The sequence below is a fragment of the Manis javanica genome, chromosome 3 (genome assembly GCF_040802235.1).
Source record: "Manis javanica isolate MJ-LG chromosome 3, MJ_LKY, whole genome shotgun sequence".
Lineage (NCBI taxonomy): Eukaryota > Metazoa > Chordata > Mammalia > Pholidota > Manidae > Manis > Manis javanica.
Genome location: NC_133158.1, coordinates 51,395,701 through 51,684,058, shown reverse-complemented (window position 1 = coordinate 51,684,058; position 288,358 = coordinate 51,395,701). Strand labels below are relative to the sequence as shown.

Genomic DNA, 288,358 nt, shown 5'->3' with positions numbered 1-288,358 from the left:
TAACACTCCTGCACAGACACACAATAAGAAACAAGGCCTATGTAATGAATGGATCCAAGTAAAATCAATGAAGCCAAAGGAGGTGGTGCCAGGGAGAGCCAAGACCTGCAGCGGGGAGGGCTGCACCAGGCTGGCCCTGGGGGGCAGCAGAGGGGAAGGGCTGGGAGGGGACCAGACAATCCCAAGCTGGCAGCTAAGGACAGGGAGGGAACTCGCATCCAAGGGGCTTCACACTTCACTTTACAGGAAAAAATAAGGGAGCAGCTCATGACTTCTAGGCCCTCCTAGACACTAAGAGTCGAGTACTAGCGATCCCACTCCCCCTTACATTTACTGCCAAGAAACAGGAAGACATCACAAGCTCAGCGCAGGCAGAGCAAGGAGGGGGCCATGCAGGGGGCGCCCTGGGCATCCACTACCCGAGGGACTTCAGGCCATTGATCCCACTTCCCTGAGTCTTGGTTTCTGCATCTATGGAGCGGCAGTAATGACGCCTATGTGAAGGCTTTTGTGACAGCGGGCTGAGGTGCACAGGTGGAGCTCCACCCACAGTGCTTGGCACCTTGAAAATGATCGTTAGATGCTATGTAAAGACAGAAAAGTCACCCCAGGGAAGCAACTCTGACAGTCACAAGTAAATGTCTGTCTCCTCCAGGGAAAACCCTTTGAAGGCTTCCTATCATTTCTCTTCAAAATGGTCACTGACCCTTTTGTTTGGTTTGGACTGTGTTCAGTCCAACATACCAACTACTTTTTCCAAATTTGTTCTCAAGAAGCCTCCAAAACCCCAGGCCCGCAGCTCCTGGTAACAGCTGACAGTGGGTAGTGGAGAGAGACGTGAAGGTGACAGCGAGAGCTGGGAAGGGAACTGAATTACTCCGTGTCCTCGGGTCTGCGAAGCTGGTTCATGGACTGCCATCTCCATCTTTGGGACCACACCCCCTCCCTCCCTTTCGGCTGACATGAGTTACAATGTTGCAAGGGCCCTTGAGGGGTCACCTTGTCCATTTCTCTGACTTAAAGTTGGGTGGGGGATATCTAAATCCAGGGTGGTAATTGTCTAGGGGAAACAAAAGTTAATTTAATTTTGTCAAGCTAGCAGAGGTCAGTGAATAGGGGCTGACTTGAATGAAATGAGGCCAGTTCTGTATGAATTCACATTTGGGTCAATAAATCTCAGGACTACAGATACTCTCACTTCACACTGTCTTCTAGTTTATTATCACCAGAATTTAGACAAGCACAAACACTCTGGGGACTACAATTACAGAGACTGGCCTTGACTACACTTGGACCACCAGGATCGGCTGGCTGCCCAGTTAGCACAACACCCTACAGATACAGGGAGCTCAGCTCTCAGAGGCAAAATTAATGATCAGCACCCAAACCATGTCTGGGTCAGTTCAAAGAATAAATGTGCTTCGCTCAGCTCAAAAGTAATTGCTAATGATCTTTCTCCGCTTGTTTACAGATATCCAACTTGAATAGCATAAAACCTAAATGTGATTTATTCCCACCAGGAGGTTTAAACATTTTAGCAGTAAGGTATTAACAAAGGGCCACGTGGTGGAAAATATGCCAGGAAGCCACTCAGGCTGAGAGTGGGGGTGGGGGGAAATTGGTAAGGGCCTGGCTATACCTGTTTGAGAAGAGAAAGTAGTTTTAAACTTACCAATAAAATTAAGACAAATGTAAGGGAAAGCCTAATATGGATATAACTTGCTTAGGCAGCGTCTGGGAAACAATGTGAACCCTGCAGTACTCAGCCAGTGAGGAACCAGGGGAGGGACTCGCGTGCTGGGGAATAAATTATTTGCCCCAACTGCCCCAGGTGTGCGTGCTCACCAGCGACGTGATCTTGCAAGATCGTCATTAAAGCCTCACTCCACTGTTCTTTGTCTCCGTGTTCACTTATTGAGTTTGGACCAGTGAGTGTGTTTCTCACAAACTGTCCAGGTATTTATCTCATTTAAGAAGAACAAAGATGTCTACACCACTGACTATTTATAAACAATTTAAGTCATTTGCTTCAGGTATTTAACTTTTTCTCCAGAAGAGGTGAAGAATGTGTCTGTAATCATTTAAGTCTTAATACAGTTTCATTTTATATTTACATGAAAAGATGTTAGGACTTGGTCTTCTGGGTGTTAAAAATAAATTTTTTCTTTCTCAAATTTTAAATCAAATGGCATAGAGGAAGATTCAAAAGGTACAGTAATATGCTTGGAACCCAGCTTTTTGTGGGGAAAGTCCTGCATTTTAAGGTATTTTTACAACAATTGCATCTTAAGAGTAGACTGTCTAGAAGATTGAATCACAACAACTGTGTTCAAACAAGGCTGTCAGTTATGTTTGTGATACTTGAATGTAGTTTTTAAACTGCTGTATAAGCATTAATTTGATTATCTGTAAGGCATTATACCCTCGTTTTATACATGACAAAACAGAGTTTCAAAACGATTATAATTTGTGCGGGGTCACTTGGCTAAAAAAGCAGTTAAACTGGGATCCTGACCCAGGATTTCTGGTATATCTGAGATCTTCCCTCAAAAACAAGCTGAGGAGGCTTCACTCCTGGCTCCTCTATTCAAGAAGCTCCTACTGAACATCTAGACCCAATTCTCAAGGCGGCACTCAACTGGTTTTGCCCATTTTAAATGCTCCAAGCTGGACTGGAATCAGCCAGAGAGGGTGCACCCCAGCGAAGCATTGAGCTACACAGAACAATGGCCACAGCAGGCTCTTAGCTTGGTAATTTATGAACATGACAGGGAATTTGCCGAGGACAGAACCCACACCCTGCAATGAAAATTGTATACAATGTTCTACACAGTCATATTTACAAGAATCTTTAAAGGCCACATAACCAGCTCTGGTACGTGTCCATAGCGGCTCCCTGAAGAACTGGGGACTAGTCCTTACAGGATGGCCAGAGGAACACTTTCTGGGCAGATCCTGTCTGAAGCCTTTTTGTTGGGTCCTGTGTGATCTGGGCTGGAGTGTGTTTCTTTCCTCAGGACCCTCATTCCTGCCCACAGGAAATGCTTTTTCAGGGCTTGGTAACCAGGAACAACAGCACATTGTGTTTTCCAGGTATGAGGAATAAGAACTCACTGCCTCAAGTCTTACAGGATTTAATATGTGCGTCTACAGTGCAAGATGAAAGAGCTCTCTGATGAGACCTCATGCAGTCAGGGAAGCCAGGCCACAGGCTTCAAGGGAATAGGCAGCCCCAGCAGAGGGGGACCCTGAGTGAGGGAAAAGGTCCCTTTCCTTCTGCAAGGGTCACAGTGCAGCACACAGGGAGGACAGTGCAGTCTCACCTGGACCCCTCAGGGTGGCAGTTTGGGACCCTCAGGCCACCCCTTCAGTGACAACACAGGCAGAGGGCAAAGACAAGGACTTTGCCTTATGAAACATAGTTATGTCCTGGGATTCACTTTTAGATGCTTCAGGGAAGACCATGGGACACCAATGTGTGTGAGCTTTCCACATGCGCCCCAGGGGTGGGCAGCTAACTTTGTCTGAAGGCTCCCGACCGGAAATGCAGCTCCAGGACGGTGAGTTGGCACTGCAAAGGCCAATCAAAGGCCCCACCCCAGGAAGCCACTGAGGCACCAAGCTGGGCTTCCCTCTTGATCCACAACAGAGGCTGAGTCAGCACTTCACTGGTAAAATGAGTAGTTTCCAAGATGTGTGGATTGGCTAGAAATACTGTTCCGGTATGAACAGGGTAGAGCATTTAGGGAGCCAAACTCCCTCCCTCTTTGTAGCAGCCCTAAAAATGATCGCTGGAGGATCCTGTTGCCCACACAACCAAAAGTCAGCTGCATTTTCCTGTTAAAATACTCCCCCATCTGTCCTGAATGAGCTTTCATGCAAGGGGCCATCAAAACACCTAAGAGCACAGACACTGGGGACTTCACCGAGCCTCCTGTGACAAGGCGTCCGTCTTGCTGCCGGTGGGCACAGAAACATGCTTCCCCTGAGCCACATTCTACCTGGTTACAAGTTTGTGAGAAAGGAGACCTAGAGGGCTCAGTAACCTCTAATAACCAGGAACTGTTGACAATCTACCAAAAAGAACTCAGTAATTGTACATAATCCAGTTAGTTTGACTTTGAACCTTTAGTTATACCTTTAAGTATTCTCAGAAATGATTAAGGAACTCTGAGCAGAAACTGAGTTGAGTTACTCACACGTAGTTAATACCAACATTATGTGGCCTCATCTTCACCACAAAACAGCAAGGGGCCTGAGAAATTTGGGGTTACCTTTATGTTACTGAGCAGGCCTACCACTGCGCCATTCCCAGTAAATGTGTGGAAGGCATGGCACCAGGATTTCTGAGCTCAGTCAAATACCACAATTCAGTTTTGTAAACATCAATCTTAAAGCACTTTGTTTTAATCTTTATTCTTTTTCTAATTTTAAAGATAACAATGCCGACTATATTCTCACATAGAAAACTTGAAAACTAAAAATTCCCCGAGTCCCATCCTGAAATCATGGCTACCCTCTTCAGCAAATATTATCCCAGATTTTTTTAGCATAAAGTAGTAAATAAACAGGATCAAATACAATTCTAGTACTATAATATATGCTATTCTGCTCTTTTGCAAGTTTTGAAATGCTTCTGACAAGTAATTCAACTACCAGTTTCACCCGAGAGCTTAATGCTTTAGTTTTCAGAGATTCCACTATACAGTGGGTGGATAACCTCTAAGATTTTCTTACTATTCAATATTAAATATCACTCAAAGTATTAAAGGGGAAAAAAAGTTAAAAAACAGGAAATGAAGAATAATGAATTTGATACAGAGGAGAAAACAGTCCAGAAAATCATTTCTTATCAAAATGAAAACCCCAAAATTCTAATTTCAGCAAGTATCACAAAAAAGGCTTTGGAATTTGAGTTTGGTGAAAAGTCATCTCTTTACTATGAATACCCAGAAAAGCAGGTCTACCATCCTCTCCAGAGAAAGCACATAGGCAGCCATGCAGAACTCCATCCTTCCTGCTGAGTGACGGGAAGTGGTAACAGGAGCTGCTGTGTGTGGCAGAGCTGTCCGCCGGGGGTTGGGGGCCAACAGGGGACATGGAGCAGATTTCAGCTTTGACAACCAGTAAAGGCCAACTTTGATTCAATTTTCCACAGCTTTGTTTGTAATGCTTTCAAAACATCTTCCATCTATTGAATTGGAGAAATATTTTAAAATACAAATATGATTAAAATTATACATAGTTAAGTATGATACACCCCATTAAAAAATTTCTGAATATATTAAACATTACACACAGATATTCAGTATTTATTTAATGAAATTATTTAGAGGCATAAACTAAGACTTATTTAAATAAAACACAATCCTATTAACAGTAGCTCTCAACCTCTAATCTATAGCTCTTTTGTACATTCATCACCAGCTTACTTGTGTGGCCATGAGAAGATGTTAACATTCAAAAATAAGGCTGTTTATACCATGAGAACTAAGTTAAATGAAACATGGATTTGATTCAAAGACATATTCCTAGTTTAATAGTTTTAGAATAAATACTGTTTTGATTTTGGCATGCGATGTCTTATTTTTCTGAAAAAGCTTTAGCTTAAGTTATAGTTTGATTCTCAAAAACTCTTTACTAAAAATTGATGTAAAACAGGCACTCTCTTGTTTTATTTGTGGAAGTGCTAAGAGCTACACAGAGGCATTGTGAGGATTCCTTGCAGATGACTCCTGTTCAGAAACGAAATGGTTCATACAAAGACACTAAAAGTGCAGAACAAAATTACCTGCTCTAGAGATTTTTCTATTTCAGCTCTGCTTTCCAGATTAAAAAGCTCTTTATCTTCTGACACAATCTGCTTTCCAGAGGACCCTAAACTGTAACTGAAGGGAAGTAGAGGACAGGGTTAATATACGAAAAGGGCACAAATGTTAAATTTATGTTAGTTAATATAGTAAAACTCTAGATTACACTAGGTATTAGTACCAAGTAAACACAAAATAACTATTTTGCTTAATAGTAACCTACATAGGAAGCTATACGACATAAAATCATTTTTCCCCTTCAAGGCCTCATCAAGGTATTCCTATGTATTCCCGATACTGTAACTACTTCGTGATGAACAAACTTGCTCTCTAGGAAGCTGAGTGGTGAAACATTAATGTTCACAATTCAAAATTCTATTTTAAAGTTTAAAAGTTCCTGAAGAAGCCACAGGCTTTTTCTGCTTTATATGACTTTGGGGAACATGGGTACTTTCAAATTTAGCTTTTAGTAAATACTTTCTGGAGCCAACTCTTGATCACCCAGGTTTGGGCAAGTTCAAGAGTTATTCCCAGTTGTGTTTTGCTTGACTCTCTGGACTTAGGAGATGCTGTGGTTTAGAAAACTGTGAATAGCAGAAAAACTGGCTAGGGACCTGGAAGAAAACATCCCTAGCCCTGGCCTTTGTTAAATAAACCAAATAAATCTGAATAGTCAGGAAGAAGGTGCTAGTATTTCTCAAAAGGAAACTTGATTCATTTGCATTACTTTAGAAGTCTTTTATCATCTGCAGCAACTTCAGTGTGTCACTTCTTTTGTCAAATAAGAACAGTCTTCTCTGGGAAGTTCTATTGATTATATTTCTAAAAAAGGGCAAGGCAGGCAAAACTGCAGAGGGTTAACATTCTTTTTTAAGAAAGAAAAATGAGGTGAGGTAGAAAAATTAAATGGCATTGAGTAATTTATAAAATTGTAAATAAACAGTACAAAGGAACCACTTCTACAACCAGCCAGGTTCTTTGGCATAAAAATTCTGCCCAAAGAGTAACTTCTACCCTAAATTTAAAAATACCTTCAATACTAAGGGCTCCCAGGGCAAAAATCTGCCGCACACTTCTTTGGGCAGATGTGGGTCACTTATGAAAGTGCTGTGCAAGCCCCCGGATTGAGAGCTCACCGTCTTCTGTACTTGCTCGCTCCCTCACTGGGTTTTCACAGGTCTGGTAAAACTCTCACGGACATTAAGGGAGCCCCGCTTGGGCCTGAGTCCCCTACCCATATGTTAAAACCAAAAGAGACCTGGTCTCCCTCCACACAGACCTACATGCTTTACAATGAGCAGCACTTGCTGTATGCTATCACATAAGAGCTGGGAAAGGCAGAGAGTTCAACATTTTGATGTAAACCTGTCTAGTTTCAAAGAAGGTGGCAAACTGCAGTTACCAAAGAATAATCAGATGAGAAGTCATAATGATAAGAAAAAGTACTATTTGAAATTTTCTAAAGAGAAAAATCTAAGCAATTCCACAGGAATGACAAAATACCTCAAGTAATAAAAGTGTAGCACTTCTCAAATTGTTCTTCTTTATAGGGTTTCTTAGGCACTTTAAAGTGTTGAAGGTTTTATCTTTTCCAGGAGAATGAAAATACACTGGGGTCAAGTCATTTACTTAATTTTGTGTTTCCTATTAAAAAAGGCTAATGAACTGGAGGCCGCTAAGATACTTGAAATTCTGTAACTAACATCTGTCATCAGCTCCTAACTCACCTTGTTTCCTAATATTTACCTTTTAGAAATCTTGGAGAATGAAGGCACTTCCTTGCATCTCTCCTTAAAAAGCAGATGATTCTGTACTGCACTCAAGGAAAAAGTTAGACTTCATATTTCTACTTCTCCTGAACACCAAAGGGACTTCTTTCCTAACCAGTTTTGAAATCCCTATTTTTTCATGGTAGTCTAAGTGGCTAAAAACTATAGGAGATGGGAAGGAATAAAATGGACAATACATACTGACTGACACAACTGCTTAAGGAAAATCCCATTAAAATAAATTCAATTTTAAGATCAACTGAGCATATTTATCTATGAAAAATATTCTCATGGTGTTTGCTCTTTGAAATTTAGAATGTGTGCTTTTCCCAATAGCAAATAAATCAGGTCAAAACAAAAACATTCTGGCTTTACTGTCAGAAATTATTACGTGAAAACATATTTTAACCAAATAGTATTAATCTAGTTCTGATGTTTTCACACCAGATTCTCCATAAAAAGCTTTCTGAGAAATCAGTTACGAGGTAAGCACTTATATCAAACTTGCCTTTCAATGGCTTCAACACTCAGGCAGAACAGGTCCCTCTTGTAGTCTAGGTGCGTGGGGGTGCATCTGTACACGTAGCCGAGACTGAGGGAGCACCCGGTGCAGTACAGAGCCTCCAGGACGCTGCAGTAAAGAACCGCCATTGCTGAGCAAACAGAGCAGCAGGCTGTGCTGACAAAGTCCCGTTGCCGACACCCATAGACACTCAACATTTAAGTTGCTACAATACAATTCTGTGACCTTACAAAGCCAGATGCATAATGAAGGGGAAGAAAATGATAGCAAAATGTTTATATTGGGAATGTAGAGAGTCTCCTCCAAGGCCACACCACCTTAGGCACCTAGGGACAAGGGACATACACAAAAGTGACAAGAAAGGATATCAAAGGGTTGTTTTCTAGAATATAAATCCTCAATCTGGTATTACAAAAAATTATCTAAAACGTGGAAGACAAAAAGGTCCTAGTGTCCAACAAGCCCACTAGGAATCACTAACACCCTGGGTAGGGGGTGGCAAATTTTTCTATAATGATCCAGAGAACAAGTATCTTAGGTTTAAAGGTGATACGGTATATGCCACAATGATGCACCTCTGCCACTGCAGCACAGAAGCACCCACAGACAATACATAATGGAACAGCTGTCGTCTGTATTGGAATAAAAATGTATTACAAAAACAGTACCAACCTGTGTTCGCTCTAATAGAAGGTAACAGTGTTTGTTTACTACTATTGATTAGGGCCAGATTTGCTAAAGTTAGATGATGACTTATAAAAAAAAGATTGTAGGAGAGGTGGAGCCAACATGGCGGCGTGAGTAGGACAGTGGGAATCTCCTCCCAAAAACATATATATTTTTGAAAATACAACAAATACAACCAATCCTAAAAGAGAGACCAGAAGACACAGGACAACAGCCAGACTATATCCACTCGTGCGAGAGCCCAGCGCTTGGTGAAAGGGGTAAAATACAAGCCCCGGCCCAGCGGGACCCGAGCACACCTCCCCCCAACTCCCGGCGGGAGGGACAGGGAGCCCAGGACTGCTAAACACCCAGGCCCAGCCACCTGCACCAGAGCGCAGACACAGTGCATGTGTGGAGGGCTGGAAACTAAGGAAATAGGGCAGCAAGACCTCTGAGCGGGTCCTGAAGCTGATGCCCCTGTGACAAAGAAAAGCGAGTGCTTTTTGAAAGTCTTAAAGGGACAGGGACATAACAGCTGGACGGAAACAACAAAGGTCACAATCCAGTGGCTGGAAATTACAGGGAAAACTGGGCGCATTAACCCCCTGGGCAAGAGCTCTGAGACCCCTCACGGAGGTAAACAGCTAAACAATCCCCCCTACCCCCATCCATTACCCCTCCAGGCGCTGGGAAAGCAGAGAAGCAGCCTAAGGCAGGCCACGCCCCCTCAGAAAGGGAGTTTTCTCCATATCAGACAGGCAAGACACAAAGACCGAGTCTACACGCAATTACCCAACACAAGCCACTAGGGGTCGCAGTTGTCCCAGTAAAGAAAGGCCAGTAGCAAGTGAAAAGTTTGGCCGTTCCAGCTGACAGTCAATAGCACCTGTCAACATGAAAAGGCAAAAAAATATGATCCAGACAAGACTAACCCAGACAACTTCGGCATCTGCTACATCCTCCCCTGAGAAGGAACCTGGGGAGATAGATTTAGCCAGTCTTCCTGAAAAAGAATTCAAAACAAAAGTCATAACCATGCTGATGGACTTGCAGAGAAACATGCAAGAACTAAGGAAGGAGAATACAGAAATAAAACAAGTTCTGGAAGGACTTCAAAACAGAATGGACGAGATGCAAGAGACCACTAATGGACCAGAAAACAGAGAACAGGAACGCAGAGAAGCTGATGCAGAGAGAGATAAAAGGATCTCCAGGAATGAAAGAATTCTAAGAGAGCTGAGTGACCAATGGCAAAGGAACAATATACGCATTATAGGAGTACCAGGAGAAGAAGAGAAAGAAAAAGGGATAGAAAGCGTCTTTGAAGAAATAATTGCTGAAAACTTCCCCAAACTAGGGGAAGAAATGGCCTCTCAGACCACAGAGGTACACAGAACTCCCATGATAAGGGATCCAAGGAGGGCAACACCAAGACACATAATAATTAAAATGGCAAAGATCAAAGACAAGGACAAAGTATTAAAGGCAGCCAGAGAGAAAAAAAAGATTACCTACAAAGGAAAACCCATCAGGCCATCATCAGACTTCTCAACAGAAACCCTACAGGCCAGAAGAGAATGGCATGATATACTTAATGCAATGAAACAGAAGGGCCTCGAACCAAGACTACTGTATCCAGCACGAATATCATTTAAATATGAAGGAGGAATTAAACAATTCCCAGAGAAGCAAAAGTTGAGGGAATTTGCCTCCCACAAACCACCTCTACAGGGCATCCTACAGGGACTGCTCTAGATGGGAGCACTGCTAAAAAGAGCACAGAACAGAACACCCAACATATGAAGAAGGGAGGAGGAGGAATAAGAAGGGAGAGAAATAAAGATTCATCAGACCGCGTTTATAATAGCTCAACAAGCAAGTTAAGTTAGACAGTAAGATAGTAAAGAAGATAACCCTGAACCTTTGGTAACCACAAACTTGAAGCCTGCAATGGCAATAAGTTCATACCTCTCAATAATCACCCTAAATGTAAATGGACTGAATGCACCAATCAAAAGACACAGAGTAATAGAATGGATAAAAAAGCAAGATCCATCCATATGCTGCTTACAAGAGACTCACCTCAAACCCAAAGACATGCACAGACTTAAAGTCAAGGGATGGAAAAAGATATTTCATGCAAACAACAGAGAGAAGAAAGCAGGTGTTGCAATTCTGGTATCAGACAAAACAGACTTCAAAATAAAGAAAGTAACAAAAGACAAAGAAGGACATTACATAATGATAAAGGGCTCAGTCCAACAAGAGGATATAACCATTATAAATATATATGCACCCAATACAGGAGCACCAACATACCTGAAACAAGTACTAACAGAACTAAAGGAGGAAATAGAATGCAATGCATTCATTCTAGGAGACTTCAACACATCACTCACTCCAAAGGACAGATCCACCAGACAGAAAATAAGTAAGGACACAGAGGCACTGAACAACACACTAGAACAGATGGACCTAACAGACATCTACAGAACTCTACATCCAAAAGCAATAGGATACACATTCTTCTCAAGTGCACATGGAACATTCTCCAGAATAGACCACATACTAGGCCACAAAAAGAGCCTCAGTAAATTCCAAAAGATTGAAATCCTACCAACCAACTTTTCAGACCACAAAGGCATAAAACTAGAAATAAATTGTACAAAGAAAGCAAAAAGGCTCACAAACACATGGAGGCTTAACAACACACCCCTAAATAATCAGTGGATCAATGACCAAATCAAAATGGAGATCCAGCAATATATGGAAACAAACGACAACAACAACACTAAGCCCCAACAACTGTGGGACACAGCAAAAGCAGTCTTAAGAGGAAAGTACATAGCAATCCAGGCATATTTAAAAAAGGAAGAACAATCCCAAATAAATGGTCTGATGTCACAATTATCGAAATTGGAAAAAGAAGAACAAATGAGGCCTAACGTCAGCAGAAGGAGGGACATAATAAAGATCAGAGAAGAAATAAATAAAATTGAGAAGAATAAAACAATAGCAAAAATCAATGAAACCAAGAGCTGGTTCTTTGAGAAAATAAACAAAATAGATAAGCCTCTAGCCAGACTTATTAAGAGGAAAAGAGAGTCGACACAAATCAACAGTATCAGAAATGAGAAAGGAAAACTCACAACAGACCCCACAGAAATACAAAAAATTATTAGTGAGTACTATGAAAACCTATATGCTAACAAGCTTGGAAACCTAGGAGAAATGTACAACTTCCTAGAAAAACACAACCTTCCAAGACTGACCCAGAAAGAAACAGAAAATCTAAACAGACCAATTACCAGCAATGAAATTGAAGCGGTAATCAAAAAACTACCAAAGAACAAAACCCCTGGGCCAGATGGATTCACCACAGAATTTTATCAGACATATAGGGAAGACATAATACCCGTTCTCCTTAAAGTTTTCCAAAAAATAGAAGAGGAGGGGATACTCACAAACTCATTCTATGAAGCTAACATCACCCTAATACCAAAACCAGGCAAAGACCCCATCAAAAAAGAAAACTACAGACCAATATCCCTGATGAACGTAGATGCAAAAATACTCAACAAAATATTAGCAAACCGAATTCAAAAATACATCAAAAGGATAGTACACCATGAGCAAGTGGGATTCATCCCAGGGATGCAAGGATGGTACAACATTCGAAAGTCCATCAACATCATCCATCACATCAACAAAAAGAAAGACAGAAACCACATGATCATCTCCATAGATGCTGAAAAAGCATTTGACAAAGTTCAACATCCATTCATGATAAAAACTCTCAGCAAAATGGGAATAGAGGGCAAGTACCTCAACATAATAAAGGCCATCTACGATAAACCCACAGCCAAAATTATATTGAATGGCGAGAAGCTGAAAGCTTTTCCTCTGAGATCAGGAACTAGACAGGGATGCCCACTCTCCCCACTGTTATTTAACATAGTACTGGAGGTCCTAGCCATGGCAATTAGACAAAACAAAGAAATACAAGGAATCCAAATTGGTAAAGAAGAAGTTAAACTGTCACTATTTGCAGATGACATGATACTATACATAAAAAACCCTAAAGACTCCACCCCAAAACTACTAGATCTGATACTGGAATACAGCAAAGTTGCACGATATAAAATCAACACACAGAAATCTGTGGCTTTCCCATACACTATCAATGAGCCAACAGAAAGAGAAATCAGGAAAACAACTCCATTCACAATTGCATCAAAAAAAATGAAATACCTAGGAATAAACCTAACCAAAGAAGTGAAAGACTTATACTCTGAAAACTACAAGTCACTCTTAAGAGAAATTACAGGGGACACTAACAGATGGAAACTCATCTCATGCTCGTGGCTAGGAAGAATTAATATCGTCAAAATGGCCATCCTGCCCAAAGCAATATACAGCTTTGCTGCAATCCCTATGAAACTTCCAGCAACATTCTTCAATGAACTGGAACAAATAGTTCAAAAATTCATATGGAAACACCAAAGACCCCGAATAGCCAAAGCAATCCTGAGAAATAAGAATAAAGTAGGGGGGAATCTCACTCCCCAACTTCAAGCTCTACTACAAAGCCATAGTAATCAAGACAATTTGGTACTGGCACAAGAACAGAGCCACAGACCAATGGAACAGACTAGAGAATCCAGACATTAACCCAGACATATATGGTCAATTAATATTTGACAAAGGAGCCATGGACATACAATGGCGAAATGACAGTCTCTTCAACAGATGGTGCTGGCAAAACTGGACAGCTACATGTAGGAGAATGAAACTGGACCATTGCCTAACCCCATATACAAAAGTAAACTCAAAATGGATCAAAGACCTGAATGTAAGTCATGAAACCATTAAACTCTTGGAAAAAAACATAGGCAAAAACCTCTTAGACATAAGCATGAGTGACCTCTTCTTAAACATATCTCCCCAGGCAAGGAAAACAACAGCAAAAATGAACAAGTGGGACTATATTAAACTGAAAAGCTTCTGTACAGCAAAAGACACCATCAATAGAACAAAAAGGAACCCTACAGTATGGGAGAATATATTTGAAAATGACAGATCTGATAAAGGCTTGACGTCCAGAATATATAAAGAGCTCACATGCCTCAACAAACAAAAAACGAATAACCCAATTAAAAAATGGGCAGAGGAGCTGGACAGTTCTCCAAAAAAGAAATACAGATAGCCAACAAGCACATGAAAAGATGCTCCACATCACTAATTATCAGAGAAATGCAAATTAAAACTACAATGAGATATCACCTCACACCAGTAAGGATGGCTGCCATCCAAAAGACAAACAACAACAAATGTTGGCGAGGCTGTGGAGAAAGGGGAACCCTCCTACACTGCTGGTGGGAATGTAAATTAGTTCAACCATTGTGGAAAGCAGTATGGAGGTACATCAAAATGCTCAAAACAGACTTACCATTTGACCGAGGAATTCCACTCCTAGGAATTTACCCTAAGAACACAGCAACCAAGTTCGAGAAAGGCAGATGCACCCCTATGTTTATCGCAGCACTATTTACAATAGCCAAGAATTGGAAGCAACCTAAATGTACATCAATAGATGAATGGATAAAGAAGATGTGGTACATATACACAATGGAATACTACTCAGCCATAAGAAAAGGGCAAATCCTACCATTTGCAGCAACATGGATGGAGCTGGACGGTATTATACTCAGTGAAATAAGCCAAGCGGAGAAAGAGAAATACCAAATGATTTCACTCATCTGTGGAGTATAAGAACAAAGGAAAAACTGAAGGAACAAAACAGCAGCAGAATCACAGAACTCAAGAATGGACTAACAGGTACCAAAGGAAAAGGGACTGGGGAGGATGGGTGGGTAGGGAGGGACAAGGTGGGGGGAGAAGAAGGGGGGTATTAAGATTAGCATGCATGGCGGGCTGGGAGAAAGGGTAGGGCTGTACAACACAGAGAAGTAGTGACTCTACAACATTTTGCTATGCTAATGGACAGTGACTGTAAAGGGGTTTATAGGGGGACCTGGTATAGGTGAGAGCCTAGTAAACATAATATTTATCATGTAAGTGTAGATTAATGATAACAAAAATAAAAATAAAAATAAAAAAAGCAGTTCCTGTGTGGTGACCTCCAATGAGTTCTACACAATGGTATAAAGGGCATATAAAAGGGTAGGCAAAGGATTTGTTTGTGCTTACACAGAGGATCAAAGCCTAATTTGGCTACCCCGAAAATGAACTAAGATACAATATAAAAAAGAACTTCCAACATCAGCACTCTCTGGAAGACTCATGCCAGAAGATGATCATCAAAAAACCCCAGCAAAGATCCATGCGCTGCTACAGGTGTAGATGCACTCATCCCACCGATTCCTGGACTTGCCATGGGAATGAAGAAGGAGATATCTAAGCTGGCCTGTGCATACAGTAAAACAACAAATTTGACTGGATCTACACTGTTGGAACTCAACCAAGAATTAGGAGAAGTGCAAGTTGCAGCGCTCCATAATCTTACAACTACAGACTATTTACTGTTAAAAGAACATATGGGATGTGAACAGTCCCCAGGAATGGGTTGTTTCAAATTGTCTGATTTCTCTCAGACTGTTCAAGTTCAGTTGGACAATATCTACCATATCATAGATAAGTTTTCACAAATGCCTAAGGTGCCTAACTGGTTTTCTTGGTTTCACTGGAGATGGCTGGTAATTATAGGTATGCTTTGGTTATGTAACTGTATTCCTATTATGTTAACGTGTGTGTGCAATTTAATTAGTAGTTTAAAACCTATACATGCTGAAGTTACTCTACAAGAAGATATGTCAAAGAAATAATCAATCTTCCCATGTATTCTTCTGCCTGCAACTTCTATAGCTTTTCTTCTTCCTTCCTAATTACAACCTTCCTAATTACAACCCCTAATTACAACTCTTACCGAATTTACCGTGTATCACAATTCTTCCAAGTGGTAAAGATACCTCAAGACAAATGCTGGGCATAGAAGCCACAGGGCATAAATCTGCAAAGAAGTAAAAAGCTAACCTTTTCAAAGAATATTGCTTCTCTCTCACTTACCAACTTTACATTTCCCTGTATGGCCCCGGCAGATGACTGGTTAGCCAGAGAAGGGTAAGATTCCTCAAGGGAGGAACAACCTAAGACAGGCACAGTCGCAGGGGGGCCATCAGATGAGAAATTGGGGATCAACAGAGGTGAGGCTTAGAACCTCCCCCACACCCGTTCTGAGAGAAATCTGCTGTATCCGTGGATCTTATTGCCCTTGTCTAGCTTGGATTAACACATAGTCTACAGGCACACACCTGATCATCTAACATTTGCTCTTACAACACTAAACTATGTTTTCTACCTTTATCTTGCATCTACCTACCACTTCAGCATTTCATTAAAAATAATAATAGAGAGAGAAATGTGGTATCCACATATAAATCAAGTATAAAAATCAAATAAATATTCATATTTGAACTGTTTATAGTTCATAATGCATGATCAAAACCGAAAGTTTCTGTGATGACTGCCCTTGTACTATTCACCATGTAACTTATTCACTATGTAAGAATTTGTTCTCCATGTAAGAACTTGTTCATTATGCTTCAGAAGATTGGAGACTGACGAAAATTAGGCCTGGGGTGGATTAATGATTATACATTGAACATTGAGTCCCCTATACAGAATTTTGTTGTTGTTAACAACCATTTGATCAATAAATAGGAGAGATGCCCTCACAAAAAAAAAAAAAAATGTACACACTTCCAACTGTAAAATAAATAAGTAACCAGGATGTAATGTATAGCATAAGGAATATAGTCAAAATATTGTAACAACTTGGTATGGTGATAGCTGGTACCTAGAATTATCATGTATATAAATGTTGAATCACTGTGTTGTACACCTGAAACTAATGTAATACTGTGTGTCAACTACCCTTCAATAAAAAATAATTATAAAAAAAAAAAAAGATTGTAAAAAGTCACAAATAATTTTAGATGCAAATATTTTCTGCTAGTAGAAAAGATAATCCCAAATGTTGAGGCTTTAGTGTCCTGCAGGACACTAACTAGGTTTGTCCCACAGAGAGTATCCTTCTCTGACCAGCTTGGCCATGTTCTGCCTCCCTCATTAATGAGTTAAATAAATATTTGACACCTGCTCAGTGTGTATTTGTTAGAGTTGCCTTTTTTTAATATTATGCTTTGGCATTAATACTCTTCTATCAACCACAGATATGTTCCACATAAGCAATTCACAGATATTTTACTTAGTGATCCAATTTTTCAACCAAATTGTTCTTTCATTCCAATTACATCTCAGCTCATGCTCTGCATATTTGATTGTACCCTCCCCACCTGTGTCAATTCACATCTTCTTTAGTCTTAGAATCCAGTGTCTCCAAATGATTAACCCAACCAAATTTACTGTTCTATAAATATCTATACTAAAATTCCAGCTCCAACACATAGCAAATTGGTGATGACTGAGGATTTAAATCTAGTAATGATCACAATAATGTAATATGTGCCACACATGACACCTATTATTTCAAAAGAATTGTCATTTCTATTGGTGTATGAGCCGCTGTAGTAACTAAATAGCTGTTCCTGCTATCAAGCAAACTGGAATCAACCAAGGCTCAAGCAACACATACAGATGACATTACTGTTTACCCAGAGATACTGTGCAACATTTTTAGCTACTGCAGCAACATATGAAACAAAGAGCAAAATGGATCACTGCCTGATCAACTGCAAGTTCTTGCCAGTGATGTTAGCTGGATAATATGCAACCGACCATGTATTAGCCTCCAGTGGCTTTCATAAGCTTCTGTATGCTTTACATAAGAAATATAAAAGCATCCTAGTAACCCCAGAGGGAATCCTATACACACTACCCACAGTGAACAGGAAAATCTCCAAACCACAAATCAAACCTCATAACCAAACACAATAACCAATACTGTGAACTAACATCTAATGTGGGAGTCATCAGCCAAGAAGGATCCTTAGATAAACCTAAAATACAAAATACAAACACCAAGAAAACAAATAATCCCATTAAAACATGGGCAGAGGACCTGAACATTTTTCCAAAGAAGACACACAGATGGCCAATGGGCACATGAAAAGATGCTCCTCATTACTAATCAACAGGGAAATGCTAACCAAAAACACAATGAGGTATCACCTCTCACCAGTTAGAATGGCCACTACCCAAAAGACAAGAAATAACAAGTGTTGGCAAGGATGTGGAGAAAAGGGAACCCTCCTACACTGTTGGTGGGAATGTAAATTGGTGCAGCTGCTGTGGAGATTCCTCAACACTAAAAACAGAAATACCACGCGACCCAGCAATTCCACTACTGGGAATTTACCCAAAGAAACAAATTCACTAGTTCAAAAAGGCATATGCACACCTACATTTATTGCCGCACTATTTACAATAGCCAAGATATGGAAGCAACCCAAGTGCCCATCAATAAGTGAACAGATGAAGAAGATGTGGTCCATATACACAATGGAATATCAGCCATTTGTGATAACATGATGGTCCTAGAGGCTATCATGCTAAACAAAATAAGTCAGCCAGAGAAATACAAATATTGTATGATTTCACTTATATATGGAATATAAAAAATAAAAACAAACAATAACAAAAAGAAATAGACCCATAAATACTGACAGACTGGTGGTTACCATGAGGGTGTGGGGGGGTTGGATGAAATAGGTGAAGGGAATAAAGAGATACAAACTTTAAATTATAAAATAAATTAGTGAGAGGAACAGAAATACAACATGGAGAATATAACCAAAAATACTATATTATCTTGGAATAGTAACAGGGGTTAACTACACCTACTGTGGCAAACATTTAGTAATGGATATAGTTATCAAATCACTATGTTGTACAACTGAAACCAATATAATACTGTATATCAACTATATTCCAATAAGTAAATAAAATACAAAATACAGTGATCAATGGAGAAGACTGTTTTATCCTGAATTACCGAAATCACACGAACACCACTGAAGAGCACACAAAACCTATCCACACTTCCAGAGTAATCCTGAGGAGCAATGCAGAGATGTACCCACTCTTACTGCAACGTCTTTCTGCCTTCACAGTTGGCAAGAAATTGGCCAGAATCCATCCTTACCACTGAACAGCAGAATTGAGAAAGCAGGGCTAGAGCCCTGAGGTGATGTCAGTCAAGGAACTAGGGAGCTTGCAAGAACCTTAACAAATGACGGATGAATAGAGCAAACAGCTGCTTGAGCAGCACATCACTAAAGCCGAGTGCTCGCTGACCAGCTGCCAAAGGGCACGGGCAGCCCTGCAGTAGGATGGACCCACCAAAAAGCCCACGAGTGTCCGAAAGCACTGTGGTATTTCCAAAGCTGCGAAACATGGGACCCCAGTGAAATTCAAGACAATGTAAGTGGTCTAAGCCATGGGTTCAGGTGATACAAAAGAAAGTGCTAAACAAATAACATTGGCTCACAGATGAGAGTCAATTCCCTTTTTAATCCTGATGGTAAAAAGAAGAAAGTCTCAGTTTGGTGCTGGGAAGTGTTTAACATGAATCTCACAGTTGCAAACTTTTTAACAGTAAGAGAACAGACCCCCAGGTTCAGACAGCCAGGCAACAGCATCTCAGCTAGACTCTAATAACATTTGCTTTCACTGTGATTATCTTCAGTTACCTTCTAGTTATGACAAGTGACATATTTCTGGCAATAATACAAAGATTACTTTTCAAGTAAATTTCAATAAAAATCCTGAGTCAATTTAATAAAAAATATTAAGTACATGATGGCACAGCTGGTACATGGACAGGGCAAAAGTAGTGAAGGTGACATCAAAAGACTAGAATTGGGAGGCAGAGAAGAACGATTTGCAAGAAGTGAGAGATACAAGCAACATCCTAGTTCTTATTACTAATGAGTCCCGTGGCCTTAGCAACGTTCTCACCTCCCCAGGCCCCACTTTCTTTATCTACAAAATGAGAAATGATCTAAGACTAGATTTTCCAAATTTTAATCACCTGCTTGCCACCAGCACAATTTTGTCACATCCACATATTACCTGTGCTATTGTGAGTTTAATCCTCTTAGAGCAATTTTTTAATTGAAATATACTTTATGTGAAAATGACTCTACCATTATTAATAATTAAAACCCAGTGTTTCTAAATACACATTAAAAAATATCATTATTAATTTCTGTTTACTTGTACATGTACCACCTAAAGGTAATTCACATATATCAGTGAGGCATTTTTTGAATGGAAAGACAGAGCTGCCCGTTCAGCTTGCTGGGGATGCCACTTGAGGCAGCTGAGTGGCAGGTATGCCCAGATATTGATCCCTTCAACCCTCAGAGTGACAGCACAGGGCCTGAGATTGTTGGAGCCCCATGCTGGTTGCTTCGGGCCACAGGCAGTCTTGTCTATTTACTGCAATAGGCCACATGTATGTGTACCTGTATGTACGTGGGTGCCACGACAGGAAAATGGTAGGTAGGTGGCACTGGTCTAAGGCACACTTTGGCTCTGAGATTTTATGATACAAATATTTTCTTTCTCTATTTTCTTTTCAATTTCTCAGCACCAAGCCCAAAGACTCAAAGAGGGAGAGACAAGAATGTGGTCTTAGAAATTTACAAATTATTCCATCTTCCAGTATCTAAAAGAGACCACCATCACTCAAAAATTAGTACCTTAAAATGACTGATTTTATACTGATATCAGGAATAAGGTTGTATCCCAAGTAATCGTACCAGTAATGGTCTTTTTAAAGATTTTTATTTGAAAAATAAACATTTTCTCTAACATACATATTCACATAGAACTAGCCTTACTCACCAACCATTTTCATTCTTACGTTTGGATAATATTTGTTCCTTATCCACAGAAACATTACAGGAAACACCTAGAAAGAAGTAACAATAATTTATTAGTGTGGTTTGTTATAATATACATGCAGACATTTAGTAAACTTCTAATTCAACTTTTAGTTTAGAACTCAGAGGGCCCAAAGTCACACATACAGGGTGGTTCAAAACTAAATGTACACGGGTCTTCTGGAAAAAGAGGGCAGAATAAGAGTAATTTCCTTCTCTTCTCTGAAAACAAAATGAGTACAATTAGAGGGAAAATTCAATCAATAGGAAAACTTGGAGTAATTAGAACCTCCAATCACAGACTACTAAGAAACCTGTCAGGTTCCGTAAATTTGGGATTAAAACGAAGCGACATGCTAAAAGCCAACGCATCCGTCTCCAGATCTCAAATGCAGAGCTCTCAGGAGCCCAGCCAGAAATCTTTTATTTAGATCATGGCTTGGAGAGGGTAACAGCTGGACCCCAGAAGCAGCAGGAAGTGTTCCGGGAGGATCCAGGTCCAGAGCTCACTGCAGGAGGGGATGAGGGTGGAGGGAGATGGAGGACAACATCAGACCTAAAGTGGCCAAAACAGACGCGACTTCACCTCCTTCCACAGTCCACCTTCACTCGGTAAATCCCACCTCCAACCACCAGTCGCTCAAATCAGGAACTGGGGTGTCATCCTTGATTCTTTGTCTCCTCATGCTGCTCCCCCATATCCACTTCACTGGCAAGTCCTGTCAATTCTACCTCACAAGTTTCACTCCAGCCCCCAAAACACCACCACCTCCTCTTGCCTGGACTACTGCACTAGCTCCCGACTGGCCTGTGCTTCCAGGCTTATTCTTCCCTTCAATGCTTTTCCCAAAGAAAAATCTGGGTCACAGCATGGCTCTGCTTAAACACCTCACTCACTAGAATAGATCCTGATTCCACAGAACAGCCTACAAGGCCCTCAATTTTCTGGCCCCTTCCTTCCTCCCTTTTATTAATCCTCTTCTTTATTCTATTCTTCAGCCACACTATCCTCAAAGCCCTTGCACTAGCTGCTCCCTGTGCCTGGAAAAAGCAAAGAGCACGACCCCAGACCCGCAATACAGCCAAGCTACTTCCCATGTATAGACACAACAGAAAGACATTTTCCAGTGCTCAAACTTGCCGTTTTCTTGGGGATGGAAGGGACCACTGATGATGATTAATCAGATAAGCATCTCAGAAATGAGAAAGCTATTAACAAACTTTCTTATATTAATAGACATCCAGTTTGGGAAGTGAGCTCATATAAACATTACAGTAAGGCTCAATGACCATGTTATGGCTACAAAACGTAAATGTTATAAACCTTGACAAAGTAAAAATAATTAAAGTAACTCAAATTTGATCAGGAGGGAGTGGAAGTCAATCAAAAAGTTTATCTTTCGTGGGGTGAGGAAGGTGGTAAACTGAATTATCTAAAACTGATCATTTTTAAAATTTAAAACTGGTATAGAAAAACTAAACAACAGAATAGTACTTTTATATATAAACAAAGAAAAGAGCTCATGTGGCAAAAGACAGACAAGATGCTGTAAAAACAAAAAGTGTGAGTAAAATGAAAGATTTAACATCAAACATTTCTTCAAAAGCTGTAAACAAGAGAAACTCACCTTTTTTAAAAAAAGAGCTTCTCCTACTGTATCAAAAATCTCAACTCAAATATATGCTGTTCTAATGGTGGCAATAGTGTAAATGGCCTAGACCTCTTTCAACAGGGACAGACTGGGGGAATTAACAGCATCTCCATGACAGAAACTGCTCTAGCAGCATTTGCTACACATTCTGAGCACATGATGCATATGAACTCACTTAATCCCTCTAACTACCTATGTACCTATCTTTCCCATTTTACAGAGAAGGAAACTAAGCCACAAAGAAACTACAAAGCTCACCCAAGGATACACAGATATTAAGTGGCAGGCCAGGATTCAAACACAAGCAGTCCACGGCTTCTACCACCAGGCTATATTGCCTCTCAGCAAGGGTACACCAAGCAGCTGCTAAAGATGTAAAGTATATCTATACAACAATTTGGAAAAATATTCAGAATATGTATGTGGAATAAAAAGGATGCTTAACAGTATATAATCTCAGGTATGTTCTAAAAATGTACATGTTTAAATGTGCACATATATACATGGGGCATATCTGAAGTGTGAGAATAAACCATTTAATTCTGCGGCTATGACAGTGTCAGGGTCAGGTGGGTAAGTCCTTTTTACTTTTACACCCTTCTGCACTGTATGACTTCAATAGGTGCAAAGTGTCAATCCCAGCGAATTACTATGGGAAGTGTATGTTCTTAGGCTTCTGTTTAAAAAGTGAGAGAGGCTCAGCAATTGTTATTAATGAACTAATGCATTTTTGGGAAAACAGCAGGTCCCAAAAAGTTCCAGGTAACTAGTGGACACTGGTGTCCTCCTTTCTTCCCAATATTATGTCCCAAGAAGGAAAACATTCCACATACATCAATAAATCCATGGTGAGTTTCTGAGATCAAAATATTCACAGAATTCAAACAGATCATAAACTTCACCTTGAAAACCTCAAGTCCAAAAAAGAATAGCTATTTTTACACCAGTTCAGAAAAAAGACAAGGGAACCACTGTCCTGAATAAATACTGTTGAGTGCAACGATCTGAGGAACAGTGGGGAAACATGGGTTACCGGTAGAGCCATGATTAAAAGCTAGAACTCCGGCCTTTTCTTGCCATTTGATAGGGTTGTTAGTGCTTTTACTGCAAGTTTCCTTTCTTTTGAAATTTTTTGGACAGCACCGTATTCTGCCAGCTATGGTTGTAACACTTCAAGGCAGCCGCTGATACAACTAATAAGACTGGAGGAATCAATCCGGACATCCCTCCGCAGAAAGCAAGTGGCTGAAAAGCTTAACTTCCTAAATAAACTGTTAGCAATATTATTTACCAACTAACAACCCGCTAATTTCTGTAGGCGGTGGCCACACCCCAAATGCTTACAATTTAGTTGGCAATTTTTTACTGAGTAGTACTCACAACGATGCTGATTCAACCGCTGCTCTTCTGGAGTGGGGAACTCCAGAAGAAGTTCCTCTCGGATTTTTTTGCTTTTAAAGACCCTAGGCAGCCCCCAAGCATCCCGTCCCCCGTCAGCCCGCGGGCCGCCTAGGTGCGTCACACCAGGGGAGAAGGTGGCCCCAAACCCCCAAGCCCGGCAACTGACAGCGCAGCAAGATGCAGTTGGTGTCCTCCTGGCTCGTCACCCAGCTCAACGAGTCGCCCAGGGGCCGCCGGCAGCCGGAGCACAGAAACACCAGCGGCCTGTCCTCCTCAGCCGGCTCAGCAGCCTCCTCGCGCCGCATCTTTTCCAGGCAGGCCACCGACCCGTCCCCGCCCACGGAGCTCCACGTGCTCGCCCACTTCTGCAGCAGCTGGTGGCGGCTCGAGTCTTCCGAGACCCGCTTGTCCAAGAGCGAGGAGTCGCTCCGCTTGCCCTTGTCGCCACACGCACAGATAGTAGAGGAACAGCCTTCGCAACAATCTGGAGACCAAGCACTCGCCATTACTTACAAATGGCCCGGGCCACGAAGCACCACGGGAAAAACGTTCCTGCGCCTGCGCAGAGCGGAGCCGAGGTCGGGAGGAGGGGACCGGAGCCGAGGTCTGAGGAGGCGGGGCCTTAGGGAACTGGCAAGGTGGGCAGCCTGCTAGCGCGCATGCGTTCCCGGTCAGCGGAGCCATACCGGGTGGTCACTGCGCCTGCGTGGTATTTTTCACCCTTTGGAAATTGAAGCAGCAGGAGGTCCGACAGTCAGTGTGCTGTAGAACCTCTTCCATACGAGGGGCTGCGTCTTTAAGAAAGTTACGGGCTTCAGACTAAATTACCAATCCACCACCGAGACTTTCACAGTGGTTACGAAATAGCACACTCCGCCCCGCCTACCACCCAGAGATAGAGGAGTTGGGGCACGATCCTCCTTCCTATATGGCCTCGACCCCCCCCCCCCTGAGATGCTACAGCCCCTCAAACTTAAGCGTCCCTGAGTCATTTAAGGAGCTAGTTAAAACACAGATTGCTGGGCCTTACCTTCACGGATCTGGTTCAGTGGGTCGGGTGAGCACAAGGATTCGCCTTTCTAACAAGCCCTTGATGCCCACGCACAGTGTTGCCAGCTCCGCTTCTGATGACCACCGCTGTCAGTTGCCCAATTGCCTCAAGTTGGAGTGTGTGATCCGAAGGCAAATTGCATGCCCAGGGGATTTGAGGGGAAAGCGCTCGCAAGACAGAAGGAACGACCCAGAGAGGTCATTTAAGACATGATAGTTTATTGGGACTGATTGACTCCCGGAGGGCCGGCTGGCGGAGATTGCACACCGCTATGGAGGGCAAGGAAGGAAATGCTTATATGGGGTGAGGGGACAGACACCACGTGTGCGTCAGGGGTGAGGAGACAAAGACTGGCTATGCTAGGAGGGATCATCCTCCTGCCACCAGCGCCCCAAGGAACAAAACCTTGCTCAGAGCTGCCTGCCTCCCAGTGTTTCAATAGAAACGGTGGGAGTGGATTGGGACAGCCGCGGACCATTCACATACCCTGTTCCAACCGTACCGCCCAAAGGAAGAGGCCATGTGGACACATGGTTATTCTGGGGCAAAGAATTAGAAGCAGGCAGTGTTAGTCCCCAAATGGAGAACACAGGGGTTGTTGGGGAGCCATCTCATCACGCATTCGTTTTGCTGGAATGAGACCCTGGAAAGGGCTCCAGATCACTCAGGCTAGCTCTGCAAGTTAAAACCTGGAGAAGCGGTGTGGCCAGCTTCAGTGTGCTGAAAGCGTGGCAGAGAGCCGGGAGCAGAGGGCAGAGCCTGGGGCAGAGAGCGAGGGAGAGCCAGGAGCGGAGGTGAGGGCTACAAGGTGGTGGAGAAGCCCGGAGGCAGAGAGGCCTGGAGGCAGAGACCACCTTGCCGCAGGCAGACTTGCCCTGAGGAGGAGACGGGATCCAAGCTCTTGACCTGCCACCACTAGAATAAAACTGGGTATAAACACCTTTACCCCATGAACGTCCTGTTGTCATTTTTGGGTCTCATTGAATCTGTAGTGAACTTGCCCAGAGCTGAAACCCTTAGGCAAAAAGTTTGGGATCCGGGGCAGCCATTTGCCCCTTGCACAGAGTGAGCACCCTCCTGGGTGGTAAGGACAGACTTCCTCAGCTGCCCCAGAAAGCCAGCTTCTGCCTTCAAAGGACTACAAATCCGGGTGGAAAGGCTGCTGGGGAACAGAGCAGCGGCATCGGGACAACCTGGCAGCACAGCTGGGGAGAAAGGTAGCCCTGGGTCCTGGGTCTGCTCACAGGACTCTTTGGGTACCAGAAGTAATATTGGTGCCTGCTTTGCTTGACCAGACACACTATTTACATAAATTTTACTTCCAATTTAGTGCCTTTGGTCACTAACAAAAAGCAAAAGCTTTGGAGTCAGAAGTTTGGAGTTGACCTACCCCTCCATGAAGTAGTAACTATGTAGGAAACTATGGAAAGACTGTTTGCCTTTGCATTCCTGGGCAGCCGTTCTCACCCTCCCTCTTAGTTATACAACCAGAGTTTTGGATAAGGTTGAGTCTGACTGCGATGGCCTCCACTACCATCAACACCAATTCTAGGAATGGGTCCCTAGAGGTGGACCCATCAGGAGAGCTCACCTCTTCTCCATTGTCCTTGGTGCAGGGATGGCTCCTTCCCCAGCCTGGAGCCACTCAGCAAGCACTGCTCCGCCAACAATAGGGATTGGCTCACACAGCAACTTGACCTACGTGACCAGGTTGTGCCCAAGCGTGTAAGTTTCAAGACTCTTGCTCAGCACTTGAGAGAAGGGATGACCGCTTTATCCCCTACATGTGACACAGGCAGCATATACTGGGGCTGCTTCAGGTGGCCATCTGGAAATCAAGGAGACAGGCGAGACTGAGAGAATCCCAGAGGTGGGAGCACCCAGCCTCTGAACCCTTTCAGTTGTGTGAGCCAGCAAGGTCTCTTTATTGTGGAGGCCATTTTGAACAGGTTTGTTTTTACTAACAATTAGAAACATAGGGAACGAGAGGGTATTACACTCAGTGAAATAAGCCAGGCAGAGAAAGACAAGTACCAGATGATTTCACTCATCTGTGGAGCATAAGAACAAAGCAAAAACTGAAGGAACAAAACAGCAGCAGACTCACAGAACCCAAGAATGGACTAACAGTTACCAAAGGGAAAGGGACTGGGGAGAATGGGTGGGAAGGGAGGGATAAGGGGAAGAAGGGGCATCAAGGTTAGCACACATAATGTAGGGGGGGCACGGGGAAGGCAGTATAGCACAGAGAAGACAAGTAGTGATTCTACCACGTCTTAGTATGCTGATGGGCAGTGACTGTAATGGGGTATGTGGTGGGGACTTGATAATGAGGGGAATCTAGTAACCACAATGTTGCTCATGTAATTGTACATTAATGATACCAGAAAACAAAACAAAACATAGGGAATGGTGTATTACAGTGCATTCAATCTGAGATTTTGACTGGGATGCCAAGATGAGGAGAAAAGGCCACACCCAAATGTGTGTGAGACCGACAGCCTCCCTCCCCTGGAGGTGGCTTCACAGCTGCTATTGGAGAACTGACTCCCTCCTCCCACATTTTGGGAATACTAAAGACAGGAGAAAATGGTGACCTAGATGACTTCATAAGAAGGGTTTCTGTGGCAACAGGCTGGGTTGTGGGGTCCACTTCTCCCCAGTAGAGAAGGTCCAGAGTATCTACCCCCTTTCCTCAATCTGGCCGAGAGGAGGCTTTGAGGAACTGTTTACAGAGCCTGCACGTTCCCAGGTGTCTGGGGACACAGCAGCAAGCAGGAGAGTCAGGCTGTTGAGCTGTTTTGATGGCACAACAAAGGTGAGCCAGATAGGCTGCCAACCAGCTGTGGACCTTGCCAGTGGGAAGGTCACTGGAATCATGAGTTCTGCCCAAGAAAAGAACCTGGAAGGATGAGGATTCTTGAGCAGTGAGCATCCAAATGCGGAAAGACCCCAGAAGAATCACAGCTGAGTGGAACAGCCAGCTCAAGGGGAGACTACCAGGGACCTGGGGGTGCCCAGACATTCCAGGCCGGGGGTGCAAAACCAGGTTACCATAGAACCAATTCACGAGACAACTGTCCTGCCCCCTTGGTCCCCTGTTTCAGCCTAGGAATGGGACTAGCAGGAGGCGAGGAGGTGAGGAAAAGGGCAGAGCCCACCACACACCCTTCCCCGTACATGGGCCCTCCCACATGTTGTCCCTTGTGGAGGAGGGCACCACTTCTTATCCTGGAGTGAAGATAGCCATGTTGGTTACTATCTTGGACTGGATGTTATCATTCTGTCATTGATTCTCTGTTTGCAACTGAAGTGGCTGCAGAATTGTCTCCTCCCTAAGGTAGTGCATTCAAATTCCAATAACATGGGAAGGATTTCTTTGCAAAGTATCAAATGAGAAAGGTGTAGACAGCATGTAGGAGGGAACCTGGAGGGAAGGCACGGGAACCTAGGTTAACAGCACTGGAACTAACACCACCTCTCCCTTGACCCACCGGTATGCCAAAGAGGTTGGAATTGCCAGGAGCCAATCACCTTGGGAGGATCACCCTTCCGTGAAGGGACACGGCCAGCTGAGATGACCCTGCAGGGAAGGAGGTGAGAGATGAAATGCCCTGACCTCGTTCTCACCCCCTTTCTCCAGTTTCCTGTTGGGGCTCCCCCACTGCCCAAACCCAACTGGAATCCAGAGGGCACAGAGCATATTGAGGTGATCCATACAAGTCAGGTTGATGAGTGAATCTGGAGGAGCAACAGAAATCCCCCGATGCAGACTGCCCTTGTCCTTCTCCAGGTGTAAGGGAAGGGCTGTCCCCACCGAGTAAGTTCTAAGGGCATAATAGGCAGCAAAATTCAAAATAAAGTTCCATTTTGATTCTGTCCTTCACGCCTTCTTCCCGAACAGACCAGTTATTCACACTACCTGATTCAACCCTCATCTCTGGCTGGCTTCAAAAGCCTTGGTGTTCTCAGCAAAGCAAATGTTAGTCTAATGCAACATCTATGGCTAGTACTAGTAGAAAGAGAGAGATAAAGCAAGAAAAAACAGCTGGGGGAGAGAAGGAAAAGGAAAAAAGGGAGAAGAAACAAATGAGACCTTGTCAGCTTTGCTGGGAGAATGTATGGTTTTTTTAAGTGTGCTGGCAATTGCACTGCCAATGTGGAAAATCAGAGATTAATGGCTACTGATTATAATAATGGACTAGATATTAACTGCATGAGCTCCTTATACTTACACCCAAGAATGACAATGAGGTGTGATTACACATTACTGGAGTCAGTGGCTGGCCTGATAGTATTTACAGAACTGGCTGCAGCTGCATTTGAGGGCTGTTTAGTTCACCCTCACTGCTTGAGAAAAGTATCATAGCCAAATGGCATCCGAGGCTGCCTTCCCTGACCAGCTGGCATCAAGAGAATGCCATGCTGGGCACTCAGCCCCCAGAGACCTTCTGCCCCAAACAGAGCCCTCCATAGGGGGAAACAGTGCGCTGTGGGAAAAGTGTGGTTAGATATTTTTGTCTGTGTTTCAGGCATGAGACAATAACTACAGGAATATGCTTCACCTTCTTAAAAATCCTCAGAGGAAAGAAGTTCTTTAAATAGTTCTGTTTCCCTTTCTATTTAATATGTGGAATCATGGTTTTCTGGTTCTTAACAGAGATATTTAATTCTCATTCAAGTTAGAAAAAAACAAGAAGACCATGTGATTTTAAGCAAAATCAAAACATTTGAGCTGGGAGCAAATCACAGCAATGCTTAATCTACATTCTCCCTCCACAGACAGAAAGCTGAGATCTGCTGTGGTTCAGGATCATGGATCCAGTTAGTGGCAGGGATTAGTGGACATCTGGGCTATAACAGCTCCCACTCTTCCCCAGGCTAATGGTGTGACTGTGCGGGGCTTCCCATCTTAAATGTCTGACCCCACTCCCGTCCCATCCAGAGTATGAGGATGAGCCAGTCCTTGTCCATCCCTGGGACTTTTCATGCTGAAGCTTGGAGGGAGAGTCCTCTGCTGACCCTTTCTTCTTACATTGATCCCAGAGCTGTCATCAGCAATGTCCCCAGCTGTGTGGAGCAGCCTGGAGTGACACAGATCCTCAGAGAGAAGCAATGTGTGAGGTGGAGGTCAAGACCCCCAGCAGCAGCCCACTGCCCACTGCTCTCCCTACGTCTTGGGCACTCCAGTTCCTCTTCCTGTTCCTATCACCCACTCCCCTGCTGTTTAAGCTACTTAGAATTGAGTTTCTGTCACTTACTATCGGGTCCTGGGATACTCAGATTCTAGTCTAGAATCTAGGGCTCTGGACCCTTAAGTACAATGGTCACGCCACCACCAAATCATCAAAATATAACACCAAACATTTGATCGTGCCTGGTAGTTTTCAAACTGTGGTCTTTCAGCGGGGCTGACTCTGGAGAATTACAATATCATGTCATAGAAGAATATATTTCCAGTATGAAATTCTTAAGTCAGCTGCTCATTTTCTTTACAGCCACTCCTATATTTCCCCCTCGTTCTTTCCATTTCTCTGTATATAACTAGAGGAAGGTCTCAATTAGGGAACAATAGTTTTTAACACCTACACCAAACACCTATAGATCTCCTGTTTAACTCGAAGATGTTCTCTAAACTGAACATAGTCTAATCAAAAAGTGAAGATTGTGACTCCTGAATCTGGAAGACCACAGAGACTTTAGGTATCAAACATATAAATTATGTATCTTTAGAGAGATTTGAGGCAATGTTTCATCCATAGTAGAAGGAATGGAAGATAATGTTTATAAAAGTTCACAAAAAATAGAATTTAATAACTAAGAATATAAAAAGTAGGAAAAGATGAGGCATAAACAATCAATCCAAGAGGTCCAAAATCTGTCTAAAAGGCCTTCCAAATAGGAAAACAAAATAGAGAAGAACAAATAATCAAAGAAACAACACAATTCCTCCAAGAAAGAAGATATGAATGCTCAGGTGGAAAGGATATACCAACTGCCCAGCACGAGTAATAAAATACTCTCACACCAAGACTTAGCATTGCGAGGTATCAGAGCTCCAACCTTCCAGAAGGCTCCAAAGTTTCAATGAAGAAAAAAAAAAAGATGCAAGTATTATAGTAGCCTTAGAATTTTCATCAGCACTCAACTTTAGAAACTAGAAAGGTCAAAATTCAGAGGGCAAATGATTTTCAGGCTGGAATTAGGTACCCATATAGATCATGACCTATGTACACTTGACATTTTCAAACATAACTGAACTTTGAAAATGTATCTTGAACATATCCTTTCTTATACGAAAATGTGCTGCAATGAGAAATGTGAGATGTGAGGTCACAGGAAAAGCAAAGCAAATATTTAATGTATGAAAAGATTCTGTACCACTAAAGTGTACCATTAAACTACACTAAAAACCAGTAGCTCACCTGTCAGTTTGATAAAATCCAGCTTGACAACATAATCTGTTGTCTACAATATTGTCCAAGAAAACAAGTTGCTTCAAACATTGCTGATAGGAATACAAGATATAACTTCCATGGAAGGGAACTTGGCTATAACTAATGCACTTACATATGTATTTGTCCTTTGACACAGAAATCTCACTTTCAGGAATCAATTCTGAAAATGCAGTGGCAAAAATATGATAAAAACGTGTACACAAGGCACTGCAGTACTATTTGCAATAGCAGAGACTGAAAGTGACCCAAACACCCACCAGCCTGAACAGGGTGAGGAAGCTGTAAAAGAGCCATGCGATGGCAGAGTCATGCATCTGTAAAACAAAAACAAAAACAAAAACATAGTAATATCATTACATGTCATGGAGAGGCCTCCAGAATGAATAATGAAAAAAGCAAGGTTAAAAAATATATAGTTTCCCATCACACATCTAAAAGGGGAGAAAGGAAAGCTTAAGTATACATTCATATTTACTTACATTTTTAAAAATTGAAGTATAAGGCAAAAAATTTTTTAAAGTGCTCACTTGGGTGAAAGTAACAGGAAGAGACAAGAAGAATAGAAGCTGGAGTTCTACAAATATACCTTATTTTGTGTACTCAACTTTGGAATCACATAAATACTTTAATTATAAAATAACATTTTTAAACACTCTAAATATTGAAATATTTAACATATTAAGTGGGTGACATAACTTCATAGAAAAGAAGTATTTCAAGTGACTTTAAAACACATATTCGATTATATATACTTGTAGTTAGTACTCTAAGGAGAAAACAGAAAAACTTCCCTCCAATAAAATATCTTAAATTGTTTTTAGTAATCACTGTGTTCTTTTTATTGATACCAATAATGTTATTCTGAGACTGCATATATTTTATATTTAGTAATTATGTTACTATTTTAGGGAACAGGATTTTAAGTTTTGGAGAAAAGAGATACAGCTAGAATAATGTTAAGTAAAAACTGCATGTTTGCGGTTTTGAATTGGAAGTATTAGTATGAACCCAGGATGCTTTTTATTTAAACATAAATAAATATTTTCTAGCTCTCTACATTAAATAAGCCTGAACATTGCAACCAACACAGGACCAGTAATCACCTTTAGCGCCCAGATTATAGTAACTAAACACCATTTCCTACTAAAAGAAACCAGGAGTCATTGGAGAAATGGTGGAATCCAAGGTCTGGGGTAAGAAATGGATAAAATGAGCCTGAAACATCTTGTAATTCTAGAAAGCAAGGAAGGTGTAAAAACCAAAACAAAGCCAACTACTACTATAACCAGCATGAAGAGGCTCTCCCTGTCCACATATGAGTTAAATTTGTGCATCATCAGAGATCATAGCTGGAATGGAATGGAATACACAAAATAGAATTACTTCCAGAAGTTCATGATGGTTTCTAAAAAACAAAGCTCTCACAGTTCACTGTTGGGTGGTACTAGAAAACCCAATCATTATTTTGAAAACTAGCAAAGAAAGAAAGAAAAAGAAACAAACAAGTAGATCAAACATTTTTCCCACCTTGCTATTGTTACCGGCTAAGATGCGGCACTTCCCAGGGTTGTGTCTTGGAGGCCACGTAGAATGAAGCCAGCAGACAAGAGCACAGAGCAACCAGCAAAGCTTCTAATGAGGAACAAGAGAATAACTCCTGCTGGCCAGGAGGGGCTCCAAGAGAGGATGCTGCCAGGCCTGCAGTGTGTAGGGTTTATAGAGCTTCTTCAAAGGAGGAAGTCCATGCCCCGTGCACCTAATAGACAACTGAACTGACGACATCACAACTCATCCTGACTGACCGAAGTACAGTGCTCCATTTGTATGGGGCGACTCATTCCTGGTGGGCTGAAAGTACCGTGCTCCGTTTCCATAGTGCGTAATCGATCAGCGCTGAGGTTTAGCTGCCTAAGCGGACTCTCAAATGGCCGAGAGGGTTGGAGATTTTTGGAGGAAGAAGCCGCCACGGCTGGCTGGGAGTCGCTGCCAGCGCCGAGATGGGGATCGGAAGACCTTCCCATCTTCCAGGCCCGGTTTTCCAGGAGGTGGTGTCTTGTTTACTGAGAAGCCCTGGTCGTAGTTGCCTCTGGTTATGTCTTACCAGGGCCGTGAGTTCTACCTGCCTGCGTCCCAGTAACTCCTGCATCAGTGTGAACTACATATACCTCAGGTAACCGAGCAGTTTATGGAGAAAGACCTTCCTTCCTTCCTTCCTTCCTTCCTCCTTCCCTCCTTCCCTCCTTCCTTCCCTCCTCCCTCCCTCCCTCTTTCCTTCCTTCCTTCCTTCCTTCCTTCCTTCCTTCCTTCCTTCCCTCCTTCCTTCCTTCCTCCTTCCCTCCTTCCCTCCTTCCTTCCCTCCTCCCTCCCTCCCTCTTTCCTTCCTTCCTTCCTTCCTTCCTTCCTTCCTTCCTTCCTTCCTTCCTTCCTCCCTCCCTCCTTCCCTCCTTCCTTTCCTCCTCCCTCCCTCCCGCTTTCCTTCCTTCCTTCCTTCCTTCCTTCCTTCCTTCCTTCCTTCCTTCCTTCCTTCCTTCCTCCTTCCTTCCTTCCCTCCTTCCTTCCCTCCTCCCTCCCTCCCTCTTTCCTTCCTTCCTTCCTTCCTTCCTTCCTTCCTCCCTCCCTTCCTTCCTTCCTTCCTTCCTTCCTTTTCTCAAGGGTGTGTGGTGTGTGTTTAGAAGGATGAAATTAATAGATGAGGAAGGAATATGGAGACCAGGATCACCATTTTCACAGGCTTAACGCATCAGAGGATCTCAGCAGTGATCGTCACTGTCTGGTAATATCACACAAAAAAGGGACACCAAACATTATGTGTCCTTGAGGGGAGGACACCCCCCCCATGTTTGAGGTATTCTTTCCCCAAAACTGAACTAAGTCTACACTAATCTCTAGGTGTAACTTCACTTCCCAGGGAATACGGGAAATGGGGAACATGACTGACAGTGCCATGGGATCAGTGGGCAAACCCTTCATGGGGGAATAACCTGTTTCCAAAACAAATAAATCGCAAGTTTAAAAAAAAGAGAGAGAGAGAGAGTAGGATTTAACAAGATTTCAGAGTCATATCAACCAGTTACAACATGTGTACCTTGTTTTCTCCTGATTAGAGCAAATTAATAATAAAAATAATTGTGATACACACTAGGAAAATGTGAACATTGACTAGGTATTTTATGCAATTGAAAAATTATTATTACTTTTTAAGGGGAATAATTCTATCATTGTTTAATTTTTTTAAAAATCTTCCTTCAGAGATACATATTACAATACTTATAGATGAAACAATAGATTTAGGATTTGTGTCACAGAATGGAGGGGGTGCTGGATGGGTACAGATGGCACTAAATTAGCCATAACTTCATCATCTTTGCAGTTGACTGATGGTTACTGGGACTGTTACTGCGCGACTCTTAATACATTTGCCAGTGTTTGAAATTGTCTATGAGAAAAATTATTTTTTTTAAAGTCATGCAAGTTTTCCATTTATTCTGTTATATCCCTATGCTTATTTCAAAATTAAAACACAACTATTACCAAAAATCTTTGACAAGAATGGACACTTCAGAGAAAAGTGCTGTTTATTTTAAGGATCTGTATGTCCACAACATGACCTTGTTTGCCCTATATGGGTAGCCCCCCAAAATATCCACATCCTAATCCCCAGAACCTGTGAATGGTACTTTATATGGCAAAAGGGACTTTGCAAGTGTGACTAAACTAAAGATTCCGAGATGGAGAGATTATCCTGGATCTTCTGGGTGAGCACAGTATCATCATAAGCACCTTTATAGAAGGAGGAGGAGAGAGATTTGGCCACAGAAGGTGATGTGACAACAGAACCAAGGGTTGGGGGAAGGCCGTGATGGGGGGCCACAAGCCAAGGAATGATAACAGCCTCCAGACACTGGAAAAGGAAGGAAGGGGTTCTCCTCCAGGGCCCAGAGGACAAGCTCTGGGAACACCTCGATTGCAGCCCCATGAGACTCATTTTGAACACCTGACTTCCAGGAATGTAAGATAATAAATCTGTGTTGTTTTAAGCCACCAAGTCTGTGGTGATTTGTCATGGCACCACCAGGGCACTAATACACCCCTGTCTGCAAATCCCAGCATGCTGGGCAGAGCAGGGAGGCCGCCCCACCGGCTGGATCCCCACTTTCTGCCTGGAAAATGAGTCTCCCAACCAGTGGGCTGGAGTACTGAGAGGGCCCCGTGCAGCACTCCCACGGGGCCAGCCCAGGGCCCCCAGCCCCACCAGGCCTCTCCCTTCCCCTTCTCCCCCCTCTTGATGTGCTGCCACAAAGACAGCTGACAGGAGTACACATTTCCTGGAAAAGATAACACCCCAGGAAAAACAACGTCGCCTTCAAGCTTCGGTTATAAATTAAAGTGGGAGGACAAACAGTACCAGGAGTCAAGGTCTTTGAGGTATTTGTTAATATAAATATGTCATTATTATCTCGGAGAGTTGACCTTGATGGGAGTTTTAAATCTTACTAATGTCAAAGGGGAAAATATTTTTACAATTTGTTTTTTTATCAGGGCACTTCCATGGGTATTTTAAAGCCAAAATTATTACCAGACTGATTAATTCATTTTAACAACCAGTATTTTCTCAGGTAGAGGGAAGAATTCCAAACCAATGGAATGGAATTACGTTACATAGGAAAATGTATCAAGGAAGGGAGGGAGGTGTGATTATTACTTTTATGTGTCAACTTGACTCGATCAGGGATGCCCAGATAGCGGGTAAACACTGTTTCTGGGTGTGTCTGTGTGGGTATTTCCCGAAGAGATTTGCATCTGTGTCAGTGGACTGAGCAAAGCAGAGGACCCTCCCCAGTGTGGATGGGCACGGTCCGTCCCACTAAGGGCCCGACTAGAGTAAAAGGGTTGAATCCATCTCTGCCTGGGTTGCATAAAGTGGCACATCGGTCTTCTCCCACCTGGTTCTCAGGCCTTCAGACTGGGACTGGCATCTCTGCCATCTGTTTGCTGCTCTCAGGCCTGTGAACTGCACCACTGGCTTTTCCACGTCTCCAGCTTGACACATTGAGATATATATACATATACATAATTCCAATGAGATTTGTTATAAGAACTAGCTCACAATTATGGAGGCTGAGAATTCCAGATGCATACATACATATCCTTCTGTTGGCTCCATTTCTCTGAAGAATCCTGACTAATACAAAAGGAAAGAAAGAAAAAGAAAAACGTACATTGCTCTATAATCCCTCAGTTTTGGAAAGTTTACATAAAGATGTAAAAATCCTCCTCTAAACCCACACCAACCTCAAAATTTCAATCCATAGATTTACTTACACAAATCTGATGAGCACAGTCCATACACTCCTGAAACCCTGCCCCTGAGCAATGGCAATCCCATGTCCTGGCCGTGGGCCACAGCAAAGAGATGAGGCCCCAATTCACAGATGGGGAGGCAGCTGCAGAGGAGCAGAGCCCCCTGCCCAGGGCCACCTGCTGGTAAGCGGTACAGCCAGGCTTCCAAGTCTGCGGTTGGGCCCAGAATCCGTGCTCCTGTCCCCTACACTCGACTGCCTCTTGACCAAGCACACCTGGGAGACCTCTCACCCCTCACTTTGAAAACCCAGGACCAGATGCCGCAGTTCAGTTCAGGGGCAGCGGCCCCCAGGGAATGCCTCAGCAAGCAGGCCAAGGGGTACAGGATCGAAGCCAGCAGAGGGCTTTAGCTTACCTGGCATGGCTGTCTACGCTATCAGTGCCCCACTTTACTGTGGCATTGGAGGCCTGAATCAAGAATACTAGAAAGCTGGCATATTGGATGGAGAGGCGCCATAATTCTGTGTATTTTGACTTCCTGACTGATTCTCAAAGGTTAAATCCCAGGGCTCTGCTCATAGTTAGTCTTGCTCATTTCAAATATTTGGAATGTTCCTTTTGATTACATCTGCAGCTCTTAGAAAGATAAGTGCAGAAGTTGGAGTCAGGCCCTACAGAAACCCAGAGGAATCCTTCTCATACTTGTCAGCCAAGGGCTGGGGTGACCCTCGGGCTCTGTTTCCCAGGAGCTCAGTCCAGGTGGGATCCAGGCCCAGGCAAACAGCCTCTCCAGCCTGGGCGAGTGCAGCTGAGTGGCTGGTTCTGGGGCTTAGTTAAAAGCTGGGGGGGTGCTCAACTGAGGAGGGGGTGGGGATGGGTTCTCATAATTGGCTCTGTGTACATGAGAGAGCCTCCAGCTCAGGGCTGACAGCACTCAATTTCTGCCCTCGGATGTTGAATCTAAGCCAGTGATTTGCTGGTTGCTTAACAGCACCAAGAACTGCCTTAATGTAAGTCAAGGGCACCACCAGGCTTTCGCTTTGATTTTATTATCCTTTTAAATATTTAAGGCAAAAAGCGATTGTCCTTTCTAGCTGTATTCAGCATCTTGTCTTTCAAGGGGCCCGGGTACCCATTTTCCTGTCCTCTGCAGGGGCCACCCTCGACCTGCTCTGGGAGCAGGACCTCCCACCTTGCAGCTCTGTTTGTTTTGGAGTTTTATCAAGGAAAGACAGGATGGAAAGTTTTCCTCGCCTGCTGATGTCAGGCACAACCTCCTGACCTTTCTCTCAGCCACACAGCTAGGAGGAGCAGGCAGGCCTTGAACCTAGAGACCCATGGACACACTGCGATGACTACAGAAATCACTTAGGCAATCTCCGCATAGGGATTCCAGCAGCTCTGATGTGCCACCTCCTGGCACTGCGGACATGGCCCACAGGCCCAATGCTTCTGCCCTGGACTACAGCTACGAGTACTACCTGGACTACTTGGACCTCCTTCCCGTGGATGAGAAGAAGCTGAAAGCCAACAAACGTGAGTCCTGAACCGGGGCAGCAGCCAGGCGGGAGCCAGGGTTGGTCCACATGACTCATTAGCTCCAACAGATGCCATGGGTGAGCCGGAACACAACCCTGCACACATAGGTGCATGTGGACATGGGGAAAGTGTATCTGTTATCTTCTAAGAAACTGCTAAAAACTAAGACACTTAGGGAGCAGAATATGCTTTTAAGAGAGATCTCTTGATAGAGTTTGATTGGTGTGGGGTTCCAATAAGCCAGGTGAGTTTCTTCAGATTGTGGGTTTCATGTTTTCTCTTGTCTCTGTGTACATTTGGGGGAGTAACTATGTCCACCCCTAAGATGTGTGACTTACTAATGTCACTTAAAATACCAACTGATGTTTAGTCTTCCTGGTCTCAGGGAGGACAATCTGATCTAACAACCTTTTGCTCATTACCCTCCATTCTTTATTTCTTGGGTAACTTGGTACCTGGTGGATAGTCTTCCCTGATCTGATTCTTCCATCTACTCAGCCATGATAACAAGTCAGTGGAGGAAAAGAGCATGAAAAGCAAATCAAACCAAAAACAAAGTCTCAGTACTGAGCAGCCATCCTCGTCTATCCTGGGTCTTGGCTTCCCTTGGGGTTCCATGCTGTGCACTCACATCACATGTCTGACTCTAGAAGGACTGGGACGCTGATGCTTTTCATATGAAAAGAAAGGTGATCTTTACACAATCGTTCTAGACTGACATCCTCTTGCATGTTAGGATGAATGAAGGAGCAGACCCCTGGCAAGGCCCTTGAGGAAAGGCATCTGGGATGTCTTGTTAGAAGACCCCCTGTCTCCAGTTTCATTTACAAATTCCAGAACTCCAGGGACACATCTGTGCTGGCTGAGCACTTAGTGTGTGCCAAGCATGGTACTAAAGCTTTTGGGACGATGACGGGTTTGGTGTGTTTTCTGGTGCAAGGTATATATCATGAAATTAAAATGCAGATTTTTGCCCATACAGCTCACAGTAAGGAAGACATACAGTGACAGGGAGAAAGTGGCTGGGTTGAAATAAAAGCGCACTCATATACACTGTCAAAAGTTCATAACTTCAGACGCATATTGATCTGGACAAAATGGAGACTTGCATTCATAGAAGTCTTTTATAAATTAATACAAACTAAATAAAATTCTGAGTCAGCCTCAGATACACCCTTTGGTGAGCCAGAAATCTCCTTCTGTCACCCTACTCTCCCCCTGCTTTGGGTGTGGAGACTGTTTGCAGCTTTAGAACTTGAGAACCTATCATCTCAAGCTTCCCCAGCCCCCACTCCTACCTGCAAATCACTTCCATTTCTGGAAGGAGCGGATCATTCTCTAAACTGTGTGGGTTTGAAAAGACGGTCTTTCTCACATGAACTAGGGGTGGACATTTACAGCCCAGTGAGCAGAGAAGTGAGGTCAAATAAGAAACTCCTCTCCAAACTGCCAGACCCAGTAAAGACCATCTCAGGGAGGAAACTTGCCAGACAGGACAGTGGCTGGGCCTCCCGTATGAAGAGTAAACATTTATTGGCATTTTAATAGAAATTATTTATGTTACATATTTAGGGATGGACAAAATGACTTTCTCCCAAATTTACATACAGACTATGAAAAATATGACCCCAACAATTTGAAGCAACTCACCTAGCTTATTGAAACCCCAAACAAATTTAACTCTTTCAATAAATTCATCTTCAAAAACTATTCTGTGTCCAAAGTCTTAGTTTCATAGGAAGTTAGTTCCAAATTTTTTACAGAGGATGTAAAATATGATTTTATACCCAAAGCCCTAGATGCTGAGTCTTTGACACTGCAGGTGTGTGTTTAGTTACATACACATATAACAATAACAGTACTATACACAGCAGTCATAGAGGTATTACTCCATTCAGGTTCCCGGATCCGTTTCCAGCATGTGTTAAGTATGTAGGAGCAGGTCTTCGCACACATAACACCAAGCAATTCTCAACACTAGCAGGGTGAACTCAACTAAATTCTGATGCTATCTGCCCTGAAACAGCACCAGATTCCCCAGGTTAAGGGCTCTGTCCTACAAGCCTGCCCTCCATCCCTAACTCGAGGCTGGTTGCAAGCCCAGGCAGCTAACCTGTGCTTCGGCCCTACCGGCTACAGGTTAGAGGTTCCAGCCACCTCCCCCTTGGGTTTGATTAATTTGCCAGAGGGGCTCACAGAACTCAAGGGAACACCTTTACTAGTAAAGGATACAAATTAACAGTCAGATGAAGAGATACATAGGGCAAGGTCCCAAGTAAAGGGGCTGCTATTCTTGGGGAGCTTGGGGCCTGGCTCAGCGGCAAGTGGAGGCAGTCTGGTTCCTCAAGTTCAGAAACTCTCCCTCCAACTGAGAAGCAGGAGCAAACCGAGCAGAGAGCGATAAGCCCTCCTCAGGGGTTTCTGTGAGGGCTTCATTGCATAGTCATGACTGACTAAATCATTTGACTAAATTTCACTCTGTTTCCCCCTCAACAATAATCCTAAACTGGCCCAGCAGCTACCTGCTCTGGGAAAAAGCCACTTCTGCCACCCTGTTCCTTCCCCAGGTTGATGTCAATGGAATAATCTTCCCAACGGCCACAGCTGAGGGGCTGGGGGGGCGAGAACACCTCTACTCAGGGCCTTGTTTGCACAGTACTTGGGGGCCCGTACTTCCCATCGCCGTTGGCTCATGTGCGGTTCACTGACTGATGTGCGTCTCCCCCTCCGGCAGACGCGGTTGTCATTGCCTTCTGGGTGAGCCTGGCTGCCCTCGTGGCGCTTCTCTTCCTCTTCCTGCTCTGCATGTCCTGCTCAAGCTCCCCACAGACGAGGTAGGTGTGTGGTTGTAGATGGAGCTCACCTGGCGAAATAACCCTGGGTCCAGGTGGTAGAATATTATTTGGCCATAAAATAGGAATGAAGCACTGATTCACCCTCACCGTGGGTGAACCTCAGAAACACTGTGCTATGTGAAAGAAACCAGATACCAAAAGCCACACATTGTATGACTGTAGTGACAGAAAGTAGATTGGAGTTTGCTAATGGGTACAGGGTTTCTTTTGGGATGACAAAAATATTCTAAAACTGATTGTGAGAACTCCTGCACAACTCTGTGACTAGGCTGGAGATCACTGAAATGTACAGTTTGCACAGGTGAACTTTATTGTATGCAAATATGTCTCAATTAAGCTATTAAAGGAAATAAAGACAAGATGACCCCATGTGCCCTTTAGGTCTTACCAAATGCCTCCCCAGGAAAATGGGACCTTAACTTCAGCATCTGTGACCACTATCTGTTATTAAAGCCCACCATGTGCCTTAGTGGTTAAGTAGGAGGTAAAAATCTAGGAGCTCCAAGTCATAATTACAGCTTAGCTCACTGCATGTCAATTCTGTGCTGGACAATTGGCCCACCATATCCAGTTTTCCCTTCTAGCTTAACCTGCTCCCCCAGGTACAGCCCTATGGCTGTCCTTACAGGGGGCCCTATACCACCTCTCTCTGTGCCCTACCTGATGGGACAGGGGTGGGCCGCTCACCCAAAGAGGGCCTATTCCCGGCTAGCCAACGCCCCTTGGAACGTGTGGCCTGACAAGAGAGCTGAGGGCAGGTGGCACTGAGGAGTCCAAGAGGAAGCCTGGGGCTGGACCAAGAAGTCTCAGGGACTGGAAACCATGGATCAGCATGGACGCTGGTAGCAGAGAGAGGAGCAGAGCCGTTCTGAGAGGAAGGGGTGAGGTGCCTGGATGCCCCAGAAGGCAGCAGGAAGGGCAGCCCGTCTACGCAATGGGGTCCCACTGACAGCTGGGTGAGGGCTTGTGGATCTGCCGCACAGGCCCACCTCAGAGGGGCCTCTGCTCTTCCACCCCTCCCCCATCCACCCTGCCCACAGGGTCTCACCCCCCAGGGATACACCCTCCAGCTCATTTCTAGTGCCTTCCACATGAGGAAGGCAGGGACCAGCTTTTGAGCACCGAGGAGACCCACTCTTTCAGAACTCACATAGAATCTCATCAGATTTTTACCCTAAGGAGGTCCCTGGGGAATAAACTACTGACATCAGCTTTCTCTTCTCTTCTGGGACGACTTGTGGAGAGTCCTCAGCCAGGGACAGTTTGCAGGCATCGCCAGGGGTCCGCCCGGTGTGGAGTTCCCGGTCGGGGTGCCCACGGGTGGCCGTGGCTGAGGGATCTTGTGTCTGCAGGGCCACAATTCTTCAGGGCAAACGTCCGACCCTGTTGGTCCTGACTGGCCACGTGGCTCACGAAGGAAAATGCTCTGAGCTTTGCAGCAGCAACGACCACTCAGGGCGGCCACGCGCAACCCCAGCAAGACCCAGAAAGAGCTATTTCCAGAGAAGTTTCTCTTCGCGCGCGGGACACATGGGTTCATTCTAATGACTGGGAGGAGGGCGGGCCCTCTGGGGACGCGGGTCTCTGCGTGCACCGCTCTCGGCACCGCGCCTCTTCGCCCCGCCTTTACCTCTAAGGGTGTCACCTCCATAACCCCAGGATCCCAAGGCGCGGCCGACCGGCGGTTCCGCCAGGAGGATGGGCCTCCGCCCCCGCGCCGAGGCCAGGAGTCGCTCAGAGAGCGGGGACTCTAGCCCGCACCCAGGCAGCTGGGCCGGGATGGCAGCGCGACCGCCCTCGCGCAGAGCACGGAGAGACCCCCCACCCCACACGCCCTGCGCCACGGGAACGGACCCGCGGGAGGCGCCACCTCTGGGGACAGGCTGCGGGCCCCGCCCGCCCTGCCTCCTCCCCCAGCGGACCTCTGTGAGCTGGGTGGCCGCTCCCTGGCTCTGGCCCGACAGGTGTCTCCTCCGTGGCGCCCTTCCCACGTGCTATGGGCGTTAAGAAGGGGGACAGGGCAGCCCCCAGGAAGGCCTGCTCTCCCGCCGGCTTTGACGCCTGCCTCCCCTGTGCTCTGTCCCCAGGAACAATGTCCAGCACCAACGAACGCGCCGCTGGAGCCCCGGCCTCAACTGTCCCCTCTGCCTCCGGAGGCACCTGCTGCGCACAGGGCACGTCGGGGACCCGGCGGGCTCCCCCGAGCTCGGAGGAGGAACCAGACAGCAGAGCACCTGGCCCTGAGCAGCAGCTGCAGCCAGGAGCCCCTCCGCCTCTCCTGCCGCTGCCCCCAGCCCGAGGCTGCTCTCCTCGGGAACTGGCCCTGGATGGGGATCCCAGAGCATCAGCTGACGTCAGGAAGAAGCCCAGAGAGCGTCCCCCGGGAGACAGAACCTCTCTCAATTGTAGAACTAACACCAGCAAACTATGGCCATTGGGTGAACGAGGACCCACCTGGACACACGCGTGTGCTCTGAAAGCCTGTTTACATGCGTCAGAAAGTGCAGCTAGGTCAAGGACTCTACCAGGTGGCGTGTGATCAGCATTTTACCCAGAGCTTGTAATAATAGCCCACAGCATAGGCAGGCAGTAGCTGCCAATATTGCTGGTTTTATTAAATGCACCCAACCTGCTTACTTACTGCTTATGTTTGCTTTGGGAAGGATAGAAAAATAAAATCTTTATGAATTAAGATCTTAAAAATGTCGCTAATCTTTACTATGCCACTTCTTAGCTTCAACTATTACTGCTGTCCCATTTCCTCAACCCTGACCTCACTGGGCCCATCTGTACCTTTTCTAGGACTCCCAAGAGTGCCTGCTGAATTCCGTCCTCCACTGCCGCCCACCATGACCAACAGGGGGCAGTGTGTGTGCCCTGCCAGGCCAGGCACCAGAGTCACACTTCAGCCTGCCCAAAGCCTTTCAAAAACAGAGCCCAAGGAGGTTGTCTTCCCTGGAGGGAGCAGTCAGGCCCAGCAGGAAGGACCTAAGCCCAAAGGGAGAAAATCTGCCTCCGAATGCTGTCACAGAACATCTTTTAAGCTGGTACAAAGGGTCCCATTCTGGATGAGACCATGTGACCTCCGATCTGAGACACCGTTACCTCCACATGGATCTGGTCCTCTGGTGCCCAAAAGCCTGCCCTTGGCAGGGAGCCAGTCCCACACTACAAGGCCCTAAAGCCCACTCCAGCCTAGGTGGCCAAGAGAGGATCCCCCAAGTATCACGTGCCACACTTGGGCAGTGGGTTAGAAGGGAACACGTGGCTTCTCCAATTGGAGGCTAAGTGTAGGATTCTGACCTCAGAATATTCTCCAAGAACACTGACACGGGTATTCTGGGGAGAGGAAATGTAAATGCTTTCTAGATAATGAGCCCGGTTTGTGGTAAGGGGACCAGCAGGTAAGCATTACCCATATCTTGGTTAAGAATCTTAAGTCATTTAAAAAGAGTCTAAAGAACACTGGAGGCATACAAAGTGTAAATGTTTAAGCCAAAACCAAGCCATTCTTGGTGCTAACCATGGTATTCAAGCAAATAAACACTTATCTCCCAGGTGACAGAGAACGCCGCTGTGCTGGCACATGACAGTGGCCAGGCAGACCCCCAAAAGCCAGGATGTGCAGGAGGGACATGGCTGTAAACAGAGCTTTACTGACAGGCTGGAATTTCATCTGTGAAACCATCATATTCGCCGTCTGTCAGCTACAACCACCAATTAATACAGGAACCTTAGGAGTCAAATCCTCACCTCTAACATGCAGGTCTCTGGAATGAAAATAGCCCTCCAACATCAAGTAAGCAAAACACAAAAATCTAACAAAAATGGACATTTATTAACAAGTTATAAAATTCAAAATCCCCTCTTTGAAATACAATTTAAAAAAATACAGTCTGACTTCCCAAAGCAAAGGGCACATAAATCTATACTTAAAGGATTTAGTGTTAACATCTTTTCAATAAAATAATGAACACTGGCAAGAGCTTCTTAGTGAAAAAGTTATATCAACCTTTCTTTTGACTTCTTATAGAATAAGAAAGCTTTAAACATCTCTTCATGCCCTTTTATCTAATAATTTTTGGACACTTTAGAATTAATACCCACAAATCCCTTAAACGCTCAGAAGTGTTACCTCAGCTTGACGTATTTCCTTGGGAGAACAATGAACCAGACAGGAAGGGTCTTGCCTAACTAAACACTGGATGGGCTCATGGCCCCAAAGACCCCCATGCCTACTAGGACTGTGGAAACAGTCCCTTGAGTTCATTATTTATCGGTCAGTTAAATAGTCCACTTTTCTTGTCAGGAAACCAGCAATATCCAGAGCCCATTCTTTTGCATGCCCTCCACAGAAACGTTTGACTCAAACGTCTAGAACCTGGCACTGCAGACAGCAGGCAGGGCGTCAAGCATCTGGGGCTGAGGTGGTGAGGTCCCTGCAGAGCATGAAGATGGCCTCCTTGTTCCCACTTGGCACATCTTCTGCAGAGTCACAGACCATCCGGACGTGCGTTAGGAGGGTGTCTGGCCGCTGGGCCCCCAGCCAGATGTCCTTAATGTACAGAGACACCAGGAATGCTGCTGCAGCTGAGGAAGAGGTGACAAGGCCATTAGGATGCAGATCTATTCAACTGGAAAGCAAGTCATTCTGCCCACACACATGGGGACACTGGGGCTTTGATAAGGCACCCAAATGAACTGTGTCACATACTTGGGACAACCTGAGATAAGCATGCAATAAAACACACTAATGTTGTCTTCTCTAAACGATTGGGTTAACTTTTTCTGTTCCTTTTAGGATGGATCTTTTTATTTGATGAATGTGTTGGAATGTAAAGAAGTTGCAACAAGCCAGGTCTCCTCTTGGTTTGACCAACAAGCAAGACCCGGCACTGACATTTGCAAAGAGCGTCTCAGAATCACTTGACATCACTTCCTCCGTGGCAGGGTGAGGAGACCACACCCCACAATCAAAGATTCAAGTCCCCGACTGCAGCCAGGTGAGGAAACAGGTCGGCCCTGCAACCAGGGGAGTTCACCTCCTGGGCTGCTGGCTGGTCCCCCTTGTGCCTCAGTGAAAGGGACAACCCCCCAAGGAGGAACCACACCACGGTGACAGCCTCCCCAAGCCTTTGCTGATCATTCACTTCTGTGTTTAGACATTTATTAAGCACCTGCTACCTGCCAAACACCTGACCTGCATTGGTGCGCTTGTGCATCTCTGGCTTGTGAACACACCCATGTGCACATAAACACACATGTGCTTCTGTCCACACGCAGACATCTGGCCACGATATGAACATTATTCCTCACCTGGGTGACAGCTGACACATAGGAAAGCCACTGTTCTTCAGGGTGGGAGCCCCCATGGATACAAGGTTGGGAAGAGGGCACCTTTGTCCCCATCAACATGACCACTGAGAGCAAAGGGCAAAGACTTCCTCTGTCTTCACCCTCAGTGCCCGCGATCCCCAGCACTGTGGTAGGGGCCTGAGCACTAACCAAAGTACCTGATGGGCTCTAAGGGACAGAGTCACCCCAGGTCTCAGCCCCTCCTGCACTTCTGTAGCCTCTGATCCAAGAACCAGCATTACCTCGTGTGGCTTCATCCTCCTCCTTCAGAGAAGCCAGGTGGAGAGCCTCAACTGCCGGCTGGAGGGAGCTCCCTGCTGGGCCCCGGGCCGCCATGAGCTGCAGCATGACCATTTTCAACAGGCAGGCCACACTCTGTGCGGGCCCGGGCAGCCCCTCGGTACTGCAGAGCCGGCTGTACAGCTTAAATATGCCACTCCTCACACGACTGTCCCAAAGAAGGTCAGCCACGATGACCGGCTGTGGCAAAATGTGGGTCTTAAGCCATCCAAGGAGTCTGGCAGCATCTGCCCTGCTGAGTGCTGAGTGGGTCAACGGTCGCTGAGCACAGCACCCAGGTGGCCACCAGGGAAGCGGCGGCGTGCACAGGGCCCAGTGCACTGCTCTCAGGGGTGGCCCTGTCTGAGGGCTCCTGAGCAGGCTCACAGCTGGGGAACACTGGCCCCCAGTGAGTCAATATGGACCTCAGGAGGCCCTTGCACGTCTCCAAGCTGGACACCTGCAGCTCAGGGTCAGCCGCCTCCTCTGCCTCCCCAGGCCTCCTCCTTCGGCCCCAGGGGCCTCTGGCTCGGGCTGCCACCACAGGCCTGTTCTTATCCTTGAGCATTTCTGTTATACACAGAGAGAAGGACAGTGAGACTGGTGTCCCTCCCCCACACGGACAGGGGAGGCAGCTCACAGGCACTGAGCGCTTGGCCAGCAGGACTGGCTACTCTGCCTGCAGCACGGGCAGAGCTCAGCATCTGACTGTGAGTGTCATCACTGTTACTACAGTGCCATTTAATCCCTGCCACAACCCTCCACCCTTCCCCGGCCTGCCCCTCGCAGAGGCGGACCTGGAGCACGCAGCACCAGGTCCCGGCTCCCTCCTCAGGGCTGGGAAGATGGACATGCACTGTATGTAAGCCTCACCAGCTTTGGAAATGCTGCTGAGGGAATGATGCGCCTGCTCTAAGGGGAAGGAGCACAGTTTGGGGAGCCCACAAGGAGACCCCGGGTCCCGACACTCACTCAGGAGCTCCTTGACTTGGTATTTCTCAATGGCTGCTCTCAGGTCCTCTTGGAGCGCGGTGTCCCTCCCGATGAGGCTCCACTTGTGCAGGAGGATGAGAACGTCCTTGGTGGACAGCACTGTCTCATTCACGGTGAAGCGGTCCATGTCTCTGAAGGCCTGTGTGATGGTGGCCCGGTACTTAAGGACAGAGTCGAGCGCCCCGAAGAAGCTGGCCAGCTGGGCAGAGGGCAAGGCAGGCCTGTGGGGAGCCAGTGTCACACCCTGAGCAAAATGCTTCCTTGTCCTGCAGCCAAGGACCGGGGTGGCCAGTGAACACCACCCACCCAGAGACACAAACGCTCCGCCCATGACAGGGAGTTTCCTTAGCAACAGACTTGGGACATGGACCCCTAGCACACAGACCAGGAAGCGAGCTGCTCCCGGACAGGTAGAAAGGGGACCAAAGTGTGACCTGCATCCTGGAGGCACAGGAATCTCCTTGGAAACCATGGCCAACGGTGCGAGCTGGGCAGAGGGCCTGAGAGGCAGAGCACCAGCGCCTACCAGGACACGCGGGGACTGCTGGCCCCTCCCCTTCTCGTGCGTTCAGATTCCCGGGAAAAGGCTCGGGAAAGCCCGGACAGCCCCAGCCATGGCCCTGAGGATGGGCCCCGCGGAAGATACATACCTGTGAGCTCTCCCCAAATGAGAAACATGGGGGCTTTTCGATCCTGACTCAATGGTTTACCCGAGAACAGCACAAAACCAAATGCCCTGTTCCTTCCTGGGACCATCTTCATTCTGAGGGTCATTCCACTGGCTACCAATATACCTCTGAGCCCAGATTGGAACCCCAGGTGCTCCCTGCAAGTCGGAGAGAACTTAGCTCTCCTGAGAAAACCAAGAGCACTTTTCTAAGGGGTCAGATGAAAATACTGAAATTGTCAAGAAAATTCAAATGCAGGCTGAAGAAGCAGGGCCATCTAGGAGCACCCATTTTGGGCAAAGGTTGTGGGCAATCCACTCTTCCTACAAAACACCATTTTGAGCACCCAAATGAACCATCCAGGTAGATGGTCTGCCTGCTAACAATGATCAGGTATGGCCTGTTGCCATACACGATTTTTAAAAGCGTGTTCAGTTCTCAGTGTCTTCCTGCCTCATAAAGTTGAGGTGGAAATGAGGAAACGCTAACATACTGGCCTGATGTCCCCACAGCTGATGGCATCCCTCTGGCCCAGCACCCACCTGTGCAGGCAGGACCAAGGGGAAGGCTGAGAGGTGACGGCCACAAGTGACTGACACCAGGGGCCTTACCTGGCAGGCGAGGGGCTCATCTCAGGTGCTTCATGAGCATGATGAGAACATAAAGGAACTCATTGACCAGGTGCAAGGCAAGCAGCTTTGGGGGCTCCTGGTACCCAGGCTTGCAGCGGGGCTGGCTCCCCAACTCCACTGTGTCCCAGGTTGGTCACCCACAGAGTGTGCAGCAAGGAGATTATGCTGCAGAGCAGCGGGGTCTCCAGAAACCTAAAGCCAAAGAGGAAGGCTCACTCTCTGTCCCATCACCTTTGCTGACAGCTGCTGGGTGAGGGGTGGCAGAAAGCATGGAAGACTGTGACTGTGGGGGCAGCACCAAGGGGTGGCCTGGCAGCCTCCCCCACCAACAATTCTACCTGCTCAGCCCCACAAAAGCCCAGGATCTCAGTATAAAAACGGCGTGCCTGCTGCACAAGTGCAGCTGCAGTGCAGGATGAGGCCCCAGCTCTCCTTTCCAGTCAGACAACCACCCCACGTCCCACACTGGAGGGCAAGTCTGGGAGCCACTGTCCCACTCATGCGAACAGCTCCACTTCCACCAGGAACAGAGGAGGAGCCAGGCATGCCTTCAATAAATCTGCAACAGTCTTGGAACTGATGTCCAACAATTTCAGACTTAGAACATTACTTTTAGAGAAAATTTAAAAATACTTTAAAAAAATGCACAGAAGGGTTTGGACATCTCTGGGCTTATCAGAGTAGTCAATTCTTTGAAATAAGTGCTATCTGCTGAGACAAGGCCTTCATCTTTTCAGACAGCCTCAAACTCAGGAAAGTATTAGGAAACAAAAGAGACTATGCTGTGGATTATATTGAGCCAACTCCCCACCTACCCACATGCATTCACTGAAGCCCAACCCCACGTGACCGCATTTGGAAGTGGGGCCTTGGGAGGGAACTAGGTTTAGATATGGCCATGAGGGAGGGTGGAGCCCCTGTGATGAGATCAGTGTCCTGACAAGGACAGGAAGAGAGCAGAGCCTTCTCCCCGCTTCTTGGCCTCCCTGCCACCTGAGGACAGCGAGAGCGGCTGCAAAGGGCAGGAGGAGAACCCCAGAACCACCGGTGCTGGCCCCTGACCTTGGGCCCCCAGCCTCCAGAACTGAGAGACAGTGAATTCCTGTTTGGACCTCCCCGTATGTGGGCCGCCCACCCGGCAGCCGAGGTAACTATGACACACACCCGCTCCAGCCCCTCAGTGCTGCTCCAGCACCAGCTCCTCAGGAGCCCCTGAGCCAGCACAGGTGGTGGGGCTCTGGGACCCACCCTCCAACACGGGGCCAAATGAGCTCCTGAACCTGGAGGCTTCCTGTTCTACTGCAGGGATGGCTGCAGTCATGCACCCTTAGATGGCTGATCCCACTCCAGGGACAGCCTGGACTGTGCAGAACACACAGACACGTTGGCTGGTGAAGCCTCAGCTGAATGCAAACAGCTGTGGGCACGTCAAAGAAAGATTTAAGGTGATGAAATGCCACTGCAGTCTTCCCAGCGGGTGGGTACCCAGGCATGTGGTGGAGCAGGAGGGCACGGTTTTGGGCAGCATGGATTCTACTTTTCCAGTGGCCACTGAAGCCAGCAGTAGACACCACTGCCTCATCCCCCATTCCAACCAGACACATGCCTCTACTGCACAAGATGCTTACTTGTTCTCAAGGATGCTTAAAAGCCATGTTAAAAGGCTATAGTCTCGCAGTATCTTGTAGGCAGATTTGGCATTCCAGGAGACATTCTGTAGGATTTTCAGAATCCAGTTCTGAAAACCCAAAAGAAGAAGTTATTCATCAGTTTGTAAAACCTAACTTACTTGATCAAAGGAACAATTTAAGAATAGAACAGTAAAGGTCGATTAAAGATGGCAGCGTGAGAGGTGAGGCAGAGGCTTCCTCCTAAAACCACATATAATTCGAAAATATAATTAATACAACTAATCTTGAAAGAATAACAGGAAAGAAGGCTGCACCAGACTGCATATACCTGGAGAAAAGAACAGACCTCACAGAACAGGGTAACGTACCAGAGCCGTGATCCAAGGGGACCCAAGCCCTTCCCCCACCCCAGCTCACCGGCGGGAGGAAGAGAAATGGAGCAGAGAGGGAGTGGAGGCCTGGGACTGCTGAACACCCAGCCCTGGAGATCTGCTCTGGGAGCACAAACCTACATTTCACGGTGCTCTGGATATTAGTGATGTTGGAAAGCTAAGACAGGTGGAATACCTGGAGAGACTGAGATTCCAGCCACTTGTGGAACACAGGGATCCACATCCAGCTGCTCTGGGACAAAAGAAATGCGGGCAGTCTGAGAGACTTCCTAACAGCAAGAAGGCTGCTAAATGGGCAGGGATTGCACAGAGCTTACTGCTCAGGAGAAAGGACAGGTAGACAAAATTGTCCAGGAACACTCTGCCCAGCAGGTTGGGAAATTTCAGGAGCTTCAGGCACTCCATCCCCCTGGCTGAATACACAGGCCCCCCAACATGATACGTAGCCTGCTGTACCTTCCTCCCAGCCAGCCCACCCCTGGCTCACAAACTGGCAGCGTCTGCCATGGTGTCAGGCCAGCCAGAGGGAAACCCCACCTACAGCAACTACAATCGCAAAGCATAGAGGCTAACACCTGTGTGTTCAGCCCACTGGTTCTAGCAGTGGAGAAAGGTACAGCAGCCAGAAAGTAGGAAACAGCCCTTTCCTCCCCCAAAGGCACAAACACCGCTTGCTCCCCTGCAACCCCTGACATTGCTCCAAGGGTTGAGTAGCTCCAGAGAGTAGAGCTCCTGAACACTAGAGGGTGCCACACACAAATATGAAATGTCAAAGGAACCTGGTTCAAAGCTAAATCCTACATACACCAGAAAAAGAGTCAAATGAAACTCATCTCATCAATCTTCCTGAAAGAGATTACAAAATAAAAATCATAAACATGCTGACGGAGGTACAGAAAAATATTCAAGAACTCAGGAATGAATTCCAGTCAGAGATCCAATCATTAAGGAATACAATGGAGGGCTTTAAAAGCAGATTAGATACGGTGGAAGAGACAAAAATTGAAACAGAAATTAGAGAAGAGGAATACAAAGAAGCTGAGGCACAGAGAGAAAAAAGGATCTCTAGGAATGAAAGAATATTTAGAGAACTGTGTGACCAATCCAAGGAACTATATTTGTATTATAGAGGTACCAGAAGAAGAAGAGAGAGAAAAAGGGATAGAAAGTGTCTTTGAAGAGGTAATTGCTGAAAACTTCCCCAATCTGGGAAAGGAGATAGTCTCTCAGGCCATGGAGGTGCACAGATTTCCCAACACAAGGCACACAAGGAAGACAACACCAAGACATGTAATAATTAAAATGGCAACGATCAAGGATAAGGACAGACCTTTAAAAACAGTCAGAGAGGGAAATAAGATCACATACAAAGGAAAGCCCATCAGGCTAACATCAGACTTCTCAGCAGAAACCTTACAGACCAGAAGGGAGTGGCATGATATTGTTAATGCAATGAAGCAGAAGGGCCCAAACCAAGAATACTCTATCTGGCAAGATTATCATTTAAATTCGAAGGAGGGATTAAACAATTTCCAGGTAAGCAAAAGCTGAGAGAATTTACCTCCCACAAACGGGCTCAATAGTGTATTTTGGAGAGACTGCTACAGAAGGAAGTGCTCCTAAGGCTAAACAGCTGTCACCAGGGGTAATAAAACCACAGTAAAGAAAGTAGAACAATTAATTACTAGGGAAATGCAAAATTAAATCAACTACCCCCAAAGTCATTCAAGGGATAGACAAAGAGTACAGAATATGATACCTAAAATATAAAGAATGGAGGAGAAAGAAAAAGGAGGAGAAAAAAAAAAAACCTTTAGATTGTATTTGTAATAGCATACTAAGTGAGTTAAGTTAGACTCTTATATAATAAGAAAGTTAACCTTGAACCTTTGGTAACCACAAATCTAAAGCCTGCAAAGGCAATAAGTACATATCTATCAATAATCACCCTAAATGTAAATGGTCTGAATGCACCAATCAAAAGACACAGAGTCACTGAATGGATAAAAAAACAAGACCCATCTATATGCTGCCTACAAGAGACTCACTTCAAACCCCAAAATATACATAGACTAAAAGCGAAGGGATGGGAAAAGATATTTTATGCAAACAACAGGGAGAAAAAAACAGGAGTTGCAGTACTTGTATCAGACAAAATAGACTTCAAAACAAAGAAAGTCACAAGAGACAAAGAACGACATCACCTAATGATAAAGGGGTCAATCCAACAAGAAGATCACCATTATAAATATTTATGCACCCAACACAGGAGCACCTACATGTGAGAAACAACTACTAACAGAATTAAAAGAGGAAACAGAATGCAATGCATTCATTTTATGAGACATCAACACTCCACTCACTCCAAAGGACAGATCAACCAGACAGAAAATAAGTAAGGAGACAGAGGCAGTGGATAACACATTAGAACAGATGGACCCAACAGACGTCTACAGAACTCTACACCCAAAAGCAGCAGAATACACATTCTTCTCCACTGCACATAGAACATTTTCAAGCATAGATCATATACTAGGCCACAAAAAGAGCCTCAGTAAATTAAAAAAGATAGAAATTATACCAACCAGCTTCTCAGACCACAAAGGTATCAAATGAGAAATAAATTATGCAACAAAGATGGAAAATCCCACAACACATGGAGGCTTCACAACATACTCCTAAATAACCAATGGATCAATGGGGAAAACAGTGTAGCACAGAGAAGGCAAATAGCGAATCTGTAGCATCTTACTACACTGATGGACAGTGACTGCATTGGGGTATGGGTGGGGACTTGATAATATGAGTAAATGCAGTAACCACATTGTTTTTTCATGTGAAACTTTTGTAAGAGTGTATATCAATAATACCTTAATAAAAAAAAAAACCAATGGATCAATGACCAAATAAAAACAGAGATTGAGCAATATATGGAGACAAATGACAACAATAACTGAACACCACAAAATCTGTGGGATGCAGCAAAAGCCATGCTAAGAGGGAGGTATATTGCAATACAGGCCTACCTCAGGAAAGAAAGACAATCCCATATGAACAGTTCAAACTCACACAATTAACTAAACTAGAAAAAGAAGAACAAATGAGGCCCAAAGTCAGTAGAAGGAAGGACATAATAAAGATAAGAGCAGAAATAAGTAAAATCGACAAGAATAAAACAATAGAAAGAATCAATGAAAGCAGGAGCTGGTTCTTTGAGAAAATAAACAAAATAGATAAACCCTTAGCCAGACTTATCAAGAAAAAAAGAGTCTACACACATAAACAGAATCAGAAATGAGAAAGGAAAAATCATGACGGACACCACAGAAATACAAAGAATTGTGAGAGAATACTATGAAAAATTATATGCTGAAAAACTGGATAACTGAGAAGAAATGGACAACTTTCTAGAAAAATACAACCTTCCAAGACTCACCCAGAAAGAAACAGAAAATCTGAACAGACCAATTACCAGCAACGAAATTGAATCGGTAATCAAAAAACTACCCAAAAACAAAACCCTCAGGCCAGATGGATTCAATGCTGAATTTGATCAGACATTTAGAGAAGACATAATATCCATTCTCCTTAATGTTTTCCAAAAGATAGAAGAGGAGGGAATACTCCCAAACTCATTCTATGAAGCCAGCATAATTCTAATAACAAAACCAGGCAAAGATACTACACACAAAAAAAATTACAGACCAATATCCCTGATGAACGTAGATGCAAAAATACTCAACAAAATATTAGCAAACCAAATTCAAAAATACATCAAGAGGATTATACACCATGATCAAGTGGGATTCATCTCAGGAATGCAAGGATGGTAGAACATTCGAAAATCCATCAACATCATCCACCACATCAACAAAAAGGACAAACACCACGTGATCATCTCCATAGATGCTGAAAATGCATTCGACAAAATTCAACCTCCATTCATGGTAAAAACTCTCAACAAAATGGGTATAGAGGGCAAGTACCTCAACATAATAAAGGCCATATATGACAAACCCATAGCTAACATCATACTTAACAGCGAGAAGCTGAAAGCTTTTCACGTAAGATTGGGAACAAGACAAGGATGCTTACTCTCACCACTTTTATTCAACATAGTACTAGAGGTCCTAGCCACGGCAATTAGACAAAACAAAGGAATAAAAGGCATCCAGATTGGTAAGGAAGAAGTCAAAGTGTCACCGTTTGCAGATGACATGATATTGTACATAAATAACCCTAAAGAATCCACTCCAAAACTACTAGAACTAATATCTGAATTCAGCAAAGTTGCAGTTATAAAATTGATACATAGAAATCTGTTGGATTCCTATACATTAACGATGAACTAGCAGAAAGAGAAATCAGGAAAACAATTCCATTCACAATTGCATCAAAAAGAATAAAATACCTAGAAATAAACCTAACCGAGGAATTGGAAGACCTATACTCTGAAAACTAAGAGAAATTAAAGAGGACACTAACAAATGGAAATTCATCCCATACTCTTGGGTAGGAAGAATTAATATTGTCAAAATGGCCATACTGCCTAAAGCAATCTACAGATTCAATGCAATTCCTATCAAAATGCCAACAGCATTCTTCAATGAAGTGGAACAAATAGTTCTAAAATTCATATGGAACCACAGAAGACCCCAAAAAGCCAAAGCAATCCTGAGAAGGAAGAATAAAGTGGGGGGGATCTCGCTCCCCAACTTCAAGCTCTACTACAAAGCCACAGTAATCAAGACAATTTGGTACTGGCACAGAAACTGACCCATAGACCAGTGGAACAGAATAGAGACTACAGATATTAACCCAAACATACATGGTCACTTAATATACAATAAAGGAGCCATGTATATACAATGGAGAAATGAGTCTCTTCAATAGCTGGTGTTGGCAAAACTGGACAGCTACATGTAAGAGAATGAAACTGGATCGTTGTCTAACCCCATACACAAAAGTAAACTCGAAATGGATCAAAGACCTGAATGTAAGTCATGAAACCATAAAACTCTTAGGAAAAAACATAGGCAAACACTTAGGTTGCTTCCATTTCTCCACTATTGTAAATAGTGCTGCAACATAAACATGAGGAACTTCTTCATGAACATATCTCCCCAGGCAAGGGAAACAAAAGCAAAAATGAACAAGTGGGACTATATCAAGCTGAAAAGCTACTGTACAGCAAAGGACACCATCAATAGAACAAAAAGGCATCCTACAGTATGGAAGAATATATTCATAAATGACAGATCCGATAAAGGGTTGACATCCAAAATACATAAAGAGCTCACGCATCTCAACAAACAAAAATCAAATAATCCAATTAAAAAATGAGCAGAGGACCTGAACAGACACTTCTCCAAAGAAGAAATTCAGATGGCCAACAGGCACATGAAAAGATGTTCCACATCGCTAATTATCAGGGAAATGCAAATAAAAACCACAACGGGATATCACCTCATACCAGTTAGGATGGCCGGCATCAAAAAGGCTAAGAACAACAAATGCTGGCAAGGATGCAGAGAAAGGGGAACCCTCCTACACTGCTGGTGGGAATGTCAATTAGTTCAATCATTGTGAAAGCCAGTATGGAGGTTCCTCAAAATGCTCAAAATAGAAATACCATTTGACCCGGGAATTCTACTCCTAGGAATTTACCCAAAGAATACAAGTTCTCAGATTCAAAACAACATATGCACCCCTACGTTTATCGCAGCACTATTTACAATAGCGGAGAAATGGAAGCAACCTAAGTGTCCATCAGTAGATGAATGGATAAAGAGGTGGTACCTATACACAATGGAATATTATTCAGCCATAAGAGGAAAAGAAATCCTACCATTTGCAACAACATGGATGGAGCTAGAGGGTATTATGCTCAGTGAAATAAGCCAAGCAGAGAAAGACAATCATCAAATGATTTCACTCATCTGTGGAGTATAAGAACAAAGAAAAAACTGAAGGAACAAAACAGGAGCAGACTTACAGAACCCAAGAATGGACTAACAGTTGCCAAAGGGAAAGGGTCTGGGGAGGATGGGTCAGAAGGGAGGGATACTGGGGATAAAGGAGCAATACGATTAGCACACATAATGTAGGTGGGGGGCTCGGGAAGGCAGTACAACACAAAGACAAGTAGTGATTCTACAGCATCTTACTACATTGATGGACAGTGACTGTAATGGTGTATGTGGTGGGGACTTGATAATGGGCGGAGTCTACTAACCATAATGTTGCTCGTATAATTGTACATTAACGATACCAAAATAAAATTTTAAAAAAGACATATGCACCCCTGTGTTTATCACAGCACTATTTACAATAGCCACAAACAGACTTTGTCGGCACACCTACCTTTCAACTCCAGCACTTGCACTATGGTGTCCTCACTGGTGATCAAAAATGAAATGGCAAACTGAACACAGGCCAGCCGGACGTCAGGCATTCCCTGGGCGAGGAAGGAGTGTCACAAGCACATCAATACACACCCGCCCAAGCAGGAAAACGGCGGCAGGCACGCCCTCCCGTCCTAATGTCACAGTGGCCTCTCTGTGCCACCAGAGGGCGCTAAGTGGAAAACGAATGGGCGTCTCCTCATGGAAACAAAGGGCTTTTCTTTGCGCTTTCCCTTCAATCTTCTATTCATCTTCACCTTCTCATTGCAGCTTTCTCTTTCTCAATACAAAAGGATGGGGGAAAATAGAGTTGAGTCCCCTACCCCATACATAAACATTTGTTAGTTTATGGGACACTTTGGTATGGAGAAGATTCTCAACCCATCTAGGTACCATCTACTCTCACTTGCCATGAAAAAATAAATGTACCTATATATTTGAAAATACAGAAATAATGGGCAGACTGATGCTGCTCTTGATGGGACACCAATGAGGTGGTGTCTGGTTTTATAAATTCACACCAGACACAAAACCACAGACATCGTCATATCACAAACCCAGCATAGCCTTCCCAGGACTGCGGCGTGCACTGTCCTGCAGGCGTCAACCATGACCCAAGACAGTGAGATCCTCCACGGGATGCAGAGGCCATGGCCTGCAGGCGACACCTGCGGGGAAAGTCACTAGGGCCATGTGATCAGCTTCCCTTCAGGTACCTTTAAGACAAACCCACCTCATCATCTGTTTTACATCCCAGGAACCCACAACATGTGGTCACGCAGGTCTCTTGTGCATCAGCTGTACCAGAATTAGCAGTACACTTAAATGGGAAACTTTTCCCTACCTCACAGCTATTTTAAAGGTAGTTTAATTTGCTGCCAAGAAATAAGTTAATATCAGAGAATTATGGCCCTGACTGCCTGAGAAAATTGACAAGTCTATGCCTGCCAGATGGCTCCATTCCACTTAGTAGTGGCCACAGAGGTAGTATTGGTAGTGGTGAGGTTAATGGTTTCAATAACGTTTATTGAGCAGTTACTATGTGCCAGACAAGAGGTTACCTCATTTACTCCATGTAACAAAGTGACACAGAGATGACACCATAACTATTTCACAGATGAGGAACTGAGGCCTAAAACCTCACTCAAGGTCATATAACTACTATGTAAGTACTGGAATTGGGATGAGAAATCATGGTGCAAACATACTGCTTCATGCTTGACAGTATGTCTGACTGTGGAGAAGACTGTTCTTCTCAGGGCTCCCATGGCATTTTCATTTCACTTTTTGTCAAGGAGTAAGGGCCGTTTGTTGAACCATTTAGGCCTCTATGTGAGTATTCAACTAATTCCGTCTTATTTTATCAGTTATATGCTTCTTCTGAAGAAGAGAAAGGCCGTGTGACCCATGTTCTCTAACATATACATTAACTTAGCCTTGCACACTCGTGGCATTTACTGAGTCTATCTCCAAACACTCCACACAGTATTTCACCAAGGCCTTATAAGACCAATGCAGGTTTATTCCAAATACACTCAGAGCTCTAAACAAACCTCTCCATTCTGGGGACTTATCTGGGGCCTCTTCACAACATGGCCTTTGGGTAGAATAATCATTAAAATCTTGAAAATGACTTGCACTTCCTCAGAGTATCTGGCAATGCTTCACTCACTTATTGAATGTCTTTAAAACACCATTTATACTCAAGATGCCATCACCTGCACTAAGGAGGATGCAAAGATGACTAAGAGTCTGTCCTGTCCTCTGGAGGCTTCATGTAACTGCTGCTCCCAAGCTATCCAGATGCCTCATTGTTCAAAGAAACACCTCACCTGATTCAAGCGCAGTTAACTTGTTATTTGTGTTTACATATGCCCTTTGTTTCAGAGGAATGCTGGTAAAATGATAAAACTTGCCGGTAAAATTATATTAGATTTTATGCTGTCTCTGTTAGATGGAAAGGTTCCACAAATTTTGGGGTTTTTGGTCCATCAAAGAAACAATTTAGAGAAATTAGGGCCGAGGAATGCTGGTCGCAGTTATTGCCATTCTATAACTTTCTATCCTGCTAGTATCCAGCAGATTTGGACTAGATCCTCAGGATAGTCCATCTAGCAATGAATTTCAATCTGACACAGAACTTAGTTCTCACTAAATATCTACATGGTACATCCCAGATGACCCCAAATTATAGATTCCTAACATTGTGGAGAAACAAGACCCGCAAGACATAGCATCTGCTTCACGCCCAGCAGCCACCACTATGCGTCCCGCTCACCCACCTGACCACAGACAACCCCAACACTGCCCCCTGGGTCTCTGCCCCCCAGCTGTCCCATCAAAGGCAAGAGGGTCACATGCCTACTCATCATGCCTATCCTGTGACTTCACAGGGTTATTATACCAGGAAAAGAGTCCTAAACTTTTTACAGCGTGTTCTGCAAAACATTGTCTAAAATAGACTAACACATATTTGGTAAAACTCCTCTTTGAAAAAAGATTCTAAAAATGCTTTCTTTTGTTCAATAGGTCGGTCAACAATCCTCTCTCTTTATGAAGCTTTAATAATTTCCTCCAAAATGTTAACAGTACACTCATTAAAAATAGTTTATCTACAAGCTAGAACTAAATGACGTAAGAGAAAGATCCACCCATTCAAAGATCCAAAAACTTGAAAGATTCAAAGAGATTTAGGAAACGCATCAAGCAGACACAATGTGTGGCCCTTGTTAGGGTCCTGATTTGAACCATGAAGTGTAAAGACATTTCTGAGACTGTCAGAAAAAAGTGGACCAATCAGGTATTAGAAGATGCTGAGAAATTATTAATGGTGTTAGGAGCACTGACAACACTGTGGTTTAGTTTTTTAAAAGGTCACTCTCTATTACAGATGCACATTAACATTTTATGGTGAAATATGATTCACATACAGGATTTGCTATAACAGCCTGCAAACAAACCAACAAGTGGGGAGGTGACAATGTCAGAAGCTGGATGACAGGTGCATGAGACGTGAAATAACTTGCTGAGGCCTGAGATGAAGCAGCGCACGTGCGGCCTTGCTGGGGATTCAGGCACAGAAGCCCTAGTTCACTTACCAACACTGTGTCTTGGTGGGAGGCCTGGGTACCAAGGCCTATTTCACTTGGATGGCCAGACTGGTTGAGGCACAGAGACAGGGTGGGAAGAGGAGGGGATCTGAAGCATAATTACTGCCAGGCTGGCGGCCAGGGAGGACCAAAGCACCATGACGTCTGACCTCACATACAAACAGCACACAAATCCTCATTAGAAATGTATTGAAATGAAATGTCAGGAGCCATTGCTCGTTGAACACGATCCGTTGACACACTGATAAAGCACTGTATCCACGAGACACTAGTACCTGGAAGTTTTTCCCTCCGAGAACACCTCATTCATAATTTCAGGAAAACCGCCAACACAGGGCCAACCTCACAGAGCCACAGGTTACCTCGCATTACCACATTAACACTTCACACTATCCCCTGGCAGTGTGGAAATGCTTAACTCCCAGGAAGGGGTAGAGAACAAAGGGACACAGGGCCCAGAGGTCAGTTACTCCAATGGCAGCTATTCCCCACCCTGACAGACGGGCCTGATGACCACCCGTGTGTGCCCTGTGCTCAGGTCGCGGGTGGAGAACTGACCTGGGACTGCTTAGGGCTCTGGCGGCAGCAGGGAGAGATGACCTGGCAAACGGAACGAGACCCTCCCCCACCTGCCGCTGGCGCCCGCTGGGGGAGGCCTCAAACCTGGGCTTTCCCCCCAGGATTTTCCAAATGCCAGTGACACCTCCAGAGCCACCAGGGAACTTTTTTGAACAGTTCTCCTGAAAACTAAGCTTTCATACTTCCATCCCCATGGGCACAATCCAGCCCCTACGCATTAAACGACCCATAACTGGGAGGCACAAGTCACACGGTAAAAAGCCAGAAGAGCCCTCTGGGTTTTCTCCAAAGTGTTCGGAGTATGAACAGACGGACAGGGACCCTCCGCAAGGCCCACCACCACGCGGTGCTCGGAGGTCACTCCCTTTCCTCTGTGAGACCCTCCCAACTCAGTCGTCCTCACGGGCGAGGACACCTCATTCATAATTTCAGAAAATTATGCACTGCAACACTGGGCACCTGAGAAGCTGCCCTCAGACGTCCCTGTCATGCAGCCTCTCTGCCAAGCAGTTGGGCCCCCACTGTGGGCCAGGGCCGAGGCCCGCCTTCCTCACAGGCTTCAGAGGCACACGCTTCTCCACGCCGAGGCCTCCTCCTTCTCCGTGAGACAAGCACAGCCCCAAGGCGCAGATGGGAGGTACAGGATGCTAGGGGCTCCTCACCTTGAATTCCTCTTGGTCGCCAGGCTGTACAAAGTCTTTTTATTCAAATCAAAATGGCTGCAGACATCCCTGGCGGCCTCGGGGCCCTGGGTCACCATGGCAGCCTTCAGGTTCAGACAGGCTCGAGCCATCCTGCACGGGACAATGGGGACACAGGGCACGTCAGGTCCGGCAGGAGCACAAAGCCTGCACAGAGGTGGTGTACTCGGCTATCCCCAAACCAGGGAAAGGAAGGCAGGGAGCATGCAGACAGGTTCTTTTTTAAAAAATCTTGACAAAATCTTCAAATAAAGCTCAAAAACTGAGTCTGAAGAAGATCCATGACTACAAAATGCAAGATACCAAGAATGGCAAATTCTCTCTCCTTTAAATGGCCGGGGATACCTAATGGTGAGCAGGAAAAAATCAGGTAGGCTAGGAAGCCATGGCAGTGCAGGTGTGTAACTGGTGGGCTGTACTTTTCACCTCATCCTCTGTAACAGGGAGACCTGCCTTCGTGGGCCCAGAGGAAGGTTCATCTCTTGGCTGCCTTTCCATTCTGCAGTCACCCAGCATTGTGGTTTACTGAGCACCTGCTACATACCAGGCACTGTTCCAGGTGCTGGGAAAACAGCATTTTCTAAGAGAGTAAAGCCCCCACCCACATGTACTTTGCATTCTAGTGGAGGGAGACAGTTGGCACGCCGACATAGAATATTACATACAATGTACAGCAATACAAGTAGACAAACAGACACTGTTCTCTACTGGCTAAAGGGACAAAAAGTGACACTGAATATAGGATGGTCAAAAAAGGCCTCCCTGGGATGGTACTTCTGCAAAGCCCTGAAGGCAGAGACAGAGCCTATGACCATCTTGGAGAAGGGCCATCAGGGCAGAAGACAGACCACGTTCAGGACGTCTGGAGTGCTCCCCAAACAGCCAGGAGAGCAGCAGGACATGGTAGGAGGGGAGCAGTGACAGTGAGGGGCTGGTCACCAGAGGAAGGAAGAGCAAAGCCACAGCTGCAGTGGCCTCAGAAACACTCAGTGCTGCTTCGTGAGTGGAAGAAAAGCCAAACGTACTTGTGCACAGAGGAACACAGACCAAGAGCTGAGCGCAGACCAAGCCCAGGGCAAGTTCTGCCAGGTACAGGCAGGCAACTTACCTGTAACCTGAGGCGTACAGCGACTCACAGATGAGCTTCATGTGGTTACTCATTAGCTTTTTCACGATGTTGGTCCCCACAACATGAAAATGGAAGGATCGCTTGCCGTCTGCAATAATATGGCTTCAAAAACTTGAAACATTAATAGCATCTACAAAGACAGAATTGACATACTTGAGAATCACCTTGTTTCTTTTCCTCCTCTACACATACACTCCTCCCTCCTTACCCACAGTAACTGCAGATTTAAAACACCAACATGTGGGATCAGTCCATCCAAGGGCAGGAAGGTGACAGCTCAGCAGGCTGACCTGCCAGCTCTCAGAGTCTGAAACTGGTCTTGCTCCCACAGTCTAGCTAAACAGGGAGTTTCAGTTTACAACTGCACAAAATGAGAGAAGGACAATTTCTACTAATCATGTAGCCTCACTGCTTTGGGAATATTCAGGCCTACAAGCCTTACAGCAAAAATCCTAAGATTTTAATTGGTGCATAAATATCCCAAATTTGAACCTCTTTGGAAATAGAAAACAACAATCAACTCACTATGTGCCTGCACCTGTGCTTTTACCTCCTTCCCTTTAGTTAAAACCACGGCAAAACCAAGTGCAGTCAGATGAAGAGTCTATGAACCCTCCTGCCAGGATCACTCACTGAGAAGTTTGCACTTTCCCCTAAGACGCTTTCTAAGGTCATGACCCAAACTGAATGGATTCCTGCAGCACAGAGACAAAGCATCAGTTCCTGTAGGAAGCTGGAAATGTCTTAGAAACTTGTACCACATTGCTCCCCATCAAGCCTGACACAACAGTAGCATTAATTTGTTCTTCTCCTCATCACGCCAGGTAAGGAAAAACGTACTTCACTTTCAGGCCGCTTCTCCGCGCCCAGGAGCTGGAAGAGCTCTGTACACACTTCACAGAAATCTTTGTGTACCCTTCCACAACGTCATACATGTCGTCTCCAAGTAGCTTCTTGGCAGCAGAGACAAACGCTTCCAAGGCTGAAAGAAGAGTTATAGTCCAACGTTAAGATATGGTCTTAGAAGTAATCACAGTTGCTACTGCCAGAGGGGGATTTCTGACAGGAACATCCAGGTGACTGGAAGTGCCACCTCCTGAGATGGAGAAGCAGAGTGACGACATAGCCTTTCTGCTACCGTCAGTGAAGTCCCGGGCAACAACTTTCAAAGCAACTGGTTTAGAGCAGAGCTGTTCTTGACCCAGGGATCCTCTGTGATGCTGACAGTGATCCACCCCTGAGCATCCTGTGGGTCTTTCCCAATCCAGCCTTGCAGCTCTCCCCCGAGGCATAAGAAGTCAGACAAAGAAAGACAAACTGTGTATGGTGCCACTTACACGTAGAAGCTAAAAAGTCAAACTTACACACAGTAGAATGGAGGTTCAGAGGCTGGGGACTGGGGGACATGGGGAGATGCTAGGCAAAGGGTACAGACTTCCAGGTATAAGATAAGTATGTTCTGGGATCACATATAGAGCACAGTGACTCTAATTAACAGTATTGCATTACAAACTTAGAAATTATTTAGAGAATAGATTTTAAACATCATTACCACACAAAAAAGATAATTATAGGAGGGAAGGGAGGTGTTAACTAACAGTACTTTGGTCATCATTTCGCCACAGAGGTGACCAAATTATCACGTTGAACACCTTAAACTTACATATGTCCATAGTACCTCAATAAAGCTGGACACAAAAATAAAACCAAGAACAAAACCTTCCCAAACGCTTGAATAAAAACAAAACCCCCTCCCACCCCTCAATTCCACTTTCCTGACCTTCAAGCAGACATATCACAGGAAGTTATGAGGGCATTTAGTGATGGAGAGTCTAAGATAGAAATCAGACTGAAGCACAGGTCCACATCTCACACGAGGGATTCGCACTTCCGCCCACTGACTTCAGCCTGGCCACACCCTCCAACTACTTCACGTGCACCCACCGACCCGGGTTTCTTCTGAAACCTGTTCACATGCAGCACCGAGTGGCATGGAGCTCACTGGGCAAAACCAGGAATGCACATGCGATACAATCTTTGAAATAATTAAACATGCCCTTTCCTCTGTCACAGAGGTTCCTGTCCCTGTCCCTGTCCCATCCTACAACTCTGCTGAAAAGCCACGTCCTCAAGGGAGACTTTTGGCTCTTCGAGATCAGGTCCAAGGCCCACAGGCACTGTGTCCATTTCCTTTGGGGCACTTGTGTTGACAAGCGCCCCTGTGTGATTTTACTGGCATCTGCCCCCTCACTGGACTATGTGTGAGCTCCGCAACGGCAGGGCTGGTGTCTGACTTTCACTCACCATTTCATCTCTGCCTAGCGAATAACAGCCCCAAGTAAATAAGGAATTAAGGAATGAATGAATGAAATGTATTAATTCGGTGCTAAACCAGGTATCATCTTCCTAGCACTGGATAGCAGGTGTAAGTATCAAACATTAAAAAACCTGGTCAATGAGAGAAAAACTGAAAACTGAAGGTATTCTCTTCATTAATTTAATCATTTCCCTAACCTGGAAGAAACACTGCCACTGTTTTACTTGGACACAGTACCGGTGTTTCCACATACTAGAATATTCAATTTTTTTCCCCTCTAACTTACATACTTTCTAATGGATTACAAGGAGCTGTGCAGGGTGGTCACACTTTGCAAAAAGTGAAATTAAAGCATCTGCTCCACAGCAGTCACTAGTCCACCTCGGTCAAATGCCAAGTCCTCGTGGTGGCTTCACCTGGTAGCTTACTGCATGTTCTCAGGTCAGTGTGAGTGTTGGAGGGTGAGAGCTATTGAAAATGGCGCTGACACCCTGGAGGAACAGTGTGTCCCTGAGCGGCCCCCAGCAGACTCACAGTCGGGACTCCTTAAGTATTTGTTGTGTGACTGAGCAATTCAATTATTTGCTCTCCTGACAATAGCAATAAAAAGGTTTCAGCACTTGCTCAGGGATGCTGCGCGGGCCAGGTGGGGACGTTAAGTCGCGGGGACCTGTCACAATCTAGCAGGTCGAGCCCTCCAGCCTTGGCTGACAGCCCAGGGCAAGAAGTGCGGCGAGCAGACCCACAGCGTTCCCGGCCGGTCCGGGACCCTGGGAGCTCAAGCACCGGGCCTCGGTTTACCGTCGGCGGGTCGGGAGGCTGGGTTCCGACCCTCGGTGACCGCAAAGCTGCAGAAAGAAGGGTCTGTGTGGGGCGGACTGAGGAGCCCCCACTCTGGGCCTGGAGGCCGCCCGGCTCGGACCCGCTCCCGCCCATGCCTGCCCCAAACTCACCCGGCCCCGCGCCTTGCGGGTCCCTCAGCTGAGCCTTGAAGCGCACGCCCGTAAGCTCTTCACGGCGGGCCTGCTTAGCTGCGCCGTCCTGGCCGCTGGGGCCTTCCTCTTGGGGGTCCGTATGCCTAAGGTCGGGGCTGCCGGGACCCACACACCTGCGGTAGAGGTAGGGGCCGCGCTGGAGAGCAAAGACGAACTTAAGGGGAACTTGTGGTCCAGAATTGGGAAGGACGGCGGAAGGGGCGGGGCCTCGGGAGAGTCTGGGAAGGTCAATGGGCGGGGCCTCGGGGGGAGTGGGGCGGTGTAAGGGGCGGGACCTCGAGAGTATCTGGGGGCTGTGGAAGGGGCGGGGCCTCGGGAGAACATCTGGGCAGGAGGAAGGGGCAGGGCCTCGGGGGAGGGGGCTCTCTGGTCCGGTGGAAGGGGTGGGGCCACGGATGTGCTGTCGGACCGGAAGGGTCCGGGTGGTGGCGTGGGTGCAAAGTTCTTACTTATCTTCTGTGTCCGCCATCGTTTCTGATCAGCTCCCGGCCCGGGGATAACGGACACCCACGACACCCCTGCAGAGCTGCGCAGTGACTAGTACGTGGGGCGCGCACCCTGCCCCCGACGGGCCTCTCAGGGGCCTTGGCGGGTGGAAGCCCCGTATCCTCCATTCCCCGAAGGGAGCCCGGGGCGTCATTGGAGCTCGCTCATAGCCGTTCTCGATCTGGGGGCGCTCTAGCGGTGCCGATTGAAGAACCTGCGTGACACTCCGCGGGGTGTCACACGGCAGGCTTATGCCGGAGGGCCGCCCTCTGGCACCTGAGCCAAGGGTCGTGCGGGGCCCCTAACTCTGACCCCTAGTTTACCCAGTTTGGTGGAACGTTGCCCCAGACTCACCTTCACCAGGCTTCGCTATACTGGTGAGAGGACGTAAGCCCTTTTGGCTATGCAGGGCGCCAGGGGTGAAGTAGGGTCTGTGAAAAACCCTGGGGGACAGTGCAGCCGCCTCCACATCTCAGATCCCCTCATTGAAAGAGAGCCAGCAAAGCCAGCCCTACCTAATCCTTGGGGGTGTCCTGAGCTGAGAAAGTGATGCAATGTATGAAAAACTGCTTTGATGGGAAATCTGTACTGTGTTTTTGTAAGACATTATTGACTGAAGAGCGGCATTAAATGCTCTGAAAGTAAGTTCAGGAGTAAAGGACTAAGTAAAAACAGGCTGGTGCATTTAATATGGCTTCATCAATACTTGGTTATGTGTTCAAGTTAATCATGAACCAGTTCCTTAGATGAGTAATTTGGTGATTCCCGGAACCCACTAGTGGGAGCAAATACTGCCTTGTGATCTCTGATGTGTAATGATCATCTAAGGACATGGTCTTTTGTGGCCTGTTAGGGTTTCCGAGTCTGGTGGAAAAAGCCCATTGTGTGAACCCTGAGCCTCTGGCAAGACTGTTTTGCCTGTGGAAATGCCCATGTTGCAGGTGGGTCAGCCAGAGTTACCCCAGCAGATCTGTGCTCATGCGGCAGTGTTAAGAGAGAGGGATGTGCTCACAATTCAGGCTGAAAAAGGCAACCCTCTTATTAGTAAAGACAGCCTTTTTGTCGACAGTGCTTCTGTTCTGTGGTTCGTTGCCAACCACCAACTTTGTCTGCAGCTGCAGTGAGCCTGACCATAGAGGTAGCAGGGAGAAGTAGGAAACAGTCAAAAGCCTGTATTCAGTTTCTGCCTGTGTGACTGGGGCAAATTATTCTCTCTTTACAAAGACGTAAAGTGTGAGGGAACTTGCCAGTACTACCCAGCTAATAAACAGTGGAGCCACCCACCCAGTGTACCCTAACCCCGGTTTAGAAACAAACAAGTTGTCAGTGCCAATCCCAGCCTTGGCCAGAGGCATACATACCTGATGAGGCATATGGCTCAGAGTACAGACGGGTGCTTCAGACTAAGCCTGATGTGTTGAGTCCTTGTTGCCAGGTCACTAGCCCCACTTGTTCAGATACCAGGCTCACCAACAAACTTCTGGATAAGTTATATGGCTCTCTATATAAAAGGCCTGTCTGGAGAAAGGACCTTATTTGCTTCTAACTGAAAAGATAGTAAGACAGAAGAAAATAGAGGCATCAAATTTGCTTTCTTTTTCCTTCTCAGGCAAAATTGAAGATGAGTAGAAAATGTTTCCCTCTTGTCCAATGTGGAATGAACTAGCCTAAGTGTGAGGCCAGTCTTGACCAAAAAAACACGACATAGATTGAAAGGGCAAACTCCCAGATTCTATTTCAGCCAATTGGGACCTGGATCCTATTTCAGCCAATCGGGACCTGGATCCTATTTCACCCAGTTGGAGCTTAGTCCCTCTCTCCCCTCCAGTCAGCAAGAACACCCACCACCCCTGGACCCTGCCAACTGACCAAAGCCATGACTCATCACCCCCCAACTACCCCCAGGCGCAGCCAATCAGCCAGGGCCACGGCCATCACCCCCCCAAACCGCCCTAGAAACCCATAAAACCTTTGTTCTGGGGAAAACGCGCGCTCTTTCTCTGGCATCTTGCCACTGCATTGGTGTGGATGAGAGATTGAGCTCGAGCTAGCTCGAATAAAGGCTCTTTGCTTTTGCATCGGTGTTGGCTCCTTGGTGGTCTTTTGGGATTCGTGACTTTGGGCACAACAAGATGAAGTTTGTCTTCCTAAATCTCCCCAGGTCCACTCTGCTGACCCACCTCCTTGCACAAGCATATATAGCACCTTCTTGCTGCCCCATCTTCCCAAAGCCCTAACTGTTCCAGCTTTCCCAGAACTCATTTCCCTGAAAAACACCTCCTCAAGAATTCTTCCTTGTCCCACCTCCCTCGCCATGCTAAATCCCTCTACTTCCCCACCCTTCTTCCATAACCTGTTCTCTTACAGAAGTGTTCCTAGCTAGACTTGAGAAAAGAAATAAATTTGATAAATTCACCATAAGGGTTTTGGAGAATAACAGTTTGCAACCAACTGATAAATTTATTTTTATACTTTAAGAGCACACTTGGAGATCACAACCACCAACATGAATTTCTAATAGCTGTGTTTTAGTCACTGTGGCACTGAATGGGGCAGGATGGTGTGGTGGAAGTGGGGGTGAAAACGTAGACAAAGGAGCAGGTCATGGACCAGGAGAAGAGGAGCTCCTAAACATTGTGCATCAATCTGCATGCCAATTCCAACCCTCACCCTGTGTTACATTTTACAATTGGGAGACATGTCTCAAATTTTAAAAATTTTCTTTCAAATCTATTCAGTAAGTATGTGACTGTCCTACTGGAACAATGCCTGCAGGAGCCATGTCCTCAATAAACATGTATTATGCTGATGAGCAGAGTCTCAGACCAGACCACTCAAAACTGCTAAGTTAATGAGTTGATGTACTTATTCCCAGAACATCAAAATGTAGCAAAAGCCATACCACTTTAGAGTTTAAAATATCAAATGATAAACTCCAAAGTATTGTGGAGACTGGCCTACTATCCTAATCATTAGAAATATGAGAAAAATAAAGAAAATTTGAATAACAATGTATTGAAATCAGTAAGACAATTTTATACCCACAAACATGTTTTAAATAACATGGAAGTCGTAAAAATTGACCACATTCTAGGCCACGAAGAAGGCCTCAATAAATTCCCCTGAATTAACATTATACAGAGCATGTTCTCTGACTATCAAGCAATAAAATTAGAGCTCGATAAGATGAAAGGTTTTTAAAAGGCCTGTAATGCTAGGGGAAGGGGGTGAAAAAACCTAAGTAATTCTACAAAAGTACAAGGGAAAAACGAAAGACTTGGAATGCAACAAAATGAACACCTTACATAGTGAAATCTGAGATGGTGCATAGAGGAAAATTTATAGCTTGAAATGTACACTATATGTGTTCAAATCAAGAAATTGGAGAAAGTACAACAGAACCACCCCAAACAAATAAGAAGGAAAAAGACGCAAAGATAAGGAGAGAAATCTATTACAATGAGAATGAAAAAGCACTAAAGAACATTTTTTAGATTAAATAATCAAAGTAGAAAGATTTTCAATAATGAAAAATACTGTAAACTATCCACAAAAACTTTCTCAACTAAAAGAAATGGACAGATTTCTGCAAAAGGGAAAAGAACCCCACAATTGGCACAAAATGCACTAGAAATTTTGAATAGACCAACAATCATTAAGCACAATTATGTGATAATCATATCTTTCCAAAGATACAGATGATTTTTAGGTAAATTTTAACTCTATTTTCAGAAAACAGATAATCCCTGTCTTGTTCAGTTTGCTACATAAAACAGAAAAGAAGGAAAATAATTACAACATTTTTCTGAGAGACTAGTATATCCTTAAATACAAAACTACCTGAAGATAACACAAAATAAGGCAATTATGGGATTATTTCTTAAGGACATGGATGTGTGTAAATAGAGTATTAGATAACCTAAACCAACACAGCATTTAAAAAAAAATGAGAAATACAAGGATAGCTTAATACAACATCTATATAACTGAAAGCCCAAAGCCTTACCTTGGTGGCACAGGTGAGAGCACAGGCTCAGGGCTGGCATTTGAGCACATAGCACACCCACATCCTGCAAAATAAGCTCGGCTCTGAGGGATGGGAAATAACCAGAATGTCAAGAATCGTATTGAATCTCACATCAATGAAGATGTGACTTAGAACTTGGACAGTAGAAATAGGGTCGTATCAAAAGTAGAAAAAGGCAGCATTTAAGACGTCATTTACAATGTCCTGCCAGGATGCCTTTCACATGCAGAAAGAATGGTGCAGGTACAGAGGCACCTCTCAAATTCATGTGCAAGGGGCAAGATTACCCAGCGGCACCTTCACATAGAAAGGAACCCTTTCTGTGCTCCATCTTGGCATCATCCACCCATAATTTCTGTACCTTTGCAATTTAAGAGGGCTTCAAATCTTGGCACAGATAATCTGTGCAAGTTTGTGTCAACTTCCATATCGGAGCCCTGGTGATACTGTAGTCAGCTTCATGGCATGTGGCCTGTGTAATACATCAGAGAAATGGTAATTCAGTTGATCTTGGAGGCTCAGGGGTGGGAACTAGATCTTGATGGAGGGGACACGGTTGCCCCTTAAGGAGTGGTTGAACCTTCCTGTCTGCTCACATAAGTAGCAGGTCTTAAACCTGGATGCACATTAGAATGGCTTGAATCTTAACAAATGCATGGATGCTCCCATGCTTCTGATTTAATTAGTCTGGGAAGAGCCAGGCATTGGTCTCCTTTTAAAAGCTCCGAGGCAATTCCACTGTACAGCCAGGGCACAGAGCCACTGCGCTGGTATTCCAAGGGCAGGGCTGCTCCTGCCTGTGCATCAGTTCATCCAGGGCACACAGGCATGGTCACTGGCCCTTCACCCCTCCCGCAGGGCTCACCACCAGGGAGACCAGTGACAGGGTTTGTCACTGCATCCCAACACACACACATGCACACACGTGAACACCCAGGCCCACATGTACACACATGCCTGTGCCTGCACACCCTCCTGCACACAGAGCTCTGCGTGTTTTGATGCCTTGGTCACATCATCCTTTTGTTCAGGATCATCTTCACTTTCAAAGATTTTGTGGAGTGAAAAACCAGCTCATCACCAAAGGAAAGCAAACCGAGTGTGCGAAGGAGTTGTCCAGCGGTCAGAGAGGGAGAGAGATGAAGAGCAAGCGTCCAGAACTGCTAGTCTGTTTCCATGGAAAGCAACTACATTTGAAAAGTGTTGTGCTGGCTCTTTCTGCAGCACAGAGGTGGAGTCTGGGCAAGCGCATCGTCTATTATTGATGGCTTTGGTGTCCCGGGTGTGTTATTGGAAAGGGCACCTGGCAGCAGTTTCAGGGCGGGAGCAGAAAGGGAGTGAGAGCCCTGGGGTCCAGGGTCCTCCAAGGGGAGCCCTCACAGCAGCCCTCCGAGGGGAGCAGCAGTCTCACTTTGCAGCTGCACTCCCAGCCACAGAGAGGCTGACTGACTTGCCCAGGACCACCCAACTGGAAGTGGGGCAGAGGTGGACTCGACCAGGAGCCCAGGGCCACGGCCAGGCTGGGGAACTGGGCCAGGGTGGTGCTGAGCGTGGCGGGGTCGGGGGGAGGAGAGGAAAGAGGTGCCACAGCCTGCCTGACCTTTCTAGACAGTCTGGGGGTTGACCACCATGTTTCAATTGCCCGCTGAGTAGACCCACCCTCCAAAGTGGAAGCGGGCATGAGGTGGTCTGGGAGATACAGGAGAAAATTGTTTGAACTTCGATTCTCCTGTTTGTTTCCCATCTGGCTCCTACCTTTCCACCTACCTCAGTTCCACAACTAATACAATTTATAAAGGCAGAATTTGAACCCAGTACTGGTCTGGTTTCAAAAAGCCCATAATCTCATCATTTGAGCTAGTAATGGACCTGGAAGGTAGGTGTGAGGGCACTCTGAAGGGTTTTGATACTCTGCCACTGTTCTAATAAGGTTGGTGTGTATGTATCTTTCTGGAAGGAAATAGCTTTCTTAATATCATACATCCTAGAGTCACCAGTATTGCAGTACTGGAAAGAGAATCGCAGGTGGGGAGAGTAGCTGACCAAGTGCCTCTAATCTGTTTTCTCTGAGCTTCTCCTTTTCCCTGGAGGTCATTGCTCTGCTACCCCTTAGCTGGCCCCTATGTATGCACCAACTCAGTTAAAACTCTGGCCCAGCATAGGCAGTAACTTCTTTACTTGACTTCCCTCAGCACGAGGGAAGTTGGTGAGTTAAAAATATTACCAGTGTTTGAAGGACCTTTAAGGGCCCTGTCCTAACCACTGCGTGTGCATGAAATGTGTCACTCATCTGTTCCTCATAACCCTGCAAAGGGGAAACTGTTATAATAAGCTGAAGGAACTGATGCACAAAGCGGTTAAGTAACTTTTGGGGATTTGAACCCACGCAGCTTCTCTAACACTAAAACAAATAAGTTACAAGTTGTTTACAGCAGCACCACTTCTGTCATGTTTATGTCTTAATGTACCAGACTCAGATGTTTCCCAGGACTTACAGGTATTGTCCATTCCATCCTGTCTAAAAGTAGTACTCTCTAGCCCAATAGAACTGATTACAGAATAGGACCTGTAATCCATTTCTGGAAATACACTGGAACTGGCTTTTCTGATATTTCTACAATGAAATACCTAGAGCTGCTGAAACAAAGATAATAAAGTTCCTTTAAACGCTTGAGTGAGTGAGTGACTAAGTATCCAGGGAACAAAAGAGAAGAGGAATCAGAAACCTGGGGAGGTTAGCTGGCACTGACCCTATGGGTACCTTGGGGCCTTCTGATGGTCAAGAAGGATTTAACATGTGCATGAGGCCAATGTGAAGTGAACAGTTAGAACACATGTCTCCAGATAAAGCCAGGACCTGGAAAGCTAGACATCCAGGAGGAGGTGGATGGAAACAAATAAGCCTTCATGTAAAAAACTGTAACAAGGAAGCTTGTCTCCACTTAGCAATAGATTGTAGGGAAAAATGATCTCCCCTGAGAATTTGTGACCATAGGCCTGCCTTTTGAGTCTGGGGTTTTGAATTCATATTACCTTTAGCAGGAAACCCAAGCTGAGAAACTAACAAAGTTGTCCCAGGGTACTTGGTAAAAAAAAACAAAAAACAAAAACACACGTACAAAAAACAAAAAAAACAAAAAGAAACAAACAAAAAACCCCACACAAGTATTCTCTGCATACAAACATCATCAACACAGGCCCCACAGACTCCTAGAGATGAAATCCTGTTGATTCTGAACTACATATATGAGTACCAGTGAGCAGTAAAAACAACAGGGTTCTTAATAAATAACAGAGGAAATCTAAAACATGAACAAGTAATGAGAGGCTATAGAAAAAGAACACAGGCATATTTAAAAAGAAGCAATTATATCTATTAATTATGTATATACCAAAACTACTATGGTAATGAAAATAAACTCATTGAAATTAATAGTTTAATGGATAGATTAGGCAGCTAAAGAGAGAAACAGTGAACTGGAAAATAAAGTTCTGTCATTGTTCAAAACACTGGATGAAGACAACCTTCCAGACCTGAAATAAAGGCCCTTCTAGCCTCATCCAGGAGCAAGTCCACCCCTCACAGGATGACTGGCAGATGTCAACTCCAACCTCAGACAGCAAAGGCATCCATGTCCTGTGCAGGGAGGGAGAGGAAGTGAGCCCCATGGACTCCTCCTGGGAGGGGCATGGGTTGGCACTGCACCTGAGTGGAAGCCCCCAGTGGGTGGGAGGTCACAGTTAAGGCCAGATGATCTCTGGTGACTTCCGTGGTGCCCGTGATGTTGGTGTCACTGTTGGGCACCCACACATGGGGTACCAGGCAGAACAAGGCACTGATTCCCGCACTTCAGACACTTGGGTTGAACTTCACACACTGCCCCCTGAGTGATGGGTGTGAACGTGAACTTGCTTCCTGACCCACCCCCACTCCATCCAGGTGGAGGTTCCAGCAGCGACCCCAGTCAGAGACTCAGGACCACCATCCCCAAGGCTGGCCCGAGCCCTTGTCCACAGGCAGGCTGCACAGTCAGGCCTGGCTCTGTGTGACCACCACCCCTTCCTGAGGGACCCCTGAGAAGCGTGTGGGCACACACATCTTAGTCTGGGGACATGTGCCACTGAAACCCAGAACACCACTGGGCTGAGCAGCAGACAGCATGGCTATGGTGTGCCCGGACTTGTATTTCCAGGATTCCATAAATACTGGCAGGGAACATGTTCATGTGACACCCACAGTGACCAACACCAGGAGGGAGGGAGCCTCGGATGAGGGAGATGCCAGGACCCTGGTGGACAGCAGTGGAAATCCCTGAAGCAGAAGAAAATGTAAAATCAAGAGACAGGGCCACAGCTGGAACGTGGCCCAGCACCTCTGCCGTGACTTGCCCTCATACACAGAAAGGGACCTGGCCTGGCCCTGTGTTGTCCCCTAGGTCTGCTGCAGGCCCAGGTGGGCCTAGATGATCAGAGCTCCTGGCTAGGATGGGCCTTTCCCTCCTGCCCTGTGGGCCTGTACAGGTGACATCACTTCCTCGTCAGAGCAGGTAGGGAGAGCAGTGCTCTAGGACCTGGCAGGCCTCCCCTCCCCGACCTAACCCACCCGCCCTATTATTACGGCCCCTGTTGACCTTAGTGACGGAACTCTGCAGGGTTCTGAGCGGTCCCCTCTGACCAGACACTGGCACTTGGAGGCAGAGCTGTGGAGCCCCCACAGCCATGAAGAGCCTGCTGCCTGCCGCGGGACTCACGTGCCCGCTGATGCTGGAGGGCCTGTGGGGGGCCCTCCTGGTGATCGCTGACAGCTGGGGATGCCTAACTGGATTCCATGGGTTCCCCTGGGGGACCCTGTTATGTTGTGTGGGGCTGCTTTTCATGGTAAGCAGAGGATGGAATTCACGAAGCACCGAGGCTCAGGGCAGAAGCTGTCCTGCCCACCATGAAGTACCTGGAAACCATAGTGACACTACAGAACGAATGACTCCAGCCGATGACACCGGCAGGCCACCTGCAGGGGAGGCCAGTCCTCCCACCCTACAAAGCCTGAGCTTGGCAGCAGTGACCACACACCTGACTCTGTCCCTTCAGATCACTCTGGGCCTTCTGGCAAAGGGATGGGGGAGAGCCAGCCTCCTACACTTCCCAAGGCCACTGATGAGAAACCCACCCTCAGGGCATCACAGAAGGATGGTGAGCAACTTGGAGATAAAATGCTGGATGACTGGAATGGAGACACTGCTTTTCCAGAGAGGGCAGAAGTCCTTGCCCGGGACATCGCAAGATGCAGGCAGAAGCTGAAGGAGGAGGAGGAGGAGAAGGAGGAGAAGGAACATGCGGAGCAGGTCCTGAAAGGGAGTCAGCCGACTACCATCAGTGGCTGGGGCTCTGCTCCACGCTGTCCCCGCACCTGCGCCCCCGAGACATCTGGATGGCGGGAGCCTGGACATCAAGCAGAAGCGGGAAGTGGGAAACTGCAAACACCCTATCCCTGGGGCAGAAGTGACACTGAAGGCTGACATGCCGATGCTGACTCCCCTGTGTCCCCTCAAAGTCCTGAGAGAGCCAGACCATTGAGGGAACAAAAGCAAGTGAATAAAGAACTGAGAAAACAAACTGCTGCCCTCCAGGCAGAGGAATTATCTCTGAGGTGTGAAATCCTACAGCTGGAAAGTCAACTACTTCAGCTGAAGCTCCAGAGTCTGCTTGAACTACGCCAAGAACGTACTATGCAATTTGGGAGCAAATTGCTAAGGAGGAAAAGAGGTGTGCAGAAATGGAGAAGAAACTGATCAACTGGTGCAGAAACCAGAATTCCAAGTTGCAGATTCACCAGCTGTGCAAGATAGCCGAAGACATGGGCAAAAAATTGGAGAGAAACGTCCTTCTACCAAAAGAAGTTCCTCTTGCATGAGAAAAGGGCTCAGGAAAGCTGGAAGGCAGCCGTGCTGACAGAGAGAAACTGCATGGAGCGAAGAAGAGAAGGCAACTGCATCAGACAAATGCTGACCGATGCCCAGGCCCACCTGCAGCCTTTCCCAAGTGGCCCTTCTGCTCCTGTTGCTCCACCTGCAGCCTGCAGAGGCCACAGCCTGTCCCAGGATCCCCTGAATCCTCAGGACTCCCCCAGGAAGGAGGAGGGTGTCACCATGAGGGCCCAGGGGCCAGGGGTAACCTGCAGGTGTGACTCAGCTCACGGCAGCCAGGTCCTGACCACCCACAGCCATGGCACAGCTCTGCAGGTGTTTCTGTCTTTAAACTAATTTTGATTTATCTCTTTTAGGTTTAGCTACTGTTATTTAACTGATACTACAATTCCCTTATCCAAGTAAGCATAGCATTATAATTTTAAGAATATTTTTCAAACATTCCTTCACATCATCGGAATCTCTGAAATTAGAAGTATTGTATTTTGATTTACATAAAAGCTCCACTGTTCTTTAGCTATCTTTGACATGTGGCAATGGATACAGACACTAGAAATGTCAGGAGCATATTGCATGCCATTCTGAAATAAGTGAGCATGTGTTAGAAATCTGTAGGATAAGTAATTTAATGTTTACCAGAGTAAATTTTGATTGATCTTTAAGAAGCAATTGGAAAAAAAGGCCTAAACAACAACATGCCATGCAAACTTAATAGTATTTGTGCTAGGTTAGCTCTAAATTCATAGATTAATTTGGGGAGGTTACATTTTGCCAATCAAATTTTCTTATTTGTAATTTTTTGAAACTTTTTGTTTTATGACAGTTTGTTTTTTAGATGTTTTAAAATTTTACCCAGTTAAACATTTTCCCTTGATGGTAAACATACACACCCCATCCCAGAGGGCAGGCCCAAGGCACTTTTAGTCCACATGCCAGTAACTGGATAATACAAAAAGATTTTTTTTAGATGCATTTTTTTTTTAATTTTAAGGAAAGGTCATGCACGCATGATTTGTCTGTGCAGATAAAGTACCAAAGTCATATACACACACAAGAAGGGTTGCCTGGTGGATCAGAGAAGATGCCCACAGGGAGCACTTCATTCCCAGGGGTGCCAAGGAAGGTGAGTCCGCAGAGCTGTGGGCAGGGGGAAGGGAGGAGGAGGAAGGGGAGCCTCCCAGACGCTGGGGGCAGCTGTGCCCACCCTGGGCCTGGAGGCAGGAGGGGTTGCTGTCCTCTGGGCCCCTGAGGGGCTGTCAGCAAGGAAGCAAAGCAGGGAGGGGCCAGGGGAAACCGCCCTACCCCCCATTCCCCCATTTAGTGCTGGAGCAAATGCAGCCCCCAGAGGGCCTGGTGTTGTGGACAGTGGAGTCAGCCTCAGGCACAGGGCAGACAGAAAGGTCCAGAATGAATCTGGAGAATGACCAGCATCCTAGAGTCTATTCAGTGGAAAGTGTGCCCTTTCATAGCCTTCATTCACACTGTCAATTGAGACATCTCTCTGGAACATCGACAATGTCTTCAACACCATTCTGGGGCTTGGGATTCAGTGAAGGTGAAACAACCCAGTTAGAGGTTAGAGGGTAAAAGGGAAGCAGAAGGTGTGATGGGGGAAAAGGGGAGGAGACCAAGGAGGTGGAGACAAGATCCCAAGGCTAGTTTGAAACTGTAGCTGGGAGGGCTCCTACCTCTGCAGGACTGAAGGCTGTGGTCTCAGCAGGGCCTGACACCCCACAGAGCTTCCTGGGCAGCAGCTGCAAAGTCAGCTTGCAGACTGCTGGCTCTAGTGCTGGGGCTGCCTTTCTGCCTGCCCCCCTGGGCTGTTGTCCCTGCCTGGGGCTGAGAGGCTGGGCTCACGATGGCTGGCAGGGCCCAGAGTGGGAGCACCAGGCCGGCTTCACCTGGAAGCCATTTGCCTTCCTTGCTGGTGTGATCACTCCCATGGGGAGGGGTGGGGGTTGGTGTCTGGACCTGCCTCCTCCCCGCTGACCCGGGATAGCATGGTGGGGCAGAGGCTGGCCCCTGGGGCCTCCTCATGCCAGCTGTGTGCCCTTGCAAGCCTCTTCAGCTCTCTGTGCTTAGTTTCTCAAGCGCATACAGAAGTGCCAATGCCTAGGACCTCCACCTGCAGTTGGTGTGGAGTGCGTGAGGACAATACCGGTGAAGGCCGAGCCCAGAGCCTGGTGCACAACAGGTCCTGTGCCCGTGTTTGCCTGCAACAGCCATGGTGGCCATTTCCCTCTTGACCAGATGGGGCCCCAGGAGCTGATGGCGAGGCAGTAGTGCGACTAGCCTCTAATGGTTACAGTTTATATTAGACAAGCACATCACAGCCTTGAAGGCTACGTGTTAGAAGAAACGGTCACATGACGATGAGTTACAACAATGAGGGCAGGTGCCTCCCCTGCCACCCTCCTGGGCCTCCCTCTCACCAAGCCAGGCAGCTACTTTTTATCTGTGGTGTCGTGTCAGTGTGTGGCTTTAAACAAAATGAATCTCCTATTGTTTCCTGGACAGCACCTCTAACAGACACGAATTTTTGGTCAGTTGTTTGAAAGTTCTAGTAGTAATGGGATGAAGGGATCCCCTCTCACGCAACAGAATGTCAAGGTCAGTGTACAGAGGCCTCTGGGAAGCAGGGTTTAAGGTTGGATTCTGTGAGAATCCAGTGTCACCAGCAGGTGGAGCACTTGGCCTGAAAACCAGGGCCTGGGGTTGGGGGATGGGGAGTTTGCTGGCTCAGCTATGCAGTGTCTGAAGCGGAATCTGAGAGGATGCTCTGGGTCCAGAGAGTGTAGCAAATACCAGGGAAACAGGGGTTAATAGATGAGGCACAAGACTGATTGAAAGCATGAGACACAGTGTAGGAAGTCCCACTAAGTTGGAGCAGTCCTCCCCGTTGAGTTTGGTGGGCACCCTCTCTTGGGTGCTAAAGCCCCCATCTTAAGTGCTCAGAGTCCTCTGGGCCAGGGCTGTCTTCATCTAGCTGGCTGATGCCCCAGACATGCCATGGGAGGACCTGTCAGTGGATTCTAGCCATCTGCCCTTAAGTAGGCAGCCAGCAGATCCCAGCTTAGCTGAAGGCACAGGCTTGGTGAGGATTCAGGAAGTAGGCCTAGCAAGTTCCTTAAACTCTGGCTCTCCATCTGAGTCCGTGGGTCTATCTATTCCCTTTCACTGGTGGTTAAAACCTGGGCCAGTTCACCTCCCAGACCTCCTGAAAGTCCCTTCCCTAGTGGACAAAAGTTTTGCAAGCTGGGTTCTTTGCACAAAGCTAACAGTGTTGCCGCTGTACATTTCCTTCTCCCTTCATCCACTGCCCCACATAGGCTGTACCCCACCCCAGGCAGGAAAGGAGAGGTGATGCCGGCTCAAATGAATGAGTTTCTGCCATTGGCAGTCTTAAACAAGACTGAACCATTTCAGATTTGGGGCTGCTTATTGTCAGCTGATGGACAACCTTTTCTTTGGTTATATTACCTGAAGGGAAGGAAAGGTCCATGTTGAGCTGAAACATAAAGATATATCCAGAATTTTAAAATAGGACAAGGAAGTTTTAAGAAAATGAAGGTCAACAAAATAAGATTTGTGGATAAATCATTAAGAGTAAAGTTTCCAATGTTTAAATTTGTCCACTGTTTCAAGAGCAGGTTTAATGCAAAGTGTGATAGAAGGACTATAGTCTTGCTGCAGCTGCTAGACAAGGTCAAGATATGTCAGGAGCCCCTTCCTCTGTCAGACAGTTCTGGATGCCTCAGAAGTACAGGGCTGTACACCCAAAATCTACTCATACAGGCTCTGAGGTGGAGGGAGGGATCGGGGCCCGGGCAATGGGAATGACAAAGCCCCCAAGACAGCGCGGCAGGTCAATGGACTGAAGCTGCTGACAAATTGGAGAAGCAAAGGATTTCCACTTTGGGAAACTAAGAAATGCTGCCCAGGATGAGATAAGGTAATCAAAGATACCAGTAATGATTTGGGAGTGGCTAAGCCGGTGGGAAGAGAACCTAGATGCTAATACATGGAGAAATGTTTTGGAGTCTCAGGCCTCATTGTTAACAAGTTTGGGTAACCAGCACATTACTTAACAAAGAAGCTGCTGAAGTTTGAAGACAGCTGAATCTGCTCCAGTGCACACTTACACCAGCACCACTGCTGGAGAGTAAATTGGAAAGGTGGTTATAGATGTTCACTCTTAATACACTGGGTATTGGATGAATGTGCTACCAGGAGCCGGCACTGCTCTGGGGATAAAAAGAAAGAAAACAAAATCAGTAAAGGATAAACCTAAAATTCAAACAGTGAACAAGCACCGCTTGACTCTGCAGCTGAACACCACAGACTGAGATGTGGTTTCATGACGCTTCCCAACACTTATATTTGCTTAATCAACTTCAACTGTGTGAGCCAGTCAACACAAAGGGCAAATGGAAATAAATGTTTATTTGCTTAAAAGACGGGGAGATAGGAACTGTGAGGTGAGTGTTCCACAAACCACACACAGAGATGCAGCCTGACTTCCTCAGCAGCTGCTTGTCTCGCCTTCAAGTTTCTAGGGAGAACCCGGCTCCATGTGCACCCACTTGCCCCTACTCAGTGAGAGGTCCTGGAAGGCGTGAGCATCCTAAACAGACACAGTGACAAAGAGCAATAATCGGAACAGCCACCACCTTTGCACACCTTTGTGCACTGCTTACATGCCATACTTTACACAGCTTAGTTTGTCATTAAAACAAGGAGTAGGTGACATCACCTGTGTCCTGTAGACTGGGTTGTCCAGAGCTGCTGCATGGATTCAGCATTGTCCTCTAGGTACCAGGCTCCTTCATGTTCATGCTGTGCTCTCCTCAGGGGTAGGAACTGCTCCCCTGACTTGTGTCTGTGTTCTGGCAGGAAGAAGCAGAGGAGGCTGTGCCAGCAAACTTCCACTTACCTTAGCCACAACTTGTCACTGGCATCTCATTCAGGGTTCCTGGTGGTTACAGACAAGAACCCTGTCTGTATCTCCAGACAAGAATCCAATCTAGCTCTCTGAAATAATGAGTTTCTTAACACAGAGATAGTTCTGGAATCATTGCCAGGGCTGAACGGGCTCTAGGCTGAACTCAGAAAGTCACCACCGACTAGGAGCTGCTCCCTCTTCCAAACCAGAATTATGAGGCCACCTCCAACAGGGAAGCCAGTACCACAGTGATTGGCTCTTAGTCAGGACGTCTGCCACCTCCAGGAAGTACATCAGTCAGAAAGCCACACCCTCGTGCCAGCTCCCAGACTAGGCCAATTCTGCTGTGACCCGTGCCAGCTGTGGAGACGCCCAGAACTCTCCTCTTGTCCTCACTGAACTCAATTCCCAAACAAGTCTCGTGGTCCTCTCTCCATGGGACTCAGTTCAGAATTAAGGTAAATGATAAAACTTAAATCAGGTCTGGGGCCCCAGCTGCAATGGCAGTTGAGGGCTTTGCCAGTTGAGTATTTTAGCTTTCCAATGTCTATAGCAGAGGCAGGCAAGAGAAAAGGTTATGAAATAGAGAGGTTGAGTACTTCCAACTACTACATTAGCCACAATTGTTCTGGAAATTTGGGAAGGCTGGTGAGTGGTTGGCCAGCCTTCCCTTCCTCCATCCTGAGGCATCCTATTGATATATATCACCTCATGTAATCCTCACCTCAACCTTGCAATGAAGTATTGCTATTCCTCCTTTATATATAAGGAAATTGAGGGATGTAACATTTAAGTAATGATGTTCAAAAAGGTAGCAGAATTAAGACTTGATCCCAAATCCAAGTTCCACTAGTCTCAGAGAGTATAATTTATATGTTCACTTTGCTGAAACTAAACACCAACAAGAATGGATTTTATTTTCAATTCCCTTGCTCATGACTATGATTCACTGGCTTCTAAAATGCTGAGTAGGCCTGGTGACCTCCCATTTCCAAGGCTTTTCTCTGGCAATTTTCTTAATTGCTTGAGTTGCTTGATCCCACAGGCCACCTGAGCAGCCAGATGACAGGTGTGTCAGGGCTATGAGGAGTAAAGAAGAAGGTAGCATTTCTCTGTCAGCTCACATCCTCCATTGGCCAAAGAATGCTCCAGGATGCATCACTGTCCTTTCCTCTTACATCTGACCACTCCAATTCTAGCCTTTTTTTAAGGTCCAGATCAAATGCTACCACTCTACAATGATGTCTCCAATCTCCGTGGCACAATGTAGCCCACTTCTCTGAAATTCCCATGTATTTTCTTTGTACCTCCCTTCATACGTTTCCCACAATCAACCTACACAACCACCCTTTCCATATTATAACTTCCTTGAAGACAAGAATCACAGCATTTATCTCTGTTGTCCCTTAAACCTCTCAACATGGTACATGCATGTGGTAAGGGTTCATTAGATAAATAGTAGATGAATGAGGTTCCCAAATGAGATGCTCTCTTTAAAATACTATATGGTTTGCATCTAGGGAATTGACAAATCAATTGCTTTAGTTTCCTAGTGAGGCTTTCCTCCATCACCACCACCTGATTTCTCCAGTGTTTAGTTAGCCCTCATTGGTTAATGTATTACATATTTATTTGTTTTGTTGCTTTAACCTTTTAAAAAGCGAACTAAAAAAGTGAACAGGGTATCCCCAGTGGATAAAAATTCTTTAATTTGCTCAAAATAGACAAATACATTGACAGAACAGACTAGCAAACTAACAAAGTCCCTGTCATCTTTCACCCAACAGTGCCCTGATATCTATACACCATCAATCCATTTGCAGAAATAATCAAATGTGCATACCAAAAAGTTAAATTTCCCATGGGGAACAACCTACCAACTCAAAACAAATGGGAAACAAAATGAATAGAAAGTAAAAGTAAAATTTGGAAAGACAGAATCAGCATGCTAAATTCCGTTGCTTCTGTTTGTTTTCTTGGTTATTGTTTTTTTGACTGAAGAATGGCTGATGTACAGTGTGTCAGTTTCAGGTGTACCACATAGTGATTCCACAATTTTATACATTACAGAAAGTCAGTGTAGTTGCTTCCTGTCACCACGGAGACATTGCTGTGTTACTATGTTCCCAATGCTGCGCTTTTCATCCCTTTGACTTGTTTGTATTATAATTGGAAGTTTAGATTCACCTCTGGGATCCAAGGAAAGATGTGCCCATGAGATTGACGAATGTTTCTTGGTTCTGTTAGACCAATCCACTGGGCATCTTGGTGGAACTTCCAAAACTGTCAAAAGATAGCCTCAGAAAAAAATAAAACCATGATTCTCATACAAAAAAAGAGAGAGAGCAGGAAAGAGAGAGAGAGAGAGAAAGAGACAGAGAGATCTACATGTTTGGAGGTGAACTCAGTTCACTTTCTCTTTGGAACAACTTTGTAGGCCATTTTCTTTACCGATTCAAGCATCTGCCATACATAACAATTCATCAGGCCAAAAAGAGTGCAACAAATCATGGAAGTAAAAGCCTCAAGGAATCTCCATGTTCTGCACTCAACCCACTCAATTTCCTGCTAAAGTAGAATTTCTTCCGTTGCTAAAGTAGAATTTCTTCCGTGACTGCCAGCCCATCAGGATCAGCATACAGCAGCAGTCTCCTTTGTTCCTTCTGTAAACTTTCCACTTTAGAATCCCCAGGAGAGTGGTCAGCAGTCACCAAGGGAGGTTCTCTCCTGTCATGTGGTAATGAAACTGGCAGGCTGGCGGCTTCCTCCTGGTTGCCATGGAAATGACCAGGGCTGCTGGCCTTCTGAAAACAGAAAACAGCAAGGGCGCTGGTCCGCAGTCCACCCCGCCCTGCAGATTAAACCAGTCTCAAGCCAGAGCCAAGGATTGGGCAGAGGTCTGTGGAGTGGAGAAGCGAGCCTCACACTGGAACTACGAGATGTAAGTGGTTTCTCTGTTCTTCTGTTTTGAAGGCATGTCTAGCATAACAGGCAGTTTTTAATAACCTCAGAATTTCTGCTGCATGGCAGGCAAGTTCTGTGGCGGTTTGAAGAGCCAGTGTGTGCGTCACCGTCTTCATGGACCATTTGTATTTTCTGAACATAATGTAACAGTTCTGGGTGGCTTCTTGGACCATTTCTATTTCCTGAACATAATCTAACAGTTCTGGGTAGCTTCCCCATGAGACAATTTTTTCAGCTTTCAGGCATATGAATTGCTCTTTATTGAGATTCTGCCTTTAAAGGAAGTATTTTCAGTGCATTAAGCAAAGAATGAAATGGTTTTTCCATTTAGTTTCTAAATAGATAAACTTACTTAGGCTATTATAATATAACAGGTATTTTCATGGAGCCTGGGCTTCTTTTTTTACTTTAAAACATCTGGCTACCATCTTTTCCTATTGGTCTTCAATTCTAAATAACAATTAAACAAAAGAGGTATCGATCATCTCTCTTTTCCTTACTGTGATCCCCCCAAAAATAAGAAACTCTTAAAACATCAGCTTCCACTATTTCTTTGCTGTTTTTATCTAATAATACTGTATTTATTACTTATTTACTCACTACTTATTAGAAAACATAGGTTAAGGCAAAGCTAAAATTCTGATGAACTAACATTTGGACGGGTTGGTTAGCTTTTTAAAAAATTTGTCATTTACTCAAAAGTGAATAAAACATGATAAATACTGTAGTAAAAAGCAAGATAATGAGGATGTTTTAGAAAACCAGTAGTCCTTACACAGCTCTGCATAGATTTCATTGTTTAATAAACATATTGTGGGGCAGGTTTTTAGCATTAAGTGTTGGTATACTGAGGAAAGAAAATATTTCAGAGGAATTGTGCATAATATGTATAAAAACCTGTCCTTAAAAACTACCAAAAGTATCAAACCGCACTTGTTTGAAAATTTCTTAATGAAAAGAGTGATCTTTGGGAAGTTTTTAACTTTTGTTTTTATACCAAATAATGAAGTATGTTTCTGTGTAACAGAACTTGCTTCATTCCTTTTGTTTCCTATTCATCTAGCATGAGGGTTCCATATACACTAGGTTAAAGGCTACAGAGTCTGGTAATAGAATACAAGGCATGGAAGTTCACTTGAATAGGAACATGACCCTGGGATGGGAATAACACTGTAATTTCCACCATGACTCCCTTGTCATATTTGGCTGTCTGAGTTGAAGTCATAGCTGTTTCCTACTGGCTCTAGGACTTGGAGCAAGCTGTATAATTTCTCTGTGTCTCCATTTCCTGATATGCAAATGGAGCCATAATATCTACCTTTAGGATTATTGTAAGGATTAAGTGACATGCAATGTATAAAGCACTTTGAACAGTAACTAGCACTCATTAAATGTTACTATTAATCAATAAAAAATTTTCTAACTGCAGTCAGTTTTCAACACATACACATCTCTCCATTTCAAACTTCTTATTTGAAACTACACTGTCTGTTATCAATGACCACTTTCTCTGTATAGCTCATTTAGCCTTGGGACCCCAGGGCTTGAGGGGCTGTAAATGGTCATGCAGTAACATCTCTTCTCTACCTGGTAGTTTGAATCCTCTTGGGGATCAAGAATTATGTATTTGGCAAGTTAAGTTTGAGGTGTCAGACATTCATATAGAATTATCAAGTAAGGTGTTGGATATTGGAGCATGAAGTTCAGGGAAGAGTTTGGGAGCTGGTTAACCATCAGCACATAGATACTATTTAAATCCATGGGTTAGCATGTATTCTCTGAGGGAGTGGATAAACAGTGAAGAGAGCCAGGCACTGAGCCAAGGAAATGCAACAATGTCAGAAAACAACGGAAGATGCCAGCCAGGGACTGCGAAGGAGCGGCCATGACGTAGCAAGCAAAAGAGGAGAATGTCACGATGAGAAAAAAGTTATTTACTCAAGAAAGAGGGAATAAGCAACCATGTCAAAAGCTGGTGAGAAGTCAAGCAAAATGAGATGAGATTAATCCCTGGATTTGGCACCCTGCGGTGTGGGAGTCACGGGGAACCTGGTAAGAAAGGTTTCGAAGGTGGGGGGTGGTAAGAACAGCCTGATTGAAATGGCTTAGAAATCTCACACAAACAGGCACTGGGCTCACCGTATGAGTCCAGATTTGCTTATAAAAGCTTGTTTTAAACTTCTTTTAATGTACACGCAGGTGTCCATGTAAGAAAAACAGGTTTGAGGCAGGCATGAACTGTAATCCATGCCCCTCGCTTACCAAAGTTTTGTGAAAGAGGCAGGATTTGAAGTCAGTTTAAAGATGAGAGTGGTTTCTTGGCATATGAGAAATAGCAAACACTCCTAGACACAGGAGGCAATATGAACAGCATGAGAGAGGCGCATCTCTCTTCCCCTCCATGCACGCACACATGCACACACACACGCACACAAGGACTTATTCCCACAGTATCCCCTGAATCTTCTCCTTTGCAGTTTCCATCCATTGTCCGTGAAACGATCACTTCCCATTTGCGTCTCGGAAATGCGTGGTCTCCAAAGTCATGAACGAAGCCAGAATCTTCTCTGTGGCCAGAGAAACTAAAAGATTCATTTGGAGACATGCCTAGACACCATTTCATGGGTACTCAATTTAGCCCAAATTTTGATGCCTAAATTATCCACTTGAGCTCTGCTGTTGGCACAAAAATAATCTTCAAGGAGTTCTCAATGAGATCAGGAGCCATTCGTTTTTTAAAAATAAACTTATTTCAGGATAGTTTTAGACTTACAGAAAAAACTGTGAAAATAGCACAGAGACTTCTCATATACCCCACACTCAGTCTCATCTCTTATAAGATATACTAACATCTTATATTAGTATGGTACATGCATTTGTCACAATTAATGAAGCAATATTGATATATTAACTGATCTTCCTATCTTACTTGGATTTCCTTCGATTTTTACCTAATGTCCTTTTGGTGTTTCAGGATCTCATCCAGGATCCACATTATCTTTAGTTGTCATTCCCAGGAAGTATTTAAAAACCCTTAAAAATCTTTCAAGAGAGCAACAAAGTTTAAGCTGCCTTTGGTTTCAATATCTGTAACTAAAATCATTAAAGGAAAACTGAATTCTTCCTTTTCTTCCTTTTCTAAAACCTAATCCTTTCAATAGTTGAATATAGATGAAAGGAAAAAGATTAAGGCTTACACCTTGAGGAAATCGTTCAAGGGACTTTATGGGACTGTAATAATGTATAACTGGAGGTGGAAGATAGTAATCCCTTTTTATTATTCTGGATGCAGGTAATTAAAATATTAAAGGTTTGCCAGCCATTTCTTGTGTCTCCTCTCCTAGCAAAGGGATGGCTCTGACTCATTTTCCTTGGTAACCTAACAGTCACATCATACAGGTCCAGTAGTTTGAGCAAAGCTCCCCCCATGTAAGTTGGACAAGACTGGACAGTGACATGTTGGGCTGTGGGGTAGTCTTCAGCAAGGACTCTTAAAATCCCTCAATGGAGAGCAGTTAGGTCAGTGGCAATATGTGACATAAGTATGTACAAACTCTGCTCATGCTTCCTTAACCTTGGGAGGGTGTGGAGTGAGTTGGAAAGAGTGATCTGGGGCTCGTGGTCCTCATTCTAGGCAAGTGTGTGTCCATCAGATGCACAGGGATGCTCCATGGCAATAGCACACCTAGACGATGGTCACTGGAAGAGTCGCAGGTTGGGGACGCCTCATGCGACTTTTACCAGATGACATTCAATGGCTTTTAAGGAGACTCACAGGCAAGGTGGGCAACTGAGCTCAAGTTTCCTGCCCTCTTACATTATACACAAACTCTCATTACGCTTCCTCTGTCGTGACCAGGCCACAAGCTGAAATTCCTACTGAGGAAGAAGTAGAAGAAAAAGTAAAGGATGGATAATATGCATTTTTACCTTAGCTAATGGCTGGATTCATTTGGATAATATAAATATTTATGGGGGGGACTCTCTGTGTCAGGTGTGGTGCTATGGACTGGAGAAACCAGTCAGCAAGAAGACCAGGTCTTTGTCACATCAGAAACCTGACACAGCAAACCAACACCAAAGGGCCCAGCATCCAAAAAGCAAATCAGTGGATGAAATCAACACCCAGTTGAGCCCAATGCTCTCAAAACACAAAAGGTCTGCTTTACAACTGGTTTTTGGTCATCTTAATCTAGAAGCTTCTGAGCACTTTCATCCACTTCTATTATTAAATATATTTAATCTCAAAACACTGATGTAATTGGTACTTGAAGAGATCCTGGCTTCACCAACCACTGGGCACAAATAAGGTTCCATTAACACTAGGAGCTATACTTTGCCTGTTCATACTCTCACTTGCCTGACACAGGTCCTCCATTCCTCTGACCACTATGTCTGCACAATGGACTCACCTCCCATCATTCTTTGGAGCTCCCATGAGTGTCTTACCTGTCTCACAAGTGGCCCTCTCACCTGGTTCTGTCCCCGACAACCACTGGATGTTGACTGTCCCTTGCCTCTGCCCTCCAGGAGGGGCCAAATGTTGCTGCCTGCCCCTCATTCCCACTGCACCAGAGCCACCCAAAACTCAGTGCAGAAGCAGGCAGAATGACTTTGTCCCCTGCTCAGTGTCACACTCTGTCTCCTGGGCCCCACATCTCAGAGTTCATGATAGCAGTCCATGAAGCTCCACTAGACTTGGCCCAAGGCATTAATTAGTCCAGGCTGAGAAGAGATGAGTGCCATCCTGTCCCTCCACTCATCCCTGCCCTAAGCCTTCACACATCACCCTCACCCTTCCTTCTTTTGTCCTCCACAATTTCTCACGTGCAAACAACCATCCGACTGCAGTGCCTCCAACCTTGTGAGGCATGTGCAGAAGTGTCTGTTCAGGCTGGGCTGGGGCTGATGCAGGGTGACTACTCCGTGACAGCTTGGAGCTTGGTATTTCCGAAGAAGAGGAAAGGAGCTCAGGACATAGGCACCCCAAGGGCTTCTAATCCGGTCTACTGAGAGGAAGGAGGCACAGGAAACAATCAGTCAGAGCTGCTGGGCTGTGGACAACGAGGGGCTGGTGTCTGGGCCAAAGGTTGATGAAATAACTGCGGGTAAAAAGGGGTTTGATAAGACACTCAAGGAAGATTAAAGATAGTGGCATGTGAGGAGAGACAGAGGCTTCCTCCTAAAACTGGATACAATTAGAAAATATAGTTGGCACAACTAATCCTGAGAGAGCAACAGGAAAGAGGAAGGCGCCAGACTGCATACACCTGGAGAAAAGAGCAGACCTCACTGAATGGGGTAATGTACCAGAGCTGTGGCTCAGGGGGACCCAAGCCCTTCCCCCACCCCAGCTCACTGGTGGGAGGAAGAGAAACTGAGTAGGGAGGGAGTGGAAGGCTTGGGACTGCTGAATACCTAGCTCCAGAGATCTGCGCTAGGAGCACAAACCTACATTTCATGGTGCTTTCATCATACTCTTCTGAATATAGAGTTGGAACGCTGGGACAGGCAGAGTTCCTGGGGAGACTGGGATTCCGGCTGCTTGTGGAAAGCAGGGATCCATATCCAGCTGCTCTGGGACAAAAGCTTATATCTGTGTGCTCAGCCCACTGGTTCAGGCAGTGGAGACAGGCATAGCAGCTGGGAGGCAGGGAACAGCTATTTCCTCCCACCAGGCACCAATACTGCTCCCCTGCAACCCCCAACATTGCTTCAGGGGCTGAGCAGCTCCAGAATAGAGCTTATGCACACCAGAGGGCGCCATATACAAATATGAAACGCCATAGGAACCTGGTCAAGAGTAAAATTATTAATACAACTCCCAAGAAAGATTTAAATGACATAGACCTCGTGACTCTTCCTGAAAGGGAGTTCAAAATAAAAATCATCAACATGCTAATGGAGGTATGGAAAGACATCCAAGAACTCAGGAATGAATTCAGGTTGGAGTTCCAATAGTTGAAGAGCTCAATGGAGGGTATTAAAAGCAGGTTGGATATGGTGGGGAGATGATAAATGAAATAGAAACTAGAGAAGAGGAATACAAAGAAGCTGAGGCACAGAGAGAAAAAAGGATCTCTAAGAATGAAAGAATATTGAGAGAACTGTGTGACCAATCCAAAGGGAACAATATTCACATTATAGGGATACCATAAGAAGAAGAGAGAAAGGGATAGAAAGTGTCTTTGAGGAGGTAATTGCTGAAAACTTCCCCAATCTGGGGAAGGAGACAGTCTCTCAGGCCATGGAGAGCCACAGATCTCCCAGCACAAGGGACCCAAGGAAGACAACACCAAGACACATAGTAATTAAAATGGGAAAGATCAAGAATAAGGACAAGCTGTTAAAAGCAGCCAGAGACAGAAATAAGATCACATACAAAGGAAAGCCCATCAGGCTAACATCAGACTTCTCAACAGAAACCTTACAGGCCAGAAGGGAGTAGCATGATGTATTTAATGCCATGAAGCAGAAGGGCCTGGAACCAAGATTACTTTATCTGGAAAGATTATCATTTAAATTTGAAGGAGGGATTAAAAAATTTCCAGGTAAGCAAAAGCTGAGAGAATTTACCTCCCACAAACCATCTCTACAGTCTATTTTGGAGGAGCTGCTATAGATGGAAGTGTTCCTAAGGTTGAATAGCTGTCACCAGAGGTAATAAAACCACAGTAAAGAAAGTAGAACAGCTAATTACTAAGCAAATGCAAAATTAAATTAACTATCCCCAAAGTCAATCAAGGGATAGACAAAAAGTACAGAATATGATACCTAATATATAACGAATGGAGGAGGAAGAAAAAGGAGGAGAAACAGAAAAGAACCTTTAGATTCTGTTTGTAATAGACTACTAAGTGAGTTAAGTTAGACTCTTGGATTGTAAGGAAATTAACCTTGAATCTTTGGTAACCACGAATCTACAGCCTGCTGTGGCAATAAGTACATACCTATCAATAATCACTCTAAATGTAACTGGACTGAATGCACCAATCAAAAGACATAGACACTGAATGGATAATAAAAAAAACAAGACACATCTAATATGCTGCTTACAAGAGACTCACCTCAAACCCAAAGACATGCACAGACTAAAAGTCAAGGGGTGAAAAAAGATATTTCATGCAAACAACAGGGAGAAAAAAGCAGGTGTTGCAGTACTAGTATCAGACGAAATAGACTTCAAAACAAAGAAAGTAACAATAGATAAAGAAGGACATTTATAATGATAAAGGGGTCAGTCCAACAAAAGGATATAACCATTATAAATATGTATGCACCCAACACAGGAGCACCAGTATATGTGAAACAAATACTAACAGAACTAAAGGGGGAAATAGAATGCAATGCATTCATTTTAGGAGACTACAATACACCATTCACTCCAAAGGACAGATCCACCAGACAGAAAATAAGCAAGGACACAGATGCACTGAACAACACAGTAGAACAGATGGACCTAATAGACATCTATAGAACTCTACATCCCAAAGCAACAGCATACACATTCTTCTCAAGTGCACATGGAACATTCTCCAGAATAGACCACGTACTAGGCCACAAAAAGAGCCTCAGTAAATTAAAAAGGATTGAAATTCTACCAACCAACTTTTCAGACCACAAAGGTATAAAACTAGAAATAAATTGTACAAAGAAAGCAAAAAGGCCCACAAACACATGGAGGCTTAACAACATGCTGCTAAATAATCAATTGATCAACAACCAAATTAAAATAGAGATCAAGCAATATATGGAAACAAATGACAACAACAACACAAAGCCCCAACTTCTGTGGGACGTAGCAAAAGCAGTCTTAAGAGGAAAGTATATAGCAATCCAGGCATATTTAAAGAAGGAAGAACAAACCCAAATGAATAGTCTAACGTCACAATTATCGAAATTGGAAAAAAAAGAACAAATGAGGCATAAAGTCAGCAGAAGGAGGGACATGATAAAGATCAGAGAAGAAATAAAATTGAGAAGAATAAAACAATAGAAAAAATCAATGAAACTAAGAGCTGGTTCTTTGGGAAAATAAACAAGATAGATAAGCCTCTAGCCAGACTTCCTAAGAGAAAAAGAGAATCAACACAAATCAACAGAATCAGAAACGAGAAAAGAAACATCACGACAGACCCCACAGAAATACAAAGAATTATTAGAGACTATATGCTAACAAGCTGGAAAACCTAGAAGAAATGGACAACTTCATAGAAAAATACAACCTTCCAAGACTGACCAAGGAAGAAACACAAAATCTAAACCAATTACCATCAAAGAAATTGAAGTGGTAATCAAAAAACTACCCAAGAACAAAACCTCCGGGCCAGATGGATTTACCTCAGAATTTTATCAGACATACAGCAAGATATAATACTTCTTAAAGTTTTCAAAAAAATAGAAGAGGAGGGAATACTCCCAAACTCATTCTAGGAAGCCAACATCACCCTAATACCAAAACCAGGCAAAGACCCTACAAAAAAAGAAAATCACAGACCAATATTTCTGATGAATGCAGATGCAAAAATACTAAACAAAATATTAGCAAACCAAATTAAAAAATACATCAATAGGATCATACACCAAGACCAAGTGGGATTCATCCCAGGGATGCAAGGATGGTACAACATCGAAAATCCATCAACATCATCTACCACATCAACAAAAAGAAGGACAAAAACCACATGATCATCTCCATAGATACTGAAAAAGCATATGACAAAATTCAACGTCCATTCATGACAAAAACTCTTAACAAAATGGGTATAGAGGGCAAGTACCTCAACATAATAAAGGCCATATATGATAAACCCACAGCCAACATCATACTGAACAGTGAGAAGCTGAAAGGAACTAGACAGGCATGCCCACTCTCTCCACTGTTATTCAACATAGTACTGGAGGTCCTAGCCATGGCAATTAGACAAAACAAAGAAATACAAGGAATCCAAATTGGTAAAGAAGTTAAACTGTCACTATTTACAGATGACATGGTATTGTACATAAAAAACCCTAAAGACTCCACTCCAGAACTACTAGAAGTGATATCGGAATTCAGCAAAGTTGTAGGATACAAAATTAACACACAGAAATCTGTGGCTTTCCTGTATACTAACAATGAACTAGTAGCAAGAGAAATCAGGAAAACAATTCCATTCACAATTGCATCAAAAAGAATAAAAGACTTAGGAATAAACCTAACCAAGGAAGTGAAAGACCTATACCCTGAAAACTATAAGACACTCTTAAGAGAAATTAAAGAGGACACTAACAAATGGAAACTCATCCCATGCTCTTGGCTAGGAAGAATTGATATCGTCAAAATGGCCATCCTGCCCAAAGCAATATACAGATTCAATGCAATCCCTATCAAATTACCAACAGCATTCTTCAACGAACTGGAACAAATAGTTCAAAAATTCATATGGAAATGCCAAAGACCCCGAATAGCCAAAGCAATCCTGAGAAGGAAGAATAAAGTGGGGGGATCTCACTCCCCAACTTCAAGCTCTACTACAAAGCCACAGTAATCAAGACAGTTTGGTAGTGGCACAAGAACAGAGCCACAGACCAGTGGAACAGAATAGAGACTCCAGACATTAACCCAAACATACATGGTCAATTAATATTTGATAAAGGAGCCATGGACATACAATGGCGAAATGACAGTCTCTTCAACAGGCAGTGCTGGCAAAACTGGACAGCTGCATGTAAGAGAACGAAACTGGATTGCTGTCTAACCCCATACACAAAAGTAAATTTGAAATGGATCGAAGACCTGAATGTAAGTCATGAAACCATAAAACTCTTAGAAAAAAATATAGGCAAAAATCTCTTGGACATAAGCATAAGTGACTTCTTCATGAACACATCTCCCCAGGCAAGGAAAACAAAGCAAAAATGAACAAGTGGGATTATATCAAGCTGAAAAGCTTCTGAACAGCAAAGGACACCATCAATAGAACAAAAAGGTACCCTACAATATGGGAGAATATATTCATAAATGACAGATCTGATAAAGGGTTGACATCCAAAATATATAAAGAGCTCATGCACCTCAACAATCAAAAAGCAAATAATCCAATTAAAAAATGGGCAGAGGAGCTGAACAGACAGTTCTCCAAAGAAGAAATTCAGATGGTCAACAGACACACAAAAAGATGCTTCACGTCACTAGTCATCAGAGAAATGCAAATTAAAACCACAATGAGATATTATCTCACACCAGTAAGGATCACCACCATCCAAAAGACAAACAACAACAAATGTTGGCGAGCTTGTGGAGAAAGCGGAACCCTCCTACACTGCTGGTGGGAATGTAAATTAGTTCAACCATTGTGGAAAACAGCATGGAGGTTCCTTAAAAAGCTCAAAATAGAAATACCATTTGACTCAGGAATTCCACTTCTAGGAATTTACCCTAAGAATGCAGCAGTCCAGTTTGAAAAAGACAGATGCACCCCTATGTTTTTCACAGCACTATTTACAATAGCCAAGAAATGGAAGCAACCTAAGTGTCCATCAGTAGATGAATGGATAAAGAAGATGTGGTTCATATACATAATGGAATATTATTTAGCCATAAGAAGAAAACAAATCCTACCATTTGCAACAACATGGATGAAACTATAGGATATTATGCTCAGTGAAATAAGCCAGGTGGAGAAAGACAAGTACCAAATGATTTCACTCATATGTGGAGTATAGGAACAAACAAAAACTGAAGGAACAAAACAGCAGCAGAATCACAGAACCCAAGAATGGACTAACAGTTACCAAAGGGAAAGGGACTGGGGAGGATGGTTGGGAAGGGACAGATAAGGGTGGGGAAAAGAAAAGGGGCCTTACAATTAGTATGTATAATGTTGGGGGGCATAGGGAGGGATGAGCAACACAGAAGACACATAGTGATTCTACAGCATCTTACTACACTGATGGACAGTGATTGTAATGAGGTTTGTGGGGGGGACTTGGTGAAGGGGAGAGTCTAGTAAACATAACATTCTTCATGTAATTGTAGAATAATGATAACAAAATGAATTTAAAAAAGGGGGTTTGATGGTTTGTTTGGTGGTTTGATGTGGGTGTTCTGTAGGTTCCTCATAATATCTATACTAGTTTCCGATTACTACTGTAACAGTGGGTAAAACGAAAGAAATTTATTTTTCCATGTCTCGAGGTCAGAAGTCCAAAATGAGCCTGAGTATGCTAAAGTCAAGGTGTCAGCAGGGCTAGTTTCCTCTGGAGAATCTAGGGAAGAGTCCTTTCTTGCCTCCTCTAGCATCTAGAGGCTGCAGGCATTCCTTGGCTTGGGGACACATCGCTCCAGTTTCCGCTTCTGTAGTCACATTGCCTTTTCCTTCTCTGCCTCCTCCTGTATTTTTCATAGAAGGACGGTTGTGATTACATCAGACCTACCCAGATTATCCAGCGTAATCCCCCAGCTCTAGATCTGTAACTTAATCACATCTGCAAAGTCCCTCTTGCTTTCTAAGATGACACTCATAGGTTCTGGGAACTAGGACATGGACATCTTTAAGGGACATTATTCCTTCGGCCATTCATCACCTTTTCTAGATGAGAGTTAACTTGGGTCTCTCCCCTGTGTTTTCTTACTGTACTAAGTGTTATTTTTTTTGTTCTTCCCATTCCACAGCAACACCCCCCCACCCCTGGTATGAGCCATGGAATTTTTCATTTCCTTAGGACCAAACGACCCCCTTTTACCCACAGTTACTTCATCACCTTTTGGCCCAGACAACCAGCCCCTCATTGTCCACAGCCCAGCAGCTCTGGCTGATTGTTTCCTGTGCCTCCTTCCTCTCAGTAGACCGGATTAGAAGCCCTTGGGGTGCCTATGTCCTGAGCTCCTTTCCTCTTCTTCGGAAGTACCAAGCTCCAAGCTGTCACGGAGTAGTCACCCTGCATCAGCCCCAGCCCAGCCTGAACAGATACTTCTGCACATGTCTCACAAGGTTGGAGGCACTGCAGTCAGGTGGCTGTTTGCACGTGAGACATTGTGGAGGACAAAAGAAGGAAGGGTGAGGGTGATGTGTGAAGGCTTAGGGCAGGGATGAGTGGAGGGACAGGATGGCACTCATCTCTTCTCAGCCTGGACTAATTAATGCCTAGGGCCAAGTCTAGTGGAGCTGCATGGACTGCTATCATGAACTCTGAGATGTGGGGCCCAGGAGACAGAGTGTGACACTGAGCAGGGGACAGAGTCCTTCTGCCCACTTTTGCACTGAAGCCTACCACAATGTCTAGCAGGCACAGTAGGAGGTCAGAAAGTGTTTTGATCTTAGCTCTTAGTCCTGCTGGTCCCTTAAACATTTTATATACATTTAAAGTAGCAAAAATGGAAATTGGACAATAATTTCCATTAACCAGATTTGCTCACTAATAATCTCAAGGCCTGTCATTCCCCAGAATTTACAGGAGAACATTTGTAAATCAGATTTGTTTGTCACAGAAAAAACTATGTAAAGAGGCCTTTTGGTTTTATCCTGAGCCTATTCTCTATTCAAATTTTCAATGCACATAGTGCATGAAATGAACCAGTTACTTTAGATTTCTTTGGGGTGGCTTTTGCATGCCCTCAGAGTATTCTAATATAGTTCTATTATTACTGTAATTGTGCCATTATATAATATCATGGTTTATGAATAGTACTATAATACCATGTGTATCATAACATACTGACTAGTAGCCATGGTATTTCTGAGGCACTGATAGGCCATATATATAACTACATGCATCCTGCTTTACTCTTACTATGTCCTAGCATGGTAGGCATGATCATCCCCATGCCACTCTGAGAAAAGTGACTCTGAAAGTTTCTTTGACTAGCCTACAATGTACAATGAGTTGAACATGAACAATTACAAAAATATTTTTAATTGTGTCCTCTTAAGACACAAATTTCATGCTTGAGGCTAACTTTGCCCAAATTCCAACTTAGACATAAACTTTTACTTCCTCTTTTTCTAGATGAGGAAATATATCAGATGATAGGAAACAGTTTGAGTCTTACTATATAAATTAAATGAGATACTGATCACATAAGAATCATAGTGAACTCGATTTTCTGCCATTCACAATAAACTAAGTAAACCTCAATGAAAGGGAAAGAGGCTCTTCATCAATAGAGACTCTACAAAGTGATGACTTCAGAATTACACACCTGGAAGGGTGTGAGAAAAATTCAGTGGTTCCTACCAGGGGTGGGGTTGTGTTGTTGTGGAATGTGAAGAAGAAAGAAAAAACAACACTTAGCACAGTAAGAAAACACTGGGGAGAGACCCAAATAAACCTAACTTCCAACAATAAGCTTTGAAATATTAAGCAACAAGGATATGACTCCTCTTATAAATATCATGACATAGTGTTTATCTCTAACCTACCTCTTGCCGTGCATTTGTGGACCAGAGCCAAAGAAAAGAAAAATGCTAAAACTAATTTTTCTCAAAGAGATTCTCAAGGTGCTACACCTAAGCCCTCCTACAGAGTGTTTGGGAGCCTGTCATCCACATGATACAGAGTAGCCAACACTTCTCCTTGGCCTACCTGGGCAGGATGACCGCACAGCACTGACCTCGTGGGAACTGGGCCTGAGAACAGGGGATGCTCAGTTCTGGGGTCTTAGTGAGGCACATCCACCACACACTTCTCTCATGCTTCTTGTTTAACCCTTGCTGTCCGTCAAACATGAGACAAGGTAGGGATAAGGCTTGAAGTACAATATCCTTGGGTGAAAATAGAAATTTATTTAAATCTATATTAAGGCTTAAACAAGTGATAGTAGACCCCATATGAGAGTGGGTTTTGAGCACTGGGCATCTGGAAAGAGTGGAAGATGAATTCAGATGAAGGTACAGCTAGGAGGCCCTGGAGAAAGGAGAGATACTGACTATATAAGCTTGTCTATCACCAGTCTCATTAGCCACTAATGTTTCTACCAGTGTAACAAAACCACTAAGAAGCTCTTGACTGGGAAAGTAAACTGTACCTTTCTTGGGGCTGTCAGGGGCAGAGTGATGTCTCCAGCATACAGTCCCAGACCAGCCATGTTGGGATGCTAGGAATGAAACAATGAATGCTTTCTCGTGACCCCATGTGGGACCTCCTGCCTCCTCCTCCACCCATTCCTTTCCAGGGGTCCATGCAGGTGTCCCAGCTGCATCCATAGCAGGATGGGAGCTCGTCCCCATCCCCACCTCCTAAATCCTTTTCTCTTGGGTCTCATCCCCTCAAGGATTCCAGATATTGAAAGAGATTTATCTGGACCCTGCAGGTAGAGTCAGCAAATGGAGGGGGGTAAACCTTTACACAAGAAGAGCATCTCTTACTGGGAACTCATTGTCCTCTCTGGCTCCTACTTCTCCAATTCAACTTGTACCTGGCATTTAAATGACCTAGTACAGATCCAAACAGGTCTCTTCTGCTTACAAACCTTCAGTGCCCCATTTCTGCTCTTTCAGGGGCCTCCAAAAGGGGTGTTTGCTTGAAAAGGAGTGTACAAGCCAAGCCAGTGGGTAGAGTTAAAAATGCTCCAACTTTTTACTTTTCATCTCAAAATCTAAAAATTCTAGTCTTTGTGTATTGTTTACAATGTAGGTAGTATATATCTGGTATTTATAACACCTTTATAAATAAAAACCAACATCTACTGGGGAGGGCTTTTTAAAGTTTGCATTGATCAGAAGAGTTTGGAGATCAAACCCTAGCTTCCCTAGCAAGGTCCCTAAGCCCCGCCCACCTCCATTCCCAGACTCCTGGATCCCGAGACCCGCCAACTACGCCAACTACGTTAGTCTCTGAGATTTTGCTCAAGTGAGCCTTGGCCCTGCAGCTCCTCTCCTTTCCTCTCCGCGGCCCCTTCCCTGCCGGCCCAAACAGCACCTCCTTTGGGCGTCTCACCCACTTCTTCCTGCCAAACACTAGATCTGCATCTTTAACAAGCCCTCATCAATCATTGCCTTATAATTCGTTGCCTGGTTGGTTGTTTCCAGAGTATATGCTAAGTTCTTGGGCAACCCGTTAGACCCCTGCGATGAGCAAGGCCAGCTTTCTGCTTTCAATGTTAGCAAACCCTGGGTGGGCAGCCTTCTGATAAAATACATCCCAAGAGTGCAGGTATACGTCTCATCTTTGTAGAACACATCCCAGATTCCAAACTGTCTCCTTTTCTGGAATGCCACTCATTTTCGCCACCTCAGAATCTTCAAGAGGTTTGCAGGAACACACTTGGAAATGCTATTTGTGAGAGACATTCTTGTCCAGCTCCCCAAGTCCTGGTTTCAAACTGGGTTTCTTGGGGTACCCAGACATTGTCTTTCTTCTGCCCTTCTTCTCAGCGCTGCAGCTCAGATTATGTTTTAGACCATCTACTTGCTGCAGCATCTCACTAATGTCTGTTCCTCTTATTTCCCCAGTTTCTTCAACTGAATCTTTCTCCAAGTGATTTTCTACTTTTAAAATAAAAATCACTTCTAATTTCAAATTAAACTCCCTTCTGAGTTAAAATTTTAAATTGGTCTTGATTTTTAGTTGGTGTAAGGATTGGGAGAATACCACTTTATTTTTCCACAATCACATTTTTTGTCTTTTGTGTTAAGGCAGCAGAGCTCAAAACACCATTATTCATGGCAATTTTTATCTGTTTTGGGCAAATGGTCCAAATGCTATCCTCCCACTGACACAGTATCTCCCTACTAGTAGTATCTTCTTACAAACAGAACTAGTCCAGTTTGAAACATTTCTTTTGGAATCAAATATAAACATTATATAAATGTTGGGTGTAGTCCTAGGTTGAAAAGGAATCCCTGTGGAATTTGTTTTGAAGTAACTAATGTCTGTGTCTGCCCGATTCACAAGTCTTTGCTTTCATGCAGCTAGTTGCTAGTGTTAATTACTTTTGAGAGTTCTTCAGCTACAATACAAATAATAATAATGTTTAAATTATTGAATCTAAATAGTAGCTCTGGTTTTTAAGTGATTTAAAGGTTCATACACAGTTTTCAGACTCCTGAGTGAAAAATGTAGGTGGATTATCAGGATCTGAGCTTTTGTCAGGGTCTTATAAAGCCGTTTATTATGTCTTACAACCTCAGTATGTCAGAAACTTCCAGTGCCCACCAATACCCGTGTCTGCCTTTCTCCCTTGCTAGAGCACTAGGTTTCATTTCCAAGTGGTGAGGTGGTGCCATGTGACTGAGTTTTGGCCAATGAAATGTGGCAAGAAAATCCTTTGGAGAACCTGAGAGCCGTAGATGATGGCAGAACTACAGACAAAAGTGGGAGTCCCTGAATGACTCTGTGGAGCACAGCACACGCTCCCCCACCCCCAAAAGCAATAGACTGTAATGTAAAAGGGGAATTGACCTTATCTTTGTTTCACTATGTATTTATTCACTTGTGGGCAGACTTCAGTATGGCATAAGCATTTCACATTGCCCCTGCCTCTTGCTATGTCCTTCCTCCCCTGTAGTGGGGGTGGAGAGGATGCTAACATTAGGACACACGAGGCAAGTGTCAATGGTGGAGCACACAAAAAGCTGAGAGAAAATGATCTATCAGGGCAAGTCAGAAGGTTCCAGGTCAGAAGAATCCTTGGGCTCTCCTCTCCCACTGCCACCCCTGCCTTCCCCATAACCTGTCATTCTCACTGTCCTACTTTTGTATTTTTCCAATTCTGGTCATACTACACTAATTACATAGGTAATTTTCTTGCTCTTTTTCCAACTCAGGAAATACTCCCCTATTCAGGTATTACATCTGCCATGAAGCTTATCATGACATCTTTCACTGCCAGGTAAAGTTAGGTATAGACTTAATATCCCAATACAACTTGTTGTTACAGTGGTTATCACTTTGTACTGTGATTATTTGTTCAAGTGTCTCTTCCACTAGGTATAAACCCTTGAGGGAGCTCTTACTGCTTTACATTCTCACTTTCTAGCATAGTGCCTAGCACATAGCAAGGGTTCAACAAATGTTTACTGAACAAATGAAAAAAACATAGTTTACCAAATGAAAAAAAAAAGCTAAGACTCTTTTAACTGCTTGTTATATAAATCCAACTCAGATTGTCTTGAGTAGAAGGAAAAATACTTGGTTTACATATTTTAAAAATCAAGGAAGGATGTCAGGTATGACTTGATCTAGGTGGTCAGAAAACGTTGTTGGAAATGTCTCTATGTTTCTTGTCTCTGTTTTCCTCTTGTTGGCTCCATTGTCAGACACGTTCACCACTTCTGGAGATAAGGTGACCATCAGCAGATTCATATTTCTCTTCTACAAGCTGAGCATCCCCCAGAGACAAGTTTCTTTCCCAATAGTACCATTTCCACTATGGGAAGGGGATAGCAAGGGGCAGGGGCAATGTGATGTATTTGTGCCTATTCAGTCTATATCATGCTAGAATCTGCCCACAAATAACTACATAGTGAAACTAGGTGTTCCCAATCCATGTTCAAACAAACCTAAAGAAAGAAGTCCATGATAAAACTGAAGTGGAGAAAAATATCCAACTAACATCTTTGTGGAAACCCCATAAACTGTTTACCAGGGATATCTGCCCCATCTGTACCTCTTCATGAGGCTTCATGCATCTGGCCTCCTTGTCTGGCCTTTGGGCTCCCCAATGTCCAGAAGGCAGGGGCCATCCTGAGGTCCAGCTCAGGCCCTGACTGCTCAGAAGTTGCTCACAAATTCTTTTAGGGATCTCCAGCTAAATATGCAGGATATCAATGTCCTTTTCCCTTCTTACCCCTTTTCTTCTTCCATGCATGCCTCTGAGTGGTTATCAGTACCTGAAAGAATGAAGTGGACACTTTCATCACCAGGTTCTGGGTTGATGTACAGATTCCCTTCACTCCCTTTCCCTTGAAGACTGGGATCAGAGCAGGCCAATGGTATTGATGACAGCATTTCTAGTTTCTGGGATGACAGGGTTACTGGGTTATGAAGTCCTAAAAACCTCCAGTGGAATCTGGGACAGCTGATTATCTAAAATTATCTTATAATTAATAAATTATTCACCATTCCTTCCTAAGTGGGGTAGCCACCAACACATTCTAGAACTATTTAGAACTGTTAAGCCTGTCATTCAGGGAGAATTCTGGCTCTACACATTTCCCTTTCTTTTACTAAAAAATGGACTAATGAATAAATCCTTTAAGAAAACCCTGTGCCAACTTCAAAACAAATACAAACACTATACAGTGCCTTATTCAATCCCCCAGATGGACTTCATGTGCTATGTTCCTATAATCTTACATACATTCAGGAACGCCTTTCTCAGTTCAGCCTTGTCTGTCTTCCTCTCTAGTGTATAAGCCCTTGGAGGGGAGAGTCTACATCTTGCTCATCTATGTTCCTTCTGTTTGGCCTTCGCACTTAGTCTGTGCTGAGCCCCACCTGACTCCTGCCGTTGCCTCCCTCCCCTCCCCACTGCAGTCCCTGGTTGTCACATACAGGCCTGGCCCACCTTGGGCTCCAAAGCTGAATCAAGTCCATTAGAACATAAGCCCCATAAGCTCATTGTCTTATTCTGGGCTGTACCCCAGGGCTAACAAACTGCCTGCCACCTAGGAACCTCCCAATAAGCATTTGTTGAATGAATGAAGTTAAATTGCTGTGAACCAATGTCTCAGCTTCTGGTATGTTTTTTTGGCTGAGTTTATTTTTAATCTCCCGGCACTCCAGCCACATGCTTGTGCACCTTTGCTACCTGACTGTTTATCTGACCATGGCATTTTTAGTTTTGCCTCCCTTGGACTTCTTATTACCTTGCTTTGCCACTTTGTGGCCTCATCTTGCACCCTAAGTGTTACATGACTGCCTAGCTTCCTTCCTACTGTCACCATTGCCTTTGGACACGTTTAACTCCCCAGCCTGACTCTTCCATCTGTTCCTTCCTGGCTCTTCCTGTGGGGGCCCTGGCACTAGCTCTGGACTCTCCTGGTCTGAGGTATCATTAAAAGTATCTTCTCAAATTTACAGTGCTCCAAATACACAGATGAACTGAATTATATCATTTGGTCTCCCTCTTCAGCCATCAGCTAATCAGGGAAAATTTAATTATTTTTTTAAAACTGAAATCTGGTATCCTATGTCATAATGTGTGTCTTATTCCAATTACACCCGAAAAGAAGACCTCACATCTATTAGATACCAGGCACCGTAGGGCATTTTCCCCCAAACCAGATGACAGGGCTGCACTTTGAACTATGCCTGCATTCCTATTTACTTAGATCACTTAACAGTGTTTCTATAATTGCTTAGTTTTCGAGCCCTACAGTAAGTTCTTTGATAAAAATCAATGCATAAAGTTTGTTCTGGGAAAGGAGTAGATAAATCAAGATCAATGTGATTAAATGGCGTGTGATGTTTTGTCTATTAACACAGTTAAAATCAACTCTAATACTTACACTTCTAGGCCAGAAAAAGTATGAATGAACCTACGAACAGAGTAATATGATGGAGGGGCATGTTTGCCCAGTTAGAAATTAAAGTTTACCATTAACTACTGTTCATCTGGTATTCGTGCTATGTTCTTTAAAAGGTAGCGCTTGAATAGCTGAATCCAACAAGGAACTGTTTGTCTCCTGGGTTCCAGGAAGTCAGATATCGAGAGGAGGAGGGAATGTGCTTGCTTAGGGGGTTGACAGGTACTCAGTACAAGTAGTAGGATGTGCCCACTCAACGCAGTTCAAATCCTTGTGCTTGGACAGGCTGTGCTACGACTCCTGTCTGGCATCTACTCTTGCTCACTTGTGGCGCGAGACAGTCCCATCGGCAGACATCACAGGCAGTTTTATGCCTCAGATGAGCAGAGTTCAGGGGGCTGGCTGCTGCCTTCCAAGAGACTCTGAAAAGGGAACCTCCCTGTTCCTGGGCTCCATGCATCACTTGCCTTTGTTAGAAATGCAAGGGAGAAGCATTTATAGTGAGTTATTTCAGGGGCCCCTCTTCCATAAGCTGCACATTCATAATGAGATCCATGATGGCGAAGCTGCATTTTTTCTTTCAGGTGAGTCCCAGTGAACTGGCTCATGTGGAGGGAACACAAAGACACGCTGGCACACACTGAAACAAGAATGGCACCACCTTCTGGGCCCAGCCTCCTTCTGATCAGCACACTGAGCATCTTTACACTCAACAGCTTCACGAGAGGTCAGAAGAACAGCACGTTGATTTTCACCAAGGAAAACACCATTCGGAACTGCAGCTGCTCTGCAGACATCCGGGACTGTGACTACAGTTTGGCCAACCTGATGTGCAGCTGCAAAACTGTACTGCCTTTTGCAGGAGAGCGAGCCAGCTACAGTGGCCACTTGACCATCTGGTTCACAGACACCTCTGCACTGGGCCTCCTGCTGAACTTCACGCTGGTCCGGGACCTGAAGCTGTCTCTGTGCAGCACCAATACTCTGCCCACTGAGTACCTGGCTATCTGCGGGTTGAGGAGGCTTCGCATCAACACTGAGGCCAAGCAGTCCTCGCTGGAGCAGAGCTTGCTCCTCTATAGCAGTGGGGAGAATGAAACCAGAGAAAAACCCATGTTGTTACACAAAGACTGGCAAACATGTATGTATATCTCTTTTTTAGATATGGCGCTTTTCAACAGGGAATCGTCCTTAAAATCATATAGTATTGAAAATGTGGCCAGCATTGCCAACAAATTTCCCTCCTTTTCTTACTTTAACACCTTCCCAGTTCTAAGAAACAAAGGCTATGTTGTCACATTCATTTACTGACATTATAACTGCATCCAGCCACCACAAACTTTGACACACTATGGATAACTTGAACAGGAATCTGGGAATGAGGCCAATGGTATCTCCCTACCCACAGCTTCGCTTGTTCCCCCAGCCCCATTCACAAACAAATAACCAGCCCTCTGCTTCACTCTCTGCCCAACCCTGGGAGCTGTTTTGAACACAAAATAAAAAGAAACCAAAAACCAACTTGAGTACAGAAATATGTCTTAAGGTCCTTGACCTGAGGTCTGTGGAGAAATGCCAGGTCAGAGATGATGGAGAAAGCAGAGCACTCCAGGGATGGCTTAGTGGAATTCGGCATAGAGAATGACCCCAAGAAAATATCATCCTTCAAAACAGGGCCTAAACTTGTTTCTGTATCATTTTATTATATTGACTGGAATTCCCTTAGGTAGAGAACAATAAATTTCAGAGGTTCCTGGTCTGTGAGTTCCACAAAATGATGAGGTTCTCCTAGACTGATATTTTCCAGGTATTTTGCTAAGAACAGATGCACTGAGAAAGGGGAGTTTTGAGAGTGTGTTTGTGCGGGACAGGGTTGAAGCTTGGAGGCAGACCAGGCCTGGATAGGATGGGACCTCAGGCTAAATAGGTCACTAGGATGGGGATACAGAAATGAAAATTGGGGGAGACAAAAACCAACTGCATAAGCTCAACTTTTTGCTAAGAGCAAGGCCTAAACCTAGGGAAAATATGTCTTTTCCGGCCTTTCTCCATCATGCCTTCTTTCTTCCCCTTCCTTCTTCCACCTTTGTCCCCGCTGAACCCCGTTTCTCCTTTCATTGTTTTCATCCCTCTCTTCCTCTTTCTCCTCCTGCTCCGGAGATCAGAACTTAGATTAATACCATGACAACTATGTTTGACTACATTAGGGGCTAGTCCGGGAATCTAACAATCACTTGCAATGTTATTCCTAGGAGTAAAAATGCTCATATTACTAAAAGACAATTCACAAAAGAACTTTTAGGGCCCAGTCCATTTGGAAGTTTAATTCTGGAAAGTGAAAATACTTTGTGTGACATGGCTAACACAAAATGGTTTTATGTGTGTTAATAAAAGGAACCAAGGCAACATATTTTTTTTAAAAATTAAACTGACATGAGTGTCCAAAGAAAACTTTTCCTCACAGAGATTCAACTCACCATTGAAGTGGACTATAGAGAATCCATGGCAATTATGGTACACATGTCTAAACCCAGAGTGCAAAGAAGTAGAAACATTATTGCATTCACAGTAACATGAGGAAAAGAAATAACTTTACTATGAAATAACAGGTGTCTTGGAGTTGATGACTTCAGATCACATTCACCCCATTTTTCTCTTAACATTAACATAGGATAACTGATATAATCTGAAATGTTTACATTTGCCTAATTGGTGGGGGGCTTGGACACTCAGGTGCATTAATTAGCATGAGTTCATAATGTCAGTGTTGAAATTAGGCCAACACTAAGACAGAAGTATGAATTTTAATAGAAAAATGCAGTGACCTCATTACTGACATTGTACTTGAGAGGTAAGATTAAAGTGATAGAAAAAGACAAGGGAAAAAAGGAGGAAAGACAGCAAGAAGGATATAAGTGAAAAGATTAATAATGAATTCACTGTCATTAATGAAAATGCAAAAATTGAATTTCAATGGACTTCTATGAAGAAAGTATAAGATTAAATGATATTAGGAATTATGAGCATCTTAATATGTATATTTTCTATTTGGTGGCTTTGAATAGTTTCAATGCTCTTTCTCAAATGTTTTATGTTTTAAGTGGTCTTTATAAGAAATAATTGTAGATAAATGGGACTTAAATCAATAGACTAGGAAAGTTAGTTTAGTTACAAATCAAGCCTTAATTTTGCCATATTTCTGGACTGAAAATGTAGTTCAGTTTGCATTAACAGGATAAATAAGAAGCAGAGAAAATCCACAGCACATACATGAGGAAACTGAATTTGGGGCTCAGACACAAGGCTGGGGGATGTTGGCAAACAGAGTGTACCTCTCACCTGAAGGGTCCCAGTAGTTGAGCTCCCATTGAGTGCTGCCATGAGAGAATATGAAGGGGCCAGATCCCACCCTTCAAAAGAATTAGGAATTGCCCAAGTTCAGGTGAAATTCACACCTGGTAAACATTGCACACCACTCCACGTTTTTCTGTTTGTTGCTTTCAAAAACCCTGTGTGTCAAACAAACCATGTCAGTGATTCCCATTAAGCCTGCAGCTAGCCATTCATTCCCCCTGACTAGTGACGTGCTGGTAAGAATTTAACCATCAGCTCTCCAAAAAAAAAAAAGTGCATAGATGAACATGTACATAGGTTTATTATAAATTCTACTGATATAAAAGATGTGTAGCACACAATTTACAAATGATAGTAAACTATATAATACTATGTATTATAACCTCTATGTACACAATTAATTCTCAAAGACTGTGTGCATTAGTTGATTTTTGCCTAACTCTTGTATCCAAAGCCAACCCAAGTTTGTGCTTGATGAGTGAGTTTGCTTCTAGCAGGAATGTCGGTTGATTATTTCATTTACATTAGTGGTAAGAGGAAAATGAAACAACAAAGATGTAGTGGGAACATCATTTGTTAGTTAATGGTATAAGCAACTCCTTTGCTGAAGCAAATAATAGTTTTAAAATCCTGGAGAGATATTTCAATTTGGGGAACTATTCACAATGTAAGGGCTATAGACATGATACATTTTAAGTTCATTCTGCATTGTTAAGATTTTTTCCATCACACTCAACAAAACAATAAACCAAAGCTTGATATGTATTGTTTACTAATTTCAGTCATGTAAATACTGCCACCATAACCAATTTCAAGCTACCCAGAGAAGTCACTGAACACAGAGTTGAGAAAAGATGCACAGTAGGATATCATTAAATAGCATTTCTACCCTACAGATACAATGGGTGCAAATAATTTCAAGAGCACAAATAATAGTAAAACATAGTAGAATAATTAAGAAATGATGAGTTTGGGAAATTTGTTATCTTTGTTTTTTATTTAATTTATTATTTCATTGTAAGTTTATATAATTTGATTGTTAATAATGACTGTATTTAACAACCAGCTTGCAAAATTCCTGAAAACAATTAGCTCTCATGAGCCAGTGCATGTCTGCCTGGCATCCCACTGACTTTGGTAGAAAGTATTGCTGAAGGAACTAAATGAGCACAATGACTCACATGAGATGAAATCCATATAGCCAATTGCTGAATTTAAAAAATTACCTCTACTAAGAGAGATACAACGGGATACCAACAGATGGGCACACACACACAAGAAGCTATTTAATATCAAGTTTTATCATACTTTTAGGCATGTTCACTGGGTGTCCATGGTTAAGCAGTCAATCCTATTAGGACTTAGGGCAAGCCAGGAGCAATTTCTCAAAAAGTCTACTTGTCACTTAGTTGAATTCAATTTCAGCTTATGAGCTGATCCATATTGGTCACAGGCCCAAGATCATCCTTATTGTGAGAGTTCTTAAAGCTGCAAAACTTAATTCAATTATCTAATGAGAGAGTGAAAAAAGGGGCCCAGAATCAAACAATAAAGCACTTGAATGCTTAGGCATCATTTAAAGGAGGTCCATTAAAAGGCTGACAAAGTTAGCGAAGAAATCAGTAACATGAGCCCGGGGTGGTTTTGAAGCAGGAGTGCTCTGGTAAATGTTTAATAACCAGCTCTCCAGAGAGAAGAGATCTGATATGAGGCATTTTCTGATTTTCCCATGGTGTTAATTAATACTCTTATCACGGCCATCTCAAGCTACAGTGTGATATCACTAAACCTGAAGTTCAGAAGACATGTGCACAGTCAGCTCTGGTAAGCCCAAAGGAGCCAGTGCCAGCAGTCCACTGAGAGGACATTGTCAAGTAGGAGAGTGGGGTCAATGGGGTTGATGGGTCAAATAAGATGATCAGAGAAGTATCCTCTGAACTTGGAAAAAGAAAATCACTGGGGACCTTGAAAAGAGGAGAGTGAGTAAAATTGTGGGGACAGAACTCAAATTGGAGAGGTTTCAGGAATGAATGAAAGATGTGGAAGTGGCAGCTGTGAATAGAGACACCTGTGTGGAGAACTTTGGCTGTGAAGGAGACCAGAGGAATGGAGCTGGACACATGTCCAAGGAAGTTTCAAGATGGAACAAACTAAAGTAGGTGTGCATACTGACAGGAATGGCACATCAGGAAAAGCTGAGGAGGCAGAAGACAGGATGGAGAGCCCCAAGAGTGAAGTCCATAAGAGAGCAGAATGCAGTGCACAGGTTGACAAGCTGATCTTTAATGGGAGGAAGGACACTTCTCATTGACATGAGTGGAGGGAGGGAAGAAGTATACAGATGCATGGAGGCTTGCAGATGTGGTTGCCTCAGATAGATTGATCTTCTCAGTAAAGAATTGTGTAGGTATTAGTTGGGGACAGCATGAAGGGCTTTTTGTTTTGTTTTGTTTTTTAATTAAGGTATCGTTGATATACAATCTTATGAAGGTTTCACATGAACAACATTGTGGTTCCAACTTTCACCCATATTATCAAGTCTCCCCCACCACTCCATTGCAGTCACTATCAGCAAAGTAAGATGCTATAGAGTCACTACTTGTCTTCTCTGTGCTGTACTGCCTTCCCTGTGACCTACCTATACTGTGTGTTAATTATAGTGCCCCTTAATCCCTTTCTCCCTACCTCCCCATCCCACCCTCCCCAGTCCCTTCCCTTTGGTAACGGCTAGCCCCTTCTTGGCATCTGCCAGTCTGCTGCTGTTTTGTTCCTTCAGCTTTGCTTTGTTGTTATACCCCACAAATGAGTGAAATCATTTGGTACTTGCCTTTCTCTGCCTGGCTTATTTCACTGAGCATAATACCCTCTAGCTCCATCCAAGTTGCTGCAAATGGTAGGATTTGTTTTCTTTTTATGGCTGAATATTCCACTGTGTATATGTATCACATCTTGTATGTAGGGTTTTGAGATGAGCTGGTTTAACAATTTCTTGGTATAGGAAAGTAAACTTAACAAGGAAACACATTGAAAATACTGACTAAATTTATTGAAATTCTCATGTGCAGGCTCTCTCATGATCTCTTCAGTGTCATATATTTATACATTTTAAGGCCTTTGCTATTGTTTCACTGAGGTGATGGGAGAAGGAACTGATAAATATATGTGGTCATTTCTAAGATCTTTAACTTAAAATCTATTTACCTCTTACTTTCTGGCTTCTTTGCTTATTAGTTTGTTAAGAGCTATTAGGCTCTTAAGTCAGTTCTGTGAAATTTGTGTTTTACTAGGAAATACATTTTCTGTAGAATTTCAAATGTACTGTCACTGGGTTCCACATAACAGTTTCTCATAATTAATTTGGCTCTTATCCCTGGTTATATCTAAAGTTGTTGTTGTTGTGTGTGTGTGTGTGTGTGTGTGTGTGTGTGTGTGGTGGTATTTCTTTATTAGGCTTGCATCTTTCCTTGAAATTCCTATGTTTTGATTTTGATTTTGCTAATTTTTAGTTTATCTTTGAATATTCCTGCTCCCCACATTCTTTGAATTGTTTTGCTGGATTACTTCTTTTGTCAGTTCTGAGATTGAATACTTTATTTCTGTTACTTTTGTAATCAAAAACTTAAAGTTATGCATTATTCTCTAAGTACCCCTTTAGCTATGTCCACATATTTTTATATGGACATATCAACATTTTTATTAATTTCTAGGGTTTTTATAAAATTTATAACACATTTTATTTCCTCAGAGATTTAGATGATTTAGATTCAGAGACTTAGACCACTGTTCATTAATTCCCAAGTAATTATGGCTCTTTTTTTTTTAACTTAGGAAGGATTGCTCACTTTTTTGCATTTGGTTTGTCATTCAACTCTTTCTCTGGTTAGAGAAGTGCCTGTAAAATCTTTTTGAAGAATTTGTTTAGGGTTTTTTTTTATTGTAGCCAGGTAAGGATTAATAGTTATAAATGTTTCACAGGTGAAATAGCTGATTAAATAATCTCTAGAGAGTACAACATTCTATCAATCTATCTATACATTTGAACTCGCTGATTATATCATTAAAGTGACATATTACCTGACATATTATTTGGCTACTTCATCTGATTGAGACAGAGAGGCATATTAGAATAATGTATTATAAAGAAAAACAGTGTATTTAGTGTCCACTTGAGTCTGTAGTTATATTAAAACAAAATCAGGGAAGTTAGGTAATTAGGTACAGATATAGAGAAGGTCACAGTCTGGCTCATCTATGGCTAGGGTTTTGCTAGTACAATGGAAGGAATGGGGGAAGGAGAGTTGCAGTTGTTGCAAGGGAGTGACTATAATCTTGCCCCATATAATCTAACCTGGATAATGAGGAAAAGGGTGGGCAGTGAAAAGTGATGGGTTCACTGAACTAGAGGAAGAGTGAGCCAACTTGGAAGGATGGAAGGAATGCAATTGCTCGAGAAGACTTCCAGCAACTTGGAGAAGCCTAAGGTACAATCATTATGGTACAAGGCAGAAGTGAAGTGGTGGACGTAATAATGAAAGATGAGGAGTTTAGAGAATTAACTCCAAGTGCATCATGTACTGTAATGTTGAAGCCACTAAAAATGAATGAATGTTCATAAAATAATTCTGGAAGGAAATGCACCAAAAATTAAGTGTTAAGATTACAAGTGATTTTTATTTTCTTCTTTGTATTGCTCTGAGTTTTTTAAATTTCTAAAATGAGCAGACAGTACTTTTTTTTTTTTTTTTTTTTTTTGAGAGGGCATCTCTCATATTTATTGATCAAATGGTTGTTAACAACAATAAAATTCAGTATAGGGGGGTCAATGCTCAATGTACAATCATTAATCCATCTCAAGCCTAATTCTCGTCAGTCTCCAATCTTCTGAAGCATAACGAACAAGATCTTACATGGTGAACGAATTCTTACAGAGTGAATAAATTCTTACATGGTGAACAGTACAAGGGCAGTCATCACAGAAACTTTCGGTTTTGATCATGCAATATGACCTATAAACCATCAGGTCAAATATGAATATTCATTTGATTTTTGTACTTGATTTATATGTTGATCCCACATTTCTCCTATTATTATTATTATTTTTATTTTTAATAAAATGCTGAAGTGGTAGGTAGATGCAAGATAAAGGTAGAAAACATAGTTTAGTGCTGTAAGAAGGCAAATGTAGATGATCAGATGATCAGGTGTGTGCCTATGGACTAAGTATTAATCCAGGCTAGACAAGGGCAGCAAGACATCCACGGATGCAGAAGATTTCTCTCAAAGCAGGGGGGGTGAGGTTCTGAGCCTCACCTCTGTTGATCCCCAAATTCTCACCTGATGGCCCCCCTGCGACTGTGCCTGTCTTAGGTTGTTCCTCCCTTGAGGAATCTTACCCGTCTCTGGCTAACCAGTCATCTTCCGGGGCCATACAGGGAAATGTAAAGTTGGTAAGTGAGAGAGAAGCCATATTGTTTGCAAAGGTTAGCTTTTTACTTCTTTGCAGATTTATGCCCTGTGGCTTCTATGCCCAGCACTTGTCTCGAGGTATCTTTACCACCTGGAGGAATTATGATACTCGGTAAATTCGATATGAGGCACGAATTCTATTTAAAGTTTGTAATTAGGAAGGAAGAAGAAAAGCTATAGATGTAGCATATGAAGGAAACTTGGGAGGATTGATTATTTCTTTGACATATCTTCTTGTATAGTACCTTAAGTATGTATAGGTTTTAAACTACTAACTAATTTGCACACACATATTGACATAATAGGAATACGGTGACATAAACAAAGCAAATCTATAATTACCAGCCATCTCCAGTGAAGCCAAGAAAACCATTTAGGCACCCTACGCATTTGTGAAAATTTATCTATGATATGATGGATATTTTCCAACTGTACTTGAACCATCAGACAAATTAAAGCAGCCCATTTCTGGGATCTGTTCACATCCCATATGTTCTTTTAACCATAGATAGTCTATAGTCATGAGATTTTGGGGTGCTACAACTTGCACCCCTCCCAACTCCTGGTTGAGTTCCAACAGTACAGATCCAGTCAAATTCGTTGTCTCACTGTATGCACATGCCAGCCTAGACATCTCCCTCCTCCTTCTTATGGCAAGTCCAGGAGATGGTGGGCTGGATGCAGCCACAACCGCAGCATCGTCCGGATCCCTGTGGAGGCTTTTTGATGATCATCCCCCGGCACGAGTCCTCCAGAGAGTGCTGATGCCGGAAGCTCCTCCTCATATCGTATCTTAGTTCATTTTCTGGGTATCCAAGCTAGGCCTTGATCTTCTGCGTAGAAACAAACAGACCCTATGCCCACACTTTGACATGCCCTCTATACCACTGTGCAGAACTCATTGGAGGTCAGCACACAGTAACTGCTTTTTTTTTTTTTTTTTAATTAAGAGAAAGGAATATTATCAGAAAAGAGTACCTCCATAGCTGATCATCTGACACCCTTTAAGTGATCAACATTAAGGATATTTAAAGCATGCGTTGATCTTTGATTTACCAATAGTTTTATCCTGTTAAGGAGTAATCCCCCTTTTCTTTCTTTCTTTCTTTTTTTTTTTTTTAAATTTTTAATCTACACTTACCTGAAGAATACTATGTTTACTATGCTCTCCCCTATATCAGGTCCCCCCTAACAACCACATTACGGTTACTGTCCATCAGCTTAGCAAAATGTTGTAGAGTCACTACTTGTCCTCTCTGTGTTGTGCAGCCCACCCTCCCCTTTCTCCCTCCCCCCCATGCATGCTAATCTTAATACCCCCCTTCTTCTTCCCCCCCCTTATCCCTCCCTCCCCACCCATCCTCCCCAGTTCCTTTCCCTTTGGTACCTGTTAGTCCATTTTTGGGTTCTGTAATTCTGCTGCTGTTTTGTTCCTTCAGTTTTTCCTTTGTTCCTATACTCCTCAGATGAGTGAAATCATTTGGTATTTCTCTTTCTCCGCTTGGCTTATTTCACTGAGCATAATACTCTCCAGCTCCATCCATGTTGCTGCAAATGGTTGAATTTTTCCACTTCTTATGGCTGAGTAGTATTCCATTGTGTATATGTACCACATCTTCTTTATCCATTCATCTACAGATGGACATTTAGGTTGCTTCCAATTCTTGGCTATTGTAAATAGTGCTGCGATAAACATAGGAGTGCATCTGTCTTTCTCAAACTTGATTGCTGCGTTCTTAGGGTAAATTCCTAGGAGTGGAATTCCTGGGTCAAATGGTAGGTCTGTTTTGAGCATTTTGATGCACCTCCATACTGCTTTCCACAATGGTTGAACTAATTTACATTCCCACCAGCAGTGTAGGAGGGTTCCCCTTTCTCCACAGCCTCGCCAACATTTGTTGTTGTTTGTCTTTTGGATGGCAGCTATCCTTACTGGTGTGAGGTGATACCTCATTGTAGTTTTAATTTGCATTTCTCTGATAATTAGCGATGTGGAGCATCTTTTCATGTGTCTCTTGGCCATCTGTATTTCTTTTTTGGAGAACTGTCTGTTCAGTTCCTCTGCCCATTTTTTAATTGGGTTATTTGTTTTTTGTTTGTTGAGGCGTGTGAGCTCTTTATATATTCTGGACGTCAAGCCTTTATCAGATCTGTCATTTTCAAATATATTCTCCCATACTGTAGGGTTCCTTTTTGTTCTATTGATGGTGTCTTTCGCTGTACAGAAGCTTTTCAGCTTAATGTAGTCCCACTTGCTCATTTTTGCTGTTGTTTTCCTTGCCCGGGGAGATATGTTCAAGAAGAGATCACTCATGTTTATGTCTAAGAGGTTTTTGCCTATGTTTTTTTCCAAGAGTTTAATGGTTTCGTGACTTACATTCAGGTCTTTGATCCATTTTGAGTTTACCTTTGTATATGGGGTTAGACAATGGTCCAGTTTCATTCTCCTACATGTAGCTGTCCAGTTTTGCCAGCACCATCTGTTGAAGAGACTGTCATTTTGCCATTGTATGTCCATGGCTCCTTTATCAAATATTAATTGACCATATATGTTTGGGTTAATTTCTGGGGTCTCTAATCTGTTCCACTGGTCTGTGGCTCTGTTCTTGTGCCAGTACCAAATTGTCTTGATTACTATGGCTTTGTAGTAGAGCTTGAAGTTGGGGAGTGAGATCCCCCCTACTTTATTCTTCTTTTTCAGGATTGCTTTGGCTATTCGGGGTCTTTGGTGTTTCCATATGAATTTTTGAATTATTTGTTCCAATTCATTGAAGAATGTTGCTGGTAATTTGAGAGGGATTGCATCAAATTTGTATATTGCTTTCGGCAGGATGGCCATTTTGACGATATTAATTCTTCCTAGCCATGAGCATGGGATGAGTTTCCATTTATTAGTGTCCCCTTTAATTTCTCTTAAGAGTGACTTGTAGTTTTCAGAGTATAAGTCTTTCACTTCCTTGGTTAGGTTTATTCCTAGGTATTTTATTCTTTTTGATGCAATGGTGAATGGAATTGTTTTCCTGATTTCTCTTTCTATTGATTCGTTGTTAGTGTATAGGAAAGCTACAGATTTCTGTGTGTTGATTTTGTATCCTGCAACTTTGCTGTATTCCGATATCAGTTCTAGTAGTTTTGGAGTGGAGTCTTTAGGGTTTTTTATGTACAGTATCATATCATCTGCAAATAGTGACAGTTTAACTTCTTCTTTACCAATCTGGATTCCTTGTATTTCTTTGTTTTGTCTGATTGCCGTGGCTAGGACCTCCAGTACTATGTTAAATAACAGTGGGGAGAGTGGGCATCCCTGTCTGGTTCCCGATCTCAGTGGAAATGCTTTCAGCTTCTCGCTGTTCAGTATAATGCTGGCTGTGGGTTTATCATATATGGCCTTTATTATGTTGAGGTACTTGCCCTCTATTCCCATTTTGCTGAGAGTTTTTATCATGAATGGATGTTGAATTTTGTCAAATGCTTTTTCAGCATCTATGGAGATGATCATGTGGTTTTTGTCTTTCTTTTTGTTGATGTGGTGGATGATGTTGATGGATTTTCGAATGTTGTACCATCCTTGCATCCCTGGGATGAACCCCACTTGGTCATGGTGTATGATCCTTTTGATATACTGTTGAATTCTGTTTGCTAATATTTTATTGAGTATTTTTGCATCTACGTTCATCAGGGATATTGGTCTGTAATTTTCTTTTTTGGTGGGGTCTTTGCCTGGTTTTGGTATTAGGGTGATGTTGGCTTCATAGAATGAGTTTGGGAGTATTCCCTCTTCTTCTATTTTGTGGAACACTTTAAGGAGAATGGGTATTATGTCTTCTCTGTGTGTCTGATAAAATTCCGAGGTAAATCCGTCCGGCCCCGGGGTTTTGTTCTTGGGTAGTTTTTTGATTACTGTTTCAATTTCTTTGCTTGTAATTGGTTTGTTTAACTTTTGTGTTTCTTCCTTGGTCAGTCTTGGGAGGTTGTATTTTTCTAGGAAGTTGTCCATTTCTTCTAGGTTTTCCAGCTTGTTGGCATATAGGTTTTCATAGTAGTCTTTAATAATTCTTTGTATTTCTGTGGAGTCTGTCGTGATTTTTCCATTCTCATTTCTGATTATGTTGATTTGTGTTGACTCTCTTTTTCTCTTAATAAGTTGGGCTAGAGGCTTATCTATTTTGTTTATTTTCTCAAAGAACCAGCTCTTGGTTTCGTTGATTTTTGCTATTGTTTTATTCTTCTCAATTTTGTTTATTTCTTCTCTGATCTTTATTATGTCCCTCCTTCTGCTGACTTTAGGCCTCATTTGTTCTTCTTTTTCCAGTTTTAATAATTGTGATGTTAGACTATTCATTTGGGATTGTTCTTCCTTCTTCAAGTGTGCCTGGATTGCTATATACTTTCCTCTTAAGACTGCTTTCGCTGCATCCCACAGAAGTTGGGGCTTAGTGTTGTTGTTGTCATTTGTTTCTATATATTCCTTGATCTCTATTTTGATTTGTTCATTGATCCATTGATTATTTAGTAGCATGTTGTTAAGCCTCCATGTGTTTGTGAGCCTTTTTGTTTTCTTTGTAGAATTTATTTCTACTTTCATACCTTTGTGGTCTGAAAAATTGGTTGGTAGAATTTCAATATTGTGGAATTTACTGAGGCTCTTTTTGTGAGCTAGTATGTGGTCTATTCTGGAGAATGTTCCATGTGCACTTGAGAAGAATGTATATCCTGTTGCTTTTGGATGTAAAGTTCTATAGATGTCTATTAGGTCCATCTGTTCTAGTGTGTTGTTCAGTGCCTGTGTGTCTTTACTTATTTTCTGCCCGGTGGATCTATCCTTTGGGGTGAGTGGTGTGTTGAAGTCTCCTACAATGAATGCATTGCAGTCTATTTCCCTCTTTAGTTCTGTTAGTATTTGCTTCACATATGCTGGTGCTCCTGTATTGGGTGCATATATATTTAGAATGGTTATATCCTCTTGTTGGACTAAGCCCTTTATCATTATGTAGTGGCCTTCTTTATCTCTTGTTACTTTCTTTGTTTTGAAGTCTATTTTGTCTGATATTAGTACTGCAACCCCTGCTTTCTTCTCACTGTTGTTTGCCTGAAATATGTTTTTCCATCCCTTGACTTTTAGTCTATGCTTATCTTTGGGTTTAAGGTGAGTTTCTTGTAAGCAGCATATAGATGGGTCTTGCTTTTTTATCCATTCTATTACTCTATGTCTTTTGATTGGTGCATTAAGTCCATTTACATTTAGGGTGACTATTGAAAGATATGTACTTATTGCCATTGCAGGCTTTAGATTCGTGGTTACCAAAGGTTCAAGGTTAGCTTCTTTAGTATCTTACTGCCTAACTTAGCTCGCTTATTGAGCTGTTATATACACTGTCTGGAGAGTCTTTTCTTCTCTCCCTTCTTATTCCTCCTCCTCCCTTCTTCATATGTTGTGTGTTTTGTTCTGTGCTCTTTTTAGGGGTGCTCCCATCTAGAGCAGTCCCTGTAGGATGCCCTGTAGAGGTGGTTTGTGGGAAGCAAATTCCCTCAGCTTTTGCTTGTCTGGGAATTGTTTAATCCCACCATCATGTTTAAATGAAAGTCGTGCTGGATACAGTATCCTTGGTTCAAGGCCCTTCTGTTTCATTGCATTAAGTATATCATGCCATTCTCTTCTGGCCTGTAGGGTTTCTGTTGAGAAGTCTGATGTTAGCCTGATTGGTTTTCCTTTATAGGTGACCTTTTTCTCTCTAGCTGCCTTTAAAACTCTTTCCTTGTCCTTGATCCTTGCCATTTTAATTATTATGTGTCTTGGTGTTGTCCTCCTTGGATCCTTTCTGTTGGGGGTTCTGTATAATTCCATGGTCTGTTCGATTATTTCCTCCCCCAGTTTGGGGAAGTTTTCAGCAATTATTTCTTCAAAGACACTTTCTATCCCTTTTCCTCTTTCTTCCTCTTCTGGTATCCCTATAATACGAATGTTTTTCCTTTTGTATTGGTCACATATTTCTCTTAGTGTTGTTTCATTCCTGGAGATCCTTTTATCTCTCTCTATGTCAGCTTCTATACGTTCCTGTTCTCTGGCTTCTATTCCTTCAATGGCCTCTTGCATCTTATCCATTCTGCTTATAAATCCTTCCAGGGATTGTTTCACTTCTGTGATCTCTTTCCTGACATCTGTGATCTCCTTCCGGACTTCATCCCACTGCTCTTGCATTTTTCTCTGCATCTCATCCCACTGCTCTTGCATTTTTCTCTGCATCTCATCCCATTGCTCTTGCATTTTTTTCTGCATCTCTGTCAGCATGTTCATGATTTTTATTTTGAATTCTTTTTCAGGAGGACTAGTTAGGTCTGTCTCCTTCTCAGGTGTTGTCTCTGTGATCTTTGTCTGCCTGTAGTTTTGCCTTTTCATGGTGATAGAGATAGTCTGCAGAGCTGGTACAAGTGACCGCTGGAAGAGCTTCCCTTCTTGTTGGTTTGTAGCCTTTTCCTGGGAGAATAGCGACCTCTAGTGGCTTGTGCTGGGCAGCTGTGCGCAGACAGGGCTTCTGCTTCCTGCCCAGTTGCTTTGGGGTTTATCTCCACTGTTGCTGTGGGCTTGGCCTGGCTGGGGCTGTTCCTCCAAAATGGTGGAGCCCCGTTAGAGGGGGAGCAGCCAGGAGACTATTTATCTCCGTAAGGGGCCTCTGTGCTCCCTGCTGCCCAGGGGGTTAGAGTGCCCAGAGATCCCCAGATTCCCTGCTTCTGGTCTAAGTGACCTGTCCTGCCCCTTTAAGATTTCCAAAAAGCACTCTCCAAACCAAAACAACAACAGCAACAATGAGAGAGGGAACAGAAAGGAAAAAAAAAAGAAAAAACACGCGATTTTTTTTTTTTCCTCAGGTGCCGGTCCCAGGCACCCGCGCACTGGTCCTGCTGCCCTGTCTCCCTAGCACCAGGGTCCCTGTCCTTTCAAGGCTTCCAAAAAGCACCCACCCACCGGTCCCGCAGGGAAGGAACGCTCAATATTCTTGGTCCTCAGGCACTGGTCCCACGCACCCGCTCACCAGTCCCGCCGCCCTGCCTCCCTAGCACCGGGGTCCCTGTCCCTTCAAGGCTTCCAAAAAGCACTTGGCAAAAAGAGAGAAAAAAAAGGGGAAAAACGCGCGATTTCTTCCGTCCTCAGGTGCTGGTCTCAGGCACCCACCCACCGGTCCCACAGGGAAAAATGCGGGATATTCTTTGTCCTCAGGTGCCGGTCCCAGGCACCCGCTCACCAGTCCCGCCGCCCTGCCTCCCTAGCACCGGGGTCCCTGTCCCTTTTAGGCTTCCAAAAAGCACTCGCAGAAAAGAGAAAAAAAAAAAGGGGAAAAACGCGCGATTTCCTCTGTCCTCAAGTGCCGGTCTCAGGCACCCGCCCACCGGTCCCGCAGGGAAAAACTGGGGATATTCTTTGTCCTCAGGCGCCGGTCCCAGCCACCCGCTCACCAGTCCCGCCACCGTGCCTCCCTAGCACTGGGGTCCCCGTCCCTTCAAGGCTTCCAAAAAGCGCTTGCCAAAAAGAGAAAAAAAAAAAAAAGGGGAAAAACGCGCGACCTCCTCCGTCCTCAGGCACCGGTCTCAGGCACCCGCCCCCAGGTCTCGCAGGGAGAAACGCGGGATATTCTTTGTCCTCCGGCGCCGTTCCCAGGCACCTCCTCACCGGTCCCGCCACCCTGCCTCCCCAGCAACGGGGGCCCGTCCCTCTAAGGCTTCCAAAAAGCGCTCGCCAAAGAAAAAAACTGCTCCGGTTTCTCTCCACCCGCCGGGAGCCGGGGGGAGGGGCGCTCGGGTCCCGCCGGGCTGGGGCTTGTATCTTACCCCCTTCACAAGGCGCTGGGTTCTTGCAGGTGTGGATGTGGTCTGGATGTTGTCCTGTGTCCTGTGGTCTCTATTTTAGGAAGATTTTTCTTTGTTATATTTTCATAGCTCTATGTGTTTTTGGGAGGAGATTTCCACTGCTCTACTCACGCCGCCATCTTGGCTCCCGCCTCCGACAGTACTTTTATATAGAAAAAAGTTATTGTTAAAATTCCACTTAGGAGGCGGAGCCAGGATGGTGGCGTGAGTACAGCAGCAGAAATCTCCTCCCAAAACCACATATATCTATGAAAATATAACAAAGACAACTCTTCCTAGAATAAAGACCAGAGGACACAGGACAACATCCAGACTACATCCACACCTGCGAGAACTCAGCACCTCTCAAAGGGGGTAAGATACAAGCACCAGCCAGGCGGTCCGAGCGCCCCTCCCCCAGCTCCCAGCAGGAGAGAGGTCTGAGTGGGAGGGAGAAAGAGCCCAGGACTGCTGAACACCCAGCCCCAGCAATCCGGACCAGAGCGCAGACATAGTGCATGAGCGGGGCACTGCATACTAGGGAAACAGGGCAGCAAGAACCGTGAGCAGGTACTGGAGGCCGGCACTGGAGGACAAAAGAAAAGCGAGCGGCCATCTTTTTTTTTTTTGTTGTTGTTGTTGTTTTGTTGTGGTGAGTGCTTTTTGGAAATCTTAAAGGAACAGGGACCCGAATACTAGGGAAATGGGGCAGCAAGACCACCAAGCGTGTATCGGAGGCTGGCGCCAGAGAACAAAAGAAAAGCGAGCAGCCATTTTTAAAATTTTTATTTTATTTTTTGTTGTTTTGTCTTGGAAAGCGCTTATTGGAAGTCTTAAAGGGATAGGGACCCCAATACTAGGGAAACAGGGCAGCAAGACCAGTGAGCAGGTGCCTGAGGCTGGCACCAAAGAATAAAGAAAAACGAGAGGCCTTTTTTATTTATTTATTTTTTTGTGGTCATTGTTTTGTTTTGGTGGGTGCTTTTTGGAAGCCTTAAAGGGGCAGGGCGGGACACTTAGTCCAGAGTTAGGGAATCCGGAGATCTCTGGGCACTCTAATCCCCTGGGCTGCAGGGAGCACGGAGGCCCCTTACGGAGATCCCTTCCGGAGATAAATAGCCTCCCGGCCGCTCCCCCTCCAACGCAACTCCACCACTTTGGAGCGGCAGCCCGAGCCAGGCCACACCCACAGCAACAGCGGAGATAAACTCCATAGCAGCCAGGCAGGAAGCAGAAGCCCTGTCTGTGCGCAGCTACCCAGCACAAGCCACTATAGGTCGCTATTCTCCCAGGAGAGGAAGGCCACAAACCAACAAGAAGGGAAGTTCTTCCAGCCGTCACTCATCCCAGCTCTGCAAACTATTTCTATCACCATGAAAAGACAAAATTACAGGCAAACCAAAATCACAGAGACACCAGAGAAGGAGACAAACCTAACCAGTCTTCCTGACAAAGAATTCAAAATAAAAATCATAAACATGCTGACAGAGATGCAGACAAATACGCAAGAGAAATGGGATGAAGTCCGGAGGGAGATTACAGATGCCAGAAAGGAGATTACAGAAATGAAACAAACACTGGAAGGATTTATAAGCAGAATGGATAAGATGCAAGAGGCCATTGATGGAATTGAAACCAGAGAACAGGAATGCATCGAAGCTAACATAGAGAGAGATAAAAGGATCTGCAGGAATGAAATAATATTAAGAGAACTGTGTGACCAATCCAAAAGGAACAATATCTGTATTATAGGGGCACCAGAAGAAAAAGAGAGAGGAAAAGGGATGGAAAGCATCTTGGAAGAAATAATTGCTGAAAACTTCCCCAAACTGGGGGAGGAAATAATCAAACAGACCACGGAAATACACAGAACCCCCAACAGAAAGAATCCAAGGAGGACAACACCAAGACACATAATAATTAAAATGGCAAAGATCAAGGACAAGGAAAGAGTTTTAAAGGCAGCTAGAGAGAAAAAGGTCACCTATAAAGGAAAACCCATCAGGCTAACATCAGACTTCTCGACAGAAACCCTACAGGCCAGAAGAGAATGGTATGATATATTTAATGCAATGAAACAGAAGGGCCTTGAACCAAGGATACTGTATCCAGCATTACTACCATTTAAATATGATAGCGGGATTAAACAATTCCCAGACAAGCAAAAGCTGAGGGAATTTGCTTCCCACAAACCACCTCTAAAGGGCACCTTACAGGGACTGCTCTAGATGGGAGCACTCCTAGAAAGAGCACAGAACAAAGCACCCAACATATGAAGAATGGAGGAAGAGGAATAAGAAGGGAGAGAAGAAAAGAATCTCCAGACAATGTATATAACAGCTCAATAAGCGAGCTAAGTTAGGCAGTAAGATACTAAAGAGGCTAACCTTGAACCTTTGGTAACCATGAATTTAAAGCCTGCAATGGCAATAAGTACATATCTTTCAATAGTCACCCTAAATGTAAATGGACTGAATGCACCAATCAAAAGACACAGAGTAATAGAATGGATAAAAAAGCAAGACCCATCTATATGCTGCTTACAAGAAACTCACCTCAAACCCAAAGACATGCACAGACTATGAAATATGAAAAACATATTTCAGGCAAACAATAGCGAGAAGAAAGCAGGGTTGCAGTACTAAAAGCAGACAAAATAGACTTCAAAACAAAGAAGGTAACAAGAGATAAAGAAGGACACTACATAATGATAAAGGGCTCAGTTCAACAAGAGGATATAACCATTCTAAATATATATGCACCCAACACAGGAGCACCAGCATATGTGAAGCAAATACTAACAGAACTAAAGGGGGAAATAGACTGCAATGCATTCATTTTAGGGGACTTCAACACACCACTCACCCCAAAGGATAGATCCACCGTGCAGAAAATAAGTAAGGACACGGAAGCACTGAACAACACAGTAGAGCAGATGGACCTAATAGACATCAATAGAACTCTACATCCAAAAGCAACAGGATATACATTCTTCTCAAGTGCACATGGAACATTCTCCAGAATAGACCACATACTAGCCCACAAAAAGAGCCTCACCAAAATCCAAAATATTGAAATTCTACCAACCAATTTTTCAGACCACAAAGGTATAAAAGTAGAAATAAATTCTACAAAGAAAACAAAAAGGCTCACAAACACATGGAGGCTTAACAACATGCTGCTAAATAATCAATTGATCAATGAACAAATTAAAATAGAGATCAAAGAATATACAGAAACAAATGACAACAACAACACAAAGCCCCAACTTCTGTGGGATGCAGCAAAAGCAGTCTTAAGAGGAAAGTATATAACGATCCAGGCACACTTGAAGAAGGAAGAACAATCCCAAATGAATAGTCTAACATCACAACTATCGAAACTGGAAAAAGAAGAACAAATGAGGCCTAAAGTCAGCAGAAGGAGGGACATAATAAAGATCAGAGAAGAAATAAACAAAATTGAGAAGAATAAAACAATAGCAAAAATCAACAAAACCAAGAGCTAGTTCTTTGAGAAAATAAACAAAATAGATAAGCCTCTAGCCAAACATATTAAGAGAAAAAGAGAATCAACACAAATCAACAGAATCAGAAATGAGAATGGAAAAATCACGACAGACTCCACAGAAATACAAAGAATTATTAAAGACTACTATGAAAACCTATATGCCAACAAGCTGGAAAACTTAGAAGAAATGGACAACTTCCTAGAAAAATACAACCTTCCAAGACTGCCCAACGAAGAAACACAAAAGTTAAACAAACCAATTACGAGCAAAGAAATTGAAACAGTAATCAAAAAACTACCCAAGAACAAAACACCCGGGCCGGACGGATTTACCTCGGAATTTTATCAGACACACAGAGAAGACATAATACCCATTCTCCTTAAAGTTTTCCAAAAAATAGAAGAGGAGGGAATACTCCCAAACTCATTCTATGAAGCCAACATCACCCTAATACCAAAACCAGGCAAAGACCCCACCAAAAAAGAAAATTACAGACCAATATCCCTGATGAATGTAGATGCAAAAATACTTAATAAAATATTAGCAAACCGAATTCAAAAGTATATCAAAAGGATCATACACCACGACCAAGTGGGATTCATCCCAGGGATGCAAGGAAGGTACAACATTCGAAAATCCATCATCATCCACCACATCAACAAAAAGAAAGACAAAAACCACATGATCATCTCCATAGATGCTGAAAAAGCATTTGACAGAATTCAACATCCATTCATGATAAAAACTCTCAGCAAAATGGGAATAGAGGACAAGTACCTCAACATAATAAAGGCCATATATGATAAACCCACAGCCAGCATTATACTGAACAGCGAGAAGCTGAAAGCATTTCCACTGAGATCGGGAACCAGACAGGGATGCCCACTCTCCCCACTGTTATTTAACATAGTACTGGAGGTCCTAGCCATGGCAATCAGACAAAGCAAAGAAATACAAGGAATCCAGATTGGTAAAGAAGAAGTTAAACTGTCACTATTTGCAGATGATATGATACTGTACATAAAAAACCCTAAAGACTCCACTCCAAAACTACTAGAACTGATATCGGAATACAGCAAAGTTGCAGGATACAAAATTAACACACAGAAATCTGTAGCTTTCCTATACACTAACAATGAACCAATAGAAAGAGAAATCAGGAAAACAATTCCACTCACAATTGCATCAAAAAGAATAAAATACCTAGGAATAAATCTAACTAAAGAAGTGAATGACCTATAGTCTGAAAACTACAAGTCACTTTTAAGAGAAATTAAAGGGGACACTAATAAATGGAAACTCATCCCATGCACATGGCTAGGAAGAATCAATATTGTCAAAATGGCCATCCTGCCCAAAGCAATATACAGATTTGATGTAATCCCTATTAAATTACCAGGAACATTCTTCAATGAACTGGAACAAATAATTCAAAAATTAATGTGGAAACACCAAAGACCCCGAATAGCCAAAGGAATCCTGAGAAAGAAGAATAAAGTAGGGGGGATCTCACTCCCCAACTTCAAGCTCTACTATAAAGCCATAGTAATCAAGACAGTTTGGTAGTGGCACAAGAACAGAGCCACAGACCAGTGGAACAGAATAGAGACTCCAGACATTAACCCAAACATATATGGTCAATTAATATTTGATAAAGGAGCCATGGACATACAATGGTGAAATGACAGTCTCTTCAAGAGATGGTGCTGGCAAAACTGGACAGCTACATGTAGGAGAATGAAACTGGACCATTGCCTAACCCCATATACAAAGGTAAACTCAAAATGGATCAAAGACCTGAATGTAAGTCATGAAACCATTAAACTCTTGGAAAAAAACATAGGCAAAAACCTCTTAGACATAAACATGAGTGACCTCTTCTTGAACATATCTCCCTGGGCAAGGAAAACAACAGCAAAAATGAACAAGTGGGACTATATTAAGCTGAAAAGCTTCTGTGCAGCAAAAGACACCATCAATAGAACAAAAAGGAACCCTACAGTATGGGAGAATATATTTGTAAATGACAGATCTGATAAAGGCTTGACGTCCAGAATATATAAAGAGCTCACACGCCTCAACAAACAAAAATCAAATAATCCAATTAAAAAATGGGCAGAGGAACTGAACAGACAGTTCTCCAAAAAAGAAATACAGATGGCCAACAGACACATGAAAAGATGCTCCACATCCCTAATTATCAGAGAAATGCAAATTAAAACTACAATGAGGTATCACCTCACACCAGTAAGGATGGCTGCCATCTGAAAGACAAACAACAACAAATGTTGGCGAGGCTGTGGAGAAAGGGAACCCTCCTACACTGCTGGTGGGAATGTAAATTAGTTCAACCATTGTGGAAAGTAGTATGGAGGTTCATCAAAATGCTCAAAACAGACTTACCATTTGACCGAGGAATTCCACTCCTAGGAATTTACCCTAAGAACACAGCAACCAAGTTCGAGAAAGGCAGATGCACCCCTATGTTTATCGCAGCACTATTTACAATAGCCAAGAATTGGAAGCAACCTAAATATCCATCGGTAGATGAATGGATAAAGAAGATGTGGTACATATACACAATGGAATACTACTCAGCCATAAGAAGAGGGCAAATCCTACCATTTGCAGCAACATGGATGGAGCTGGAGGGTATTATGCTCACTGAAATAAGCCAAGTGGAGAAATAGAAATACCAAATGATTTCACTCATCTGTGGAGTATAAGAGCAAAGGAAAAACTGAAGGAACAAAACAGCAGCGGAATCACAGAACCCAAGAATGGACTAACAGGTATCAGAGGGAAAGGGACTGGGGAGGATGGTTGGGTAGGGAGGGATAAGTGGGGGGGAAGAAGAAGGGGGGTATTAAGATTAGCATGCATGGGGGGGGGGTGGGAGAAAGGGGAGGGCTGCACAACACAGAGAAGACTAGTAGTGATTCTACAACATTTTGCTATGCTGATGGACAGTGACTGTAAAGGGGTTTATAGGGGGGACCTGGTATAGGGGAGAGCCTAGTAAACATAATATTCTTTATGTAAGTGTAGATTAAAGATAACAAAAAAAAAAAAGAAAAGGGGGATTACTCCCTGATAGGATAAAACTAACTGTAAATCAATGATTAATGCATGCTTTAAATATCCTTAATTTTGATCACTTAAAGTGTGTCAGATGATCGGCTATGGAGGTACACTTTTCTGATAATATTCCTTTCTCTTAAAAAAAAAAAGCAGTTCCTGTGTGGTGACCTCCAATGAGTTCTACACAATGGTATACAGGGCATATCAAAGTGTGGGCAAAGGGTCTGTTTGTGTTTATACAGAGGATGAAAGTCTAATTTGGCTACCAAGAAAATGAACTAAGATATGATATGAAGAAGAACTTCCAACATCAGCACTCTCTGGAAGACTCATACCAGAAGATGATCATCAAAAAACCTCCACAAAGATCCAGGCGATGCTGCAGCTGTAGCTGCATCCATCCCACCGTTTCCTGGACTTGCCATTGGAATGAAGAAGGAGATATCTAAGCTGGCCTGTGCATACAGTAAAACAACAAATTTGACTGGATCTATACTGTTGGAACTCAACCAAGAATTAGGAGAAGTACAAGTTGTAGCGCTCCAAAATCTTATGACGACAGACTGTCTATGATTAAAAGAACATATGGGATGTGAACAGTTCCCAGGAATGGGTTGTTTTAATTTGTCTGGTTTCTCTCAGACTGTTCATGTATAGTTGGACAATATCCATCATATCATAGACAAATTTTCACAAATGCCTAGGGTGCCTAACTGGTTTTCTTGGCTTCACTGGAGATGGCTGGTAACTATAGATCTGCTTTGGTTATGTAACTGTATTCCTATTATGTTAATGTATGTGCGCAATTTAGTTAGTAGTTTAAAACCTATACATGCTTAAGTTACTCTGCCAGAAGATATGTCAAAGAAATAATCAGTCCTCCCATGTTTTCTTCCATCTGCTACCTCTATAGCTTTTCTTCTTCCTTCCTAATTACAACCCTTAAATAGAATTCGTGCCTCATATCGAATTCACCGAGTATCATAATTCCTCCAAGTGGTAAAGATACCTCAAGACAAATGCTGAGCATAGAAGCCACAGGGCATAAATCTGCGGTAAAAAGCTAACCTTTTCAAACAATATGGCTTCTCTCTCACTTACCAACTTTACATTTCCCTGTATGGCCCCGGAAGATGACTGGTTAGCCAGAGACGGGTAAGATTCCTCAAGGGAGGAACAACCTAAGACAGGCACAGTCGCAGGGGGGCCATCAGGTGAGAAATTGGGGATCAACAGAGGTGAGGCTTAGAACCTCACCCCCCTGTTTTGAGAGAAATCTTCTGCATCCGTGGATGTTTTATTGCCCTTGTCTAGCTTGGATTAACACATAGTCTACAGGCACACACCTGATCATCTACATTTGCTCTCTTATGACACTAAACTATGTTTTCTACCTTTATCTTGCATCTACCTACCACTTCAGCATTTTATTAAAAATAATAATAACAATAATAATAAAGGGAGAAATGTGGGATCCACATATAAATCAAGTATAAAAATCAAACAAATATTCATATTTGACCTGATTGTTTATAGTTCATAATGCGTGATCAAAACTGAAAGTTTTTGTGATGAACTGCCCTTGTACTGTTCACCATGTAAGAACTTATACACTATGTAAGAATTTGTTCACCATGTAAGAACTTGTTCATTATGCTTCAGAAGATTGGAGACTGACGAGAATTAGGCTTGGGTGGGTTGATTGTGCGTTGAGCATTGACTCCCCTATACAGAATTTTATTGTTGTTAACCATTTGATCAATAAATATGAGAGATGCCCTCTAAAAAAAAAAAAAAGTCCACTTAGCTTTTAAGGAATTCAAAGCTTGATTGGACTCTTCCCTCTGTAATCATACTATAATGTTACTGTGCCTTTACTGTATAACTTTGCTGCCCTCTAGAAAAACTAAATAACATAGAAAAAAGAAACACTAATAATTCTTCTGTCTTTTATACCCATTGGAGATACTTATACCTCTGTTGTCTTTAATAATTTATCTGCTTTTAATTTTTTTTCCCAAGAAGGACAGACAATAGTGTGTGGATGATATTGATATAACTCATTGCGATAAGTGAGTTCTTTCAGAAAGGATATTTTAGGAGGTATAGCTCAGGGGTAGAGTATTTGACTGTAGAAAGTATGAGTTTCTACTTTTGCTTTTGCATTGTGTATAGTTCTTAGGTGTCTTCGCCAAGTGTCCATTGTGAATATAGTACAAATATCATCAGTACTATGATTATAAATTATACTCTTTCACATGGTAACACTAGAAGATGTAAAATACTGAACAGAAAAAAATGATTTCAACTGCTCTTCATTTTACATGAAATATTCTAGGAAAAGTTTATTAAAGGAAACATCTGGAGCTATTAATTTAACATCTTAAAGGAAAATGTTCTGCCTCAATCCCAGGAATCTTTACATGTGTACTAATGATAAAGACATTCAAATGGCCATTGGCACATAGGAAAAAATGAATCAAGTTGAAATTTCTGTCATTTCATATCTGTGGTCCTTAAGATGTAGTAACTTACTGATTTCTTCACATAAACTGTAATTAATATTTTTACTTGTTTATCTGTCTCTGGCATCTGACTACAGATCTAGAAGGAGAAAAAAACACATATGTCTTGTTCGCAATTATATTCCTATTGCCTAGCACAAAGTGTAGTAGAACCTAGCAGATGCTCAATAAATTTTTTGGATGAATGGATGATAGTATAATTGCCTGGTCTAAATAGCAGATGTATTTTTAAAATGCTGATTAATACCAATATTTCTATGCAAGGACAAAAACAATGTTTACTTTTATTGTGATACTCTAAACTTGGGTAAAGAAAAAAATTTCACCAACTTTCTTTCTGTCAAAGACAACTGCCATTTCAGAAAATAAAGGAATAGCTATTACAGTTGAACCGCTAATACATTCATAAAAGTTGAGTGGCTCTCCACTGGAGATACTAATGTGGCAAAAAAAGTTTTAAGCTTGAATCTTTTAATGTCTTCAAAAAAAAACTGGATTCTATCATTAATAATGATTTGATAGAAAACATAATCTTACTGAATTAGATACAATGGCTAAATTTCAATGGAGCTTAAGAATTTAGAAATTTTCTAACATTTTAAATAGGACTATTTACATGCATTGGATGGAGATACTCTTCTCTATTTACAATCACTATATATTTGGGAGACAAAGCATTTTCCTCATTTCTATCCTGCTTCAATGCCAGTGAGCATATCTGTATGGAAATCTTAAAAAAAAAAAAAAAAGAAAGAAAGAAAAGAAAATCTCCTTTCTGAGCAAAAGCTATAGCTGAAGAGAGTTATTTAGTTGGTAAACTTTTTTAAAAAATTGTATAATTTGCATGAATACAATTAACATTACTACAAAATTAACTCTTGGCTATTTTGTTAGAATTCTTTGACCCTAACTAGGGAAGCAAAACTGAAACAAGTAAACACATACCCAAACAAGCAAACACATATCCAAACAAGCAAACACATATCCAAACAAGCAAACATTCTCATTCATAACAAAACAAAGAAATTTACTCTAAGGGCTCTGGGGTATCTAAGAGAACCTGGACTCATCTGTTCCAAGAGTAACATCTTGGGAGAACCTGAATGGCCCATCTTGGGTTAGGTGCCCATCATTTGCCCAGTCAGTACAGTGTAATCAGGCTTCCAGCTTCCACTGGGTGGGGGTGCCTTTCTCCTATAGGAGGCAGCTCCCAAGGTGGAGGGGAAGGTGTTTATTACCACTTTTAAGAACCAATCTATCCAGTAACAAATGCATTGTGATCTGTTTAGAGAAAAAAGGGATGCAAGGTTCATCCCATGCTCTTGGCTAGGAAGAATTAATATTGACAAAATGGCCATCCTGCCTAAAGCAATCTACAGATTCAATGCAATGTTTATCAAAATACCAATATCATTCTTCAACGAACTGGAACAAATAGTTTTAAAATTCATATGGAACCAGAAAAGACCCCGAACAGCCAAAGCAATCCTGAGAAGGAAGAATAAAGCAGGAGGGATCTTGCAACCTAACTTCAAGCTCTACTACAAAGGCACAGTAATCAAGACAATTTGGTACTGGCACAAGAATAGACTCACAGACCAGTGGAAAAGAATAGCAGTCCTGATATTAACCTGAACATATATGGTCAATTAATATATGATAAGGGAGCCATGGACATACAATGGGGAAATGACAGCCTCTTCAACAGCAGGTGTTGGGTAAACTGGACAGCTACATGTAGGAGAATGAAACTGGACCTTTGTCTAACCCCATATACAAAGGTAAACTCAAAATGGATCAAAGACCTGAATGTAAGTCATGAAACCATTAAACTCCTGGAAAAAAACATAGGCAAAAACCTCTTAGACATAAACATGAGTGACCTCTTCTTGAACATATCTCCCCGGGCAAGGAAAACAACAGCAAAAATGAGCAAGTGGGACTACATTAAGTTGAAAAGTTTCTGTACAGCGAAAGACACATAAAATGGTTGATGTAAAAATTCTATGGAAGTAGTCTTTGTCTTCCCAGAATACTAAAGACATTCCAATATTAAATGGTGATGGCATACTACATTCAATAAACAAATTGGTCAGTTCTATGCTCAGAGCATAGAAGCATTTTATAAAATTAGTTTCAGATAATATACTGGCTGACAAGCGATTAAAGCAGCTATTCAGTTGCAGGAGTTTAACTTCTGAAGTTAAACTTAAACCTTTAACCTTGAAGGACCTTTTGCTTGCTTGTGCAGCAAGGTAACTTACATATTTAAATGTATGTGTTTAACTTTGCCCTTTAATTATCTGAATAGGTAGATTGTCAAAGTCATAAATACATTTGCTGTCTTTTAATATCTTGGCTTACTTTAACATGACAAGCATTCTCCCTTCTATCCATATGCAGAACCACTTTTACAGTGGAAAATTTTTTTGAAGTTTTAGGCCAAGATATTAGTATATTCTGCTCTGGACCTTATCTTTGTTACCTCTAGCCTAATCATGTTACTGCTAATCTGTCTCCTTGCTCAGGTGTCCAGAGGTTGACCAGGCACAATTTGAATCTTTTTGTGACAGGTATTAGAGTTCAATTTCACCAATGCAATGTTATGTTGGAATCAAAACTTAAGTCAATGCTGAATAGCCAGAATATAAGAATTTAGAGTAATTCAAGTAGAACCAAAGCCAGCTATTATTAACTGTTCTTATTACCCAGAAGAACATGTCAGAGGATCCTCTTAGCCTAGGTCATCTTTCCAGTTTCCAAAAGTGAGTCCTAGGTGGTCAGATCTCAAATCTAATTTTAAAAAGAGAGAGAAAGAGGGAGATGTATATGACAAACAAACTCTTGGGGGCTTGGGATCTTCCATTTCAAACTGAATCTTAAATCTAAAGTGAATTTTGCCAGGATGGTGTAGGCAAATAGGCACTCTCATGTATTTTGGTGTGAGTACAAATTGGCAGTTTCTATAAAGAGTAGCTTCGAATTAGCAAAATTACAGAATGTACACATTTGGATCTAGCAATGCCAATTTTAATTCATCCTACAGATGTGACATTCTTCACAGCTTTTCATTGCAGTGTTATTAAAGCAAGACTGGAAAAAAACCTCTATATCAATATTTATGGGACTTGTTAAATAACTTAGGATGCATTCCAACGATGGCTCACTATGTGGCTGGGTAAGAGACAATACTTCATGTTAAAAACCAATATCCAATTTATGTTATACTAAAAATGCACAGTTAAAAAAAGGTAATTTATGAAAATATACATATTTGCTTTTGTTTGTAGAGTATCTATCCACTGAACTGGAAGGCTACTAGAAGCTGGAGAGATTTTTCCCTATATCAATTCCCTTTGCCACCTTTTGAATTTTAAGACATGTTAAGGAATTCACACATTTGCGCACACGCGATGTTGAAGGCCCTAAATTTGGTGATACAACAGGAAAGCCTGGGTGTTCAACCTGAGTCCAGAACCCTGTGCCGGCCTTGCCAGTTAACAGTTACCTCTGCGATGCAAGGCTGAAAAGTGTCACAACCAACCCGCCCTCCAACGGCAAACCCAAGTCGACCTTCCTTCCGTTTCTGAAATCAACTATGCTTCAGAACTGCTGGCAAATTTGGCATTCTTTCGAAAAACACTGAAACACTTTTGTTTTCCTTGTAATTGAGGAGAAGGCTAAGATATCACTCCAGGTGACATTTTACCATACATGAAATTCGGTGGTTTTGAACTTGCTCGGTAGCTATAAGGCTGTAGAAATACGAAGTAATATTTACATATTACACCTCAATTCATAGTTTCCAGAAGAACATCCCGCCTTTTGGATCCCACTTTGCCTCAGCAAACCTGGCTTGTCTTCCTCTCCCTCCCTGCTTTCTTGCCAATCTCCCTGCGTCTCCTCCCGTTCCACCCCTCCTCTCTCTGCTCCTCCGAGCGTTTGGCGGGAGGATTCCTTCAGAGGCGGCTCGGCGTAGACGCGGAGGACGCACTGCAGCACCTTCGGAACGACACAGCGCTTACTTACTCTTTGCTCTCGTCTCTATGATCCTCTTTGTGACCCGTGGGGTGACTGAATCAGAGTCCCTGAGTTCCATCCAGTAGTCCTCCACGCCGACAGGAGACAGTGCAAGTAGCTAGCGTTCTCGCGGGAAGCTCGCCGTGCCAAGTGGTGGTAGTGCGTGCGCATGCGTACTCGCGGTGCGCCGTAGCGGCAGGGAACACGGGTCCCGGCTGGAACTCGAGCAAGGCGCGTGCGCTGCCGGGGCCGCCTTGTGGGAGCGAGTGAGACCGACTTGCGGGCCGCGGGAATGTTCCGAAAGGCCCGGAGAGTGAACGTGCGCAAGCGAAATGACTCGGAGGAGGAAGAGCGAGAGCGCGACGAAGAGCAGGAGCCGCCGCCGTTGCTGCCGCCGCCGGACACCGGCGAAGAGCCGGGCTCCGGCAGCGGCGACAGGGCCCCCGGAGGGGAGTCGCTCCTTGGCCCCGGGCCGCTGCCGCCTTCCGCGCTGACCCCGGGTTCCGGGGCTGAGGCCGGGGTGTGCTTCCCGGTCGGCGCGGAGCCCGGCAACGGGCTGAAGCCGCGCAAGAGGCCGCGCGAGAACAAAGAGGTGCCCCGGGCCAGCCTGCTGAGCTTCCAGGACGAGGAGGAAGGTAACCACCGCACTTCTGTCCCCCGACCCCCTCATACCTTAACCAGACCTGCTCTTCGGGTCCCTGCATTCCCTGGATGCCCACCCGCCGCACCTCGGAACCGAGCCCCTTCGTGCCCGACCGACTGCACATCCTTCCCCGCCTCCGGCCTCCTGCTCCGGCAGAGGACGCGTTCCGCGTCGCCATCAGCCTTAACAACCACTGCCTCCTCTCCTTCCTTCTGTGCATTTTCTATTACGGGGGGCCGGGGCTCAGATCGGTCATTCTGAATTTTTCTCATGGAAAGACAGTGTGCCCTGTCCGGACTAGTTTGAGGGAGAACTCGAGTTGGGTCCGCTGGCCGCTCTTGGCACGTTCTCTGAGCCCTCTGCAGGCCAGTGCGTCTACGCCTCTTGGGGGGATCTGTCCAGACATCCTTGACCAGGAAAACCGGCTTTGTATAAAGAAGTACTAGGTCTGGGAACAGAAGCCTGGAGTTGAACCCTGGTTCTGAGTGCCCTTGGGCTATTCCCTTACAATCGCAGATCCTGTTTGCCAAAAAAGTAAATAGGGGTAGATGTCCGGCCTTGCCCGCATTGACTTTTGAACAGTGAAGAGAGACTAGTAGTAATTTAAGGCAGGTTATCCAATCCGGTGTGAGAGGCTACGCTGTAGTGGATTTAGATTTCCGATAAGTGAGTCTTAAGTCTTTTTACTTCTTGAATGTGTGTTTATATAACCCATTTAAGTCCATATTTTGAAAAAAGTAAAGACTGGGATATTTCAGTTGCATCTTAATGTGAGATGCTTTTGTGTTTTCGGTAAGGTAGGATGTTTTCCTTTGGTCTGATATTTTTTAAGGTTGAGAGAAGTACAGACAGATTTTTGGTTTTGTTTATGCAGGGACCATTTGGTAAAGTGTTTGAGTTTGACTTTAGAAATTTGAAATTAAAGCTGAAGGATCTATCCTCAAAACTTATTTTTTTAAAAAATTGATTTGGTCTCAGTTTACTCTTGAATAACAATGTCAGCTTGTGATGGACATGGAGTCACTCAGAGGTGGCACTGTTAACCATTACCTTTTGATTTTGAATATTCTGTTTCAGAAATCTTAATAATATGGTGATGAAGTGGTTTTTCAGTGATCTGTTTCCTCCAGAAATGGATGATTCAAGGAAGACAACAAAACCTAGGAGAATTTTGTGCAGTTACATATGTTAAGCATTTTTAAAAGTCTCAATTTGTTATTCCGGATTAATTCATAAAGTTGATTTCAGTTTTTGAGAGCCTATGACAGGTCTGAAATAACTTCAAATTCTGCAATGATTTAGGGTGTGAGTATATCTTTGGAAGAATTTGAAAAGCACGTAAGATCATGTGAAAGTTAGAAGGGAAGATACTGTCTGAAAATGGTTTCTACACTTCATTTGATTTCTTTTTAAGAAAATGAAGAAGTTTTCAAAGTGAAGAAGTCAAGTTATAGCAAAAAGATAGTAAAATTGCTTAAGAAAGAATACAAAGAAGATCTTGAAAAATCCAAGATTAAGATAGAACTCAACTCATCAGCAGACAGTAAGTACCAAACTAATTCTTTGAAATGACAAAATGGAAGCTTTTTCTCACAGGGTTTGAATGAACTTGCTACTTACATATTGTAAACTCATTCAGTTGATTTGTCTTTGCCAGAGATCCAAATTGAGTAATGATACAGTCCTGTTATTTAATTCTAACAATTGCACCAGAAATGCATTTTTTAAAAAGACAGCATCATTGCCACTGGGAATGTTTATGCTGCAATGATGAAATCCTCTCCCAATTTTCCTGCTGGTTTTCAGACTGCTTTTGAACAGAGAAAGACGGTGTCCCACTTGACCTGAGACATCTTATTGCTTGAGGGAGTACTCTGCAAATTCATATACTTGTATTTTATAGAGTGAGGTTTTAAATTTCTCTGGTGGTGTTTCCACAGCTGGCTGATTCTTAGAGAACTTTAGGAGCCCTAAGTTTAATGTTGGTAATATTCCTGCTCAGCAGCCTTATCAGATACATGGATGAAGACTCCTCAGTGTGAGGCACGTGCCTACCTTGTACAGACATCTCTACATGTCTTGTCACAACCTAAGTTTAAAAGGTTAAGCAATTACTGTCTTTACGAAAGTGGACCCATTAGAATATATTATGATCTGAGTTATTCTCATGCAAATCCCTTAGGGAAATCTTGTTATGGATTTAAAGGCTGAATTTTTATTTTCCTTTTTCTCAGCTGTAGGCTTAATGAAAAAGTTTTTCATTATACTCAAATTTACAAACTGACTTTGGAGACAGCATCACCTCATGGTTTAATTGGTCCCAGTGTTTGGTAAAATGTCCAATGAGTGATTTAAAGAACAACTACACTCTGTTGTAGAGACTGGAGAAGTAATACTTTATAGAGAAAGTGAAATTTTTAGCTGGATCTTTGATAATTTAAATTCCAAAGAATTGAAGAGGGAGGGTAGGGGGTTGCTATCAAAGTTAAGGTGACTAAGGCTATTTTGGAAAAGAGCAAGTATCCCTGACAAGCCAAAATAGATGATTTGAGGTTGAGGATGTAGAGAGAAAGGGTGCAAGGTATGTTGCTGACAGATTGTGAAGGATGTTTTAGTATCTAATACGGGGTTTCAAGTTGCTGTGTTCAGCGGCTTGCAAAGATGGTGACATGATAAATGCCTTTTGAAACCTCAACTTGGTGTTAGCTTGCAGCATGGATTGGCATGAGGAGAGACTGGAGGCCGAAATTAGTTGAAATACAAGGGCCAGCTTTGATCCATTAATAGTGGTTTAAAAAGGTTTCAGTTGATAAAGACTGAGGCTTTTCCTAACTTAGTGGAAAATTATTGATGAGTTAAAAATGTTTGCCATGGGTGTGGGAAAAGAAATGGAATGAAAGGATTATTTGAGAACCATTCCAAGGGAAGAATTGGTAGATTTGATTTAATTCTTTGATTAAAAAGAACTAGTCAAATTTGAGCTTTTGTGCCAGGGTGACTGAAGAAAATTACTTATTATATATAGAAATAAGGCAGGTGTAAGGAGGAGTATTTTTAGGAGAACCTATTATGTTGGAGTCTAGGAAACTGCTCCATTTTCCCCAAATCTCTTGAGAAGCAACTGTGTACATTGAAATAGTATAAGAAAGGTTAAGAAAAGTGGGAACTGAAAAAGAACCATTTACTGTTAGGTTTAGAAATTGAAGCATGTATGAAGTTTATGAGGTCACTTCCTGTGACCTTCTATCTTTGGCTTTCACATAATTCTGATATTCCCCTCATCAGATAGTTCAGTTAATGTCCTCTGCAAAGATGTAGAGGTGTATTACGGCTTGTCATTATCCTTGAAATGATGGTGCTATGGAGCTCTTTAATCCACACAATCCTAAACTCTTTCTACCCCAACCCTCCTTAGATAGCTGGAGATGCATTAACCTCAAATCCAGGGTGGTATCAACTTGGAAAGTCTATTTTTGTGGTATTCCTAAAATAATGATTTCGCTCTTAAAGCTGAATTTGAGTGGAAGTAGCCAGTGAGCAGTTGGAGATGTAGATTTAGGTATGGTGCTTATTAAAGGTGGTAATTAAAACCAAAGTAAGTGGAATTGATGAGGGAACATCATAAAGGAAAATTCCTGAGGCCTGTTGTAACCATGCATGCAGAGAAGAGGATTTACTGAAGAGATAAGAGAACCATAAAGGTCAAAGAAGAAAACACCAGAAAGTTGCAAGATGATGATGGTCTGTATATGAAATAGTACCAGAAAGGTCAGGAAAAGTAGGGACCGAGGAAGGGCTTTTTTTTGCTATTGTTTTTTCTGGATGAAGGCCATCTGGCAAAAATGACTAGTCTACTAGCCAAACTCAGTGCATGTTGGGAGGTAGAAACATTTTTTGCTAAATTGCTCAATATTGTATGAATTAGCTGTGGCTCCAGCCATTGGGTTAGCTGGTGAACTTGGAATGAGAGAAATCAAAGGCCTGAATTGAAGCATGCAAGTTGGTGAGGAAGTAGAAGGCAGCAGGTCCACACCGCCTCTTTGGGAAGTTTAGCAGAGAGCATAGAAGAGGACAGTAGCTATAGAGACCAGCAAAAATCTTTTTGATAAAAAGAAGCTGTATCTTTTTGTAGATAGAAGAAGAGATGAGCAGGAGAACCTGACCAAGTTCAAGGTAAAGAGAATATTTGTGAGAGCGAGTTTCCTGAAGTAGTAGTAAAATAAATTAAGTTCAAGAGGAGCCTAGAAAAGGGTTATTTAGCATCTCTTTTTATAAAGATATCTGGAGGGGTACTATGTAACTATTAACAAAAATGCAGTGTCACCATGTTTTGGAGCTGTATTTGCTCAGTCACAAATACTTGTGAACTTAATGAAAATTGAATCTTTTAAAATCTGCAGAAGTTCATCTGAGCATATCTGATTCAGTAGACCTTTAACAGTTGTTTCATCTGTCAGGACACATTGATTTAGTGTGGTTTAGAGCATAAAAAAATGGATAGGTTTTTACTTCATCTAACCTTATCGGTGTGATGGAGTTTTAAAATCTTGTCAGAATGCACTTCAGAAGGAAAACTGGCTAATAAGGTAGGATGGTAAATTAAAAAAAAATGAAAAGCCTGAAGCAGGATGACCCAAATCTTCTCAGTAAAGTTAAAAGGGGGTGGGGGTAGGGATGTTATACTTAGGAGTCTTATTTAAGGGAGTAGAATGTGGTTTGAGAAGAATAGAAACTTTGAAGCAGTTTTGGGGAGGGGAACATGGCTAGGGAAACAGAATAGCTTTTATATCCAGAATAAGCTTTTGTTTTACTTTTTCATTATATTCATTGTCCCTTTTGTGTGCATTGACAGGTTCACAGCTTCAGGGTGAAAAGCACTTTGATTTTCTTGCTCACCTTGGGATGAGGGTGTAATAGGACTAATCCGTTATAAGTAAAGTAAACCACTGTAAAGATACAGTGGTGCTTCCTAGAACCCAAAGGCAGGCGAGCAATCTTGAAACTGGCCTAAGGAGTGACCTGAGAATCAGAGCGTTCTCTTCTCCATCCACATGGCAGAATATGGCCACTCCAGAGCTACCTTCCTGGTTTGCCTGTGGTTGCTTTAGTGTTACCTGGTCTCACTTATCTGTTCCAGTTCCACATTCCCAGGAAGAGAATCAGGTTGTCTCTGTTTTGGTAACAGATCTACTCTTAAAACATTCGGTCATGCTCTGTAACATCTTACTATGCTGATAGACAGTGACTGCAGTAGTCGGGGTGAGGACTTGATAATATGGGTGAATGTTGAAACCTTCATGAGATTGTGTATCAATGATACTTAATAAAAAAAAGAAAATCATTCACCCTGTCACACACATACCACACACAAAAAAACCAACATTCAGTCATGGCAGTGAGGTCTGGTTTACAGAGTGTAAATGTGATGACTTTTGGGTTTCACCCCTTCTGAAAATGAGTGGCAAATGGTTATGAACTAAGATGATTTCTCACAAGGTGTTCATTACAGAAAGATTTATTTGATATGTAAACTTTGTTCTTGATAGAAAGCTCCTTGAATGGGCTTGGATTAATGAAATGGTGATATATAAAATGAAATAATGCTTCGGGGAGGTACAAACAGTTATGCTAGTTGAGGGAAGAAATGATTGATTTTGATAAATTAGTAAGATTTTGATAAAATTAACTCAAGGTAGGCTTGTGCAGGGTCTCCAGTGCATCCCTGTGTTGCCTATATTTTTTTTTACTTCCCAGTTATGTCAGTTGTTGTGATATTTCACCTTCATACATCCACAGTTTATGTTGTTTATAAACAAAATAGTTCAAGCTTTAATGAATTCAGCCCATAATTTAAAAGTGCTTTCTTTATTTATGGATTTTGTTTGAAATAAATTTTATTTATTTTCTTCAAAAATATAGATGAAGCACCTTTGGACAAAATAGGACATGTTAAGGATGCCAGTCAAGAAGATGGCGTTATCATCAGTGAACACGGTGAAGATGAAATGGATATGGAAAGCGAGAAAGAGGAGGAGAAGCCAAAGGCTGGTGGAGCCTTTTCAAATGCTTTATCTTCTTTGAATGTTCTTCGTCCAGGTGTGTACTGCAAATACTTCTCAGAACTGAAGTAAGCCCTCAAGAATGAGCCGTCTGTAAAGTTAACTATTTAGGAAGGAGTTAGCTAAGTGGTGTTTCTTGTGACATCTCCGTTTGAAGCCAGGGTGTTCCCTTTTGCAAATGTAGAAAGTGAGAGAACTAGAAACGTCTCAACTTTCCAAGTCCATTCTCAGACAGATCTGTTAGCAAAGTAAATGTGGAGCTTCAAGTAAATGAATAAATTTAAATTTAAACACAAATAAATAAAATAATTAAACACAGTACTAACTAAAGTTGTACTGTGTTTCAGATCAAGACTTTTAACTTCTTAAGAATTGCTAAAAGCAAAACTTAACTGCTGTTAGTTTATGTCCACATTTTCTTCCTTTTTACTTTTCTGTAGGAAATAGTTGGCAAGTCTTTTCACTGGCTAATCAGCTTTAGAATGAAGTAAATACTTAGTGCACAAATTTAAATTATGAAGAGGTATCTTTTAAATCATTAACACTTACAAATTTAAAAATGATTACTCTGGGCTAGTAAAGTTGTGAAAAATTACATACGTAGATCTAGTAACATTCTAATTGGTATAGTTCTTATGGAACACTGTTTGGCAATATGAAGTAATAGACTAAATGTTCTCATTCTTTGACCCGTTAATTCCCTATCTAGAAATTTATTCCAAGAAACAATATTTCATTGCAACATTATTTGCTTTGAGGAAATTTTAGAAAGAAAAGTAGCAGGAGAGGAACAGCTTAGTAAATTAAGGTATATTTATAGGATGGGATATTATATAGCTATTGTAATAACATTAGACAATGTAGGCATTAATTTTTACTGTAGGTGGAAAAGCTAATTCAGTTATAAAGTAGATTATGCTTTATCTGCTCAGTGAATGTTATTAAACCATTAAAAATATGCAAAACAACAACATGGAGAAAGACATGTTTAGTGTGAAGAAAAATTAGGTATGGAATTATATATTCAGTGTACCTACAGGTGAACTGAAAACTACTTTCAAGAGAAATATAAATCTAATAGTTCTTTAGGGTTGTAAGATTGTGGGCAACTTTTTAAAAATCTGTTTTCTAGTTTATGATTTGATTACTTTTGTTTATTTCTTAAAAATGAAAAAAATTACAGTTCAAGTATAACTGCTTTGGTTGGGTTCCCCCCCTCCTCCCCATTTCCCATACATATTGCCATTATATATTCTTTCTAGTTGCTTTAGTAACTTTTAGTTTCTATTTAAATAAACTAAAAATAAATTACTTGGATTGTAGGTATAATTTGGGAAGGGGGTGCCAGCAACTAATGTTAGAATACCACTGTGACAAGGCTATCTTGGTGAGATTATTTTACCCTTCATATTTGTAAGAAAATAGAAACTTTACACTCTAATACTGCTGTATTTTACAATCGTTACCATTTGTTTCTAGGAGAAATTCCAGATGCAGCTTTTATACATGCTGCAAGGAAAAAGCGTCAGATGGCCCGAGAATTGGGAGATTTCACTCCTCATGATAGTGAGCCTGGTAAAGGCCGCCTTGTTAGAGAAGATGAGAATGATGCCAGCGATGATGAAGATGATGATGAGAAACGCCGGATAGTGTTTTCTGTGAAAGAAAAGTCCCAAAGACAAAAAATTGCTGAAGAAATAGGTAGTTTGACTTAACAGAATAGGTAGTTTGACTTAACAGAACAACCTGTTAGGTTGTTACTAAATGTGATTTGATACTATGGTCAAATAAGTACCTATATTTATTTAACTGTTTAATATTAGAAGACTATTTTTGATTGGTACAAGTGTCTTACCAGAATTTTTTAAAAGCTATAGCACTATTATGATAGCTAGTATTTACTGAGCACATCCTCTGTGGCAGCTGTTGTGCTAAGCACTTTACGTGCATAAATCTCTGTAATGGCTCAACATTTTTAGGAGCCATTAGGGTTTGTTCTTCCCGTTGTTGAGTTGATGTGAAGCTCAGAGAAATTAGAAAACCTGTCTAAGGTTTTATCTGTTATATTAATACTGCCTTTTGCTTTAAGAGATCCTGTGTGTAAGTAAGCAAAGTCAGGAGTATCAAGTGAGAGGAGATCATGATAAATATTTCAGTAAGATTGAGTTAATACCAATAGTTTTGCTTCATTTTCGTGAAATGCTGGGACTGCATCTCTTCCGCCCCTATTTTTCTGGTATTGCTTACTCTTTGTCACTTATGGCTACAGGTATTGAGGGGAGTGATGATGATGCTTTAGTAACCGGAGAACAAGATGAAGAGCTCAGCCGATGGGAACAGGAGCAGATAAGAAAAGGAATTAATATCCCTCAGGTAAGAACTAAAGAATTAAATACCAAAAATTTGAAAGTTAAAAAACAACCTTTTTTGTCTATTTTGTTAAATTAAAAATAACATATTGAATTGGGTCTTGGTCATTCATTCAAGTAACATAATGAAGAAAATTACATGAAATTGTGTATCCAGTAAGCTTTTAGGAGAATCTATTATATTTCAGTGTTTCTCAAAATAGTCCTTCCACAAGTAGCTGTCAGCAGCATCTGGGAGCTTTTTGAATTGTAAATTTTCACTCTCTTGAGACCTAGTGAATGAGAAACTTGGAGGGTGAGGCCTAGCTACCTTGTTAAACAAGCCTTCCAGGTGATTCTGATGTGCACATTAAAGTTGGAGAGCCACTGTATAGATAACATGTTCCTTTCCCATACAGTTGACACTTGAACAACATGGGTTTAAACTGCATGGGTCCACTTAAATGCAGGTTTTTTTCCCCCAGTAAATATCTTGGAAAATATTTTGGAGATTTGCAACAATTTAAAAAACATATTTTTTTTCCAGTTTACTTTATTGAAAGAATATACATATATACAATATATATACATATTATATATATATATACAAAAAGAATATGCATATATAATATATAATATAATACATGTAACATACAAAATACATGGTAATCAGCTGTTCCTGTTTCAGTAAGGCTTCCAGTCAATAGTAGGTTATTAGTAGTTAAGTTTTTGGGGAGTCAAAACTTAAACATGGATTTTCACCTATGTGGGGTTCATTGCCCCAGCCCCTACATTGCTCAAGGGTCAATTTTATAGTTCGTTTTTTCTGACTTTAAAAATTATTTTATAAAAGTTGGATTTCTCTGTAATATGAAAACTTATTTAGGGAAAAAATATTTGTCTAAGGAGTTACAACAATTTGTTTTATAGAAGTAAGTAATACAGTGGTAGTATTACATAAATATAAAATATTTTTGTTATTAATGTTTTGACATAGAATTTTGCAGGCATTTGTGTTAAGAAAATAGGGTATAGTAGGAAAAGTCCTGGAGTAGGTGTCAGGAGTCTTAGAGGGTAGTAAATCTCTGCTTAAATTATTTATTCTTATGATCATAGCAAGTCATTTATCCTCTTACATTAACAAAATGGTGGCCTTGGATTATTTTTAATGTCCCTTCTAACTCTAAATTTTTTAATAACTGTTTTTCTGAAAATAATTAGAAATGAATCAGTAATCCCAGAAGATTTAGAATATTCATCCATCCCTGCTTTTGTTTTTTTAAGAACTCTGCAGTTATTTATTTTAATAACATACTATTTGGAAAATAGGTATATTTTGCTTTTAGTGTTTCTTTTTATCCCTAAAGGCATGATATTATTCTTTTCAATAATTTTAGCTACTAGTTTTCATATACATCCCATTTCTTTTCTAGGTTCAAGCAAGTCAGCCCACTGAAGTGAATATGTATTACCAGAACACTTACCAGACAATGCCTTACGGTTCTTCCTATGGCATTCCTTATAGTTACACGGCCTATGGATCATCTGATGCCAAATCTCAAAAAACAGATAATACAGTCCCTTTCAAAACTCCCAGTAATGAGATGACTCCCGTTACTATTGATTTGGTAAAGAAACAGCTTAAAGACAGGTAGGGCAGACCAACTTCTTAAAGACCTGTCTTCTAGCTTTCTGTTCCCTCAGGCAACAAGTAGTCTGGGGTAGCAGATGCAGAACATCATCAAAGAAGAGTCACTGGCCCATCTTCAAAAGCTAAACAGAAGATGACTTCATACTTTTGTTCTGCTACCTTCTTGGATTACTTCCGTGGAAGCCTCAAAAAGTTATTAAAAAATGCCACTCCATGATCTTGTTGAAGACAGTTCTGAGTTTGCACCTCTTGGACTCTGAAAAAGTGTAGTCAAGATATGGGGGGAAAAGCAAAACAGATTTGGTTAGATCACCAAATAACTTTATATGGAGTCTGTAAACTACCGTTTTTGAGAAAAAAGCAGTACAGATGAAAAGATGACACTCCAAGTATTTTTATATTCTATTAGTGGAACTAAATGCATTTTTATAATATTGCAAGAGTCCTGACAGCATAGACTTTTGGATGTAAATGTGTTATATTTATCCTTTTGTGTTCTTAAGGTTGGACTCCATGAAAGAAGTGCACAAAACAAATCGACAGCAGCATGAGAAACATCTACAAAGCCGAGTGGACTCTACCAGGGCTATTGAAAGATTAGAAGGGTCTTCTGGGGGTATTGGTGAACGGTATAAATTTTTGCAAGAAATGCGAGGGTATGTCCAAGACTTGCTTGAGTGTTTCAGTGAAAAGGTAAGAATGCAAAAATATTAATCTCTTTGAATAGGCAAAATTAGGGAGGTCTAGATAGTAGATCATTCCTGTATTTCTCAGAAAATACCCACTGAAATCAGCTTTAGACGTGATGAAAAGTCATATTTCATTTTCTTTACGTCATTAGTGGCATCTGTCTTGGGGGCAATAGAGTACCTTTGTCGAAAACATAGATAACTCAAAGCACAAGTCAAGTCCTGCTTCAATATAATGGTAAATTATTGGCCTGCCCTGAATTACTAGAATATAAAGGACTCATCTGATGGAATTTTCTTTTTTAATGGTTCAGGTCTAAACTTTATTAAACTAATTCTACAAGTACTTCCAATGTGCCTAAAGTTGCAAATTTTTAGTATTTTTTACCTAGATAGGGTTGGTCACCATTGTTGCTAATAGTTTTCATCTAAATAAGTCTATGCTTCATCCATTTCAGGAACCATTCATTGGCCATAATTCTTTTTAAAGTCTGATTTCTTCCAAGTTCCTTTTTTCTTTTAGTATGGTAATAAATTGGCACAATTTTTTTGCATCCTATTGTACCATTTATTGTTTGCCTTTACAAAACTAGCTGTACACAGAATCCTTTCTTAAATAATCTTAATTAATTTTACTTTAAGATAAATGTATTGTTTGACACTTGGTTTATAAGCATTTGTGGTCTCATCTTTTTAAAAAAATCAAAATCATGGTGCTCTGAAAATCCTGTCTCTAAACTTTGAAATGATACAGGATTATAAGGCACATTTTCCCTTATTCTTGGCTGTGTGGATTAGTGTAGAATCTGTAAGCATATAGTGTGTTTAACTTTTTAGTATCTCTGTTGATTACTTCAGTACCCTAAAGCCAAAGGTTCACAGAAGAACACTGCCAAACTGTGTCTTCTGATGGGTCTTAATTCTAAGATCCAGGCTGACAGCATTTGCCAGGTCCTCTCTGTAGGATTTATCGTGTTTTTGTCCTTACCACCTGGTTTCTGGAGAAGCAGCTACAGTCTGAGCTATGATATCCCTTGTGGCATATTGGTGACTTAGAATGACAAGTATGGGGGTGGGAAAGAAACACAGGTGTGATAGTGCAGGGGGCTAGAGTCAAGACAGGAAGTGGACATAAGTGTCAGAGCTGGTGGTTGTGTCCTTCTTACTCATAAGACCCTTTTGAGCCCAGCAGAAATGTTGGGAGCTGGTCTGACAACGTTTTGTGACTAGAGAAAGGATCTTTGTCTTAAACCATACTTTGTGAGATTGTCTCTGTGAACTTTTTCCTTGAAGTATCTTGTCCTTTGCTTTGAATTTGAAACTTAATTGAGTAAATGTATACACTTATAAAGACAAACTAAACTCTTAAAAAATATTGATAGTAATATGATCAATGAAATTATACCATTCTTGAATTTTAAAAACTAGTAGGAAATCTCATTCATACAGTTTTCAGTTGCTTACCACTTAAAAACTATTATGAGTGTGCTTTATCTTTCCTTGAGTACCCTGCTTCCAGAGAAGTCTAGTTCAGGTCATGCTGACATGGTTTCAGAGTCACTGAGATAAGTGTTTTTGGAGCAGATCTTAAGCCTTATATATTATACTGTGACTGTGTTTTAATTAAAAGAGTGGTAGATAACCCCCTCTTTTAAAGATGAACACTGTACTGAATTTTTACATTTTCTTATGTATTCAGTTTTATTAAGAGACTACGTCTGAGTTAATAATGTCATAAATTGTTATCTTGGAACTATTTAGGGGAAGTTGAAGAGATTTGGATATTCATTTTAGTTATAAAAATATTGTTTCAGGGTAAGACCATAAAAAGATAAACATTCCTTTGTTTTTCTTCTTTTCTTTTGTTATAGAAGTTTAAGTAGTTTTAAACTTAAATTTTTAATATTTGCGTATAATTTTAACTTCCCATTATTTTGTTTCCCTATAGTCACCTTTCTTCTTGTGTTCTTCACCTAAATTTGGTCTTGAAATAGTAATAGTCAATAACAGTTTTGAGTTGGGAGAGGGTAAAGAAATTGTTGTGTATACTCTTGGTATAAGTCAATATTGTTAGGAAACATGAATGAGAGTTGAAAATGTGTTTTAGGACTTTTAGTCCTAGTAGAACTTTCTCTGGGCTTTGTTAAAGGGCATTCCAATTACCTAAACAGAAAAATGACATTATCAGAATTTTAACTATAAATTGAATAGTTAAGTTCTGTGTGATGCAACCTCAGGTGTGAAGCTTTACAGTAGAGGAATATTAACAATCTGCAGGGCTAAAAGAATGCACCTTAGGCACATAGGTACATTTGTCTTTAGCCTGTATAGTTTGAAAAAAATGACGGGGTGGGGAAGTGAGTCACGCATATGGCCGTAATTGCTTTAAAAAACTATGATAGTAAATTTAAAGATAGTCTCTGGGCCTAGCTATTAAAGATAATCAATGAAGATTTGGGGACATTGTTGCCCATGGTGTGGCATATTATGGAATAAAATTACTCCATCAGTTTGACCTTTCTGTGAACATTTGCTGCTTTTGCAATGGAATCATGCAAGTGTATAAAATTGCTTTTATTACAGACATCTTTGTATTCCACCTACCTTTTTTTATTTTCCATTTGCAGTCTGTTCAGTTCAGGAAGCTGCTATAACACTTGGTGCCAGTGTTCCCAAACTAAATAATGTGTTTTCCATTTGCACTAACCATCAGGAAACTAGAATTTCTGGTTTCCTCAGGTATGTGTAGTGGTTGTTAGTGTTTTGTGAAAGTCTCATAGCATTTGGTTATAACATAAAGTATTTATAAAGACAAAGTTTTCTGCTTTGTTCTTTTTAAGTTAGGTCTCGTTCTATTAAGATTTATATTCTGTATGAATCAAGTGAATGCTTAGCTGTGGAAGAATTTTATTTTATTAAAATTTGGAAAATTTAAACATTTGATAGGAAGAGAAGAACTTGCTGAGTTTGAGATACTTGGCTTTAGACAGATTAGTGATCATTAGAAATTTTGTTTTATTAAAGTAAATGAATGTAGTTCACCTTTATAAAATGTAATAATAACTGCAAAATAGTATGACTTTTCTGTAAGGGTCTTGATATATATATATATAAGTGGCAGAGCAATTTAAGTGTCCAAACAGGCAGTTAGCTGACTCCTGTTCTTACTAACTTGTAGAGCCATTACATTTTGGTATCACACAATGATAGCGGTTATTTTAAACTACAAAATTCTGGGGTAGATCACATTGCTGCAAAATTAAAAATGGACTTTAAAAGATTTCCAAATACGTTATTCTAAAAGAAACTAAAATTTTGACGTTTCTTTACTTGTTTTCTCTACTAATATTGAAGTGTTAAGTTTCCTAACCAAACTTTTGCTCCAATAACTAGGCACTGGACATTATAGCTCTATTTATGGATTAAAAGAAGAAGTGATATTTTTTAAACATCATAAAACTGAATTGCTATTTGAGTCCCATTGGGAATTCATGATTATTCTGTCCATAGAGGGTACTTTTTCAGAAATCCGGAAATAGTATGGAACCCTCAAATGAATAAGGAGCTGAGGAGTTTGGTGTTACGGAGTGTGTTGTATTTTTACAGGTGCCACTGATTAATGAACTTGAATCAGCAATACATCAGCTGTACAAACAGCGAGCTTCCCGCCTTGTCCAAAGACGACAAGATGATATTAAAGATGAATCTTCGGAGTTTTCAAGCCATTCAAGTCAGTCCATCTTGAAGGTTTTTATTATTCATTAAACAACCTTGTTTACTTAGTGCAGCCTAATTGAAAATTAGAGACCTCAGAGCATTTATTCTTTTTTAAAGGAATAGATTTCCTTGCTCTTGTGTCAGGATGATCTAAAAATTATAATAGCATGTGCTTGGATTGTGTTTAAGAAGATAGAGCTTCTCAGAGGAGCACAAAAACATGCACTAGTTTTCTGTCAATCTTATTCTTCTTTGGACATATTTTTTCATTCTTTAGCATACAGAAAAGACATTATCAATATTTTGTCTTAAAATCACTAACAATTTGGCCCTAAATCATTTTCCTCACATTTTCATCTTGTTCATAACACCAGTACAGATACTGTTGTTGGTCTCACTGAAAGATTTTGGATTTAGGGACTGGGGGATTTTGGAAGGGAGATGGGGTGTCTTCCTATGTTGATACATCTCCAAGATATAGGGGAGTTTCTGAGCTTCACCCCTTGGATAGCAAAATTTTTTGAATTTAAAATTTTTAAATATTTTCTAGTTTGCCTTATATACAGGCTTTTTTAGTAAGTCCACTGATGGCTACACTTCTTGAATTTTAGTATAAAAATTTAGAAATTGAATTTATATTCTTTTCATTATGATGTGTATTATGGAAAACCAAAATTAATTGGAAACTCTTATTAAATAGTTTAGCTCAGATTCTTTTACCAGATGTTTTAAACCTTTTAATTCCATTTTTCCATTGCCCTCCATATTCTTGGGTGCTCTAATAGGAATTTTCCTAGCATGGATTTCTTGTGGCTTCATTTGTCATCTGTTTGTTCCCCATGTCAGCTGTTCTCAAGGGGAAGTGGGCATCAGAATTACTCCTGATATTAATTTAAAATGCAGATTTCCTGGTCCTATCCCCAGAGATTCTTGCTAGGTCTTGGATGGTATTCAGTAACGTGCATGTTAAACAGCCACCCTAGGAGATGCAAGTGCAAAGGATCCTTGTGTTACTCCTGAAAACAATGCTTTGTTGTACAGGGTGTCCTCTAAATTAGAGAGACATTGGATCCCTGAGAAAGCAACCTCCTGTGTGCTAGATGGGTTTTGGATGTCATAAAGAGGTGGTGATATGGCCCTCAGAGCTGAGTGAGACTCAGATGTGAGCCATATGAATGGTTGTGACCTTCTGTTCCTACCCCACCCTCCACCCCTTGCAAGTGTAAATTGGATTATTGCCATATTGGTCACCTAAATGACTAATGGGGCCCTCTCAGATCACTTTCAGTCCAGACAGAACCAGATTTCTGGGTCAGATTACAGGTAACCACTATACTTATGAAGGGAAATAATTTCCTTTTAAATTAAATGGTTTGTGTGAGCTGTACATTTTATCAAATACATTTTCTTGCCTATAATCTGTTTTTTATAATTTTGAGGTATACATATACATAGAACTAAGGGTTGAATGATAATGGTTAATTAGATTGAAAATTGAAAAGAAATTAAAAGATCATAAAGTGAAAAATAATTGCCCTAAAGAGAGTATTCATTGTCAAAGATTTGAGGAAAATTACATTTCACACTGAATATTAATTCTATTTCTGGTCTCTTTTTAAAGAAGCAAAAAAAGACTGAATTCATTTGTTTAGATTTGTAACCACATCTCATAATTACTGCATGTAGTTCTTACAGAAATGAAGGAGGCTATCACTTAAGTTAGCTACTCTGTCATATCTCCCTCAAAATTGAATTTTGTATAAATGTAGCAACATTTTAAGTACTTGTTATAGTAGTGAGTATTCTTTAAGATACTTCTTTAATGAAGGATACCTCTTAAAAAGGCAGGAATCATTTCTGTAGGTTAGGACTTTTTAGCTAATTATCTGTGGTGTATAGTGAACTCACAGTTGAGATAGTGCTAGGGCATCTTTCTTGTTTACTAATCTTTATAGTTAGTGAACTTAAACACAGTTCCATTCTAATATTTAAGCTATTTGAAACACGAATGAAAAACTCAGTTAAGAAAGTCAACTTTTAAAAATAGTGTGGTCTAGGATAGTTAGTGACACATCTCTGTTATCAGTGAAAAGAATGAGCAAAATCCTTAAATTGGTATCTTATATTTTGCATATTTCCCCCCATCCTTTGGGTTACTTGCTTCCCATTACTATCCTATATATTACAGAATGTCTTCAGAGTGTGGAACTAAAATGTAGAAACGAGGAAACTATTGCAGGTAAAATTTCCCCCATTCCTCCTATCGAAGGCAGGAGATTAGAGGACCTTTCTCTGGAGAAAGAGAATGGGTCCAGAGCAGTTGCAGAGACACTAACATCTGGGATCCCCCAACAAAAGAGTTGACTTTCTACCCAGTGATTTAGTGTAGATGCCTCAGTTACAAGCTCTCACCTCTGTCCACAGAACTTCCAGTCTTGTTCTTTTACATGAGGTAGTTAACAATCATCAGAGAGACCAAGACAAGCAATAGAACCAAAGGGACTGAGGAAACAAGACAATGCAGTTGGCAGAAGAAAATAAAACATAATTGATATCCTTAGGGAAATAATAGGTGTCCTACACATAATACAAGGAGGAGATGCTATAGGTAGAGAAGAAATATTCTTCTACAAGAACCATCTCTTGGAAACCAAAAACATGGTAACTAAAATATAGATTTAAGTTGGAATATTGAAGGCTAAAACTAGAAAGTTTTCCTATGAATTATATTAAAGAAGAGAGATGGACAAGAGGAGGAGAAACAGAAATAAGCAAAAGTACTTTGAAAGAGTAGTAGTGTTTGAGAAAGCATACGTTGGTCCTATTCAGATATGGTTTTCAGTCTACATGTTGACTGTGCCTCGTTTTAAAAATAGTAATGGAGAATAAATTTCTACACAGCAAAATTTCAATAAAATAAACTAATAAACTCTTGCAAGAAAGCTGCTTTCTCATCCTTCCTACATGTGTTTCTTTGCTGTCATTTCATATCATTCAACATGTGATGCTTAAGTTCTTCTTCCTCACAATAATCTATTATTTTTTCCTTTGCACAGGTAATAGAGATTTTTAATTTATTTAGTCATCATGATGCATAAACAAATTCTATTACTTAGACATAAAAATAATGATTAATCCCACTTGGATTTGTGTAGGGTTGTTGAACTCTCCCTTTATTTTTCTATTCCTTTTCATGGGAACACAGAATAATATTGAGATTGCTCCAAGCTAGAAAACTATCTGGTTTACCAGTTATTGCAGAATCCTGCTGTTGAGATTAGCAAGCAGTCTGTCGTTATGGCTTATTCTGTGCAAACTCTTTCCTCAGGATTATTGAAGGAAGGCTTTTAATTTTGGGCATTGTTGTTTTGCAGATAAAGCTCTGATGGCACCAAATCTCGATTCCTTTGGACGAGATCGGGCACTGTATCAAGAGCATGCAAAACGTCGCATTGCAGAACGGGAGGCCAGGAGGTAATTCTAAAAATGTTTGCTATTGGTTGGTTTGCGAAGGTAGGAATCTCTTTTATCTGGTTTGGGAACTCAATTTTTGTTATTTAGGACCCGTCGTAGACAAGCCAGAGAGCAAACCGGTAAGATGGCAGATCACCTTGAAGGCCTTTCCAGTGATGATGAAGAAACTTCTACAGATATTACAAATTTCAATCTGGAAAAAGGTATTTGGAATGAGTTTCATTGTCAGTTTAGTTTGTATTTGGGTGCGATTTTTACCATGAAATGGTTTATCATGAAATATCACGAGTTCTTTAACAATGGTAATAATACCTTGTCACAGGGCTTGTTTAGTACTAACATAATAAATGATATTATTCCTTAGAATTACAGAATTTTAAGTGACAAAAAAAATGCGTCAGATCTCAAGAGCAGCTCTAATGCAGCTTGTCTGGCCTAGAAAGGGAAAACTTGGCAGTAGGGGGCTTAACCCTGAAAGAAACTCCTAATTTGGGGGATCCTGAATAATTTCAGCCAAGAGGAAGAGTTAGTACTGTTGTGTGCCAGGCATTTCTAGAAGCATCCCCCAAATAAAAGTCTAAATTTCCTACCATTAGCTGTAATTATTTGGAATTATATTGACTGCAACCCATTTGGAACTTAGAGAAGCTTATTTTTCTTCCACTTCCCCATAGTGAACATTTCTCAACACAGAAAATTGGAAAGAATAGTACAGTGATCACCCATATACCTGTCATCCAGATCCAGTAATTTACCATTATTTAACCAAGTTTGCTTTATATGGATATGTGTGTGTTTTGCTGAACCGTTTGAAAGTAACTTACAGACGTCATGGCACTTCCCTCTAAAACTTTAGCATGTCTCTCCTAAAAACGGGTATTTTTCTACCTAATCACAATACCATTGGCACACCTAAGAAAATTAACTAAAATTTCTCAATATCTTGTTTGTATTCAATTTTCCTAAGTAGCCCCACAAAAAATACCTCCTGAAACTTTTTGTGTGGCATTCTGTTTTCCAAACCAGGATCCCCCCACGGTGCCTACCTTGCACATGGTTGTACATCTTTTTATCTAGAGTTAATGACTATCCATGAGTATCCTACATATACCCACACCCTTATTCTTTATTTGTTTAAGACATTAACATTAAGAGGCCAGGCCACTTGTCTTGCAGAATGTCCTCCATTCTAGATTTGTCTGTTTCCTCATGGTGTTAATTTATTGTGTTCACTGCATTTCTTATAAACTAGAATTTAGGTCTGAAGCCTTGGTTAGATTCAGGTTAAACTTTTTTTTGGCAAGAATATTTCATACAGCATGCTGTTTCTTACTGCATAATACCAGATGACAAAGATTGTCCCATTATTAGTTATGCTAAGATTAATCTTGAGAAGTAGATTGTCATGACTAGGTGTTTCCATTATAAAGATTCCTTTTTTCCAAGTCATCTGGGACATCAAATAATCTTTCACTTAAGGATTCCAGCATCTATTGCTGATTCTTGTCTGCATCAGTTAATACAGTCACCAACAGACTTTGAAAGAAGCTGTATGATTGATCATTGATCATGATGCACATCTGTTACACAGTGATTTGTGGACTGAAGAGCTAGCAGCAAAGTTTGTGCTTTATGAAATTACTCACAATTAATACACCATGGAAACTGAAATTTGGGCCAAGTTGTTGGGGGACAGGTGTTATTTAACTAAACTGTAGTAACAGAATATGGTACACACTGGAACCTTGTAAAACAGGCTGCACTTTGGTTTGCATAATAGACATTTGAAACCTAAACTTACGTGTTTATCATTTCTTTTAAAATGCAATTAACAGTTTTTCTTTTGTTAATGAGTCTGTTCTATTGATACTCAAGCTACAAAGAAAATACTAAAAATATTGAACTGTGTAATTTCAACTACATACTAAATTGTGGTTCTTTGTGGGGGTTTTTCGGTGTTGATTTTAGATCGCATTTCAAAAGAATCCAGCAAAGTTTTTGAAGATGTCCTTGAAAGTTTCTGTTCAATCGACTGTATTAAATCCCAGTTTGAAGCTTGGCGCTCGAAATACTACATGTCCTACAAGGATGCGTATATTGGCCTTTGTTTGCCAAAGTTATTCAACCCCCTCGTAAGGCTGCAGCTTCTTACTTGGACTCCACTTGAAGTGAGTGGCTTCTGTCACTTAGAAAACATGGTTACTGGGTAATTTCATCTCAAAGCTAGAGGTGTAAACTTAAAGTTTTTTTTTTTGTATCATTAATATACAATCACATGAGCAACATTGTGGTTACTAGATTCCCTCCATTATCAAGTCCCCACCACATACCCCATTACAGTCACTCTCCATCAGTGTAGTAAGATGCAACTTGTCTTCTCTGTGCTATACTGCCTTCCTTATGCCCCCCCTATGTTATGTGTGCTAATAGTAATGCCCCTTACTCCCCTTCTCCCTCCCTTCCCACCCACCCCCACCATTCCCTTTCCCTTTGGCAACTGTTAGTCCATTCTTGGGTTCTGTGAGTCTGTTGCTGTTTTGTTCCTTCAGTTTTGCTTTGTTCTTAGGCTCCACAGATGAGTGAAATCATTTGGTACTTGTCTTTCTCTGCCTGGTGGCTTATTTCACTTGGCATAATACCCTCTAGCTTGATCCATGTTGTTGCAAATGGTAGGATTTGTTTTCTTCTTATGGCTGAATAATATTCCATTGTATATATGTACCACATCTTTATCCATTCATCTACTGATGGACACTTAGGTTGCTTCCATTTCTTGGCTATTGTAAATAGTGCTGCAATAAACATAGGGATGCATATGTCTCTTTCAAACTGGGCTCCTGCATTCTTAGGGTAAATTCCTAGGAGTGTAATTCCTTGGTCAAATGGTATTTCTATTTTTAGATTTTTGAGGAATCTCCATACTGCTTTCCACAATGGTTGAACTAGTTTACATTCCCACCAGCAGTGTAGGAGGGTTCCCCTTTCTCCACATGCTCACTAGCATTTGTTGTTCCTATTATTTTCTATGTTGGCCATCCTTACTAATGTGAGATATATCTCATTGTGGTTTTAATTCGTGTTTACCTGATAATTAGCGATGTGGAGTATTTTTTTCATGTGCCTATTGGCCATCTGAATTTCTTCTTTGGAGAAGTGTCTGTTCATATCCTCCACCCATTTTTTAAGACAGTTATTTGCTTAAGCAGAGTATTTTTCAAAGAAGATAGGGTACAAGGCTATAATTGATACAGATTATAGCTTGGTATAATCTTAGGATCTTTCCTTTTCTGCTCCATCCCTTCTTAAGAGAGCTGCCTATTGCTTTTCAGTTTATATACAGTGTCTTTCTCATGTGTTGTGACATTGGGATATGACATGAATAAGAACTTGGTTCTTGGATCCTAGAAAAACTTGGACCCTCATGAGAAAGCTCCATGAGACAGGTAGGAAGTGATGTGCTGAATTCAGTCAGTGATAAGGCAAATCAGGAGGATGAGACAAACTGATACATTTAGGAGGTAGAATTGTAGGTCCTGTTGGCCTGATATGTAAGGGAAGAGACTAGAAGTGATTTTTTGTATCTGTTCATGTTTAAAATGTGGTTTTGCATGTTACCAAAATGTGGATGGAGCCGTGGGCATGGATGAGGTGGGCTTGGTTGAATGTTGTGTAAACTATATGGACAAGAGAGCTTATAGTTGAAGCCCTGGAAACAATTGAAAAACACATGAGCTCTGGGAACCATTCAGCCCATGGCTCCAGTTGCTCTTTGCCAGACCTTGCAGTTTCTCCCTGTGCGTATGTCTCAGTGTTCAGCAAGGACTCTGGGGACTTATATGCACTTTGGAGTTGTTTTTCTGTGTAGCTCCCCATCTGTCCTATAGCTTCCAGCTGTCTCAGCCTCCCTGAACTCCAATTTGTCTCCTCAACTCAGCAAAACTGCTCTGCTTGTGATCCCCCGTCCTGCTCTGCTCTCCTTGCAGGAGTCATGGTCCTGTACTGCCTGTGGTCCATTGTCTGAAAAATAGATGTTTCGAATACTTTGTCTCATTTTTAGTTGTATGACTGAAGCTAAATTCATTTCCTGTTACTCTTCTAATGCCTAGAAGCAGAAGTAGCCATTATTTTTAATGTCTAAGTAACCTTTTGAATATTTTCTAGGCAAAATGTCGTGACTTTGAGAATATGCTATGGTTTGAATCTTTGCTGTTTTATGGTTGCGAAGAACGAGAACAAGAAAAAGATGACGTAGATGTTGCACTATTACCTACCATTGTGGAAAAGGTGATTCTTCCTAAACTAACAGGTAAGATTTCTGAATTGAACATTCAGACACATTGGGTTTCTGAAATCTGTTTTTAAATTTTTAATTAGAGCATATTTCCTTTTAGAAGTTACATTAAAAGTGTTAAAGTAATCACCAGGCCCAGAGATGGTTAAAGGGTGGACATCTCTTAACCTGGGACTTGGAGACCACCTTCAGGTAGGCCTGGAGTTAGGGCAGTAATTGATCCACGGGTGAATTTTAGAGACTCTCAAAGATTGTCTGAAGCAAAACTGAATACATAGTTGGAGGTATGCATTTTTCTTAGGAGTATTTTCATTACTGTCATCAATTTCTCAAAAAGATAGCCATCATTGATACAGGAACCTACGTAAAATATTAAAAGTAACTTTCAAGTTTAGTTAGAAAATTTTTTCTCCTTGCCCATCTTTTCTTTTTAATTGGAATAAAGTTTGTATAATCTTATACTGGTTTCAGATGTACAATATAGTGACTCCGTATTTGTATACATTACTAGATGCTTGCCATGGTAAGTGTAATTCCCCCTGTTAATACCAAGATATTACAATATTATGGTTATATTTTCCATGTTGTACTTCTATTCCTGTGACTAATTTATTTTAGAATTTGCAGTTTATACCTCTTCATCCCCTTTACCTATTTCACCCATCACTAATTCCTCCCAATGGTATCCAGTTGTCTGTTGTTCATATTTATGGGTCTGTTTCTTTTTTGTTTGTTTTGTTTTTTAGATTCCACATATAAGTGAAATCATGGTATCTGTTTTTTCTCTATCTGACTGACTATACTTAGTGTGATACCCTCTAGGTCTGTCCATGCTGTCGCAAATGGCAAGATTTCCTTCTTTTTTTATGGCTAATATTCCATTGTGTATATATAATATATCTTCTTTACCCATTCATCTGTTGATGGGCACTTGGATTGCTTCTGTAACTTGGCTATTATAAATAATGCTGCAGTGAACATAGGTGTACATACATCTTTTTGAACTAGTGATTTTGTTTTCTTCAGGTAAATTCCCAGAAGTGGAATCGTTATGTTGTATTGTATTTCTATTCTTAGTTTTTTGAGGAATCTCCCTACAGCTTTCCATAGTGGCTGTACCAATTTACATTCCCACCAACAGTGTAGGAGGGTTCCCTTTTTTCCACATCTTCACCAACACTTGTTATTTTTTGTCTTAATAGTAGCCATTCTGACTGGTGTAAGGTGATACCTCACTGTGGTTTTGATTTGCATTTCCCTAATGATTAGTGATGAGCATCTTTGCATGTGTCTGTTGACCATCTGTATGTCTTAAGAAGAGTGTTCAGGTCCTCTGCCCATGTTTTAATTGGATTTAGAAATTCTTCATGTTGGGACAGCACCTCCTAGGATACAGAAATCCTTTTTCCCCCCAATTGTTATCATCACTGAGTAGCAGAAAATAAGAAGAATCTATCCCCTCTCCATATTTGCCTAAAATCCCCAACATTCTCAGTTAGGACAAAAAAGGCTGAAGCTTATACTATAGAGAGAGAAAAAATAAAAAAATAAGTCAGGTTTGGCATTTATAAGTTGAGGACTGCTTGACATCAGATTTAAGTCAATTGCAAATTTACTTCTATATCTCAGCACATCCTTTTTTTTTTTAATAGTGATAGCTGAAAATATGTGGGATCCTTTTTCTACAACACAGACTTCAAGAATGGTTGGAATTACACTAAAATTAATAAATGGATATCCTTCAGTAGTGAATGCAGAAAACAAAAATACACAGGTAATTTAGTATTTATGAAAGGTTTTTTTTTACCCCCTCTCCTTTTGAAAATGAACAATATTTGAGATAACGAATGGTTATGTTCTAAACCAGCCAGAAAATTTGGTTTTCCTCCTTGGGTATCTGGTCCTTTATAGCCTGAAATACAGAAAATTTGAGATAGCAGTTTCCAATTCTGAATTTCTCCGTGGAAGGATGATGGTGTCAGTCTAGGAAGCCTCTTCATTTTACTCTTCTCCCACAGTCCTTACCACCCTGCCACCTCTCCCACTGAAACTAATCAAACATCCCCTTAGGAACTGTATGTTTTAGGAAAAAAGAAAAATGTAAAACTACTAGAATGGGTACCAGTTGATTTAAATGCTAAAACATTTAAATAGCATATAAACAGCTAAGTGTTACTTTACAACTAATTTCTAAACTTCAAATCGCTGCCATCCTGCTGCACATTGTTAATGAGCTCTTAGACTTGGAAAAGGTACACTTTATCTCTATTATATTGTCATTTACCTCACTTTGAGAAGAACTAGATTGTGTGTCTGATTTTAAATCTTTATACCATAGATTAAGGGGTTGAAACTTTTCTGAATGGCTTTATTGCTTGATAATTGATGAGGGATGAACTAAGAGTATTAAGTACTCAAGACCTTAGGACCTTCAATGAGGAATGACAAACATTTGAGAAGACAGTTCACTCAAAATTGAATACTCAGTTATATGATTTGGCATATGGCTTGTTCTTATTTCTTAAAATATAACTTTTATCCTGTTATTAAAATGTATGATCTGTTTTTAACTCTTCAGGTGTACCTGAAAGCACTTTTATTGAGAATGAGGAGAACATTAGATGATGATGTATTCATGCCCTTATACCCCAAAAAGTAAGTAACTCCTAAGAACATTAATGATTATTATATTCTACTTTATCTTCAGAGAAGCTTTTTTAAATTTTGGAAAAGCTAAAGGTAGCTTAAAGTATAAACTTTACCCATGTTGTATAAACCTGTAGCTCAGATAGACTACCTTAGTGAAGAAATTGTTCCCTTAGGTAGAATAAAGCAAAAAATGTCTTTGTTCTCCCTTAGTCTCGCAGAATAAATTTCTACAACCTTTTAAGTCTACTATCTTCTGAAATACAGTTCTTTGAAAATTTGAAAAACGTAATTCTTCTGTTCAGCAATTTTATTTGCAGAAATAGTTTCTTCTAGGAATCAGATGGCACTTACATAGAAAACGTTTGATCATGGTTGTTTCTCTTTTTTGTTAGTGTCTTGGAAAATAAAAATTCTGGGCCTTATTTGTTTTTTCAACGACAGTTTTGGTCTTCAGTTAAGGTATGTGTCTGTAGGCTGTTCAGAAAGACTCAGGTTTTGTTTGATTTTATATATTATATTTTGAGAAGTAGTTTTAATATTTGGTTAAGTAACTCCATAGGCTTAGGCCTTTGTCTATATAAAATGTCTCCATTTCACAAACTAATTTTATTCTAAAAGTTTATTCAGGTTTGATATTTCCATAGGAGAAGATAAATTCTGAGATCCAAAATAAGGTCCAAGCTGGTATACAAAATGCTTTACTGGACCACAGCTAATTTATTCAGCAAATAGAGTTCCAGGTACTCTTGCAAGTTGGGGGATATAGCACTAAGACCCAAGTGAAGCCTTCATACAGTTTATGATCCAGCACAGTTTACAGATCGCGAACAAGTAATTCAGGTGTGATGAGTTAACACAGAAGTTCAAGACAGTTTGGGAGCATATGACAAGGGGCACAGAGACCTTGACTGCTGAGTCATGGAAGATCTTCTATCCTGAGGAAATGGTATTTTTAGGCTCTTAGACCAGAAGAATCGATAGGAGTTGGCCCTGAGCAGGGTACATTAGAATCACTGAGGAAAGGCAGGGATGGCTAGGCTTAGGGGAATAAGCAGCCCAGATGTTACAGAAGCTATAATTTACTTAGAGACATGTTATCACCCAAAGTCAGATGTGGAACACTTTGAATGACTCCCAGAATTCCCCATACTCTGTAGCGAAGCCCAGCTCTGCACCCTGGCCACTCCTCTTTATTGTTCTGTGGTTTTCTCTGGGAGAATGTCTTACCAGTGGAATTAGATACTAGTTAGCATTATGCACTTGGATTTCTCAGTGTGGGCACATGTTATTGGTTGATTATTCCTTTTTATTGCTAGGTAGTACTCCATCCTATGGTGGATATACCGCAGAATATATTGGTTCGGTTTGGTTTAGTTTTTATTCATTCTCCAGTTGAGGGCCATTGGATTGTTTCTAGTTTGGAGTGATTATGAATAAAGCTGCTGTGTTTGCATGAAGATTTTTTTCTGGGTTTAATAAGTTTTCATTTTACTTGGGTAAATACCTAGATGAAGCTATTTTACAAACCAACAGTACATTAGTGTTTTAGTTATTCAGTGATTCTGCATTCTCACCACATGCTACTTAGTACAGTCATTTTTCTTTTAAGTCATTTTAGGTGTGTAGTGGTATCTTGTTAACACTTGTTTTACATGCCTTTCCCTAATGACTACTGATGCTGAGCATGTTTTCGTGTGCTTATTTACATTTGTATATATTCTTTAGTGAAGTATATGTTCAGATCTTTTGTGTTTTTAAAAATTGGGTTTTTTTTTATTGAACTTTGAGTTCTATATTCTGGATACAAGTTCTTTATCAGATTCAGATTTTGCTGAGTTCTTTTTTCTGGACCATAGCTAATTTATTCAGCAAATAGAGTTCCAGGTACTTTTAGCTGCTGTGTAACGTAGCTAAGGATAGTAATAAAATGAGAATTAGTAGTTAGTATATGTTTACTGTGTGCCAAAAACTGTGCCATACCATTTGTATAGATGATCTCTGGAATCCTCATAACAGCTCTTTGAGATTCACGCTATTATCCTCGCTCTTCTGATAGGACAATGTAGCGCAGAGTAACTTGCCCAGGGCCACTCCTTTGTAAAGTGGTAGAGGTGGGAATCTGATGTAAATGGTGCAGCTCTTCTCAGCTGTGGTCCTGGGAAAGAATTAATACCTACGGCCCTAAGGCCTTTGTGTATAACGAATTCCTTTCTTTCCTGTGTATCTGGAATAGTATTATCTAGGTGCATCTAGCTATGTACCGTCCTGGGGCAATGTAAGTTAGGAGTCCCTCAAATCATTTTCTATAGGTAGGTTTTAGTTCTGTCACAGAACCCTGCTTGAGAAGGGTTACTCCAGAGCTCAAGCTCATAACTACTGGAGTAATTTCAGGGTCCAGAAGAGATGATGGCAGCTTGGATTAGTGGGGGATAGCAGGGAAATGCGGAGAAATGTACAGTCGATGGAGGTGGGGCCAAACAACTTGAGGAAGAGGTCAAGAATGACGGTAAGAATCAGCATTTTGCCCAATAGTACTTTCTGTTCTGACGGACAATACAATGTATCCGCACTGTCCAATACAATAGTCACTAGCTCCTTGCGGCAGTTTAAATTTCAGTTAATTACTTATACATGAATTAAATTGTAAAATTCAGATCCTCAGTCATTCTAGGAAATACTTGGACTCTTTAAAACTGCTTATTATTACTTATGTAGTATAAACTTAATTAGTACTTATTAGTATAAACTGCAAGACATGGTCCACTGTATTTCATAAGGTGCTTTACTATGAAACTAATTTACCTGGTATTTAAGTGCTTAAATTGCTTCTCAGTAATATTTTTTCCTTCTAAAAAAACAAAATGTATAGAAAGATCAGATTAGTGGTTGTCAGAGGTGGAGCATTAGGGGTTAGGTGTAGGGAGTCAAAAGTTACAAACTTCCAGTTGTTAGATAAAATAAGTTCTGAGGATATCATGTATAGCATGATGACCCTAGTTAACAGTACTGTATTGTATATTTAAAAGTTGATAAGTTCTCATGACAAGGGCAAAAAATATTGTAACTGTGTGAGGTGAGCGATGTTAACTTACTGTGACAATCATTTCACAATATATACCTATATCAAATCATTATATCATGTATCTTAAATTTATACAATGTTATATGTCAATTATATAAATAAAACTGGGAAAAAAATTTTTTTCTCTTTCTAGCTATTAGGGAATTTTCTTCAGTGGTATGGCATTTTCTCGAATAAAACTCTTCAGGAGTTATCGATAGACGGTTTGTTAAATAGGTACATTCTCATGGCTTTTCAGAATTCAGAATATGGAGATGACAGCATCAAAAAAGCCCAAAATGTGAGTTAAATGACACACAGTTTTTTAAGCACATAAGTTAAAGTAAATTAAGTTTTCTTTGTTTGAAGAGATATTTGAGAAGTTTGATTATTGAACTTGTCATGTTGATAGTTTGCTTCCCAGGTAGTTCCAAACCCCCTTAGCATTTTTTACACAACAATTTTTACTATTATATATGTGTATGTATATCCTCCCATCCATCTTTCTGTATCAGTTTTTTCATAGATATTAATAAAAGTTTTAATGGCAGGGTAATATAAAACATTTAAATGAATGCTGTTTTGAGTGATAAGCCTCTTTTCTCATTTAAATAATTTTATTTTAATATTTGTTTTCTACTTTATATACATTAGTTAACACAATTTGATCCTTTTTAAAACTATTGTTTAACAATCACAAAATTAAAATGTACAAGTACAGTTTTTTCCATTAACCATGTTAGACTAAGTCTCTGTGACACCCCCACCATCCTTAAGTACTTTTGTGTCTATTTCCTATAAACCTGGATATTCTTATATGTGATTACAATAACCATTAACATTAGAAAATTAACATTTATGTGACTGTCACCTAATCCTTAGATCCCTCTTCAAGGTTTGTCACTTACCTCAGTAATATCCATCATTGGCAGAAGAGATTCTGAGATCATCCTTTGCATTTAATTTTCATGTCTCTTTGTCTCCTTTAAACTGGAAGAGTTCTTCAGTCTTTCCTTGACCTTACTTTGACACTTTTGAAGATGTCCACCAGCATTTTTTTTGTAAAATGCCCCTTAATTAGGGTTTGTATAATCGTCTCTGATGATTACATTCAAATTCTGCATCTTTGACAGGAATTCTCTCAGGTTTCATTTAGTGAGAGCCTTCAGGTCAACTTCTGTGACCTAATGACATGTGCTTTCATTTTAGGGGGATCACTTACTTTCTGGCACATGATGTTCCAGGCTCATCGTATACTGCTCAGCCCCAGCCCTGTAATCAGTCATTTCTCCAAGTATCCTTAGGTTCTTTAGTGGGGAATCTTCTTTACCACTTGAACTGATTTCCCACCAGTAAACCTCGCCCATGTGGGAATCAGCCTCACTTTGGCTAGGTTTGGTATGCCACCATGCCCTGTTCATCCTCCTGAGGCTCTTGTCCTTGCTACCTGCCTGGTGTGATGATCTTTTCACCCCATTCTGGGCCAGCACGGCTCCCACTGCCAGCCTAGATGTCTACCAGCTGAATTGTTCAGGATGGAGAGGGGCTACGATTTGATATTTATACTACACATGTTTTTACATCAAATGCTGGTGATAAAAGAATAATTCAGTTCATTTAGGGCTTCCTGAGCCTGGGAAATGAAGCAATTGGTTATCAATTTTATGTCCCTAATTTACTTAAATATTGAAGAAATGATTTATTTTTTGTTTTGAGTACCTATCTTGTTGGAAGTTAAAAATTCAGAGATAGTCAGGTGTATTTGTGTATTTAATAAAATAAAGAGTATCCCTTCAAAGTAATTAGTTACATGCAACTCAGTAACAACTCTTCTGGTTAAATACATTATATCCATTATCTAGATTCAGCTTTTAGACAGTTTGATTTATTTTAACTATTTTATGTTACATTTTTCTTCTTTTCTGTAGGTTATCAATTGTTTCCCCAAGCAGTGGTTCATGAATCTGAAAGGAGAAAGAACTATTTCTCAATTAGAAAACTTTTGTCGATACCTTGTACACTTAGCAGATACAATTTACAGAAACAGTATTGGATGCTCTGATGTGGAAAAAAGAAATGCAAGGTAATTATGTGTAATTATTTAATGAAACAGTGTAGAGTCTTCAGTTGTCACATTTAGCATTATTAAAATGTTTTAAGTAGAGACCTATTTTACTTTAAACTGTACATTGACTTAGTATTGGTAAACCAAACAAAAATACACATCATTTTTCATTTTTGCAATTTCTACCTTATCTTTTTTTCAGTATGTTAGATATATAAAGGTATTAAGGAAAGATTTCTGGTAAGCTCTGGCCCTAAGGGGAATGAATGAATCATTGTTTCTCTCTCTCCTCTCCTCCCTTTAAGAATTGGGGAAATCTCAGAAATCTTAAGAGTGTTATGGCTCTTGGTCTTTGGAGAGTCAGTCATTATACAAATGTAAACCCTAGAAGAGATGGTTGCTGAAACCAAAGTACAGTGAAGGTTCTATCCCAATTTTGGGATGTTCATATTGAGTTTTTCTGTGTCCGTTGTGGATTAAAGATAATCATTATTGTTTGAGAGCAGCTAATGCGTATTTTTTATGGAGGGTTGCAAAGGAAGGGATGACTAAATCAACCATTATCTCTTTTTGTGGACATTGTCTGGAATGTTCGTGTAAATTTTGGGATAAATTTCTAGCATTAAAAGTAAGTAATAGTAACTAGTACAATTTCAAAAAGAATTTTCTTCTTAAAGTTTCATTTCATAAATTATTCCTAATGTCATAGTTTCATTTTTGTTTAGATGGCACCATTAGTCATATACCTATAACAAAACTTCTTTTCCCTTATTTTCTTGAGAGAAAATTATGCTGTCTTTTAATTATAAAATTAAAAATAGAGTAGATAATAAAGTTTTAGTGGTATCTTGGGCAGGTGATTTTGATTTATATTTTAATTTCATCCTTTGTGTCAGTTTGGTGTTGGTTGTTACTTATTGGCACTAATGTTCTCAGCGTGTTTTTTTTTTTACTGGATAATCATACTTTTTAAACTTTTACATATATTTTACTTTGTTTAGGAGTTAAATATCAACAAACAATATTTACTTTTCTACAGGAAAGAACTTTAGCAGCTATTTAAGCACCTGCTGTGTGCATTGCACATAAAGTTGATTCTACATGGGTTACAATGTTTTACAAATTATAATCCTTTCCTAAAAGGTGCTCACTATAGTTTTGTTTTTTTTGTATCATTAATATACAATTATATGAGCAACATTGTGGTTACTAGATTCCCTCCATTATCAAGTCCCCACCACATACCCCATTACAGTCACTGTCCATCAGTGTAGTAAGATACTATAGAATCACTACTTGTCTTCTCTGTCTATAACTGCCTTCCCTGTGCCACCCCCCCACCCCGCTACATTATGTGTGCTAATCATAGTGCCCCTTATTCCCCTTCTCCCTCCTTTCCCATCCATTGGCAACTGTTAGTCCATTCTTGGGTTCTGTGAGTCTGCTGCTGTTTTGTTCCTTCAGTTTTTGCTTTGTTCTTAGGCTCCACAGATGAGTGAAATCATTTGATACTTGTCTTTCTCCACCTGGCTTATTTCACTGAGCGTTTATATTCACTGAGCGTAATACCCTCTAGCTCCATCCATGTTGTTGCAAATGGTAGGATTTGTTTTCTTCTTATGGCTGAATAATACTCCATTGTGTATATGCATCACCCCTTCTTTATCCATTCATCTACTGATAGACACTTAGGTTGCTTCCATTTCTTGGCTATTGTAAATAGTGCTGTGAAAAATATAGGGGTGCATATGTCTTTTTCAAACTCGGCTTCTACATTCTTAGGGTAAATTCCTAGGAGTGTAATTCCTTGGTCAATTGGTATTTCTATTTTTAGATTTTTGAGGAATCTCCATACTGCTTTCCACAATGGTTGAACTAGTTTACATTCCCACCAGCAGTGTAGGAGGGTTCCACTTTCTCCTCATCCTTGCCAGCATTTGTTATTCCTATTCTTTTCTATGTTGGCCATCCTAACTGGCATGCAGTGATATCTCATTGTGATTTTAATTTGCATTTCCCTGATAATTAGCAATGTGGAGCATCTTTTCATGTGCCTGTTGGCCATCTAAATTTCTTTGGAGAAGTGTCTGTTCATATCCTCTGCCCATTTTTTAATAGGGTTGTTTGCTTTTTGGGTGTTGAGGCATTTGAGTTCTTTATATATTTTGGACCTTAACCCTTTGTCAGATACGTCATTTACAAATATATTCTCCCATACTGTAGGATGCCTTTTTGTTGTGCTGATAGTGTCCTTTGCTGTACTCACTATAGATTTATAGAGTAGAAGAGACAACTAATAATGTCAGTTGTGTGCTGTTTCTCACAAGAGGTTCAAACTAAAGGTTAAAAGAGTCATTCTTAAAGTGGTTGCTGGACCAACCGCATCAGCATCAGGTGGGTGTTTTGTTAGAAACACAAATTCTCAGGCCCAGCTGCAGACCTGCCAAATCGATTCTGGGGGTGGGGCCTGGTGATCCATTCTTTAACAACCCTCTAGGTAATTCTGATGTTTGCTAACATGAGCATTACTCAGAATGACTTCTAGCTGGGGTGATACCGAAAGTCAGGTTATGCTTTACTGGTGAATTTTGGAGGAGGATATTATGTTGGATCTTTAACAGGTTGGCGGTAAATATGCACATATAATTTGTGTTCCAGGTATATTCTCAAAATCGGGGACATTGGTTTGGGAAGGAATGGGAGGTAGAGCTCTAAAGTAGTTTGGCAGTAGATTGCTGTCTTTGCTATCTAGATATTAATGAAAAACTTACTGATCTGAATGAAATTTGGGTTTTTTTTTGTTTTTTTCATTTTTTTACTAAGGTATCATTGATATATACTTTTATGAAGGTTTCACAAGAAAAACAATGTGGTTATTACATTCACCCTTATTATTGAGTCCCCCCCCATACCCCATTGCAATCACTGTCCATCATTGTAGTAAGATGCCACAGAGTCACTATTTGTCTTCTCTGAGCTACACTGTCTTCCCTGTGACCCCACAGGGTTGTTTTCTTCAATGGGTTCTTCTTGGTCACCAGGTTAATTGTTTACGCATATACAAGTTTTGTTTTGTAAATTTTTTTCACATACTGTAGCTGGCTTATCTGTTTTCCTTCTTTAAAAATGTATGCTTGAAAAAAACTGATTGCAAAACCCCAAAAATGTTTAAAAAGTCCAATAACAAATTTTCCCTTAAAGACTTTTATACTAAGTAATGAGATGCTGCTACATTCATTTTTTTTCTCTTTTAGGGAAAACATAAAACAAATAGTAAAACTTCTTGCAAGTGTTCGCGCTCTGGATCATGCTGTGTCTGTTGCAAGTGACCACAATGTGAAAGAATTTAAGTCTTTGATTGAAGGAAAATAGATCTGGGAGACAGAAAAAAAGTCTGTTTGCTTTAATACCATTCCCAATGTATAAATTTTGTATATATATGTAAAGTTTCTTAAACTGTAAAATACTGATTCTTGTTTTAATACAGAGACATTATTAATATTCAATACTGTGTCCTTAAAGGCGATTTCTTCAGAATGAAAGGAATTAAGATTATTTCTAGGAAGTCAGTGAAGGTTTTCCTTACTGCCTGTCATACTTTGTTTACAGAAGTATTTTATATGGTCATACAAATTAACCCTCTCAGTCAGTTGTTTTCTGTAAACGATGTGTGCAGTACAAATTGTATAATTATGCATATATATTTATACCACCATGGAGTTACTTTCACACTGGAAATTTGTGGTGTTTTTCTACAGAATAAGCCTTTTAAACAGCAGAAAATTATTCAGTAGCAGATTGCTTAGGGAAATTAACCACACTGTTGCAGCAGAAGGGCTGGCAAGTGACTGAAGTGTTCACCACCTTGGGTTAGCAGTTGCTATCTCTGCACCTGTGCTGCCTTAAACTTGAGAGGTCAGTGTGGAGTTAGTCCCTGGGTGAAAGGTGAACCTTCTTCCTTGAATCAGCATTGCAGTCAAATGTGGGTTTAATGTTAATTCTAAATAATATATGCAACATAGGATTTTGAGAAGAACATAGAAATTTAATTTTTGGAAATAATAGACCCACACACTAACTGCATGGTTTTGGGCTGACCAACCTGTCTCATTCATGATTTTATTCCCTGAGCAGCTTACAAAAATACATGCATTTGAATTTTAGTAGTCTGTCATTATATTTAAAATCCCACATATGTGAGTTACATATGCAATAAAGAATACGCCTTGCTGAATATCCACACGCAGGTAATTAAATATCCATGGTCTTCTATAATGTTTATATCATGTTGTAAATATTCAGAGAACTTGTTTTAAAGTTTATGCTTTCTGATTCTGTGATTTTCAAAGAGGAACTTTTTGGAAATTAAGAACAATTGTTTGATAATTATATATGTAATTAAACTTTAGCCAAGCATTAAATTAATTTTTAAATAGATCCTTTGTTGTATTTTGCTGGCAATCAATTTTAGAGCATATCAAATGATTCTTATAGCGGGCTTATTAGCATGGGTATCCTTGGTCAAGTCAAATAATATTTAAAACAGTGTCTTGCACTCTGATTGCTCTGTCATTTTTACCTGTTTGTAGGAACATTGCTTATCCCCACATATTCACTCTGGATGGATTTTTTGTTATACCTTAATAGCCTACTAAATTGAATTAGAATGAGAACACTTAATTCTCAATTTCAATGGAATAAAACCTTAACTTGTTATGTATATGATATGCACACCATTTGTGCCTTAAATTTCAAAATTTCTAAACACATTACACCAATTACTTTTCATACATCTGCTTTTAAGGACTCCTGTGGTAAACCCTGAGGTTCCTTTATCTTACAAAATTCATCAGGCTATTTTGGTTTCAGAAATGGGCTTGAACAGTACACTAGGACCTTAATGTAAGGTGAAATTAGCATAGAACTGCGTAGAACAAGTGGTTCTCATCTCTTAAACCAGAAAATGTTCATTCTTGAAATAGCTAAAGGACATCCTTTCTGATGACAGGAATTGTCAAGACAACTTCAGAAGGTGATATTTTAGCTGAAAGTTTTGCCTTTTCAGTTTTTCTTTTGGAGCAATCTGAATGAACTCCCAAAATAGGTGAGGAAGGTTTTTTAAAACGAAAGTTATTTTATTGAGACAAACCACAATGATAAGGATTGATTAATATTATTGCATCAGATATGTTTGGTGTACCACCCATTCCCCTGTTAATGTCCTGGTGTCCCTACTATAACCATCTGCACCTCTGCCTGAGGGCTTTCTTTTGGCCTGTGCAATAGACTAGAGTATCAACCAGATAATGTCCCTGGAGCAGCCCTCAGCCAAAGAGAGAGGGAGCGTGAGGACAAATACCCAATAGTTTGGGTCCTCTGGGGAACAGTCACTGAGATGGCATTAGATACTCAAGAGACTTATTGAGAGTGAATGACAATAAGGGGAAAGGAGAGGGAGGCTGGAGAATACTGGAAGAACCTGAGATCTGAGAGGTCATGAGGCAGGTGTGACCTCTGGAGAGAGGGAATTAGGGAAGGTCTCAGATGCTAGTGCAGTTGTAAGAAAGCTTTAGCAAGGCTGACGGAGTCCTCAACTCGAAGTCGTGATTCTGAAGCATTTCATGTATCCAGGAGCCTGCCAGCCTTTGTCTCCCCACCATGCTCATTGGTGGAGTGCAGCTCTTGGGGAGCATGGCCTGGTATAACCACAGTCTCTTTGTAGATGGGGGAGGCATGATTGCATGTCTGCCACCAACTTTCTGATCTTGGATATAGGAAAACAGGTATGTTTCATGTCATCTCTGGAAAAGCTTCAGTGGATTTAAGTGGTTGTTGCCTACTGTGATAACCACATCACCCAGAATTGGCCAAAAATTGCAAAAGTCTCAACAGCAAATACCTTCCTTATGAGAATATACTAGCATAGAATTTCCTAATTTTTTTAAAGCCAGGTTTGTTGAGGTATACTTTGTAAACAGTAAAGTTTACCCTCTTAAAGTGTGCACAGTTCAGTGAGTTTTGACAAATGACTAATTTTGTTTTCAAATGCCAGTTTCCCTTGAAATCATTATATCCTAAAAATGTCCAAATGTTATAGAGCTGTAAAATACAATATGAAAATGTAAGTTGCTACATTGTGGTAGTTCTTTATGGTTAACAGAACTTGTCCCTAACGTGGTAATATCCATATAGTAAAGGGACTGTTGCCATTCACGATTATGACATTTTGATCTCCGTTCAAATAAATGAAAATGAGAACAGTTAAACACTAGAACTTCTACATTTAGTGAGAACAATGAAGTAAGTCTGAGTGTTTAGGAGGCTTTATCCTTCAGTAATGCTGTCATTGTCCAAAACATTTTGGAGACTGCCCTCCAAACTGAATTGAAACTGTCTATGGATATTAGGTTTACAGCTGCTTAGAGTGGCTTTAGACCACACAGCAAAGGCTAACAGGCTAAAAATCATTATATGGAATTGGTATTGTGTGCAATGTTGACTGTCCCCCAGCTTGCTTCTGGACCTCCAGGCCTCAATAATTTGAACTGGCTTTCCTCCAGTCCCGTCAGCCCTAGCTCCAGCAGAGGTTTAGAGTTTAAAATTGTCCAGTATAACACGAATGTGTAGCACAGCATTTCACAGAATATATTATATACTGTGGTCCCCTAGTTCTGGACTCTTGGTTAAAAGATCTTTAGGAAAATGTACCATGTAATCCTGTCCTTGATTATTTAAAACACATGGTAAATGATAAAAGGTTCAACAAATCCGGGGGAAATCGTTTTAAGCTACTTTACAAAAGCACTTTGACCATGAACTTACCTTTTACATAAAACCTTGGATGTTGAAATTCCAAAGGCTGCTTAGGAACCAAAAGCCAGGTTGAAGAGTGAACATCCTACAACTCTAATCTCAGTAAGGCTGAGCCCTCTGTGGCTCTGGTATTTTGATTAGCCAGTCTTTGTATATTGAAACAAACTCCTTCACCCGAGCTCTCTTGAGTCAGTCTCTTGTTCCAAGTGAAAACTGTCTCACTCAAGTTCCTGGTTTGCTCAGTGGGAGTTTCCTTTCTGTGGTATGTGTGAGTCATTTTTCATCTTTGGAGACTTAGTTTGATTTTATTCTCACAATGATTCTGCTTTCAAGCTTTACTATATTTTCTACTTTAAAGATTTCCTCGTTTCCAATGTAAAATCTTGTCCTTCACTCCTTACAATGAACTTATTCAGAGCAAATAGGTAATGCTATTTTTACCTACTGTTGTGTTGCCCCTCAAGACCAGTTTTCTTTCTGACAAGGAGCCATCCCTTCCTACATACTAATAGAACTCTGTAAATCCTAATAAAAAAGTTAGCTCTAGATTAACCTGAAAAAAGCTATTAAAGATAATAGTTTTAATAAACTAAACTGGATCAGGCTATAGATATTCCTCAAATTTGCCAAATGTTTAGCATTTTTGAAAAGAAAATCCAGGCTATAAGGAAAGGTAGATCCTATTACTAATGCAAGTGTCAAAATTCATAGTCTTGTAGCATATGGTATAGTTCATGTTATTATTTGGAGTCATCAGTCATTTCTAAGTCCTAGCTATAGTTTACTGGGGACATACTATTATATATTATTATTGGATTGGGCCATATATAGACACTGTGAATATTTTTGACTGATAGATATGGTAATTGCATGTTTCAGTCCAATACACAGAATCTCCCCCATAGAAGCAATAATGTGGTCAAGAGCCAACTGATTTAAAAATCAGAATGTTTGCCTTAAGTTTGTTGAAGCTGTTGGGGTGATATCTGAAACACCTACCTGGGGCTGTTTTGCTGATCTCAGTTCTCTCCTGATGGAAAGTCACATAAGCCTTATATTAGTTGTCTGTGGCTGTTGTAACATATTGCCACAAACTGGGAAATTTAAAACACCAGAAATTCATTTTCTCATTTCTACAGTCCAGAAATTTGGTATCAAGATGCTGGCAGTACTGTGCTCCCTTCAAAAGTTTAGGGGAGAATACTTACTGCTCTCTTCCAGCTTCTAGTAGCTGTTGGCATTCCTTGGCTGTGGCCACATTGCTCCAGTCTCTACTTGTCTTCACATTGTCCCCGCATGTGTGTGTATGTGTCTCGTCTCCCCCTGCTGCCTCGTAAGGACATTTGTGATTGCCTTTAGGGCCTACTCGGATAATCCAAATAATCTCAAAATTCTTAATCACATCTACAAAGACTTGTTTTCCCATAAATTAACATTCACATGTTCCAGGATTAGGATGTGGTTATATTTTTGGGGTGGTATTTTGCAGCCTACCATAGGCCTCATTGCTCATTTTCAAGGGTCAAGAAAGTGTCCGTCCATCTTTGTAGGCCCTTAGGACCTCGGTAAGAAGTTTGTGTATGCCATTTAACCTGTGTTTTAAGTCAGCCCACCCCAAAGACATGCTTCAAATTTGGTTAAAATTTATCTATCTATTTTCAACTACTATAACACAGAAGTATAAGTAGGAAAGAGAAAAAAAAAGGAATAACAATTTTTTTAAGTCACTAGTAAAATGGCCCTTATGTTTTCAACCCTGGGCATGTGCTTATTTTATGACTAAAATTTTATTTTGAAAGGATTTGGGAAAGGTGTAGCCTTCTGACAACCCTAGAAATAAGAGGCCTGCTTACCTCCCCAGTTAAATTTGAAGAAAGCAGCAAGAAACTGAGCCTCGGTCTCCTTGGTCTAAAATCAAATGTACAGGCAGAACACCTGCCAAAAGAGCCTAGCACCTGTACTCCCCATTTTGAGAAAGGAGGAGTCCCTAGTCCACCTATGGTGGGAGGGATCTTAGGTTTGGGTGGGGAAGTTTGGTTTCAGGTCCTAACTCCACTTGAAGCTGAGTGATTTTTCACAACTTTTCTGAGACTCAGTTTTCATAAAAAGCAACTACCAAGCAATGTATTCAACTGACATCTCTCCTGGAGGAAGCTGTAACCTTCCATGTGTTTTTCTGGTATGTAACTCTTTGTCATTCCTTTGGGGATATAAAGACATAACTGAAAAGGCAAATAAGAAAAATGCCATTCTTACCCACTTCCATTTAGTTTTCTCTGTCAAATGTAATCTCCAATTGAAATAGAATCGCCTGGGGGTGAGGGAAAAAGCAACTGTGGACCAGTTTCATTTTGAGGCTCCTGTGAGTAACCACTACAAAGGGCAAAACAGTTTTCCTAAGGAGATAAATGAGAGGGATATCCTTTGCAGTTCCCAGAATGAAACCCAAGTGTCTTTGCATATCTTCTAGAAAAGAAGTGGCTTTTCCAATGAATTACAGCTACTTCGGTATCCTGAAACCAGAATGGGTCCAGCTTCTCTAAAACGGATGAAATGTTAAATTGAGCCACATGACAGCCTGGAAGGGGAAGTGATTTTGTGCAATATGCCAAATTTAAATTATGCTTTTGCTATTAAAGCAAGAACGGGAAGAGGTAAAGAAAAAGCAAAGGCAAGTGAAATTGTTTCTCAGAGTGCTGGGTTCATCAGGATTTCAATTCCTTTTGGCCCCATTGGCTTTAACTTCATTTCCATATTTAGGTCTATTATGTCGAAACAGAATGAGAAGTACGTGGGACACACTGATATTAGCCAGGAAGTATGATTTGTTTAAAAATGAGAATAAGATGTAAGGGTTAGATACGTTTAGTTTTTATTCCATGGTTGGCAAAAGCTATTTGCCATTCAGTGACAACTATAGTTGCCTCAGTAACAGCCATGTCTTGACTCAGTCCTGAGATTCTGGTTTGTGACTTCCCACGCTCCACCGTTTGTACAGCTGAGCTCATTGCTATCCTACTCCTGAGAGCTCCAGAACACACCGGAAGAAAAGGCGGCGAGCACAGTTGTTCCAAAGCAGGCAGGCCTTCGTTTTCCATCTGCTACCCAGACGCCGGAGTATGAAACTCGGCGCTGTTGGCGAAGAGACACCATGGACAGCTCTCCAGGCGCCGCCCGGTTGGTCCCGCGCGTTGACTGTCCTGAGCGCTCCCCTCCGGCCGTCAGGCTGGTGGGGGAGGTAGGAGGTGGTCCTGACACCCATCTTGGGCACGTGTCAATACCAGCCCCCAAAGCCTTTCCTCAGAGTCCCTCCCTGGCGCCCACAAGGAGGGTTGGTAAACTGCAGAGGGGGGCCAGGGAGGTTGGATCCTCCCTCTCCCGGGATCCCCAGGGTTGGGATCTGCAGCTGCGGCTTGGGGGACACGCGGGCCGAAGTGAAGGTCATTGCGCGTGTAGGCGACCGGCAGCCCACCGGAGCCGGGCCCCTACAGGGCACGGGAGTGGGTGGGGCCTCCATCCTGACGCCCCGCCCCTTCATAACAAGAGGCGGTCCTTCCGCCCCCGGCTGCGGCGCAATGCGGAAGAGATGGGCCTGCTGGAGCGGAAGTGACGCTTCCGGCGGCTGTGGTGGCGGCGGTTGCGGGAGAAGAAGGAGGAGGAGCCGGAGGAAGAGGTGAGCAAGCCGGCGGGGGGGCGGGGAGCGGCCGCGGCCAGACCCACCGGCAGTCTGGCGTGCTGGCGGACGTTTCCTGAGGCAGTCTTGACCGCCGCAGCCTGCGCGGGAACGGTGAGGGGCAACCGTGGTTGGCTTGGACATGCGGGGGCGAGCGGGGTTGTGCGGGGCCGCGTCCGGCCTGGAGCTGTGGTGACAGCGGCTGTCACCCTGTTCGCGGGAAGGGACTCGAGTCGCTCCGGCCGCCGGGTCATCTCTTCTGGCGCGTAATGGAGGGTTGGGCTGCTTGGCGGCCCCGTCCCCCTGGGAAGGAGCTACCGGCCAGGCCGCCGACTGCCCGGGACCCCCGAAGACCCCCCCAGTCGGGTCCCTTCCTCGAGTCGTGACTCGTCCCGGGTGGCCATTCATATTTACGGGCTCCCGTTTGCGGTGCTTCCAGCCAGCGGTGGCCTAGGGCTGGGAGGGCGGCGGCGGAAACCTGTGCCGCCTCCCTTGCCCTACGCCGCCGCCCCCGGGAGAGCTCGTCGGCTCGGATAATCCAGTCCCTCCCGCCGACCCTTAAGGAGCTTTGAACCGGCCTGGTTACCCTTCCCTCCCACCTCCTCTCCCTTCCCCACCAAGGAACGGCTTGAAGTTTCCGAATCGGTTCCCTTTCAGCGTAGTGACAAATCCTGAAGCAGGAAGCTAATAAACAACTCCGAACGAAAATACGCTCAGATTTTTTTCCTTTTGGTAAGCAAAGTAAACGGGAAACTTATGTTAACCAAACTGTTCATGGACTGAGAGTGATAGAACCTTGTCTTGCCTTGAGAATTGGTAGCTTTTCCTGTTGCTTTTTGGTAAAATTGAGTGACGACTTATCTTTTGGAATAAGCGATTCTCTCCCTGAGCTCCTTTTTTCCACCCCACCCCCTGCCAAAACCTGGCAGGGAGGGACTTCTGGATGCCTTGCAGTCCTTGCTGCCGAAGGAAACGGTAGCTTCATTTGTTTTGCTTTGCGTGGTTTTCACAGGGCTGCCTCTGAAGAGAGAAGAATGGCGTTCAGCAAAGGATTTCGGATTTATCACAAATTGGACCCCCCACCTTTCAGTCTCATAGTGGAAACTAGGCATAAGGAAGAATGTCTCATGTTCGAGTCTGGGGCTGTAGCCGTGCTCTGTAAGTCATCCGTTATAACCCAACTGATCATGGCTTCTGTTTTGATTTGAAATAATTCACATTCAATCATTTTTTAGAAAAGACCCTCACAAGCCCCTCACTGTATTTCATCTAACAGATTATGCTTTTATTTTCCTTTAATCAAACCTTAAATATTCTTTTAAACTTTCATTTTCTTCCCTGTCTCCTACTTCAGGTTTCTCTTGCGGGTGGGGAGAGATGCAAGCTTTGGTTATAGGTGTTTGTTTTTCTGGGTTCTTCTGTTGTTTCTAAAAGTAAAATTTTCTTTCTGAAGAAATTGTTTCTGTCACACCATGTAAATCCATACAATGGCTTGCTTGACATTTTTGCTGAAATGAACAAAATTTCTTACAGACAGCTAGAGTTATGAACTTTAAGAGTATTTATCTAATATTTTTGGAATATTTTCCTTACAAGAATTGAAAACTGATAAAATTTCATTTGAGATACATGATTGATTGTGTTATTTAAAAGATTATTTTGATAGTCTGTTTTAAAGAGAAGGATGACTGCATCACCAGAAAAATAGTAAAATAGGATGATTTAGGTTATTTTATGGATAAATGGATGAAATTAAAAATAAGAAGATTGATTTAATTGACTTTTTTTAATATAAGATTTTGGCATATAATGCCGGTTTGGGGTATTTGAAATGTAATTGTGTTTTTAAACGCTTCCTAGTGAAAAAAGAAAACTGCTTGTTCTTTTTCCTGTTTTTGATGTGTTGGCATCAGTTTAATTACTGGTCCTATTTTTGAAGATTGAAAGTAGTGGTGAAAAGTCATACTAACAAATATAAGCCCCTAAAAATTTTAAACCATTAAGTTTTTCTTCTGATTCTATAAGTTAAAGAGAGTAGTAAGACCCTAATCTTTGCACACAGAATAATAACATCAGTTAAAGTGTTAACCTGATCTTAATACTCTTAAAATAGCAAAATTCTATCCTGATTGGGGAAAAGAGTAGTGATGTAATGAAAAGTCTTAAAATAACAATGTATAAGCAATATACATATTTTTGGTATATATGGGAACCTGGCTTGAGTGAGCAGGAAGGGGCTATACGTGTTCTAAAACAAGTATTAATAATATGGGTTATACACAATCAGTATGCTCTTATTCAAAATGATTTTTATATTTAAACCAAAATAGAACTTGCTGCAGTATTAATTTTCATAGCATATTTTTTCATACTGCAAATATAATTTTTATTTGAATGCATTCTTTTAAAAAAATATGTGGGGGGGAAAGGGTTTGGTTTAGTATATGAAATAATGAAATATCTTCCAGCTGCTTATGTTCTTTGGTGACATTACCTGATTTCCTAACCTGTCTAAATTCTGAAAGTTTCTTTAATTGTGGTTACTGGTAATAATAGGGAGTCATATTTTCAGCTACAAAGTATATATTATCTATTATTACTGGGATTATTGCTATACTTTTCAGGAAGCCTAAGTATAAACACACTTCCACAACTCCAGCAGCCTTTTTTTTATGCCAAATAATAGTTAAAAAACAAACTCTCCAAACCATCCATTTTGTCATTGACACTTATTTTAAGGAAAAATAGTTATTTAAAATACTGTCTTAGCTATTTATTGATTCTATTTATTTTCATTAGATTTAGACTAAGCAATTCTTTCAGGAGAAAAAAATATGAGTATTGCCTTTCTTGGTAAAGCTAGCATAAGTGTGCATATAATCTCTTGGGTCTTTACTAACTTCCCTACTATAAACTTTACAGTAATACTATTAAGAGCTAACAGGCCTTTTTGTTAATCATTTGACTTGTAAAATTAATTTGACATCCAATTTGGAGTGAGGCCAATTTGTGCTGTAAAGAGTTCATATTTAAAACCTGCACGTTTTTAAATGTCTGTTGTATTCAGGAAACAGTGCTTGGAAAAATACTGAGGTGTTTATATCTTCAGCAATCCCAGCCCCTTGAATTTCAGTGCATCCTGTGTATTAATCTATCAGAAGAATCTTCTAAAATCATTTTTTATATTAAAACAAAGTATAACCCCACTTTTCAGTAAAATTAAGTTCAACACTCTCAACATCTCAGTCAAGGCCTTCCATATTTTGGCCCCACCTTGTTTGTCCAGTGTTGATCTCCTTTAAGGGGACTAGTTTTTTCTCAGTGCTTTTCCAAAATACCACCATGCTTTCTCCAACCTTCATCATGTTGTTTCTTCATCATTCTTCGAGACTACGGGAATGGTTTTCTCTACCTTTCCAGTCCAAGCCTGTCAGTCACAGCTCTTGAGAATCTGTCCTACCCACCAACTAAAGTTCAGTTTTGTCTCTTCCTTCATTTCTCTAGAACTTAGTCTGTATCACAAGATGAACACTTTTTATGTGCTGTTTTTCTTGTTTTCTATGTGCTTGTATGCAGGTGTTTTTCTTGAAAATACCTGGTGAAAGTGACTCACACAGGACTCGAAGTTTATGATTTCTACAGGCTCCAGTTATCCAGGCTTTAAAGAGTGAATTTTTAAAAAGTAGACATTTTAGGCAATACATATTGTTGAGGATTGGCAATCAGTTATCTTGGCTTATGCCAGAACTGTCATGAGATACCCAGTATGAAGTCTTATCTTTCATATTTTAGCACATATCAAAAAAAGGGTGCAAATGAAAATAATCTCAGATCATGGATCCTCTTAGGTACTGAGTGTCCATTAATCCAGCCTCAGAACTCTGTGTTTATGTTGATAGAGTTCTCAGCTTAAATCAGTCATGATTCTATGTCTTAATTAATCAGTTAGCCAGTGGTTTTTAGCTCTGGCTGCACATTATAATCACTTGGGGAGGTTTTCCAAATATGGTGCGTGGCCTCCTTCCCAAGAGAGATTCTGATATAATTAACTTGGGGTAATAATTTCTGAACATCGTTTGTATAGGCCTTTCTATGACAGGTTATGGAGTAACTTTTCTGACTTGCAAATTTTATCCAAAATAACCGTGCTTCCTAAATTTCAGTGCTATTGTTGTCTCTTATAGAGCTAATAACTAGTTTTCTTGAGACCTTCAGCCTGAACCAAGTGCTAATATTCCCTTAACACTTTTAACTTTTATTAGTGTAGTGCCTTTACATTATGTCAAACTGTGCTCAGGCTTCTGTGTCTGGGTGCTGTGGTCTGAAGAAGAGGCCCTTGTTTTAGTAATCCTTGTATCCCTAGTACTTAGTAGGGTTTTACTCGCACTTGCAGAATAAATAACTAAATTAGTGGCATGGGGGAAAAATTAACCCAAACAAGATTACCGGGGTGTTAAAAAATTACTTCTTGCTTGAAAGTATGGTACCTTTTCCTCTAAAATTTATTTTCTATCATTTAAAGAATTGCTGTTTGATGGAACTGCTCATATAAAAGATAAATATACGTTGTTTAGATTTGTCACTGAAAAATCCTTTTGAAAATAACTGTTAACACATTATTAAGGAATTTCTGAAATGCCAGTTAAAAATGTGTGTGAATGACTTATTAACAATTTGTTTCAAAATTACTTTTCCTTAGATGGAAAATAATTTCATTATTAATTCTTTACATGTTTCATTTGTTTTTTTAAAAACTTCTGAAACATTCTTATTCTTAGATGATAGTTAATATGTTTTAGTAGTGAACCCATTTTTTGTGTTACTCGCTTTTGAAAATTACTAGTCCAGAAAAATGTTGAATTAAACTGAAATTTGATGTCTGAAGCAATGGTGCAGTGTCGCAAATAGATTCTCTGTGACTAGTATACGGTGTATACTGTCTGGTTCAGTTTTCCTTGTCTTTCTACAGTTACACACACAGAAAGATCATTACAGGGAAAGGACAAGTAGCCAGTCAGACAGATATATACATTAAATTTACAAGCTATCTCATATTTTACATCCCATCTCATACTTTGGTAAAGGTGAATAATTTACTTCGTAATTGTATCCTAGTAGAAGATGAAGCAAAGAGAAGGTCAACCCAGGGGAAATGGAGGATGATTGTAAAAACAGAAGGTATGGATCAGTTGTTTAAAAGATGGGGATGTAAGCTGGTGATGCAAATTCCTAACTCTTAAAATTAGAGTTTTTTTCTTTTTGATACCACATGTTAGTATGATAGTAACGAGTAATTGCTTTTATCTGTCTAGTGGTAAGATTATTTTCAGGTTTTCCAAGTAGCCTACTTTAAATCAAATCAGGACTCATATCATGTACTTAGTAGACAGGAAGGTCAAATCATTTAACTCCAAACCTGCTTTTACCCCAGGTTACTTCTCTGAGTTTGTTTGAATACCTATTTTTTTTCTTTTGTCATGGAAATATGAACCATAAAACTATAGGACAGTATTTTAGAGATCACTTTCACAGAATGTGAAGTTAAACTGCACATTGTAAAGGAGTAATAATCATGAAATAATAGTTGCTGTGTACTGGAAGCTTCCTCTGCCATTCACAACATTAAGTTAATGTTGAACATTAAGAAGTTCCTAAACTTGATTGTTTTCATGTCTCATTAAATTTTTCACAGCACTGCTAGAGCCACAGTTCTGTTTATTAAATAGTGAGGTCCAAACACTAAATATTTGTCCTAACGATTCTAGTAGCTGTTTGCAGAAGTAATGCAAATAAGTTGAAAAGAACTTATTTCCTTTGTAAATAATGAGTTATTTCCTTTGCAAGTAACCAATGTTGAGTGTTGAACAGCTTTTCAAACCTTGGAATTAGGTTGGACAGCTCCATCCTTATTTCCTGTTCCATACTGATTTTGGAGTGGTGCTTGCTGTTTATCAGAGTAACCACTGAAAACCCTGGTCTACAAAGATATGCTCTGCAACCTAATGTTAAAACTGAATTCTACGTCATGGTAATAGTTTGGGAAATGCCCAACACGTTGAGTATCTCCATGTTTTCCTTCAGTTTAAAAGATTCTGCATCTCTTCTGGGAGTTTGAAGCACCCTGAAGCATCTGAGCATACAGTTTAGAAGATGTGGCATTAGACATGCTTTATATCATTTAATTCTGTGTGTGGGTTGTGCCTTTATCTCTATTTCATAGATATGGAAACAGGCTTGGAGAGATTAAATAACAGGTCCAGTGACATAATCTTACTATATGATTGTTTTCACTGTAATTATTATCTGTACTTTTGTGAGGGGTATTATTATGGGATTGGAGAATGAAGAGCAAAAAAGAAGGGAATGCCAGTGGAAGATTTTAAAGTTCAGAGTGAAATGGTGGCATTTTCTAATGAGGGAAGTGTTAAACTTGAAGTTTTTGCCTACGAACTATTAATATATTAATATATTAATCATGGTTTGATTTCAAGTTAGATCATTTTTTAAAAGTTTCTTTGCTTGGCCACGTTAAATGTCAGGTTTTAGAATTTTGGATGACAAGTGTAGTAGGTGGTGATGACAAGCAGTATGCAGTTGTTGTTTTTTTAATTGCCAAATGCTGCCTGTCAGCATGATTTGCCCTTTAGATATGTTGCAGTATCCTATGCCTTTTTAAGAAACATTTTCAACTTGAGGGAAGAAATGACTTTTTATAGTTGACTTTTTCTGCACAGAAAAGATGAAATTTAGACCTGTTATATATCACTTTATGTTAGGGTTGCAAAAATTCATTTTCTCCTTGTAAATAATTTTTGGTGTTCATATTTAATAGAAGGGAAAATAAACAGCAACATAAATATCACACTTAAAAAAAATCAACCTAACTTTTCTATCCTGGGCCAGGTAGCAAGATTAGCTTATTAATGTAGGGCCAAACCAGTAGTTCCTAAGTGTTTTCACTCTCTACCATTTAACTTTGCTATGAGGAAATAAATGGCAAAGGCAGAATTTCTCTCACTGAACAGGAAAACCCTTTTATGTGACTTTTATTACATGATTGCAGGTCTGTCAAATACTTTAATTTGTCCTATAAAGTACAACTAACCTGAACTATAACAGGATTTTTTGCTTCTGACCTTGATGGTCTAACCAGAACTGGATTTACCCTCCCACTTTAAATAACAACAACAAAACAAACACAATATATGAAATAATTTTCAAACATTGAGCATAGGAAGCACAAGACACTGATCCCTGAAGGAAGGGAAACAAATGAGGTAAACTATGATCATTCCATCTTACTACCAGAGACCTTCCAGGCTGCAGAAGCAGTAGGGAGCTTGGGGAAGCCCAGGCACCTAGAATTCTCAGGGCTGAGTACCAAAGAGCAGACAGCTCCACAGAGAGCACCAGATATGTATATGGCTTCCACATGAGATTCCAGCTGAGTGCTGAGTACCTGTGTATGAGGTGGAGAGAGGCTTTACTGCCAGTTGGTTATATGATCTTGGATGAGTCACCTAACATCCAGTCTTTACAATCTGAAAATGAGTAGCTTGGATTGCATGATCTCTAGATCTTGCACTAAAAGCTCTCTGGTTCTGCACCAAAATGCTACCTGCATGCAAACAAGCTGACCACAAACTGTGGTGCATGCAACCACAGGCAAATTATGATTCTAGGAAGATCATACTAATTTTTAATCTTGTTTTTACATTCTTTCTGACTTTTTTTTTTTTTTGAGAGGGCATCTCTCATATTTATTGATCAAATGGTTGTTAACAACAATAAAATTCAGTATAGGGGGGTCAACGCTCAATGTACAATCATTAATCCATCTCAAGCCTAATTCTCATCAGTCTCCAATCTTCTGAAGCATAACGAACAAGTTCTTACATGGTGAACGAATTCTTACATAGTGAATAAATTCTTACATGGTGAACAGTACAAGGGCATTCATCACAGAAACTTTCGGTTTTGATCATGCATTATGACCTATAAACAATCAGGTCAAATATGAATATTCGTTTGATTTTTGTACTTGATTTATATGTTGATCCCACATTTCTCCCTTTATTATTATTATTTTTATTTTTAATAAAATGCTGAAGTGGTAGGTAGATGCAAGATAAAGGTAGAAAACATAGTTTAGTGCTGTAAGAAGGCAAATGTAGATGATCAGATGATCAGGTGTGTGCCTATGGACTAAGTATTAATCCAGGCTAGACAAGGGCAGCAAGACATCCACGGATGCAGAAGATTTCTCTCAAAGCAGGGGGGTGAGGTTCTGAGCCTCACCTCTGTTGATCCCCAAATTCTCACCTGATGGCCCCCCTGCGACTGTGCCTGTCTTAGGTTGTTCCTCCCTTGAGGAATCTTACCCGTCTCTGGCTAACCAGTCATCTTCCGGGGCCATACAGGGAAATGTAAAGTTGGTAAGTAAGAGAGAAGCCATATTGTTTGCAAAGGTTAGCTTTTTACTTCTTTGCAGATTTATGCCCTGTGGCTTCTATGCCCAGCACTTGTCTCGAGGTATCTTTACCACCTGGAGGAATTACGATACTCGGTAAATTTGATATGAGGCACGAATTCTATTTAAGGGTTGTAATTAGGAAGGAAGAAGAAAAGCTATAGATGTAGCATATGAAGGAAACATGGGAGGATTGATTATTTCTTTGACATATCTTCTTGTAGAGTACCTTAAGTATGTATAGGTTTTAAACTACTAACTAATTTGCACACACATATTAACATAATAGGAATACGGTGACATAAACAAAGCAAATCTATAATTACCATCCATCTCCAGTGAAGTCAAGAAAACCATTTAGGCACCCTAGGCATTTGTGAAAATTTATCTATGATATGATGGATATTGTCCAACTGTACTTGAACCATCAGACAAATTAAAGCAGCCCATTTCTGGGATCTGTTCACATCCCATATGTTCTTTTAACCATAGATAGTCTATAGTCATGAGATTTTGGAGTGCTACAACTTGCACCCCTCCCAACTCCTGGCTGAGTTCCAACAGTACAGATCCAGTCAAATTCGTTGCTTTCTGACTTTTTTTTTAGCTTGGTCTTCTATATTAGCCGAAGGACAGTCTATTCCCCATCTAGAAGTTTTGAGCCAAGCAGAATGTTGATACTGGATAGCAGGACCTTCATTGGGTAGGTTAATCATTTAGCTTGAATTATTATAATTTATCAGAAGTTGGAGAAATGTATATTTAAATTTAATCCTCAAAATACCATTTAGGTTAAAAACCATTATGACTTTTAAATTACCCAATGATCTTAGGTAATGGGTTAATTTTGTTTCCTTCTGTTCAGATGGTAGAGTTAGCAATGCAGTTGTTATTACCATGTGACAATTATTCTGGGTTTAATAAGCCCCTGTTTTAGAGTCACAGCTCATGGAAATCAGGGAATAGGTATATGATTATGTTTCCATCTGAATTTCTCTAGTCTGATATTCTGCTTCATTATTTGCCTTAAATTCTAATTTGAGGAGGTAGGGTTTAATACCAGCAATGCTGAGTAACATCAGCTATGTCATATGACAGACATAACATGATAAAAGTAAGCCACTTCGGCAAAAAAGGCTGTCAAATAGTGTGATAGAGAACAATTAGCATGTCAGTTTTTGATAGAACAATAGGTATATTTTTACTCTTCAGTGTTTTTTGTAGTCTATAAATAGATCATTTCTACAGCTCCTATTTTCATTGCTTTCCTGTAGCTTAAATTGGAAACATAGGTAAGCCTGCCTTCAGTCATGAATTTGTTCAGTTAAGAGAACTTTGAGAAGATACACACAAATAAAATAATGAATGAGTTAAGTTACCTGAATTAAGCTGTGGAGTATCACTACCTAATGACTTTATGTAGTTTTAAATATTTCTCAACCTCTTTTATGATGAGCAAAGTCAAAGTTACTATTTTTCAGAGATAGTTTCAATGGAGTATGTTAGTAAAGCTAAGTTATTTAGGATGAATGTAAGGTAAACATTTATGACATAGTACAGCAATATATACCCTTTCTGGGGTCTCCATTCTGGAACTACCAAGTCTTTTCGGATTTAGTATGTATTTATTATTTGATGAATATATGAGAGCCTTGAGAAGAGCAGGCTATGGGGTCATTCTAAAGGTTGTAGGACTTCTTGCTCCCTTTCAAGTTGCAAAGTCTAAATGCCCATTGAACTTTGGACTACTATTACTCTGGTATAAGCAAATTGGAAGAAAGTACCCCTATGATCACTTAAAATTCTAGTAGCCTCTACCCTCTCACCGACTAGTCAGTTATCTTCTCTCCTTTCTGAATTTATCGAGTATGCCAAAGACTGTCGTCAGTGTAAAATTTTTGATCATTTTATTTTTGGGAAATATCAAACATACATCAAAGGAAGAGAGAATAGTGTCATTGACTCTCATGTATCTGTCACCCAGCCTGAACAATTACCAACTCATGGACACTTGTGTTTATTTACATCCCTATCCACTATCTCCCCCTCCCTGTTTTATTTGAATTAAATTCCATACATCATGTAATTTCATCTATAAGTATTTTTTTGGGGGGTATCATTAATCTACAGTTACATGAGGAACATTATGTTTACTAGACTCCCCCCATCACCAAGTTCCCCCCACATACCCCATTGCAGTCACTGTCCATCAGTGTAGTAAGATGCTGTAGTATAAGTATTTTTATGAGAATAAATTTTATGGCATGTATTTTATTTTACCTTACATTCTATTCTGTGACCTTATTCATATTCCATATTTACTAAAAGTTCTAATGAGGTTAGGGAGGATATGTTTAAAAATATAATTGTAGATTTATGCTTAAGATAGCTCTGTGTTCTCAGGAAATGCATTCTCATATTAGAATGAAAAAGAAAAAATTTAAGGTGTGAACGAAAGATACTGTTGAATGTGACAGAGGAAGAAGAGTTTTTCCCTTTAAAGTATTGATAGAGTTGGGTACCGTTGATCCCCAAGTTAGAGAGTAACTTCAGAAGTCCGGCTTTGCCTTACTTTACATGTTTAACAGGTGAGTTAAAGAGGTGCCAATCTCCTTACCTTAGCTGAACTGCTAAAGATCTTGATCAGCTGAAAACAGTGGTCTTCTTGGACATTAATACCTACTTGTAGTTAGAGAAAGCAGTAATTTTGTAAAAAGAAAGGTTTGTTTTTCCTGGCTTCTTGTTTGTTTAATAATACCAGTATGAACAAGAGAAAAAAAATACAAACATCTCTATAAAAAGCAATCTGTTCTCCTCATTGGAAGCACAGCAGATACTTTGGAAGACAGCACTGGCAAGAAAGTGACATGAACTTTCATTTCTGCTCATTCTTTCACTTTGTTTTCCTCTGATTGCTACACACGCTGCCATTTAATAAACTCTACTAGTTTAAATGCTGGTTAGAAATCCCTTAACAATGCCTGTCTTCCCCATCCCCATCTTCCACTCCCACCTTCATACCCTGCCAGAGATAACACATTTGAAAATTTCCAGCCATCACTGTGAGGAATTGTTAAACTTTAATTATGAGGGCATTCAGATATTATCCATGATAAGATAAAGTTTATCTTTTTATGTACTATTTTAAAACTAACAAAACACATCCCCTTTTGTGCTGCAGCATCTCAGTTTGTTTTGCCTATTGGATGAATATTAACAGCTACAGTGTTCAGAGTCTCAAGTTATGTTAGTAGTGTGTTGAGATGCAAAGAAATGAAAGCTGGTTTTTATTGCTGTTAGTATATGAGTGAGTGTAGTTTAAAATAAGGAGTGGAAAGAGGTGTACTTCTAGTCAGAATGAACAGGGAAAACTTCAAGAAGGAAGTGGCATTTTAGTTAGCTTTGAAGGATAGGTAATAATTGGAAATGAAAAGATGACTAAATGACATTCCAGATGGAAAGAGCACTTTGAACAAAAAGAGGAGAGGGGAAAGGGTGTGGAACATGTGGAGGGGATGGCATGCAGCGTGGGATGCAGGTGGAAAGTATTAGAGGAGGAGGGATGGAGTAAACTCTTCACAAATGCTGTTTTACCTAAAGGTTATACACATTATTTTAAAATAGAATGGCTTTCTTATTTTAAGTGATCTCTTTATAGTGGAAGATCCTCTAATTATTTTCTAGAATTGAATTACCAGAGAGATGTGACAATAAGTCTAATTAGATCTCCCCCTCTTACATCATATGTTTCTCTGTATTTCACAGAGTTTTATAAAATAAAGGAATCTTTTTTCCCCATTAGGAAAAATATATGGGAAAGAGATAGCATGATATTAAAAGAGTTTATCTTAGTGCTGTTTAGAGATAAAAGCTTCTGAATTTAGGAATATACCCACATAGTTTTCAAATTTATTTTCTCTGGTTACATTAAAAATTTTTTTTAAATTTTGAAATAATTACACACAGAAAAATTGAAGTTCAGTACAAAGCACTTTTATTCTGAACTGTTTGAGAGTAAGTTGATAAAATGATGCCCCATCACTTACAATATTTCATTATTTATTTCCTAGAAAGATACTTCTGTATAACTACAATATAATCATCAAAAAGTTAAACACTGTACTTCTTTCTAATCCTCATACTGCATTCAAGTTTATCAGTTGTCCCAACAATGACTTTTATAGCAAAAAGATCTAGTTTAGATTTGTGGATTCTATTAGTTCCCATGTCTTTTTGTCTCCTTAAAGCTGGAAAAGTTCCTCAGTCTTTGACATTTATGACCTTAAAACTTCTGAAGATGACAGCCAATTTAGTAGAATGTCCTTCATTTTGGGTTTGTCTGATGGTTCCTTATGCTCAGATTCAGGGTATATACATCTTGGCAGGAATATTACAGAGGGGTGTGTTGTGTTCTTCTTATTGTCTCCTGTCAGGTGGCACACAGTTTTGACATGTCCCATTACTGTTGGTATACACTTTGATTACTTGGTTAAGGTGGTGTCTGCCAGGCATCTCTGGCACACTTTTTTTTCCTTTATAATTAGTAATTTAAGGTGAGGTACTTTGAGACTATGTAAATATACCATTCCCATTAAGCTTTCAATTAATGGGCTTATTCAGTGGGTTATAATCTGTTATAACTCATTTCATTGCTCAGATTGTCCTAGGTTCCTCCGTAGAGGCCCCTTCAAGCTAGCTTCTGCATGTTTTTCACATGTCTCCATTATTCTTTGAATGCTGTCTTACTTGTGGCACAAGAATATTTTCCAGGCTCCCCTTGTCTCTGCCCTTGCCCTGGAATCAGCCATTTCTCCAATGAGTCCTATTCCTTTTAGTGGAGAATGGTATTGGAAAGTAAGATCTGGGTGCTACATGTGCTCATTGCTGTTGGGAGTATTGCTGATCCCAGGTCCTTTCAATGGAGAAAACTTAAGAAGAATATGTAAGTATGTATGTATATGTGTATGTAATTATACACACTCATTTATATCTCAGTCTAGAAAACTATGAGTTCACACTGGCAACTCCAGTTCCAATCAGTACTGCAGTGTCCATTCTAGTTTTCTCTCCCTCCATATTTGCACTCCACTTGTGTGACAGTGAGAAACGTGGCTTCCATTATCCTTGATTATTCCCCTATATGATCAATCAACCACTCTTCTGTTGCCCATGTAGCCTCCTCTTCCATGTGGGTGCCCTCCTCAGCCCACTGGGATCCCACTACCTTGTCCTGGGCTTCTCTCCAGTACACCCTGCCCTACCCACTCTTCTCAAGCTCCAATATACTATACCAGGCCACTCCCAATATCTTTGGGTAGATACCACCCTCCTCACCAACTCAGACTTTTCTCATGCCAATCAGCCCTTCCCCCTAGGAGGATGCCCTCTTTCCCCACCTCTGGCTTAAAATCCATGCACAGGGCCATCCTCCTTAGTTTGCTTGGGCTCTGACAGCCTGCAAAGGACTTCCCTCCACTCTCTCCCAGATCTTTAATGTACTTGTTTAAGAATAGGGAAACATCTACTGTCCTTTAGATAAAAAATGTGTAGGAATAAGATACTCAGTTTTCTCTTATGGAATCGAAAGTATCTGGAGTTAAAAGTGTACATGGCTCTGAAATTACATTCACCAATTCACTACACATAAAATTATTGCCCTAGTTATTGCTAGGGCAATAAACTAAACAGAGGCCCTCCCCTCATGAAGCTGCATTCTCTGACTCTGGCTATTTAAGGTTAGACAAGTTAGTAACAAATTAGTAACCTCTCTAAGCCTGTTTCCTTATATGTCAAATGGAAATAGTAGTTTTGCTATGAAGTTGTTGTGAAAATTGAATAATGCATGAAAAATACCTAGCCCAGCATTAGTTACTGTCATAATCATCACAGAAGTAGTATACAAGTACCTTAGCTAAAACATTACTCATTGATCTAAAAATCATTTTCAAATTTCAATTAGTATTTTGAGGGGAAACAAAAATATTGGCAGAGCAAATGACATATCATCTGCTTGCTCAATTATTTTTCCTTTCCTTTAGCATACTTTTATCTAAGAATATGCACTTTAGTTTAAATTGTGTGCTTGTATATCTGTCTGTCTCGTTTCTTGAGTCTCAGAATATAAGAGGGTGTAAATAAATAAGCAGCATGACATTTGTTTGCATGTTTGAATAAGTGAGAGTCTAATAGATGGGTCTTCATTGGGCCTGGGAGACATGATCTAGCCATGTAATTGGAGCACAGTTAATGAAAAGGTAGTTATTAGGCATTATTAGAAAGGAGAGCATTTTGTTACATGGTAATTTAAGTTAAAAAATGACTTTGTTTCCTGAGGTAAGATGATGAATTAATAATAAAAGTATTTTTTCTTTTTAATTCTTACTACCTGCTGATATTGAACCCAAATGATAATTGCTACTGAAAGTGATATATCTTGTGATACCTATATTAGTATATTAGTGATGGTATTTAAATACATATAGCATGTAACCAATAAAATCCTAGAATATTTGCCCTGGAAGCCATGCCTTCTACTATCAGAGTTATAAGAAGTCTCTTAATGTTTGTTTTTGTGTACATGTGGCACTCTTAATGAGGCATATTTAGGGTAGGCAATACTGTTTTACATTGTAAAATATAATTCACATGTAATGTTTTATATTGTATGCCTTGCCATTGAATGTTAATAACTGCTCTAAAAACACATGGGATAGTAATAATAAAAATAAGAACTCTAGTAATGTAGAATGAGATACAAATCCCCGTAACTTTAATGGCTTGGTGAAATCATCCCCACTCCCATTTTCATACTGGGTGATTTGATAAAGTTAAAAATCCACACTTAATGAACATACTGTAGCAGTATCAGGTAATTGAGAGATTAGTCTTAGTCTCTGCTGCCAACTAGCAAAGCACAACTCATTCAGAGGCAGAAGTGGGATAACTAGGAAGAAGACTTAAGAGCAGATGAAGCAGGCACGGAAAGTGAGATGGTTCGTGGAAGCCTGAAGAAGGACTCTGAGGCAAAGGGAAAAAAATCTCTAATGCAAACTACTGAGGAGTATTAGGCAAAGCAGTGGGCTGACAAGATCTCCATAAAGATCACAGTAAAAGATTGACAGGAAGTGGGAAGGCCAAAAGGATCTGCTTACATGCTTTTCTAATGTGGAGGGCACAGGTGTAGCCAAAATGGACTACGATTCTGTATCATAGTTGAGGAAGGACAGGAAAAGGTGATGCATGCAAGAGAGAGGAGTAAATAAGGAGTGAACCAGTCAGCCAAGAGGTGAGTTGGGGAGTGTGGGATAGAGTGGATGAGAGGGCAGTAAGAAGGGAAGAACTGGAAGGGAAAGGAGAGAATGGGAAGGGTCATACCTTCTGGATTCGTGGGCTTTAGAGTGTATTATTTATGCTTGTCCATTGACATACTAGCTGTAGTTTATATTTCTTTGGTTCTTTGTCAAATTTTTAAAAGTGTGTTTTCTAAGAACTAGGAATGGGTTTCCTTTAAAAGTTTCAGGGTTTGTTTTCTCATTTTCTCAGTAGAACAACCACAACAGCCTGCTCTGGGGAAATTATTCTGTGTTATGTTTATTAGCAAGATAAGGTTAACTTTATAGCAGAAGAACTAAATCAAGACAAAAGCCAGACTGAAGATTTTCTCTTCCTATGCTAAAGTCTTCAGTCAAGTATTGCCATCAGCTTTCCTAATTTAAACATTTGTCAGTCTTCTGTGTGTCAAGCACCATTCTAAGTATCAAGGATATAAACGATGAATAGTATGGAGTTCCTGCCTTCAAGGAGTGGGGTGGATAATGAGAAAGGCAAGGGAAGATTATATCATAAAGAGGGAGCTCTGTGAAAGAACTGTGCCTGGAGAAGTAAAAGTAAAGAAAGGTTTCAAAAAGGGGCCTTGTACCAATGCTTTTATAAGGCTAATAGAATTTTGCCAAGAGGCAAAAGTTAGATAGAGCAGAAGGGTAGATCGCTGTGCAGAGGTACAGAAATGTAAAAAAGCATGATTGGGCAATGGTGTGAGTTTGATTTGGTTAGAGCACAGGATGTAAGGGGTAGGAGGGAGGGGGTAATGAAAAATGAAGCAGAGGAAGTATGCTGGGATCAGATTCTTCTGAGATGCCCTGTGAGGGAGTTGGGTGTCCTGTAGGCAATGCTGGTGCTTCTGTGGTACTGGCAGTAAGACAGGCGAACAGATAAGTGGGACAGAGCAGAAGGGTCAAAATAGCCTCCAAATATGGATATTATTATTATTATTATTATTATTATTATTATTATTATTATTACTTTATTAGCCGTGCTAAGGAAAGGCCTCAAAAAATTGGCTAAAAACTCAGAATTTTTCCTCTCCACAGAAATCTTCAGTAAAAAGCGAAAGATTTATGCAATCCGAAGAGAAACCAGAGTATAAAATACGGATATTATTAAAGGCTATTCTTCAGATCAGTGGGAGAGGATGGATTAGTTAATAGATGGTGCTGTAACAATTTGCTGACTCTTTGGAAAGAAAAGTTATTGGTTGAGGAAATATTTTATGCATTATATTTATGTTTAGAATATCAAATTTAGGCTTAGAAATTTTAGGTTGAAGCTCCAGTTTTATAGCTAAATGGAATCTGACGTTTCAGGGCATTTTTCTCACCCTAAAACTTTTTTTTGTAGCATCTGCAGAAAAAGAGGCAATCAAAAGTACATACTCCAAAGTACTGGATGCATATGGACTTTTAGGTGTTTTACGATTAAATCTTGGTAAGTTTATTAATTCAATATAATTAATCTTTTATCATTTCTATTTTCATAACTGTAGATTTGAGAGATACTTATATTGTTTCAAACTCCATATTTAAGCTCTAAGTGGTACATCTTTTAAACGCTAATAAAGCTTATCTTGGAATAACGTTTGGTGACCGGAAAGGCATGCTGCATGCTCCAGCTCTTGTGATTTTAAGTTCCAGAAGCAGTGTCCTCTTTGAACACTTTCAGGGATTGCTATCAGTTGTCAAAGGAGAAGTTCAGGGCATTGCCTTCTCTTTGCTTCAGTGCATTTAGGAAAAGATGTCTTAGTGGGAACCACACTGATTTCCCCAATTTATAGTGGGAAGGACATCTGCTTTGTATTCAGAACGTCTCAGTTTGAATTTTTCTTTGCCCCTAATGTTATCATGGGTTGCAGAGTAACCTTTGTGATTACCAGTTTGGTTGTCTACATTGGTGTGACTCGAAGTACCTTTCCATGATTGTTTTGTTATTGGACTGTGATGAGATGAGGAGCTTGCACCATCATGCAAATCAATACATGGCTTCCTTCATTGATAAAGTCTTACTGTGAAGAAAAAATCATCTAAACTAAATGGTGAATTTAGTGATGTAGTTGATTTCCATTCTGCATCAAGCACTTTTTCTCATTGTGAACTGGTAACAGTTCATGGACCATACTTTGAGGAACACTGGCCTATAAAATGAAGAATGGCTATTCATTATGAATCTATGATATGTAAAGCACTGTGCCTAGGTGCTTGTGTGGTTCCCACTTAAAATTGTCTTGGGTAATCCTCACAATCCAGTGAGATTTGCCTTAATCCTGTTTTATAAGAGAGGATATCTCAGGTTGGTTAGCAGCATGCTGAACTTGGTCTAGAAAATAAGAAGTGGAGCCAAGATTCAGGGCCACTTCTGGCTACATCATGGTCAAGGTACACCATGGTTGAATTCTACCATCATGCTAATTTCATAAGATTTTTGTCAAAATTAGATGAAAAATATCAGTGGAAGTTTTCCTAAACTAAATTGCTTTGTAAATTGTTATCAGGGACTTTTTGCCTACATATTATCAGCAGCAACAGCTCACATTTATATAGCATTTTTTTCAAGTTTACTATTTACAAAGAACTCTCACATTCATTGTCTTACCTGAACTTCCTAACAGTCACAAAAGTAGAGAAGACAAATTGTGTTTTTTATTTGAATTATTTTATATACCTACAGGTTAGAGAAACAATTTCCTATATGTGAGATCATTCATTCTACTAAACATACTTAAGCAAGCATTTTTTCAAACTTTTTCAACTTCTGCCAAAATCTAGTTGTGAACTTAACACATCATGATAAGTTTAAAATTACCACAGTGTTAGATTTAAAAAGATGGAGACACAAGAAGAAAGTTGGAAGAAGCTTTGAATAGTTTGAAAAATACTGGGACTTTTCATCCAATTAAATTTTTGGTTTTTGCAGGTGATATTATGTTACATTATCTGGTCCTTGTCACTGGATGTATGTCTGTTGGAAAAATTCAAGAATCTGAAGTTTTCCGAGTTACTTCTACTGAATTCATATCACTACGAATTGATTCTTCAGATGAGGATCGCATTTCAGAAGTGCGAAAAGTTTTAAATTCAGGAAACTTTTATTTTGCATGGTCTGCATCTGGAATCAGTTTAGATCTTAGTCTTAATGCACATCGTAGCATGCAAGAGCACACAACTGATAATAGGTTTTTCTGGTGAGTTTGTGTTATATTTTTTCCCTTTGTAATCATGTGCTGTGTATTTTGGTGATTTGGGGCATAGGATGTTCAACAGTTATTTCCAGAAATTGCAGGGATGGGTTGTTGATTGAGCACCCTTCTTTCCTGCTACAGAATCCTCAACACAGTATAGCAGGCATCCACTGTACATTTATTGAAGTTGTAAGTGACATGAAGCCCATTTACTCTCCCTGATCTAGCCTGACCTTTCAAAATATATATTTCAGAAATATATTTAAAATACCTTCAGAATTATATTTAAAATACTTATTTTAAAATTAGGAATGAATTAGCTGTAAAAGAATATACTGGGATAAGTTTAGTACTATAATACAACTTCAGTAGGTAACTGATATATTCATGATTGTGCATAAATATGTTTTACTTAAATATGCACAAATGGTAAGTATATAAATATAATTAGTATTGTTTAATTGTAATAGACCAAATTTCTAGTATAGTGGTTCCCTTGTGCTCAACCAGTATCAGTGTTGATTTTTTTCATTAACACCATGTACAAATTGTATTCCATTATGTTTACATGTGATATAAGGCCAAAGTCCAGGACTCTGTTCTTGGCCTCCCTCAGTAGTTCAGAGTCCAGGTGTTCCCTCCTGTATATTTCCTTACCCTCACACTTTTACCATCAACCTGTATGGTCCTTGAGTAGCACATTAAGGTCTGACCCATTTGCCCTGGATGTCAGAGAGCTCCAAGTCAACAGCAACCTTCCTAGGGTAGGAAACAAACAATTGAAGTGCAAGAGCTTGGTCACCTTGTAGCTCACATGGAAGTTTCTTGGCCCAGAGTAGTGGTATGGGGGAGAAAAGAGGGCAGAATGAAAAAAGGCTTTAAGAGCACTGTAGTCAGAGATTTGGTGCCTAGATGTGGGGGAGAGGAGAGAAGGGCTGATAAGGCAGATGCGTAGACATAGGGTCCTCTCTGCTTATGTCAACCCTATACTTTCTCTGATGGAAGAGGCGTTGAAGTCCCTGAAAAAGATAAAGGTGTTGCAGCTGGGCTTAGGGTAGTTGTCCTTACTTTTCCCTCCTGTTCTTTCTTACCCAAAATTTCTTAGTTTGAGAGATAAAAGGTTTTCTGCCATAATTAGGAATCTAAGCAGGTTTATATACCTTGGCTAAATGATCAGCAATCAAGCATATTTGCTAAACTTAATCAGTAGAAATTATTTATTTATCTTTTCATCCAATTAAGGGTAATGGTGGGGACAGATTTAGATAGCAGATGGAGGGGGTTTATGTAGTAGGAGACAGGTTGAACAAAGGGGAGACTGAAACACCAAAGGTGAGTTTTGCTCATTGTATGCTTTCTACAGTTTTGCTAAGGATTGGCATTCTTGAGCTTCACTTTGCATAGAAAAGTGAAAGCTAAAGAATTCATGCTGTGTAACCTTGTAGAGCTTAACAGAAATATTTTCCAGGACACAGCCAAGTAAGTTTTGTAGCCAAAGAGTGGCAAACACCTATCTCAGAAACCCAGGTAGTTTTCTCTGTTGGAGATTTGAAGCTGCTGTCAGTCGAAAGTTGTTATAAATTTAAACAGAATTAAAATAGCAGCACATTGACGGCAGAAAAAAAAAAGATAAGTAAAGAAAACTGACAGCAGATGGAGAAACTCTACTAAACAAATGCATAGGATCCCACTCTACTTACATAGGGACAAGTAAGTCCCTTATACTTCTGCTGTGACATGGGACTTGTGGTGGTATCTAGACATACTGGGTCACAGTCAGTTTGAGCTTTGTCTGAGATCAGTATAGGTAGTAATAGTAAAGTATGGAAGCTTAAGTTGTATTTTTAAAATAAATAATGGTCATCAGATTTAAAGTTATGCCAGTAGTAATTTCATCCCTCATTGATATTCCAGTGTGCTTTCTTGAAGGATAGGAAGGAGTGGGCTATGGCTGATTAACCAGAACTGTGCATGACCACCATCTCTCTTCATCTCTACTTCAGCCTATTATGCTCTATTAAAACTCAAAGAACCAGGTTTCAATTTTACAGAAAATTAACTTTTATAAGGCATCTTGTTATATCAACTAATAGCAGAAAGAAAGTTTTCTTTACAGCCGTGTGTTTTCCTTGGTGGTAGGCTGCTAGGAGCTTCCAGTTGTGTTTTTCAGAGGACTAAGGTTTAAATAGAGACCCCAGAGGAGGTGGTGAGCAGGAGATGATCAACCTGACAGGACTCCAGCCACATCCCTGCTTTAGCCATTGTGACTCTGCTTTTCTCTGTTTCCTTATCATCGGTTTCTTCATGTTTGTTTGAATACAACTTTTGCCCATCTGTTACCTAGAAGTTAAAAGTATTTGGAGCAAGAGAAACTCTAGGCATGCATTAATAGGGTAGCCACTAGTCCATCTGGCTATTTGAATTTAAATAAATTAAAAGAGAACCTTGCAGAAGTCAAACCTTAAAAGTAGAGCTTTATGAAATGGGGTGGGGATATGTGTGTGAAATTTTTTGCAAAAGTCAGGTTGTAAATACATTATATAAAAAAAACACAGAAATAGGCACAGACAATAAAAACATAATGATATGCATCTTTCTGCAGACCATAGATCACATGCCCAAGAATCTCATTTTATAGCCCTATTCTCATTCCTAGCATAGTAAATGTAAATGAAGTGATATAATTTAATAACATTAAATTAATGTTCCAGGAACACTGTTTTAAATTACACTGTGTTATCTAGTGCTCAGTCAGCTAATATACTTATTTCTTTTTCTGTTAGGAATCAATCTTTGCACTTGCACCTCAAGCACTATGGTGTGAATTGTGATGACTGGTTATTACGTCTCATGTGTGGGGGAGTAGAAATCAGAACAATTTATGCTGCTCATAAACAGGCGAAGGCTTGCCTCATTTCCAGACTAAGCTGTGAACGAGCTGGGACCAGGTTTAATGTCCGGGGAACAAACGATGATGGTCACGTTGCTAATTTTGTAGAAACAGAACAGGTATATGGTGTTTTATATTGTTTAATTTATGTATTAGATGAGAGGTACAGGAAATAATAGGTAACAGATTTTTATTTGATTCAGAAATCATTTTGACACTGTAATGTCATTTTTTCGTTGTTCTCAGCTACTTACTGGCCTTAAGAAGGTTTCTCTGAAACAAACTTATTTATGAACAAACTTAGGTATGACTTTTCAAATAAGTATCAAGACTTTTACCAATTAGCATGACATTGTTAATGCTGTGTGTTTTAGTATTGAATTTAAAAACCTTCATGTATAGAGCTATATGAGTTAAGTTTTTGTGTGTGTGTGAAATTAAACCAAATCCAATATATGCACTATCTAAAATTAAAATCTGTGATATTTTTGCCTATGTAACTATATAATTGTAAAATTAGTCCACTCCCTAAACCCATCTCAGTTCTTTAAGTTAGTTTTGAAAAATATAAAAAGCTAAAGAAGAAAGTTAAACAAAACATACAGGTATGTATATAAAATATTTAAGGTTTAAAAGGAATTCTTAAAAATGAAGTTTGTGATTCTTATGCTTAAATTTTTACTATTTTCTTGGTTAATAATATATAGGAAAACAATCACTAATTCAAAAAAAATCAAACATTTAGTGTCCTATTTAGGATATTTTGTTAGGATAATTTACATATGAGAGATTGGTCACATGGTACAACTAGCATGCAGTAGATGTTAGTAACTTTGTCTTCTAAAGTACGAGTAACAACTTTGTGGAAATATTTTATTATTTTTCTCTGTAGGTTGTGTACTTAGATGATTCTGTTTCCTCCTTCATACAAATCCGGGGATCTGTTCCATTGTTCTGGGAGCAACCAGGGTTGCAGGTATATGTTTGACATTATTTTGTTTTCTTTTTTCTGTTGAATATTCTCCATATTTTCTTAACTTTCAGTATAGTTCATTAGTTCAGTGGGTAGTCCTATTATTCAGTCTAATAATATTAGCTGGATTCACAAATGAGGGTCTTAAGTATGGAGTTCCATGAACTTAGATATTTTTTCTTTACTATTCTTTCAGATAATCCCTAGACATTCAGATGCTGTATTTAATATTAAAATTTTGATACTTTCATAGCACATTGATTTTCAAAGTGTTACCATATTTACTGTATCAGTATCTGAGTATTTAAAAATTTAGTCTCTTTAGGTAGAAGAATATAGTAGTTAAAAAAAAAAGCTTCTGAAACCAGATTTCTCAATTTGGATCCTTACTCTACCACTAATTAACAATGCACTTGTGAGCAAGTGATTCAACCCCTCTGTGCCTCTCTTTTGTTATCTGTAAAATAGGAATAATAATATTAGTAGTACTTACTCCACAAGGTTGTTGAAAGGTTGAAATGAAAAGTACTGAGAAAAGTGCTTGGCGCACAGGGTAGCACCAAGTAGGGTTAGCTACTATTGTTATCAATAATATATCTAATACTAAAATTTACTTGGAATTTTTAGTGACTTGATCTTTAATATGTTCTCTGGCTTGCTTTCTGATCTTTTTCTTTTTTTAAAATTTTCTTGATACAAGTATCTGATCTTTGAAATACAAGATTTTTTTCATGTAAGGACCTAATACTGGATTGCCCATAATAGTGTGATTTTGCATTTTATTTTTATTCAAAACTCTTTAGTCCCTGAAGTGTGTTATTTTCATTTTAGGCTTCTAGTACCTATTTTCTATTAAATTTAACGCCTCAGCCTCTAGTATTGAGAAAGTTGACAGAAAAAAATCTTGCTTCCTTTGTTCACAGCTGAATCTCTCTTATATTTTAGGATGGTTTTTGTGGAGAGAGACTGCAGACCACTTGAACCTTTTCAATAATCCAGTTTATTTAAGACAGGCCAAGAATTGCTAACCCTGTGTTTAGCAAATGAATTATTGCATATTATAAACAAAGCTTTTCTTTTTTTTTTTTTGTGCATGTTGACTTTTGCTATGATTAAATGCATTTTTCTGGTCCTAGGTGGGATCTCATCGTGTCCGTATGTCAAGGGGATTTGAAGCCAATGCACCTGCTTTTGACAGGTAAGACACATTATTTTTACAAAATGCCATAAACTTATGATATTGTTAAACAGTGAGACTAGTTGTTATTATATTTACTAATTCATTTCAGGTTTTTTTTGGTTATAAGTAAAATTTCTTCTGACTCCTAATTTAACTGAAAGAAAGTGACACCTAGTGTCATGATTTTTAGGGCTGGTAGCCCTAGGTGTGTGGGTCTTCATCTCTTGGCCTTAAAACATCCTCTTTGTTTATGCTGTTAAATATGGTAGCCATTAGCCACATGTTGCTATTAAGCACTAGACATGTGACTAGTCCAAATTGATATATGCCCTAAGTGTAAAATACACACTGGATTTCAAAGTCTTTAGTGTGGAAAAAAAAAAGGAATGTAAAATATCTTATTCATATTTTTTTTTACTGATTACATGTTGAAATGATCTTTTAGCTGTATTGGGTTAAAATATATGTTGGTTAATTTCACCTGTTTATTTCTACTTTTTTTAATGTAACTTCTAGAAAACTGAATCTTTGGCTCATTTTATATTTCCTTTGGATAGCGTTCCTCTCTAACCTCTGGAATGGTTAGAAGCTGGAGAGAAAAATGTCTCATATTTGGGGCCATTTTTCTTAAGGCTGGAGCTATTATAGACATGTCTGAGTACTCATGGAGTGTATGATGTCCTTACATATGATGTGCAGCCCTGTGCCTGCTGCCCTAGCTGCCTTCCCAGTCAGGCTAGATGACTTTTGTTCTCTCTGCTTGTCCAGCACCAGCCTCTTAGAATGAGGAGGTAGCTGGATAATTCCAACAGCTCCAGTATAGGTGGAAGTTTCAGTGTTGGTAAGTCAGAGAGGAAATTGCATTAACTGAATTTTCATAAATTCAGTTTTGAGACCACGTGGAATGAATTTATGTCCAATTTTGCCAGTTCTGTGAGTTTAAAATGCTGCCACTTAGCTTCTGTTTAATAATGGATTCCTGTTTGTTGAAAAAATTTTAGCTTATCACTTGACATATGTGTATTTCCTTTCTTTAATAGGCATTTTAGAACACTAAAGAATTTATATGGTAAGCAAATGATAGTAAATTTGCTTGGATCTAAGGAAGGTGAACATATGCTAAGTAAAGCTTTCCAGGTAAATATGATCATTTTTTCTTTTGTCCGATGGGCACCATACCTAGAATGGTATAAAAAAAATAATATAATGCAATAATAATTAGATTCTTCCAGGAAGTAAAAACTTCTTCCTAGAAAAAGTTAGGTACTTGTTGGAACCATTAACTCTTCGGGCTATTAGGAAACAAGGTGATATTACCAAAGTTGGTATTATGGAAAGCTTTCAAGGCAATTGACACAGCTTTCTAAAATGTGCTTGTTTATATTGTGGAAGAGCAGAGAATACACTCCCCTAAATGTTCTGTCACAGGTAGAAAGGTACCGGGCAGTTCCCTCCTTCACCTGTTCATTGCCTTGCCTGTTTCCTAGAAACCACAGTCATCGTTTTAAACCTGTGAATTTGTAAATAATGCATTTGTATATATGCAAGACTATATCCTCTTGTACTGATGAGAGAACACTAGAGAATTTCAAGTAAAAAAGAACCTAAAGAAGCACCTGACTTATAAAGGAAAAGTGTTTTTCATAAGTGCTGTCCAATGATGAATTAATGTGTAAATGATGGTGTTACATAAGATTTTAGGTTTAAATTAAAGAAAATGGTTAGAGAATATTTTCTAAAGTTCAGTCTAATGATGTCCAGACGTAACTTAATTATTTGGTTATTTTGTCATGAAATGTTGTCAAAGCAGATTATACTTTGGAGAATAAGTTGTTATCCTAAATTTTTAAATATTTGTGTGTATTGAATGAAAGTATAAAATGAATTTTCATTCTTTGATTTTGTTTTAAAAAAATAAGTTACTTTCTTTTCAGATTCTTTAATAGATAAAAAGTGATTAAATTTGTATTGTATAAAATGAAGTACTGGTGGTGAGAAATAATTTTTCATTTTCCTAATCAGATGAGAATATTATTCAGGTTCCCTGATATTAATTATGTAACCTAATCGTTCAGGGATAGTATATGAGAGAGAAAGGTGAAGATGCTATTAGGTGTCAGCAAGTAGTTTTCCATTATACTTCCGGGTCCCTGAGAACTTTGTGAGAATAGTAAGACTTCAAGGGACCACGCTGAGGGTTAATTTAAAATACAAGGTTCCATTTTAACATCATACTGATAAGATCGTATTTAGTTAACATTTAAATGAGTATTTGCCTTTGTACTTTCAGAGTCATTTGAAAGCTTCTGAACATGCTACTGATATCCAGATGGTGAATTTTGATTATCATCAAATGGTTAAAGGAGGAAAGGCAGAAAAATTACACAATGTTCTTAAACCTCAAGTCCAAAAGTTTCTAGATTATGGATTTTTTTATTTCAATGGAAGTGAAGTTCAAAGGTTTGACTACTCTGTTTCTCTTCTCTTTAAATTGAAACTTTGCTATAATTTAAAAATTCATCTTAATTTCCTTTTTTTAAATCAAAGTTCACAATTAAATAAAATACCTTCTTTTACTACACCTGATTATAGGCTTGTTTTTCGTTCCTGAGAATTGAACATGTAAAATAATAGCTTACATTATTGAGCACATAGTGTGGTCCAGGCATTGCACTTAGTCTTTACAAGTACCAGTAACAAGAAATGTAGGGAGAGTTCATTTATTGTCGCCATTTACATTTATGGAAATTAACGTGTAGGCTATACTCTACCCCAAACTGCTTAACAAGGAAGTGTCAGAGGTAGGATTTATCTGGCTCCAAGACCTCCTGCTGTTGTCTATGAAGTCATTATTCTGCTTCTCTGAACTGACAAATGTTTAGAGGAGAAAAGTATTGAAAAATTTGTTCAGATTATATAGGTTGAGGTAAACTTTAGTGAACAAAGCTCAAATTTTTAGTTTTTAGTGTGTACAGCAGTCAGTATCAATGTCATAGAAACTTTATAGGTCAGTAGAGATGAACAAATCTTAGGTCTTAAAAATTCATTTCATAAACATTTGATTATCTTTTATATGCAAAGAACTATGGGGTTATAAATCTGAATGTATGTTAAAGGTCCTAACTATTGGCCTAATTAAAAATAAGCAGGTGAGAATGAATAGATAATATGTGATAAAGAATATAACAAAGCGTTAACAGTTACAAAATCTAGATGGTGGGTATATGGATGTTCACTGGAAAATTCTTTCATCTTATTTCCTGTTAGAAAATTGTAATAATAAAATGTTGAGGGATAAAATGGAAGCCACATTTTAATAACCTTTATTTTTCTCATTTTGTCTTAGTTCTATTATTTTTGCTTCAAGCTAGCTATTTAACTTCGCTGAATTTGTTCCAGATGCCAGAGCGGTACAGTTCGAACAAACTGCTTGGATTGTCTGGATAGAACAAACAGTGTGCAGGCATTCCTTGGCTTAGAGGTAAAAAATGAATGAAAATATATGTATGTGAGTTGTATTGAGTACCCTTTTCTGGTGCTTTTATAATATTTATGTTTCTCTGAACAAAATGAAGTTACGCTTCACTAAAGGCACTCTTCTGGGTTTTTTTTTCCAAATCCCTTTTCATTTAAATGTTCCCTTTACCTATTCTAAATATACTATTTTAGTAGCTATTTATTTCCCTCTATTGTTCCTTAACTTTTCTTTTTAAAAAAGGTGCTATTTACATTATTCTAATAACTGCTTCTTTTGCCTATCTTTTGGGAAAAAAATTATATGTGTTTATGTATATGTATGTATACATTTGGCCTTCATTCTTTGTGTTGTCTTTGAAAAATGTCTTCCGAATTGGGGAGTTCTGTTTTTGCATGTTCAACCCTATATAAAAGATTATATTTTTGTCAGAATTTGTAACCTACTGCAGTTTAAATGGCATTTTCAAATCAGTAGTTGCAAAAAACAATAGAATGAAAAAGCCATTGTTGGTGAGGATGAAAGTTAATGAGATTCAACTTCTTTAACAAAGTGTTCAGAAGTGTTTTTTCCTTTACCGCTTAGCCCTCACATTCAGTCTAATACAGACACAGTGTCAACTGTTTGATAAACTGTAGCAATGCTGAGCTTTCTACATCTTCCCTATTATGTAACAGTTAGGGTCATAAGGCCATGGTTGGTCTTCACTTAGTTACATAGAAACTTAGCATAGTTCTCAAATACTATAAAGAAAAGAATAGGAAGTAACATATTCTTATTTCCTCTGGTGAATGATCTTAAATTTGGCCAGATAATTGGTCAATTAAAGTTATTCTGCAGCTCAGGTTCTTTCTCTTTCAAAAGTGAAAGTACAGTGTGTAGAAGTCCGCTACAGAAACATACTTTTCATGTAACCAAATACATTTTACTCTTCCCTTTTTTGAAATCTGTCATTGAGGTTTATCATTATAATTTACTTAGAAAATAGGATGGAGACAGAAAAGTGAAAGCAGTCATTTGCCATTTGGATTGAGTTTATCACATGGCTTGGGATTGTTTTGAATTCTATTTTTAAGAGGCTGAATGGATTTACTTAGGTTCTGACAGCAAGCATATTAAAATACTTGGAAGTCTTCATTGAAAGTATAACATAAGTTTTCAGAATAACTTAGTTTACTCTCAACTGTTGGTAGCTAGGTGTAAGAATACTCCCTAGAATTATATACCAATGGGTTGACTGCTTACATAATTTACTGCCGAAGTAGACAAAACTAAACAAGTAGTGAAGGACCACCTTTTGCCCAATTCCTTGAAGAACAGGAGATATGAATGATAAAAGAGATGCTGGGGCTTATTTTTTATTCTCCATGGTGGCAAAGACAAGCTCTGGCTCAGATGAACCCAGTTTACTGTTTTTCTATGTTATTTTACATTTTGATTCCTCTATAAATATGGGTAATCACCATACTTAGAGTAAGATAAAAGAAAACACAGATGGGAAGTAACTAAGTAAAAATGCAAGGCATAGAATATAACTGGATTCCAAATAAGAGAAGTAGAGTAGATAAGGATTATGCTTTGCTTTGACTCTGACAGATTTCAAGGCTAAAATTTATTCAGCATGAAGACCAGTAACTTTGTATAGGCTTTTATTGTCTGTGATGAAGGAATTAGTAGTGGCCCAAGATCCTTGCATTCCTTGTATGCTGTGTTCCCTCTGGCTCTCCCTTACAACATTACTAATACAGATTTTGTATACAAAAAGCTATCATAACTTTATTTAGAGATAAGACTTAATTTTCTTTATTTTTTGGCAACAATTCAAGAGCAACTCTTTCTCATAATTTCTTGACCTTAATTACCCAAATGTATAGAACCAAGTAAAAAAAATTAAAACTTATTATTTCTATATATATTTAGATAAGCTAGGTAAATATTTCTTTCTGCCTTAATGCATGCTGTTGAATAATTAATTCTTTTAGGTGAACAAGGTAAACTAGTCCAATTTATTAAGATACTTTAATAAGATTAATTTTATCATTTGACCAGAAAGAATTTCTTATTACTATGAGAAAATATTAAGTTACTTGTAAGTTTCATTGAAAAAGTTTAAAAAATTTAAATGGTGGAAAATAGCACCATTCGCTTAATAAATTTATGTTTTCAGAACCTAGTACCACATAGTCCTATAACAGTAAGTTTTTGGTATGATTCTGGCAGTTCTTAAAAAGTCACATCACAATTAACAGTTTAATATACTTTAAAAAGTTTCTCCTTTTCCATTTTAGATGCTAGCTAAACAGTTGGAAGCTCTTGGCTTAGCTGAAAAGCCTCAGTTGGTGACTCGATTTCAAGAAGTTTTTCGGTCAATGTGGTCTGTGAATGGTGATTCAATCAGTAAGATATATGCAGGAACTGGAGCCCTTGAGGGAAAGGCTAAGGTAGATCTGGATCTATCATGAGATTACAAAAGAACCTCTTTTTCCTGTCTTAATAAAGCTTTTAAATGGTCTCTTTTTTAAATCATAGTTTGGTTTTCATTTAGGTATCTGTTTCAGAATTCTGTTTATGCTTTTATATCCTCTTTAATACTTCCTCCTATAATGGATACTAAAGTGATTGAATGGGAGATAGTTATTTCTCTAAGTTTGAGGAGTTATGTACATATGCCATATTTAGTTGTTCATTGATAATCCATGAGACCTCTATATGTATAGCTGACATTTTTTTTCATGACTTTCCTTTGCATCTGTTTTACTTTTTATATTGTCTATTTAATAAATACGATTTTTTTTAAACTATAGCCTTCTTAATAAAAGTCCCTGTCTATTTGCTTTGTGTCCCTAGTACTTGACAGTGCTTACCATTTAATAGATGTGTAACAAATGCGGGTGGACAATTTCTGCAACACCTACTGTAAACCCCAGTGCTACTAGAAATTGATTAAGTTCTTATTCTTTTACTTATCTTAAGTTGAACAGGAGGCTATCAAAATGTGCAAAAGAAGTGTGCGATATAGATGGAATTATAATTATGTGCCGCATTGTTACTTTGTAATTGCTGGTATTATCTACAGACTACTTTCTGCTCTAGCATTTGTCTTTTATTGAGAGACTTTGGAGGCATACTTGAGATATTTTTCATTATTTTCTATACTTAAATACTGACTTTTTAAGGCTCCTGGCCTCATTTGAATGTATTAACATTTTACATCTCTACAACTCCTCAAATTTCCTCAGGAATAGAAGCAAGAATGCATACAACTTTCATAGTTCTCATTCAGCCCCTTCAGTGTAGCAACTGAAATTCTTTAAAGACCATTCATCATCTCTAAGTCTTTTTTTAGTTTCCAAATCTTCCTCCTCTGCTGTGCTTTATAAAATACCTTGCCCCTTTCCAGAGCTATTGGCCTTAACTACAAAGTTCCTTTGGTTCAATTTCCTAGAAGTACTTGTATTGACATTTGCAAATATTTACTACTTAAATGGTCCCAGCTTTTGAAAACCTGAAATTGTTAAAACTTCATTTATTCCTTAAAATAGAGAACATAATTCTTACCATTAAAACCTGGTTCTCTACAACTATTGCTTAAAATATTTTTTTATGTTCTTCTGCCTTTTTTTTCTGTGGTGACTAAGACAATATATGTGCTGAGGTTACATATGTTTTCAGTGGTATTTTATATATGAAATTTTATATATTAAATATACTAGCCTGAATTGAACCAAACTCTAACATCTGAACTGCTTTCTTTTCCTTTCTCTGGGTTCCTTTTGATTAATTGCCTGATAATGTGAATGGTGAGTGTTTTTTCACGTAACGTATTTGCATTTGTTATCATACAGGAAGAAATACCATTTTAAGCCTCAGATTTCTGTTATGTATTTAAGGAATGAAAATTACATATTGCAATTTGAAGTTTTTTTTCTAAAAGGCAAGAGTTTTTTTAAACAATCATTAAAATCAGTAAGAGCAAAAGAAATCTTTATGGTAGCTAGCATGCCTAAGTAAAATATGTCTTCACTAAAAGTTAATCTCTCGCTGTAGGAATTGGCATAGGTTTATTATTATTTATATTTACATAGGCCATAAAAAGACCTAAAGTAGACAAACTGAAGTTTACATATAATATTTATGAACTGTAATTATAAATTTCTGTTTAGTCTAGACTTTCATTCTTATGTTCAGTTTTAGTTTTAACTAATATAAGTTATCTGGGAGTAATTTCAGTTGTATTTTTCTACTGCTGAACTTCTTTGAATTTTTTTAAGAGTATGTAAATGCAGTGTGTTCTTTATTTCTCCTACTTCTCTTCACCCATCCCATCCTCAAGTCTTAAAGTTACAGCTTAAGGAGTAATTTGTTATAAATAAGTACACCAGTGTATTTCCTTTATAGTACACATTTCTAAACATTTACTGCTCCAAAATCATTAGTGGGTGCAGCTGTGGCACTGAACTTTTTCCATTTCTCTGCAGAGATGTTGTCCAAAAAGGGGGTGGGAGGGAAACAGTGACATCTTGAGGAAACAGTGACAGCATGTTAAAATGTGATGATTTGATTTTCAAAATAGAATGATTAGGTTCTTTTTACTACAGTAAAGTCATATAATACTGATTTAAAGTATCAAAATGCCAGCTGAGTAAAATCATTATGTAGAATGAAAGTCCATGTTCTTTTTCCCCCCAACAGGCTGGAAAGTTAAAAGATGGTGCTCGTTCTGTTACTAGAACAATTCAGAATAACTTCTTTGACAGCTCCAAGCAAGAGGCCATTGATATTTTACTACTGGGAAATACTCTGAATAGTGATTTAGCTGATAAAGCTCGAGCACTTTTAACTACAGGGAGTTTGCGTGGTATGTGTACTTATTTTATATTTTGATTATTTTGTTATTTATATCTCTCAAAGTTTTAAGTAAATGTAAATTTATTTACATAATTTTTTTAAGATTAAGTTCATTAAAATAGTTTTGGGAGGAATTTCTATGAATGTAATTTTTTTTTAAATTGTGTTCTCCAGAGGAAGTTTTCTCTCTTAAAATGTTTACAGCTTCAGTGGTATTAAGCCGTAAGGTGAGGCTCACCCATGTTTTCTTTTATAGATTATGATTGAGGAGGTAAATGGTTTTAAGTAATTCTAACTTTATGTAAGGCAGGATTTTATAGAATATTTAGCTAGTATTTCAGTAGAGTATTCAAAAATTAATTATCTAGAAAACAAATACTTATTGAGAAAACCAATACCTATATTGGTTATTTTGCTAATCCTCACTCCAAAAGTTTCTGTAACTTGGTCTTACCTTTTAATTGCTATTGTTTGAATACCAGCATTAAATCATATTAATAACTTAAAATATTGCTTATTACCAGACACTTAACTATTCCATTCTAATGTTTGACATAAATATATGGCTGTCAGGATGGCCTTTTATCTTTCACTGTCTGTTATTAAAATCAGAAGAATTTGAGCTCATGTCAGTGAGCATATATTAAGTAATACTGTAGGAAAACTCAAAATTCATTATACAACTTAATAAATTGGACTTGCTTAATTCCATATTCTTTCTATTTTAACTTTTCAGCATTCTGAATCTGAACATTTTTATTTCTTCTGTTATCCCCAAACCAAACCTTTCAGTTTTCCTTAAGCACATAGGAGAAATTGTTTCTCATCAGTTTGGATAACTACATGGTCAAATAGGTTATCAAGGATTCTTTCAGAATTCTACATGATGCTGAAAGTAGTTAATTACAGTCAGCTCCATGGGGATCTGTAAGTAGGCTGGGGAACTGAAACCTACTGTATCCCTTAAAAACAAAACCTCCTCTTACCTACTGCTTCAGGCTTTCTTCCTGGCCTCCAGCAGTACAGACTTAACGAGTTCGCATTTTATCACCTCTTTCCACCTGTTCCGACTTGGATATGGCATTAGTAAGCAACAACTGAAAGAAGCAATTGAAGGAAAGAAAAGGAGAGGCGAGGAACCTAAGAATTCCCAAACTTGCTCATCAGCTTTTTGGTTTCCTGCACATTTTACTATGTGTAAAATACACCTTTAAAAAAGTACTACAATTCTGCTATGACTCTTGTTTTGTGAATGGGAATTTGTTCCCAAAATGAATGCTATATTAGGGAACATTTGGAGCATAATGCCAATTCTGCATTAGTTAATGTATGATTTCACCAATGATAACAGTAGGTAGATGCAGGAAACTGCACCCAGAGGAACTGAAATGGTGGAAATACATAAAGCACACATACACATCTGCATGTACCTCAAACATCTGTCTGCCTTAGTTCACGAGGTTTGTTATGAGCCACATAATAACGCATCTGGTGTTACAACTTTACATCCAATTTCAGAGACTCCTTTGTCATTCACAATTACTCACAAGCTGCAACCCTCTTGATGTGTACTACTACAAACTTCACGTCTTTTTCAAGATGAAGTGCCATATTAAGGAGTATTAGCATATGTAAAATTGTGCCACTGTTTTTAATTAGGTTCCTATCTTTTTTGCCATGTCATTCTTCAACTCGTTTAAATAGTGTGCTCTAATGCTATTTTTCCCATAAGCTCTGTTTTTGTGGGAATTTGTACACTTTTACATAGCATGGTGATTTTTTGGGAATATGTTTTGTTATAACTCAACTACTTGTACTTATCAACTGGTGAGTCCTGGAAAGAATACTAAAAGATGTATATTAGAGCAATATCTTCCCATATGTTCAGTATCCTTCAGCCTCTTAGGTTTTCAGATTCATATTTTCTCCCACATGTATGTGCACATGCACACACATACACAGGAGCAGCCTGAAAAGCAGGCCTAGGACCCTCTGTGAAACTCTGGACATCACTAAGTCACTATAGGATTTTTCTTAGATGCAGAGGGTTTGTATCAGTTTATGTCACTTATAGTCATCAGAAAAAAGGAGATCATCAAATTGACTTAAAAGAAAAAAGTGAGGCATCTTAGAATGTTTTGTCATAACACTTGAGATGTTAACTATAACTTACTGTTTTACTAATGGTTCTTTGTTTTCTTCTTGATGCATCCATAGTTTCTGAACAGACATTACAGTCAGGTACAGTATAGAAAATTAGTCTATAAATAAAAGCAGTCTTTTCTTTATTTTTCTCAAGCTGATACTGTAAATAAATAAAGCCATATAAATGGAAACTTTCTCTTATCTTGCCCTCAGACCCTAACAGGATAAACTGATACCTTGCTTTAGTCTGAGAGAAAAATTTTACGTTTGAGAAAACTGGGTACTTCATTTAAAAGGAAATACACAATGCTCTGTCTTCCTGTAGCAAATGCTTAGTTCCAATGAAATACAAGTCATCTAGTTTTAATTTCACTTCTCTTTTTCATTGAACAAACAGTGTTAGTGTTTTACCTTATTTTTAATGGATTAATGGAAAAAACCCAGATGCGACTGTTTTGGATTAATTTTAGAGTACTATCTGTGATATTTGTGATTACTCCACAGTGTTTCACACACATATTTCAAAAGGCATTGACTCATTTGCCTGTATTGTGGATGAAATGTTTTGTGTAAATCTAAGACATGCAATAAAATATAATCTGAAATCTTTTAACAAGCATCAAGATTTCTAAAAAAGTTAGGAGAGTTAAGTGTGTAAGACCCAAAGATCATTATTTTTCTTGCCTTTCCTATTCAAGGCAATCCCAGGCCTTCATTTTCTGGACAAGAAGACAAGCTTGTTTTTAAACATCTATGGCAAAAGGAACATAAGCTAAACTCTTGCCAGAAATTTAGAGGAGAAAGACATCTTTTCTTCCCTTCTCTTAAGATTTGTTTAGCTTAGTTATTCTGAGTGCTTTGAGAAACTACTGGCTTTTGTTTTTTTTTCTTTTTTTGAGAAGAATAGAGGAAGAGAGCACTTGGATATATTTTTGAGTTATGTTTTGTGTTATATAATGAAATTCATTTTCCGACATGATGGTATTTAGGGACGGACATCTGTTTGAACATAGTCTCATTCTTTCTGACACATAAAGGTGCTAACCAGTTAAGAATAAACTAGGATTTTTTTTTTTAACTTTTCATTCCATTTGTAAACTGACTTGACTTTATTAGTTCACACGTTTTTGTTCACACAACTTATTATTATTGTCTTACTGAATATTTTAATCATTATAGAACCTGTGTTTTGATAAGAATGGATTACAGAAGTAGTTTTCATAGTAGTAATAATGGCAGTGACTTCAATTATAAAGACCAGTGATAAACCATTATAATAGAGAGTAATTTTATCTAGGTACAGCCAGATTTCAGTTAGCCATACCAGCAGGTCAGAACAAATAATACGTTTTCCTTACTACCCAATACCTTATACTGCTAAATCAAATCAAATCAAGACGGCTAGAAATCTGCATGTTTACCCCTGGGAACAGTGGGAATATGCTTATCATCTATAGCAGCACCTCTCTCAGGGAATTCATACGTCATTTTCATTATAATACTAAGATGTTATTTGTCTTTTTCACTCATATTCTGTCACAAACTGCTGTATCTTGGTATCATAAAAAAATAATAATAAAATAAGATCATGTGGTAAAAGGTAAGAATCATTTTGATCTCCTCTTACCAGCTAACTGCCAATTAAGTATGTATGTTGTTTTTAGACTGAGGTTCTGTTAAGGTTCTAGCCACTCTAAGAATTTAACTCAACCAAAATAAAGTGTGATTTAGAAGAAAGAAGATAGGTGATGGTCAAAAAATATACAGGAGAAAAATTGAGGATTCAGAATGTATTGAACATTCATTCATTCAACAATTACATAGTGACCACTTAGTATGCACCAAGCACTCTGCTAAGTCACAAGGGATATTGCAGGAAACAAAACAGACCAACACTGCTGCCCTCATGTAGCTTTCATTCTTGTGAGGGGAGACAGATAGTTACAGGATAAATAACTAAAACACATAGTCTGTAAAGGGTGATAAGTGCTATAGAGAAAAATACAGCAAAGAGGGAATATGGAGGGTTAGAGACAGAATGCAGATTTTAATAAAGTGGTCAGGAGATTTTTCACTGGAGAGTAAAGACCTGAAGGAGGTGAGGGAAGAGTGTTGCAGACAGTGGGAATGCCCAGTGGTGGGAGCCGGTCTGGCATCTTTTTGAAAGAGCATGGAGTCAGGTCTCTGAGCAGTGCCTGAACAGGGAAGGGGTTGTATATGAGGTCAGAAAGGCAAGGTAAATTGCTTAAGACCTTGTAGACCATTGTTAAAGACTTTGGCTTCTACTCTGAGTCAAATGAGAAGAATTTAGTAGTGACTTCATTTTCTGACATGTTATTATTGTCCATAATTGTATTTTTGCCAGGAAGCCATTGTTCATCAAACCACCTGTCAGTTACCCAAATCTTAAACTAAATGGGTTCAGCATAGCCCAAATAAGTGTTTTTAAATGTTTTTCTTTGGGGAGAAATAAATTTATATTTTTACCAGCATCAAAATAAAGTTGTATGAAAGGCAATTGTTACAGTCCTAAAAATGTACATTATCTAATTCTGTATGTTATGTAATCATGTACCACTTCATCAAGACAATGATTTGTGCTGCATGTTTTATACTGCTTCAATAACTTTGTAATAGCGTTTTTATTTTGGCTATTGGATTTAGTCAAATTTCTTTTAAATTGTTTGGTTAACTGCTTTGTGCTAGGCTTTATGTTCAAGGCTGGTCTCTTTTTGTGCCTGTGCATGTATCTTATGCTTGTTTGTACTTATGATGTAATTGTACTTTCCAGGCATCATTTATCAGTTATGAAAATCAATTTTTATAAGTCATTTAATGCAGCTAACCTTCTGTTGTTTTTGATTAGCATCTTCTAAAGTATTAAAGAGCATGTGTGAAAATTTCTACAAGTATTCAAAGCCCAAGAAGATTCGAGTGTGTGTTGGAACATGGAATGTGAATGGTGGAAAGCAGTTTCGCAGTATAGCATTTAAGAATCAGACACTCACTGACTGGCTTCTTGATGCACCCAAGTTAGCTGGCATCCAAGAATTTCAAGGTTGGCTTTTTATAAAATATGTATTTAATTAATAAGTCCTGACACTGGTTTATTAATCTAGAAAACAAGTGTAGCAGTTCTACGATATGCATTACTTTATAAAAGAAAATTGGATCTGTAAATTTGAAGGCCAACATTTTTGTAATCAGGTGTCCTGAAATCTTACTTCTTTTTATTCTTAGATCTTTATTTTCTGCTTTAAAGAAAACATAATGATAAAATAAATCTTATTCTTGGATATTTGATTCACAGGAAATAGGATCCATACATAGATACCTTTAAAGATAAAAACACATAAGAAAAATTAGTTGTTTTTATTTTTTCAAACTGACACAAAGCAAGCTTATTTTATAACTGATAATTTTTCAAACCTAGAATGTCCCATTTTTCAAATCTAGTCTTCTGCTTGGTTACTAAGAAATATTCAGGGTAGATGATGGAAAGTCTTAAAAATCTTGTGATATTTGTTGGCATTTTATGACTTAACAGTACTAATACATTCTTGTAGAAACTTGGTACAGACAATTTAGTAGCCAGACCAAACATTAAGATGGGTATGCTTTAATTAAAATTTTGATTAGAATCATGAACTTAAGGCCTTCTTTTTTAAAGTCAACTTTAATTCCTTTTTACAGTGTTACACATTTACCAAGTATAATATATGAAAGGTAATGTGTATAGGAAATAATGTGACATACAGATTTTTTTTTTTTAGTTGTCTTTAATCAGTCATCTAAAACCCTGGGGTTTTCCCAAAACTTTTATTAAAATGCCCCTTTTCTCTTACGTCGAACCTAAGTTGGAATTGTAGTTGTAATAATAATAAAATAACAATGAATACTACAAATCTAAGTACTTTACATCTATTCACTTAATATGTGTAACAGACTAGTGGCATAAATACTGTTATCATTCCAATTTCACAGATGAGGAAACTTAGACACAAGGAAGTGACCTGCCTAGCGTTGTGCATTAGGTAGTGGCAAAGCCAGGATTTGACCTCTGGCAGTGGTTCCAGAGTCATTGTACCACATGGCATTTTATGTGTGAACCTGGGGAAGTTGCTTAGGTTCTCAAAAGTCTCGGTTTCCTATCTGTGAATAAAAGGCAAAAATAATGTGTCTCATACGGTGTTTGTATGGTAAATGAGATGATACATATATAGGCCTTGCACATACCAGCAGTTAATTTTTTTTTTCTCTCAGTATCAGTTAATAGTACTTACAGACTCTTTCTAGCTATTTATCTTCACTTCTCAATGAGGTACCCCAAGTACTCTTGGGCTGCTTATCTCGAGCAACTTCTGTTCTCTTTTAGTCCTTAACAGCTATGAAAGAGAGTTAATGGCTGGAACAGAGGAATATGTCTTCACCCTTGGATGTCTTAATTTTCCAGGAGTTCCTCTACCTAGGATATAGCAAAAAGATCAAGCCTTGTGTTTTCTAATTTGAATGTGAAAAATCCCTCCCAAATGTTACCTTTGAGATGGTTTTGCAACCACTTTATTATTTATGCTTTTTCTGAAGAATTCCTTTACCTCTAAAATTTGATTCACTTCAGCTCTTGAGAAGTGGCTTATTTCTCTGTTGTCCATGGTACAAACATGGTACAAAAGAGTTTTTTCAAAATGATTTCTGAAAGGATTTAAAGATTTTTAAGGAAAACAGTCATAGACAGGCAGATTAGGATGCCTGAATAGAAAGTAAATTTAAAGTAATTATGTCCCACTCATGGGTATTGCCTTTAGTCTTAATGTGATTAAACATAAAACACAAAAATGGACTTTTATGACATTTGGTGTTGATCTTAGTTGTGTTAGGGATGGGGGTGCCATTTGATTAAGGCTTATTTTAAAAATGTTTCTTGGATGCTTAATTGTAGATAAAAGAAGTAAGCCCACTGACGTATTTGCAATTGGTTTTGAAGAAATGGTAGAGTTAAATGCTGGAAACATTGTGAATGCAAGGTAAGCCAGCAAGGTAACACACAGGAAAATGTTCTAGTTGAGGGACATGCAAGACAGATAATTAAGTAGTTCTTACAAGGATAGATTGAGATAATATATGTAAAGATGCTTCTTAAACTGTAAAATAGCAGTTCTCAAACTTTTTTTTACTTAAGGATCTTTCTATACTCTTAAAAATATTGAAAATCTTAACTTTTATTTTTGTGGGTTACATCTCTTGACATCACATTAGAAATTAAAAATTTTAAATTTAAAACATTTAATTATTTGAAAATAGCAATAATAACCCATTACATGTTAACAGAAGTAACACATTTTTTTTTCTGAAAAGTAACTGTTTTCCAAAACAAGAATGTACTGAGAAGGATGCATTATTTTTTACTCTTGCAAATTTCTTTAATATCTGACTTAAGACAGCTGAACTCTCACATCTACTCCTGATGTTAGTCTGTTGCAATATGTTGTTTTGGTTGAAGTGTATGAAGAAAGTCACATAAATATGTGGTTGGAAATGGAAATATTTTAATAGCCTTTTCAGATAGTTTCTTCTGGTACTACACCAAAACTCAACAAATAGCAGTTTCTTAGAGTTTAGTTGTAATATGGTATCTGAAACCATAGCAGTGAATTTCTTGTGCTCTGTTATACTAAAGTTCATTGTTCTATCTTGTACCCTTGCATGATTTTGAAATATCATGTATTGGTCATTTGGAAAATATTAGTTCACTGAGTTATATAGATATTCCCAATTTTGACACATTGCATTATAAGATATCAACACATCATATTGCTTACAATAATCACTGATCTCATCAGCAAATTCTTCAAGTATCTGGAAGCTGTCCAGATCACAATAGTTTTCCAAAATTCCCATTTTTACTTGAAAACTCAAATTTTATCATTGCAAGTAAATACTCTTGGTTGTTTCCCTTAAGAAGACAGGCTTGGTTGAAAACTCTTTGCCAGATAACCTAAGTCTAAATAATCATAGTTTGTCATAAGTTCTTTTAAGTAAAAACTGTATCCATGAAAAACAGGGCAGCTCAACTCTCGTCTCAGACTGTCAAGTGCTTTTCCTCGAAACAACCATCACTTCACTTTGTGGCACACATGCATTGTACATTTCCTGGTCATCCCATAGAATGTGAAAAAGATGGGACTCGAGGCTTAAGCTCTGATGACATTAATGTTACTGCTTCAGCAAGAATAGTCTTAGGTGAAATGCATTATTTTAGCCTCAAGTGCACGGCAATGAAGACTATAATGAATATAGTAGAGTTTGGTGCTGGGTTCAGTCCAAAGCATCAGCACTTCTACTTACTTCTGCGTTTGTACCATCAAGCAAATGTCAGGCAACAGTGATGAAAACAGCAAATGTCTGAGTAGTGTTAGGAAGGTAATTCTGATCTCATGGGTTTTGGGGACCCCCCCACAGATGTTCTCAGACCATACTTTGAGTACTACTGTTCTGAATCCTTACTACAAATACAAATTATTTCAGTGAAATTTAAAGCTGAGGTGTTTTAAGAACATATACTTGCTTTTAAAGTTGAGTGTTTTCCATCTTTTATGAGATTTTTAAAGATTTTTTCAGACTAAAATTATTCAAGTATGGCATAGTCATCAAGCTTGCAAATGACAGGGCTTTTTCTTAGCCAAAGTGAATCAACAGTTTGTACAGAGAAGTAGAAAATAAATCCACCTTCATTCATTTTGCTGTTTAAATCTCTCTCCTGAAAGTACATATTCGGTTCTTAAAATAGAACATGCTCTTAAGGTTCCTAATACCAAATGTTTCAGTTGTTTGTCTAAGTAGAGCTTAATCAAATTATTTAATTAAGTGAGGATTATTCCTTCATTTTAACCAGCATCAATTGAGCACCTACTCTAGGTGCTAAAGCTACATTAACAAAGCAGACAAAAATTCCTACCTGTGTAGACCTTCTACTCTTGTAGAAGAGATAGACAATAAACAGTAACTATAATAAGTATATTATATATCATGTTAGAAATACAGTAGAAAATAGAGGTAAAGGTGATTAGGCATGTGGAGGTGGGGAGGGAAGTATGTGTGGCTTTGAATGGAATGGTTGGGACAGTTCATTGAGAAGACGACTTAAGAAGCAAGCTGAAGAAAGAAAGCCGTCCTCATTTCAGAATCCAAGTCACAGTGGTAGGATGATGGCAGATACAGAATCCACGTTCTCAATTTATATTTTGAAGGTGGTATAGCATATTGTTAGATTAGCTAGGTGGCTGTGAAGGTCATTGTGGTTTACCACTTAATCATTTCTGTGAGCTGGAACTGCAAGAAAAATTTTTTGCTCTCCATTGAAGTTCTTGGGCACAAACTTACTACTCTGAAAATAAAGAGAAAGACTCAAGCATTTATCCTACCTTCTTTGTATGAACTGTGTTTCAGAGTAATTAAATAGTTAATACAAATTTTTATAGAAGAATTCCAACTTACTACAAATGCCTATGGAGTGCTAAAAATAAGTCAGCATTTGAAACCCCTAATGAGATAATGGCACTGATCATCAACAGATGCTAGAATCTTAGAAGGAGGATTAGTGGAGGAACTTTTTATTATTAAAAGAGTTGATTAGATGGTCATGATTTGAACAGCTGATACTTGGCTGTGATGTAAGCATGAACACACTAACCATGAGGTTATTTTTTGCCAAAGCAAATAAATAAAATTAAATGTGTTTCTTAAACAAGCTTCTACATTAAGCAGTTAAACACAAATGTGAAAGTTAGAGTGGCAAGTTAAGATACCATGAAGCCACATCAGGTGAATCCAGACTGTTAAACATTTTCCTGACAAATGGCCCAGCTTCTGAAATCATAAATGGAATTAAAAAGGGAGCGGAGTTGGGAGGGCTAAGAGACCGTTAATGAGTAAGAGAAGTTCAAGATACCTAACAAGCAAATGCAGTATGTGGGCCTTATTAAAGTTGGTTTAAAGCTTTAAAGAAATCAACTGTATAAAGATGTTTTTTGGGTAATAGAGAAATTTAAATGTGAACTGAGAATTAGATGATACTAAGGAATTGTTAATATTTAAATGTGATAATGGCTTCATGATTATGTAAAAATAAAAATGTCCTGGTGCAGAAGAGATGCATAAAAAGTATGTATGGGTGAAATGGCATGTGTCTTAGATTTGGGTTAAAGTATTCTAGGTTCACAAAAGAAGTGAGGAGGATGGAAGAAAAAGATGAACAAAATGTTCAATAAGCATTGAAGCTCGTTAATGAGTAGATGATGGTTTTACAGTTACCACTTTTTTGAGTAAGTTTAAAATTTTCCAAAATAGGTTTTTAAAAGATATCAATTATAACCCGGAAAAATACAGAAAAGGAGGGAAATATATCTGGAACCATATACTTGTCTGTTATCCTGATGAATACTTAAGGAAAAAGTAAAATGTACAAGCTTGAGATCACTTACATGGTGAGCAGTCGTTAAAAAAGGAAGTTCACATTTTCTTTGTAAAGGAGTAATAGATTGTTGAATGCGTGGTGTTCTTTTGACTAAATTTTAGGTTTTCCTTTTTAAAGGAAACAACACTCTGCAGAGAGATTTCACTGTTGGTGTGGATTTCATTATTTTTCTTAATCTTACTAAATTTTGGGGACATTAAAGTTTAATTGACAGTTGTCTTATATACTGGGGTGTATTGTCCATATCTTTTAAAATATTCCCTTTTTAATATTTTCTGGTAGCACAACAAATCAGAAACTCTGGGCTGTAGAACTTCAGAAGACCATCTCCAGAGACAACAAGTATGTGCTGCTGGCCTCTGAGCAGTTAGTGGGCGTCTGCCTGTTTGTTTTTATCAGGCCACAGCATGCTCCTTTCGTCAGGTCAGTAAAGAGTGCTATTATAAGGCTTTCTACCTTCACTTAACAAGAAAAAGGTCTAGGATGTTTGCTGCTTCAGAAACACTCACTCATGGGTCTTGTATTAAAATTTGTTTTTGTTTAGAGGGTCACTAAGTTTCACAACACTGTTTCACAACCTCACCCTTGAAGTGACACAATGTGTCATGTATTTATGTAGTACACATTCCTAATTTCTTGTGCACATGAAGCTTGAAATTTCAGGCCTTTGATTTAGAGTTCTCTGTTTTAAAGGGATGTTGCAGTTGATACTGTGAAGACTGGAATGGGAGGTGCAACTGGAAATAAGGGAGCAGTTGCAATACGAATGCTGTTCCATACAACAAGCCTTTGCTTTGTCTGTAGCCACTTTGCTGCAGGGCAATCTCAAGTCAAAGAAAGGAATGAAGATTTTATAGAAATAGCACGAAAATTGAGTTTTCCAATGGTAAGTTCTTGCTGCTTATTCTTGAAGATGAAGCTTTGAAACCTACTTCTATTTACCCCAAATTCTATATAGTTTTTGCGACTTTCAGATAGTTCCTAGAAACATCAACGATGTTCACCTAAATAGATATTTCATGTGTTGTGTTACTAGTATTGTGCTAAATAAATAGGGCCTGGCTGGCTTGGGGGAGGCAAGCATATCTGAAACAAAGGAATAGTTGTAAAACATGTTTTAAATTGTTTTGAATTTAAAATTCCATCTCCTTGCTTCCAGGGAAGGATGCTCTTTTCCCATGACTATGTATTTTGGTGTGGTGATTTCAACTATCGAATCGATCTTCCTAATGAAGAAGTTAAAGAACTCATAAGACAGCAAAATTGGGATTCTCTCATAGCAGGAGATCAACTTATCAATCAGAAAAATGCTGGACAGGTATATACATACTTGAGAAGACGGGAACCTTTGGCTATGAAACACATTTAATCATAGTGTTGCCTTTTAAAAAAAAATTTCTTAGAGTCTCTCTATACTTAATAAATATATAGCTATTGTATAACAGATACAGAATTACCTTTCCTTTAAAAAAAAAGGAAAGGAAAATCTATGTTAATTACCAGTAGGGAAAATATATTGTGTCTCTGTAAGATTCACTTTCAAGTAGAAAGAGGGGATTTTTGTCATTGCTATTTTTTCAGTAGTAGTGAATTTAGAATTTTAGTCTTTAGGGTTACTGTTTTTGGCTTTGAGATCCTGTCCTACTTTGCTTTATTTTTTCTTTTGTTTTTCATATCATCTGCCTTTTTAAAACTTTTGACCATAAAATTTTGGAGGAACTTTCTAATTTTTTTTTACTGTAATACATGATTGAGTCCAATTGATATGGTTGTCAGACTTACGTTCTAACACTTAGGGCCCCACTTAACTTAGGACTCAGTTCTGCATTTGAGAATAAGACATCAGACTATATGATTTCTAAAATCCTTTACTATTCTGTCCCTTATAGCTTAAAGGTCTGATGGAATTCCCTTATTCACATTTTTGTCATTTGTTTTATCAAAGATTGAATGTATACATGAAAAAGTCTTTGGTTATTTTTTCTTAAGCTTTGTTCCACTTAATTAGGAATCATTCCTAATTATGAGATGCATGCATATTTTGTGTGAAAGTCTCCACATAATAGATCATTAATGCATGGCTGCTGAATGAAAAATAATTTTCTTGCCTTTTTAAATAACTTTGTATATATTTTTATTTTAGATTTTTAGAGGATTTTTAGAAGGAAAAGTAACCTTTGCTCCAACATATAAGTATGATTTGTTTTCTGATGACTATGACACCAGTGAGAAGTGCCGCACCCCTGCATGGACAGATCGTGTCCTCTGGAGAAGAAGGAAATGGCCTTTTGATAGATCAGGTTGGGAAATGGACTTCATTGAAATGAGCTAGTGCAAAATTTATGAGGAAGAAGGGAATGATATAAATATCAAGGGAGGAGAGCTATTGTTTTCAGCAAAGGTTATCTAGACTAGAATAAATAATATTTAAATATAAAATATAAAACAGATTTTTAAAAACATTCTTACATTAATTCTTCAGTTTTTAAGTGACATAATTTCATATAAAGAGAAGCAAGAAAACATTTTATAAAATTTTCAGTTGAATGCTGATTAAGGTTTTTAACTTGAATAAAGTGGTTTGTAGATAGTATGAACTACTGCTTGTTTGTTGGATTATTTATAAAATACTCTTTGCTCACAGGCCTTTAAATAATCTCAGAAGTAAAGCATAAAATAACTCCACCCCAAATCTTTCCAGCTTAGAGGTGTCTAGACTTTCTGCCTGTTAACAAGTGTATCTGGCATCCCAGCCTTAGACTGTTATGGAAGGTAGTAAAGTGAAGATAGTTCCTTGCTCCCCATAATCTGTCACACTCACGTGGCTTCTTTTGTGTTCTGTTTTTTTCTGAGTGCAGCTGAAGATTTAGATCTTCTAAATGCTAGCTTTCAAGCTGGAAGCAAAATCCTCTACATGTGGACTCCTGGCACTTTGCTGCATTATGGTAGAGCTGAGCTGAAGACTTCTGACCATAGGTTTCAACAGTCTCAGTATTTCTAATGGTGCTTGAAATTTATTTGAAACATGCCATGTTTTAAACATTCTAACATGTCTCTTCCTTTATGTCTTAAGGCCTGTTGTTGCCCTGATTGATATAGATATATTTGAAGTTGAAGCTGAAGAGAGGCAAAACATTTATAAAGAAGTAATTGCAGTTCAGGGTCCACCAGATGGGACAGTGTTGGTCTCAATCAAAAGTTCTGTACCAGAAAATAATTTTTTTGATGATGCTTTGATTGATGAGCTTCTGCAGCAATTTACAAATTTTGGTGAAGTTATACTCATAAGGTGAGTAAAACATTTATTGTCCAATAGCAGCTCATGATTCCTAAGAAGTATTTTCTATGCTAGAAATTGCTTTTTGTAGTGTTTGAATAGTATATGAATATTTTTATTTCCAAACTGTAAGAAAATCATACTATAGAAACGTTACTCAAAAAGCTCATGGATTTTGAAACTGAACTCTCTATTTAGAAAGTTTAAAGTTGAGTAGTAAAACTTCCTATGAATAATTGATAATAAAGTATGCATATGTATAGATGTGATCTTTTAAGATTCCTATATGATAATAATATATAACAGAGCCTTATAGCAAGATGAAGCTGTGATTGCTATTCTTTTAAGGAGAGATAGGAGTAAAATATAATGACTTTTCCCCTTCAGTTTAAAAAATTTGATGTTTTAAGTTATTTTAAGTATGCTTAATTTACACCTAATAAGAAGTAGCACCACCAGTTTAACAGTCAGGAATCATCCATTCCAGTCTTGGTTTCTGTCACTGACTTAACCATCTGCCTTTTGCAGAACCAGATGCCTCTTTCTCAGTTAAAAAAAAGTGTTCTCTTCCAAGTGTACAGCAATTTTGAGAAGTTGAATTATGTGGGTATTTGAATTTCATAGGGAAGAGATACTATTTAATTTTTTTCATCTGCTGGGTTATGTGTTATATAGATATTTGATAGATAAATCTCTAAGGAAGAGCAGAGGAAAAATTGAAGAATCAATTCTTGCTTGTAATCTAGTTGGGAAGATTAGCATGTGTGTAATGGCTTCCTGAGGTTCTAAACAGAATAGTCCACAGAATGAAAAGTGTGGTTTCTGTAGAATGATAACAATGCATAAGAAAGCTAGACTCCTTTCACAAAGTACATGAGCAAATACAGAAGAAATTGTATTTATACTTGTCTCAAATTTTTTGACAAAGATCTACCCCAAAACTTTAAAATAAAACAAAAAATTTTGAAAATCCTAAGGCTCTAGGAAGAGAGTACATAGTAAAATTTCCCAAGTTTACACAGGATAGTAAGCCATGCCAAGTGCAGAAATGTCAGACCCCCCAAGAGCAAAACATGGACTGTGTGAGTGGGCAGCAAAGCAGATAAGCGTTTTTCTGACCAAATGTAAAATAGCATCCTGGGCTGGAGAGAATCCAATGTGTACACAGAGAAAAGACAATGTGGATACAGGAAAAGGACCTGTCTTTATAACCCAGTCTTGCAAGAACTTGGTGTTAAATTGGAGCCAAAAGATTGGAGCCAAAAGCTTTCCCCACAGTGTCTGTCATCATTAGACAAAGTATTGGTAAAAAAACAATACATTACCCTAACATTGTGAAACCACAGGTGCCTCCACACCTGGCATACAATTGTCGTTACACCTTCAGACAACCAAGTTAGACTAGAAAAAACATGATGAAGGTGAACAAGGAGAGACTACTGACACCAGTAAGGCTAAACTGATGATTACTTTTTGCTCTAGAATAAGACAGCCTAAAGGAGTAACTGAAGTCTGTAAACCCCTTTATATGTAAATAAGAGATGCCCTGGAAATGTAGGTGGGGCATATTTAGACACTTTTATTAATTGGGAGGTCTATAAAAAAAGTCTAGAAGCTACTACCCTAGTGAGTGAAAACAAGAAGAAAATACAGCTTCTAAAAGGACCTGTATAAATCCATGGATGTTAGAACCAGAATCTCTTCTAAAGAGTGTATAATGGGCACATTGCCAATTAAAGATAGGATCAGGAAATCAGCCCTGCTGTATGACTACAACTGCTTTGGTACCACTATCAAAGAACAAATACAGTAACCTTCCCTTATCCACGGTTTCACTTTCTGGGTTTCAGTTACCCATGCCAGTGTGGTCCAGAAGCAGATGATCCTCCTCCTGACACATATGGTCAGAAGGTCAATGGTAGTCTAATGCTGCATCATTTACCTCACTTTATCATCACAGAGGCATTTTATCATCTCACATCATGACAAGAAGAACGGTGATTACAATATAATAACATATTTTGAGAGAGTGAAAGACCACATTCACACAACTTTTATTAGAGTATAGTGTTGAAATTGTTCTATTTGATTATTAGTTATTGTTAATCACTGTACCTAATTTTCAAATTATATTTCATCTTAGGTGCATATGTACAGAAAAACATAGTATATATAGGGCTTGGTGTTACCTGCGGTTTCAGGCATCCACTGGGGGTCTTGGAACATACCCCTTGAATAAGGTGGGGGCTACTGTAAAGTTTGGGGTTGGGGTGTACAGAAGTAGCACAAGTGCAACGTTATAGTAGTGATTCTTTGGAGGAGAAATAGTCTCCATTGCCAAGTTTGGAAATGATACCCCTCATAGTATTTAGGTAGGAATGATGGGCCTGTGTCTTTCAAGTGATAGCATCCTACAACTCAGTAACTTTATGTCAAAGAAATTGAATCACACCTTGCTCATGTTTATTGTAGAAATCTGCTCCAGGCCTTGACTTAAACAGGATAAAGTACTTGTACATACTTTTGTTTTTGGCCTTTACCTCTTAATATCTGTAATCCGTACTTTTGAATCCTAGGTTAAGTGTGTTTGTGTGTGTGTGTGTGTGTGTGTGTACATTTTCCCTTCTCTCATCTTTGAAAAATCTGCAAGTATTGCTGGACTTGATTTATACAGTTGAGAGTAATTCAGAATTATTCCTGTGAAAAAGACTGATAACATTATAATCTGTTTTATTGTTTGCATGATAATATTATATATTAGTAATCATCTTTGGAACTTGTTCCAGTGTCCTTTTTATCTTTTCCTTTTGAGGGTAGCAAAGGCCATTGCAGTCCCAAGAAAGTAAATGGCTGTCAATGAATAAAGACAAAGACCATAAACTAAGCCTCCTTGGGGCCAGTTTATTTGATTAATTGATTAATTGATTGATTGATTGATTGATTGATTAAATGACAACTGCCTATATTTCTTGGTCAAAAGAATTTGCTTCGGGGGAAGTTATTGAGACAGTAAAAGTATGTAAAATACAGAGTGCTGGACAATGGGTCAGGAGAGTTGGATTCTAGCCCTTTAATAAAACTTACTCTCCTCCTAGTATCACTTTGAATAAGCAAGCCACTCTGGTCCTTTCTTATCTTGTCAGTGAAATGAAGGGTTGCATTCGAGATCACAAATGGAGGTCATAGTCCTATTTTTTTCTGGCAGATTGTTTTATTAGCACAGTATTTGGGAAGATTTTGAATTTGAGTGCTTTTGAGGGGAGGAATGCCCTCTCTAGGTCACTACTAGCCCTACTGCTCTCCCTCTGGTTTTACTTCCTGACACCTGTAGGCCCCTTGTTAATCAATCGTCATTAGACTAGTATTGGCTTCTTATATCTAAGGTGTTAATTATATTTTTATGTTTGTTTTTCTCTTTCTTGAAGATTTGTAGAAGATAAAATGTGGGTCACATTTTTGGAAGGAAGCTCTGCCTTGAGTGTTCTAGGCCTAAATGGTAAAGAGGTAAGGTAGCACTTGGTGGTTTTAAACCATTCTGAAATTAGGTGTTTGAAGATTATATTTTTGTAGATACAATCAAGAGAGTCTAAGTGTATTTCTAGTTCAGGAGGTAAAAATACCTTATTGTATGCTTTAATGTTTATTATTTAGATAGCTTACTGACCAACTTAGAGTTATTTTGGTCCTTCCTGGAGATATTAACCATTGATATAGACTAAGAAGAAAATATGATTATCACCTAATTTTATTTTTATTGTATTTTATTATATGGAAACTTTAAAATTTTAAATTGGGATAGATATTTGGGCTCATCTTTATGGAAAAGAGTTATAGCAAATGAAGAAAAAGCTTTATTTACATTAAAAACAAAGAAGGAAGATGCTCATTATTCTGAGGGACTTGTTTTATTGGCTTGGATGATGGTACCCAGGTATCTTTGTTAAGTGTAGGTGAAATATTTCCCATATAACAAATCCATCCCATTGAGGCATTGTAGAAACATCTAAGTAATAGAGATACTCACTCCTAGCCTGTGATTTGCAGTGTTACTGATGGGGGAAATTTACATCAGTAGTCTGGAATAGTTTTACTCCTATAAAGTGCTATGTCTATCAGTTTTTTCTGAATGCTTTTACACAGATCCTCAGTTTCTAAGTATATGGTTACTAGACAGGGTAGACTAAAATGCAGGCCTAATTTCTCCAACAGTGAGCAACTCATAAGGGATTCCTTGAGCTTCCTCTTCTGTCACAGTACTTCAGCTTCCTTGGAGAAAAAAATTTCCATGCATATGAAATTGCTTTATAGGGTTTTGTTTGTTTTCCCTGAATGTAATAACAATACTCTGAAACAAAAGTAGATGAAGAAATACAGAAAAGTATAAAGAAAGAAATAATAAAGACCATTTGTAATTCTACCATTACAAATTAATTTCTCTTAACCTTCATATGTGCATAAAACAAATGGGATTTTATATATATACACACTCATATAAACACAAATGGGATATACGTGATACCTAACATCCTAATTGATACTGGATAATTTTTAATGTTTAAACTATTTAAAAATTCAGTATATGTGAAACAATTAACTTGAATGGAGTTGAGCTAAATTAAGCCTGTACTATCACATAGTATAACTTTATTCTAAGATAATTTTCATGTCAATGAATTTTTATTTTATATCTTTAATTCAACTAGTTATTGGGTCGAACTGTAACTATTACTTTAAAAAGTCCAGACTGGATCAAAAACTTGGAAGAAGAAATGAGTTTAGAGAAAATTAGTATTCCACTGCCATCATCAACAAGTTCTACCCTACTTGGTGAAGATGCGGAAGTTGCAGCTGATTTCGATATGGAAGGTCTGTTGATTGACCATACTTACTTCTGTTCTTGTAGTAAAGGCTTCCTTCCCATCAGTAAAGTCTTAATGTCCAAGTTTACCCTTTTCTTTCTTCTGATAGCACACAGCACACAATTAGATTATGTTTTGCACTATATTGTGTTTATTTTGCTTGTACCTAGACTTCAAATGTATTTGCCATTCTGCCATTGAAAGGTTAAGACCTCTACAAATGTTAGTTATGTGTTTGTGTGATAACCACACAAATTGTTATTTTTGGTGTGCGGTTTGGTCCTACTAATTGCAGCTAAGGTAGGAAAGCAGAAGTTCAAGGTGTGTGTTCTAACAGCAGGAATGAGTTCAAGATAATTATTACAAAAGAGAGTATATTTCAATATAATGTAAAAAGATTCTCAAGGTGGCTAGGACACATGCATTTGAAACTGAACTCACCCATATTAATGTAAACATTTCAAATTTTTTGTTGGGACAGGTCTGTCTAGATGATAATTTGCTTAAATGTGATCAAGAAATGCATTTGCTTTCTAATTTTATATATTTTATATATTATTCTAGCATAGTTTACATTAAAATGCATATCTTAGCTTAATAATATAACGGTATATCATATTGTGATACCATGTGTATAGATAACACAGTTAAGATTGGAGCATCCTCACCAGATTATTGCTAGTTTTCACATTTCTCTGTTCATTTGATTATTTAGTCCATGCGTTGATACAATACCTTTGATGTACTGCTAGGTGCTGGATTTGACAGGTGTCATCATTGCTCTTCCAGAACTCAGAGTTTAGGGGGTCTTACACCCAAGTAAGCATGCAGCTATAATCAAGTGACATCACTGCAATAATGATGCTTCATGAGAGAGTTGTCTAACCTAGATTTGGGAAGTGTTTCCCAGAGAAACTGAAATTTAAGTTCAGAATCTGAAAACTGGGTTAGTATTAAATTATAGCAGGTAGAGACGGGTGAACCTGGAAGAAGGAATGTGCAAGAGCCTAAGGGGAGAAAAGGATCTGAGTTGATTATGCAAGTATTCATTTGAGAAGATTGACAAGGAAAAGGGATACAGAGGAGGAGCAGGTGTGGGATGGAAGATGAACTGGGTTTTCAACGTATTGAATTTGAGGTATCTGTAGAGTCTGTTGGGCCCAGATGTAGGCTCTGGGAATGTGGGTCTGGTATTCAATATAGAACCCTGGGCTTACCAGGCACCTCTAATCACAGTAATAAATGGCATTCATTAGCTTGGCCAGACGATTATTTAGAGATGAGAGAGAACTGGTCCTGGGATCAAAGTGAAAAACCCACACCTTAAAGATAGGTAGAAGAAGGCTGCCTATAAAAGGAAAATGAGAAGAAATAACTAGAAATGTCAAAGAGCCAAGAGATGATAGTGGCTTAAATATCAAGGAAAGAAATGGTAACAAGGAAGTAGTCAGTGGAGTCCTGTGTCACAGAGATGAGAAATGAGGACCACAACTTCCCCACTGGATATAATAACAGGGAAGGAGGCTGTTGGTGACATCCATGAGAGTAATTTCAGTGGAGTGATTAAGCCAGATGGTGGTAAATTGAGGTGTGGATAGAAGGTGGAGAGAGTGTCTACAGACCTCCCTTGAAGGGAGTTTGGCTAACATGGGAGTACAGGGAGAGAAGAAGGCAGCTGCACCAGGGAGGATCCAAGGAATGTTGTTTTGAAATGCAAGAGGCTTAAGAATGCTTGTTGCTCCAGAAGGGCTGATGATATTGGGGAAGGGCAGGGCTGAGTAAGTGATAGAGCAGAGTCACTGGGAAAACAGGGCCGGTGGAACGCCATTTGTTCTATCCATAAATGAGTGTCAGCCATGTGAGTAGACTCCAGCTTGGGAGCAAGTTTTTGAAGGGGGACTCCCATCCTGAGACTTCTCTTTTCTCTGTGAAGTTTTTCTGCCAAAATATAGCACCCACAGTATCAGGAGACTTAAAGCTCCAGAGGAGTAAGGAGGAGAGCCAATCAGGAGATTGTGTAACTGCCAGGCAGCTTTGGGAGCCCATGAGGCTGAAAGTCACAAATTTAACGTGACTGCAATCGTCAGGACCAGGTGGTTTTCTCAAGCAGCAGCCCTCTGCAGCCCAAGTGCTGTTGTGGATAGCTTAACCGGTGAATTGATGCAGGCGTGATGAGAACAGTGCAGTAGGGAATAGCTGAGGTGCAGAACCATAGAATCTGAAGACAGATACAGAGACGCGAAGTCAGGCAGGGGCTGAAAGTAGAGGGCTCAAAGGCTGGGATCCTAATGAAAATGGAAGAGGAAAGAGTAACTAAGGCTGGGAGGTAGTGGTCAGAATGAAGCGTTGGGAGTATTGTTTCAAAGGCAGAGCCGTTCTGAGTGGAGGAGAGTGTCTGTAGGCATAAGACCAAGTCCACTAGGGTTGCCCATGTGGACTTTGATGTCACCCAGAAAGATGGTAGGACCCATATCTTGCCCTCTGCTTAGTGCTTGGTGAATGGATTCAAGTGACAGAAGAATGGAGACAAGAGATTCTGACAGTGGGGATATGGAGGGTGTTATGTAAATTCCTGATGGTGCAGCCTCGAAGAAATAGGCCTTTTTGTTCAAGACTGGAAGATTAATGTTCTGTATTTGGAATTTGGTTGCAAGGGCACCCTGTCCCCATTTCCCAACCCTGAGGAAAGGGGAAATAAGGAGATCTCAGAAGAGAACCAATCCTCCCTGTTCAATTAGAGCAAAGAAGGTCTGTGTTGAGTGGAGGACCACTGGGAAAGAAGGAGTGAGGAGACTTTCAGGGAAGGTGTGTGGTTGTCAGAGCCTGTCTGCTGTATGGCCAGCCCTGAGTTGAGGCAGGAGGGGCAGTTCCATAGAGCAGGTAGGCAGGTAACTTTCAAGTTAGCCAACAGTGAGGTAGCTGCTCGGTGGAATTTTGAAAACTGTCCAGTCAACCTAACTCCAGGTGTTAAGTCACCACTAGTATCCTGTTGCTCTGAGATAATAGACTATTTTAATTAAATTTGCTGTAAGAGCATTTATACTAATTCTAGTTTTATACATATAAACTTTGTTTACATGATTAATCCATGCATGTTGATTATGTCATGTTAACATGTGTATTTTGTATTTAAAACCTAGATTGGTGGAAAAAAAATCTCTGAGGAAGTTGAAATGGTGGTAACCTTGACAACCTTGCATTTCTTTAGGTGACATTGATGACTATAGTGCTGAAGTAGAGGAAATTCTGCCTCAGCATCTCCAGCCATCTTCAAGTTCTGGCCTTGGCACGTCGCCGAGCTCTTCACCCCGGACCAGTCCCTGCCAGTCACCTACAATATCAGAGGGGCCTGTACCTTCCTTTCCCATAAGACCAAGTCGAGCCCCATCAAGAACTCCTGCGCACCCAGATCCACAAAGTGCGTATTTTATTTAAAGTTTTGTGTAACTTTCCCGAGCTGGTATGTTTGATTTTAGATGGTCAATCTCTGATGCCTTTGGATCTGTACCACATTTTCTGTGCATCCAAAGGAGACTTTGTAGATGGTTTAAGGCCTAAATGGAAAGGAAGCTCATTGTCACTGTCACTAGATGAGATTTTTCTTCATCCTTTTTCTGTGTGGTCATGTTTGTCTGTGTCTTATAATTGGTGATGTTCTAGTGTAGTAAGCACCCATAACTCTTCAGACTTAATTGTATATCTGTATATTACCTCTGTTTTAGTATGAGGCGAGAAGAAACAAAACATATTTTTAAAAATTCAAATTTGTAGTCATTACTCCTTCAGAGATCAAATACTTGTCTCCTCTAGAAGTTGTTAAATTAAATGATTAAGTCACTGTTCCATGCTAACTGACGTCTTCAGAAAATATCTTCCATTTCATAAAATTCTCTAATTCTCCTATACTGCTCTTGGAAAACTAGCTTCATTAACTAAATTCAAAATAAAGCTGAGATAGAAAATAAGAGACTCCCAGCAGACTGCTGTTGACTCACCTCAAACAATACTCTGTGCCATTTTGATAGGGCCACCTGGTAAATCGGTTTTCAGCACCTGGGGAGCCCATTCAGAGCTAGTATGATTGCGGCCGTGGTACCAGAGGGTAGTTTAATGGCAGAACTGCTTATGTCATTGATAATAAAAATGAGTGCCAGTACACTATAGTATGATATTATATACTGATTTACTGGGTGGCCCTATCAAGATGGCACAAAGTATTGTTTGAGGTGAGTCAACAGCAGTCTGCTGGGAGTCTCTTCTTTTCTCTCTATCTTAGCTTTATCTTGAATAGTACAAATTTTGAAAATTAGCAAAATAGACTTTATCATACATACATAGGTGGTAGCATATGTTTGTACTCATACCCACCTAGAACCTGATCTTCTCACCTAATGGACTTTCTTAGTTGACACTGTGCCAGCAACACAACAGCAAAAGGACTCTCCCCAGGGATTAGAGCCTAGGCGGCCACCGCCTCCCCGCCCCGGCGCTCCCCCTGCGCGTCCAGCTCCCCCACAGAGACCACCGCCCCCTTCAGGTAACTCCCTTTTATTTCCATTTCTGCTACAGTTAAACTTCTCCTCTGCTCCATTTAAAACTGTTTTGCATGTTTTCAAACCTCTAGCTTCTAGGTTTTATTATTTCCCTATCATTTTTGCTACCTCTTCAGCTTTTCTCTAAAGAACATGGTAGGTGTGGTGGAACAGGTGAAAGATTGTTTCCCGACTAGGTCTTTGTACTGTGTCTTCATAGCTATCTGAATAAGCAAGAAGTGTTTGCTTTGTTTTTGTTCATTTGGTGTAGTTGCACTAATTTCTGTACAATGTAAAATTAGAACTGAAGAGCATGCATACACTTGCTGTAAAGTTTTATATATTTGTTTAAATTTTTTTTAAAACTATGTTGTTGTTACTTAAATTCTTAGAAGTGTTTGCATTAAATAATAGCTTTTTTGTAGTGCCAAGATACTAATAATGTAGTTCCTACATGATATTTGACATCATGAATACTATTATGAGTCTTTGACATTTCAATTTTTATTTAATGTCATTTCCTTTCTGCTGCATATTTTCTTATGAACTATAAGGGGCTAGGAGTCCTGCACCTGCTAGAAAAGAATTTGGAGGTAACAGTTTATATTTGTTACTATGTATGCATCTTGGTTCATTAATGTTTGGGAGTTTGACCCCTATAATTGAAAAACATTTTAGGTTTGTTTGCTAAAAATTGGAATGAATGACATTGATACTGTCCACTATATTCCTGTTAAGTAAAAGATTAGAGCTTAGTTTTATTAGTGAATAGAACTAATAAGGGCTTCCATTTTCTAGGTAGACATTGTTGAGTATTCATCAAAGTCTGATACACTTTTTCTAAATACAGTCAGTTTAATTATAAAGATGTAATTCCCAGAAGTCATATTTTTTTAAAAGGGACTCGGGTACAGTAATAAAGACGATTTCCCAAGTATTTGATTAGCGGTGCTCTAGTACATTACTTTTCTTAGTAGCTCAGCAAATCTGGTGATTAGCAAAATATCCTAGAAGTGCAATTTAAAGTTATAATAATTATCTGAAATACAGCTTTCATTTTGCATGGCTTTATCATAACTTCTCATAAAACTCATACCTCATTTTTTTTAATGTAAGAATAATTTTATTTCTCAGTAAGGAAAGTTTTATTAACAAATGGATGGTTTTTTGTTTATAAAGTGTAGTTTATTTGGTTTACATGAGAGCTCATGATCCTCAGTTGGAAGTATACATTTACTACTATTCTAATTCTCATGAAAGGATGAGGCAAGTTCTCACCATTCCACACACTGGATTTTATAAATCTAGTTTTAGTATTATTAAGCCTTACTGTACATGTGTGGTTAGTCTTTTTCTGTTCTTGCTACCTAATGTGAGTGCTGACCAGTTCCTGTGTTACTACAGATTGACTCTGCTTCTGTGTAGATTTTAATGATGTGTATAATAAGGATAGCTCAGTTATGTCAGCATTACAGCTTCTGCTAAATACTACTAGATGATCATTTTTCCATTGACTTACAGAAAACATTAATTTTTTCCATTGCAAACTCCTGCTATTTATATTTTCATGATAAATTCTATTTATCTTCTTTAATTAGAAAACAGCTATAGAAAATAAATGTTTATGAATTTGTTAAAAGTTTAATCAATTCAGTGACTCATTTAGAGAATTCTTTACATTCATAATTCTTTTATGGGCAGAAGTTTAAAATGAAATTGAAACTTTGTAATTTTTTCCCTTCCTGATTGTCAAATAGTAAAGCTTCTATTAATGATTTAACTGATTTATTAATGATTTGAGTAACTGAATATAATGAGATGATCATAAAGCAAAGGCTTTCATTAAACAAATTTTTTAATTCCTTACTACTAGTAATCTCAAATATAAAAAGAAACCTCCATCCTCTTTCTACTTTTCTGTTTGAGGAAAGGGAGGATTCAGCTGGGCTAGGCACCTTAAGTCACTTTGGTTTGTATTGATATTGTTGAAGAAATTTAAAGCAGTAGAGAACCTTTTTGCAAAAGTAAGTTTACTGCAGAAATTGTTTTGTGTACCTGCCTTTCATTATGTGCAGGTACACAAAATACCTGAATGAAATACAGCTTCTCTTCTTTCTCTAGAAAGGTATTGGAGCCCCTCCCAGTCCTGGGTAGCTGGGCAAGAGAAATGAGTTTCTCATTTTCTTTCTAAATGTCAGCCCCTGCAGTGTTTAAAGGCACACTAAATCTCTACTTAGTTCAACTAGAAGTGTCCACTCCCCATCCCATGTATATCTTATAACCTTGTATTTTCTCTCTTTTCATTTTATGTTGTGTACAGTTTCTAATGGATATCCATTTCCTTGAAATTCTTATGTTGTTTTGCGTTCTGTTTTGTATATATTTTATACAGACTCAGGATGTGAAATTACTGTACAATGTTAATTTTAAAAAGAATGCCTTCAAGTCTTTTCATATAAGTCAAATATGGAAATGTCCTCTACTACCTCTGAACTTTTAAAAATTAATAATTATAATTAAACCCTATTAATTCAGGTCCAAGAATATATTTTGTGGGTGACTTCAGGTAACATAAATGTTTTTGTGTATAATGATACTGAACTAAATTTGCTTAAAAGACCATTAAGACTGGAAGCCATTCAGTAAGATTATAGTTACTAAAGGGCTGATGTTTTCACATAATTGCACTTGAATTTCCTTTCAAAAAGAGTAAATTGTAGATGCCCCCATTTTGGTCCCACCTACTTTTTGTCTCTAAAAGTAATTTATTTCATTTTTTCCTTCCTACCTTTCTAATGAGTTTGAACACATTTTTAACACTGTTTTCCGTAAGGCAGATACTTAGTAGAGGTGCTGGTCTCCTACCTTGATTGTAGGATTTTGTTACAGAATGCAAAAGATCTCACTGGGGAGGATGGATGGGAAGGGAGGGATAAGGCTGGGGGAAAAAGAAAGGGGGCCTTACAATTAGCATGTATAATGTGTGGGGGTGCATAGGGAGGGATGTGCAGCACAGAGAAGACAAGTAGTGATTCTACAGCATCTTACTATGCTGATGGACAGTGACTGTAATGAGGTTTGTGGAGGGGACTTGGTGAAGGGGGGAGTCTAGTAAACATAATGTTCTTCATGTAATTGTAGATTAATGATAACAAAATGAATTTTTTTTAAAGTATAAAAAAAAAAAGAAAGAAATGCAAAAGATCTCATCACAAGATTACATTATCCATAATGGCATTGACAGTATGAAGCCCTAAAACACTGTTGTTATATGCCCTTGTGTAACTTGGAAAATGCAGTTCTATTTCTCAGGAGCTATTTGTCTGCTAAGTTCTGAGAAGCAGTAGTACCACCTCTTGTCACCATTCACACAAGCTGACCATGTGTTTTCAGGGTCATAGGAGAGAACTCTGTTGGGAAAGTTACCTTAATAGTGATGCCATGACTGAGGCATCAGGCTGAGGGCTTAGCTGTCTCCCATAGATGTCACTATAAGTATTCTGATTTTCCCTCTTGTGGTATATTTCATTCAGGACTGATAACACCCTCATCATTATCTAAGGCAAAGTACTTCTGTTACCATCTCATGCTGTGTTTCTGCTGCTAATAAAACATCAGCCAGCTGATGTTATGCAGGGTTGCTTTTTTGTTTACTTATGACTAATTTTTTTTCCTTCCTGCTTCAAAGCACCGAAAAGCCCTGGAACAACACGGAAAGATAATATAGGTAAAAACACTTGAATTTAGCTATTAACCTTAAACCTGGGCCATGAGTAACACTTGGGATATAAGTACATGGTTTCTTATTTCTTTCTTTAATAAGTTAAATGTATGGTGTGCTGTCTTATTCCAGGACGCAGTCAGCCTTCAGCTCAGGCAGGACCCACAGGCCCAGGACCTGCTGGATACAGTGCAGCCAAACCAGTAGGTGACACCTAGCTTGGCAGCCTGGCAAGAGGTCAGGTTCTAGGTTCCAAGTTGCTACTAGACAGATGGTTATCTTGGAAAATCATGTGACCCATAGAGGCCCCCATTCCCTTATCTCTAAAATGAGAGAATTGCGCTTGATGATCTCCAAGGTGCCTTTCAATAAATGCTAACATTTTTTAACATATTCTTCAAAAATAACTAAGTATGCTTCATTACTTGAGTAAAAGTGATACACTTTAATTATGATCACTAAATATCTTAGAATCTCTAAGTCTGTGAAGGGATGACATTTGTATAACCTGTTATCATATTATCTGAGTAATGTGGATATAAAGTCATCCTTCAGTAAGAAGGATTTAAAAAGATTTCAGGAAGAAAATTTATGATGGGCTCTGTATACTAAAACTAGTTCTAATGGTATTAAAAGTAGGAGAGCAGCTAGTGTAGTTTAATATAATACTGGTAGTTTCTATATGTTTATCATATGTTCTCTTATGTAGATAATTGTTCTGTTATTCACCCAAATGAAAATTTTCTTTGGGATATAACAAGTAATTTTTAAAAAAGAAAGAAAATGGAAACCGGTAGTTAGTGACTTGGGCTAATCTAGTGGAGCCTAGGACTGCTGGGAGGCGCCCAGTTGAGGAGTGGAAACTGGGAACTATAATTATCATGGGAAATTTAAATTGTGAGACATTAAGAAACTACTAATGAAGCTACTTCTAATATCTAATAAGAAATTATCACAAAATTTCTAGATATAAATTTTTTCTGTTGTAGCTGTCTATGTAACATCATTCTAAATGTCCTTTACTGTTTTCAGTGTTACACTCTGAATTAAAATGTCCATGGAATGTACCTTTAAATTATTTATTTCTCACTCTGCTTTTTTCAAAAAAAGGAAAATTTCTATTCACTGATTCATGCACTACTTCCCACACAGTTTAGTTTATTCTATTTAATACTTTAAGAATAGGGAAAACAAGTGAAGATTTTGTGAGATTACATTCATAACTTTTGCTTAAAGTAAGAAGTATTGGAGGCTTAGAGCCTTGAGCAAACTTATGAAAATAGAAAATATATTTTTCATCAGTGTGTTGTTCATGTATTTAATTTAGCATGTTGAGGTAGTCACTCAGTTTTTACTTAGGTGTTTAAAAAAAAAATTCAGTATGGTTTTCCTTAAGCCTTGTAGGGCCCTGCAGCTCGTCAGAACTTTGGACCCTGGCTTTATTTTCTAGCTTTGTGGCCTTGGGAAAGTTGTGTACATCTTCATCTTAATTTATAATAAAGATGATAAAATAATAGCTATGGATATTTGAAGGATATTTTGAAGATGAAATGGAAATGCCTTTATAGTGCTTAATTATGCCTGGTACACAGTAAACAGTAAAAAATAAAAAGGAAGACTTGAAGCCTTAGGACTAAATGACTACAGAGAGAAATTAAAATGTCAAGATGGGAGATAATACCGGAAGGGAGATTGAGATGCAAAAGCAAGTATTTCACAAACTCTTCATCTGTTGAAAATAAGTAAATGTCTCAAATGTTCTCTTCCTCATTTTCAGGCTATTCCACCCCGTGCTGGAGTAATCAGTGCCCCACAGAGCCAGGCTCGGGCATCTGCTGGAAGACTGACTCCTGAAGGCCAAAGCAAACCCCCAGAAGTACTGAAAGGTAGATGCCACCATGTTCAGAGATACCAGCTTTGTTCTGTTCTCTTTCCTCTCACTTTGTCTTTGCCTTTTCGTTTCTGTCGTCTCTCACCTGCCACAGCTGGATACAAACACGGATAGCCTACCTTCTTTATCCATAAGAAACGAGGCTACTTGGTGGTAGGGGTGGGGGGACCAGAATCTCCTATTGTTTCACTAAAGGAAGGACAAAACATGGTTTTTCTAGAAAACACCTAACCTCTGAACATTAATTTTTTAGGTCCAGCTCTTCTTCCTGAACCCCTGAAACCTCAGGCTGCCCTTCCTGCGCAGCCTTCTCCACTCTCACCACTTCAAAAGATGCAGGAGCCTCTTGTCCCTGTGGCAGCACTTACACCCCAGTCCGCCCCCCAGCCACCACCTCGGAGCAGGTCGTCCCACACCTTGCCTCCAGAACCTCCATCACAACCGCAGGTAAGCCCCACTGGCAAAAATGTCAAAGATGCCTTTGGAATAGCCTTGAACATACTTTTTAAATTATTAGCTTTTATAAGAAATAAATACAAAATTCAATTTTCTTTTTATTTTTGCCTTTTGGTAGTAATAGTATATTGAAATATGACTTCAACAAAATGAGTGTCATTTGGCATCTCAAACTAGTCACATAACAAATGCACGGTTTAGCTGTTTGAGGGTTTGGTTTTTTTGTTTTTGTTTTTCTCTTGCTTAGGATTCTTTATGGAATCCCCAACTGATTCCCAGTGTGTATTACCTTGTTGGTATTTCTGACTGGGTTTTTAGTTAATGAATTGGGATGAACAATAATAGTTTGTGTTTCTTATTGTTCACAGCTAATATATTAGTTTTGGCTTTCATTTCTTAGAGAGGCAGGCAGTCAGACCAATCCCTGACCATTGGCACTGTGGTCAATTTCCAGTAATCAGAGAATAAATGCTTTTGTTCCTCCAGATGCACATAGTAGTTCTTTTCTGTTGTGGAGCTGGCACTGGGGTTCCTCAGTTATTTCAAACAGTTTCAGTCATTATTGGATCAGTTGAGATGGTTTGGGCATGCAGCAGCAGGCTTATTCGCCAAATAAATAAAACCACCAAAATAATGGCACCTCACTGGTGTCACACAGACAACAGTGCCATTGCCTTAGTGGGTGAAAATCGTAGGATCATAGGGACTTTTGTTATGCCAGAGTGTTCTCACATTGAAAAGATTTCTGGTGCATATACCAAATTATTTTAATAATAGAATAAGCAGGCAAGTTAAATTGTTTTTGTTTGGATGCTATTTTACTTCGTTTTGTTGTATACATTTCAGTAAAATTGTTAAAATTTGTTAACTAAGTACACTTTTGTTGTCTAGCCTTAAATTTTATTTTATTTTACATTTTTAACTTGAAAATGCCATCAACACCAAAGAAATATGTAGTTTCAAAAGGCTGCTTTTAACTTTGGAAAGATCTAAAATACAGAAATATTACACATTGGCAGTGTCCCTTAAGCAGTTATAAATAATAGTTTGCATTTATTTTTACAGATATCTGGGTATGTCTAGCTAGTTGGCAGAGCTTAACAGTTTCTTAATAATTGTACATGGTGAAAAACAGATACTGAAGTAAATATGACTCAAAGCAATATTAATATTGTTAGCGATTAGCACTTATCATTAGATAGTCACATTTGTAAAAGCTGAAGGAAGATATATAATTGAGAAAAATAAAATGTTCTTTTAAGCTGATAATACCAAAAAGTATTCTATAATTTTTCAAAAGATTGGGGATGTTGAAGATACATAAAAAATGTAGAAATCCTTCAATAATAGATATATCAACAAGAAAAACCTATTATTCTTTTCTTTCTGCCAGTCCCCTTCTAGTGAGTCATGAATTTTTCTTCTCACTTTCTTAATGTGTACTATTGTATTTTTTTTTAATGTAATTGGAGGGCAAAAAACTTTCAAACTAGCTTTTGTAGAGCTTTCTATTGACTATTTTAGACCAGAGAGTGAGTATCCACTTTACAGTTAAAGTGAACCTTTATTCTTTTTTTTAACTTAATTTTTTATTAAGGTATTATTGATATACACTCTTATGAAGGTTTCACATGAAAAAACAATGTGGTTACTACATTTACCCATATTATCAAGTCTCCACCCATACCCCAATGCAGTCACTGTCCATCAGTGTAGTAAGATGCCACAGATCCACTGTGTGCCTTCTCTGTGCTACTCTGGTGAACCTTTATTCTTAAAGTCCTATAATGACTTAAGTATTCTTAGATCATTACGAAGGTAATTGCAGTATTCTGGAAAACTTCAGAAAGAGCAAACTGTCAAGTAGGATTACAATTTTCAGTAGAAAGTCATCTATGACACAAAAATACTACAGGAAGAATATCCCAGTGACTGCCATATTATCATTTTCTTAGATTATTTTCCATTGTTTTTCATGGGAACAGGTGATAATTTGGTGCAGACAGCACATGTTTTGTGTATGGCCTGGTAGATTGTGTTCTTGAATCTTATATTCATTTCATCAAAAGTACCAAAGATGTTTGTTTTAAATTCGAAATATTCTTCTTGCTAAGTTATTGATATCAAATTCCTTTGAACATGATACACACATGCACTTTTTTTGGGGGGAGAAGGGGAATCTTGTTTGTGCGTAGACTGTCTTTGTGAGGGATAACAGAATTTTAAAAATCTAATGCAGTGGCTATATATTGAAAAGAATGAGATTTTAAAATATAGAGGTAATATTTTGGTAGTAATATGAAGTAATCTTAGTATTGAATACTCAGTCACTTTTTCAAGTCTTCATTAATTCTGCCCAAAATCAGCAAGGTCTTTAAAACATAAAAACTTGCGTGGCCCAGCTTTACTTGTTACCATTACCAAATACCATCACATTGCGGTTAGGGCTTCAATATATGGATTTGGAGAGGACACAAATATTCCATTCATAACAGGCTGTTTAAAATATTTTAGGGCTCCAAAACCTATTTGGAATAACAAAACTTTGAAATGGTCAGTGATCAAACTCAGGTATAATTCAAGTTTGAGCCTTAATTCAACAATACATTTTTCATTCAAAATTACAAAAGAAATTGGAATTATCTTTTGAATTTATGCTATGATCTGCAAATATCATTGCTCTCAGATTCTGTATATAACACAACTAAGGTATTTTGAAGACTGATTTCTAAGGGTTGCTGGTTGGTCTCAGATTGTCCTCCTAACTCTTTCCTTTGATGTCTGTGTTCCCTTTCTCAAAGCAGGAGCAACCATCAGGGTAACAGGTATTGGATTATTTCTCAATCTTATATGTGCTTTTCATCTGTCTTAGCACATTAGATGTATGAATCTTTTGCTTCATACATCTAAAACTTCACCCATTTTTAAAACCACCTGTCCACATTAATAAGTTCTAGTACCATACCATAAAACCTGCCTTTTCTTTTCTTAGTACCTTGAATTTTTAGGAACCATTTTAGTCTTGCTAATGCTTTACCATTTTTGCTTTTTTTTTTAATGAAAATTAACAAAACTAAAAAGTGTGACTTCAAGAAGGTAAGTTTTAGGTATATGAAAGTCTTTTTGGCAAAACCAAATGGATTCTTGGTTTTAACAATGGCCTAATTACAAAAATATAAAATGTAATTTTTTTCTTAGGTTTATTTTGGGAAATTATTTTCAAATTTTAGTTAGCAAGATTATTTTTTGTAAGGAAGAATTGATTATCTAGGAAGATTAAAAATTAGTATAACAGAATTATTTAAAGGTCCTTCCAACACCTTTCTTTGTAAAACTACCACCATTCTTAATGTCATCACAAATCCTGCTTAGGTGATAAATTAATTCTAATAGAGAGAATGGTGGTATGGCTCTGATGATCATTTCAAGTCTGATTGAGCAAAATGACCTTGCTTCTATCAAATTATATTTTAATTATTTTAACTTATTTTGAAAAAATTTTTAGATATGAAAATAAAGATATTTAAATGTGTGGCACTTACCTGGCAGGGGCCTACTACTTTAAGCTGTGCAAAGCATAAAATTCTCCTTTCCTGTAACATGTATGTTGTGGACTGTTCTATCTGCCATGGGAGAATTGGAAACCCAATCAAGAGCTTATATTTTGTTATATTAATCATAAATAATCCAGAGATTGTTAGTGTAGTTAATTATAATTTTATGTTTTCTATGGCAATTGGCCTCTCAAGTAGATTTCCATATATAGGTTTGCTTACCTTTAATACCCTTAGAATCAGTTTAGAGCTGTGACATGTTTAGTTTTTAATTTTTTACAACTTTATTGTCATATTGTTAAAGATATGCTTGTTTATTCAGTGATAAAGTATGTTCTAGGACAATTGAATAAAACAATGAGGTGCTTGAAAGTTACTCACTTTATTATGATATCCACAGCATTTCCTTTTGCAAGTGAATAGCCTTCACTCTTCCTACCAGAGCACTGTTTCATAATATGTAATTACATTTTATTGGAACTGCTGCTCTTTTTTTAGCATTCTTCATGAAAGGTTTATGATTTTTGCTTCAACAACTTGCTAAATTCATTGTGGGTAGTGCTCCAGTTTGTTACATTGCTAATCTTGAGCTAAAATTTCCTGTCTTTTCCAACCCAAAGGTTTTTCCTGTCTTTAAATTTGGCACAAATATACAAGTCATCTACCTAATTTTAATAATTATGTAGACGGTTTTATTTACTTTTTTCATTAAAATGAAGTACCTCATGAGCTAAATTTGCTCATAAAGCCGGGATCATAGTTCCATTTCCCATAAGAAAAATTGGCTTTGCTCGGTCTCTCGGCCATGCTACACTCCTCTTTTGAATTAAGCAGAGTGCACATTTTGTATGACCATAAAGTAAGTCAGAACACTGCTACCAGTAGGAGTTCACAGCCAACTCTGTCACCTAGCAAGGACTGTGTACCACTCTAGGCACAGCTTCTTTTAGTTTTAGAATTATTATACCACAGAGAAAATGGGATTTTTACCCCTGGTTTTAAAAATCATTGCATATGATTATTAACTTATGATTGATCACTAATTATTAATGATTATACAAATGTTTTAGAACATTTTTATAAGATGAACAAGGTCAGTTAAGGGATATTGTCACATTCACATAAAGTTTACAAAGGAGAACTTAAAAGGCAAAGAATGCCTTGAAAATTAATTTTAACAAGTAGAAATGGAAAAGATGCATTGTCTTCAGCTTAAGAAATATACTAATAAAATTTTCATTCATAAAGTTGGATTTCCATAGTAACATTAACTTTAAATGAAAATACATTTGAAAGAACAGTGAAACCAAATCATCATAGATGGGTGTTGGAAGTTTGATATATAGATTTAACATAAATTCTAAATATGGATTTCTTAAATGTGTGCTAACATTTGAAGGAACTGGGCATGAACAAAACTCATTTGCTAATTCTGTACAGTTCCCCATTTCATCATATCAGTACTTGCATGAATGAAATAAGCTCTATTTAATTTCCTTGGGATTTTAAAAGAAATGTATTTAATGAAAGTGTTTATTTAGTAGGGAGTTTTTAAAGAAAAAGAGTTTAGTTGTTTTACCTTACTTAAATCACCTGAGTAACAAACTACACAAACCTGCTTTTTACTTTCAAATTTGTATACTTTCTCCAAAAAATGAAGAATAATTGAGACAGAAAGAAGGGGTATTAAATGTGTGTGTGTGTGTGGGGGGGTGTATACCACACACATAAATACATTTATATATTTACATTTATTAGGCAGTGCTGTCTTTTCCAGGTAAAAAACGGAGTCTCTGCTGTCAGACTGGAATCACCGTTAAAGAGTGACCCATTTGAAGATCTGTCATTTAATCTGCTTGCTATATCAAAGGCTCAGTTATCTGTTCAAACGTCACCTGTTCTAACCGCAAACCCAAACACGTTGATTGAGTCACTTTCTGCAACCCAAAGTAACATTAATACTTTGAGTTCTATAAGTTGCGTGTCAGCAGTGCCTCCAATACCAGCCCGGAGTAAATCCCAGGAAAATACACGATGTTCTCCAAACCCATTTATTACCACCTTACCCAGCACAAATCCTTTCACTGACAGGACTGCTGCTCCTGGAAACCCATTTAGAGCTGAGTATCAAGAATCAGAGGCAACTTCATTGTTCTCCAAAGAAGAGCCCATTGCTAAGAGTTCTTTTCCTCCTCTGAAGCCTCTTGGTCATAACAATACTAAGCCTTCATTCTCACTTGATGGTTTTAAGGACAGTTTTGATTTGCAGGGCGAGCCTACAGTAAAAATTAGCAATCCAAAAGGATGGGTAACCTTCGAGGAAGAAAAGGACTTCAGTGTGAAAGAGAAGTCACCGTCAGCTTGTCCAAACTTACTGGATAATCAACCAGGTTCATTTTCTGGCTCCAGCGTGACCTTTGATGATGCCTGGAACAACAGTACAGATGTTTCTTTCTGTGTGTTGCCATCAAGAAGACCACCTCCACCTCTGGTCCCTCTGCTTCCACCTGGTACCACCCCTCCAGTAGATCCTTTCACAACCTTGGCATCTAAGGCCTCACCCACTGTAGACTTCATGGAAAGATAGTGGATACAATAGAAAGCAGTTGTTTTTTAGTTTTGGCAGGATAGAGCCAGAACAACTGGGCATTAGTTATTCATTATGTGCAATAAGTAATTGTTAAGTGTACTGATGTTATGAAATACCACTATTTAATGTGTTCAAAGTTGGAATATGTGTATATTGGAAATAAGGAAAAAATCCTTCTGATTAACTGGAGTTTTGGTGTGTTTCTGTTTGGATAAGTGAGAAAGCATAGTAACCATAAAAAGTGCTCAAAACTACTTTAGAAAATAATCCTTATTCAGAAATTTTATCAGTCTTCTCTGAAGAATCTCAAAAAGCCCAAACAACTTCTAGCTGACATTACTGCCAGCCTTTTCATACTTGTTAACAATTGGTATTCATAAATATTTACCAAAGAGCTATCAAACTTACACTGAAACAGAATTTTGAAAGGCATTGCTTTTTAAAAAATGTGTATATATGCATAAACACATATATACACTTAAATACTTACAAAACTCATAATTTAAATTCTAGAATATAACTGAGGCCAGATTTTTACCTAAAAGTTCAAACAGTACTTTTTTCAATACTTCATTATCAAAAGGATGGCTATAAATGAAATATAGGTAGTTCACTAATTTTCATCCAAAACTAGAATAATCTCACTATAGAACCAGAATTTTCTACCATTCCAAACCCCACCCCTTCAAACACACACATAGCATACATCCTGTTACTTTCCACTCCAGCACCTCCATGTGCTTTCCTCTGGGAGGAGGTTCTTGCAGCTGGAAGCACATATTTTGTGGTCACTGTCATGTAGATGGACACTCCAGCCCTTTCAAAATAGCACTGTGGCCTTATCTGTTGGGAAAGCACGTACCAGCTAACCTAGTCCAATGAGAATGTTAGCCTTACCCGCAGGCTCTCCTCTGTGCATTCAGGTATGTGTTACCCATCTCTCTCCCGCACTTTCCATTTGCTGCATTTGCTCTGGAACTTGTTAGCAAGGAAGCAGCAGTCCTCAGAGTGCTTTAAATTACTCAGTGTCTGTTCTCGCCCCTTAAGAAGCTACATATCACAACTATGATGCTGCTTTAAATTTTTTAGAGGCTACATCTCAAACTAGCTGTGGATTTTATCTCCTGCACTGCCAGTATGCAACCAGTCCTGCTTTTATTTTACGGAGAAGTACCCAGAAGTTTTACAGAATGTTGTATTTTTATGTCATTAAGTAATCCCAATCAGAAAACTTGAGCAATGCTGTTTTGTTGTCAGTTTAAGTTAAAATCATCTTTACTCATTAAGGTTCATATTAATGTTCCTTTTACATAGAGTTGTATGTGTCCACCTAAAGTCCATTGTCCACATTTAACCTGTAAAGGTGTGCTTTGGCAGAATATCAGAAAATTAAGTTCCTGGCTAAGAATGTGTAAAATGTAAAAGCACAGCAAACTGCATTGCACTTAACCACATAAAGAAAATCTAGTAGGAAAAAGCACTTTTCTAAATGCTCAAATGTTACCAAAATACTATATTTATAGAAGTAATCCTCTCTCTGTTAACAGCCATGATTTGTTGTTAGAAATAACTCTTGTGAGTTTTATATTGTGCTTTTTTTGGGGTTCTGATCATTTCAGCAGTAGTATATTTTAAACAGCAGTATTATTATAAGCAGTGCGCTTCAAAATGTGAATTAACTTGTTGAAACTGTGGCTCTAACATCTATGTGATTAGTGTATATGGTATTTGCTCTCCATTAGCAAAATAATTCATTATAAACCTCACTAGTGCAGATTGCAGTTCTATGAGCAATGTTTCCTATTGAATATAAACTACTGTCTAAAATACACATATCATGCAGCAGCTCAGCCTTTATCAGGAAAATTGTGTTTGGCAAGTTGCTGAAAGTGCACAGTTATGAAAGAAAGTTAAAGGTATGCTGCAAATAGCCATTCTTCTATGTATTATTAAAATATTTACCAGTTCTGTTAAAAGCAGAGCAGACATTAGACACTAAGGATCTCTTTGTGAATTCTTTGTTCTCTATAGTAGATTGCTGTTTATATGTAAGAATTTTATTGCTTATGTGGCATACAATATTTATATACTTTACAGAAGTACAGTACTGAAGTCAGTGGTACACAAACATTCTGTACATATCCTGTGAAGTGTGCTGTCATATGAAATAAAAATACCTGTCTTTACCATATTGACTACTTTGCTCAAAAGGGAAGAATTTTTCTCAGCCATTTTCCTTGAACGTTACAAGTTTAGTGACATACAATAGCATACACAGGTTTAGTGACATTTGGGGATTACCTCTTATTGTCATAACTGGTATTTTAATTCAAGGCCTCATTTTCATCCATTTTACTTCTCCATTTAATACTTATCTAAAAATAAGAGGAAAGATATTCTGAGATTACAAATCATCATTTAGGTACCCGAGCCTGATTCTGTAAGAGAGGCCCTCATTCAAAATCTTGTTGGCTTGAACATAACACATGAAGCATGAATGTTTTTCTAACCATAGCAAAAGAAACAGCTTGGGGTCAGAGGGGAAAGAGGCACAGGAAGAGCCAGACAGAAGAGACTGGCCACGGAGTTCCTGTGATTATTGCCTTTTTTTAGCCCTAGGTGTTTGCTATTCAGAACGATAACCTTGATTCTTAAATAGTTCAATTATGTTCATTAACCTCTGATTAAGAAGTTACAGATACAGAATAATACACTTTTAAAAGATTTGTATTTGAACATAATTGTGGGTTTATGTGCAACTGTTAAGAAATAATATGCAGAGATCCTATGTACCCTTTATGCAGTTTCCCCAGTGGTAACATTTTGCAAAACTATGGTATAATACCACAAGCAGGACATTAACAATGACATACAACACTCCCATCACCAGAGATCCCTCATGTTGCTCTTTTCCCACTACCCTCCCATCTTACCCTGTCTTTTGTTTGCAATGTCTGACAACCCCTAGTCTGTTCTACATTTCTATAGTTTTGCCACTTTGAAATTTACATTACATAAATGTAATTATATGGTATATAACTTTTCAGGATTGGCTTTTTTTTATCATAATTCTCGAGATTGCATCTATCAATAGTTAATTCTTTTCTATTGCTAAGTAGTAGTCCACAGTTAGTTTAACTGTTCACCCACTCATTGAAGGACATCTGAGTTTTTCCCAGTTTGGAGCTATTATTTAAAAAACCACTACAAACATTTGTGTACAGGTTTTTGTGTAAACATAAGTTTCCATTTTTCTGGGATAAATGCCTAAATGCCCAGAGTGCAACTGCTGGGTCATAGGGTAGTTGCATGCTTGGGTTTTTCCAAAACTGCCAACCTGTTTTCCAGAATGACTACCATTTTACATTCCACACAGCAATTTATGAGTGATCCAATTTTTCCACATCCTCATCTGCATTTGCTGTTGCACTGTTTTTTATGTTAGCTATTTTAGTAGTGGATATATCATTGTGACTTTGTTTCTTTAATAGCAGTCATGGTGAGCACATTTTCATGTGCTTATTTACCCTCTAATACCTTCAGTAAAATACCTGTTTGTATCTTTTGCCCACTTTCTAAATGCATTCTTTTCTTACTATTGTGTTTTGAGTGTTCTTTATATATCCTAGATACTTGTCCTTTGTTTGGACATGTGGTTTACAAATACTTCTCTCAAGTCTGTAGCTTATCTGTTCATCCTCCTCACATGATCAGTAGCCAGATCCTGAGATCTACAGGTCCACAAACTAACTACAGATGGGGGATTGACACAGGATAGCCAAACTCAACAAAAAACAGACATAGAAATCAACATGCCTGTTTTACTAATTTAAAAAAATCTAAGTCTGATTATATCAAGATTTAGCAAACATGTAAAAATGGGGACTCATACTATTGGTTGAGAGGGTAAATTGGCACAGTAATTCTAGAGAGCAATTTAACAGTGTCCAGTGAAGTTCATATACTCCAGCACAAGAAGTTTGACTTATAGAGAAACTCTAGTATATGTGAAACTGGTGAAAACTAGAAATAAACTAACCTTCAACAGGGGAATGGAGTAGCATATTCATATGGTGCAATACTATGAATTTCATAGCAGTGAAAGTGAGTGGATAAAATATTAGTAAATCTATTATGGAATCAAAGCAAATTACAAAATGATACAGTATGATGCCATTTATTTAAAATTTAAAACATGGCAAAGCCATAGGGAAATGTGTTAATGGTATAAAAACATGCAGGACAGCAGTTACCTCAGGAGAAGGGTTAGAGGGGAGTAGAATCAGGGAGGGGTTATGTGGGAACTTTAATACGTTAGGTCTTAAAAAGTGACTTTTTCTTCATAGAAAATTTTCTCTTTACCACTCTGGCTTCCTGATACCTAGCAGCCATTATGAATAGCCAATCATCTGGAACCAGAGTTTTAATCACGAATGAAATGCTTCAACAAATGGCCCTAAGATGCCATTCATCCTAGAATGGCAACAGTACCTAAAATATTCAGAGAAAATAAGCCAAAATGCACAAGACCACACAGGTGTCATCTTTGTCTTGGAATTCAGAGCCCACTTGGGTGGGGGTGAGACACCAGATTTTGTCATGATTTTTGATTCCTTAAACTACACAGAAAAAGCTACATATAAATTTGAAAGACACGACATGTGAGAAAAAAAGACCTTAAGAGAACACTGAAAGGAAGGCAGTAAAAGTAAAGTTAGGACTGCAAAGTCAAATATCATTGCTGACAAGGATTAAAGATACTGCAAGGGCTTGATCTGTGGCAATTTGGCAGATTTTCCACCATATGATTAATAAACTGTATTTAAACAAAACTGGATGGCCAGTGCATGAGTTTTCCACACTTTTAATTTAGTAAAATTAGTACCCACAGACTCTAATACATGACTGGTGAATACAGACATGGAATCAGGAGAAATAAAGGGACGACCTTATGGCTAGCAGCTGGAGCTGAGAACCCAGTAGGCCTCTATCCCTCAGTGGGGAGAGACATTTGCCAATCTGACCAGCACAAGTTCCAGGGTCTGGGTGACCTCTGCCCCAACAGTACTAGAGATGAAAACACACCCCCTCTCCCTGGGTTCCATACCCATTCCATCCAGTATCAGTCTAACAGCCTTCCCATGAGGCCCTGGATTGGCTTTAGGCATATCCAGGCCAGTAGTCACACCACCACTCTGCCCCCAGAGCCCTGGGGAATGCAGAAGGCCAAAGCTTCAGGAATACGAACTAGCAGGTGCTTGCAATGTTCAAATCAAATCCTACTCTGCAATGGCCTTGCGAAGGAGGTAAGCAGGGGGCGAGGCCTTGCACTCTAATAGCTTTGTTAGCGCCTTGTTATCAAGGGCTCAGGTCAGGTTACCCACCATCCAATCCAAAAAGCTAACCACAGTTTGATTTTCTCTACACCTCTGTTCGAGTTTGTCTTGTCCGTTTATTTTTGTTTTGTTACTTACACTGGAATATAAGCTCTATCAGAGCAGTGGCCCTGGATCTGCCGCGTGTCCCAGGCGCCTGAAAGAAACAGCGCTTGGCCTGACTGCCCTTCTGTCAGAACTTGTTGGACGGTGGCCGGCTGGATGGTTTGGGGAGGGTCACTCCGGCAGCAGCCAACTGAGCCACCCTAGACGTGTGCCTCCGCATCTACCCTCACAGAGCACGCGCTCTCCCTGGCGCCTGGGCGCTAGGAACCGGAGCCGAGGGGACAGGGAGCAGGGACCAGCAAACCAGGCTCGCCTCCCAAACCTCCGGGCGCAGAGCAGCGGGAGGCGTTTCCGGAAATGCCGCTGGGACCCGGGCGGCCCCGGGGTTGCTGCTGCGTGGCACAGCCCCACCCATTCCCGACCTGGCGGCCTCCCTCCCACCCCACCCTGGGATCTCGGGCAGCCGGAGAGTCGGCTGCGCCTTCCGCACTCCCGGCTGCCTGGTCTGTTTGCTGGTTTCCCGGACAACAGCCCTTAACTGGCGCGCGGCCCGGCGAATCCGGCTCGGCGGGTGCGTGCGGGACGCGCGGCCCTCTCGGACTGTGAAGGTCGTTGCCAGACATCACCGGGTCTCCGCTTCCCCACCCGCGGGTTCTGATCTAGACCTGGCGGCCCTTCAGACTGTTTCTTTGTTGCTCCTGGCAACGGCCACTTCCGGGAGCAAGTGACTCCGCCCTTTTCTCCATAGGGCGGGGGAAGACCAGGGTTCCGGTCTCTAAGTAGCCGTTAGTCGGTGGTCGCCGTCTGCTCCTCGCGTTACCGCAGGCTGCGCATCCCCGGCCTTCTGCCCGCCTCGGCGGGGCCGCGGGGCCACCATGGTTCTGCTGCACGTGAAGCGGGGCGATGAGAGCCAGTTCCTGCTACAGGCGCCGGGGAGCACGGAGCTGGAGGAGCTCACGGTGCAGGTGACCCGGGTCTACAACGCGCGGCTCAAGGTGCAGCGCGTCTGCTCAGGTGCGGGCCGGGACCGGGGAGCCGAGCCAGGGCTCGGAGGGGAGGAGGAGACGGGGCCATTTGGGATGGAGGAAGTTGGGTGGAACCCACAAGGCTTTCTCGGACCGGCGCGGGTCAAGTTGGTGGAGATTTGCATAGATGGACAGCAGCTGGGCTTGAAATGGGACACCGGGGTTCGCCGGAGACGCAGAGAGGGCCGGCGACTCGCGTGGAGACGCGACGGGAGAGGCCTAGAGCGCGCAATGCCCGGGCAAACAGACGGAAATGGGAGAGGGCGGGGGAAGCACCCGGAGGAAGCCAAACCGTCGGGCCGAAGAGCTGGAGCAGTGGAATTAAACAGATGCGAAGCGAGCAGATCACTGGCCCCAGTGCCTTTAAAAGGTGGATTTACTACTTGGAGCCTACTGAAGTGGAGCGGGTTGTGGTGCGGAGCCTACCCTGGGACGGCCCCATAGGGCGAGGAGAGGGTGGAGAGGCGTGGTGTTTTCCCTTCTCCAGGGAACACAAGCCTGATTCTCCTGTTACAGCGCTTTGGTGACCCTCCTCTAAACGCCAGGGCAGCGCTGTCCGCTGGAACTTTCCACAGCGAAGAAAGGGTTCCCTGTGTGTGCTGTGCACTAGCCCCATGGGGCCCTGGAACACGACCAAGGAACTGCATTTTATATTTTATTTCATTTGAATTTAGGTTTCAGCAGTCAAGTGGGGCTAGTAGCTACTGCATTACATAGCACAGTTTGACATGGTGATGCTCCCGGTGTTACCTGGAATGTTACTGAGTGGTAGTGACTATAAAAGTGACTTTTGTACCATGCAGATCTCCTTAAGGTCATGGTTTTATCTTTATGGGGCATATGTATAGTTTCTTAGTAAAAAATACCGATTCCAAATGTTACTTTTAAATTAAAGTATATGGGGGAAAAGGGGACTCAGCTTCTGTTCTGTAAAATTATCAATTGAAAATGTGGTGCTGAATGTCAGCAGTCATTTTAGTGAACTTAAAACCCATTCATTTGTTCTTCAGTTGTCAGCAGTTGTGAACTGTGATTCAGGCAGGCCCCAGAGCTCTGAAGACAAGGATGAATGAGACCAGCCCCTTGCCCACCAGAGGTTTAGAGTCTCATGAGAGAGACCATAAATATCTGTTTTGAGTCACACCATTTGTTCTCTAGTGTTTATTTTTATTGTCATGGGCCTCCTGGTGTCTCATACCCGGCTATGGGAAGACCTAGATCATGTAAAATTCACATAGCCTCTTTCATGTAAAAAAAAGCAAAGAAGCAAAAACAAGCAATGTTGCAAGATTAAAGTGTGGATTCGTTTTGGGGTGAATATATATGAAACAGGAGAAATATCAAGCCATGCATTTGAATAGTGAACATGAATACTAGAAAACCAAGATCTTGTCCTGTCTCTGTCGTTTCGGAAGGGTGTGAGCTGACTTAAATCTTCCCCACTAATCAGATTTACATACATCATTTATAAAGTATTTCTACAGAATTCTGTGTAAAATAGCAAGCCTGAGCAGGCCTCATATGACACTAAATCAGCTGTAAATTAAGCAAGATGGGGATCTTGATAACTGTCTTGCCTATCTCACAAGGTTAGAGATAATCTTTGTGAACGCACCTGGAAACCCCTAATATCCTATGTATGTATTCAGATTGTGAATTTTATCTCCTGCCTCCTGAGTGCCAGGTAGTACAGAATAGCACAGAGGATTAGACAGCTGCCTAGGGCCATGGGTGAGCTTCTAAACTCTGCTTCTCTTGATCTAGGATGAATCAGTGACCATTTGTGAAAGGTCAGGGGACAGATCTGGCACATAGCAAGTGGTATGTCAGTGTTAAATAAAATAATGAGATGATGGGCAGGACCCCTCTCCTCTAGGAGGAGGTATAAGGGGTTATGGTGATAATTGTGATATATATTGTTTCACTTTCTCTTATTTTTCAGAAATGGAAGAATTAGCAGAACATGGCATATTTCTACCTCCTAATATGCAAGGACTGACTGATGACCAGATTGAAGAACTGAAATTAAGAGATGAATGGGGTGAAAAGTGTGTACCCAGTGGGGGTGCAGTATTTAAAAAGGATGACATTGGACGAAGGAATGGGCAAGGTAATCCAGCGTTTTTCTTTGTGTCCATGACTGAGTATAGCAACTAGTATGAAAGGAGTTCTTTAAGTTGCAGAGTTGGCCTCAGTATTGCTGTACAAACTTATGCAATACTGCACTGTGGAGCTCCTTGTGATAAAATGCTAAGCCAGACTAAATTAGGTGGGTAAAGGAAGCATCTGTCTCTTTGCTCTTACTAAGTTGCAGCTATCTTTTAAATACATCAGATGAACCTATATGAAATTACATTTGTAGGTAGCAAGTGGTTGAAAATTGGCAGTTTCCTGTGATTTAGCCTAATAGTTTTTGGGGGATAGTCATTGAAAGTATTGAAGGTTGTGTTTTGTTAGAGTTTGCAGATCCTGAGGTTTATTTAGAGAGTGCGTGATGGAGGAAATCAGTGTCCGCACAGTGGTCTCCACTTGAATTGAAGATATGCTTCTCTTTTGTGCAAAGCAACTTAGTTCATGTCAGAGCACCATAGAAATTATCCTCCTTTTGGTATATGGTTGATCATGTAGAATTCGAAGGAAAAAAGGATGATAATCCATTTTGATAGTTTATCCCTATCCCTATATAAAAAAGCTCCATTTAAAAGACTATAAATAAATGACCATTTAATATACACCTGTCTACCATGCCCCAAAAACACTGTTAGTAGCAAAAGAAACACAAACATATCCTTACAAAGCCTTTACGTGTCCCCAAAATAACATATGTTTTAATATTGAAGATAATAGGAATCTCTACTTCTATTTCTTTCAAATTTTAACCTGGAAAATTGTTGGTTGTCTTCCACATCTTTCATACTTAAGCTCATTCTCAATTTGGAGAGATTCTTTGCTTCTAAGACAGAACTGTGTCAATGAAGAAAATAATAGTTATCTCATAAGAACCAATTCATTATTCATCTTTAAACCAAAACTGCCTTAAAGTAGCCATTTCTACTTTAATACAATTTATGTCTCTGGTATGTTCAATGTCTAATTAAAACTGTTATTTATTAAAAATACAAGGTTTAAGAGATTTTCATCTGACTTCTCAAGGCCAGCTTTGTCTAAATTCTATACTTGTGCTTTCTCTCATTTCACTTACTCCCCCACTCAGACAGATGGGGTTAGGATAATCAAGAAGGGTTTTAAAGACAGTTGTTTCTCTCCCTCTTCTCTTTATTTTTATAGCTCCGAATGAAAAAATGAAGCAAGTTTTAAAGAAGACAATAGAAGAAGCCAAAGCAGTAATATCTAAGGTTAGCTTTCAAACTCTACTCACGCCTTCCAGAGCTAACTGTCAACCAACTTTAAAAAAAAATTTTTTCCATTTTCTCTTCTTTCTTTGTTTTTGCCTCCCAGAGGCAAGGGAAACAAGCCTGTTTGGGTGGGCCCTACCCTTTCCTTTTCATGAGTGTGACCACTGTCCTGAATCCTTCCAGTTTCTACAGGTCAGATGAAAAATGTTATTGGCTGGTGTAAATGTGGTTCACATGTAGGAGGCACATAAATTGAAGCATATGTGATTTAGTTTCCTTGACCCTTTTGAAGAACTTAAAGTGAATTTTGAACATGTGGCCACATAGTCGCTCTGTAGATACCTGATTGGACACAGCATGTGTCTAATTAAATATGAATTCGTTTTTTGTAATTGTCATAAAGTATTTATACAAAAACTTTCTTAGAAGGAAAAACTTAAGTCATGCCACTGGCATGTGGATCGTGTGACTCTGGAGGAAAAGAATATCAGGCTATTTAAAGAATCGTTATTATGATCAGTTGCTTTTATTTACTTATCGCTGCTACTTGTTACTACCACCTACAGTGCAGGTCTTCTCAGGCCGGAACTGCCTTTTCTTTAGCTCCTCCCAATTCACTGGGCAAAGCTCTTGTTTCTAAGCCAACACTTCCCAAATTCTCCAGGCTCTTAACTAATCCTTCGAGTTCTTCAGGAAAGATGGCTCTTCCGTGCCTGTTAATACAGGAAAGTCCTACAAGGAAGGCTTTGATTCAGTCCATTTGCAAAATGCATTTGACTGCAAACCTTTTTCTTTTTTAAGTAACCTAATATATCTTTATATATTTATTTTTTACTGTTTTTTTTTAATTAAGGTATCATTGGTATACACTCTTACAAAGGTTTCACATGAAAACCATTGTGGTTACTACATTCACCCATATTAGTGAGTTCCTCCCACCCCATTGCAGTCACTGTCCATCAGTGTAGTAAGATGCCACAGAGTCACTTCTTGCATTCTCTGTTCTGCACTGTCTTCCCTGTGACCCCCCACACCATGTGTGCCAATCATAATACCCCTCAATCCCCTTCTACCTCCCACACCACCCACCCTCCCTCACCCCACCCCTTTCATAACCACTGGTCCCTTCTTGGATTCTGTGAGTCTGCTGCTGTTTTGTTCCTTCAGTTTTTGCTTTGTTCTTATACTCCACAAATGAGGGAAATCATTTGGTACTTGACTTTCTCTGCCTGGCTTATTTCACTGAGCATCCCTCCAGCTGTATACATGTTGTTGCAAATGGTAGGATTTGTTTTCTTATATGGCTGAATAATATTCCATTGTGTATATGTACCATCTTTTCTTTACCATTCATCTACTGATGGGCAGTTAGGTTGCTTCCGTATCTTGGCTATTGTAAATAGTGCTGCAATAAACAGGGGTGCATATGTCTTTTTGAATCTGGGATCTTGTTTTCTTTAGGTAAATTCCTAGGAGTGGAATTCCTGGGTCAAATGATACTTCTATTTTTAGTTTTTTGAGGAACCTGTGTATTGCTTTCCACAATGGTTGAACTAATTTATATTCCCACCAAAAGTGTAGGAGGATTCCCCTTTCTCCACATCATTACTAGCATTTGTTGTTTCTTGTCTTTTCAGTGTTCACAGTTCACAACTGCTGACAACTTTTCAGTGTTGGCCATCCTAACTGGTGTGAGGTGACATCTCATTGTGGCTTTAATTTGCATTTCCCTGATAATTAGCAATGTGGAGCATCTTTCATGTGCCTGTTGGCCATCTGAATTTCTTCTTTGGAGAAGTGTCTGTTCATATCCTGTGCCCATTTTTTAATTGGGTTATTTGCTTTTTGGTGTTGAGGTGCATGAGTTCTTTATATATTTTGGATGTCAACCCCTTATCAGATCTGTCATTTATGAATATATTCTCCCATACTATAGGAGGCCTTTTTGTTCTACTGATGGTGTCCTTTGCTGTACAGAGGCTTTTTAATTGGATATAGTCCCACTTGTTCATTTTTGCTTTTGTTTCCCTTGCCCAGGGAGATATGTTCATGAAAAAGTTGCTCATGTTTATATTCAAGAGAGTTTTGCCTATGTTTTCTTCTAAGAGTTTTATGGTTTCATGACTTACATTCAGGTCTTTGATCCATTTCAAGTTTACTTTTGTGTATGAAGTTAGACAGTAATCCAGTTTCATTCTCTTACATGTAGCTGTCCAGTTTTGCCAACATCTGTTGTTGAAGAGGCTGTCATTTCCCCACTGTATACCCATGGCTCCTTTATTGTATATGAATTGATCATATATGCTTGGATTTATATCTGGGCTCTCTATTCTGTTCCATTGGTCTATGGGTCTGTTCTTGTGCCAGTACCAAGTTGTCTTGATTACTGTGGCTTTGTAGTAGAGCTTGAAGTTGGGCAGCATAATCCCCTCAGATTTATTCTTCCTTTTTAGGATAGCTTTGGTTATTCAGAGTCTTTTGTGGTTCCATATGAATTTTAGAACTATTTGTTCTAGTTCACTGAAGAATGCCATTGGTATTTTGATAGGGATTGCATTGAATCTGTAGATTGCTTTAGGCAGGATGGCCATTTTGACAATATTAATTCTTCCTATCCATGAGCATGGAATGTATTTCCATTTATTGGTGTCTTCGACTGCAGAACCTTTTTTTAAAAAGTACTGATAATAACTACTAACATCCAGTCAAGTCAGCCCATCACAGAACGTGTGAGGAGAACAGAGGACTCTGCCCTGCACCCTTCACTCACATTTTTTTCTGTGGAAGTCCTGTTCATTTATATCGCCTCTGCCCTTTGCCTGCCAATATTTCTGTGTGTTACTGCATAGTTCACAGAGAGGTTTCCAGGTGGTCCCAGGGCTTTGCAGCAGTAACTGGCCCAGCATGGCAGAGCTCCTGAGTGACTGGGCCTGGCTTCACACCCAGGGCCCTTTGCATGCTGCCCCCAGAAGTGTGCATGCATCGCTGTCCCCTCACCACGCTCTGCCACGTTGAGGCAGTGAGCACTGTGGGTCAGAACATGGTGGGGCGAGCAGGGGAGGGTTCGAGTCCCAGCACCTTGGGACTTGAACTCCTTCACTCAGGTTGTATAAGCAAGTGAGAGACAGTGAAATATCCAAACTGTGTGGCTCCTCCTGAATGGGAGGAGCGTGTCTATGCAACCCCTTTACCTGGGAACCCACTCTCTGCTAAGGGTGGGGGACCAGGTCAGTCTGCCTGAGGCTGTGCTGAGTTTCTCCATCCCCTAGCCGGGCATGGGGCTGGCATCACTGCCCTGGGTGGGTGGCGGAGCTTTTATAGAAAAGGACTCTGAGGCACCCCTCTGTGGTAATAGTGGTGGTGGTGGGCAACACCCTGCAAGCAGGAAGACTTCCCGGAGGTGCCCCTCTGTCTGGGGCCCTTCACACTGTGCTGGTGGCGTATGTCTCCCATGGGGATACATTTTATTGGGATTTATGACTTAGGGAGAATTTCATAAGCTGCCCTGGGAGGAGGCAAGTGGGGGAAGACATGGGTTTAGGGAGCTTATGTCTGGGCCTCTGGGACCTTCCTCCCTGGGGGCCTTGTCAGCCTCGGGCCTCAGTCCCTACCCAGCCTCCTAACCCAGGACCTGGGCACCCACAGGATGGTCTGAGCCATAGCCAGGTCGCGGACGCCTGCATTTCCTGAGAAGCAGGGACGTTCGGCTCCCTGCCACCTTATCCTCCACAGTCGGTCAGATCATGCCCCCCATTACGCAACAGTTCCGTCAGGGACGCCCTGACGTTCCCCTCGTAGTGCGGGGTCTTACCCACCACCAGCCCTTTGGCCAGAGCCTCTGCCCTGCCATGGAGTCCCCACCCACCCTCTTCCCTAACTTGCTTCTTTGCCTTCCTGGGACCAATTTGTCCTCTTAATGCTCAGCAGGCCCTTGAGGCCCCAGGCTCTGAGCCCCTGGATGGCCTGTGCTAACCCACTGCCCGCCGCCCACCTCCCATCTCCTGGGCCTGGAGGACCCAGGGGGGCCTCCCCAGCCCTGCTTTCTGCCACCCCAGCCCCTGCCAGTGCTGGGTGGCCGCTGGCCCTTCTCCCTGCCAGAAGGCTGGCCTCAGACCTTCTCAGGGTCCATGGACTTCTGCAGTTGTCTGTCCAACCTGCGAGTTGTCTCTTTTCCTGCTTCTTCCTCTTCCTTCCCTGGAGACTCTGAGTATTTGGTGTCTCTGGCCCTTGGGCTCTCTCACAAATCTGCTGCTTGTCCGGAAATCCAGGAGGGGTGATGTCCGGTGTTTCCTGTGGGCTGTGCTGAGTCTGAACGCGCCTGTCCTCTTTCCTCCACCTGAGATCAGTGGTGTGCAGCCTTCCCTTTTATACCTGCCCTGTGCCCACCTTTGCCTCCCAGCAAGCTGCTGGGAGAAGCGCATGATGCCTCTGAGTCCTTGGCCCCTATCCCTCTGAGTTTCCTAGAACCTGGCCTCTCCTTCCCCCCAGAAATGGCCATCTTGGGGCTACCAGTGACCCCTTAACCAGCAACTCCAGAGGCCCCTTCTCAGCCTGACTCGTGGCTCCTCTCTTTGAACCATACCCAGGATCCTGCTCTATTCCCATTCCCTCCCAGCTCTCTGAGTGCCACTTTCTCTACCCTCGCCTCTGACGCATGACATTGATCAAAGTACTTTACCTGTAGCCCTCTTTGCCTTCCTTTCTGCTTTCTCCTCCAGCATTTATCATTTCTCCCAAAGCAAATTTTACCTTTCTGCAGATAACCCTTAAAACTCTGTCCTCTACCCCTGACATCTTCCTTCACTGGCCTTCCAACTGGTTCCTGCTTGCTTTTGCCTGAAAGCCCAGCCAGCACTTGACTCAAGTTTTCTGGACCAGCTCATGGACTCCTCACTCTCACCCTCTGTATTCTGTACCCGAGCAGCAGCGTCTCTGCAGACTCCCGTTTCTATCAACAGAACCGCAGTGTGCGTTAGACAGGCTGTCACCCTCAGTGTCCCCCTCAGCATGTCCTTCTCTGTGGTCTGCATGCCTTAAGTTCAGGCCTGTACCGTCTGCTCCGTGATGCCTCTAAAATCCAAATCCTTTCATTTCCACCACTGCCACTTTATTTAATAGGGTAGCCTTTTGTGTTAAGACACAAGTGGGTGGCCTACAGTTGAGTTCAGTTCAACTCTACATTGCGCAGAGTTGGCACAGACCCCACAGGTGAAAGGACAGGTTATCCCCAGGACTCTCTTACTCAGGCACCAGGCAGCCCTCCCTTCTGTCTGACTTGGCTCTGGATTTGGAGGTTCCCACAGCCCCCTTCAGATTCAGTGATTCACTATGATGACAGAGTGCCCCGCAGGTGCTCTATGTACTGTTACAATTTTGTGACAGGACACAACTCTGAAACTGGGAGAGATGCGTGGGCAGGTCTGGGGGCAGGAGTGTGGGGCTTCTGGGCCCTTCCTCCTCCGTGGTGTCCGCGCACTCTCTTTCCCAAATACCAATGTGCTCTCCCACCAGGAAGCTCCACTGAGCTTCGATGTCCAGAAAGTGTACCAGGTTTCATCACGGGCATGAATGATGAAATCCTTGGCCATGTGATCACATTCCTCTCTCGCCTCATTTCTCCAGAGGTAGTGATAGGGGGTCTGAAAGTTGCAGTCCTATCTACTCAGCTTGGTCTTTCTGGGGAGGCCTTAAGTGAAAAGATCACCTTGTTAGCATAAACTCAGCTCTGGTCAAAAGGGGCTCACTTTGAGTAACAGAAGAAGCCACTCCTATCACTGCAAATTCTGAGTGACTGTGAAGCTCTCTGCCAGGACGGACAAAGACCGGACAGAGTGTTGATTATATCTCACCTTGCCTCTGTGCCCCTGTCAGAGGCCATTGCCTCTGTGCCACCCAGTCTCCCCCTGCTGGGTCCATTCTGCACCCCTGCAGGGTCAGTCTCTCAGCATCACCAGTCCTTACTGCACAGTCAGTCACTGCCCAGCACCTCCCCGTAAAGGCAGACCCCCAGGCTGGCCAGCACAGCTGTTCAAAGTGAGCTCCAGGCTGCCCTCTGGCAGCATCTTCTCTTCGCCTGCCTGCCCCAAGCAGTGGGGCTGCGTGCTGTGACCTGCCTCCCTTTGCTTCTGCCTGTCCTGAAGCTCCCTGTCCCCTCTGCACCTGGTCACCCCACTTAGGTTTTAAGGCCTGCCTGAGGTCCCTCCCCGTCTGTGGGGTTCCCCGCTCCTCTCCCATCTCTCCCACTAGTCTGGGTGCCCTTCACTGACTCCCAGCTCGGTGCTGCTCAGCCTGCTTCCTGTCTAGGCTGCAGTGGGCGTGGCTCGGCCCTGAAACAGACTGGTCGCTTTGATGGTGAGCACCCTGGGACTCCGTTTGTTGCTCTGGCAGCATCTGGCAAGGGTCTTGTTTTGTTTCGTTTTTTTTTTTATTGAAGTATCATTGATAATACAATCTTATGATGGTTTCACATAACACAGTGGTTTCAACTTTCACCCATATTATCAAGTCCTCACCCCTTCCTTGCAGTCAGTGTCCATCAGTGTAGTAAGATGCTACAGAGGCATTGTTTTCTCTGTGCTATACTGCCTTCTCCATGACCTACCTATATTGTGCGTGCTAATTATAGTGCCTCTTAATCCCCTTCTCCCTCCTCACCTACCCTCCCCATTTCCAGTGGTAACCAGTGTCTGCGAGTCTACTGCTATTTTGTTCCTTCTGTTTTGGCAAGGGTCTTGTGCAAGAACTTGGTAAATATCTGGGGAATTACCAGCACATTGTAGATAATGATCCCTGTCCACTTTCAGAAACAAGTGGAGGCCAGCATCTGTGTTACCATGGAGATGGTGAAAGATGCTCTGGACCAGCTTCGAGGTGCAGTGATGATTGTTTATCCCATGGGGTTGCCGCCCTATGATCCCATCCGGATGGAATTTGAAAATAAAGAAGACTTGTCAGGAACTCAGGTATGTGGCTATCGGACATTCTGTGAGTTCAAATCCCCCTCAAAGAACAGAAGCCCCTTACATTTGACCCTCTCTTCTGGATGCAGTTTTTTGCTTTATGCCCAGCTTCCCATCTGGTTATGCTGGGCTTCAGGGCAGGGTTCTGAATTCAGGGAGGACCCTGAAGGTAGTACTCATGGTTGAGGGCTTGGCCCCCACACACAGACGGGCAGTAGAGAGGCTTTGTGAGGCTGCCCATCAGGAGTAACTGAAAACAGTCCCATTTCTTGGGCCACTGGAAAGCCAGATGCCTAATTTGGACCTGTTGGTCCCTTTGCGTGGAAGTTTGTATTCTAGCCTTACCTCTTGCATCCTGTCATTTTCTGCCTTTATGTTTCCTTTTCCTTTGTTTTTCTCATTTGCTCCTTAACCTATGGGACAGGATCTGTTTCTCTGAGTGATCTTCAATAGGTAGAATCTGCAGACACAAACAAGGCCCCATTATGCCTCTATCTGCGATCCCAGCCGGATTCCAGTGTTCTTCCCAGTGCTATCCTAAAGTCCATATAAGAGGAGCAATGTTAGGATGTGGGTGCAAATGAGATAGGATCCTCCCCGCTTCGCAGAGGAAGAAGTTAGCTGAGTCAGGGCCAGAGCTGAACTAGCTGGGAAGGTATCAAGGTGGCTGAGGGCTGGGAGTAGGCAAGGAGTCAGTGCTTCCCCTGGGGGCTGGGGACCACCATGCTGCTCCTGCACCTGCAGGGGGGCCTCACCTGTGGCCTACCCTGATGATCTTAAAGTGTGTTGTTTCCGTGGCCCCAGGCAGGACTCAATGTCATTAAAGAATCAGAGGCAAAACTGTGGTGGGCAGCCAAGGAGTTAAGAAGAACAAAGAAGCTTTCAGACTATGTCGGCAAAAATGAAAAAACCAAAATTATCGTCAAGATTCAGCAGGTAAGTATTTTTGCTTTAACATGTCCCTATTTTTTACGATTTTGTTTTAATTTGGGGGGATGCGCCAATGTTAATTTCAACTTTAGAAGGAAGGTTACAAATAACTAAAATTATTTCTTGACATGAAAAGTACAGCCTAGAGCACTGATTTCAAGTTTTCGAAGGGCTGACACTATAAACGAGGAGTTAGAGGCCTGCGAGGGTGTAAGCGGAGCTCGGCAAGGCGCTGGGCCGTGTGCTCTCCTGATATCACTGTGTCGCCTGCGGCAGCCGTGGTCCCACAACTCTCCCTGTGCCTCCCCCACTGCACCCGCAGTGCTGAGCTGGAATGGCCGTGACAGCAGCCCTCAGCATCCGGTCTCCATCCACCCAGCGGCCGCAGCACGGGCGCTGGGGTCCAGATCTCCAGTTAACTTGCCCAGGATGGTCAGACTGGACGGCCCACTTACTGTTAGCAGTTGGCCAAGGTGGTTGGAAAACATTCCTGTACCTTCCTGGGCCATCCCTGTAAGAATGCCTTAATCCACAGTTTGCTCTTCGCTCATCTTTCAGAGAGGACAAGGCGCTCCAGCCCGAGAACCCATTATCAGCAGTGAGGAGCAGAAGCAGCTGATGCTGTATTACCACAGAAGACAGGAGGAGCTCAAGGTGCGGGCGACAGACGGGTTTAGAGAGCCACGCCAGAACCTCACCCCATGCCTCACCGCAGGCGCTGGGGAAGCTGGGGCGCACGGGTGGGGGCATTTCTATTGGCTCAGCCTCTCCAGGGCCGCCAGAGCCGCTGGCCGCCCCTCCCTCCAGCGCTGGGCTCCGGAAGTGCCCTGCTCCCGGGAAGGCGGGGAGCCAGGAGCTCGCCTGTGGGGCCTCTTGTCTCTGTGTTGTAAAACACTTTCCCAAAATGCCTTCCTGAGTAAAACAAATTTATTTGCAGAAATTGGAAGAAAATGACGATGACTCCTGTTTAAATTCTCCATGGGCTGATAACACGGCTTTGAAAAGACATTTCCATGGCGTCAAGGACATAAAGTGGAGGCCAAGATGAAGTTCCTCAAACTTACCGGCTTCCTCTCCTGCAGGCAGCATGGTGAGAGGGTACCGCCTGTGAGAGGTGCGGAAATTCCTAGTCTTAGTGTTTCTCTCAGCTTGAATGTTTAAGAGTTTGTCAAGGTTTTAGAACTTAATAAATATATACTCAAAATAATCTGCCTGTAATATTTTTTTTCAGGAACAACTATATAACATTTGAGGTTTTTCTGCGACAAAATACTAATGATGTAATGACAAACGTTTTTTCTTCTGGTGTCTTTGTTCTGTGTTCTCACGAGAGCTGTTGTATTGGAGGAAATGGAAGCACCTTTTCTCCAAGGCGAGTCAAGTATCTTCTGGAAGCTGCGGCCGTCAGTGGCCACTAGGGGCTGCCCGACTCCCACTGTCCCTGCCACTGCCTGTGTGGATCTGTGGGAGGCTGTTCTCAGTCTTTGCATGTTTCTGTGTGTCTAATGGAGCCTCCACGGCTGGTGGTAGTGCCTGCTTGGCCTTGTCTTCTGGTGTAAAACCCACATCTGGATGGAAGTTGGACTGTGAGTCTAACCTGGAAACTGAACAAGTTCTTCCACAGTTTCTGGGCTTTTCCTGAAAGTGAATGCTATCCTGGTAGCTAATGGATGGTTCTCCCTAGTGGGCTCAGGGACCGTGGTCCATAGGCCACTGTGGCTCACCTGCCATCGTGATGGTTTACTAGGACACCTTTGATTTTAAATACCCCAACTCACCATCCCCACAAACACTCCCACTGCAGCAGCTCCAGCACGCGCAGACTGCCGGTGCCATGAAAGCACCTGGACACCCTGTCGTGCTTGACTGGGTCTGTAGGCGCTGTCCCCATAGCCGGAAACTCAGCATGCCCACCCACAGGGGAAGTAAAGTGATGGGCTCTCTCCCCGCCTGGCCATCCCGCGCCCCTGCTCCTCTGCCCCCAGACCCGTGCCTGCCACAGAGATGGAGGTGGGTATGGGTTCCACCTGCTCAGGGCAGGCTTCCCTGGGGGTGGGCCGGGGCCAGCCACTTGGTTCCCAGATCAGGTCCCCTTGTGGGGTAGGGACCAGCCTCTTCCCCCTCTGCCCATCTCCATGGGTCAGAGGAAGTGGAAGTCGGAACACAGCAGCCAGACCCACTGAGACTGCCCCCTGCCTTACAGGGAGGACATAGGCCCTTGGCAGAGACTAGACCCTCTGGAGAGCAGAAAGAGCCCCGAGCACCCAGGACGTTCCGTATCTGTCCCTCACCTCACCACCATCTCCAGGTTACTTAGGGCAGTGCCCCGTAACCTGTTAGTAGGATTTCTGTTGTTCCACAGTGTTTTCTAAAGTGAGTTGTGGCCGACTCCACATCTTGATTGTACCTTACTCTTTTGGCTGATAGTCAAATTTTGTAAAATCAAATTTGTGTCTATTTTCTTTTTGATTTTCATTTTAATTTAAAAATGTTTCCATGAAAAATTTTTGTCCTTGGATGATGTAAAGTTTGTAATAAGATTTTATGATTCTATTTGAGGCACATCCTGCCTCTGTCAATGTGTAGTTTATGTGGATCACACAATACACACTTGCAAAGCATGTTAACATGATCAGAGCAGATCTTCTTAAGAACTATTGCCGTGTCATTAGGAGTTCTTGTCAGCTCAGTGGAGTATAAGCGCTTTATGCAACCATGATAGGCACTCTGTTGCTTCATATAATCCAAGGTTAGCAGCCACGTAACTTTGGAGGACAGAAATCACTAGACAGCTAGCAGCACGCTGCGCTCCTTTAGAGAAGACACATGAAGATAACAATCCTCTCTGTCTGCCCGTCTCTACCTCAACCTGAGCTCTCCCTATTGAGATGTAGCCGCTCGTTGGAATGTAAGCCTGTGAGCAGCCCCTTTACAGCTGGCTGTAACGAAAGCAACCCCAGTCTCTAATACCCGCTCTTCCCACCATGCTTATGTGGATTAATTCACTTTGCATCCACCCACTGAAGAAGGTGGTGGTCTGAGACAGATGACCCGACTCATCTGTGGTCACATCGTGAAGGTAGAGCCAAAAATCAATGCGTCAGCAGAGGTCATCTCGTCAAATGGCAGGATAGATCAGCCTTAATGTGGTCTTGGTGTAACTTTCTTTTTTTAAAAAAAATCCAATACATCTTTGGATCAATGTTGAAAAGAATCCAAGGGCCCGGTGTCTGAACAGTGCCAGCCGGTGTCCACAATTTTGTCCTTTTAACACAACTTGTGTTCTCGTGGTGATTTCATGGAGACCAGGAATGCTGGTAATAAAACTTTACGCTGCCTAAAACTCTTTGGACCAGCAAACCAAAACACTGGGCAGGATTTCTGCTGCAGGATCACTTGGTTCCTTGGCAAATGCTCCGTGAAGAATGTGCCATCAAGCTTGAAATTAGCTGCCACACGCTTGGGGCACAGTAGCCATGAGCCTGTTGGATTCTCTCACAAAGCCTCAGAAACCATCCCACAGTGCTCGGAGCTGCGCAAGGGCCCTGGAGGCATCAGTCCATGCAAGTCCCCCCTGGCCCCAGCAGGAGCTCAGGGAGATAGAGTTGCTTCCCAGGAAAAGCTCAATATGAGATGTCATAGTAATACAGCTGGCATTGATAGCTCACCATTTCCCAGACAGTTGCACTCTGTGCTTCGTGCGTATTTTCACATTTACACCTCACAACAGCCAAATTAGAAACTGGTATTATTGTCATTTCACAAGTATGGAAACCAAAGCCCAGAATGTGCCGAAGATGAAGCATCTAAAAATCCACCTGCTGGTCCTAGAGTCTGCCGACCACTATACAGGAAGTTTATGTTTATGCCTAATGTAGACACTAAACCACATGCTAGTGACCAGTGGTGAGTGAACATCCAGAGAATGTCCATCTGTAAAGGGCCCAAACCGAGAGTGTGCCTGCTAGGATGGGCAGGTGGCAGCCTTTGGTTACTTGAATGTCTGAGGCCAGCAGTGATGGGACACAGGCCCTAAGACTGCTCTGTTTCACTGACCACCAAAAGCGGGAAAAGATACCTAAGCACTCGGCCTTGTGACGCTTGGCTCAACCCCAAAAACCACTGCCTCAGATGATAGAAGTCTAGGGGTGGGTCCTCCCTGGAGGAGAGACCCCCGCCTGCTCTCAGGCCCAGTACACACAGACCATAGGATTCTTCACCTAAGGATCCTGGGTCACTAGCATGGATTCAGAAGTTAGTAGATGAACAAATTCCCACAGGCTAAGTCCTGGCCTGCCTATAATAGATTTGAGTTCTGTACATTCAGAGCAAGAAAACAGTCACATCTGTCTTGTATTTCAGCAAAGAGGCAGAATTCCAAAAGACCACGTAAGCTGGCATGTCATAAAATGCAAAATGGAAAGCACAGAAAACCCCATTTGTAGTTTTTTACCTAAATCCCTGAGTAGTGATGGCCTGTGTTGGGTGGCAGCACTGCTCAGCAGCCACAGACCATAGCCACAGTCCCTCCCCTAAGCCTCTCCTGAATACACTTGGCATCAGCCCACAGTACCCAACCCATCCTGTGACCTTTCCTCAGCTCATTGAGAGAGGCTGACGCAGGTGCCCCAGCACAGTGAACATGAGAACAGCCCCAGGGCCCTTCATTCTGCCTCTTCATCTACAACAGCGTTCTGAAGCAAGACGCAGCCTGTGAGTGACTTGGGTGACATGACTGTGGTGCTATGTCCATGGGCCTCCCCATTCTCCTCCCCCTGCCCCACCCCAGAATAGGCAGATTCCGCAGCCCATGGTTCTTGTGGGGATCTCATTTCTTGTGATCCTGTTTGCATTGTGCTAGAATGCATCCCACAGGCTCAGAGCAGCTGTATGTTTTAGTGGTAAATTAGCAAAATACAAAATGCCCTCATAGTTCTTGATATCAGAATGCAAAGACTTACAACTAAATCACTTATGATTGTTGTGAAATAGAAGAGATGGAGATAAAACTATTAAGGTCATTGATATGCAAGTCAAAATCCCAAAACCAAGAGCTGCTCTGTTAGACCTTCACAGGATGAACCCAGCCCACCTGGACAGAAATCCCTTCTCTTAACACCTTTACAAGCTGGAAAACTCTTGGTGTTTCTAGAGGGTAATTTACATTTAACTGATGAGAGAGTTTTGACTGGCATACATCTTGATTTTCCTTGGAAGTAAATAGGATTAAAGATTGACTATATGATTTTAATTGCTTTATGCAAAAATTGGTGAATATTTCAAAGAAACGTTCACAGCTTGTGAACCCAGATGCGTTCTGGGCTGTTCAATGGAAGGAAGTTTATATAAAGCTGTGGGAATTGTAGCACTTCCTTGGATACAAACACAGTCCAGATACATTAGCTCAAGATTTTGTTGTGGTGAGAAAGAGTGTCAATAGCTGGAGACCAAGCGGACTCTCAGCAAGAATACGTGGTGGTCAAGTAAAACCAGAGGGACAGACGCCACTTCCTGGCTGGCTCTGGGGGCTTCAGATTTGGAGAACCAGACACTCATAAGCAGTAGCTCCTGCGGAAGTGATGGAGCTGTGGTGGGCAGGGCAGGTTGATCACAAACCAGGCCCACGCAATAAACCAGAGCTGCCAGAACATGCATGGGTAGATCTCCAGGAGCTGGAGCGCCACCTTTTCTGTGGAGCTGATTGTGCATCACTGCTGAAGCGAGACCCCGCGAGTCCTCTGCCACCTTCCCTGAGAACTGAGGGATTTCCAGTCTGCCTGGAGAAGCAGGCACCACCATTTATTCCTTGCGAGCTCCGCACATGGTTCCTTCTGCCCTTGCCTGTGGTCTCCCCTGGCCTGGGGGAGTCCCACACGTGTGTGTGCAGATCAGTTCTTAGCGCGTTGTCTGGGGGATGTTCTGGGAATCTGCATTCCTCTGTGTACCTCCTTGTCTCCAACACCCTGTCCTGGGAGCTCCGTGGCCCCCCAGCTCCGTGTCTTCAGCTCAGGCCGCCCCCTGGCTCCCCTTGGGCGGGAGATACACTAAGACAGTGTGTAGGGCGGCACCGCCCCTCTTAGCCAGAGGTCAATGTCTTGAAGACATTGTTTCATACTTTCTTCAGTTTTTTAGTTGTTTCAGGTAGGAGGGTCAATCTAGTCTCTGTTCCTCCAGTTTGGCCAGAAGTACAGTCTCAGGATGTACCTTTTAATCAACTATTATGCTCACTAGAGATCTACTGTCATTAAAATACCAATGTTTAAAGAATTAAAATAAAATAAAGCACATCAAAAAATTATACTAAATATCATTTGGTTCTAGGTGACTGAGAAGGTGACCTGGGGGCTTGGGGTACTATGTGGTCTCCAAATTGGACCGCTGCCTCTAATTTCTCCCTGCTCCAGTCTGCCTGAATTGCACGTGAGCCCCTCACCAGCTGAAGTCACTTCCAGAACTCCTCTTTGACTTCAGAGTTCAGCCCAGACTCCTCATTCTGGCAGGAAAGGCCAGTCCTGGGTCACAGTGCATGCTTGCAACCCATCTACTGACTGGCCGGCGCCATAATCAGGGTGCAGTTGGCCATCCCATGGTTCCCCACCCCCATATGTGACATAGGACAGCATCATTCCCTTACTGCACGCTGTGTTCCAGCCACGTGGAACAGGCATCCTTCCTGTGAACAGCAATGCTGAGAACTGGTCCCCTAGCCCCCAACCTCCTTGCTTAACTGGCTGATGCACCCATCCACCCATTGCTGTGAGGTTGGCTGCCAAATTCCCACCATGACCCCAGTCCTGGGGAACAGCCGTCTGCCAGACAGGAGCCACCTCAGCGGGGAGGGTAGCACCTCTCCCCACCAAACTCCCCATGCCAGTGACTGACTGAGGGCCAAGCTGGGGCTCAGAGCTCAGGGGAGAGGCGTGTCCACAGCCCTGCTGGGCTTTTTTCCCTGCTCCATCCTGCTCCTCCCACCCTGCGGACACCCTCCTGTAGTGAATCTCTTCACAAGAATCCCCAACCAGCGTGCTTCTAGGGACCCTGACCTAAAGCATTCCCCCAACGGGCTCCTTATTTCTGGTCTCCACGCGTGGCTTCTGCTGCTGCCTCTCCCCAGGGAGGCCTCCTCCAGACACACATCTGCCCAAGCAACTCCTACCCACACTTCAGGGGCCTGCTCAGTGCCCACCTCCTCTGTGAAGCCTCCCTTCACATATAATGTGACAGAGACAAAAGCAGATTCACCTGGTGGCATTACCATCCTGAACAAAACTCACATTTTCCAGCTTTGCACTGAAGTGTAGCTTTGTGATTTCTGGCCAGTGGGCTGTGCATGGACACTTCATGTCAATGGTCTGAACTCACAAGAAATGGGCTGAGGCCTGAACGTGGCTCTCCATGGCATTGCCAGGGCTCCTGCAGCCATAAGCTGGATCAGCGGGACGTCAGGGTGAACAGAGATGGGCAGGGACCCCACAGTACCAGGCTCTCATCCCTGACATGATGAAATAGAGTGAGCCCCCCTTGAATTGGCCAGGATTTAGCCTTATTTTTGCTTATCATTTAACTAGCCCCACTCTGTGTCCCCCCTTCAGGCTGTTCTTGGGGAGGCAGAAACCATCCTGAGGTCAGTCACCTCGGCATTTTGACTGCATTTGCTTTCCCAGGTGAGCTTGTCTGCCCAGCACTAGACACGTGTGTTATCTAGTTCTTCCTAAACCCATGGCCTTGACCTTCTTACTTATAATACAACATAGTAACTAAAAGCCTGCTATTTGCCTCCCAATGGCAATTTTTTTCTTTGCCCTTAGTAAAAGTGTGCTACTTCTTAAAAAGCTGAACACAATGCTACTAATTAAAACACTTCATTTCCCAGCATTCCTTATGGCTGGGGGTAACCCCATGAGAAAGCTCTGGACAAAGTAATTAAAGTAAAGAGTTGGGGTAATACTGGGACATATCTTTAAAAGTGACTTCTTCTTCTGTCTTTTCTGTCACCTCAGGTGTGGATGTGATGGCTGGAGCTCCAGCAGTCATGTTGGATTATGACCTTGGGAAAGCAACGAGATAGAAGGAGCTTGGGTCTGTGACACCAGGAGCCACCACCACACTCAGGACTGCCTGTGTGTGTTCTTCTATACCATTAAGTCACTGTTTTCAGGACTTGGTTACCTGCAGATGAACCCGATGTAATTGGGAGAGCGACATAACACATCTCGTCCCCTCACCACACTGGGCGCTGTTCCTGCAATGCTTAACAGTGTAAAAAAGAAAAACCACAATCAGAACTGACAAAGTTGCCTCGGGCTCTGGAAAATCAAGATGGACTGAGCCAGTGCACTGTGCTGGAGTATGGGAAGGCAAGAGACCCCGCCCTGCCAGAGAGAGACAGAGGAACCCTTCCAGGAGTCTTCCTGAGTTCCATCCTTTAAAGAAGAAATGACCTGTCAAACTGATCACCGATGTGGGGATCACCTACTGCTTCTGAATCAGCATCTAATCTGGCAACTGCTTTTTCCTCTGAGTATTTTTGCTGGAAGTTTGAAATGGTCAGTTATTCCTGCAAGCACCATTCGACCATGTAACACTGAGAGAGGAAGAAACAGTAAGGAGCTGATCTTTAAATGGGTGACTATGAGGGGAGGGGGAGGAGAGGAGGGGAAGGAGAGGAATTTTTGATTCAGAAAAAAACCTTTTTAACTCTGAACTTGGGGCAGTTGAGCAGCACCCCTTATGCAGCAGACACAGGTCAGTTTAGGCATTTGGGGGCTTGCCTGTGATGGTGGCAGGTAGGAAAGCTTGGGTGAAGACCGCGGGCTCATGCTCAAATCCTTGCCACCTGTGAAATCCGAGGAAGTCACTTTACCTTCATATGCCTCAGTTTCCTCATTTGTAAAATGGGAATGATGATAGTATTTAATTTCATAGGGTTGTTGTGAAGACAAAATGCAATACTCTTTGTGAAACCACTTAGTGTGGCAAAGGGAGAGTTCCAAACATTTCAGTCATTATTCACAGTTTCAGGAGATGTGACTTGAGGACAGTCAAGTTTCCAGTCAGGTTTCCTCCAGAAGCTAAGTGATAACTGATTTCCCCTGGGCTGGGAGCTCAGCATTTCACAGCCTGCCTCTCAGGACACTGGCCTCCTGAGGAAAGACCTCAGGTTGGGGTCCAGCTGGGGTCTCCCTTAGGGTGCCTGCCACAAGGTCAGATTTCAATAGAAAGTTGTTGAATGAGGCACAAGAATGGAGAGGGTACCAGGTCTCGGTGTGCCTGCTCTGCTTGGGGACCATCCCAGGTGGTCCATTGTGCCCTTTATCACCAATTTTGATGTCCCCAAGAAGCCCAAGACTCCTGAGCACCTCTCATCCTGAACCCCTCCCTTCCCAGCCTCCACTGGTCCCGAGTCCTTCCATTTGGCCCTCAGGAAACTGGTTGCACCCCCAAAATTCTTGTCTGCTCACCCTCCCCTTAAATGCCTTTCTCCCCGCATCCCACCTGAAGCCTTTATTGCCCCTAAGGACCCTGCTGTCTGAGCAGCCTGTGGGGTGGGGCTATTTCCCTCCCACACCCTCAGTCCCAGATTGGTGGGGACCGGTGTCCTGTGCTCCTAGATCAGCCTTCCTTCCTCCTTAGAAACCTCACCTCCAATACTTCCCCAACCCCTTGGGGTCTTTATATGGTTCTGTTTGCTGCCCCTTCACTGCTCAATATATAAACACCCCCCTTGCAGACCTTGGGGCACCATTAAAGCACCCAGCAGGCCCAGTCAGCTCCCACATGCCATACTCTATGGCTGGCAGGTTTGTCGGGCAAAACCCCAACCGTCATTAAAAACAACATTCCAGCTTAGCATGGCAGAGACAGCCCCACAGTCAAGGTCATGGGGGTGGAGAAGAGCAGGTCCTCAGGCTCCTCACTTCAGTGCCAGTGTCACGCCTCCTCCCCATCCTGTCCTGCTTCCCAGTCGCAGAGAAAACAGAAGCTGGTCAGAGGGAGGGTCCCTGCCCTCCCACCACCGCCTACCCCCCACACTGGGTGTCTGTCCCCATTTCTGTTGCCAAACTGTGCAGGCCCCCACCAAAGCCACCTTGGGCCTGTTCACATGATTCTTTCCCCACCCTCTGCCTGTCTTCATTTTCCCCACAGCACTGACCCATTAATAGACAAATATGTGGTAATGGGCCCCATCTGAAAGCAAATCCTCTCTGTCCATATAATGAATCTGACCATCAAAAGGCGCCTTCTGCTTTTTGCTTCCTCAATTAAAATGACAAATTGGAATATCACATTTAAAGAATTCCCCAGTCTAGCATTTTGTTCTGATTATTCCTTTTGTATATATATATATATATATATAAAGCCATATCCAAGGACACATGGTTTTTAGGAATGCATGGCTATTTCAACCTTAGGAAATATTAATGTAACATATTGCCTCAATAGGTCTCAGGAGAAAAATCATATTTATTTCTGGGAACACTACGAACATGTTTGATAAATCAATACCCATCCTTGATAAAACAAACAAAAATAGCTCTTAGTTATCCCTCCAATGGAGGATACTTTCTCAACATGATAAACAACTCAAAACAGCTAAAGTCACACTTAACGTTGACATACTTGAGCAACACTTCCCAAGGGTGTCCTCCAGAAAATGGATCTGGAGTTTTATATATAAAATGTTATCATGGTGTGTTAGGGTAACATAACAAACGCCAGTATTTCAGGGGCTTCATACAATAGAAATGTATTTCTCCCTCATGTAAGAGTCCAACGTGGAGGTTTCTGGGTAGTGGACAGTCTTCTCCATGGAGTGATGCAGGGACTCAGGCACCTTTGAGCATATGGACCCACCCTTCCCCGGGGCCTTGGAATTGGCCTGCAACTGGTGGAGAGGAAAAGAGAGGATGGCAAGTGCACCCCCACTTCTCAGTTTCCCCGGCCGTGTCCCACATCACTTCTGCTCACATCCCAGTGGCCAGAGCTGGGCTTGGGACTTTATCTGTGACATGCGTGTGAAGGAGACCATGAGGGGGATGGGAGCAGCCCCAGGAGGGCCAAGGCATTCTTGTTTGTAGTTGGCAGAAGGCAGAATTAGGACCCCAGGGAGGGAGGACATCTTGGTAAAGATCTATCAGATTTTAAATATGCACATCCTTTGACCTCATGATTCCACTTCTAGCAATTCTTCCTACAGATGTATTCACCAATGTGTGTAATTTACATTTTAAGGACATATCTAGTGTCTTAGTTTCCTGTGGCTGCTGTATCAAATTGCCACAAATGTGGCAGCTTCATAGAAATTTATTGTCTCACTTCTTCTGGAGGCAGAGATCCAACATTAGTATCACTGGGCCCAAAGCAAGGTGACAACAGGCCCGTGTTCCCTCTGAAGGCTTGAGGGGAGGGTCTGTCTTTGCCTCTACCAGCCTCTGGGTTGCCAGCATTCCGATCTTCACATCACCTTCTCTGTGTCTTTTCTTCATCTGTATCTTCCTCTGCCTTTCTATGGACATTTGTGGTTGCACCTAGATATCCAAGATCATCTCAAGAGTCTTAGTCTAATTGTAGCTGCAAAAACCCGTTTCCCATACAAAGTAACATTTCCAGGTTCCACAAATTAGGACCTGATATTTTTGGGTGGCCACCATTCAGTCTGTTACACCTAGCAACCCTGAGGCAGCAAAAGATTGGAAACATCTAGAATGTCTATCAAAAAGGGCTGGATGAGTAAATCATTGTACATCCATACAGTGGAACCACCTGCAGCCACTGGGCGGAGCAAGGCTGTGGTATATGTGCAGAGGGAAAAACCAAGGTGCAAAACAGGGTGTCTGCCCCGTGCCCTTATTTAAAAAGAGAAATAAATATGTGGGTGCTCATTTACTCAAAGTACATTTGTGGAAAGATCTACTAGAAACTGGTAACAGTGGCCAATTTTCGTTAAAACAATAGGGAAGCGGGGGGGAGGGATGGAAGGGAGCCATGCGTTTAGGAACATTGCACTTTGTGAATTCACCTATTCAAATAAATGCAAATGCCAGTTGTAGCACACCCCTGTTCATAGCAGCACCCCTCACAATAAGCAAAAGGTGGAAGCAGCCGAAGTGTTCATTGATGGGTGAATGGATAAACAAAAGGTGGTACATCCATACAATAGAGTATTATTCAGACATAAAAAGGAGGGACATTCTGACACCTGCTACAACATGCATGAACCCTGAGGACATTATGCTCAGTGAAGTAAACTGGCCACAGCAAGACAAATACTGCAGGATTCCACTTACATGAGTTTTGTAGAGTAGACAAACTCAGAGACAGAAAGTAGAAGGATGGCTGCCAAGGGCAGGGGGAGGGAGAAACAGGGAAGAGCTCTTCAGTGGGGATGGTTTCAGGGCAAGATGAGAAAGTTCTGGAGACAGACGGTGGAGAGGGTTGCACAATAGTGTGAATGTACTTAATGCCATTTGCCACAAGAAAAGCAAAGAAAAAATCTAGAAGCCAGTTGTAGGAGTATAGTAAATGACAAGGGAAGATAGCTGCAATGTTGTAATGTGTTGTTGCCCAAAGAAAGCAGCTTACCAAAAACAGGTAAATATAACTTCATTTATTTAATAAATGAATAAAATGGCACATTAAAAATCTTCCCTTGGACTCTTCATCCTGCTCTAGCTATTGCTTCCCTTCTCTGCTCCCCTTTATAATAAACAACCCTTGAAAGACTTATCCGTGCCTGCCGCACCTGCCATCCCCTCTGTTTTCTGTTGAACTCACTCTGGCTGCACCCTTGTCCCCACTGATCATGGACGTGGCTGCAGTCAAGGCCACGGCCCCCCTCCTCCACACTGCCAGCCCCCGTGGTCAGGCAGCTCCGAGAGCTCTAGGTGACATTTAACACAGCTGAGACCCTCCCCTCCCATAAAGGTTTCCCCTTTGGGTCTCCTCCCCACTCCCTGGCCTCAGCCACCCCACCTCTAAATGTTGGGGATATACTTAGGCCATGGAACATGGGGCTAGGAGTGGCTGGGGAGCCCTGAGTCAACCATTGACAGATCCACTCAAGTATTTGTTTTCATAATGTTAACTTTTAATTTTTCAGGTATAAATATCAATGTTCATATGTACTTTTTGAATTTTGGTAAAATGCACAGAACACAAAACTCATCATAGTAACCATTTCTAAGTGTACAGCTCACTAGGATGAAGCACATTCACATTGCTGGGTAGCCGTCATCACCACCCGGCTCCGGAACTCTCTTCATCTCGTAGGAGAGGGGAAAGCTTGGCATCTCTGCCTTCATATTGTATCTGTCTCCTTTGCTGCTTCATCTTTGGGTCAAAAAGCTTCTGCTTAGCCCTGCAGCTCTGCACGTAGGCTGGTTAATCATCAAAAGGAATGTTGCTCATGACTCAAGATGGATGCAACCAGCCCCTTCCCCAACACTCACCTCCCCAGGAGGTAAAGAAGTATGTGCCAGAATGATGACTGCGTTGTCCAGGACTTACAAGACCATCATGGCCAGACCCACGGCAGCCAAATGACTGGAGTCACCTAACCAAGGACAAAGAGTGCCACAGCCCTCCTCAGACTTGCGCTGACATCCAGATGTCTGAGGCTGGTCGTCACCATCTCACCTCAACCCCCATCCTGCTCCCCCTTCCCTGTTATAAAAGAAGCATCCCTGAGTTAGGATGGCGCCTTAGGACATTTGTCTGCCATCTTCTTGGTCTGCAGGCTTTCCCAATAAAGGCACTTTCCCTGCCCCAGCACCTTGTCTCTCACTTACTGGCATGTCATGCGGCGAGTGGCATGAGCCTGCACTAGGTATAACCATCTTGCAAAACTGAAACTTCGTCTCCAGTGAACACTCCCTCCCCTCCCCTCTCCCCCAGCCCCTGGCCGCCACTGCCAGCTTTCTGTCCGGGGTCTGAGGGCTCTAGGGACCTCTGGTGAACAGGATCACATGGTATTTGTCTTTTTGTGATGGGCTTATTTCACTGAGTATAATTTCCTCAAGACTCACCCATGGTGCAGCAGGTGCCAGAAATCACTTACTTTTAAGGCTGAGTAATATTCCATTGTGTGGAGAGAACATGCTTTGCTTATCCACTCATTCGTGGACATGTAGGATGCTTCCACCTTACCACTATTGCAAATAAGGCTGTTATGTCAGTATATATATTTTGTATGTAGGAATTACATATAAACATACCAGCACATCCTATTAGATGTTTTTTCTGTACACAAATACATTATTTCTACAGTTTTCCTAGATGAGCTTTGGAATATAGGATTTTTAAAAGACATTACCTCCTGTGATATTCTGTCTGTCTGGTGTCTCTTCCTCAGGGCACCGGAGGGTGAGGCAAGCTGGGAGCTGCTAGGGCCCGGTCTTGGGGCAGGTCTGGTGCTGACCAGGAGAGATGGCTGGGGAAACACCTTCTCCAGGGAAACCCCAGGGGGCAGGAAGGCTCCTGAGCCAGAGCCCACCAGGCAGGCACAGACATGGTGTCCTCCACCTCCTTCCTGTTTCCTTTTCATTAAAGACAGACAAACTTCCCTTGATTCTGTGTATTGACTCCCTATTGGTGAAGAGAGTGAGCAGAGAAGGAAATCTTTTTGCTTTTTCACACAATGTCAGGCTTTCTCAACAAGCAGTGGGGGAGGGAGAGAGAGAGAGAGAGAGAGAGAGAGAGAGAGAGAGAGAGAGAGAGAGAGAGAGAGAGAGAGAGAGAGAGAGCGCACTGCGGCAGTGCAGGAGTCAGACACCCCGGTGCACCCTCAGGTAACAGCTGCTGCTGGCTACTGGTCATGCGGGCTGCCAGCCTAGCCCTGCACAAGTACTTTGCCCTCCTGACTTCATTTATTTCTGGCAACACCTCTCCATGGTGGTACTACAGTGATCTCCGTTCCAGGGAAGGCCCAGAGGGTCAAAAACAGCCACCAAGGTCACACAGTTACCACGTGGCAAAGATGGGATTTGAACCCAGGTCAACTGAAGCCAGTGCTCACCCTACTGCTGGTCCCTAGTCAAACTTACATATGCCAATTTGCAAAGTGGAAGTAACACCTTACACCCTGGCCACTTCACAGCGTGGTTTTAAGGATTGAGAGAGATGATGCACACATGCAAGCACATGCATGCACACAGACACCCATGCATGCATGTGCATGCACATACACGTGCAGCCCACATACACACCATACATGCGAATACATGGGTGCACACATGCACACAGCCACAGAGACACCCATACACAGCGCACACACACAATCACACATGCACACATGCACATGCAGGGGTGCATGCACACAAATACATGCATGCACGCACACACGCACACATAGACACGCATTCTGTTTGTCCTTCAAACAGCTAATGATTCTGATGGAAGGAGCAAATGAAGAAATGAAAGGACTAGACCCTGTTTCCACAGCTTGGACGCAGGGAATCCCTGTGAGAGGGAGAGCAAGACTCTCTGTCTCTGCATCGGCATTGGTGGGGCTGGAATGTGCAGGTGCTGATGGGTCCTCCCACCCCACCCCCATGAAGCCATCTTGCATGAGACCCAGGCACACCCTCGTGCTGGAATCTGGTGAGGAGCTTAAGCTGAAACAAATGACAACTTGTTTACAAAGGAAAATTTAAACAGACCCCACTGAGAGTGGGGGTGGGGAGTCCCAAGGGGATAAAATGGGAGCCTCACCAGGCGAGGCCCAGGACTGGACCACTCCCAGCAGCCACGTTCAGCTGACCAGCCTGTGGCAGCCTGGACAGGCCCCAGGAACCTGGCCATCTCTATAACTACCATGTGCTCTTTTTCCCTAGGGTCACATTCCAGGGAGCACCGAAGAGGTCAACCTGACCTTTCATAGTTCAGCCATCCAAGTGCAGAAAAGGGCATTATTTGAGACTGAAAAGGTGTATTTTACATTCACACACTTGACTTTCAAGACCCTGAATGAATTTTGCTGAAAGAAATATTCGCTTTTGGGTTCAGTCCAAGTATGTGAAGTTTCAGTCCAATAACCTTTTCTCTTTCTTTTTAAAAGAGTATTAAAAGTAGCTGAAAAGAGAGATTTAGAAATGAATGGCTATTTTTCAACATGTCTTATAAAATGAAAGGGAGCAAATGCTATAATATTTCTAAGAGACATGGATTCAAGGAAAACAAGATTTAGAACCCAGCAGCTGTTGATTGCAATGTGACATTTCTGTCCGTGTTAGCCTCAGTATTCAACACCGCATAGTCAGTAAGGGGTTAGATTAGGGCAACCACCCATCCCAATTGCCCAGGACTCCACCTCGGTTTTAACACTGAGCATTCCACGTTGCAGAAAACCCTTGGGTTCCCAGCAAACCAGGATGGTTGACCACCCTTGTTGAGGTAACTGTGGATATGGGGAGTGCCCGTAAAATACCACTCCACCGCCCAGGTGGCCCAGCTTTCCTGTCAGTCTGATTGCCTAGTGCCTCTATATCAAGGATCATATGTAACGCCAAGTGCAGATATTTTAAGGGGCTTGAGAAATAACTTATCCCACACCCCAGTTCTAACCTGGAACCCACCCGGCATTGTTGGGACTGATAAATCAGGAGTGGAGACCAGGGCAGAGGTCTGTGGAGGTCCGTGGCAACAAAGGCCTAGATCATCCCCAGAATTCGAAGCAGGCAGCTAAGGACAGCCACAGGCCGTGCTCTAACCTTTAAGATGCTGGAAGGCAGAGACTTGGCCTTCTTCCTGCTAATATTCCTCGTGTTGGCCAGCTGCCTGATGCAAGGAACCCTTAATAACTAGCTACTGTACTGGAGAGGGCTGTCATGATACAAATGCAAAGGAGTGCCTGTATCCATGTGTGCAGGTGGGTGCACTGTGGGTGCACACATGGTGCATGCATGGGGGAGACAGACACAGAGATGTCAGGAGGCAAGGCCAGGGCTCAGCATAACCAGCCTCCACAGTCCTCCCAATCTGCAATAACATCAAATGCCCTTTCACAATCTTCCCCCAGTGCTGAGCTGGGAGCAGGTAAATGTTGGCAGCTGTCATCCCAGAGTTTGTCTCCAGCCCCCATGCTCGCCCAGTCTCTCTTCCACGTATGCATTCGGGCTAGCATCTCCTGGACAGCTGCCTTGGTGACTCCCCGTCTCCCACCTTCTCCCTGCCGCCTTGGGCCGTCTCTCTAGGGGCTGGTGGATCAGCCTGTCTCCCAGTTACTTACAGACTAAGCTGATGTGGCTGGGCCTAGTCTGCATCCTCTACCGACCCTGTGCCTTGGACCAGTTGAAAGCAGAATCCTGGGGCTGCTCTGAGAACGTTGCTCCCCCACTGGCAGCTTTTCAGCCATCAGAGGTAGTGGTGCTGGGGGACATCTTCCCAAGAGTCCACTGGGCAGATTTCTGCTGCCCAGGCCCCATGAGGTGGTTGTGTCTGTGGCTGTATTCCCTCCAGCCAGCTGTGTCCCAACACTAGCTTGTGAGAACTCATGGCTAAACATTGAGGAACTTTGCAAGCTGGTTATTAAATGCAGCCCCTATTAAAAATTACATTGTATCCTGTGGGGTAGGGAAGGACAGCACAGCTGAGGCACAGGTAAAGCAAGACAGGTGCTGAGGATGCTGAGCAGGCGAGGTGCTGCCCCCCTCTCCGGGCCACCCCGCCCTGGCTTTGAGGGAGGAGACTGACAAAACCCCAGCAGTGAAAGGAAGCGCCGGGCAGAGACATGTTCCCAGCACTGTGATGGTGGGGCCCCAACAGTCATATTCACTTCGGGACACTTCAAGGAGGTGGGCAGCGGGGAGGGGACCACAGGACAAAGGTGGTGTCTGGGCTTTGACAGCAGGAAGCTGGCAGCAGGCTGACAGCCGAGCACAGCTGAGGGGTCAGGACAGTGAGGCTTGGATGCAGGCTGCTTGAGGGGCAGGGACCCTTGGCTGGGGGATGCAGCCAGTCAAGGGGACCTGGTGGGAAGGATGCTGGGAGAATAATTACCTGACTCCTCCTCTCCTGCCGGGGCCCCCCTCTGGCTGAGCCCAGTGGGAGGTGGAAGGGCAGGGGAGATGGTTGGCATGCTCTGGGCACACTGCAGGGAGGAGCAGAGGAGGGCATAGAGCAGGTGGGGGCTGGGGGCAGGAAGCCCAGGCACCTGCCAACCAGCACCTCCAGGGGAGCTCCTCTTAATAATGCAGATCCCCGGGCCCCACACCCCAAGATTTGGACTCAGTGAGTGTTGGTTGGGGTTTTGGAACCCCAGGGGCTGCAGATGGCCTTGCCTGAGGGCCAGGAGTTATTCTTCGGTATTGGGGGACCCTGGCCGGGAAAGGCAGGAAACTAAGCAGATGAAGGCGGTGCCGCCTCACGCCTCCAGAGAGCTGGACCGTCCAGCAGCCTGCCCTGAAGCTTGCACACAACTTCCTTTCCCTTCCTGTTCTCACGCTCTTTGGGTTCCAGGCACAGGCCGACTGGGGTGGGCAGCCTGGGTATCTGCCCACAGGACTGGTGAGAACTGGGCTGAGTGGCTGTGAGCAGGAGTGTTTGGGGGCCACCTGGATCCTGCCTGTCTCCATCCCTAGGTTGGCCTCCCCTCTACTTCCTAGGGCTGGCCGGGCAGGCCCAGAACAGCCTTCCGCAGTCCTTCGCCAGGCTCTGCTGTGGCCTTGCCCTCCTGCAGGGTCCCTGCCTTTGCTCCTGTGTGTGTTTCTGAAGGGGCAGCTTATGAAGGGAGAGCCCTGACGTGGGCCAGGAGGGGTCTGGGGCCAGGGCCTGGCTGCTTGGAGCCTCCCTGGACCCTGTGCCAGCTCTCTTCTGGGATGAGGGCATAGGATTCAAAGTCTTGGCGAATCCTGGCTCAAGTCTGCACAGGAGCCCAACTTGGGGCTGGTCACAGAAGTGCGGGTTGCCCTTGAGCTTTCCAGAGCTGAGCATGTGCCAGGGACAGATGACTGACTCCCAACCTGCGCAGAGTTCACGTGGTATGAAGCAGAAGAGCCCAGCGCCATGGGTCAGGGGAACAGCAACTCTGACGACATCCTGAGGCCCCAGCTCCAAAGAAGCTCAGGCTGCTCAGCCTGCCCAGCTGCTGGCAGAGACTCATCTGACCTTTGATCCCCAGGCCAACCTTCCCTCCTTGCAGGCGAAGCTCTGGCTCTTACCCTCCCGCAGTGCCAGCCCCGTCTGCACCCCCACCTGTCTGGTTTCCCTGCCCCTGATCTGGAGTGATTAATTAATTCTGTCCACGCTGGGCCCTTAGAAGGGCAGGGCTGTCCTCAGAGGCATCTTTAGCAGGAGTGCAGACTCTCTAGAACATGACCCCTGCGTTCTTCATCAGGAAGTCCAGCTCTAAGACCAGAACCTCTGACTCTGACTCTGCCCTCTGAGTGAGCCAGCGCCTTCTCTGCTCCAGAGCACTGGGGTTCAGATGGAGAGGTGACTGCCCTCACCACTGGGCGGTGGGCCCAGTTCCAGCTTGTAACCAATGTGTGCGGACAGGCGGGGTGGAAATACAGAGCACTCCAAATGGTCTCTTCAAGATGCTGTCCTTGGGGCCAGCAATCTCCCGAGCACTCTCTCACAGTGCCCTGTGTCTTCTCTTCATGGTGCTGATCACAAGTGGTGGTGTGTCTTTTATTGCACTTATTTGTGTAGCATTCATTTCTCCCACTGGAGAATTTGTGCACCCTGAGGACAGGTACAACATTTTGTTCACCGTTGCATTTCCAGGGCCTGGCACTATGCCTGGCACAGAGTGGAGTTTGGTGGAGATTTGTAGAGTGAATGAAACATGAATGAACAGACAGAAGGACAGATGGACACGGCCTCAAAAGAAGGAGAAAAGACCAACCTGCCATATTGGCTCTGAGAGCGGGGAGCCAGTTCTCTAGTGGAGCTGGGAAGTTGTCACAGACTCTAGTTATGGCTAATGCTTCCTGATCCAAAGCTGGTCATGACTAAATCTTTTGTGGGTTTGAATTGGCATGGAAGTAAGCCCTGATCCCAGAGCCTGGCAGTGAAAGGTGCCACGGAGGGAATATAGAGGTTGGGTGCGTGGCAGGAGATCTGTCACATTTGCTTCATGCATCTGCGACTCTGTTGTTAGCTGCATATGTGTTTGTAATGGCTTTATCTTCCTGCTCAATTGACCCTTTTACCACTATAGAAGGAAAGTACAAGGGAAATTAGAAAATACTTGAAGATGAATGAAACCAAATCAACACACCAAATTTACGGGATGCTGCTATGGCAGTGCTTAGAGGGATATTTATAGTTATCAATGCCTATATTTAAAAAGAAAGACCTCATATAAATAGTCTAACCTTCCACTTTAGGAATCTAGGAGAAGAAGAGCAAACCCAAAGCAATCAGCAAATGGGGAATAAGAAGAACTTAAAAGGAAGTCAATGAAACAGAGAATAAGAAGACAATAGAGAAAAAGAGTGAAACCAAATATTGGTTCTTTGGAAAGGTGAAAAAATTGACAAACTTCTGGCTAGATTAACCAAAAAGATGGGAGGGAGGAAGAAGACTCAAATCACTGAAATGAAAGAGGGGACATCACTACTGACCTCACAGAAATAAAAAAGGATTTTAAGGGAATATAATGGACAACTGTATGCTAACAAATTAGATAAATTAGATGAAATGAACAAATTCCTAGAAAGACAAACTACTGAAACTGACTGAAAAAGAAATAGAAAATCCAAATAGACCTGTAACAAGTAAAAGGATTGAATTAATAACTTAAGAAATCCACAGAGAAAAGCCAAAGGCCAGACGGCTTCATTGGTGAATAACTGCATGATGCCTAGCACAGAGCTTGGCACAGAATAAGCTCCCAGTAAAGGTTACCTATATTGCTACTATTTTTCCATTGCGTGTTCAAACTGCATTGCGTTTCTCTACCATCTCTTGTTTGATTGTAAACTCCTTGAGGGCAGGAAATCTGTCATTCTTTGAATTCCAAGTGCCTTGCTAATGCCCCAAGAAAGGAGGAGAGAAAATAATGTGAGAATTTGAAAGAGGCACATGTCAGATCCCAGTTGGAGGAACCTGGAACTGTTCGTGGAGAAGCAGTACCTGAGATGGGCTTCAAAGATGGGTAGGAATTTGTGTGGCATGAAGGGAGGGAGATGCCAAGACGAAAGCAAGCAAAGGCTAGCGGAGGCAAGGTATTCGGGATAGCTTCAAGGAGGAAGGATGTTTAGAACATCTCAGCCCAGAAACCCCTCTCTGATCTTTCTATTGAGGAGAAAACTCCCTGTTTAAAAAGCCCCCTTTAATTGTGCCTTTTGTCTTTGACCACACGCTTTACTTTGTGCTTCTTTGAAGACCCTTCTCCTTTCCTCACTAATGATGAAGTTCAGCATCAAGTCATTTTCTGGTACTTCCCAAGAACCCTAAAAGGTATGTGCCATCATTATCTCCATTTTACAGATAGGGAAACTGAGGGCCAGGGAGGTTAAGAAGTTGTCTAAGGTCCACAGCTAATGAGTGATGGGGGTGGAATTTGAACTTGGGGCTCTGCCTCTTGACCAACATCTTTGAGGAGCTTCAACTATGGTACCCTACTGACCTCTGCATTGGATTTTGCTTCTGGTTCCATTTACCCTCTCTTTGGAGAAAGTGTAAGCCAAGAGGTTTATGAGGATAAAGATTGAAGAACTGTTTTGATGCTCTACTAGAAAGCCAATTGCTCAGCCGCCCAGGAACATCTGCTTCCAGGGCCAGCATGGTCGTCTTCCAGAGTCTGTTCTTGATGTGGGTGTGCACATCTCTGGTCCCATGCCATGTCAAAGGGGTGGTGGCTGTTTGGGGCACAGAGTATGGACACATGAGCCATGTGATCCACATGTAAATATGTGAGGCCCTTCACAGGGTGGGACAGGTAAAGTGGGAGAGAAAGGTGGGCCAGGGGCCAGAGGCTGAGAATGGCCTCCTTATCCCTCCCCGTGCAGCTCCATCTTGGTACCAAAGCCTCAAGAGTCCGAGAATTCTAAATTAGAACCTGATCTCTAAGGTGGTTCTAAAGGTGTACTTGTCAAGGTACAAGAGAGAACATACTTTGTGTAACTTCATTTTAGCTTGATCTACAACATTTTAATATTTGGCTGTAGGGTCCATGAGAGACTCCATTTCGTCTCTCAGACCCTGTAAATGTTAGGGGCAGACCTATAGATTTCTATACACACATAGAAAAATATAGTTTCTTTTTGAGTATTTTTTTCTGTTAAACAAATGGTATCATAATCCATGTATTATTATTTTATAAGTTGTACCTTTCATTTAATAATGTGACTTCAGGAAGTGTTCATGCCAGGCCATAGTGAGCTACTTCAGTTGAAAACATAATACAATGCATCTTCCCACCCCGACACCATCTGGAATTCTTCCCTAGACATCTTCAATAAGAAAAGAAGGTCTCTTTCTGCATGAACTGAGTGATGTAGGAAAGACTGACCGAACAGCAAGGTCCATGAGACAAGCCTGTCGCATCTGTGTGGTTTCCCCTCAGCTGACAGCACACGCCTGGGTCTCCCAGGGCCTGGTGGCTTTAGAATCAGAGGTCACGTTCTAAGGAAGGAAGTTCAGGAACTCAGGATTGGGAGGCAACTCTCTGGGTGTGCAAATTCTTCATAGATTAGTAACACATTCTCTTGCTAGGTCATTGTTAGTGAGTTGGGAACGTTTTCCTTTTTCTTTTTTAGTGAAGTAATGTCATGATTTTACACATGCCTCTAATTGCAGCTCCCTCCCTTCCTCAGAAACTAATCGAGCATTTTCCAGGTCAGACTGGTGTGTAGTCATCTGAACAAGTCCCCTTCCTCTTGCCTTAATCTTTCCCAGGCTGGATTTTGTCTTTGAAACAATAGGAAATGACAAGGTCTATTTTTCTTTTCTTGAAAGGACGCCATCAGTGGAATCATGAGTTGGAACGGAGAAGCACAGGGAATTAACATGTACCCCCAACCGGAAGTGACCAGCTTTCCTCCATTTGTCCTGCTCAGTCCTGTTGTCTGAGCTCAGGATGTCACCCGCAGTTTGCTTAAAAGCAGGAAGGCGGCATTTTCACTTCAAGATAAATTCCCAATTGCATTTTCTGCTGGACCAATCTGAAAGAAATGCAATTAGACTGTGAGCAATCTTCAAGCAAAGATTGGGAACTGTTCAAAAAGGTCTCTGCTGGAAATTATTCATTGAGACTTTGACATACATTTGCACTGGCGACATTAATTGCATCTTAAAGCACCCATAGGAGCCAGTCACCAAGAGAGCTTTCTAAGAGCAGTTATTTTAATTTCTCCAACAGAATTAAGCTGTAACTGGGTAATTTCTAAGATACTAAGACTAACTGGATAGTAAGCAGCAACTTCAAGATCAGGAGCAATTACTATAACAAGAGTCAGAAGCTGCAGGTTTGGGGACAGGACCAGCCCAGTACTGGCTGCGGGTGGGCGGAATGGCGAGTCCCTTGCCTGCTCTGAATACCAGCTTTTGCTTCTGGGAGATGGAGGGATCCTTGCCAAAGTGCATGATGCTGCCCTCACAGCCAGGATGTCAGACAAGTCCGAAGCCTGCAGCACAAACACCCTCCTAGTGTCCTGCATCCCACTAAGTTTATTTCCTATGCTACCCCTCACTCTGCCTGTTCCCCTTCCTGTACATGCCACTCCTTTCCCCCGTCCTCTCCTGTTGCTGTCACTCATCTCTCCATCTCAGGCTTCCCCAGTAAATTTCTGCTCATTCCTTGAGGCCCACATTGAACACTATTCTAACAAGCCTTCCCCAGTCCATTAAGTGGAGGCATAGTCTCTGTGCTCAAGGGCCACTTGGTTTGACCATTTATTGTCAGTCTTACACGCTGTCTTGTGAAGTTAAATATCCTTAGGATAAAGAAAATGGCCTGCGTGGGCTCTGCTCACAGGCTCAGCGAAGACAGAAGATACTGAAGGGAAAGGAGGGGAGATGGGGTGTGGTCGTGGTGGGCCCAGCTGGTGATGCCCAGGACGTGGAGAGACAGGGCCCTGGTGTGAGGACAGCCTGGCCTGAGGTTTCTCTGGACTGTTCCTGGGCATGCTGGTAGCTGCTGGGTTGGGAGGATGATGGCCGGCCCTTCTAGGTAGTCATACTCTTCTCTGGGGAAGCAGTGGGGGATGACAGCAGCACGGTGCCCAAAGAAGTGCTGGTGGCAGAAGCTGCTGAGGGACGAGTGTCCAGGGTAGGGGAGATGAGCATGGCTCCTGAGGCAGTGACTCTGCAGGGGTTGGAGCCCACAGAGGTTGGGCTGCAGCCCCAGCCCTGCATCTGTGTAGGGGGCATACCATGGGGCCGGGGGATTGGACGCTGGGGACATTGCCAGGAAAGTGAGCAGAAGTGGGACCAGGTGGTACCTGGCTCCCATGTTCCTGTGCCTGGGCTTTGATCACACCCTAGGCTGGTAAGACCCAGGGAAATATCTGCTCCTTCTTGTTACAGTGAACTGGGCACGTGTCTCTGCGTCTGATTTAACACCCGTGTCTAAGTTAATGTGCCAGCTCAGCATTGTCTAACAGACATCCACACTGCCCAAGACACTCAGAATGTGACAAGTGCAACTGAGGAGCTGAGTGTAAACTAATTAACCTATTTAATTATAGATGTAGTGACCACATGTGGCTCGGGGCTCCGTCCTGGGCAGTATAGCCTGGGGTTGTCAACATCTGCCATCAGATGCCACCTCATTCACTCTCAGGGGAGCCTTGCTCAGCACCCGCTGACGAGGTGCCCATGATTGGCAATTCCCAAAGAGGATGTGGTTATAGCTGGCTTCCTGAATTCTCCCTTATGTGGCTGATGTTATCATGGCTCTTTCTTGCCTTATTTCCAACTATAGCGCAGTCTGTCATCTGGTTCACAGGGCACTTAGTTGGAGTGTTTGTTTAGGATTTAATCTCCAAGGCTATTGCCCAGTTTGGGGATGGAGTTTGGCCAACCCTGCACTGGTGGTCAGGCTTACAATGGGCTTCTTAAAACCAAATGGCCATAGTTCCGGGTTTACAACTACCCTGCCAAAACCAGGCCCCGCCTCTCAGGTCCGGGTACGGGAGGCTTCACAATGGACTTGGCTGCAGAACCCAGGAAAGGTCAGGCCTTGACACTTTCCTCCGAGCTCTGCAGACAGTCATGCCTCCTTACAAACTCCTCTTGATAGCAGGGCTGAGGGGGCAGCCTTGTTCTCTTTCCCAGCAGCTTATTCTTTTTTGCCCTGGAATTCTGCCAGATGCCCCAAGTGCAGTATAAATGGTATAGCCTTGGCCAAGCTGCATGCTTCCACTAAGGAGGAAGAAATAATTGATGCTAAAAGCTTACATTTGCTGTTGTTTTTATAGGGTGTGAAACATGGCCACTCTCAATACCAGCAGGAAGAAGGTACTATTATTATGCCCATTTTACCAATGAGGAAACTGAGGCACAGATAGGAGACCTGGAGGCACCTGGAGACCAAGCTTGGACCAAGTCAGAGCAGAAGCTGAGAGGCAAGAAGACAGCACAGCAAGGGGCCCCTGCAGTCCAGGGCTGGGGCAGAGGTGTGCCAGTCTGGTTGACGTCAATGTTCCGGGCCTGGGTGGGGTAGGGAGTGGGGTGACAGCTTCAGAGCAGGAGGTCCCCACCCCCACTAGACAGTGTGGGCTGCCGGGAGTGGGAGTGGCCCCAGGGAGAGTGGGTGAGAGCACCTGCATGGCTCCCCAGCCTGCCCAGGAGGGCTCAGTATCGGGCCCTGGTTCCCCAGGTGACCTGGCACAGGCACTGGTGTCCAGGGACCCACAGAGAAGCGTGGGGGCAGACTGGAAGAGGCCTTTTGGGGCACCCCTTTCCAAGACTTACCAGAAGCCAGGCTGACTCTTCCCAGACAGCACTTGGTAGTAGGAAGGGTCCCAATTATTGCTTCAGGCCTGGCTCCCACTGAGGCTGTGGGTGACATTGTGCCAGCAGTGTGGGCCGACAGGAACGGACACATCCCCCAGGTCCACAGACCCCTCACCTGGGATGTCAGGTCAGTTTCCAGAGACAGAGATTCTTGCATAAGGGATTTATGGAGTTAGTGCTCTCGGGAGAAATACTTGGAAGAAAATCGCTATGGTCTGAATGTTCTTGTTCCCCCCAAATTCATATGCCAAACTCCTAGCCCCCAAAGATGATGGTATTAAGAGGTGAGCCCTTGGAGAGGTGACTAGGTCACGAGGACTGAGCCCTCATAAATGGGATTAGTGCCATTATGGAGGCAGCTCCAGAGAATGCCCTTGTCCCTTCCACCACGTGAGGACACAGTGAGGAAGTGCCGCTGTGACCCGGCACGAGGTCCTCACCAAGAGCCCACCACCTGGCGGCCTGAGCTTTGGCACCTGCAGCCTCCCGAACTGCGAGAAATACATTTCTGTTGTTTATAAGCCACCAGTCTGGGTTATTTGGTTACAGCAGCCTGAATGGACTAAGACAGAAGTGGCGAGGGGATAATTCTCCGCCCAGGAGAGCAGCTGGGGCACTGCAGCCCGGGCATGGGGATCTGCTGGGCCAGCAGGTGTCACACCCTGCCCGCTGGCGCCCAGTCAGCAGCCGTCTGCTTCCAGGCTGCCCAGCACCCGTGTGGCACCTGGGTGTGCACTCTTCTCCCCGATGTGGCGTCTGCGAAGCAACACTCAGGGAATCCAGAGGGCCAGGTTCTCCAGCAGGCGGCTCATGAACTGAACATCAGTGTTACAGCGAGTAACTGAGGTCGTGCCGTGTGCAACCTCCCCCTGAGGGCTGGCTTCTTCCCGCGGGACTTTTGGGACCCTGTGGCTTGGAAACAGCTGGGTGTCTGCTGCCCAAGATGCACAGGGTGGAGAAGTAGCAGCCTGAGGGCGCCACACTCCACCTGGGAGCTTCCTCCCACCGCCAAGCTCCTCAACACCCTTCATCCAAACTGGTTTGGTCCTTTCCCTCCCGGGCTTGGTGCCCACGCAAACACATTCTCAGCAGGGCCGCTCAGGCTCTGCCCATGAGAAAAATGTGGCATTCTTCTTCGGGGCTCAGGAAATGCAAATAAAAACTCACCACATTTGCACAGGCCAAAGACTGACCTCCGCCTTGGCAGGCCTGTTGTCCAACCTCCCCGGGGGTCCCGGAAGGCCTGGGGGTTGGGGGAGAGACTCAGCTAAGGGGAAACTCACCATGGCATTCACCAAAAGCTTTGTGACTGGAGTCAGTGTGGGCCCAGCTAAACCCTCAACTGCTGTGTTCTCTGTCAGGCCCGAGAAGAAAGTCATGAGATGGACAGTTTTTATGTTCATGGACCAGAGATGTGCTGCTTGGGAATCAGAAATGGAGACAACGGGGACAGGCTGCTCTGGGAGCTGGGACAATGCCACAGTGTTCTTTGTTGGGCTCAGAGAAATGAAAGGACAGAATTCTTTTTGATTAGAACAAAATCCTCATGAAAAAGTGAGACATTGGAGCCCATGTGCTTGCTTCATTCCCTGCTATGGCCTAGAAGAGGTTTGTCTCCATTGACAGATTCAGCTCTGATGATACCCCCAACCCCACCACCTTCTCGCAATGCCCTACATCATGTCAGGAGGACTCAGGTCCCTGGAAGTCCTGAGGAGTTTTAGCCTCTGCCCAAACCTCCCCAGCCTGCTGTATGATACCCGTATGCACCTCTCCTGACCAAACCACCCACTGGCCATCTTTTCTGGGGTCAGTGTAAGGGAAGCTCATTTTGAAATGGCAGAAGCAGGGGGCAAAGAGGGGATGTCCCTCCCACCAACCTTCCCTCCCCCTTCCCTCTGTCGAATGGAAGCCACGGGATTTCTCGCTGACTGTGGTTGCCATTTGGGTTGAAGTTTCACTACTGTTAGGATACTGCACACAAATGTTTATAGCAACACTATTCACAGTACCAAAACCAGGAACAACCCGACGT

The 288,358-nt window shown here is 41.4% G+C and overlaps 7 protein-coding genes, 3 long non-coding RNA genes and 1 other non-coding gene across 30 annotated transcripts; 6 read left to right on the top strand and 5 right to left on the bottom strand.

Annotated features, from left to right (window-relative positions):
* Positions 1-4,916: 4,916 nt before the first annotated feature.
* LOC118971732 (protein Mis18-alpha-like) lies at positions 4,917-24,487 on the bottom strand. The gene is made up of 5 exons (XM_037014647.2): positions 23,918-24,487; positions 20,661-20,727; positions 8,088-8,210; positions 5,792-5,888; positions 4,917-5,191 (listed from the first exon to the last, which is right to left on the bottom strand). The coding sequence occupies exons 1-5, from the start codon at positions 24,255-24,257 to the stop codon at positions 5,111-5,113; spliced, it is 708 nt and encodes a 235-aa protein (XP_036870542.2). The 5' UTR covers positions 24,258-24,487; the 3' UTR covers positions 4,917-5,110.
* A 13,140-nt stretch (positions 24,488-37,627) lies between these two features.
* LOC118966893 (melanocortin-2 receptor accessory protein-like) lies at positions 37,628-43,658 on the top strand. 2 transcript variants are annotated; one of them, XM_037014601.2, is made up of 4 exons: positions 37,628-38,097; positions 40,835-40,934; positions 42,615-42,881; positions 43,043-43,658. In XM_037014601.2, the coding sequence occupies exons 1-4, from the start codon at positions 37,992-37,994 to the stop codon at positions 43,197-43,199; spliced, it is 630 nt and encodes a 209-aa protein (XP_036870496.2). In that variant the 5' UTR covers positions 37,628-37,991; the 3' UTR covers positions 43,200-43,658. The 2 variants fall into 2 exon arrangements, with proteins under 2 accessions (XP_036870496.2, XP_073087528.1); XM_073231427.1 differs by lacking the exon at positions 42,615-42,881 and having other exon boundaries at positions 37,823-38,097.
* A 1,114-nt stretch (positions 43,659-44,772) lies between these two features.
* LOC108409347 (nucleolar pre-ribosomal-associated protein 1-like) lies at positions 44,773-68,241 on the bottom strand. Of its 7 annotated transcripts, none has more exons than XM_073231426.1 (10): positions 66,590-68,241; positions 66,099-66,253; positions 63,669-63,810; positions 62,808-62,958; positions 61,661-61,792; positions 57,269-60,563; positions 50,511-50,620; positions 47,562-49,074; positions 46,553-47,159; positions 44,773-45,545 (listed from the first exon to the last, which is right to left on the bottom strand). In XM_073231426.1, the coding sequence occupies exons 1-4, from the start codon at positions 66,607-66,609 to the stop codon at positions 62,949-62,951; spliced, it is 327 nt and encodes a 108-aa protein (XP_073087527.1). In that variant the 5' UTR covers positions 66,610-68,241; the 3' UTR covers positions 44,773-45,545; positions 46,553-47,159; positions 47,562-49,074; positions 50,511-50,620; positions 57,269-60,563; positions 61,661-61,792; positions 62,808-62,948. The 7 variants fall into 7 exon arrangements, with proteins under 7 accessions (XP_073087527.1, XP_036870691.2, XP_073087524.1 ...); XM_037014796.2 differs by lacking the exon at positions 66,590-68,241 and having other exon boundaries at positions 47,562-48,408; positions 48,862-49,074; positions 66,099-66,322; XM_073231423.1 differs by lacking the exon at positions 66,590-68,241 and having other exon boundaries at positions 57,269-57,362; positions 60,408-60,563; positions 66,099-66,322.
* Positions 66,525-68,702, top strand: LOC118971746 (uncharacterized). The gene is made up of 2 exons (XR_005060370.2): positions 66,525-66,680; positions 68,236-68,702. It is a non-coding gene; the product is annotated as an uncharacterized lncRNA (long non-coding RNA).
* Positions 68,703-77,585: 8,883 nt separating this feature from the next.
* Positions 77,586-133,875, bottom strand: LOC118971731 (uncharacterized). 3 transcript variants are annotated; one of them, XR_012129158.1, is made up of 4 exons: positions 104,006-104,119; positions 102,074-102,296; positions 81,331-81,463; positions 77,586-81,201 (listed from the first exon to the last, which is right to left on the bottom strand). It is a non-coding gene; the product is annotated as an uncharacterized lncRNA (long non-coding RNA). The 3 variants fall into 3 exon arrangements; XR_005060332.2 differs by lacking the exons at positions 102,074-102,296; positions 104,006-104,119 and adding an exon at positions 133,743-133,875 and having other exon boundaries at positions 81,331-81,549; XR_005060331.2 differs by lacking the exons at positions 102,074-102,296; positions 104,006-104,119 and adding an exon at positions 133,743-133,873.
* Positions 83,279-108,049, top strand: EPCIP (exosomal polycystin 1 interacting protein). Its single transcript, XM_037014640.2, has 2 exons — positions 83,279-84,460; positions 104,519-108,049. The coding sequence occupies exon 2, from the start codon at positions 104,541-104,543 to the stop codon at positions 105,243-105,245; it is 705 nt and encodes a 234-aa protein (XP_036870535.1). The 5' UTR covers positions 83,279-84,460; positions 104,519-104,540; the 3' UTR covers positions 105,246-108,049.
* A 116-nt stretch (positions 133,876-133,991) lies between the features above and the next one.
* PAXBP1 (PAX3 and PAX7 binding protein 1) lies at positions 133,992-168,817 on the top strand. Of its 2 annotated transcripts, XM_017641916.3 has the most exons (18): positions 133,992-134,368; positions 135,791-135,919; positions 140,296-140,472; positions 141,915-142,136; positions 142,705-142,808; positions 144,217-144,434; positions 144,938-145,127; positions 148,730-148,853; positions 152,215-152,314; positions 152,402-152,517; positions 154,283-154,482; positions 156,476-156,620; positions 158,258-158,379; positions 159,184-159,260; positions 159,647-159,713; positions 162,470-162,616; positions 164,244-164,398; positions 167,635-168,817. In XM_017641916.3, exons 1-18 carry the CDS (start codon positions 134,026-134,028, stop codon positions 167,750-167,752), a joined length of 2,754 nt encoding a protein of 917 aa, XP_017497405.1. In that variant the 5' UTR covers positions 133,992-134,025; the 3' UTR covers positions 167,753-168,817. The 2 variants fall into 2 exon arrangements, with proteins under 2 accessions (XP_017497405.1, XP_073087521.1); XM_073231420.1 differs by lacking the exons at positions 159,647-159,713; positions 164,244-164,398; positions 167,635-168,817 and having other exon boundaries at positions 162,470-162,610.
* Positions 168,818-174,147: 5,330 nt separating this feature from the next.
* SYNJ1 (synaptojanin 1) lies at positions 174,148-244,901 on the top strand. 9 transcript variants are annotated; one of them, XM_017641910.3, is made up of 32 exons: positions 174,148-174,866; positions 175,879-176,024; positions 192,013-192,099; positions 193,582-193,849; positions 196,630-196,855; positions 197,629-197,712; positions 198,846-198,907; positions 199,930-200,026; positions 201,180-201,349; positions 202,289-202,370; positions 204,653-204,805; positions 207,057-207,222; positions 209,430-209,453; positions 212,224-212,415; positions 214,297-214,381; positions 218,113-218,253; positions 218,524-218,716; positions 218,990-219,148; positions 219,974-220,130; positions 220,689-220,806; positions 220,904-221,119; positions 224,533-224,611; positions 225,811-225,973; positions 229,175-229,384; positions 230,372-230,503; positions 231,053-231,091; positions 234,187-234,225; positions 234,352-234,422; positions 235,997-236,105; positions 236,364-236,557; positions 239,371-239,391; positions 241,898-242,034. In XM_017641910.3, exons 1-31 carry the CDS (start codon positions 174,769-174,771, stop codon positions 239,386-239,388), a joined length of 3,978 nt encoding a protein of 1,325 aa, XP_017497399.1. In that variant the 5' UTR covers positions 174,148-174,768; the 3' UTR covers positions 239,389-239,391; positions 241,898-242,034. The 9 variants fall into 9 exon arrangements, with proteins under 9 accessions (XP_017497399.1, XP_017497397.1, XP_017497398.1 ...); XM_017641908.3 differs by having other exon boundaries at positions 239,368-239,391; XM_017641909.3 differs by lacking the exon at positions 241,898-242,034 and having other exon boundaries at positions 239,368-239,394.
* On the bottom strand, positions 191,644-191,759 carry LOC118971767 (U5 spliceosomal RNA). Its single transcript, XR_005060422.2, has one exon. It is a non-coding gene; the product is annotated as a U5 spliceosomal RNA (small nuclear RNA).
* On the bottom strand, positions 242,359-248,592 carry LOC140848381 (uncharacterized). Its single transcript, XR_012129157.1, has 3 exons — positions 248,185-248,592; positions 245,012-245,085; positions 242,359-242,547 (listed from the first exon to the last, which is right to left on the bottom strand). It is a non-coding gene; the product is annotated as an uncharacterized lncRNA (long non-coding RNA).
* A 279-nt stretch (positions 248,593-248,871) lies between these two features.
* On the top strand, positions 248,872-261,628 carry CFAP298 (cilia and flagella associated protein 298). 2 transcript variants are annotated; one of them, XM_017641914.3, is made up of 7 exons: positions 248,872-249,165; positions 251,119-251,286; positions 252,465-252,532; positions 259,336-259,494; positions 260,296-260,427; positions 260,980-261,075; positions 261,359-261,628. In XM_017641914.3, the coding sequence occupies exons 1-7, from the start codon at positions 249,027-249,029 to the stop codon at positions 261,467-261,469; spliced, it is 873 nt and encodes a 290-aa protein (XP_017497403.1). In that variant the 5' UTR covers positions 248,872-249,026; the 3' UTR covers positions 261,470-261,628. The 2 variants fall into 2 exon arrangements, with proteins under 2 accessions (XP_017497403.1, XP_036870512.1); XM_037014617.2 differs by lacking the exon at positions 248,872-249,165 and adding an exon at positions 249,216-249,546.
* The last annotated feature ends 26,730 nt before the right edge of the window (positions 261,629-288,358 follow it).

Excerpts from the sequence above, each read along its gene's own strand:
- LOC118971732 (XM_037014647.2), bottom strand. The coding sequence starts at position 24,257 with ATGGCGAGTGCTTGGTCTCCAGATTGTTGCGAAGGCTGTTCCTCTACT. Across the intron at positions 20,728-23,917 it reads CAACTGCATCTTGCTGCGCT|GTGTTTCCTGTAATGTTTCT; the intron begins GTCAGTTGCCGG and ends ACTTCTTTCTAG. Across the intron at positions 5,889-8,087 it reads AGTGTTGAAGCCATTGAAAG|TTACAGTTTAGGGTCCTCTG; the intron begins GCAAGTTTGATA and ends ACTTCCCTTCAG.
- LOC118966893 (XM_037014601.2), top strand. The coding sequence starts at position 37,992 with ATGGCCCACAGGCCCAATGCTTCTGCCCTGGACTACAGCTACGAGTAC. Across the intron at positions 40,935-42,614 it reads TCAAGCTCCCCACAGACGAG|GATCCCAAGGCGCGGCCGAC; the intron begins GTAGGTGTGTGG and ends CCATAACCCCAG. Across the intron at positions 42,882-43,042 it reads TCCTCCCCCAGCGGACCTCT|GAACAATGTCCAGCACCAAC; the intron begins GTGAGCTGGGTG and ends CTCTGTCCCCAG.
- LOC108409347 (XM_073231421.1), bottom strand. The coding sequence starts at position 48,054 with ATGGTTTCCAAGGAGATTCCTGTGCCTCCAGGATGCAGGTCACACTTT. Across the intron at positions 47,160-47,561 it reads CCAAGTCAAGGAGCTCCTGA|AAATGCTCAAGGATAAGAAC; the intron begins GTGAGTGTCGGG and ends TGTGTATAACAG.
- EPCIP (XM_037014640.2), top strand. The coding sequence starts at position 104,541 with ATGTGGAGGGAACACAAAGACACGCTGGCACACACTGAAACAAGAATG.
- PAXBP1 (XM_017641916.3), top strand. The coding sequence starts at position 134,026 with ATGTTCCGAAAGGCCCGGAGAGTGAACGTGCGCAAGCGAAATGACTCG. Across the intron at positions 156,621-158,257 it reads GATTCTTCCTAAACTAACAG|TGATAGCTGAAAATATGTGG; the intron begins GTAAGATTTCTG and ends TTTTTTTAATAG. Across the intron at positions 159,714-162,469 it reads AGTTTTGGTCTTCAGTTAAG|CTATTAGGGAATTTTCTTCA; the intron begins GTATGTGTCTGT and ends TTCTCTTTCTAG.
- SYNJ1 (XM_017641906.3), top strand. The coding sequence starts at position 174,769 with ATGCGGAAGAGATGGGCCTGCTGGAGCGGAAGTGACGCTTCCGGCGGC. Across the intron at positions 200,027-201,179 it reads TGCTAAGTAAAGCTTTCCAG|AGTCATTTGAAAGCTTCTGA; the intron begins GTAAATATGATC and ends TTGTACTTTCAG. Across the intron at positions 214,382-218,112 it reads GGAAACATTGTGAATGCAAG|CACAACAAATCAGAAACTCT; the intron begins GTAAGCCAGCAA and ends ATTTTCTGGTAG.
- CFAP298 (XM_037014617.2), top strand. The coding sequence starts at position 249,231 with ATGGAGGAAGTTGGGTGGAACCCACAAGGCTTTCTCGGACCGGCGCGG. Across the intron at positions 251,287-252,464 it reads TGGACGAAGGAATGGGCAAG|CTCCGAATGAAAAAATGAAG; the intron begins GTAATCCAGCGT and ends TTATTTTTATAG. Across the intron at positions 252,533-259,335 it reads CCAAAGCAGTAATATCTAAG|AAACAAGTGGAGGCCAGCAT; the intron begins GTTAGCTTTCAA and ends GTCCACTTTCAG.